Source organism: Emys orbicularis, chromosome 9, assembly GCF_028017835.1.
Source record: "Emys orbicularis isolate rEmyOrb1 chromosome 9, rEmyOrb1.hap1, whole genome shotgun sequence".
Taxonomy (NCBI): Eukaryota; Metazoa; Chordata; order Testudines; family Emydidae; genus Emys; species Emys orbicularis.
In genome coordinates, this window is record NC_088691.1 from 2,950,380 (window position 1) to 3,238,737 (window position 288,358).

Here is a 288,358-nt window from a genome sequence, read left to right on the forward strand (position 1 = left end):
GTATAGCTGATGGTCCTTAATGGGCCATCCAGCAGGCTAGGCAGAGCTAACACCAGTTTGTCTGGGATGTCACCCAGCAGCATAACGTAAGTTTGAAATACAGACAGTATAGAGCCAATATTCATAACTTCAACTACAAAATTGATACACACATATAGACAGCCTAATCATAACCAGTAAACCATACCCTGGTCTTAGACACCCCCTTTGACCCCCTTTATACAAGATTTGGTGCCACTACAGGACCTTGGTTGCAACAATGGTCTATATGGTCCCCGATTATATCAATAACGTCACACCTGCCCCCCCCTCGGGCCTACCCCGGCCCCAGGCCTGGGGCTCTCTCACAGCAGGGCTGGGCGGCAGGAGCAGCCTGCCAGGCAGACACTGCCCCTCGGCTGCTGCAGATCTGGGGCTAGATCCGCCGTGGGGACGGGCTGAGCATCACAAGGCCTAATGGTTTGGCATGCTGCCCCCTAGTGGAATCCCCAGCCTCGTGCGAGGCGCTCCGGCTCCTTACACCATGCCTAGGGAGAGGAAGGCACCGCAGAATGGGATTCACCAAAGCCAGCACGGAAAGGCCCAGGAGAGAAGAGGGGCCTAACTCCACCCCTCAAAGGCACTTCAGCACCTCCCTCTGCTCAGGCGGCACAGCCACGAATCCTCTTCTGGAGCTAGGCCTTTCCTGCACACAACCTGAATGCAACCCCCGCCCCCTTACAACCCAGAGCCAAGCGGTTCAAGCACTCCGCCAGGCTGGCGGGTGAGATCTGGGTTCAAATTCCCCCTCTGCCTGATGGGGAGCAGGGATACGCACCCATGGCCCAGCTACATTCCCCTCTCCGTTGGCTGAAGAGTCATTCTCACGCTTTCCCTGGCCCATGGACTATTAAGTATGTTACATAAAGTAGAATAGTATCAACAAGAGAGACTGGGGAGTCCCCACCGCAGACTGCCCCGTAGCCTAGTGGTTAGGGCACTTGCCTGAGAGTGGGAGATACCTGCGTTCAAATCTCTGCCCCAGGATCTCTCTCTCTCACACAGTTTCCCACCCTCTGTCAAAGACCCGCCCTTTGAGAGACTTGCCAATCCAGCTAAAAAGGACCAGGCAGTGCCCCCTGTGAGGTGCTACACACTGCTCCTGGGGCAGGGAGTGCATCGTGAGCGGGGCTCAGGCTTTGGCCCTGGCCCCTCACAAGTCTAACACCAGCCCTGGCGGTCGCGACCCACTTTGGGGTCCCGACCCACAGTTTGAGAACAGCTGCGTTACTGCATGCCAGACTGCGCAACATGCTCCTGTGCTTGGCCAGGAGAACAGGCTGAGAGTAACAAAGGCAGTGGGGATGTTCATGCTAAGTATTTCAAAAGCTTGTAACCAGCCACCTCAGCTGATCTACTCTGCTTTGCCAGTGCGTAGAACCAAGTATATTCCTTGTACATACCAAATGTATCCCTACTATACGAATATATAGGACCAAATTCTGCCCTGATTTCAGAAGCCCATTGGATGCAGTGGCTCTACGAAGCACTTGGATTAGAGTACTTGGGGACTTAGGACTTATCTCCACAGGGACACTGACTGGAATAGCTATTGCGGAATAGCTCTCTATGTGGACACTTATTTAGCTTAACTGGATTTAGCTTAATCCAAAACGGATTAAGCTAAATTGGAAAAAGGGCCCTGTTTTTCCAGAAGAAGAGTATCCACACAGTTATCCCTGACTAGTGTAGACAAATACTGGAAGGCTGTTTGGCTCAAACTACCCTCCTGTCCTGTTGCTAACCATGAGGGACTCCTGATTATCTAGAACTCATATGCCTTCCTTGGGAGGGATTGTGAGCTTCAACCCCAGGCCTGTGGATCCTCCGCTATCGCTCAGACCGGGGCTCTCATCCGTTTGGAGAATGGGACTAGCCAAACTCTATCTCACAAAGGGCCCTGTCCATGAAGCTCCTGATTGGGGAGACATCCAGCCCCACCGATTGGCTGGGATGCACTACTTAAACCAGAGAGAGGGACGGGAAGTTGTCTGAGCAACGAAGCGAATCCCTGGCAGTGGCAGATGAAGCTTATTTGCCTGTCTCTTGAGCCCTGCTGTCCTGCCTGCCCTCCTCATCCCAGGCCCTGTCTGTTCCCAGGCCCTGCCTTGCTCCAGAGCCCTGCTCCTATACCCTACCTGTGATGCTGATTCCAGCTTTAGCCCCGGCGTGGCACCAGGCTCTGACCCCAGCTCTCATTCTATGACTCTAACCACTAGACCACTAGACCTGCCCACAGCCAGTTCCTACATCTCTATTGTGGTGACTGTCAGTCGTGGTGACTTTTGTCTGCATTAGTTCTGTGTCTGTAGTGATGGCCTTTCTCCCAGTGTTCCTGCTCCATTGGCTAACCTCCTTCCAGACATTTTAACTAGCTGGCCTTTTGGACTGCTAAGCATATGAGCCATACTGTACCTTGAGCAGACCCCATTCCCATTGCAATGGTGGTCCTGTCCGATCAGCTGTGTGTATGGCAGTGCAATCCTATTAATAATAACCCCCGTCATCCATAGAAATGCACCAGGTAGTGGTAAGATTGGACAGGTCGGCCAAGCCATTCATATGCTTTCACAAGGCAAACAGGTGGGAGATTTGGACCAGTCTCTTGGCACATCTTGTATATGAAGGAGCTCATTCATACCTGTCTAATTTCAAACCAGAATTCGCACATTAAGTATGTGGGAGCTCACGCTGCTGCTTCTGGGTTTTTTGAACAGTGGGTGCTCACATCTTAAGTGTTTAGTCATGGCTGGCTGGCCCAACATAACTGCACCAAGGTATATACTGCACTCTTCCTTTGAGAAAGCTATTTATGAAAATTAATTAGTGCAGCTTGTTTATGACTAGAAGTAGCTGAATCGTTGATGTCATGATGCCCTAGAGAGGAAATTGTCTCTTTGGGTTCTTTTAGGAAACTGGTCACCGTGTCTTGTGCTAGGTTTTTAATTTTGACTCCAAACATTTGGACCTCACAACAGCATGGTCATCAGCCCAAAGCTGGGGCTAACCAGCATTCATCTCCTCCAATTACTCTGAGCACACATGACAATTTCAGCTTTACTTATTGTAATGTGTCCTTTAGTGTGGTCATTTGTCTTGTGCTTTAAAGGGCAATGGCTGACATTTGGTCTTTGGTGGATTTAGCAGTTGCTTCTAAGCGTAAAGGTTCTGTCTGGTTAAATAAAGTTTCATCGGAGGTGTTGTTTGCGACTTTATGCTCCCCTCCCCAGAATGTCACTGTTTGCCTTTACTCTGAACTGCTTCGGGGAACTCACGTTTGTTTCTGAACAGTGCTGAAAATAGCAGGTACTTGGCCTTACGCCTGAGCCCTCATAAACCAGATGCCCCAGTGAGGGGGCAGTGCTGACTTCTGTGAAGCTATTGAACTTCTCTGTTTGAAGAGACTGACATCATTGCTCCAAGATGTAAGTTCATACTAGCAGCCACGCACTGGGCTTTTTGAATGCAATGTGCTATCAGGGAATGTGTTTTCTTCTCTCCTTGGACCTATTGCTTTGAGATGTAAGCCAGACAAGCAGCATTACTCAGACTCTCAGTGGCTCAGGAACCAAATTAGCAATCGACATTACCCAAACGAGCCTCAGCAGTGTGACTTCATTGTTTCATTGGATATAGTACAATCTAGTCAGATTGAAACAGCATGATAGGGAAATATTTAGTGTGACAAAGTTCTGTCCTTGACTCCGTGGGTCCTGCGTTTCCTGACGGATTTTGCTAACCTCAGAAGCTCACTGTGACCCTCCACATAGCCCTTCTCTCTCTAGAGGCAAGGGTCACAGTCTACTGAGCCATTTCCATCATAAACCAGCAAGGGAGGTGAGGAGAAACAACCCTCCCTCGCACAGTCTCTGTTGTCTCCCAGTATCACTGATTAATCAGGGAGCCCAGGCCCGCCTTCTACTCTGGGCTCCAGCCCAGGGACCCTAAAATTAGCAGCTATGGTAGCTGACTTTTTGGTAATAGGACATGTACAATTCCCTGGGCTACTTCCCCACAGCAGCCCCCACTCAATATCTTCTTCACAATTACCTCAGCATCTCCGTCCTTGCCCCTGATATGGATTCATACTACTTCATTCCTCCCTCCTATAGCTCCTGCTGCCCACACTGCACTGACTAACTGGGAGGCTTTTAACTAGTTCCAGCCAGTCCTTGATTGGCTTCAGGTGTCCCAATCAATCTAGCTATCTCCACTGCCTTCTAGAAGGATCTTAATTGGCCCCAGGTATCTTGATTAACCTGGAGCAACTGCCATTTGGTTACCACAGTACCAGGGATTTGTTTAGCCTGGGGCTAACATACCCTTTCCTCACTACTTTACTGTAGCCATCTGGCCTTGCCCCATCACATTAGTCTATATACATATATATTATTCTCACAGCAAAATGACTGACCGAGTATTTTTATTTGATCAACGACAATATAGTAAACGCATCCAGATTGGTTAATAACTTATATGGGTTAATAATGAAATCACAACGTGTTTTAATAGCATGTGCTGCAAAGAGCTGCAGGAGACGCATTAAAGAGCCGCTTGCGAGCCCCTGTCTGAGTATCACTGGCCTAGAGAGCTGGGTATTCCGGCACTGGCCTCAGAAATAGGCAAGGCCGTATTTGTGGGCTTGGTAGAATTAGACCTTAGTTCTCTTACTGTAAAAACAAATTAGGGCTTAGGATGTGCTATGGAGGATGTGCACATTCCCTTTAGCTTATGCCCCTGTGCAGGGTCCACGCACAACTACAGGCTTCTAGAGCAGGGGGCGGCAACCTTTCAGAAGGGGTGTGCCGAGTCTTCATTTATTCACTCTGATTTAAGGTTTCGCGTGCCAGTCATACATTTTAACGTTTTTAGAAGGTCTCTTTCTATAAGTCTATAATATATAACTAAACTATTGGTGTATGTAAAGTAAATAAGGTTTTTAAAATGTTTAAGAAGCTTCATTTAAAATTAAATTAAAATGCAGAGCCCCCCGCACGGGTGGCCAGGAGCCAGGCAGTGTGAGTGCCACTGAAAATCAGCTCGCGTGCCACCTTTGGCATGCGTGCCGCAGGTTGCCTACCCCTGTTCTAGAGCATGAGGACTGGCACAGTCTGCTGCAAACAATGACCCTGGACTCCCCACAGAGACAGCAGTAACCTTTCTCTCTGCATCAGCTCCTGAGCTGGGCTAGCCCATGTCGGGAGGAGTACATATCTCCTCCTGTGGAAGGGGGTAGCAGGGCCCTTCCCGATGTGTAAGTCTACACTGGAGCTGGGGTGTAGCTAGCTGAGGGATGGGCTAGCTGCCATGAGGAAGTACCTAGGGTTTCAGACGGGATTGTACTCAGGGCAGCTAGCCCCTCCCTCTCTGGGCAGATGCAGCTCCACTGCTATTGTTAGCAATCAGCTCACTCAGAGCTAGCTCAGCTCTGCCCATGTGAGCTGGCACCTACACCTTCCTGCTCCTGTGTGTTCCCTCATCCCAGCTCGAGGCCTTGTATTGCCTGAGGCCCTGCCCACACCCGGCCCCTCATAACCTATTGCTGTCTCCACCCCTCTCTGATGCAGGCCGTGGCTTAGATTTGCAATCTTGCCCTGCGGCCTGATGTTCAGGGGGGAGGCTGGTACGCTCTGGAAGTCAGTAGTCAAAACAAATGCCTAAAGGGGTTCTGACTGCCAATGGACAGTGGCCACTAAAGATCACGCCGGGTATGATTTGTAGCGTGATGTAAGCTAAATAGCCAGCCCTGTCAGCCTCCCCTGTCCTCTAGCTCTCGCTTACAGGCGGCCCCCCACCCTGTCAGACTGAATTGCCTCATATTCGTTCTGCTTCCAAACACTCAGAGCTCGCCCAGTTCTGAGCTTCGATGCTAGGACCCCGCAGGCTGCAGTGCGCTGAGAGCAGACAGAAATTCCCAGCTAGGATATCATGAATACAACAGCTATTACATTATGGCCTGTTATTCAGGAGACAGGAGGTGATGGTGTGAGAGAGCGTGTTTGCTATAATTGTTTTTATTTGAGTTCATGTCATTTTTCCAAGGATTAATTATAGAAAGTCACCAATATTCACCCTAAGTAAACCAAGACCCAACTAGCTGACAAAGAACCCCAGTGACACCATGCCTTGCCGTCGGGGAGATCCACGCCAGACTTACCGCATTATATTGTTGCCCCTTCTTCCAGGACCAGTGTCTCGTTCTGACACCAGGACCACCCCTTCGCCCAGCAGTAGCAGATGGCTGGAGCCTTGCAGGTCAGCTTCCTGGGTGAACAGAAATCAGGGATGCAGAGTCAGAAGAAGTCACATAAACTCTGGAATAGCGGCTCCTTGGGGAAATTGACTGGCATAACTACTGTATAATTATTCCTCTATGGGTATGCCAATCAATTTCTCCATTTGGACAACCCCTAAGTGTACCTTCTGAGCTCGGAAGGTGTTGAAATACACCCCGCTGCCCAACACCCTGAGAGCCCATGGCTACAAGGTCCAGATTCATGCCCTGATCGTGGGAGCCCTGGGCGCGTGGGACCCCCACAACAAGCCAGTGCTGAGAGCGTGCAGAGTTGGTCGGTGCTACGCCCGGCTCATGAGACAGCTCATGGTATCAGACACCATCAGGTGGTCCAGAGACATCTACACGGAACACATCACGGGACACCGCCAGTACCAGGTCGAGTAACCGAGAACGCCGACCAGGGAAATAACCCACTTCCTTCCCTGACAAACCAAGGGACGCACCTCACCCGTGTACTTATTCACTACACCAATACTGACTTGGACGCTTAATACATTCCCCGGGTGGCGTACCCAAGCCCACTTATCCACTGACGCTCTAAAAACTCCCGCTCCCCAATCTGGGCCTATGCTGGTTATGTGATATGTAGGTATCTCGTGATCCTTGTAACCGGCACTTGTAATCCCTCACAACTCAAGCCTGACCCTAGATGTACAGGACCTTCCCTCTTAACTTGTGTACATTTGATTTTAAACATTAGCTTTAATAAAAATGTTTTACTTACACACATACATCAGTTACCTGCAACAGAGCTACGCGGTGAGGCCTGCCATGCCAACAATAGAACTGCCACCCCCTTTGGGAAAAACACTGGCAAAACCATGGCTAAGCCACACTCCTCATGGGTTATTGAGGGGAGTGGAGGTGAGGACAAAAGCCCAGCCTCCATCCCGAGGCACTCCAGTCCCAGCAGGACGCAGCCTGGTCTCTCTTACCTGGGGAGATGCTTTATCCCATGTTCCTGGGAACATATTCGGTCTATTTTCTTTACAGTAAATACCACTTTTATAACCTGCGGTAATACACTTTGCCAGCCTGTTACTGCAGGAGAAGCTGCGCCCTTCTATCTTGGCAGAGTTACCTTTTTACTTCTGCCTGAGGAAATGGGTAATGCAATGTGTGCCATGCCTTGGGAAATCTCTAAGGAGAGTTACACACCAGTGCCAGCAGTGCGTGTCCCCTGCTCCTGTGTGTTCCTCTATCCTTTAGCCCGCCGGTGAAACCTACATTGTATACGTTGTCTCCTTTGAGGAGGTTGCAATGGACAATATTTCCTCTACTCCAGGTGTGACCGGGGTCCTAGTGGGGACCAGCTGTGGTCACTCAATTAGGGTGAACTTCAAAGAATGGGGCAGACAAACACCATAAAGCTGGTGGATATTCCAATATTTAGATTCACCAAGCCAGCATAAAACAGCTTCTTTATTACCTCACTGGTTACTCAGAAGTCCAAACAACACAGTTCCCTTAAAGTGATCCAGCCTCAGGTCTCCATCCAGGTACCCACATCACATATGATGAAAATTTTTGTAAATCTTATTTCATCCTATAAAAGAAAAGGTTCTACCAATCCCAAAGGATCGGACACATCACCTCCCAGGTTAACAAACGTTTCAGATCTTACCCAAATACGCGCTACAGCCAATTCTTATTAACTAAATTAAAATTTATTAAAAAACAAAAGACAGAGAGTCTGGTTAAAAGATCGATATACATACAGGCTACGTCTTCACTACGGGGGGGGTCGATTTAAGATACGCAAATTCAGCTAAGCGAATAGCGTAGCTGAATTCGACGTATCGCAGCCGACTTACCCCGCTGTAGGGACGGTGGCAAAATCGACCTCTGCGGCTTCCCGTCGACGGCGCTTACTCCCACCTTCGCTGGTGGAGTAAGAGTGTCGATTCGGGGATCGATTGTCGCGTCCCGACGGGACGCGATAAATCGATCCCCGAGAGGTCGATTTCTACCCGCCGATTCAGGCGGGTAGTGTAGACCCAGCTACAGACATGACTTCAATTCACTGAGGTGCAGATTCACAGCAGAGATGGGGAGCTGTGTAGTTACAAAGAGTTCCTTTAGAATTCAGTTCATAGGTCATAGTCCAGTGTCCAAATCTCATATTCAGGGTGTCCCAGCATAACTGGGACCTCAGTTTTGCGACTCAAACTTCCCCTGATGAAATCTAAGCAGATCTGAGATGACAGCATCAGGACCCAAGGATCTTTATACAATTTCATGTCCTCTTTGACAAGTTGGGATTTCCTTGGGGAGCAAAAGGGAATTAGGATGACTTTGAAGGAGGTCCATCGCGGGTACTTAGCAATATGAATTAATGTAAGGCCATTTGATTGTTCCTCCACCATTCACAGTACAGTTCAAAGAGAGATGACTACTGAGATATCCCGTGTTTCCAATTCATGTAAATGATATCAGAATATAGCAGAGATAGGGACTGTTGATTACATTGTGGACCCTACACATACATATGTAAATACACAAAAACACAAACATTATCTCCCCACATGTCTTCTGTGGGTTACTTACTTTGCAGGATGTTTAACCCTTTCTAGCCATGCGTCACACCAGGATATTCAGGATAAGAGTTAAACTTTTAGGAATTACTCTGTTTAAAATGGATTCTGTAGGGGAACAGGGACAATTTAGCTTTCACTCTTTCTGAAATTTTGGTGCAAACTAGTCTGAGGGTTTTTTTAAACTTTAAATTTAAAAAAATAAATAAACCATAACTCAAAACTTCAGGTTGTCAGGGGCAAACCTGAGCTCATTTTATTGCTAAACCATTGGCTCTATTACTGCAATTGGTCCCAAGAGCCTAATCATAGAAACTGAGCAGGAGAAACTCCCCTGGGGTCCCATTTATTAAGAGGCAATCAAGGTTCCTGTTGGATATCACAAGGCAATGATGAACATGCAAACAGGTCTTCAGGCACAAAGCGCAGGACACATTCTACTCATGTCAGTAGCAAAGTCAAGACAACTTTCCTGGACTTCAAATCACTTCTCTTAGTCTGCAGTTCATGGAAGAAGCTACATATTGTTTTTTCCTTTCACAATGGTTCCTCATATCTGACTGAAATGATGTGACAATGCTGCCCCAATCTGCTTTGGGTAAAGAACAGGGGCCCAATATTTCAATCCCTTACTCAGACAAGTAGTGCTTACACATGCAAATCACACTATCGATTTCATAGAATCACTGGTGCGTGTAAGGGCTGCAGGATCAGGCACTAAGTGATGCGCCATAGGTGTGTCATTGGCTATCCCTGTGCTGAAAGGTACCAGAGCCTTCCTGCGATATTTACAATGGGCCTGGTTCTGCTGTCCTTCCTCGGAAAAGATTTGCCTGGTCTTCAGTGGGACTTTTGCTTGAGTAAGCAGTGCAGGGGCCGACCCAGTATTGCACCTGAATGCTTTAAAAGGGGGATGCGTGCATGTGCTGTTAGTCATCCTGCTCCTCCAATCTCATCTCTAAGAGCAGCAATCACAGCACAGTCATTAGTTTGCCATTTGTGCAGGAGATGACACCGTACCTTTGCAAACAATATTCCATTGCTATTTCTGAAAATTCACTAGCAACTTTCCATAGCAATCAGACCACCACCATGTCTAGGTTTAGTTCACAGGGATGTCTTCTAAGAAAAACCACGTTAATGTGCATCTACTATGCTTTTTCCGTGACTGATGTATTTTTTAAGACTCAACCTTGGTTTTCAGATTATTTTTCTCTTGTGTCCTTGGATTCACAGTTTAAATGTAGGCTTTTAAATACAGTGCTGCTCTAGGAAATCTCCTTCAGGTCACTGTCTTGCACTGTTATAGATCATAAGGTCTGCATGGTGTTGGAAAAACCAGTACTTCACAGTTAGAGTTTGCTTTTCTGTCCAACATTGCTAACATAACCCAAGAAAACCCTGGTGCCCTTCGTAGTTTTTCTTGCTGTCATTAAGTTTCCTTTTTTAAACCAGTGTGTGATTATAAGCATGAGGTCAGAGCACCACCCTCTGGTGCTGTATTGAACAGCAAACTCTGAATAGTTTTCCATTGATCCCTTATATCCACATGCAAACTGGAGCAGCTTCCCTCTCAGAAACTGACCCCCTTCCTTCCTTGCAGTTGTGTTCCTCTTTTCTGTCTTTGTAGCTCTTCCCCTTTGGAAAGTAGCCAGTGCCCTCAGGCGTGGCACCTGGGAACCAGCTAATTTGCAGGTTATTGTGGGGTTGTGGAGGGGCACTCTCCTGGGAAGGAGGGAGGCTCTGTGGTCCTTGGTGGCAGGCTAGGTTAGACTCTTGCTTGCAGAGATACTCTGCTGCCCTTTGTCCCGACTTTCAGTTGAGGTGTAAGCCTGAGGGCCTGCCAACCTGTGGTCAGTAATAATTTGTGTCTCTAGTCACCAGTGGAGAATGTTTGTCCTGGGGCCCTAGTCACATTGCAGCCCTGATCATTTACATTTGGAGATGTCAGCAGGGTGTGGTCTTCTCCTCCATTTCCAATCTCCACTGCTGGTGTTTCTGTTTGCTGGTAAATAAACGGCACTTTTCCCCCCAGAGGAGGATGCATTTTTCTGGTCTCTAGGTCCTGATCCAGCCCCCGTTCATGTGACTGCAGCTGGATAAGGCCCACAGTTTACATATCGTTTTGGTAGGACCGAGGCTAAACAAGGAGAGCCGGTTCACTGGAGACGCAGGTCTGAGCACGTCACCCTTTCTGGGCTGGAATCCCCGTGCATGGATTCTGGTGTAACTCAATCGACTCCTGCTTGTCTATGGCTGCTTCACTTGTCAAACTAGCTGCAGTTGGGGAACTCAAATACAGTCCCATGCAGCCTAGCTCCTACGGCGGCAGGTTGGGGCAGCAACTGGGGGCTCCGGCAAGAATTCTTTCTGCCCCTTTTGCAGGGGGTGTGCATCTGTCATAGCCTGGGGTGCTGTTGGATCCCGACCTGCTGTTAGATGATCACACAGCATGACAGCAGCACTGCCCAAGATAGGCCTTGAAGGGCATTGGAGCCTTCACAAAAGTGGAGGGGCCGGGGGCCCCCCTGAGGCCCCACCCCTGCCCCGCCTCTTCCCCCTGAGGCCCTGCACCCAGCCAAGCCAGAAGCCAGAGTGGAGCCAGGGAGCCTGCCCAGGGTGGGGTAGGGCCAAAAGCAGGCCCCTGCCTGTGTCCCTACCCCGTAGCTCCCCCCTGCCCTGGCCAGGGGGTGGGACCTCGGGGGGGAAGAGGAGGGGAAGGGGGTGGGGTCTACCCCAGTGAAAAGTGGATGGGCCAGGCAGCGCTAGGACCCCTATAACTGTTATTAGGAACTCTATTGCAACTTCCTGGCAGACCTGGCTTAGAAGAGTGCAGAGAAAACAAAAACTGTTTAAAGGAGAGCTGGTCAAAATCTTTTAAAAACGTTTGGCAACAAAAATGGTCTTTTTTCAAAGCAAAAGTTTTTCAGAAAATTTTTACTTTCTAAATCTTCTGGTTTTTCATTGAAAAAGCCTAAAACTTTTTTGAAATCCATAAAATATTTTTAATTGAAAAAACGGAAAATGTCTATGTACATTTTTGGGCGGGGGGAGTTTCTTTTGAATTTTTTTCCATAGCCAATACTTACCGTTCTCTGACTAGCTCTAGTTAAAAGGAATAATCTGCAGAACAAGTGAAGGGGCTACAGAATCTGCCAAAGGGGTTCTAGGGGGGGAAATGAGATATTCAGGAGTGAAGGTCTATTCAAGCATTTTTGTAGCAAGCTTGTGTGTGTGCGTGCACATGATATCCACTTGGAAAAGTTCCTATTGTTGTTTGTTGTCTTTTTTAAGTATTAGCTGAAGAAAGGAAGGGGAATTTCATTATGTCCTGAATGTGGCTAGGAGGATAAGAAAAAAAGCAAAGGCAATTTGAGAACTGCAAAACGTCCTGGTTGGCTCTTACATTGTGTCAAACTGTAGAAAAGAGCTGTTAACAGGCCACGTCCCTAGGCAGACCTCTCGTGGTAATACAGCTAAACATTTCCCTTCTGACAGCAGGTGGATCTTCTCACCTCCCGTCATGCACGCGGAGTGGCTTCATTTTCTATCCAGTTCCATTTTCCTATTTTTTGTATTACTGCATAATGCCAAACAAGGGTGGAGCCTCATTGTCCTGGACAAACACAGTCTCTGCCCCGAAGAGCTCCCAGGCTAAGCAGACAAGACAGACTAGGTCCAAGTTCACACAGGTCAGGGGCAGAGTCAAGGGGAGAACTTAGACTCCTATGGCCAGGATACCGCGCTATCCACTGGGCCATGCCGCCTCCCAATAGCTATTGTGAAAGCAGTCCATCGCACAAACCAGCCATGCGCTCATCCCCAGAGGATGACACATTCCCTCTTAAGAGGGTGTTTCCCCCACGTGGGTAGATGAGCCTGATGACAACGGCAGGGGGCCTCCTTCTAGTGGCAGGACAGACACAACCTTAACAACACTCGTCTTTTCCTTCTCTTCTCCCACTGGTGTTTTTCCACCAGGCAGCGCCAGCGTTGCGGGGCACGGGTGTATTTACCCGCAGCTCTAGCTTTCCTCCCACACAGCCACCGTAGTGCTTCTCCTCTCCCTGCGTGAAAAGGACTTCGGATCGTTGCAGTCCAGGGGGTTGGCTTGGATCCCTCGTCTGTGCTAAATTAATGTTTACTGAACCCCTGATCCTGCCGTGCCATCTGCCGGAGTTGTGACGATCGTCTCAGTCACACCTGGGGCGTGAACCTGGCAGCTCCCTGACCCAGAATGTGAGCTACTAAAACACCAAGGGCCAGATTTGTCAAGGACTCCCATGGGGGTCTTCCAGCTGGGAGCTGTAGCAGTGTCAGCTCCTCTGGGCATCACGTACCAAGAGGGATGTGTCCCACACACTAAGCAGTGCCTCATACTAGCATGAATCCCTATGCCCAGGCAGAGGCGCAGTGGTACTCTGCACAGGAACGGGAGTCCACACCAGTAGATCCCAGCGCAACATTGGGAACTATTCCTTCTCTTACCTCCAAAGCTAGGTCTAAAATCACTTACAGCCTTTCCATTGTTTCTTGGCTTCAGCCTTTACAAGTTTGGACTGTTGCTGTCTCTAGTGTCAGTCGTGCACGCAGACGGAATACCCAGGCTGTAATTCTGGCTTTGCTGCTACTGTAGAACATGCAAACTGTGCTTTCCTAGACCATGACGAAAGCAGAAACCCTTAATTTAATTCCAGTGTTGAGTGCTTCATCTAGGACTGTGACATTTAAATTAGTTAATAATACAGCATTGAGTGAACATTTAGCTGTACATGGCTAAAATTAAACCAGTAGGCGGATGCATGGTATAGGAGTAACTATCAGGATCTGATTTAAACCCAGGAAAATCTGCACATTCAGAATTAACCCATCCTATTGTGCCTTAGCATTAGAATGTGTGACATCCAGAGCAGTGTTCTGCCCACACATTTCTTCAGAGCGTACTTCACTCTCTTTCTCTGGCTCACTGACTGTTTAACCATTCGCCCACAGTGGAGTGGTCACTGGGTCAGAGAGAATGACTCTGTAGCCCAGTGGTTAGCTGCCCCCGCCTGGGAGGGGGGTGACCCTGGATCCCGTCCCCCTGCTCCAGCCACTCTTTCATTATTTATCCGGAGTGCAGCAGCTCTACATCAGACTGTCACATAGCTCAGTGACCAAGCTGTATAAACAGGTAGTTAATTATAGCTGCTTACTTTATTTTTTGCTCTTGATGTCACCTTGAAAATGAAGCTAATCTGCTCTATATAGGTTCATATACCACACTGTAGCGAGGGGGTGTGGTCTCCCTCTGAGACTGACAGGGAGGGACGGCCATGAACTCCCTCACACGCACACTCCTACGAAGCTTACTGTCCAAGACAACATACAACAGAGAGTCATGGTGCTCTGCATGGCCTGGAGGTGCATTCGTTACACACCAGTGCAGCGGCTTGTGTGGGTCATACAGATGAAGAACGGAGCTGCTTAGGGTGGTGGTTTCAGTGATAGGCTTTGTGAAAGGTGTGTTTAGAAGAAAGAGTTGAAAGACTAGAGAGTGGATGCTTGTCACATGACAATGGGGTCTAAATTAGCTGTTATCACTCAAGAAAGAGATCTTGGAATCATTGTGGATGGTTCTCTGAAAACATCCACTCAATGTGCAGCGGCAGCCAAAATAGCGAACAGAATGTTGGGCATCATTAAGAAAGGGATAGATAATAGGACAGACAATATCATATTGCCTCTCTATAAATCCATGGTACGCCCACATCTTGAATACTGCGTTCAGATGTGGTCACCCCATCTCAAAAAAGATATATTGGAATTGGAAAAGGTTCAGAAAGGGCAGTAAAAATGAATAGGGGTATGGAATGGCTTCCATATGAGGAGAGATTAATAAAACTGGGACTTTTCAGCTTGGAAAAGAGATGGCTAAGGGGAGATATGATAGAGGTCTATAAAATCATGACTGGCATGGAGAAAGTAAATAAGGAAGTGTTATTTATTCCTTCTCATAACACGAGAACTAGTGTCCACCAAATGAAATTAATAGGCAGCAGGTTTAAAACAAACAAAAGGAAGTATGTTTTTATACAATGCACAGTCAACCTGTGGAACTCCTCACCAGAGGATGTTATGAAGGCCAAGACTATAACAGGGTTCAAAATAGAACTAGATAAGTTCATGGAGGATAGGGCCATCGATAGCTATTAGCCAGGAGGGGCAGGGATGGTGTCCCTAGTCTCTGTTTGCCAGAAGCTGGGAATGGGCGACAGGGGATGGATCACTTGATGATTACCTGTTCTGTTCATTCCCTCTGGGGCACCTGGCATTGGCCACTGTCGGAAGACAGGATACTGGCCTAGATGGACCTTTGATCTGACCCAGTATGGCCGTTCTTGTGTTCTTAATGGCTCTGCACACAGCCCAAACATTGTGTCATCTGAAGCAAAGTGGCGTGATGAAGTCCTCTCATTCTTGCTGGCCTAGCAGATCTCTCTCCATCACAGGAACAGCTATATTTTTCTCCAAGTAAAATGCTGCACTGAAATAATCTTCTCCAGAAGATTTAGTCATCTGTCCAGTTGTTTTGAAGAAGAAGAAGGAGTCTGAAGTATGAAGTGATATTGGACCATCGGTGGTGCACAAAACCTCAGTGAAAACTTTGTCTAAACTTCCAACTGTAACCCAAGAAAGCCTGGTTCCCCTTCTCCACCTACCTTTCGGAGGAGGCAATTCCCAGACAAACATCTACAACGTCCTTGAACACTTTTATGACAATTGGGAACTGGGACATTTTCTTAATGCTGATCATTATAGTATTATAACATATAAAGTTACAATAATTTCAAAATACTTTGTGGTGTCAATCATAGTGTTCAATTGACTTTCATGAGAATTTTTTGAACACAGCCATTTTGGTTTGAGTGCGGGTCCAGTGGGGATAATGCGGACAAAATCAATTGCTTAAATTATTTTATTAATCTTTAATATTCTTTCTCAAGCCTGAGATTGTTTTACAAAAAATGTGTTAGAAAATATTTCCTTTATTTTATAAAAATTTCTTTGAATTTCTTAATTTTGGATTATTTGATAACTTTGTAAACCTGCCAACACTGATTAAAAGAAAGTTGTCTGTATCACAAATTTTCCATGCATAAACAGTGACCTCATTTACTTCTTAGTGTGAAGAACTTCTATTTTAGCTTCATGAAAACAGACAAGGAACAACAAAAGCAGTTTCCAGGAGAGACCACACTGTGTGGTGCTGCTGTAGAATGATGTATCAACTCTGCTTCATAAAATGGCAGCTGACTCCTAGATATTTAAAGAGGTAGGACACAGAAAACAAAATGATAACCATTATATAGTCTCTCTCACACACACACACATGCCTGGACTGTTCCTGACAAAAATAAAAAATGGCACTTCTGACAACAGAATATTTGCATTCGCAAATATTGAGATATATCTCATCTGCACATGCAAAAGTTGGCAGCACGCCAGTAATAATGGATAACGAACAAGTCTTTACATCAAATCTGTGTAATTAAAATGTTTTTATTTGTAAGGCTAAGATGATAAAGTAGCAGGGAAACTCTTTAAACATAAGTACTTCTGCACTCTGAGTTTTGGGAGGACAGCTGAAGAGGCAGATGGGTAGCTCCACTGAGAGTTCTCTCAGCTGTTTGTTTTTCTGTCTGGCAGCAAGCGAGTAGCAGTGCAATTTGGAGCCTCACATCAGTATGGGCATTAGATGCTATTCGAATGCTTAGTGCAGTTCCTTGCCAAAAGAAACAAACATGTTTCCCTCCCGACAAAGCAGTTTGGTTCTGCACTTAGGACATAAGAATCCCATGCACTGCTACAGACTAGGGACCGAATGGCTAGGCAGCAGTTCTGCAGAAAAGTACCTAGGGGTTACAGTGGACGAGAAGCTGGATATGAGTCTACAGTGTGCCCTTGTTGCCAAGAAGGCTAACGGCATTTTGGGCTGTATAAGTAGGGGCATTGCCAGCAGATCGAGGGACGTGATCGTTCCCCTTTCTTCGACATTGGTGAGGCCTCATCTGGAGTACTGTGTCCAGTTTTGGGCCCCACACTACAAGAAGGACGTGGAAAAATTGGAAAGAGTCCAGCGAAGGGCAACAAAAATGATTAGGGGCTGGAGCACATGACTTATGAGGAGAGGCTGAGGGAACTGGGATTATTTAGTATGCAGAAGAGAAGATTGAGGGGGGATTTGATAGCTGCTTTCAACTACCTGAAAGGGGGTTCCAAAGAGGATGGATCTAGACTGTTCTCAGTGGTACCAGATGACAGAACAAGGAGCAATGGTCTCAAGTTGCAGTGGGGGAGGTTTAGGTTGGATATTAGGAAAAACTTTTTCACTAGGAGGGTGGTGAAGCACTGAAATGGGTTACCTAGGGAGGTGGTGGAATCTCCTCCCTTAAAGGTTTTTAAGGTCAGGCTTGACAAAGCCCTGGCTGGGATGATTTGGTTGGGAATTGGTCCTACTTTGAGCAGGGGGTTGGACCAGATGACCTCCTGAGGTCCCTTCCAACCCTGATATTCTATGGTTCTATGATTCTAATTAGCCTAGGGAAACCTCAGCCATTTGACCCAGACTCTGCTGAGCCACTTCAGACCCTACTGTTTCTTTTAGAGGGACCAGAGCCACAAAGTTCAGGGCTTCCTCAAGCATGTGGCTATACAGAGCTGTGCAGGTGAACCGCCCCCAGTTCCTTCTCAACTGCGTTGGCCTGAGATGGAGCCTAGCCTGTCTGCACTGAGCGTGCCTTGGCTACTTTGCTTTTGCTGAGCTTAGCTGAGCTTCATGTTATTAGTTGGTTGACTTTTATTTGGAGGATTGTTTATTTCCTCCCTCGCCAGAGCCCTTCCTCGCTGGGAGAGGCATGTCCTATTCCCCGGGTTTTAAACGCTGCCTCACGTACTGCAAGGCTGTCCTGCTCAGTGATGGACACTCTACGTGCGCTCACTGTTTAGGAAAGTCACAAGTCCCACAGAAGTGTAACGTCTGTTTAGCCCTCAAATCCAGGGCAAGAAAGAACCAGGAAATCAAGCTGCAATTGTTAATGATGGGCCCCTCCCTTTGATCTGCTTCAGAGCCAGGTGAGGAGAACCCCCCTGTACATTAGTCTTCAGGGTTATCTAACGCCTCTTCAACCTCAGCTCAGCACTCCCCTAGAAAGGCTCCCAAGAAGAGGAACACTAACCCCTCTCTTAGGCATCCACTTTGAAAAGACCTTGCTCTCTGAACAGGTCAAGGGCCTCAGAAGCAGGGCTGGCTCCAGGTTTTTTGCTGCCCCAAGCGGAGCGCTGCCGCCAAAGCAAAAAAACAAAAAAACGGAGTGCCGCCCCTTGAAAAGGGCCGCCCCAAGCATATGATTGGAACGCTGGTGCCTAGAGCCGGCCCTGCTCAGAAGCTCCCACCTCCAGGCACAGTACCGCGGAGGCTAAGGGTTGCTCTGGTACTGGTGGGGCGAAGAGCAAACATGGCTTCGAGAGGACACTGATACCGTCTGGAAGAGCTGGACAGATTAAGCATAGAGTTCCCAACAGCTTTCTGATTCGACTGCGGTTCTAATCCGGAGATGGCAGGGGTAGCATTTTGCAGTGTTTTGATACTCGGTGTCCATGAACAGACAGGGGCATGCCCTGCACTGTGGCGTGCTGCCTATCGTGCACCTTTTCCAGCTAAGCGTGAGGTCCAAAACCAGCCCCAGAACTCAATTTTAGGGTTTATGCTGCCGCCCATCACGCTAGTGTCTGAGTGCCTTCCATGTGCAATGAGTAGCCATAGCAAAGTCCCCAGGGGCCTTAGTGGAGTCTCTGGTTCTCCTCCCTTTTGGGGGTAAAAACTCTGCTTGGGCTATTTTTTTTGTTTGCAGCTTTTTGGTTTTGATGGTTGGTGTTACAGGTTTTTATTTGTTGTTTTTATATATATACTGGCTGGGGTAGATGGGAGCTCGTGGATGGCTGTGACATTTCCTAGAAGACAGTGAATGGATTACACCATCCAGTGGTGTGTAGCTTCACCCCTATTCCATCAGATCATCTTCATTTTTAACGGGCAGCTAAAGAATAAGGTGCTCCAGGCTACTACTGCAGTATGTGACTGAAACGGCGAAGAAACCTGTCTTCGCTCCAGCCCTTGTGCACTGCCCTGGGGGAGGATGGGCGGTAAAGCAGCCACAAGCAGCTGGGAGAGCATTCCCGCAGCACAGGGGTAGGGCCGGGCAAATGAGTGGCCCGACGCTGCTCCCTCGGTAGCCCTGGCATTGTGGGAGGAGGGGATGCATACACAGCGTGGAGCACCGTGGAGCATGTGCGCTGCTCCAGGCTGTGGTGCAGCCCATAGGCAGCGTGAGAATGGCTGTTGCCCATTAAAACAGCCCCAGCACCCCAGGCTCTGGAGCAGCCCAGAATCGGGACAGCCTAAGCCACCTTTGTGCCCCCTTACCGGGGGCTGTGCCCGGTCATGTGACCTCATCCCCTGGAATGGCTGTGTTGGCTTCCCACATGAAAACTGCAGCTCTTTGTCCTTGCCTGTCGGGCCACATACATTTGTGCTCTTGTTTCCTCCACCCCCCTGCCATGCTCTACACCCTTCCCAAGCGGCTCTCCTTGCTTCACCCTTCACCTCCTCCTCCAGCTCTCAGCTCTGGGCCATCCATCATGCTGTCCCCCCCTCCCCCTCCTTAGCCTCAAAGCACCCACTTTATCCTGCAAAAATTCCTCCTTAAAACCCACCTTTTCAGGAACTCTTTCTCCCTTCTTCTCTTGCCCTGGGCCTCTCCTGCACGGCTGTCTGACGTTTCACCTCCTGTTGGTGGGTCATGTCTTATGTAGATTGTCAAGTGTCTGGGGCCTGGACTGCGCCGGGTGGTCAGTAAAGTGCTGTCTTAATTGACTTTGTCAGTGTTTTATGATAATCCTGTTAATGCCAAGAAAGCCCATTTCTACATCAACCTTTTTATTGCCTTAAAACTTTCAGTAGACATCCGGGTGACTGACGGCGTTGCTGAGATCAGCCCATTTGTTCCTGTTCTTGAAGCATCTGTTCCATTACCCCAGAAGGCATTCTGTTTCCCAGTGTCCTATGTAATGCCCAAGCTGGCGGAGAGCGGCGTTCCTGTGTTGCGCCAGGCTCTCATACTTCAAAGTGTTTATCTACAACTCCCGTGACTTATGCAGGAAAAGATTAGAATCAATTCCTCTATTCAGATTTTCCATGGTAGTAAAAAGCAGAGTAAAGCAGACGTGCATTCAGGTATCAACACACACAGGGATAGAATCCCTCCACCAACTCTGGTCACTCTGTGACACAATTTCTCCTCTGCACGTATGCGTGTGCGCACACACACACACACACACACACCTCTACAAAGAGAATTCCAGTGGCAGCCACAATCTGGGGGCCTTGATAGCTAGATAAGGGACAGGAGCCTTGACAGCCAGTGAAGAGGCCCAGGGTACTCCAGGGTCTAGCAGGTCCCCATGATTCCCAGGATTTGGCGGGTTCCTCCCCTGCTCCCATTGCAGGGGGAGAGAGGAAACCCACCAGCCAGCACTGGACTGGGACTCAGGAGACCTGTATTCAATTCTTGGCCGTCGACTTCCTGTGTGACCTTGGGCAAGTTGCTTAATCTACACTGAGCCGTAGCTCCCCATTGTACCATGAGGATATTAGCACTTTCCTCCCTCCCAGGGGTTTGTGCAGATCGATTAATGATTGTGAGTGGCTCAGCAGCTACTGCGCTGGGGGCTGTTTAGACAGACAGCCGTACCTCTGTCCCTCTCTCCATGGTGCCTCATACACCTGGAATATCCTTCTCGTCCTATAGGCAGCACAACCTCTCTTTGGTCCTCTTCTCACAGTGCTTCAGACAGCAACCTCTCTTGGCTATTTAAAGAAAGGAAGTCCCGCCCTTTGCCCACCCCTGTGTCTGCGTGTTGTCTCTGGCCATGGTAAGCTCTTTGAGTAGGGACCTGACTAGAGATTTTTGATACGTTTGTAAAGCACCGAGCACATTCTGGGGCTCTAGAGAAACCATCATCATCATTTAACCAGGAAGCCAGAGATCTACTCCAAGACCGGTATATCAGTGACCCTACAAAGACTCCACTTTCCATGGAAAACCCCGTGAAATTATAGGTTACCATTTCCAAGGCGCTCTTTCTTTACCAAACATTGGCAGTTGACCCTCACCCCCATATAGGAATGACATGGACTGAACCAAGATGGCACATTCTAGAAATGAAGTGAGGAATGAAGTTCAGTATACAGGGGTGTGGCTTATGGGAGGTAGAGGAGGCCGCACAGCAATAACAAGGGGGAGAGGAAGGAAACCCAAGGGGAGACACCAACAATCATTAGCTGCTGTTGGTTGTGACTGCCTGTCAATTGTGGCGGTTCTTGGTTGGTGACACCAGAAAGGCAAATCCAGCTCTGGGGCGAGCTGCTGCAACACCTATTAATGCTAATGGTAATTGCACCTGCACCATGCCTGAGCTTAATTTGGTCCTGAGGGTGCAGAAACCACGGCCCAGATTTCCTGTGTCCTGCTGAGCTGTGCTCATTCCAGGACTGGGAGGGACAAAGGCGGTTTTATATTAATTTTGTGGCCCTGGGGCTGACTAGTGACAGGTTTGGCCCATTGCACAACTTGGAGTAGCCTCAGGGCTGCTCTAGGTTACACCCAGGACATCCAGGGATCACCAGAACACAACAGCACTCCACTCATTCATCTTTTTACCTGGCCACACTCCTTGAGCTTGGGCGGGAGTGGGCAGGCAGTAGAGCCACTACTCTGATTCTGTCCCACTGGGGGCAGGTAACCTGTTAAGCCGGAGTGATGTGAAGCAGCCAGATTGTAGGGAAGAACCAGAGCCAGTGTTTCACCTTTTTTTAATAGCCAGAAAAAAATAAATGTTTCATTAAAAGGCTTTTGCCAGTTCACTCCTCACACGTGGCAGGTACAGCCCATCCAGATAGGTGAGCCTTACCCCTGTGGCATTCCTTTGATATGTTTCAGGCACATCCACAGAAAGGCAGTATCGACAGATTGTTTGATTTCCTTAGACCAAAATGTCACAACCACCTCAGCTGGGAACTCTTACTGACTGGACAGGAGTGCCAGGGCCGTACATTTAGTCAAGTCTTGTGCACTCAGCACGTACTACAAGGAACTCATTTCTCTACCTTTGGCGTGCAGCTCCCCTTTCACACAGCCACATGAGAGCTGACTGATCTGGAACATTTTTAAGATTACTGGCATTACCAAGGCCACTTTGACCCTATTATTAACCTTGGCCTATTAATTTTTTTCTGCAGTGACAGTTGCTTTGAGCACACAGGTGTTCTGCTTAGGTGAGTGCCACTCCCTCGCCGTCTATGAGTATTCAGTGAATATGAAATGTGCCGTTCGCAGCAGGGCCCTGTGGCCATTTGCTGCAGTGTGGTTGCTGGGGTAGACCAGTATAGCTGAGGTCATAGCCTCATGCCAGATTGGGGCTGCATTGTAGTTAATCCAGCCTCAGCCAGACAATCTAATTCTTAGTTACAGATATCATTATTCTCCTTACCTGCTGCCAAAGCATTCAACACAGCCGTGTGCAATGCCAATCGGAAGTTTTATCTGCAAAGATTTGCTTGGATTGGGGGGAACAAAGGCGGAATAATGTGTAATACCAGTCATGAACTGTATACTATATCTCTGGAAACTGTATTCCTGCTACCAGAGCCATCCCTATGGTATGGTAAATCGGGGCGAATGCTCCGGGCCCTGCTCTTTGGGGGGTTGGTGCGATTGACTGGCATGGTTGGTCCTGAAAGTGATGGGTCGGTCCTGGAAGTGATGGATTCGTCACTTCCACCCCAAGCCCCCGCATCGCCCTAGAGACAGCCCTTCCTGCTACACCCAAACTGTGCTGTTCTGGTTGACTGGGAACAGGAAAGTTAACAATATTCACCTTTTAAAACAAACTGAAAACACCTGACCACACCCTGAAGAAATATGAGTGAGATTAAAACCATGGAAGACACTCTTCTGTTTTGCTCCTATGAACTTGGCAGAAAGATAGCATTGTGGCTGCCAAATCTTGTGCACGCCTTCCTTTCTAGCCTCTCCCAATCAACAAATAGATTTGCTGATGCTTAATGACATCTCTAAAAAATCCTTCGTAATATGCAACCTTATACTTGTCCAAACTAATAAAGGAAATTTAGATTGCTGATTGTTAGTGCTGTGGTAATAATCCTACTGACTTCCTATAGTGTCTAACAATTGCTGTGAATCTTCTCAGATAGTCACAGGATGAGAGTTTTCAGAATGTGAGGGCAAAGATCACTACATATAGGAAATTGGGCTTGATTCTGATCTTAAGCTTGTACAAAGCAGGAGTAAATGGAGTTATATTTGAGCAAAATCCAGACTTGGGCTCTTGGTGATCTTTAAGATGATAATGTTATCTATATCATTTCCCCTGGGCAACAATATACTCAGCTTTACAATTTCTGTCAGCTATTGGCAAAGTACTAAATTCAAGAAGCTCTTCATGTTTTTTCAACTTCTGTAGAGGTCTGTCTTTCCAATTAAGATTACATCATTAGCTTTAATAATTTAGAGACCACTCTATTGTCTTTAACGGAATCTATGTGTCATGCTGACTGCCAGAATAGGAATATGAGCTATGTATTAAACACTGAATCATTAGTCAGTAATTTGTTGCATGGGATATTTGCCCTATTGTTTCCTACATAAAAGTGCAGGGTTCCAGCCAGGTCCCGCCTTACCTATTTTTTAGAAGTACAAAAACTGCATAAGGATGTGCCCGGTGCCCTCCCTCCTCATCTTCCCCCCACCCCCCACAACCCATCGTCATCTGGTTGGCTGCTACTCTTCACCCATTACTGCCTTTTGGTGAGTGATGTCACCCTGTAGTCACTGGCAAGTCCAGAGAGAATGGGAACCTACTAGGTATGTCCTTTGGCTCAGATGCTAGAGGTGTATGTTTTTGGAGCTGAAGGCCCAGCCCTTCCTCTGGATGTATGCTGTGAGCATGCCATGTAGCCTCCTGTGTAGACTGGCCTAAACCCACATGCTATGTAGAGCAGTGCTTCTCAAAGCCGGTACGCCGCTTGTGTAGGGAAAGCCCCTGGCGGGCCAGGCCGGTTTGTTTACCTGCCGCGTCCGCAGGTTCGGCCGATCGCAGCTCCCTCTGGCCGTGGTTCGCTGCTCCAGGCCAATGGGAGCTGCTGGAAGCGGCGGCCAGCACATCCCTCGGCCCGTGCTGCTTCCCACAGCCCCCATTGGCCTGGAGCGGCGAACCGCGGCCAGTGGGAGCCGCGATCGGCCGAACCTGCAGACGCGGCACCCGGCCCGCCAGGGGCTTTCCCTGAACAAGCGGCGGACCGGCTTTGAGAAGCACTGATGTAGAGCACTCAACTTTCAGACTCTGGATTTCAAATTCTATCTTGTTCTGAGTAACGTTTTGTTTCTGACAACTGATGGTCCGTGCTTTTCCCACACAATCTTCCCCACTGAGTGATGGATTACAGTCAACTTTTAACTATATTCTTGAGCCCCTGAGGCTCATTAGAAGAAATTTGTCTCTTCCTATGTGTTACCAAAGAGATTTCCATAGAGATTACTTTGAATGTGTTGGCAGCTCTCTGCCATATAAGTGCATTTATACAGTACCTATAACTCGCAGTGCTGCACATCTCTAATAGTGTAATAGCCTCGTTTTTGGCATCTGATTTTTTTTTCCTATCCTACAAAACAAAGTTGAAATAGCAGACAGAGGTCTCACAGCAAGTTGTGCTGACCAGGCCAAGTGACACAGACCAAGGCTTTTAAACAGTTGTTACAAGGCAATCTTCTTGACAAAGTTGACTACTGTGACCAGATTCCCAGGGGACCCAGCTGAGGTCACTCAATGAGGGTGAACTGCAAAGAATGGGGCAGAGAATCCCCATAAAGCTGGTGGATATTCCAATACTTAGATTTACCAAGCCAGCATAAAACAGCTTCTTTATTACCTCACTGGTTACTCAGAAGTCCAAACAACACAGTTCCTTTAAAGTGCTCCAGCCTCAGGGCTCCGCCTAGACACCCAAGTCAGGTATGATGAGGATTAATGAAAATCTTATTAATTGTATAAAAAAAGGGATTGGACACAGTACCGCCCAGGTTAAGATCTTACCCAAATACATGCTTACAGCCAATTCTTAACAACTAAACTAAAATTTATTAAAAAAGAAAAGAGAGACAGAATAGGTTAAAAGATCAGTATACATACAGACATGAGCACAATCTTGAAATTCAGATTCCTAGCAGAGATTGTGAGCTTTATAGTTGCAAAGAGTTCTTTTAGAATTTAGTCCATAGGTTATAGTTCAATGTCCAATATTATATTCAGGGTGTTCCAGCTTAGGCTGGGATCTCTGTCTTGCGACTCAAACTTCCCCTGATGAAGCTTAAGCAGATCTGAGATGACAGGATCAGGACCCAAGAGTCTTTAATACAGTGTTCTAGCATCCACTTGACCACACAGTCCCGTGTAAACAAGAGGCTTTTGATGTAACCTTCTGTTTCCTAAACACCACCAGTAATTAGTTGCACAAATTAACATAGGGCAATTTATCCATTAGGCAGGGTATCACGAACTTCAAAGAGATATATAGACAATGCCATTATTGCACCCAAAATTCATCTAAATATTAATATTCCCTTTTGATCTCTAAATCAACAGCTATAGTGACAGACAGGAACTGTCTGTTTACATGGCTAACATTTATGAGTACACAGTTAGTATCACTTCTAACTTCTAACAATATAGGTCTGCATTTCAAAGTTCTAGCCTATCTACTATAGAATGGCCCTAATTACCATTTCTAACATGTCTCTACAGGTTGGCTCTGAGTTAGTTAGCCTGCAAGCTGTTTAACCCTTTCTGGCCATGTGTTATACTTTGTATAAGATTTGTTGCAATTATATAACAGTGGTAGCAATAATGATTTGCATGATTATATTTTAATTAGATAACATCACAACTACCAATAATGAATCTAATTCACCTTGTTCCTGGACCTGCAATATATTTTAACAGGAAAATCCTCCTTAATGTGGAGTCCCATTTAAGACCCCAATCCTGCAAAGACTCATGCCCATACTTAGTTTGAGGTACTGAGAGTAATCTCACTGAAGTCTATGGGAATATTCACAGTGCATCAAATTAAGTATGTGCACAAGTCTTTGCAGGATTGAGGGCTAAGATACTGTATGGAAAGATGAAGGACTGTCATCATCTTAAAATGCACTACTTGCAGACTCTGAAGTAGAGGAGACTATCCACTCCTCAAGAATGAGGATCCGTACAAGTATTTAAAGGTTAAGAAGTTTAGCCTAAGTTACAAAGACCCACCATTCAGCTTCCAGCCCTGGCCAGAAATATTTGGCTTATTATTAATTAATTATTAATGTATTGCAGTAGTGCCTGGATTCCCACCCCCATTGTGTTATGTGCTGTACAGACACATAACGAGGTTGCCCAAAGAGCTTACAACCTAAGTATAACACAACAAAAGAAAACAGGTGGACCTAACAGATAGCTGCGGGGGAAGCACAAGGTAACAAGACAATTATGATCAGTATGTCATCTTGGCAAGTGCTGAGAAATTAATTCTGCTTTGGTTCAGTAACATGTACTTACAAAATTACTGTGCAGGTGCAAAATGAAAGGAATGTTTAATGTGTCAGAAAGAAGTTAGCTCCCTACAGTGAACTATTGTTGCCTTATCCATTGATTATTTGGTGGTGGATGGAAAATATCCACATAAGATGAATCTCATAGGCAGGAATATAAATATATATAATATAAAATGAAGAACCAAAGAATTTGTCTCTCGCTGGATTCAAATGTGCATTGCTAAAGCTGGTCACAAAAAAAAACATTTTTTTTCAACAGGAAAAATCCCTTTTACAATTCTTTCAACTGAAAAATTTCAGATTTTTTTATAGGAAATTTTGCATTTTATTTCATCTTGAAGTGTCATTTCATTTTTGGCTTTCGGAAACGAAAACATTTTGGTTTTCTGTGGTTTGTTTTTGGATTCCCCCCGCTTCTCTTTTTATTACATTCCCCTCCTTTTTCCACTGGAAACCAGGGAAAAACAGTAAGAAAATGTGGGAAATCCATTTTTGACACTTGAAAAACTAATAAAATATAAAAGTGTTTTCCCCACTTTCCAACAGATTCTTACCATTTCCCCCCGTTTCCAGTAGAAAAAGTAAAAAAGGAAGAGAAAGGGGGAATCCCCCAAAATAATAATATTAAACCAGAACATTTACATTTTCAAAAACCAAAAGAAAACATTATTTTAGAATCATAGAATCCTAGGACTGGAACAGAGCCAGAGAGGTCATCTAGTCCAGTCCCCTGCACTCATGGCAGGACTAAGTATTATCCAGACCATCCCTGACAGGTGTTTGTCTAACCTGCTCTTAAAAATCTCCAACTTAAACCACCCTGGCTGCAATTTAAGCCCATTGCTTCTTGTCCTGTCCTCAGAAATTAAAGAGAACAATTTTTCTCCTTCATCCTTGAAATAACTTTTATGTACCTGAAAACTGTTATCATGTCCCCCCTCAGTCTTCTCTTCTCCAGACTAAACAAACCCAATGTTTTCAATCTTCCTTCATAGGTCATGGTTTCTAGATCTTTAATCATTTTTGTTGCTCTTGTCCGGACTTTCTCCACATCTTTCCTGAATTGTGGTTCCTGGAACTGGACACAATACTCCAGCTGAGGCCTTAATAGCACAGAGTAGAGCAGAAGAATTACTTCTTGTGTCTTGCGTACAACACTCCTGCTAATCCATCACAGAATGATGGTTTATTTTTTTATTTTTTTGCAACAGTGTTATAGTGGTGACTCATATTTAGCTTGTGATCAACTATGACTCCCTTCCAACATCTATCGTCCAGTCCCAGCATCTGGCAGTCAGAGGTTTAGGGACATCCAGAGCATGGGGTTGCATCCCTGACCATCTTGGCTAATAGCCATTGATGGACCTATCCTCCATTAATTTATCTAATTCTTTCTTGAACCAAGTTATACTTTTGTCCTTCACAACATCCCCTGGCAATGAGTTCCGCAGGTTGACTGTGCATTGTGCGAAGTACTTCCCCTTTTTTTGTTTTGTTTTATACATGCTGCCTTTAATTTCAATAGATGACCCCTGGTTCTTGTGTTATGTGAAGGGATAAATCACACTTCCCTGTTTACAATTTTATTAGACCTCTACCATAGCCCCTCTTAGTCATCTCTTTTCTAAACTGAACAGTCCCAGCCTTTTTAATCTGTCCTCTTATGGAAACTGTTTCATATTCCTAATCACTTGTGTTGCCCTTTTTCCAATTCTAATATATGTTTTTTTGAAATGGGGGGGGGGGGGGACCAGAACTGTATGCAGTGTTCAAGGTATGGGTTTTTCTGTGGTGATGTAGTGGAATTATGATATTTTCTGTCTATCCCTTTCCTAATGGTTTCTAACATTCTGTTTGCTTTTTTTATTGCTGCTGCACATTGAGCAGATGTTTTCAGAGAACCACCCATAGTGACTCCAAGATCTCTTTTTAGAGTGGCAACAGCTCATTTAGACCCCATCATTTTGTATGTATAGGGATTATGTTTTCCAATGTGCATTACTTTTTATCAACATTGAATTTCATCTGCCATTTTGTTGCCCAGCCACCGGTCTTGTGAGATCCCTTTGTAACTCTTCACAGTCAGCTTTGGACTTAACAATCTTGAGTAATTTTGTATTTCTGCCAACTTTGCCACCTCATTGTTTACCTCTTTTTCCAGATCATTTATGAATATGTTGAATTGTACTGGTCCCAGTACAGACCCCTGGGGGACACCCACCTAGCTCCACCCTCATCCTGCACAACCAACCACATTTATGTGTTATTGAGCCATATGCTTTAATAATCAATCTAGGGTGGGTGGGGATTCCCTGCATTATCCTCCACATATTTCTGTACACGCTCTTGCATTGGTGTTCACCAGTCAGAGAGGGATAGCATCCAATTGTAAGTGGGAGCTGCGAGATGTTTGTATGTGACTGGATAATCTACACGGGGAACAATCAATCGGATAGTAATTTTTAAACAGAAATGACAGCACTGCAATGTGCACTGGTGCATTAGCTCCAGGCTGCTTGTTCAGGATGGAGGTGGGGGGATGTGTGGGCTGTGGTTGGTGAAAGGGAGGCAGTGGGGGGCTGAGAAGGGGAAGGGATGAGTGGGGCGCTGACTGACTTAACTGCTTATTTTCCTTTTTTGGGACCTTGTATTTAACTTGAGTCATGCGAATTTGGCTGAGGCAGGGCTGCAGCTAGCAGCGTGACAGGCCAATAATAACTGAGCAATCTATCGCACCCTGTCAGCCCAGGGACAAAGTTAATTAAACCCCTGCCCTTCTGAAAGTCTTATCATTCCCGATCACTTAGGGTGCAAGGTGCTTTAGGGCCAGGCCTCTCTCCCACCTAGGTGTTTGTACAGCCCCAGTCCAGCGGAGCCCTGCCCTGCCCTGCCCCTCCCAGCCCAACAGAACTAAGCACCCGCCCTGGAGCCCCTTGCCCAGCAGCGCTGGCAGCCGCTCTCTGCTGTGTGTTTGTACAGCGCCTAGCACAGCCCTGCCCGAGCAGGGTCTCTAGGCGCCGCGCCAACACCAATTAGCAGCAGCCCCGGCCCTGAACGGGGGCACAGCCCGGACCCAGGCGGGAGCCCCGCCCCGCCCCGCGCAGCCCGGCCCCGCCCCGCGCTCCCGCCAGCGGCCCCGCCCCGCGCAGCCCGGCCCCGCCCCGCGCTCCCGGCAGCGGCCCCGCCCCGCGCAGGGTACGTCGCGGCGCCCATCGCCATTGGCCGACCCGCAGCGGCCCCGCCCCCGCCGCTCCGCTCCGCTCCGCTCGCGAGACTTGTGCGGCCCCCGCTGCCGCCGCCGCCGCCAGCCGCTTCGCCTGCTGCCTGCCGGGGCCGCGGCCCGCCCATGGCGTCCGACAGCGACACCGAGGAGTTCTACGACGCGCCCGAGGACGTGCACCTGGGGGGCGCCTCCCCCGCGCCGTGAGTACCGCCCCCCCCTGCGAGTACCGGCCCCCGCCCTGCTCCGCCCCCTGCCCCAGTGCTCCCCGTCCCCGCTCCAGTGCGTCCCCGCTCCCGGAGTATCTGGCACCCCCCATCCCTCCCGCGCCGTGAGTACCGGCCCTCCCCCCGCGAGTACCGGCTCCCCCGCGCCTCGAGTACCGGCCCCAGCCCCCCCCCTGCGAGTACCGGCCCCCGCCCTGCTCCGCCCCAGTGCTCCCCGTCCCCGCTCCAGTGCCCCCCCGCTCCCGGAGTATCTGGCACCCCCCATCCCTCCCGCGCCGTGAGTACCGGCCCTCCCCCCGCGAGTACCGGCTCCCCCGCGCCTCGAGTACCGGCCCCAGCCCCCCCCCTGCGAGTACCGGCCCCCGCCCTGCTCCGCCCCAGTGCTCCCCGTCCCCGCTCCAGTGCCCCCCCGCTCCCGGAGTATCTGGCACCCCCCATCCCTCCCGCGCCGTGAGTACCGCCAGCCCCAGCCGAGCGCCGCCTCGACCCCTGAGTACGGCCCCATTTCCCCGGGCTTCTTCCCCCCCCAGCCCCGCCCTCCCTTCCCCTTCCGCCCGCGGCCCCGGCCCGTCAGCTCCCCATTTCCCCCCTGCCCCCCGCCCGTTGGGCCCTTCCGAAGTGGGGTGCGCCTGGGGCTCCCCCCGAACTCGCGCCTCCGCCCTGAGGGGCGGGCATGCAGTCAGAGGGGAAGATGCTCTGCGCTCCCCTTCGCGCAGGGCCGGCTCCTTCTCTAGGCAGGAGGCCTTCTGATGGCTAATGTCCGGTAGTCCGTGAGGCAGTCACCTAGCTAACCTGCACTGACAGCTGCCACTGGGGTTAGATGCCTACGGCTTTAGGAATCTCTTTTGTGAGGGAGGAAACAGCCCCAAGTCTTCAACCTGTTGGTCAGTGGGTGGGACATCTCCTCTGGTTGTTGGGGGAATATGTGGCGATTACCGCGGGATGGCATTAGGGTGTTAGGTAATTATCTGACTTTACAAACTTTAAAAAATTTATTTTCCTAATTGAGGCTGCTTCCAAACTCTTCTGTCAAAAGGTCCTTTGCGCCTTGAAGAATTATTCATGTTTGCTTTGGTGATTCACATGTATGCGGTAGTAACAACTTAAATGCAATAGAAATGGCTTCCTACAAAATAAAAAATTGGTGAAATTAGCTATTTAAAAAAAAATATCCCTGCAGTGTTTGCAAGTCAAACCTTGCAGCATGGTGCCAATACATGAGATCATGAAAATGGCACTGAATGGTTTGTATTCGTTCTCCAAACTGAGAGAGAATCTGTATGTGAAAAGCAAATTAGATATTTATAAAGATCATGGAAGTGTTAATAACCATGTAAGAATTAATAATATGAGTACTAGTTTTTAAAAGCATAATTTTTAACTTCATAGTGTTCAATTTAAGGCCTTCTTATGAGCTGAGATGCAGAGAGTGAAAACAGTTTCATGTTTATAAACACAAAGTTCATACCTAGGAAATACAGAGTTCTTGAGGCAATCTACAGGTTTTGTGGACCTGCTTCAATATCATGTTTTATGCTTTTATGTTACTTTTCTTTTATGTTGAATTTGGAGTTTAAGAATGCCTGTACAACTAGCAAGCCACACAAGACTCTGCAATTTAGATGATGTCATCTTTCATTTTAGAATATTTGTGCTACATCATCTAGTTTACTTATTTCATAGGATATACTCTTGCTAACGCTAGTTCAATGCCTATTGTCTTGAATTAGAGAGGGTACCATTATCAATGTTAAAGTTCAAACCATTACTGTTTAGTAAAGCCAGATTGTCTACAGTTGTAACCTATGCGTGTTTGTATTGCGGGTTTTTGTTAATTGCTACAGCTGCATACTGTTTGAAAAACTTCAGTCTCATATGTTTGCTGTGCTTCAGAAACAATTCTCTATTACTGAAAACTAATTATAGGTTTTGGTAGAACAAAAATGCTTAAAGTTTTCATTTTTATCTTGAATATAAAAAAGCTCTTTAATTGGCTGCACTTGATTACACAGTTGCTGTTGGGGAGAAAAATATCACACAGATGACAAATGGGAAATAAAAAAACTCTAACCTTATTCTATGTGCATCCGAAGAAGTGGGCTGTAGCCCACGAAAGCTTATGCTCTAATAAATTTGTTAGTCTCTAAGGTGCCACAAGTACTCCTGTTCTTATTCTTAGTATCCATTACATATTTTTACATGTATATTGAGAATCGTCTTTGTAAAATCATGTTTGTGTGCCCTGGCCAAGTAATGCATTGCCTTATATAAGGACATAAATATTTTTATTACATGCAGTAGAAGGTGGTGGTAGACATTACTTTTATATATAATCTAGGAACCACAGTGAACCATAGAAGTAAGGCAAAATAAATGAGTTTTTATTTCAATGTAAAATCATAAAATGACCATCTGGAAATTGTGGATTAGCTAAAGCCACAACTACCCCTGCTGCAGATAAGTAAGCTTTTATTATAGTAACCTGTCACAAACGTCTTTCTTTTTAACTGTATATTTTAAATAGTTATTAGTTGGATCAATTCTGTTTTGCGCATAGTCTGAACCAAAAGCCATACACCCTTTGACCTTGCAGTGGAAGACCATATATAGCTTGTTGAAAGAGCAGTAAGATATGGGATCCATTCCATTTTTAAAACTTTAAGTTAGGGTTTTGGTTTTAACAATCTGTATATCAGCAAGCAGCCAGGGTCCAGAGCAAAGCAATAGATACTGAGTCCACACTGTCTGCACCCCCCACCCCCCTACACACTTTTGTCAAAGCTAGTGCATTCTGCACTATCAGCTTTTAACATGCACTCTGTCCTGGGCTATCTTAATATCACAAAGATGTATATTAGGGTTACTAGGCCTGGTATGTGATTTTTTTCTAATGTCACTCACCATGGTCATGCCTAGGCTGGATGCATAATTTAGTGGCCACCTCCAGGAAGCCCCTAGAGAATTACTGGTCTTACCCCATCTTTTTAGTAACCAGTTGCTGTATGATTTCCATGTAGAGCTGGTTGGGTTTTCATTGGAAAATGCTGATTTGTCAGAACTAAGATTTTTTTACAGGAACCTATCAGTTTTGGGAAGGTTTCTCTGGCCCAGATTGGATTCAAGAGAGACTGACCAATGTATAGTCCAGAATAGGCCATAGCCTGGTAGTTAGGGCACTCGCATGGAATGTGGTAGATCCAGGTTCAAGTCCTTGTCTCCAATTTTTTGCAAAAAACTTTGAAAGATCTTGGGTTCATCCCAATGCAGAAATATAAATTCTTGGAAAATTTCATGGGATGTAAAAACAGTTTCCCACCCAGCTCTAATTCCATCTCTGCCATTAGGTATAGAGCCTGCAAAACAGTAAAATTAAGCAGAAATATGATTTCTCACCATTTCTATGATCTGTCATTAACATTTGTAATTAATACTTGGTCTCAGGAGTACAAAACGAATTAATTTACGTGGTGTAATACTCCAAACACATGGTTTTTCTTTAGTAGCAGGAAACAAGAGGCATAGCCTAATAAATAGAACATGGGACTGGGTTCTAATCCTCTTACTGATATGGAAACCTCTGGCCTTGGACAAGTCACATGACCTTTGTTTCGCTGTCTGAAAATTAGGAATTATATTGCCTGCCCACATCACAGGAGTATTGTGAAGACTCTTTTAAATAATTAAGCTTTAAAGTGCTAAGTATTATTACTAGCAAAACCAAGTATAATTTGTTAACTAGCTGTATTTTCAAATATTCCCACTGTATTCAGCAGTCAAAATGCCTGCCATTATGTTTGACTCTCTCTGGGCACAAATCATTTAGAATTAATTGTAACATCTTTTGAAATTGGGCCCACTCCATCTGGCTCATGTAGCATTTTTTTGTCGCTACCTATACAATTCATATGCTTCTGAGGTTGGATAAACATTTTTTGTTTTAGGTTGTGTTCTGCTGTCCCTGTTGCTCTTGGAGGTTTCTGTGCATGTGGGAGGAACAGTATTTGAGTTGAGATCCACAAAAAGAAATATGCCCTGAGAGAGTAAGAACTGATTGGAGGCTCTTCCCATGCAGGGTATGTCTACACAGCAGCTGGGAGTTGTGGTTCCCAGTGCAGGTGGACATCCATACACTAGCTCTGCTTGAGCTAGCACCTGATCATAGCAGTTTGGCCACAGAAGAGGTGGTTAGCAGAACCACTCAATACAAACATAGCACACAAAGCGTAGTTCCTCTGACGCTTTGTTGGAGTTCTCTACTCAGCATAATGAGTCCTATGACAGCCTCTGAAGACTGGTACTTCAGACTATTTTTCTTGCTAATTTTTGCTAAAAACTTTTTCATGACGTAGTTCATTTGATCCTTGGAAAGCACTTTAACACACTTACACCAAAAATATTCTTCAGTGCATTACAGATCTAAATGTGTATATCCTTCAGCATGGGGTGTGTGTGTATATGTATTTAACAGCTTTAATGCGTCATACCTGAATTTTTTAAATTTTTGTTGCTAATACAACTTTCTGTGCTTATAAAGGTCAAACACAGCATAAAGTTGGGCTTGATGTAAACAACATCAGTGGACAAGTAAACAACAAATGAAATGCTCACTGCTGAGTCTGACTTAAACAAAAACGTGAATTTAACAGCTTAACCAAATAATGGTTTAATGGAAGCAGACACTTCACCTGTGTCTATACAAATGGCAGTGTTTTAATGCCACTGACTTGCCCACTGGGACAGCTATATTTAAATCGTCTTGTAAAGCTGTGCAGAACTTTGTGATTTTATTGCCTTTCCAGTAGACTGCATCTCTTGTTTTTTAGCCTTCTTATCAAATAGCACATAAACATTAGATAAAGTTACTCCACGTGTCATCAATAACATGTCATATCAAGTTGACATATTGACCTTGTTTTATATGACCTAATGTACTTAGTCAATTTATGAATGCTTTTATTTACATCTTGCTTACATGACTAGGTTTTTACACAGGTTTTTAAACAATTTTTAAGTGTAACAGACCTATGCAAATGTTATACAGCAAGAGAGAGTGGCTGTATACTTTCATGTTCTAGTTTTTAATAGCATATGAGTAGGATTCAGAATATAGGGGCAATATCCTCATGTCGGGGAAAATGACTTAACCTCCCACCCCAAAATAGTCAATTTAGACATTGCAAAACATTCATGAGCACCCATATCATTGCTGGGACAGACCTTTTTGCAGTTCCGTTGTGTTCTGTTTCTGCCAAGAGTGGGAATACATTTGAAGGGGGCTGGAGTTGTCCTTGGGAAGCATGACTTGGTCTGATTAACTGCATGTTCATTCATACATGTGCATTCAAAGTTAGGATGGTATTCCAGTGCTGCTGTGGGGAGATCCATCAGTATAATCAGGATTTATTTTTTTTAAAAAAGTTAGTGTTTATGGTTACAGGGATATGTTCTGATAATGAACCAGAGTCATGCTGTCTTGCTGAGACAGCATACAAGTCAAACAGTTGCTCAGATATGTAGACTATACCACTTATATCAGTTGAATATTGAATCTGAAGTTTAATGATGGTTTAAATGTCATTGTTAACAATTTCATTTCTGAACATGTCAGCAAAATAAGACTGACTTTAGAGGTGGAAAAAATGTATTGGGCCACCTACTTCCTTCCCTGAGTCCTGAATAAGATTTTCCCAATGTGTATATTCTCAGGGCTTTTTCCAGACTAATTACGGTAGAAATGGCTCAAACAATGTGGTTTCCATCATAGCTAAGGAGACTGATCTTAAGAAGTTTTCCTAAGCATTATTCTTTTTTTCTTAAATTAATACCATTATTCTTAGTTTGACCCCAGTGCTCAAGGTGAAAGGAATTAAAGAGGGGTAAAAGCTACCTATGGATGGGGTGTTATAAATTGGGCATTGGTTTTCAGTTTGACACCGGTGTGGACCATACATCCCACTACCCAGGTAACAGTTCTTGTTGCTGAGGGCTTGCAGTGTAATCTCTCTGCAAAAGTTTGGTTTGGTCATATTGACATAATAGCCACAGGTTAGGTTTTTCATTGTTAAGGGTGTCCACGTGTGTAAGTGTCTAGCTAAAACTTGGAGCTGATGGAAGAAACATGTGTAAATCAATAAACTTAACATTTGATTGTTTCATATAACCAGCTTCTTTCCTCAGTTTGCTAGGCCTCGGGGAGCAGTGGCTTTAGCACAGCTCCCCTACTCGAACTGCACTTTGACATTAATTTCTGTCATTACCAATGAAACTTAGTCTAGTGACAACCACTGGTGTTTGAAAACCCTTTAAGTTTTGATGGTGGTGTGGAGAAAAAACACCCCAAGTCCTACTTGTGATTAAATTGTGTTGCTAAGCTAGAATTCTTTACATCTAATAACTTAATAAAGATGAGTTCAAGCTATTTATTTTTCACTTGTGAGCTTGCTTGGTGTGTTAATTTTGTTTTTCAATCTAAATCTTAGGGCAGGTCTTCACTACGGGGGGGTCGATTTAAGATGCGCAAATTCAGCTACGCGAATAGCGTAGCTGAATTCGACGTATCAGAGCTGACTTACCCCGCTGTGAGGACAGCGGCAAAATTGACCTCCGCGGCTCCCAGTCGACGGCGCTTACTCCCACTTCCGCTGGTGGAGTAAGAGCATCGATTTGGGGATCGATTGTCGCGTCCCGACGAGACGCGATAATTCGATCCCCGAGAGATCGATTTCTACCCGCCGATTCAGGCGGGTAGTGTAGACCTAGCCTTAGTGTAATGGAAGAGCTATTGTATTACCTAGAATGCCTTGTGTAGCTTTTTAAAAAATGGTCTGGACTAAGGTATAAACAGAATAGCTTTGAGGAATAGCACAAAGTTGCTGTTTTATTGTTGAAAATATCTGATTAGTTATTTTAGAGCTGTTTGTTTAAGCAGCTGTCGAGCTTTTTACTGCAGTACTATGTAAGTAGTTTGTATTTCGGAGAGTGGAAAACTTGTTTTTTCACATCTAGCAGCACTGTTGGGAAGGCTGGGTTTAAACACCCCATGCTGCTGCTCTTATTGATAGGCCAACTTTTCTGCAGATGTCTTCACTTATGATTTGGGAGGAGCAGCTAACATGCCACAAAAGCCAGTAATTGGGATGTATGACTCTGAAGCACAAAGCCAGCATTTCAGGGAAAGCAAAAATACAAGAGGAGTCTGAGTATGCAAGGCTATCATTACACTATACATTCTTCAAAATAGTGACTTGATTTGGTATTTTTATCTGTTGCATAGTGATATTCATAGTAACAGCATAAATGATTTTAACAGGAATCACAATTAGCAATGAGGATTTTGTATGACTACACTATTGTGCTTAGAGTCAGTTGAATCTCACTTATGGGCTGCATACACTGGTGACAATGTGACTTGAAAACCCTACTTGTCCCTCAGAAAAGAATATTGTGACTCATGTCTTTAAAATCTTGTGGCTGTCATTCTGTTTAACACAACTTCAAGAAAAACCTTCTGATTGCAGCCAAATATTAAGTGATGCCCTTAAAGAATTGTCTACTCCAATATCACTATGACCCTGTGTGCATAGGAATATCTTTCAAAAATTTCCCACCACTGATGATGATAGTTCAGTTTTCTGGTGTTAGCAACTTTGGGGAACGCAAATGCTGCTGTTTTAAGCACCATGTTGTCTAACACTCAACTGGGGTCATCTCAAACCTCATTTCTTGCTTTTGCAGCCGTAAATATCTTAAACAATGTCCACTGTGATTTATGTGGCGGAGTACGGGAACCTAACAGTAAGGATAGACTGGGTTTGCTAACTGCAGACTCAGGAAGCCCAACCACTCTGGCAAATAATGAGTTAGAATGGATGTAACATTTCTAATTCTCTGTGTGAGAAACCTATTGAGATGAAAGTGTCTGGTCAGTATATGAAGTGTAATAATTTGTGATTCTATACTCTCTTCTATGACAAACATCAGTTTTGCCTCCCAACACTGCTGTGAAATGTATTATCTCCATTTTACAGACAAGGAGCCTGCAGCATAGAGTGAGTGACCTGTTCAAAGTTGCTCTCACCTCTCCTGCTGTGTTTTGCCCACTTTTCAGGCCTTGTCACTCCCTTTGTCGCCTCATACCACTCTCGCCTTTGTGCTTCTTGACATGCTGCTCCTTATGTCACGCTTGCAGATATCATTCCAATCAGAATTTGTAATTTGTCCATTATATAATTACTCAAATTTTTTCTTTTAACCTTTGACTCTCCTTTCCCTTGCCCCTCCCTTTGTCTGTCATCTTGTTGTGACCTAAACTTCTATTGCAAGACTGAACTTTTCAAAGGAGACTTGGGCTCCCAACTCCCATTGCAAGTCAATAGGAGTTGGCTGCCTAAGGCCCCTTTGACAATCACAACCTCAACTCCTTCGGGAAGCATCATGCAAAACTATGGTGCTATGTAAATGTTTAATATGGATAAAAATCCATACAAGTAACTGCATAGAATGCAATTTATCCCGAGGATTAAGGGCTGAGTTTACCCTTCCGGATTGGGGACTTCAGTAAGATTAATGACAGGTTTCAGAGTAGCAGCCGTGTTAGTCTGTATCAGCAAAAAGAACAGGAGTACTTGTGGCACCTTAGAGACTAACAAATTTATTAGAGCATAAGCTTTCGTGGGCTACAACCCACTTCTTCGGATGCATATAGAGTGAAACATATATTGAGGAGATATATATATATATATATATATACACACACACACACACACATACAGAGAGCATGAACAGGTGGGAGTTGTCTTACCAACTCTGAGAGGCCAATTAAGTAAGAGAAAGAAGGAAAAAAAAAACTTTTGAAGTGATAGAAGGAAAAAAAAAAACTATCACTTCAAAAGTTTTTTTTTTCCTTCTTTCTCTTACTTAATTGGCCTCTCAGAGTTGGTAAGACAACTCCCACCTGTTCATGCTCTCTGTGTGTGTGTGTGTGTGTGTGTGTGTGTGTGTGTGTGTATATATATATATATATATATATATATCTCCTCAATATATGTTTCACTCTATATGCATCCGAAGAAGTGGGTTGTAGCCCACGAAAGCTTATGCTCTAATAAATTTGTTAGTCTCTAAGGTGCCACAAGTACTCCTGTTCTTTTTGCAGTAAGATTAAATATTCTAAGCCAGATGTTTAGGGAGCTAAGGCATTCCCTCTAGCTGAGCCTATATGCTTCATTGTCAAAGTATATCTTCTTTTATTTGTAACTATGCTTCTATGACTGGACATATGGAGAGAGTCAGTCTCTCAGATAACTGGGTCCTGGACCATGTCAGCCTTAATTAGTTTCCTGTACATCACTGAGGAAAATAACTTGGGCATTGTTATGGACTGATCAATGAGAACATCTGCTCAGTGTGCAGCTAGGGTCAAAATGCATCCTAGATGACAGGCTGTATTAATAGAGAATAAAACTGAAAATATTGTAATGATCCTATATAAACAGATGGAATGCCCTTATCTGGACTGCTGTTTTTAGGTTTGGTCACCCCATTTCAAAAAGGGTATAGTGATAGAAGTGGTTCCAAGGATGGCAATGAAGATTAATAGAGACATGAAGATTTTCAGGAGAGGAAAGTGATTCAGGCTCTTCAGTTCAGAGAAGAGGCAAGTGAGATGGTAGAGATAACGAATTGTATAGACCGGGTAAATAAACGCCTATGAGTGACTTTATCTCGTACCACAAGAAAAAGGCGTCACCCAAATGGAAACCGTAGCAGACTTAATACTGATAAGGGGATACTTCTTGTGAACTACACATAGGAAACTTTGAACTTCTTGTTACAGGAGATTGGGGCAGAGCATAGTAGGATTAAAAAAAGGATTAGACTTCCATGGACTATAAAATATCCTCTGTTACATTAACTAGGTAGGGTAAATATTTGAGGGTTTCAGCGCTCATGCTTTTAGGATGTAAGCCAACCACTAGTTTTCGGGGGTTACTATCTAACTATCCCAAGGTTATTATATTATTGGAGTTTTAAACTTTGAAACATCTCATACTGGCCATTATTAGAGACGAGGTAAAACGCGGATGTGACATGTATGGTAATTCCTTTGTTCCTATACTTATTTTAACCACCATCTAAAACTGCACTCAGAGTGAATCGGTAGCCAGTGGAATGTATGGTGCATTAATTATATCCTTGTAATGGCTGGCCCCTCCTGAGACAAGCTTCTTTGTTCTCTATCAGCTGACGTTTCCAAATGTTTTCCAAGGGTAGCCCAAGTAGAGTGCGTAGCAGTGATGTATCCTTGTGATTACAAAGGTCTAGACTACTGCAGTAAGATCTGCAGATAGGAATAATTGCAGCCTCTACCAGCTATAGGTCATAAGAAGGAGGAAAACATTACATGTCCTTGGTGTCACATGGAAATCAGAGCAGCAGTGGATATGATGACTGGACTGGGCTGACTGAGGTCAAACATATACCTCCTGTACAAGATGGTCTTGTGGCTTCAGTCCAGTCCTCTGTTTCCCTCTTCCTGTCAGCTTCATCTTCCTCTTACCTAGGCTGATCCTAAGCCAGTTTGCTCCCCTCTTGTTCCTTCATCCCAGGAAAGCAAGGAGATTACAGTTAAGGGATTTGACAAAAGATCTCGGTGTCATTCATAGACGCATAAAATTTAAGCTCAGAAGGGACCATCATGATAATCTAGTCTGACCGCCTGCACATTGCAAGACACGGAACGTCACCCACCCACTCCTGTAATAGACCCCTAACCTCTGCCTGAGGTACTGATGTTCTCAAATCATGGTTTAAAGACTTCAAGTTCAGAGAATCCACCATTTACGCTAGTTCAAACCTGCAAGTGACCCCTGCCCCGTGCTGCAGAGGAAGGGGGAAAACCCCCCAGGTGCTGGGCCAATCTGACCTGGGGGAAAATTCCTTCCCGACCCCAAATATGATAATCGGTTAGACCCTGAGCCTGTGGGCAAGACCTACCAGCCAGACACCTGTAATAACTCAGAGCCTTTCCCATCTAATGTCCCATCACCAGCCGTTGGAGAGATTTGCTACTAGCCGTCACAAATCGGCTACATGCCATTGTAGGCAGTCTCATCATATCATCACCTCCATAAACTTATCAAGCTCAGTCTTGAAGCCAGTTAGGATTTTTGCCCCCACTGCTCCCCTTGGAAGGCTGTTCCAGAACTTCACTCTGACGGTTAGAAACCTTCACCTAATTTCAAACCTAAACTTGTTGATGGCCAGTTTATATCCCTTGTACTTGTGTCCATATTGGCACTTTACTAAAATAGCTTTTCTCCCTCCCTGGTATTTATTCCTCTGATGTATTTATAGAGAGCAATCATCTCCCTCAGCCTTCTTTTGGTTAGGCTGAACAAGCCAAGCTCTTTGAGTCTCCTCTCATAAGATAGGTTTTCCATTTCTCTGAGCATCCTGGTAGCCCTTCTCTGTACCTGTTCCAGTTCGATTTCATCTTTCTTAAACATGGGAGACGAGAACTGCACACAGTATTCCAGATGAGGTCTCACCAGTGCCTTGTATAATGGTTCTAACACTTCCCAGTCTTTACTGAAAATACCTCACCTGATGCAGCCTAGAACTGCATTAGCCTTTTTTACAGCTACATCACCTTGGCAGCTCATAGTCATCCTGTGATCAACCAAAACACCCACGTCTTTCTCCTCCTCCTGTCAATTCCAACTGATATGCCCCCAGCTAATAGGAAAAAAAATCTTCTTGTTAGTCCCTAAATGCATGACTTTGCACTATTAAATGTCATCCCATTTCTATTACTCCAGTTTACAAGGTCATCCAGATCTTTTCGTATGATGTTCCGGTCCTCCTCTGTATTAGCAATACCTCCCAACTTTGTGGTGTTTGCAAATTTTATTAGTGCACTCCCACTTTTTGTGCAAGGTCAATAATAAAAATGTTAAATAATATTGGTCCCAAGACCAATCCCTGAGGAACTGCACTAGTAACCTCCCTCCAGCCTGACAGTTCACCTTTCAGTATAACCCACTGTAGCCTCCCCTTTAACCAGGCCTTATCCACCTTTCAATTCTCATTAATCCCCATCTTCTCCAATATAACTAATAATTTCCCATGTAGAATTGTATCAAATGCCTTACTGAAATCCAGGTAGATTAGATCAACTTGATTTCTTAGACAAAGGAAATGCAGTAATCTTCTGAAAGATGATGTATCATGGACAGTGCAGGCCTAAATGTCTCCTGTTTTCACTTGCACTGAATTTAGCAAGAAGCTGTTCAGTGATGAAGACATTAATCTTCATGAAGTCTCCACTCTTGCTTGACAGTCTACTAGCATGGAGCTGCCCAATAAGGGGAAACAGGGAGGAGGAGGCCTTTTATAGCCTGGTCAGTTTTAGGATGAATAAGTAGGTTGAATGAAAGATTATAAGAGCAAGATCTTCAGGAGGCTGCTGGTATTTTCAGTTTTAGATCTTTTAATAAGCTGGTTATGTTTGTGGCTGTCCCACTGGCTATTCTTTGACTCCTGCTTTGCCTATTAAACCCCATTTGTTCAGGTGTAGTGACGATGGCAGTGATGTAATAACCTAAACAAGCTACTCTCTAAACATTTCATCTGCATTTAAGTGAAAATCAGTTTTGTTGGAAAGGATTTTTATGAAATCTGTTATGCAGGGATGATCCTCTAACTGCTAAATATCAGATAATGGGATTATGGAGCTGATAAATTTCCTGGATGAATATCAGATTATATTCAACAGTACTTTCATAACTAATAACCATATCTAGCATCTTCATTTGCCTTAAGTTTTTGTTTAGTACATTACATTTCATTGTTAATATAGCATAAAGAGACTTCCTAATTGATTTTTTCATGCAGACTCAAACTTCTATAATATTTGTACCAAATAAATTTCATGTCTTCCGTACATTTATTTATGAAACTGCTGCTGTTCAGATACAGTATTTGTAAAATCAGTGTCTGATGAAGTAGATCTGATAGATAATTTTAGGGGGCTGGGAAAGAAAAGAAAACCATTACAGAACAATATTAACAAAAATTCTTACTGGTAAAAGTGCCAATAAGAATTTGGTAAAAGCGTTTAACTCCCTTCAGCTTCTCTGAAAAGTCTTCACTGTAAGTGTTGAGGAACCTGTGGTACAATCACTTGTCTCTGTGTAGAAGAGGCAGACATAATATTTTTCACCTGAAAATTCAAAGTAAACCACCAGTTTAGAGAAGACTTTTGTCCTTGTGTTTTTTGTATAGTGAAACTTCCATTAAATAATCAAGGGAAGGATTCATTTTTGGAGCTTTGGGATTCTTTTGCATACTTTCATCTAAATCTTTTTTCCTTTTTTTTTCTAGCAGGTCACCGACAAAAGTTGGGTCCCATGTATTAAAGGTGTGTCTTTCTTTATATAATCTTAAATGTTTGTAATTTGACAATGCTTATGTAACATGCCTGACCTTAAGTCCATAAGGTTGATTCATGATATTATATAGCTGCATGTCTAGGCAGAAAATGGCAAACCAAGGATGAAACTTTTTCCCAAATCAGACTTTCCTTGTTGTGGGTTTGTTGGTTTTTTTAATGCCTTTTTTTTTTTTTTTTTTTTTTTTTTTAAGTTTAAACTTTTCTTGTTTCCTTTGGCTTAAAAAAAAGGAAAAGAAAAATGAACCCGTGTGCTTTGACTAAAGAGCTTAATAAATGGCATCCTTAAATTTGCAGAGTTTTTAATTACTCAAACAGTATGTAGAGGAACTGGGCCCATCTGTTTTGTTTTATATTCAGATACAGGAGTATGTCGGAGAGTTTTGGTCACCTTGATTATGCTGACTTATTTCAAATCGTTGACTAAAATTTCTATTCGTATTTTGGTGACAGAAGGCAGCAAAGTGTTTATACTTCAAAAGCTACCACTTCAGGTGACATGAAAGCAAAACTCTAAATTTAGCTTATCGAGGCAGCATCACCACTTCCCACGCAGGTAATTAGTATGCTGCTTCTATACACAATGACAGTGCAGCTGAACCTCTGGCATTTATTAAGTAGGTCAGGAATTGGTATATGTACAGATACAATTCATTATATGGGTTGGGAGAAGGGCCAAAGGTGATGCTATGCAATAATCTTTTATGTGGAGTAAAGCAGGGTTGGCCTTTTCTGTCCCAGAAGTGCTGGGTAATCAGTAGTGAAAATAGCAATATTTTGATTCATCAACAGTGGTAGAAAATAAGTCACAACACTGTCCCACAGATAACAGCATATCTTTATTCATTCCACTGTAATGTGATTTAGGAGGAGAGATTTAGAAAAGTCAGTGACTTAATTATGCCATTAAATTTATAGGTGTCTCACCTGGTATCCCGCTTTAATTTCAATGTCTCCTTGACAGTATGGTATTAAATGTCTAAACTTTTCAGTAAATGTAGTTCCATTTAATTCTGACAGAAAGTAGTATGTGGACGTGGATTGAGTTGGATTCCATGTATCATTGGCTAAACTTTGAGTGAGAACATTTGTCTATAATCTACGTTTTTAAGTACACCTCTATCCCGATATAACGCTGTCCTCGGGAGCCAAAAAATCTTACCACGTTATAGGTGAAACCGCGTTATATCGAACTTGCTTTGATCCACCGGAGTGCGCAGCCCCACCCCCTGGAGTGCTGCTTTACCACGTTATAGCCTAATTTGTGTTATATCGGGTCGCGTTATATCGGGGTAGAGGTGTATATTCAGTGGCTGGGCACTACTGTTTGTTGCTTATGGGGTCCTCACCATGTTACTAATTTTCATTTTTCATTAAGGAGCATCTTCCTAAATCACTTGACCTTCAAAAATCAGCCTTGTATAAAAACACACTATCAGCTTCACCGCTTGGTACCATTATCAGTTCATTAAACTTGTGACTAACCGTACAGCTGAAGGAGTTTGGGATCTTTCACAAGTCCAAAGTCTACTGTGTTAATGTCAACAAAAGTGGAAATTAATATAGCAAGCTTGTTGAGGCACGGACTACAGTGGGATGTATTTGTGTCAAAGTGTGTTTGCTTCTTGTCACCTTGTCAGTATGCCGTCGAAGGCAAATGTTGTAGGAGTTTATTATATGATGTCATGTCATGTCACTAAGAGGAATTAGAAAAAGTACATTAAAATATACAAGTATTTCTGTTATGGGGAAAGTGCCTATATACTCTCCTGTTGAGTAATTTTGCTCATTAATTAGTTCTCTGATAGAATAACTGCAGGTGCTTCTCTACTATATACTAATGTACATTTCTGGGCCAACACTTAAAAAAAAGTGTGCCTAAAGTTGGCTTTCAAAAGACAGCTGAGTTCCACTGAAGTCACTGATAACTGCTGGGTGCTCTGCTTGGTTAAAATCAGGCTACTGATTTAGGTGCCTGAATATGGATTTGGGTGCTGGAAATCAGGCTCCTACTTTTCAAGAACTTGCCCTTATTTTCTAACTTTTCAGTTCTAATTGTTGGAGTGTATTATAGACAATTCTCCCTGTTCCTTCTCAGGCCATAAACATGTTGACTTCTGATTTTTAACTGAGATTAGTTAAGGGGTTTAATTGTAGACTAAACTGGATCCCATTCAACAGTTAAAATTTGGTCTGATATTACAATTTTTTGACAAACTTGATATTACAGTAAAAGCTTTGTTATCCGGCATGTTGGAGGAATGGGGGGTGCCGGTTAGTCAAAAACTCCAGTTAACTAAGAGTTATACTTACCAATGGGTTACCAATTTTCAAAGAATTAGAATACAATAAAATGAATAAACATTCCTATTCTCGCCCTTTACAAGACATGTACAAATATCTATTTTCTGTTTTAATATCAATACAAGTCTCTTACACTTCTCTCCTTTGCTTTTCACTGGTATTTTGGATGCCATAATGGTAGTGTGGCATTGATATCTTATGATAAACACAGGACAATGCACCGAGTAATAAACCGACCAATCACAATGGCAGATACAAACAGAACAGCCTTTGGCTCTTCTTGGCTAAATCAAGCGTAGTCTGACTGCTCTCGGAAATACTCGAGTCCCGAATAGCTTCGGCATCAATTCCGGTTAGCTTCAGCATCGGTCCTAGTTACTAGATTGAAGATTTGTGTTGGGGGGTATCAGAAATGCCGGTTTCTAGAATTTTCCAGTTGGTAAAGTGCTGGATAACCTAGTACAGTTAAAAGGTGTGTTACTAAAAGATCTAGAAAAAATAGACCAAAATAGACCAAATCTGCTTGCAAATTTATACTTAATGAAATAAGAGGTCTGGATGGGGGTTTGAGGGCGCACTGTTCAACTCACATGAAAATCACTGCTTCCTGATTTGCGCTATCATCACACCAGAGGTGTAGAATAGCGTTGGCTGCATCCGAGTTCAGAGACTCAAAGTGTGTTCATTTTATATTGCTCTTGCATTGGTTTTACCTCATCACAGGTTAAAATAATGGCCTATCAGATTACTCTTCTCAGCCAGTTATGCACCAGGATTTCTCTCTTCTGTGTAAGAATAGCTAATACTGGCCTTCGCCTGTGGGTTTGGGCTCTAAGTGCCACTCTCTTTTTCTCCACATCATCATAAGCCATATAGTATGTGAGTTGCAGAGTGTCTCAAAGCTTACGGGTCAGCATATGATCAATATTCTGTCAGCTGAAATGAAAACTAGCTTTTTTGTCCCCTTAGCAGTGTTGAAGAGGAGAAAGTGAATTCCTAATAAGTAAATTGCAATAGCAGATGTGTAAGGAGCACTTACACTGATTAGTAACATCAATTTTCCAGTATAATTTTTTTCTGTTCCTGAAAAATGCTCATTTTTGCTCCCTGGGTTAAACTTGAACAAATGGTGGTGGTCTCCTGAAAATACTGCACAGAATGTCATACCAGTACAGCCAGTAACTATTTAGAAATGCTGTTCAAGAAGTAATGGGTATAACTATAACTCAAATAGCACATTTCAATTAAAGAAATACTTTTTCTTTTGGACATTTTTTTTTTTTTGGTCATTGTATGAAAAGTCCACACTTTTAACATGCAATTGTAGTCTTTAACCAATCTCTAAAATGTTCAAAATTAAGTTTAGTTACTTGAGCTAAATAAATGGCTAATGCTTTAGAATTGGGTTCCAAACATTTGCTTTAGGTCTTGGTGTATTTAATACACTTAATATAAAACTTCATTGTGTCACTGTTTTCCTGGAGCTGCTGCTATGTAAACTTGCTAAAATGTATGCTACATTGTACTTTCTTGGCGAAGTGTGACTGGGGGTGAAACAAAGTGCTCTAAGGGTTGCATTGTATGTTTAAGATTTGTTCATAAAGTTAAAATATAATCAGTGGAAATACTATTCAAATGAATGGTACAAGATGCAAACTGCCCTGGATGTGAAAGTATTTTCTAACCACAACATTTCTTATTTTTGTAACAAGCAAATATCCCATAAGGATCACACTTAATGACTTTCATTTTAGGGTGGAGCAGTTTTGTCTGTCTGCGGAATGGTAAACAATTGCTTAAGTATTTTCTTGTTTGTGTTCATTAAACCACATAATGAAATGGGTTTAATATGCTGTACTGCAGATTCATTAGATTCCAAAAGCATCTGATTGAACATACCTTTTTATTTAGTTGTATTAACTAGTATTGCTATGCCAGGTGTTAAGCAGTTATAGTTAGGACAGAATACAAGGTTGTGAATTTTCAAGAGCTCAAAAACTTATTTGTGATTGCCAAATGTGACTGTCCTGATTTAACCTGGCAACTACTAATCACATTTGACTTGCTATTGTGGGTGATGGTAGTACTAGGCTTTAAAAATGTGAAAATACTGCAAGTACCTAAAGATCACTTGTACTGAACTAGTTTTGCATAATCAAGACAAACTTTACGTAAACTACTATAAATGTAGCTGTGTTGATCCCAGGATATGAGAAACACAAGGCGGTAAGGTAGTGTCTCTTATTGAACCAATTCTATAAATGATTATATACAAGAAACCCATGTATTACCAAACTTACCTTCACAGATCCAGCAACCACCTTAGACACACCAAAAAATCTGTTATCTACAGCCAGGCACTCAGCTACCACTGAATTTGCGCCAGAGAGAGAGTTGGGGATACACATATCTAAACACACTTAAAACTGCCTTCACCAAGCAAGGATAGTCTACCAGAGAAGTAGATTGCATAATGGAAAGGGCCACCCAAAGACCCTGGGAGAACCTATTTCAGTATGTGGGAAGGGGGAAGCCAATGACCGCTCACCTCTAGTTGTCACCTACCACCCCACACTGGAGCCCATACGGAGTATCATCATCAAACAATTACAATCCATATTTTATAGGGACCATATCCTGAAGGGGGGAGGATAGCTCAGTGGTTTGAGCATTGACCTGCTAAACCCAGGGTTGTGAGTTCAATCCTTGAGGGGGCCACTTAAGAATCTGGGGCAAAATCAGTACTTGGTCCTGCTAGTGAAGGCAGGGGGCTGGACTCAATGGCCTTTCAGGGTCCCTTCCAGTTCTAGGAGATAGATAGGATATCTCCATTAATAAAAAAAAAATAATAATAATAAAAAAAATAAAATGGCACCAGAGCCTACCAGAACAATGGCTACAAAACCTACAGACATTCTCCACCCCTGTGATGATGAATACCCCCCACAACGCACCTTTCAAGATTTATGGATCCTATACGTGGCCTGTCACAACACGTAGAGTACCTCATCTGGTGCATCAGATGCCCCAGTAACAACTATGGGTGAAACTAGACCATCACTGCACTCTAAATGAACTCTCAGAAAAATAAGACAAAAATGCCATCTCATCCATCAGTGAACACTTCACAAAGCAATCACTTCATATCTGACCTCTCCTTCCTCATTCTGACACCTGCACAACACTTTCAAAAGCAAGCCTGGGAGCTTAAATTCTTAATGCTGGTAGACAGTAAAAACCATGGACCTAACAGGGACACTGGTTTCATGGCTCATTCCAACAATCTGTAACACACACCTGCCTGCTAACCCTTAGGCCTGGTCTACACTGGGGGGGAATCGACCTAAGATACGCAACTTCAGCTACAAGAATAGCGTAGCTGAAGTCGAAGTATCTAATGACGACTTGCCTCGTGTCCTCATGGCGCGGGGTTGACTGCCGCTGCTCCCCCGTTGACTCCGCTTCCGCCTCTTGCCGTGGTGAAGTACAGAAGTTGACGGCAGAGCGATCGGGGATCGATGTGTCGCGTCTACACTAGACGCGATACATCGATCCCCAATAGATCGATCACTATCCGCCGATCTGGTGGGTAGTGTAGACGTACCCTTAATGGTCCACTTCAAACCCCTTTTGCATAACAATCTTATTGCCCACACATCTCAAGGGATCTGCAATATGTTACCTCCTTATGCTTACTGTCTGTCCCACTCTGATTTCTTTTCCTAGACCTGAAGAACAACCGTGTGTGGTTCAAAAGCTTGTACCCTCCACCAACAGAAGTTGGTCCAGTAAAAGATATTACCTTACCTACCTTCTCTCTCTTATAAATGTTTAATTTTTCCTAATTTTCATTTGTTGCAGATTAAAAAATATGCTTGCATTTATTTCTCATAACTAAACATTACCTTCAATTTGGTCATTTTAGCAATGAACTCAGAATATTGGTTTTTGTGAGATTTCAATGGGAAAACACTGGGTTTCATAAGCACGAGATTCTAATTTCTGTGTAGGATCATTTAGATGGAAGGAGGTTATCTTGTGATAGGCAGAGACCTTACCAAGCACTCCTAAAATAGCAAGAGAATAGAAAAGTACTGAAATTGAGTTACTTTTTTATTTCTCATTGTAGTGTATGTTGTCTGTTTCTATGATTACCCCAGTGTGACATCTTTTCCAGTTTGCTCTATGAACTACTGCTTAAGCTTCTCAATATGACAGCAATCAAACCAGTCTTCATAGATAGCAGAATGTTTGCCCCCTTGGGATATTTTGCTGTTTTGCCACTTAATTTGTATCTTTGCTTAGTTACCTTCGCTTAGCAAAGAATTTCTTCTTCCTTTCCTTACTTATTATTAATGGTTGTTTTTACAGGAAACAGACAGCAATATACACAGAGTTGCAAATGAGGCCCTGATACAGGAAGTAAAACAAGATGACTCTAAAGAGGTTGGTTAAACATCTGTTTAGCAGTATATAAAAATGTCTAAATTTAGATTGAAAATTTTCTTCGCTGAATTAAAATATTTTAATAATTTTTAATTCTAGCAATATATTGAAATTGGAATCAATAAGTTTTTAAATTACCTTAATACAAAGTTTTTAGAAATAGTTATTGTAAACAGTCCAAATGCTGTTCAGTGTGGGGAAAATCAAGCTAAATATGTTCAAAATAAAAAATCAGGATTTGTGGCCACTAAATCATTTGGCTAGTTTACTTTTTTTTTTTTTTTTTTGGACATTTATTATCCCTCACTCCCCCTATTATACTGTAATCAGATTTGATTTTTGTGTTTTGTTACAACCTTATCTTTTAAAAAATATAAACTACACTAAAATGCAGTCTACGTTTTCTGAAGTCACTTGCCCCCATTACCACTCAAGTGGGCGTATTTCTGTACTTAGCTTCTAGCCCCCATAATTTTGTTTAAAACATGCTGGAGGGTAATATTTACTGGTTGTGTCCTCGTTTTCATTATAAAAGTGAGGTGACTTTTCCTTAGAAGCTGAGACTTATCCTATGCTGTGGCATGGACTGCCTGACAAGTGTGCTCTAAGAACTCTGCCTTCCTATATTTGTATGTCTTGGCAAACCTATGTTTTGGGTTTTTGTAGATTATTGACAGTATTCTAGAAGAAAGCCAAAAGGTACAACAGCTAGAAGATGATCCTTTGGCTTCCCAGGGAAAAGAACTAACTGATCAAACTTCAGATACAAATACTTGGATTCCTGGAGCAGATATCCTTAGTGATATTCCTGAGCTACTAGCTACAGAATCAGCATTACAAGAAGATACTCAAGAACCTGTGACTCAGAGTACATGTAAGGAGGCAGAAGTGGAATCCAGAGGGGTTTTTTTGCCTTCTGACCATGCCGTTGAGCATCAAGAAGGTGAAACCACTAATAAACTAGCAGAAATAATAAATGCAACTGAAGAGCTTAAAATCACAGAAACTTACTCGCCAAAAGAAACCTCTAAAAATGAGGAAATAGAAGTGAAACAGACAGTTATTTTAGAACAGGTAACTTCAGATTTCTTACCTACCAAAGATCTTACAACAGAAGAAGTGCCTCCAGCCAAACCCCCAAGGCAACTTAGTGTAGAACCCGATATAGTTGCTAGCACTAAGAAATCTCTTCCGGCACGCCCACCGCCTCCAGCAAATGTTCCTCCTCCTAGACCACCACCACCTGCACGACCCGCTCCACCACCACGGAAGAAAAAGAGTGAATTGGAGTTTGAGGTGCAAAAATTATCTGGTTTAGAAGGTAAGTATATGCTTTGCCCTAAGGTATTCTGTCCAGATTAGTGCACCAACTTTCTATCAATAGACAGTTGCCATTTTTCTGCTTTTCAGAAATTACTGAGCCTCTTGATTTTCTTTTGGCTAGCGATCCTAGAATTAAAGAGATGCAATCAACTGAACAATCACATGAGATTTTCAGATAGCTAGGTGAGTTAGGAGCCCAAGGCCCTTTCAAAGTCAACAGGATTTGGGCTGCTAACTCACATATTTTCTTTTGAAACTCTCACTCCATACTTCTGCCAGAATTTTTCACCCACTTTTTTATTCAGAACACCTAAAACAACAGAGCAAGAGAGAGTAATGGAAATATTTTCTCTAATTTCTTTATTTTCTGTGTTTGCACCATTTTGTGATCAGTTTTACTGTTCCTTTATCTTTTCCCTGCTTATGTCTCATCTGCACAGCAACAGGAGACTAAATGTTTTTTTAAAAATAGTGACTAGAAAGCCACAGATTAGATGTGGGACTCAGTTATGGTTTTGGCTAGATCTTTAGAAGTAGAGTCTTTCTTTGGTATTCATATTGAACTTCTTAAAAATCTGTACACATGACTTTTAGTTATTATTGTTGCCTATACTGTAGGTATCTTACTACCTTCTACTAATGATGGTTGGGTGTGCATTTGTATTGGAGTGTCATAAATAAACATGATACGCAGTCCTGAAGCTAGCACTATGTCACTTTATACTAAGTAATTATATACTGTCCCAGAGAATTGCCCAGCAACAGTGAGGACAGCTTATTAGAAACAGTAATCAGTTCACAAAAATCAAATTAAACCTTCAGTACTAAATTTCTGATGCAATAACTGTCAAAAATAATTTTTAGTCAGAACCAAAAGAAGCTTGATCTTCTGGCACTCTGTCAACTATTTCTGCATAGGAGAGGGCTGTCTTTTATGTTGAGAATAGTGTAGGACAGAAAATGGCAAGTTTGATAGGCTATAAAATATACTTTGAGCAAGATAGAACTCTTGTGGTGAAAGGTAAAACACGCAGCATAGTACACGCATAAATTTTAGTTTTCCAGTGATGGATTTTCCCCATATGTATTGTCTGAGGATTTGGTTTTTAAGCAGGGCACATCCCTAATGAAACTCTTTGATGAAACATTCCACTAGGAGGAAAATTAACCTTTGCTCCAGCAAATAGAGAAATTGTGTAGTTTCAGTATGCCAAAAGTCAGCTTAAATAAATTTTTGGGTGCTTTTTAACCACTGGATGATGAAGAGAAGGAGTTAGCGGTGTCATATTGTAACTATATCATTTTATATCATTACAGATTATTTCAGTTCCTGCTGATTCTAAAATTATAAATGACCTGTAAAATATTCTATAATAAATATTTAGTTTCAGAGATTACTATGGGGGAAAAACAGTTCAAGAGAGTGGGCAGTTTTTCAAAGAGACATTATTAAGGTCACAGTAAGAGCAAACTATCCCACTGTGTAGGAAAGATAAGGAAGTATGGCAAGAGATCACCCTGGCTTAACCAGGAGATCTTCAATGATCTGAAACTCAAAAAAAGAGTCTTGCAAAAAGTGGAAATAACACGAGATTAAATTAACTAGAGACATAAAGGGTAACAAGAAAATATTCTACAAATACATTAGAAGCTAGAGGAAGTCCCAGGACAGGGTTGCCCGTTACTCAAGGGGGGGGGGGGGGGGCGGAACAACAGAAAATGTGGAAATTGCAGAAGTGCAAGATGAGTTTTTTGTTTCAGTCTTCACCAAAAAGGTTAGTGATTGAATGTTTAACTTAGTGAATGCCAGTGAAAATGAGGTAGGATCGGCGGCCCACATAGGGAAAGAACAAATTAAAAGTTACTTAGGTGTCTGCAAGTCACCGGGGCCTGATGAAATACATCCTCGTATACTCAAGGAGCTGACTGAGGAGATATCTGAGCCATTAGCGATTATCTTTGGAATCTCTCCCATCTTCCATGACTTTTCAGAGGACTGGAGAAGGGCAAATATAGTGCCAATCTATAAAAAGGAAAATAAGGACAACCCAGGGGAAATTACAGACCAGTCAGCTTAACTTCAGTACCCAGAAAGATAATGGAGCAATCAATTCACAAACACTTAGAAGATTATAAGGTGATAAGTAACAGCATGGATTTGTCAAACCAACCTGGTAGCTTTCTTTGATAGGGTAACAAGCCTTGTGGATATCCGGGAAACAGTAGATATGGTATATCTTGACTTTAGTAAAGTTTCATACAGTCTCGCATGACCTTCCCATAAAGAAACTAGGGAAATACAACCTAGTTGGAGCTACTATAAGGTATCAGTTCTGGGTCTGGTTCTGTTTAATATCTTCTTCAGTGATTTAGATAATGGCATAGAGAGTACACTTAGGAAGTTTGCGGATGATACCAAGCTGGGAGGGGTTGCAAGTGCTTTGGAGGATAGGATTAAAATTCAAAGTTATCTGGAGAAATGACCTGAAGTAAATAGGATTAATTCAATAAGGAAAAATGCAAAGTACTCCACTTGGGAAGGAACAATCAGTTGCACACATACAAAATGGGAAATGACTACCTAGGAAGGAAAGGGATCTGGGGGTCAGAGTGGACCACAAGCTAAATATGAGTCAACAGTGTAACACTGTTGCAAAAAAAGTGAACATCATTCTGGGATGTATTAGCAGGAGTGTTGTAAGCAAGACACGAGAAGTAATTCTTCTGCTCTGCTCTATGCTGATTAGGCCTCAACTGGTGTATTGTGTCCAGTTCTGGGTGCCACATTTCAGGAAAGATTTGGACAAATTGGAGAAAGTCCAGAGAAGAGCAACAAAAATGATTAAAGGTCTAGAAAACATGACCTATGAGAGAAGATCGAAAAAATTGGGTTTGTTTAGTCTGGAGACTGGAGTGGGGGGGGACATAAGTTTTCAAGTACATAAAAGGTTGCTACAAGGAAAAGGGAGAGAAAATTGTTCTCTTTTACCTCTGAGAATAGGACAAGAAGCAACGGGCTTACATTGTAGCAATGGCAGTTTAGGTTGGACATGAGGAAAAATTTCCTCAACTGTCAAGGAATAAATTGCCCAGGAAGATTTTGTCATGGGAGATTTTTAAGAGCAGGTTAGACAAACACCTGTCAGGCATGGTCTAGATACTACTCAGGCCTGCCATGAGTGCAGGGGTCTGGATTAAATGACCTCTCGAGGTCCCTTCCAGTCCTAGGATTCTATGTTTAAAGAAGCTCCTATATTATTGTTTCACCAAAGTACAGTATCTGCACTGCCTGGCTGAGCTGCCTGTACTGCTCAGTAGAAATAGTTGCCTAACAAAGTCTTGTACAAGGAACAGAACAATGAATAGTGTATTCAGCAGCTTGGTGTACACGGCAGGCTTCCCAGAGCTGTGCACATTGCAGCTGAAGGATGTATAATCTATATCTCCATGCTAATAAATAGACAGAAGTAAACAAAAAACAAGTGCTGCTCAGGCCATGGGGGGAAAAAGCCAGTAACATAAACACTTGCTGAATGGAGTAGAGGTTAGTAGCAAAACTTATTTTCAGGCTTAAATGATCCCCTTAACTGGTGCTGGATTTGTGTGCATAAGAAATCTAATTGGCAATACAGATTACTAATAGTGTTTGATATTTATTTCAGTTTGAAAAATGTGGTTTATTAATGTAACTTTGACTAAATGATCTCTGTTTGGTATTGTAATTAAATACAAAAAATTCTAGGGCATATAATAATATTATGGTGCACCTTCTTCTAACCTGCAGTTGCTTTATAGTTCCTAGAGAGAATTTAACAACTGGTGTTCTCTTTGCTTTGAATACAGTGACAGACTGCATGGTCAAAGATTCTCAGCCTTCTTTGGATCTGGCAAGCGCAACTAGTGGAGATAAAATAGTTACTGCACAGGTTAGTGAACTATTATATTATTCTGCATTGTGGCTATCTGGAATCACATTCATGTATCCGGGCCCCATTGTGCTAGGCGCTACATATGTGTACACACAGACAAAATGAAAAGATAGTCCTTGCCTCAAAGAGTGTACAAATAAAGTAACATCTTTGGACGACCCTAATAAAGTATTTAGAAATCGTACCGAATGGGTTCATTTAAATAGGCACTTTCCCATCATAACAAACTTGGAGAAATCAAAGGTGTACGTATGTGTAGCTAATATTGCATAAAATACAGTGCAGCCAAAGGAGAATGAAAATAATAGTGACAGCAGGTTGTTTTTAATTCTTGAAAGTCCTTTAATGCAGATGGAGCCTCACACAAGTGCCTGGCTCCTAGAGCTGACTACAAGTAGCAGCGCACTTAGATGCTTTCCCTTCCTTCTCCAGGTTCTCTCTAACCCCACCTACCTGCATCCCAACTAGTCAGGGGAGAGCCTGTTACAATAGAAAAGACATTTACTTTGTCAGTATTTTTTAGTACGTCTCTTGCCAGTGAAGGTTTTTTTGACTGAATAATATTTTTCTATCTCCCAATCCACCTTTTGTTTGATTGTACAGTAGATTTTGACAAACTTGCAGCTGAAATTATTGTGGCCAAATTCACCTTAGGGTTAACTCCATTATAGCCAGTAAAGTTGCCCAGGGATTTGTTTGACTCTGAACTTTCACCACAGGACGTAGCAAGAGAAAATGAGATAATCGGAAAGTCACTTAAATATAAGCACAATCACCCTTGGTTGGGATCAAGGGAAGGGAAGCTATTCCATCTTGGGACCCAGTCTTTCACAAGTACTCAGTGTTCCCAACGCTTTAACAGAAGTCAGTTGGAGCTACAGGTGCTCAGCACTTGCGAATATCCGGCCTAGAGGTTTAAAGGATTGTGTATTTGGTAGTCCATCTGTATAGCTATTCATTCAGAGTTTAATTTCAGAATACTTTATTTGGAAACATTAAATGTACATTTTTCAATTGGAAAATGGTTAATATCTCTCTTTTTCTGGAAATCTAGTGTAATGTAATTGCCAATTTGTACTTCTGGAATTATAGTGAAACTAATATACTTAAAGAATGTTTTAAGTAAATACATATATTAATCTATATATCTCTCTGCACACACACAACTGCAGGAAAATGGAAAAGCAGCTGACGGACAAACCATACCAAATGAATTGCTTGGACCACAAAGACCCAGATCTAACTCGGGAAGAGAACTCACAGATGAGGTATTACTAGGACTTCTACCCAGTCCTTTCTCATGTATGCTTTTTCTTTGCAGTTTGAGAGGTGGGTTAGAATAGTCCTGTTTCATCACCCCTGCTCGTGCACTGTTGAACCATGATATAATGAGATGGGGAAAAGGAAGGCACAGTGGGGAATGGTGAAGAGCAACACAATTTTTCTTCACAAGTTAGGAGTTTCAAGTGAATCAAGGCTGTGAATGCTCACAGCGTGTTTAAATGCTTCTGAGCGTACTGGAATTTCAAGAGTGTTTGGCTGCATATTTTATTAGAAGATAGAATATTTTCTGTTATACTTATGACTAAGGGTATGTTTATGTCACGGAATCCATGTCTTCCAAAGACTTCTGTGACATTTTCTGCTTCAGCCCCTGGGGCTGTGGGACAGGAGCTGGCAGCCAGAGGGGCCCCGGCAGGGTTCCAGCAACAGGCAAAAGCCTCCTCAGGGTTCGCCTTCAGGTTTCCAGCCACAGGCAACAACCTCCTCAGGGTCTCCCTGCAGGGTTCCAGCGATGGGCGACAGCCTCCTCCGGGGGCCCTCCTCAGGGTTCCAGCAACTCAAGGGGACCGCTTCCTGGGGTGGAGGTGGGGAAGGGAAGAGTACCTTGCAGTTCCCAGCCACCACGGTGGCAGGGGAAACCATTGAGCTGCAGCAGCAAAAATCACGGACAGGTCACGGCTTCCGTGAAGTTTTGTTTATTGCCTGTGACCTGTCTGTGACTTTTGCTTAAAAATAACCATGACACAATCTTAGCCTTACTTATGACTTGTATTCTTGTGTGTATTCTTGTCCATTCTGACATTATAGGATTCCCTCCCCTCATAAATAGGTACTAGCTGTCTTGTTGTTGGAATAACACTGTTGGCTTTGTGTTTTCTTCACGCTTTTCCCTTCTGTATCTCTTGCTTCATTCCATACCTTAAATTTGTACTAGTTATTTCAGCAAAATTTTAGATTCCGTTCATAAGAGCATAAGAATGTCCATATTGGGTCAGATCAGTGGTCCACCTAGCCCAGTATCCTGTCTTCTGACAGTGGCCGGTGTCTGATGCTTCTGAGGGAATGAATAGAATAGGGCAATATATTGAGAGATCCATCCTGTTGTCCAGTCCCAGGTTCTGGTAGTCAAGGTTTAGGGATACCCAGATCATGGGGTTGGATCCCTGACCATCCTGGCTAATAGCGATAGGGGACCTGTCTTTAAAATTATTCTTTCTTGGATTGCTTTCCCCCACTCCATTCTCAAACTAAGTAGCTCATGAGTGGGAATTTCAGCAAGTTTAACTTGTCATGCATCTAAAAAGGATGGAGGAAAACCTTTTTTCATATCAAATGAACATCTTCCTAGTGTCATTAGGAAACAGATGGCTTATTCATAAACTAAAAAAATGAATGGTGGCATGAATAAGCCAACCCAGGATTTAATCATTGCTATCATGGGATGGCAAACCGTGTCTAGGACATCAGTAGGTTAAACTGCCTTTCAAAAGCTGTCTGTCTTTCCCTGACTAGGACTCAACTGTTCCAGCCCACAGTGCCCCCTGGTGAATAGAGGTTGGCAGTAGGCAGATAATATGATCCTCTCTCTCTTTTCCATTTGGACATAAACCTAAAGTAAAGTTTTTGAAGAGAAGGATTTCAGAATTTTGGAATCTGCATCTTATCCAATATGCTCCCTTATCCAGTTTTCTAATTGTATAGTGGTACAGTTGGCTATTAAATAGGGCAGTATCAGTTACCAAATATCGATTCAGAAATTGAAGATAGTTGAGTTTGCATGTTGTAAAACAGAAGACAAGTTAGGTCTGTGTTCTGCAGAGGTCAGAAAATGTTTCTCTTTACACATCTAAAATGTGTAACTCTACCTGTATAATCCAGTTAGTTGTGTCCTTTTTTTAAAAATGCATCATGGGCATTCTACATGTCTAAATCAAGACAATTTATGAAAAAATGGTTCCTATAATGCAGTATTGTAAGGCATAGAGTGTACTGCAGAATTTCTCACTAAAAACAAATACAAAATATTCCAGTATATAAGGTGTCCTTTTTTTCTCTAGAATCCTCTAAAATCATTGTTTTAAGTCTCAGGACTTAAGGAAGCCTTATTAATGTCAGATTCTTCATATTTTCTTTACTTCAGGAAATTCTAGCGAGTGTAATGATAAAGAACCTTGATACAGGTGAAGAAATACCATTGAGCTTGGCAGAAGAAAAATTGCCAACAGGCATTAACCCCCTGACGTTACATATCATGAGGAGAACTAAGGAATATGTCAGGTATGAGTGAAAATGGCTTTTAGCTATTCATCTCTGATAGCTTGTGATATATTGCTGTAGTCCCTTGCTCTAATATTTCTGTTTTGTTTCTGTACTCATTATTTTGTTTAAAGCCTTTTTTAACGGAAGCAAGGAAGTATGTTTCAACCCATCCATCTGTTTGTGATGTGTATAATTTGAATGCTGTTACCCGGTTCTCTCTGACACTAGCTTATTTAATTAGGTAACAGAGGATATCTATTGAAATACTGTATTTTTAGGATAACTGACTATTGGACAATAAATCTCTGACTGGATCTGCACGTGTTCAGCATCTCTGAAAATCAGCCCTAACTCCAAACCAAACAGCAGTAAATATGCGTAATGTGTCACTTCTGACCTGAACTGAATGCATTTTACTGTATCACAATAATGGGTGCCTAAGAAGTAGTTAAAATAAATTTATGGGAGAATAAATATTAAGAGGTAATTCATGCTTCGAACATCTACGGCCACCATTACAGTTGAGTATTTTACAGTCTCCATCCTATTTAAGCAGGTTTATAATTTCTCTTTTGAGTTCTTGAATAAGTTTGGAGATTGTTGTCAATTGACCTTATGGTAGACTATCACAGATACTGATAAGTAAGTCATATTTTAATGCAGAGATCTCTAAGCCCTTAGCATAAATGTCAGAGAGGAATTTGAACATTTGTACTGTTTATAAATACGTATAGCATTGGACAAAATAATGTTCAGACAGCCACATAAATAAACTTCTGTGTGCAAAGTTTTGCTTTGCATTTTCTTCCTTCAGTATTGGTTTTCTTAGATACATATTTGCTTAATATTTACAATTGGAAATGGAGTAGCATAATGGAACAGAAGTATCCGTAACATGTTATGAAACAATAAAAAGTTATACATACAAATAATTTGTTAGCCAATTCATGTATTTAGTCTGCTTCAGACATTCTTTCTTGTCTGTGTTTTGAAAAATGTGGCCTTTCAGGATACTTGAATGTACAGAAGGTGATAGATAACATGTAGCTTGAGTTGATTGCTCTGGGAGATGTGTATGCAGTTTGCCTTAATCAAGGTACCTAATGCATTGTATCTGCTGACTAAAACTATTGCTTGCTGAATGTGATGCTGAACGTTATTGGAGGATGTTGAACTTACTAACGGACTCCTAAATCAAGAGCTATCAAGATGTGTGATATAAGTAGGAATCAGAAGATATGGTTTAATGCTTAATAGAATGATGCTAACACTTTAATTTGTGTTAAGAGCTGATATGGTATTTTGCATAAAACATTGTATATTTCACAGCAATGATGCGGCACAATCTGACGATGAAGACAAAATGCAGACACAGCAAACTGATTCTGATGGAGGAAGATTAAAACAAAAAACGTAAGACGTTAGGACTCTTGTTTTAATATGTTTTATGTAAACTACCAGTATCTTTAGAAGTACAAATGTTTTGTTTTTATGTAACGATCTGCACTCTGGTCACAACATGTCTCCCCTTTGTGTTTAAGAATGATTTCAGAACAAGGGTCTGAAATCAGTTATGCCTACTACTATATATTAAAAACAAGCAGCTATATTTTACCCTAATTAAATTACTGATGCTTACAAGCAAAAAAGGTTGAACCAACAGGTTTAAAACAAACAGAAGGAAGTACTACTTCACACAACACACAGAAAACCTCTGTTACTCATTGCCAGGGGATGTTGTGAAGGTCAAAAGTATAACTGGGTTCAAAAAATAATTAGGTAAATTCATGGAGGATAGGTCCATCAGTGGCTGTCAGCCAAGATGGTCAGGGATGCAACCCCATGCTTGGGGTGTGCCTAAGTTTCTGACTGCCAGAAGCTGGGACTGGACAATAGAGGATGGATCATTAGATAATTGCCCTGTTCTGTTCATTCCCTTTGAAGCATCGGGCACCAGCCACTGTTGGAAGACAGGATACTGTGCTAGATGGGCCATTGGTCTGACCTAGTATGGCCGTTCTTATATTAAGATGTAAAAATACAAATGGAAGGAAATAACACTTTTTATTTCAAACCCAAAGTGGTTTTGGGTCACAGATGGCAAATACTATGTGATTGGTTTTCTTTGCGTGACATGGGTGGTGAAAAAATATTCTTGCTTTTTAAGGACTCAGCTGAAAAAGTTCTTGGGCAAATCAGTAAAGAGGGCAAAGCATCTTGCTGAAGAATATGGTGAACGTGCAGTAAATAAAGTTAAAAGTGTTCGAGATGAAGGTCAGTGAAATAGAATCATTATCTAATAGAGCCGAATCTTGTTGTGTATCCCTTGGGACAAAAGCCAGCTGTATAAGGGAATTTGAGATCTTCCTTTGAGGGGAAAATTAAAAATGAATTATGCTCCCACCAAATAGCTTCAACAGAATGCGGGTTCTCGAGACTGAGGTCTGTCCTGCAGTTCTTTGTATACGTGACAGATGAATACTTCAGGGATGGTTTTGTTTGCTTCCCTTGTGGTGTTACTGTTTCTTACACAGTACAAACAGCAGGAAAAGCTGTGGGGAGGGTGATGGGAGCTGAATAACCATTTTAAGTGTAGCATAAGATCTAGTCTATAGATGTACAGGAAATATAGGGGATTGTAAGACATTTAATCGATGTATATACTTAATAAAAACATAACTAATTTAGTTCTGGTCCCCATGTGTATTCCACACCTGGGTGTGCATGTGCCCGAGACTAGAAATTTGTAGCAGGGAGTGCTCTTTGATCTGCACATGCACAGTTGGTTTCCCCATGCTCCAAACAGTGGGCATAAAGGGCGGCGTAGACCGATGCCACTACAGTTCCTTCTTGCCACCGCATGGCCTGAGTCGGAATTCTATGTCCGCTATGATCTTCCTCTGCTTTCAGTATCTATAAGTGGCCTCAAACTGTGGGCAGCATCAACCCGGTGTAGAGGCCAAATCAGTTAAGCCTAAGAAACCCTCTCACAAGAGTAAGGAATATGACCACAGGCATAAGGACAGATCCCCATCCACATCTGCCTTTAACAGAAAGCATCCCTCCCCATCCCAGCCCCAGTTGGGTGAGTCTTTGTGTGCAGATCATAAGGAATTTAGGTCCTCCTAAACCTACCCAAGAAGGAAAGGTGCTACTGAAGAAGGATCTGACAATACCGGCTCTGGCCCACAAGCCAAAAGATCAGCTCTCACTGCTCCTGTCCAGGAGCTTCACGCTGGACACCATTCAACAGTTCTTGCACACTCCAACTGGGGGGATCCTCAGACTACCAGGTCATTAGAGGCTCTGTATCTGTCAGTTCCCACCTCAGGGACTCCAGGTAGGACTGAAACCTTTACCTCGCCCGAAGATATTTTCCCTCTGCCCTATCCACAATCTCCTCTTCTGTTGGGCCTGGTTCTCCTTAGAGACTTTTCAACACCAGAAGAAACCATCTCAAGGAGAAGATCCTCCCCTACTGCATCCACAAGTCACAGTATTCTCCCATTGGCACAGTTGGTAGAACAGGAGCTTACCTTTTCAACAGATGGATCCGAAGCTCCAGATGAGCACACTCGATCACACAACTATCAAGCACTGTTAGCAAAGTACAGTTTCCTAAATTATTCTGAATTTCTGGAATTCAGAGAGAAACATCCTCAGGAAGACCGAGCTCAGCTCCAAGCCCTCATTGATGAAGGCAGGTTGTTGGCTAAAACATCACTCCAAGCAGCTGTGAATGCAGCTGATACCGTGTCTAGAGCCATCTCCACAGCCTAGTCATGAGGCATGAATCGTGGCTTCACTCGGCAGGATTCCCCATAGAGGTCCAGAAGACCATCAAGGACTTGCCCTTTGAGTCTAATCTCTATAATGAGAAGACCAACAAATCACTACATTCTCTTAAGAATTCTAAATAACCGGGGAGCGGAGGGTTTTCCTAGACCCTGGTCCCAAAGAGGAAACACCTCGAGCAAACCTACAGGCCATGACCTCCTTCTCACCAAGCATTTATCACCAGCGCCCTTATGAACTACCACTCAAGCGACAGGGTTCAGGGACCCAGGTACGTGGCTTCCTCCACTTCTGTGATCACTGCCCATGCCCACCTACCATGTAAGGATTTCTTTTGATGGATCGCTCAAGCACTGCATAACAATATTTGATGCCATGACGTACTGCCCCCCATCTTTTGGTGGCTGTCTTACCCACTCTGCTCACAACTGGAGGGCAGTAGCAACAGACAAGTGGGTACTAGATGTCATCCACTCCAGCAACACAATCAAGTTTTTCACCCCTCCCCCCCACCACCACCACCACAAACCACCTTCCCAGCCTCTTCTCAGGGATCACTCTCATGAGGAGATCCTTCGTCAGGAGGTGAACCTTTAGCAAGGGACCATAGAACAAGTGCCACCACAACATCAAGGGAAGGGGTTCTACTCTTTATATTTCATAGTTCCCAAGGAAAACAAAAGATGAAGACTAATTCTCGATCTACATCAACTAAATATCCTATTCGCAAATCAAAATTTCTCATGGTAATACTGGCAGAAATAATTTCCTCCTGGGAGAACACATGGTTCCTGGCCCTCAATATAAAAGATGCAGGCTTTCATGTGGGTATTCACCAGTCCCACAGAAGATTTCACAGATTCATGATAAGACAAGAGCATTACCAGTTGAGAGTACTCCCATTTGGGCTGGCAACAGCACCTAGGGTCTTCACGAAAGTCCTCTCTGTGGTGGTGCCTAGTGTGACACCCTGTAGCCCATGCTCACCACTTATATGGTTGATCTATTTTGTACAAAGCATGCCTTATGAGGTATCATTTGAAAACTCATGAGCTACTGAGCATCGTTATCCTATTAATGTGTATCGTATATGCAGTTATGAGATTTTGCTATAGTGTACTGAAACATGAGAGTCTGGGGAACACCCACAGACTAGGTCCTTAAAGATAACAAAAGGACTGTAAACAAAGGCCTTGCATGTTGTCTCTGAATATGCCTGTCAAAAGTCAAGTACACAGAAGGTGTGAGCAAGAAAGTGACACTTCACCTGAAAGATTACTCGAATCTCACATACACCAAAGAGTGATTGTCTGCACCTCAGCAGGGGTGGAGGGGGGGTGTGCCTTAAGGAGAGGAGGCGGGTGTTAAAATAAGAGATAATAGCTTCCCCATTTACCTCTCCTCCCCCACTTCAGACGCATGGAAGCAAGATCATTCGGAAGATAGAGAAGCATTGACGTGTGGGAGGGGTGGTCCCAGCCTGTGAAATGTATTGCAGCTTACGGTAGCCTGGGTAAAGTCTAGGAATTAGATTGCGATTTTATCATTTTATTTCCTTTTGTAACCAGTTCTGACTTTTATGCCATTATCACTTAAAATATAGCTTTCTCTAGTTAATAAACTTATTTAATATTTTAATCTAAGCCTGTGTTTTGACTGAAGTGTCTGGGGGAATCTCTACTCCGGTTAACAGAGGCGGTGGCATGATCATTTCCATCAATGCAATGAACTAATTAATGAGCTTACAGTAACTCCTCACTGAACGTCGTCCTAGTTAACGTTGTTATGTTGCTGATCAATTAAGGAACATGCTCGTTTAAAGTTGTGTAATGCTCCCTTATAACGTTGTTTGGCAGCCGCCTGCTTTGTTCACTGCTTGCAGAATGAGCAGCCCGTTGCAGCTAGCTGGTGGGGGCTTGGAACCAGGGTGGGCCAGCAGCCCCCCTATCAGCTCCCCCAAGTTCCCTGTGTGGCAGCTGCCCAGGAGGCTATCAATTGCCGGCAGTTCAGCTGTCCCTCCCCCCACTGCCATGTGCTGCTCCTGACCCCTGCCTTGGAGCTGCTCCCGGGAGCCTCCTGCTTGCTGTGCGGGGGGGGAGGGGAAGAGGGGTGCTAATGTCAGGGTGTCCCCCGCTCCTGTACCCCATCTCCACAGAGCGGGGGGACACACGACAGGGCTCAGGATGGAGGGAGCTTGCTGGCAGCAGCTGCTGTCTCAACTTGCTCATCTAGATACAAAGGCACTGTACTTAGTGGGGTCAGTGTGCTTAAAGGAGCAATGCGTGTCTCTCTCTCTCACCCACACCCACCCACCCACCCACCCACCCACCTTGGAAAGTGGAGGGAGTGGTGCACTCCACTGGGATAGCATGGGTTCAGCATCACTTTCAGTTTCCGCAGGGAATGTTTGCTGCCACTGCCATGCTGTCTCCTTCCTCCATTCGTGCTGCCTTGTAGGGTGTGAGGCTACATTAACAACAACGTGTTAACCCTTGAGGGCTCAGCCGAGTGCTAGTTCATCATTTAGCAGTAAGACATTCCCTGGGAAATATCCCTCCCTCTTCCACCCTGACTCCACCACCTCAACCAAGCTTCACAATCATTGCTGTGTACATAATTAAATTGTTTGTTTAAAACTTATACTCTCTGTGTGTGTGTGTGTGTGTGTGTGTGTGTATATATATCTATATCTATATCTATATATAAAAATAAATAAAATATAGTCTTTTGTCTAGCGGAAAAAAATTTCCCTGGAACCTAACCCCCTACTCTTTACATTAATTCTTATGGGAAATTGGATTTGCTTAACATGGTTTCGCTTAAAATAGCATTTTTCAGGAACATAACTACAGCGTTAAGTGGGGAGTTACTGTACTCTGATCAAGGGGGTCTTCAGCAGTGTAAGCAGATCAGTGTCCTTCCTTTCAGATTAGATTTAGACGTGCTAATGCAGTAACAACCTTGTCCAGTTTGTAAGATCATCAGAACTCATTACTAAAAGAATCACAGTTAATTCAAAACCAAAATAATCTTCTGTTCCAAGAAAAATGATTGAGAAATGCACATTGTAGGGATCAATGCTATCTAATGTACACAGTTGTGTTGTGTTCTGCTTAGTGTTCCATACTGACCAGGATGATCCCTCTTCAAGTGATGATGAAGGAATGCCATATACAAGGCCAGTTAAATTCAAAGCAGCACATGGCTTCAAGGGACCTTATGACTTTGAACAAATAAAAGTAGTTCAGGATCTCAGTGGTGAACACATGGTAAGTTTATTTTTTATGTCAAATTCCACTTTGATGTAAATGAAGAGAATACTTCTGCTTGCTGCGTGTGGTCAGTGTGAAATCCAAGTGTATCTTCAGATTATGAAACAGAGTAGGGAGACAGAGCCATTAAGACTCATTCCTTCTGTCTTATCTGTGGGTGAGATTCTGCAAATAAATTTGTCTGGACTCATTCCTAACCCCCCACCCCCCCAAGGAGCTTTTTTGCAGGATGTAGCCGTATATATGCAGCAGCTAATGCAGTGCCATTCCTCCAGTTAGAGTATTATGCTGCTTTCTCATATTCTTGATTTGAGTGTTCTTGTGGGAACTGGAAGGCAAGAATCTCCCTCCTTCCTTTTCCAGCCTTCCTGGAGAGCCTTCATGCCTAAGGTCAGTGTTCTGTTTGAGTGCCACTGAATTAAGTCTTCACCCTGGCATTGCAATGCACTGGTATTGGCCTGGTTCGTCACGTGTGCGTATTACAGCATAATGATTGCCCAGCTCTTCCCTTTTAAAGATCTTTTTTTCAGTAGCTTATAACTTTGCCAAACTTTAACTGTTTGGGCTGAAATTTTCTATGCTGGGTGTCTCTATCAGGCTGGCTTTTTCTTTAGAAAATTTCAGGCAAAATGGTTGGGCAGTTTCCTAGAAAGCTACTAGGGAAATATGTTTTATCCATGTTAAAATGTTGACCTTTTTTAATTTTGAGAAGCTCTGGCACCCTATGTTTTGGAGCAGGGACTTTAAATTCAGCCGGTATGGGGATGTGCCTTTTGCTATCCCTGTGAAAATCCACCCAAATTTGGCCAAGTTACAAGCTTTTGAAAACTTGCAATTTGCACATGTTGAGAAGAGATTTGCTAGCGCTTCTCAGCTAAGTTCCCCAAAGATGTCCTCCGCACTCGGCATGTTCCAGCCAAAGGTTGAGCAGAAATTTCCTTATAATTGTAGCTCTGGACTGTTGCAGACCAGGGTTGGACCTGGGCACTAGAACTGAGCAGGGAACTTGTCTGGCTGTGCTTTCAGTGACCTCTCACTGTAGACAGACATCCAGGCAGCGTGGAGGAGGAAGCTGCCTGATTCAGATGCAGAGAAGAGAAAATCTTGACTGTGGCAGGGAAGAATAGATTGGGAACAGGTGCAGAGAAGGGCTAGTAGGATGATCTGAGGAATGGAGAACCTACCTTACGAGAGGAGACTAGAGGAGCTTGGTTTGTTTAGTCTAACAAAATGAAGACTGAGGGGGGAGATGGGATTGCTTTCTATAAATACATCAGAGGGATAAACACCAGGCAGGGAGAGGAGTTATTTAAATTATGGGCCAGTGTTGGCACAAGGACAAATGGTTATAAACTGGCCATCAAAAAGTTTAGGTTTGAAATTAAACAAACGTTTCTATCCATCAGAGGAATGAAGTTCTGGAACAGCCTTCCAAGAGGAGTAGTGGGGACAAATAACCTAACTTGTTTTAAGACTGAGCTTGATAATTTTGTGGAGGGGATGGTATGATGAGGTTGCCTACAGTGTCATATGGCCCATCCATGACTGCTATTAGCAAATATCTCCAACAGCTGGAAATGGAGCACTAGATGGGGAGGGCTCTGATTTACTATAGAGAATTCTTTTCCAGGTGTCTCACCCACATGCTCAGAGTCAAACTGATCACCATATTGGGTCGGGAAGAAATTTTCCCTTAGATCAGATTGGCAGAGAACTTGGGCATTTTTCGCCTTCCTCTGAAGCATGGGTTACGGGTCACTTGCTGGTTTGAACTAGAGTAAATGGTGGATTCTCTGTAACTTGAAGTATTTAAATCTGAGGACTTCAGTAACTGAGCCAGAGGTTATGGGAGTAGATAGGTGAGGTTCTGTGGCCTGTGATGAGCAGGAGGCCTTAAAGACTGAGCCTGAGACTGGAGGCTGGCAGGAAGGTGAGGGAGACTGGGGTCTGGCAGAGCAAGGAGACTGGGACTGGCAGCAGGGGGATGAGGGGAGCCTGTAACTGGCTGTGTAAAGAGACTGGAGAGAAGGCGCTGGGGGAATGTAGGCAGAACTGGGTATGGCTGAGATGGGGAACAGGGAGTCTGGAGGGGTGAAAGTTGGATTTACTGGGTAAGGAGCTTGGGACTGGGACAAGAAGGCTCAGGAGTGGAGTGGGACTCGTTAGATGAGGACAATGGGATTGTGATGAGGAGCCTGGGGTGGGGAGGAGGTCGTACAGAGGAGATCGATCTTGGGTGTGGAATGGGCAGAAGAAGAATCTGCCCACTACAACAGCCCCCTCTCTGGAGTTTGGCATGGAACCCACAATTCCCAAGTCTCACCAGGCCTCTGCTGTCAGCAAATGTCTGTGAAACCCACTGACAAAGTGTGTGTCTGAGTCCCCTGCAGCGCTCATTCACCCAAAGGATGAGAACCTACTTTGTTCTCAGTTACTCCATTAGCTCAAGTGGCAGAAGTCTGTGCAGTGGATCTAAAGGTTCCAGACCTGCTGATGAGCCATGTGGATGTCAATAAGGTGCCACATGATGGAATTTGTTTTCTCAGTTTACTTTTTTAAAAACCTAGGGAAATTACATGCAAACTATGTAACAAGAATATTAAGATTGCAAAGTCAAGCCTCAAAAGTTATAAAATGTCAGAATTAAGGTTGCCTCCCCAACCTTAATTCAGCCCCCTTGTGCGCATGCATTATGATAGTCACGAATTGTGACCACATACTATTTTTTTCTCTGCAGGACCCCTGCCTCATGTAGTGCACAGGATGGAACTGCTCTGGAGATGAATCAGGGTTGTGTAGTGAAGGAGGTTGTTGTCTCCAAGACCTTTGCTTCATTTGTTACAGAGGTGTAGTGCACACGGCAGGGGACTGCAGAAAGCGAAAGGAAGGACTTATAAGGCAGTTGAATGGTGCCCTCGAGAACTGGATTCTATCCCTGCCTCTGTCAGAGTTCCTGTGTGGTGCAAGTCAAGTCACTTAAACTAGACTTTTCACAGAGGGTCACTAATTGTGTAATCTGCATTTTCTGGGTGCCTGACTTGAGGCCTAGGGGTCTGATTCGCAGAAGTGCTGAGCCAATAGGAGCTGTGCTTTGAACATATCGAGTGCTGTATAACACTAAATATTCTGAAAAATCAAGTGGTAGTTATCTCAAATTGGACACCCAGAATCAGTGGATACTTTTGACCTTAATCTCTGTGCCTCTGCGAAATGTGTATTATAATAACCACTCATCTCACAAGGGTAGAACATAATTCACTAGTGTTTGTGAAGCACTCTGATAGAGTGGTGAGTGCTATAGACAAGCTGATGAGAAGTTGTTAATTCTGTCTTCCTCGCAGGGTTTGAATAGTGTGCAGTAAATAAGGCATGGGGCCACATATTGAATAGCTGCACTTCAAGTGAACGCTGTCTATCCTGTGCACTGAATGAAGCAGGGGTCCTTTGTAAAAAGTAGTATGTGATGATGAAATTATCATAGTATCATAATGTATGAGCTCAGGGGGGAACAAATTCAGATTGCACAGGCAACCTTCATTCTGGCATTTCCTAACTTTTTGGTGCTTAGCTTCACAATCTTAATAAAATGTTCTTTTAACATGGTGGTGTATGTATATGCCAATTAATATGCTAGTTAATGGTTCTGGAATGGAAAAAGGTACTTACTTTGTTTATTGTGAACTCTTATTTTGACAGGGTGCTGTTTGGACAATGAAATTTTCTCACTGTGGACGATTACTTGCATCAGCTGGACAGGACAATGTAGTGAGAATATGGGTTTTAAAGAATGCTTTTGACTATTTCAATAACATGCGACTGAAATACAATACAGAAGGTACCTCTCCATATCTCACTGGTACTTTAAGGGCATTAGAAATTCTAGAACTATCTAGAGTTTTTCTTGTATTTTTTAAAAAAAAGTTCTACTTAAATAGTTTCTAACTTTCTGGGTTTTAATCTTTGTTCTAGGTCGTGTGTCTCCTTCCCCTTCTCAAGAGAGCCTGAATTCTTCCAAGTCTGATACTGAGGCAGGGGTATGTGTACCAGATAGCGTAGGAGTCTTTTAAACAATGTATTCCCTGTTTCTGTAATGCTATAGATTTGCACTGCTTTAATCCAAAAAGTATGCCCCAGCTCTGGAGGAGTTCAAACTCTGAAGTCTCAATTCTTCAATCTAATTCTACATTGTCTTCTGAGGGAGTTTCCCCTCAATAAATGCAGGCTTGGCTCTCGTGTGATATGACTCAAACATTTATTCACTCAGTCAAAAACGAAGATCTGATTGAAGATGTTTAGTCAATGTGTGCATGTGATACGGGCAAATAATAAAATAGAGCAAAACTAGATAACTTGTTACAGTCTGCACATCTTCATTTTGATGTTATTAATTAAAGCTAATCCCTCAGTGGGTCTTTGAGCTGAATGCTGGAAGTAATTAAATACAGATAACTTTGAATTTCCTCACCTGGCAATTTCTTTCACAACTTTATTTAAAAATGAGTCTGACACTGTATCCTTTATTCTCACTAAGGCTAAGATTTAGTCATGGGCATTTTTAGTAATAGTTATGGACAGGTCGTAGGCAATAAACAAAAACTCGTGGCCCGTGACCTGTCCGTGATTTGTACTATAAATACCCATGACTAAATCTTAGGTGCTTTGGGGAGGATCCCAGGGCCCCGCTGTTGCTCTGTGGGTGGACGGCCTGAGCAGCTGGCCCCGGGGCCACTCCAGTGCGGCTGGCTTCGGGGGCCGCCCCAGCTCCCTGGGTAGCCCTGGGGTCAGCTGCACCGTCCGCTGCAGAATTCACGGAGGTACCAGAAAGTCACGGAATCCGTGACTAACTTGCACCCTTCATTCTCACGGATTGGTGTGGAGGTTTGGGGGGTATTTTTGTGTGTGTGTATGGGGGGGGACGGGACAAAAAACACAAGGGAAGTTTTAAGAATGGTGTATGTTTATAATAGATGTGTGCATACATATTCTGTTTCATTTATTTATACAGTTACATACACTGAATACTGCTTAGCCAATAAATCAGAGAATTGACCTGTCTTAAATATGCAGTATGTATTTAGACAATGTTATTTTAATCTATTCAAATCAGTTAAGTACAATAAGCATTAAAAATTCGAGATGTATGGCAGAACTTAGTGCTTTTAGAACAGTGTAGTTGTAAACTCAGTACACTGCTTACAGCACCATGTAATTTATTTTGAATGTTCAAATAACTGACATGAATCATTTATTTCTCTAATACTTGGTACTTAGGTTTCATATCTGTGCTCAGATATCTGTGGCACATCTGCATATCAGAAACCAGTAACAATGTGTTCTGTTACCGTGTTTTTTTTTCTGTTGCATTGATTGATTTTGAGATATTGATATTTGATAGGTTTGCAGTGGAGCTGATGAAGACCCTGATGATAAAAATGCACCATTTCGGCAGCGGCCATTTTGCAAATACAAAGGTCATACAGCAGATCTCCTTGATCTCTCATGGTCTAAAGTAAGACAGCTTTTGTGCAGACTATACAGAACTTTCCCATTTCCCCCCATGTTTTGCTGTGTTCCTTTTCTTGGCAATTTATATCTAACCAGTGAAACGACTGATGATTAGTCTATGGATATAGGCACAGCCCATCCGTGAATTGGCTGATAAATATCTAAAACACTTCGTAGCTGGTTTCCTCTTGTCTCTCGTAGAGTATCCAGCATAAGAACATTATCTCTCATTCTAGCTCCGCTGCAGTTTTTAGGGGGCCAGATTCTGAGCTGGTGTAAATGGCATAGTGTCATTGGATTCAGTGAAGCTGTGCTGGTTTACTCTAGTTGAGGATCTGACTGCAGAATATTCAATACCTTCAGATTAGCCATCTCTGTGAGTTCGAGCTGTGCTGTCTGTGTTGTATCTAAAATGTGATCTTGGCTGCTGCTCTGTGAAGAGCTTTTTATTGCACCCTTTTAACTATTCTATTATGGCTCCGTCTGTATTGGCAGGAAGTGGAGTCCATTTGTGGCTTTCCATCTTTCATATGATTACGTAACGTCCTGCCACTACTGGCTGCAGTTTGATTATCTGAAAATGTTGCTCTTCTTCCGTCTCCCCTATTTTTTAACAGAAGAAGAAAACTGGTTACTTCACACCTTTTTGACCATTCACTGAAGAACTTAAGCTACACAGAGAGGAGGCAGGAATGATGGTTACTTTGTTTCAGAGGTTGACTGGTACTGGTTGAATGAGTGGTTGAATTAAACAGCCAATAAAAAAAAAAATTTTTAAATTCTTGCAGCTAATTGTGCAACCCTACTGACTTGTGTTGATGAGAACTTACTCACCCTGGGGCTACTCGTGTGTGTAAGGGCTCACCAGCATAAGTACAGGTGTTCCAACGCAGTTGTTAATAAATATGGAAACGGGGAAAACTTTTTATTGGATTGTCTGGAAGCAATTTAGATTATAAAGATTCAGAAATCAAGATTTTAAATTTACTATTATCAAATTAAACACCTTAATTTCTGGAGGCCATTACATTTCTTACTCAATTAAGGGTCTATATTAAAATCAAAGTAGTATACATTCAGTACCTGATACAGAACACACCTGAGGGATCTTCCCAAGATACGCAAACAAGGGAACCCAGGCAGACCCATCATATTTGGCCACAGCACTCTTACTGAAGGAATATCAGGACTCATAGAAACTGTCCTCAAACCACTCACCACCCAAAGGGCCAGCTTCCTCCAGGACAAAACTTGACTTCTTCCAAAAACTCTGCAAATTAACAATCTCCCTCAGAATATATTTACAAGATAATGGACAACCCTCAGATATCCACCCAAAACACATCGCCAAATTCATCCATTTCATCTTCACCCATAACCATTTCATCTTTAACAACAAACACTTTATTCAAACCATGGGAAGAAGTCATGGTTACTAGGATGACTTCCCCGTATATCAACCTCTTCATGGCCCACCTTGAAGAATTTCTAGACAAATGCACCATGAAACCAGTAATATACCTGAGATACATCAAAGACATTTTCATCCTCTGGACAGACGACTTGAGCTCCCTCATAAATTTCCACCACAACTTCAGCCACCACTAGCCATCCATTAAACTTTCTAGAACACACCCACACTAGCATCAGCTTCCTGGATGCCACAATCCACTTCAACAGTGGAATCCCCCTACAGACAACCATATACAGGGAACCCACGGATTACCACACCTACCTTCACAGATCCAGTAACCACCCCCAAACAAACTAAGAAATCTGTTATTTACTGTCAGGCACTCAGATACCACAGAATAGTCTTCCAGGAGAAAGTCTGGAATATACACCTTAACACATTTAAAACTGCCTTCACCAAACAAGGACACTCTACCAGAGAAGTGTAGATCATCATGGAACAGGCCACCCAAATGCCCCGAGAGAACCTACTTCAGTACAGAAATAAACCCCGCTCCAACCACACACCCCTAGTTGTCCCCACTACCCCATGGTGGAACCCATACAGGGGGTATCAAACAATGACACCCTCCATTTGATTGGTACCCCATCCGGAAAGAAATCTTTTTTGAATCCCCTCTTCTGGCCTTTAAACAACCCCCCAGCCTCTCCAAGCTCATAATTACAAGAAGGCTTCCCACAGAGCAGGCCACACCAACTCAAAGAGGCACCAGACCCTGCCACAACAACAGATGCAAAACCTGTAGACATATCTCCACTGCTCTGATGATCAACACCCCTCACAGCACACCTTTCGAGATCCATGGATCCTACACACGCCTATCACAACATGTGATGTACTTCATCCAGTGCACTAAATGCCCCAATAACTCCTGTGTGGGTGAAATCGCTACACTCTCGAATGAGCTGATACTGAAAAATAAGACAAACACAATATCTGTGGGTGAACTCTTCATAAAGTAATCATTCTGTATCTGACTTCTCTGTCCTCATCCTCAAAGGTAACTTGCTCAACACCTAAAGATGACACTGGGAGCTTCAATTCATAACTTTGCTAGATACTAAAAATCATGGACTGAATAGAGACACTGGATTTATGGCTCATTACAACAATCTGTATCCCACTTAAACCCCCCCCCCCAGCTTTTTTTCCTTTTCCCCCTTATGAATGGAGAGGTGTTAACTAGCCACTTCGCCTTGAATGGTCCATTGAAATATGTGTTAACTACTTATGCTAAACAATCTGTTCCACCTTGTACATTTCCCATACTAGAAGAACTCTGTGTAAGCTCGAAAGCTTGTCTCCCACCAACAGAAGTTGGTCCAATAAAAAAATATTCCTTTACTGTCTTTGTCCTTCTCAGAATGCACAAGTAAGAACTAAAAGATTAAACAGAATTTTCAGCTGAAAAAAAAGGCCCTAAATAGAACTAAGTGATCTGTATTCAGTACTGAAATAACTCTGAAAAACTCTGAATTGGAGAGGAGAGGGAAGGGGAATTTCCACTTATCTATTCTGTGGTTTCTAGTTCCTGCATTGCTATTTTGGTCATCAGTACATTCCACTGTTCTCGTGCAAATTGTATAGTCCTTGAAGCCACTGCTGTATATCTGCAGTTAAAATGAGAAAATCATCCTACCTTCAGTTTTGTATCACATTTTAAAACCAAATTTACTTTACTTGACAGGTTTCAGAGTAGCAGCCGTGTTAGTCTGTATCCGCAAAAATAACAGGAGTACTTGTGGCACCTTAGAGACTAACAAATTTATTAGAGCATAAGCTTTCGTGGGCTACAACCCACTTCTTCGGATGCATATAGAGTGAACCATATATTGAGGAGATATACTTTACTTGAGTTCTCTATACTGAAATAAATAACAGAGCAACCTCTTAGGAATGCAGACATCTGGCCAAAGGAGACCAGGCGGTAGCCTCTCTGCCCTCACCCTGGAGTTTTTCTTCTACCCATGCTTTTTTGTTTTTTTCATATACTTTTTTAAGAACTAATTGTTATAACCATTTCATTGCCACTTTCATTGATATTTTTTCCTATTTTAAAAAATAAATTCTACCTAAATCAGTGCACAATCAATAAGTATTTTGGGTGAAAATTTCATTTTTATGAAAAGATCAACTGTTAAGCATGATAGGAGGAAATGATTAAGTGGTCTTGTGGGAGTTTGTAAACAACTTCACTTGGTATCATTCTAGTCTTGAAGTGTGAAATTTATAAAGGATGAAACCTTATATGCCTGCTCTCAATAATCTTGTTTGTTAAAAAAATCTTAAAAACCTACAGGCTGCACCTTTCAAATGTTGTGAAAATTATTCTGTTTATGAACTGAAAATATTATAAAGAGAGAATATTATTTTTCTTCCATTTCCGTGAAAAGGAAAAGTTTATTCCTGAAGAGTTAATTTGCTCTTCTTGATTATTCCTCTTCCGCAACAGCAACTTTACAGTTAGTTTCTGTGGAGGTTATTTTGATGTCATAAATGGGAATGGTTCTTGACTGTAAGGTGGGGAATAATCAGGAATAGATGAACTCTAAAATTTTCATCCAAATTTTTCTGGTAATAAAGGGGGGGGGAACAGAGGATGATATAGAAATGGTTTTTAAGTGGTTTTCAGAATTCTTCAAGAAATGTTGTAGGATACTTAAGAAAATAATTGTAGTTGGTAGGTGCCTCTGCTAATTACCCCATTTAGTAAGCTAGTTGCTACAACTATTGTCTTTTCAGCCCCTCCACTCCCCACCCCCCAAAAGGTGGTATATTAAAATAATAGTGTTTGAGCATTAGCATTTTGGGGCAAGGGGCGGGTAAGCTTTTAATTAATACTGAGTTTCTACTGAAGTGCTGTTACCTGGAAATCCATGTTATAATCTGAGCAGGAAATATTATATACCAAACTGCATTTGTGCTGTGTACCAGTATATTTGATAAATCTTTGAATTATTTCATGCAATTTCTTCCACAGAACTACTTCTTGCTTTCTTCTTCAATGGATAAAACAGTCAGATTATGGCACATATCCAGAAGAGAGTGTCTCTGCTGTTTCCAGCATATAGACTTTGTCACTGCAATAGCTTTCCATCCAAGAGTAAGTAGCTGTATACTCTTTAATATGAATAGAGGGGAATATTTTTGAAAGGGGATTTAGGCACCTTTCATTAACTGTCAAACTTAAAAATTGAGTCTCTGTAAAGTTGGGCACATGAATGCCCTTTGTGCCTCTTGAAAATATTCCCTGTGTCCTTAAAATTCTGTCCTGAACACTAGTTATTGCTAAACCCTATTCCCAGTTGACTGGCTGACATGATATAGAACATTAATTGTTCTTGTCTGCACTGACCGCTAATATATGGCTAGTATTGCATTCGCTAACTTGATTGTAAAATAAATCCTGTTGACAACGGAGCGGGAACACAGTGCTGCACTCTCTGAAAATCCATCCCAGCCACTTATGAGCTTCATCATGGACTCCGGAAGGAGCTGTGTCCAACCAGCCAGAAAAACATCCGTCCTTAGCAGGGTATATCAGAGAGTAAAGAACTCTAAGTAACACATTGCACCTCTCAGAGTGACTCTTGAACAGTTAGGCCATCTTTGGATAGAAGACATTGATAATGTTGCTAAATTAAAAAAAAAAACATAGAGGTGTGCATTGTACATTAAATGATATTTCAAATAGTGTCTGGGTCTTAATTCTACTAATTGATTTATCAGTGAATTCCTGTTTGGGAAGAATGGTGGGGCTGGGGATGGCGTTTCCAGTATGTATTTCAGTGCATACACATCCTTTTACTCCACAGCTTATTGTATCTGCCCTTTTAGGATGACAGGTACTTTTTAAGTGGCTCATTGGATGGGAAACTCCGACTTTGGAACATTCCTGACAAAAAAGTGGCATTATGGAATGAAGTGGATGGGCAGACAAAATTGATCACAGCAGCAAACTTCTGTCAGAATGGCAAATATGCAGTGATTGGCACATATGATGGCAGATGTATTTTCTATGACACAGAGGTAAAAATTTCTGTTTTGTATACTGAGTTGTTAATTACAGCCATGGCTTCCATTTATTGATAGGACAGTTTCACTTCTAACTTACATTATATTAGGTAAATAACTTAGTTTAAAACCTTTTTTTACTATTCATTTACAGAAATATAAGCTTTCTAAACAGTTACTATTTTTCAAGTTCTAGCAGACTTATTTATGCTGCCTGCAGTTTTATCTAATACTTTCCAATAATTAAGAATCAGTGTAATTTCTCTCTAGCACTTGAAGTACCATACACAGATACATGTGCGTTCTACCAGAGGACGGAACAGAGTTGGAAGAAAAATTACTGGCATTGAGCCTTTGCCTGGAGAAAATAAGGTACTGTAATATAGTCCAAGCAATCTTTCACATGCATGTTCAGCAAGGTGTTAGTCTCAGATACTCAGTATTCTTCCCAGGGCCTATTTAAGAGTCCTGGACACACACTGCCCCCACTGACTTTTGAATAATAGTTTCTGGGCACTGCTGCAATATAAACATTTGCTAAGATGTAGTTCAGTTGATAATATGGTACCACAATCACAGCAGAGACAAATGCCATATTTAATATTAATAGTGGAAATATTGTAGCTGTCTAAAATACTGAAATTGGCTGCTGATGGTTACCCCAGGAAGTGCTTATATCTGACCTTTAGTATGTCTTACTTGTTTCCTATTAATTGGGTTTATTTTTGGAAATTTTGCTGAATTTACATGTGATTTCATACGATTTACCTAGAAAAGTTGTTAAACACGACTCAGAAGCTGCTATTTTAGGGAATAAGTTACCTTTGGTGTTTCCATAGTGGGTCCCCTTGGTCGTCATAAGGGACAAATGATCAGGAATCAAAGAACCTACACTACCGCATACTAAACTTAAAATGAGAGAATTCTCAGCTGCCACTAACATCTGCTCTGTCAAGGCTCTGATGTTATGAATTGTGAACTCCTGGCTCTGGCTTAACTATTTATCACCTGCTGCTCTGTTGCTTGCATGATTGTACTCTAGACGTATACCAATGCTGTAAGCAGCACTGGCCCATCTGGTTAATCAACTGGGGGGTTTTGGTGATGAGCTGTGCTTGAGCTTCCAAAAGAGCAGAGGGTGGGACCTTATCACCTAGAGGAAATAGGTGAAATCCCTCTGCCCATTATGTTAAAAGTGACCTGCTCATGGGAGGTATGTTTCTAACCTTTATTTTCTTTTCTCCTTCAACCGGGAAATATCTTCCCCCTGTAGTTGAAGGATACAATATGTAATACCTACTTCAATTGAACTTTATACAATTAAATGAATACCAAAATGAGGGAACCCAATAAGCATATGATATAGCAATAAATCACGCCAAGGACTGTCACAATTTTTGTGCACTGCTTGAATAGTTGACCCCTTCTGTTTCACAATGCACCCAAGTTGTCCAGTGGTACCTACTTTTGCAACATCCCATTGTGGCTTATTACTACACGGCAGATCCTATTCTATTTCCATCATGATATGAAGGTGCTAGTGAGTTGAAATTTCTTCTGTCCTCTCTTGCGTAGTTGCTTTCCCATGTACCTTTTCTAATGTTCCCTGTTTAAATGTGCACTTAAATCCCTGATCTTAAGAAGTGTGACAATGGAGGTGCAAAAAAACCAAAACATTAAATTACTTATGTTGTCAATAATGGGCCAGTCTTATTTGGGGTTACTGCTGTTCTTCCAGCTGTGTGGTGTGAATGATATACCTGTGCTCTTCTGCGAGACCGTGATTACTGAACAGCTCTCCCTTTGTCCTTATTGTAGAATAGCTAACAAATTTCCAAAATCTCCCTTACCAAGTGATGCAATGTCCTTTGAGCCTCAGTACATATTAAATCTGTGTGCAGGTGTACTTGCCAGCTTTAATGTCCTGTAAAATGATGAGAGCATATCTACATGCACATTCATTTATTTACAGGTTAGTCCCAGTTATTCGAATATCCCAGAATTAACCTTTGAATAATCTGAATATAAAAAAAGTGTTTCTACATTAAGATTTGATGTGAAGGACATATCTGAATTTAAAAACCAGGGTTCGGTTAATTGGAGTTTGTCTATACTTCGCATGAAAGGGACGAGAAAAAATAAATATGAATACTACTAAACAGCCAATAAATCTCTCCTTCAGTAAGGTGGGAGCCTGATTTTCTGAAATCAGGAGTCAATGCAAATAGCTCAATATACTGCTCTTATGCAAAATAATAAAGGAAAAGTTTTTTTTAAAAAAAAAACTCCTTAAATTCTCTAGGCCTATTTATAAATAATTTGGTGTCATTCTCTCCCACATTTTCTTGAGACAGTCAAAGCCTGAATGATTTGTTCAAGAACTCTTGTTGATAGAAGTTGGGTTTTCCAATCAGGTAGCAGAAACAGTACCATGTGACTTGAGTGAACAGCATACCTCACAGATATCAAAGGGGTAGGCAATAGAATATTCTACTGAGTTACCTATTGATGCCAATCCGCAAGAAACCAGATTAAACAGATACATCTTGCGCTATGTCCTGAAGGTTCCCAGATCTGGGCATATTACTTGGATGCTTTATAAGCTTGAGAGACAGGGACTAGATGAACACCCAGTCCCCACCTGAAGTAACGTGGCTTGTTGTGAGAGCTCATGTCATTCAAGGACTTCTTTCTAACTGCCATGTGGCATAGTGAGAGGAAACTCAGGGCAGATGCTCCTGCTCAGTTGCTAATGCAGTGGTTAATGCAGAGCGCTGAATCGCCTCCCCCCCAGGCTCTCCCACTGCCTCCTTTCTCAATCACTATGGACAGTGGCACCATTCTGCCTGTCTCTGACCCATAACCCAGCTGCCCTCTTGGACTCAGTTCTCCCTGGGTCCTCACATCAAGGCTGTCTAGATCTTGCAGAGATTCCTGCATATCATCTCTAAGATACAGCCTTTCCTGTTCCTCTGCGGAGCCAAAGCACTTGCTCAGCCTCTCATCTCAATAACCGCAGCATCCTTCTCTCTGGCCTTGACACATGCAATCTTGCCCTGTTCATATCCATTCAGAATGCTGTTTAAAGGCCATTTTCCTAGTCCGTTGCTTTGGCCATATCACTCCTATCTTTAAATAGCTTCCCTGGCTCCCCTTTCCCTCGCTGATGAAACATAAGTTACTTGTCTTCACTTTCAAGGCTCTTCATGGTCAGTCCTCACCTTCTCTCTCATTCACTACGGAGCTGTTGACTCCCACCTCCAATCAGCCCAGGATGCCAGCCTCCATCTCCCACTTGTTCAAATTTTCAATCAGGCACCTTTGTGCTTTCTCCCATGTTGGCCGTCACACTTTGGGAAGAGCCATTCCTGTAAATATTCCTCTTATTCCTGTAAACGTCACCCAAGCTACCTCATTAACCTCCTATAAAATCCCTCCTTAAAACTCTCCTTTGACGTGATCAACAAAAAACTTGACAATAATTATGCCACTGGTATGCTGAGACTGCTGCCTATCATACTGACCAATATTGTCTCACTGTTTCCTTGTATTCCCAGCTCGGTCTCTCTGTTCATCTGTTCTCTTGTTTTATACTGCAATTGTCAGCTCCTTGACACAGGGATTGTCTTTCTGTTCTGTGTTTGTACATCACCTAGCACAGTGGGGTCCATGACTGGGACTCTTCGGTGATCTAGTAATAAAAATAATGTATTTGGCTCAGTCCATAACCAACATGGGTGGGGATGTCCTGTATGTGCCGTTTGACACAAGACCAAAAATATGGAAATGTCATTGTACCAGTTCTTCTGGGATGAATGTGGGTGACAAGAAGGAAAGTAAGTGTCAATCTGTTTAAGTACCTGGAAATTCTGCTGCTGTGGTTTGAATCAGCTGATGATCTTTTGTGTATGCTGTATTGTTTGTATTAAAGGTTTGTGCTTCGTATAATTTACCTTTCTGTTAATTTTAAATTGGAAAGCGGTTTCTGAATCTTTGCAACATTTTTATTTCACTTCTAGATATTAGTGACATCCAATGACTCCAGAATCAGACTGTATGACCTAAGAGATTTGTCCTTGTCCATGAAATACAAAGGTTATGTCAACAGCAGCAGCCAAATTAAAGCCAGCTTCAGGTAAGAAGTGGAAATATGTAGAATGTGTTCTAGCAATACACTTTGTGAATCTCCTAGAAATCTGTTAAGGGTAATGTACAAAATAGTCTTGTTGGAGGATATCTGTATGTAACCGAATATGAAACGGAGCAGCTTGAATGCCGGTTTGCTAGAAATCCCAAGTGAGTTGTAGGGGAGGGGAGAATCCAAACCCACTCTGCAGGCAGGAGTGGCAGAGGTGCTTAGGGATAGAGAGCTCATGTAAATAAGCTAATCTCCTTCCCTTATCTGCACCATTACTCCCAATTCTTGAGTCATGTCCCATAATTGCTTCCACAGCTGGCACGCCACAGGCTCCAGAAGCCTCACACAGAAGCCAGGAAAACTCTAGGGCTGGAAAAAGTACTATAGTTCATTGCAGTGGTGAGGAGAAAGAGAGGCTCTCTGAGGTGTTCTTCCTTTAATGAAGAAAATCTCTTGGTGGCTGTTGATGTCTTGGTTCTTCCTTCCCCATCTCTTGTAGGGAAGCAAAAGGCTCTTGATCACCTCTATTGGTGCACCCATCAGCAAGTTGCTTGCATTTCTCAGGTGGGGGAAATTCTCCTTTTCGTCCCCCCTCCTCCTATTGCACTGGTGAGGGGAGGAGTATTTGGCCCAATAAGCATAATATACTCTCTCTGATTAAGCTCCTTTGAGCTTCCAACTCCGCTCAGGCCTGCAGGTGTCAGTTTCCTGCTAAAAAAAACTGGGGAGCTCGAAGGAAGAAGAAAGGGGGCCTTCTTTACATTTACCATACAGGGTAGTCAGGCCAGGCAAGTTGCAGAGCCCATCCCAGCCCAAGCCTCTGACTGCCAGATGCTGGGATTAGACGACAAGGGATGGATCACTTGATGGGTGATCTGTTCTGTTCATTCCCCTTAAAGCATCTGGCACCAGCCACTGTTGGAAGACAGGATACTGGGCTAGATGCACCATTGGTCTGACGTAGTCTGGCCGTTCTTATGTTCTTATCCCTGAGAAGGGGGTAGGCTTGAATAGCTGCTTAACCCAAAATCTGCGCTGGGATTCTTTTCTTATGTCAAAGGTGCACATGTGTACAAAAATAATAGGTGTCCTCTTGTGGTGGTGGCAGCAGGGGGATGAATGAAGTTCCCAAAGCTGAGATGTTTATGCTAACAAACCCCTACATTGTGTGACATTTAAATATGCTTACATTTAAAAATCAAAACTGCAACAAGAACAGAGGGGTAGCACAGTTAAGTACTCAGGTTAGGAATTGCATGTACTACTTTGACTGAGCCCATTTTGTATATCCTAGAATATCAGGGTTGGAAGTGACCTCAGGAGGTCATCTAGTCCAACCCCCTGCTCAAAGCAGGACCCATCCCCAACTAAATCATCCCCGCCAGGGCTTTGTCAAGCCGGGCCTTAAAAAAGACTGTTATGTCATCATATGATCACATACTATTTCTCAAATGTCTGTAATTTTTGGAAACTTTCATACACAAAAAATTGTGCTTTTAGGTACTGGTCTCTTAGACAGACCGTGAATATCTATATTGTATGACAGGCTGCACTGTCACTGTGTCTCTTGCAAGGGGCTTATTTCAGGTTGCAGCCAGAAGCAGAAGAAAAACAGGACTGTGCTTTTGTAGGAGTGATTTTTCCTCCCACTGAATGTGCTACACTAGGCTAGTGTAATCCCCTCCAGGTGCAGTAGCAGCAGAAGAGTAATTTCTCTTCAGCTGCCATTGTCAGCTGTTGGGGAGCGTTCTGCGCACGGGAGGGTGGCTAGATATCTGTCACAGTGCCTCGAAGGTGAGGGGACTGCTGATTTCAGGGCAGGTCTACGCTTAAAAAGCTACAGTGGCACAGCTGCAGTGAAGCCACTACTATGCCAATGGGCGAGCTTCTCCCATTGGCGTACTTAATCCACCTCCCCGAGGGGCAGTAGTTACATCAAGAGGAGAAGCTCTCCCATCACAACGTAGCGCTGTCTACACCAGGGTTAGGTGGGTATAACCATGTCGCTCAGGGGGTGGATTTTTCACACTCCTAAGCGATGTAGTTCTATCCATTTAAGTTTGTAGGGTAGACCTGGCCTTAGACTCGGGGTTTCTTGTTTTAAGTGGCTGTGGCGCTGCCACTAAAACAAAGGAGCTACTTTGATTGTAACTTGTTTTTTGACAGTTCCTTACATTAGTTCCTTACTGTTCTAGTGTCCGAATCTAATCACTTGTTACAATCCAGCTGCTGATATGATGTATTTCTTATGATTTGATTGGTAACTCGCTTTATATATGGTAATGGAATAATTTCTGATTTATGTTCTTTAAGTTTTAAACAGCAGGTGTATGCTTTTCTGCGATTTCATGTCCTTTTAAGGAAAGCAATGCAGTGTGCTGAGTGGAAGAGTCCGAGATGAAGGTAATAATAAGTCTTTCTCTTTTGTATTCTCAGCCATGATTTTACTTACATTGTAAGTGGCTCAGAAGATAAATATGTTTATATCTGGAGCACCTACCATGACTTAAGCAAGTTTACTTCAGTAAGGAGAGATCGTAATGACTTCTGGGAAGGCATTAAAGGTAAGTTACTTGATCTTTTATATATTTTGTTTTTTATCTAAGCTTGTACAGTTTTAGGGATTGAATGTCTTTAATGTCTTTTGGCTTTTACTTTTGCCAGCAACAATTAAAAACTGTAAGGAAAGTCACACAGATTCATTAACCTAATATAACAAGCATTAAGTTTATAGAAGCAAGGTGTAATACATAACTTTTTAGCTTTGCTCATAATGAAACTTTTCACTTGAAGAGCTGAAGAGATCCTTCAAAATATTTGACTAAGTACAACTGAATAAGTGGCGTGATAAGAGATGGATTTAAAATTTTCAAATAATCCATAAGTGTCAATCCAACTTCAGTCAGGGTCTGGACTTAGGTTTCTAGATGCACTATAATAAATTCATGCAGGTCAGCAGAGCTATTCGCTCAGTTGTAGAACTGTAGGGACATCAACACTGAAGAATGTGTTGCTTGGTGTCTAGTTAATTTAAAATCCTAGGGGTTTCTGTTGTATGGAAATAGCAAGTTGACTCTGAAAACAAAATGAATTGCTTAAACTCTAAGCTTTGTAACTTGCCACTCCTTAAAATAAGAAAACATGGCATCAATCTAAAGAAAGTAAGAGCAGCAAAACACCCATTCTCCCCCCCACCCCCACCCCGACACCTAGGTTGGGAGGGGAGTTAAAGTAAGAGGAGTTTCTTGAATATATTTTATTCTGTCTGGGCAATCATTCATATTGTGTATCTTAATGGGATGGGTGCCTACAGAGACATTTTATTTCCTCAGTTTTTTTAAGATGGCAACAGTACTCCCTGCCTAGCCCCAGAATTCCCGGAGAATGCAGGTGATGACTTGGTTCAGCTTACATTAAGCTACTTTGGGACTCTGAAATTCTTGGTGTTTTTTTACTGTATTTACACATGCTGTATTTTAGAAAATTGATGTTTCTTGAAATGAATTTATCTTAAAATATATTTTCCCCTCTTTCTTTAGCACACAATGCCGTTGTCACATCAGCAATTTTTGCCCCAAACCCCAGTTTGATGGTATCATTGGAAACCTCTGAAAAACAAGAAGCTGAAAACAAGGGAGATGATCCTGAAGCATCCGACACTATACCTTCTGGTAGGTTGCTGATGTCCACCTGTATTTGGTACCAGCCGAAAAGATCAGAGGCAAGATTTGATCCATAGTGTATAAATGACTTGTCAGAATGTTCTTGAGGAAAATGGTAGTTCATCTGTTCGTATGGGCATTTTTTTAATGAGCTGCTTTAATAGATATAAAAATACCCAACTATTACTCTGTAGAAATTGTTTAGAAATGTGCAAATGGAACATATCACTGACATCCAGTCCCCATTAGGAAGATGCATTGTTTTTCTATTCAGACTGAGGACAATGGGGCCCCATTGTGGTAGGTGGCTGTACAAACCCATAATAAAAAGACTGTCCCTCACCCAAAGATAGCTTATGATCTTGGCAAATAACAAGAGGCAGCTGCTGACTATAACAAATGGGGAATATGGAGAGGACAAGGTATGTTGTACCTGGTCTTCAACTGAAAACTACATCTTTCATTGCAAATGGTAGCTTTGTTTTAATAAGCAGGTCTCTTTTAAAATCAACTAAATACTTTCTTTTCCGTTAAGGTGCTTTGAAGACAGATCACACAGAAGTGCTTTTATCGGCTGACTTTACTGGAGCTATCAAAGTCTTCATTAACAAAAAGAAAAATGTATCTTAATTATTTGTAGCTGTTAGCATTAAAATGTGGTACCCTGGAAGTAAAATTCCACAGATGACATGGACAGAAGCAAGTACCTAATGTAATAGCATCATGGGCTGATTTAGTTTTAAATCATTATTTTAAAGCTACTCAGTTATCAGACCTGTTGGGAAGCAGTCTCAACCTATTAACACCTGGGCTTGTAGAATAGAAAGGAATGTGTAATAATAACCTTGCCAAACAAATAGGCTCTACGTTTTCTAAATACCATTGTTTTGCTACATAATTGTGAACATGCACAGATTTCTGCATGAAAATATGTTAATATATTCACACATGTGTGCGCCTTTTTGGTTACATGCACTAAATTGAACATATATCAAGAGTTAATTTATTTAGTGGTGCTTATGGCCACTTGATGGGGGAGGGGAAAATAAAATTTAAAAAATGCTAAATGGTCTAGCTTGAAAAGAAAATGCAATCTCTTTGCACAAAGTTTCATTTCTAAGAAAGGTGATCTATTTTGAATTTGTGGTAGTTATGGTTCAGAATATCTAAGTTATGCAAGTTTCTGATGGGTCAACAACCATGTGTTAAATGTTTTTATAAATTTGTCAACTTTCAGGACATGTGAAAATTTTTGTTGTCTTTTAATTGTGGATTTAGATTCCTTTATATATGTGTATATATATATATATATTTTGCACACTGGAGCACAATATTTCTATGTAAAGAATTCTCTCATTCCTTGTTCACGAGCACCATGCTATGCTCACCTAAAAAAAGTAAGCTGCATTAGAAACAATTCTTATATTTTACAACAATGTAAAATAAACTGTTTACATATTTTTTTTAAGCATTGTAGTTTAAAAAAGTTTTAGGTTGTCTTTTTGTTCGTTTAGAGCTACTGAATTTGAAAGTCTTTGTAAATATTCATATAATGTACCAATGAAATAACATTCTGGGCAACATAACCATGAAATGTTATTGATGGTTAAAACTGTTTCAGAGAACAAACATGTATCATTAAAATTGGTCACAAATACTTGAAAAATATCATTCCTTTTCAGATATTTTGTATGTTTGCCTCTTTGCCTTAATACAGTTTCCACTTGTTTTTTCTCAGATCAAAATCTTTTTGCATACAGTTGTTCACTTGTCCACTCCACTCTCCCTGATTTTTTCCCCCTCCTCTGATTTTAAATGGTGATTTCAATTTCCTTCTTGAAAGAAGCAGTAGGGGACTGGAAATGGGTATTAGGCGGAAACTATGTTAAGAGTTATTGCATGATCCTATACACACACTTCCCTTCTGAGAAATTCATGAAGTCTTGACATTTGTAGTAGCATGGGGAAAGAAATGGGAAAGCCATAAAGAAAAGGAAACGGCATACTTTAATTACTCTGATTTCTTATTTCTACTTTGCCACTACTGCTGCTGTGATGAGTATGATCACAGTTTGAGTGAAGTTAATATTGGAGGCAGTATCTTAAGCCAGAAAGCTGAGAGTTGAAAAGGACTATAGTAAAGAAATCACTGCTTCTGACATCCCTGCTTAGTAGATGCTAATATGGGAGACATGCTGTCGAAAATCCGGTTTGCCTTCAAGATGCTGTCGCTTGGGATAAGCATGACTTATTTTCAGAGTAATAAGTACTTGGGTAATGTAGACCAGCTGAAAGCCATCTTAAGTTGGGATGTTCTTAGTGGGTACTATTTATTCTGTTCTTTTCCACTACCGTTTCTTAGTAATTTGAGGAGAAACCTGAAGAACACGAAGAAAGGCACAGCTTGTGATTCCTAAAATGAAATGAGGTGCCACTATAATGAAGAGGGTGAATACATGCTATGTTCTACTAGACAGTGTTGCTTCCTGTAGCTAGATACTGGACTTAGTCTGTGACAACTTAGATTCCACTAGATTGTTTTCATCCGAAGAAGTGGGTTGTAGCCCACGAAAGCTTATGCTCTAATAAATTTGTTAGTCTCTAAGGTGCCACAAGTACTCCTGTTATTTTTGCGGATACAGACTAACACGGCTGCTACTCTGAAACTTTTCATAGCTTGTATGTTTTGGAAGTACATGAATACCAAAAATCCACTTGCTCACTTCTCTAGCTATAGTGCTATATGCCATCAAGCATGTTACCTAGATGTGATCACCGTAGGAATAGGAATGCACCACTGATAGGGTCTCCTCCTTTAGAGAGCCTGTCCTTGCTAATTTGCTACAGCCCTTTAATTCAAGCAACTTTGCTGGATGACCAGGGAAGAGTGGTTCATGTGGAGGGAGCTCGTTCATGCATCTTCAGCTGTGGTGCAAGCAAAAGCCATTTAGTTAAAGGCTGACCTTGGTCATTACAGGTAAGTAAAACAGGAGGATAAAGGTGCTCCTTTAGTCCCTATGTTTCAGTATTGCTGAAAGAATAGACATGAGCAGGGAACAGATTCTTGTCCTGCACGAATTTTTGACATTTTGAAAATTGTTCCTGTCCTGAATCAGAGGGAAAAATCAATATTCTGAAAACTTTCACAAGCTGATAATCCAAAACAATTCAGCTTGGGTCAAATGAAATACCTTGTTTCAATTCTGACCTTTTTTTAAAATGTAATTTAGTATATGTTAATTAAAATTTCAAAACACAATCTCATCAAATCAAAAAATGTTTTTAAAGTCTAAACATTCCATTTCTACAATTTTAAAATTTTGAAATGTTTTAATTGGGAGATTTGTTGAAACTGACCTTTTCCCACTGCCAGTTCCAGTTTTGACGAATCCACTTTTCTTGACAAAAAAGCGTTTCATCAGAAAATTCCCGACCAGCTCTGTTGAACAGCTCATAACTGAAACACTGTTGCCAACTTTATTTTCAACATCTGCTTACAACTGCATTTGCTATAATTTGTAAATAATCACATGCTGCAAACTTAAAGGAAATAGTTGATATTTTCAGTCTCCTATCATCCAGCAACTGGAGGTGAATAGTACCTCAGCATCTTGGCTTCTTGCAAATATGTGTTAGATAATCACTGACCTTTGTACATGCAATCCCACTGAAAGATATCTAGCAACGAGTGAGGAACTGATTCTTTTTAAGTTACTACTTCTCATGCCTGAGGACCAAAGCTGATCTACACAAACCACCTCAAACCTTCTTCTAATCCTTTGTCTCCTATCTTTCCTTAAAGATCTGGAGGAGGGATTTTAACGTTATTGGGTTGTAGTTAAAACATACCATCCACTTTGGAATTTGATGAATCAAACATTTTGTTTTTCTCCTTAGCTGCTGAAGACCCCATTACTTAAGTTTGATGTGCTCCGTGACTCTCTAAAGTATTCAATACCCCTTCATAAAAATCACTGATTATAGCTATCTTTAATTATCCAGCTCCTTTTACAGTATCTGGCAGTAAGTGACATGCTCTCTCAAAGAGACTTTCTGATTGAGACAATCTCATACACCAAACATGTTTTAGTTTTGCTTTCATTGCTATATATCTACCGTAAGTGAGATTGTAACTTTCAGCTCTCATGGTTTCTGAACTATGTTGAGATTCTTTGAATAGTTTAGGTACATCAATTTAAAAGGAAAAAAAAAACACACACCCCTTGTTACCACCAAGCTGTGCCCACAGCCAGTCTGTTTATGGCTGATACCTTTGTTTTTTCCCTTGTGCTCTTGCCCCTGCTCCTTCCTACCTTCATACCCGTTGCTGCATCTTAAACAGGGCCTGTCCTGTCCTCCTGTTTGTACAGTGCTTGGCACAGTGGTGCCCCAATCCTGCGTGTAGGTGCTACTATCAGAGACGTAATAAACATCAGTGCGACTCATCTTCACACTGCCTGAAGTTGGTGGATCGCTGAGTACTTGGCTACAACGTACAACAGCAAAACAACCTACAGTTTTGTCCATTCAGGCCTCTGGTCTTTGCTTCAGCACCACAGCTCTGTGGTGTGTACCAGCTGTGTTAGGTCAGGTATGATCCACTGGCACCCTCACGCAGCTGAGGGAGGTCAGATTCCTTCTGCCGGAGGTATCTGAGGCATCCGAGAAGCTTACAAGGAGGCACTTCCTGTCATTCCTGAGGTCTTCCTCCCATGACATACATCTCTTCCAACAGACTAACTGTTGGGATCAGTTGTGCAGGCAAAATCCCACCTAAAAAATGGCAGCTCTCAGCCCCTCCCTGCCAAGCCAAACAAACCACGAGAAATGGATGGATGAGGAGGGGAATCATCCTTGTGGGGAAGAATTCCTACTCAGAGGAAATCCCTGCAAAGAAAAAATGAGCTCTCCCCTCCCAAGAATCAGTAGAACAAGCCAGCTTGATCAGATTCTGTAACAACAAATCCCCTCTCCATCTCCGCTGCAACCAGCTCCTACCTTTAGACCAGGACTTCGGACTACTCCCTCCCAACCAGGGGGCAGGCTTTACGCAGCAGCTAGAGTCTGTAGCAAAGGCGCATGTTTCTTTGACACTTCTGTAGTCTTTCAGCTTCCACCATCACTCCCAACAAGCGTAGCGTCCGAGAAAAGAATTCACGTTGTTTGAGCAATGTTAAAAGGGTAGCCTGGAGAAGGATTTGGGTTTTCACAACCTTTGAACTAAGAGGCACTTGCATTTCGCTATGGCTAATTTAGGACCTGCCTATTCTAGTAGAGAAAGCATGTTATACTATTGAACATTCAGTGGCCATGGCTGCCTCTTCAACAGCAGAAGGTACCTGTCACCAGGCAATTCCTGGAGAGGAAACTCTGCTGCCACCATCCACTCACTTCCCAGATGGTCACAGCTGCATGGGAACATGCTGCTCTTGTGCTTTAATCAGAGATTTCAAGGGTGTGGATGAATATTAGGCTGTTTATTCTTTCCTTTTAAATAAAGAGTTTACACTCACAAGGTGGATGGTAACGCAAAGGAATGCTATTTACACAATATTATTTGTTACATTAGCCCCAGGACCCCATTGTGCTCGGCACTGTACAACCACAGAATAAAAAGACAGTCCCTGCCCCCAAAGAATTTACAATCTAAGACAGGTGACAACAGATGGGGAGCACAAGGAAACAATGAGACAATGTAACCAGGAAGCTCTTTACCCAAAGAAACACGTATACAGAAGAAAATAACTACATCAATGTAGACAAAAACGTGTCCTAAACTCTGTAAGTAGCTGAGAAACTAAACTCCATCCACAGTGGCACACTTACACAACTTTGAGTGTTTCAGGTGAGAGTAGTTTGTCCAGTCACTGCCCTTCTCCTGATCAGATGTAGGATAGTGCCCCAATTTGGATTGCTGTCTGAGTGACAAATAGTAGGATTTCTCCTTCCACGATGCCAGGTCGTTAAAGCGCAAGCCCAGTCTGATCTCTTAAGCTCCATGCAAATGTGTCTTTGCCTCAGGTGCCCTGACTCTGACCTTTCCCTGTCAGTTTAAAGGCTAGCACAATCAGTTTGGTGTGTAAACAAGACAGGCTTACAATATCGTCCCTGGCTGTGTCCCTGCACTGAATACAATCCAAGAAAGCTACAGCCCCTTATGGCTGAACACCATGCCCTTCGCCGGTATCACAGGTATGTTGTCTGCAAGCCTGCACTGTCTGTTGTTGACAGCCATGGGACTTCACACATTGCCATGATTTTATTATTTGCAGCCCAGTAATATTCACAATCACTGAGCGCTGTCCCTACGCACATGACAACTAAGTTCCTGCTTACACTCTAAGCAGCAATGTATTAAAAAATACAAGGAGAAACATTAAATCAGATACAATGACTAGCGGCACCATAGACCTGTATATGCATCTTTTGATTTATTGTGTCTTGCAGAAGGAGGAAAGTAGACTGGCTGTATGTTTCTAGGGCACCTATTTAAATGATATGCATAGGTGAGGTTCAGAGCCAGACATAAGTTATTAGTGAATATTCTACTCAACTTTTGTTTGAAATGTGTATACTTTTATGAATATTGATTAGCTCTACAAGGTGTGTGGGGGGATCAGTGCATAATTTATTACAGAAACTGTGAAACTTGGCAAATTTGAATAATATTTGACCATCTAGCATTACTACTGATGGTTGAATAATATTTAAATTTGGCAAGTTTCATGAAGTTTTTGTAATAAATTATGCCCCGCTTAGGTTTATACAAAAACATAAAAAGAATACTTCAATAGCTGGTGTACCTAGATAATCTGCATGGATAATCTGTAGATTTTATACGATGGTGACCAGCAGTAGGGTCTGTGCATGACAATTACTGGAGAAACAAAGCTTGTTTCCAGTAGATGGCGCTACGAGCTTAAAATCTATAATAAAGATGCCAACCATTCCTCACACTGAGGGCACAGGCAATGATTAGGTTGTTTGCTAGGGAGAGAAGGAACAAAGAGCTTTATATTTGTTATAAATATACAATTTGGGGCTTCTGAATGGTCTTGACTTGCATCCCTGCTCCTATTGACAGATGCTGGCCATACCATATGTCATTGAAAAGTACTGGAGACCAATTTATTGAGGCCTGTTCCCATCCCCAGAGATGGTCCCCGCAGATTGAGGCCCAGTGACCAGCCTGTGTGAGGAGCCTTGCCCTGCTGCCCCTTGGGCTGTCTCTCCCCCGTGGACATCGTGGGCTGTCCTTGAGGCACCTTTCATGAGCACCAACAAAAAATTCACCCCACAAGGGCTTTACATCATGTACAAGACAGGTGCAAGTCCCGCTGGATTTCTGCTAGGGTGCAGGGGTTGCACTAACAGCAGCGGTTGTGCTCTGTTTCCTAAAGGCTGTTTAATAAGGAATCCCCCCTACTCTTGTTGCCAGTTCCTGAGGAGGGGGCAAATAGCAGGTGAGCATTGAAGGAGACAGACAGAAACCTCCACCTTCACCTCACCTGTCTGCTGAAAACGTAGCGTTCACTGCATTACTTAGAACTAGGAGAGGGAGAAAGTCAGGCATTGCCCTGAGGCTTTGACTCCACATGCTCCCTCCCCAGACAGGACACCCTGTCCTTTGCTGCAGGGGCTCTCTGATACATTAAAGTGGAGACCTTTATACCAATATCTGTAACCTCCTTTGACCCGTGATTAACATACAGAATAACCCAGCACTGAAACTCTCATAGACATTTACAATCCCCCACCAGAGGCCTCCCAGGCCCTCACAGCTGGGAAACAAACAGGCCCTGCATCCTATCCGCCCCTTAGTAGGGTGACCAGATAGCAACTTTGAAAAAACAGGACAGGGGGTGGGTAATAGGCACCTATATAAGAAAAAGTCCCCCAAAACAGGGCTGTCCCTTTAAAAACAAGACATCTGGTCACCCTACCTGCCCCTTAGTGCTCCTGCTTAACAAATCCCAGAAGGAATAGATGTATGGCCCCACCACAGAGCTGGGCTCCAGGACTTCTGAGTCTGTACCTGGCCTGGCCACACACTTCCTGGAGGCCTTCACCTCTCCGTGCAGTAGTTAGTACTTCTTTCCCTCACAGGGGGTGTTGCGGGTAATTCATTCCTTGGGGCAGGGACCGACTCTTTGTTCTGTGTTTGTAGTGCCTAGCCCGTGGGGGTCCTGGTCTGCTAGGCACTACTGCCATGCAAATAATAAATACAAGGGATAATCAGTGGCTGTAAAGCACGTGTGGTCCATACATGGGAAGGAATAAAGGAGTGTAAAGTATTTAGGCAGAGGGCTTCTTACTCACTTTGCTTCTCTACGAGCATATCTCTAGATTTCAAACAGGTTTCTTGTTAGAGGGCTTATTTTTTTACCCTCTTACTTCCCTGGTGAACAGAGCAACAATCCCCGAAGTCCGAAGGTGCAAACAATTTGATGTTTATTGGGGTGAACTTTTAGCAAGCATGATTCCAGTTTCCTTCCTCAGTGTCTCCCTTCCCAGCTCTGACACCACAGAGCCTTGCCTGTGTCCCTGTTCCCATTCCTCCCCCTTAGCGAAACATGATTCCAATTTCCCCCCCTTACGTCCTGATTGACTGCAGACTATATAGTAAAACTTAAGTTCTGCTTAGCTATACCTTAACCAATCATTGTACTGAAATTTAACTAACCAATCCTAACATATTGTAACATGATTATTTAACCAATTATATCCCACCATCTTAATTGGTTTACACCCAACAAAATTAATTATACAGCAGACAGAAACAATTACAGAACCAGATAGAGTCATGCAAATAAAGTGGGGGCCATAAAGATAAACCATACAGAAATGAGGGTTTCACAACCACAACTATTGAGAAGTGAGTTCTTGCCAGACAGGATGCTATCAAACTAAGTTTCCTTTTACATCTTCTAGGCTCTTCCCTTTCTCTGGAGGTGACAGGAATATCAGGACAGGATTGAATTCCTAACAGCCCAATAGCACCTTATTTCAATGTGACTAGTTTGAAATGTGAGGATGTGACCATCAGGAGCGCCGCCAGCTTTTCTGCTGCCCTAGGTGGCAGAAGGTCCCGCCCCAAAATGCCGCCCCCCACAGAGGCGGCAGAAGGTCCCGCCACCGAAATACCACCGCGGTCACCGCCCCCCAAATTGTAGTGCCCCAGGCGACCGCCTAGGTCGCCTAATGGGTTGTGCCGGCCCTGGTGACCATACACTTCCCAGCTTATGGCTGCCCCTGCTGCTTAGCCGAAGGCCTTAGGCTAAGAACAGGGCCTCAGACTGTCACAGTGAGGTCTCTTTTATACCTCTATAACTAGCTAAATGATAAACATATACCTAAATTCTTAAAGTATAGGCCTTTACAGGCAGGCCTGCATATCTATATCTTAACACTCCACCCCTTAGAGCAGTGGTTCCCAAACTGGGGTTCGTATGTTACAGGGGGTTCTCAGGAAAAAATTCCTGAATGGAATTCACTGCATGGAAGTTTCCTGAAGGAACAATCTTTGTGTGACCCTGGTGTTAGATCTTTGTCAGCGTGCACTGCATCCTGGGTTTGGGGCTTCGCTAGCTGAAAGCTACGCCCCCCCCCCCCCCCAAGGTCTTTGCTTGTGTTTAAAGCTTGCCCTGGTCAGTGTGATGCTAGGGTGCAGGAAAGCAGCCACTGGAATTAAAACGTCTTCATATCTGATAAATCGTCACCATCCGACAGCTGCTCAGGGACCATCAGAAATGGGCACAGAGATCCTAGTCCAATTCTGTGTGGTATCCGCCTCTCAGAAACCCCCATCCCAGTTGGCTCCTTTGCTGGTGACCTTGGCCCAGAAGCATATTTGAGAATCAGCAAATGGGCTTGCGTTTCTTCACTCATTTTTCCTTCCAGAGGCTCCAAGCACAGAAAAGCAAAAGCAATATTTCTTATGAAATGGTACTTCCTATCCATTGAACAAACTGCTTCAAAGCCAAATAGCAATTGATGACATGCTTTAAAAGTTACTAATAATGTTTAAAATTATTTCAACTATAATAGCTGCACTTTTGAACCCTACAGATAATCTAAATAATTCCTTTGTACCTTGAATGGTTGGTAATATGAATACAGTAACAGCGAATATCCTCTTCAATTGTGCTTACATGACAATATTGCAGAAAGCATGTGAGCTCTCTTTGAGTGCAATTAGAGCAAAAGTATCCAATTCAGTTTTGATACTTCTCATATACTTAACTGTATATTAATTATATGTCTTAGCCCTAGACCACAGAGCACAAGAAACTAAATACAACATAAATATAAATGTTAAAATCAACACAGCTTGGTAAAATAAATACAAATGTTTAAGACACACCACATGAAAACACAGGCTCAACCCTTCTCCCAGGATCTATTCCACCCATAACACAATATACAACCATAGATCAATGGTTAGAAATACATTGTTGCAGTGAGCCTTTCTTTCACCTACTTTTTTCTTTTTTGTGGCCTACCAAGCAAACTGGCCGCCAGCCCCTATGATCAAAGCACGGGTTTGTCAGGGCAGTGTGTGCATTAGCATCTCGGTCACCAGAAGGCACTACTCCATCCCACTGGCCGCATGCACCAGCAGCCCTCTAAAGTGCACCTGTCCGGAGTGAACCCTGGAGTGCTACCAGGGGCGAGAGGGGATATCGGTTCTGGGACCGGTTTCTGGGGGTGAGACAGAGAAGCTTTCGAGCCCCACGAGCTCTTCTTACCCGCCTTGTCTCTCTAATACCCCGGGAGGACCGGGCTGCAGCTCCCTGCCTGTGCATTGGAGCCGGTCGGGGTGCAGGAGGAGAGCGGGGAGCGGCTCGGTGCCGATCACCGGGCAGGGGGGAACCCACCGGGCTCACACAACCCACTGCTCGGTGCCGCATGTCCTGCCCTAGTTCCAGCGCTTTGCTCCTCCCAGCTTCCCCTCGGAGGGTCGGGGCGCTGTTGGGGGCCGGTCCCTGCTCGCTCTGCCCGAGGGCAGCCGGGGCCCCCTGCGGAGCCAGCTGCCACCTTCCCCCCGGGCCCCCGTCTCCTCAGCGCAGCTCCCGCCAGCCCCCTCCGGGGACACGGGCCCCGGCTCCGCCGGGCTCGCTGCGAGCCGGGGACAAAGGACTCGCCGCTGCAGGGGCGGACGGAGCGAGCTGGGGATGGACGAGGCAGCCCCTGTGCGGGGCTTGGGAACCCTGGGGCAGGGACAGCGGCCCCCGCCCGCCCGCTCCGCCAGCCCCGCGCCCCTGCCCAGCCAGCCGGGGGAAGGGGGCGGCTCCTGCCCGGCTGCGGTGCGCCCCCCCCGGCACCAGCCTCCCTCGTGACCCCGCCCCCGCCCGTGCCGTGCCGGGGCGGGGCGGGGCCGGGCCGGGCCCCTGCGAGCGGCCGCCGAGCCGGGCACCATGGCCGAAGTGAGGAAATTCACCAAGCGGCTCAGCAAGCCGGGCACGGCGGCCGAGCTCCGGCAGAGCGTCTCGGAGGCGGTGCGCAGCTCGGTGCTGCTGGTGAGCGCGGGGCGCACGGGCGGGGCGCGCCCAGGGCGCACGGGCAGGGGCCGCCCTGCGTGGCCGAGCGGGGCCAGGGGGCGCCCTGGGGGGCCGGGGGCGCCTGGCCCTGCTGCCCGGGCACTGCCCCAGCCCCTCCCCGGGAGTCCTGCAGCGCCCTGTGCAGCGGGGGCTGTGGGGGGAGCCCCTGGGCGGCTCCCCGCGGCTGTGATGGGAGGGGAAGGGCCGCGCCCCGCTCGGCCCCGGCGGGAGGGGAGGGGAGCTGGCGCTTCCTGCTGCGGGCGCCTTCCCGCCCCGATCCGCTAAGCGAGCCCCGGGCGGGGCTGCCTGGGTTGCCCCTGGCCCCGGTACCCGGGCGTGCCCTGGGGCTCGCACAGCAGAAGTTAGCCCTGGGCCAGCCAGAGCCTGGGTCTGCCCGCGGGCACGAGCAGGTTCCTGGTTCGCTGTGCCCCCAGCCGGTGCCCTCAGCGCTGCGCCCAGTGCCCTGGGGGGAAGGAACCACCCTGCCAGACCGCGGGGCCAGGGGCGGGTTCCTGGTTTGCTGTGCCCCCAGCCAGCGCCCTCGGCGCTGCGCCCAGTGCCCTGGGGGAAGGAACCACCCTGCCAGACCGCGGGGCCAGGGGCGGGTTCCTGGTTCGCTGTGCCCCCAGCCGGCGTCCTCGGCGCTGCGCCCAGTGCCTTGGGGGGAAGGAACCACCCTGCCAGACCGCGGGGCCAGGGGCGGGTTCCTGGTTCGCTGTGCCCCCAGCCGGCGTCCTCGGCGCTGCGCCCAGTGCCCTGGGGGGAAGGAACCACCCTGCCAGACTGCGGGGCGAGGGGCGGGTTCCTGGTTCGCTGTGCCCCCAGCCGGCGCCTTCGGCGCTGCGCCCAGTGCCCTGGGGGGAAGGAACCACCCTGCCAGACCGCGGGGCCAGGGGCGGGTTCCTGGCAGCAGAGCGTGGCAATGGGGCTGCAGTGGGAGTCCTGGGCAGAGTCCAGCCTGTGCCACCTGGTCAGCCAAGCAGCCGCAGTCTCTGGAGCTGGGTGACATGATGTTGGGATGGGGTCCTGCAGGGTGACTCTCCCCAGAGAGCCCGGGGTTCGAGCCGGGCACGGGCGTGGAATGTCCAGTGTTTCTTCACCGCCGGCCCCGGGCTGGGGAGGTTTTCTAAAGGTTTGTGTGGCACATGGGCCAATAGCTCTGCGAGGCCGGCAGGGGGCCCACGTTCAGCTCAGCTGAGGACCCTCAGTCCTTACTGCAGTGTCCCGTCTCTCCCCGCCCTGATCCCCACCTCTCGTGCAGGAGCCGCCAGGCTGGATCAGACCAGTGGTCCGGGCCATCGAGCCCAAGTATCTCATCTCTGAAAATGGCCAGAAGCTTTAGCGGAACCTCTCGTTAGGCAGAGGTGGGATAATCTGCCCCCACATTAGATTTATAGCTGCTAAGGCCAGAAGGGACGGCTGTGATCTTCTAGTCTGGCCTCTTGCATAACTTGGCCAGAGGAGTGCCCTGAAATCATTCCTATCTGATCTAGAGCAAAGCTTTTAGAAAAACAGCCGGCGTCTATCCCCCCACCATCCACCCACACCCCTCTCCCCCTCACCGCCATCCACCCACTCACCCATTGCTGCACCTCTGTCTCACTGTGGTTCCCCTCCCTGTCCCCCATGGCGTCGGCCACGCTCCGACTGGGAGCTCTGTGGGGCAGAGCCTCGTGCAGTGGGGCCCCACTTCCCAATGGGGGCCCTGGACACTATCTCAGTACACCCAGACATCAACGAGGGGCCACCTCCTCCTGCCCCGCCGGGCACTCATTGCCCATGGTGCTGGGTCTGTTGGGGGGGTCAGAGAGCCTGCCTGCTCGGCACAGGGCTGTTTGTGTCCTGCTATCCACGGTGACTCCTGGGCGGTTGTTGCAGGGCCAGGGGTGAGTTGAGGTTGTTTCTCCCTTAGGATGGAGGTTGCTGTGTGGGAGCTGGTTAGGGGTGTTGTCCATTGTTTCCAATGGATTGTGTGTGTTTGTACTTCCAGAGCCACAGGTAGAACCCAGGAATCCCGGCTCCCAACGCTTCCTTCGGCTCTAACCCATTATACCCACTCCTCTCCCTGAGCTGGGGATAGAACCCAGGAGTTCTGGCTTCTAGCCTCCCACCCCAGCTCTAACCCATTACACCCACTCCCTTCCCCAAGCTGGGGACAGACTCTGGGAGTCCTGACTCCACCCACTCTAAACCACTACACCCCACGCCCCTCCCAGAACTGGGATAGAACCCAGGCGTCCTGACTCCCAACCCCCTGCTGTAACCCACTACACCCCGTCCTCTCCAGGAGCCCTACTAGTCAGAGATTGACTTGCATCCTCAAGCTCCCTCTCAGTCCTGGTTTTCAGCCCCCCTGCTCTGCTGGCCTGTGGAGCAGCCCTAGCTAACGCCCACTGGCCTGTTAGTCTGTGTGAGGGGCACAGGAATTGGCACCGTTGTGACCTCTTCTCCTCACGATTACGGATTGTTATTTCTATTGTGGGAGCTCCAAGCGGTCCCCAAAAGGGAGCAGGGCCTCCTTGTCCTGGGCCCTGAGCAAACATTACACAGAGGCAGTCCCTGCCCCAGACAGCTCACAGCCTAGGATCGACAACACGCAGCAGTGGTACAGAGAAAGGGAGAGAGCTAGCAGCAGAGAAAGATGCCCTGGTATAAGCAGGGAGTCCCAGAGGTCTCTGTAGTCACAGAAGATCAAGTGTCCAGAGGCACCGCTTGCCCCTTTAAAGTTTTAGAAAATAATCAGAAGAATATTGTGTTCATCTCAGACAGCCTGTACTCCAGACCTGGGGAGGAGGATGTCCCTGCCAGCCCCGTACTCTGGATATCTCTGTTGTAGTGTGCGTGCCATGTGTCTCAGGTGGCACGGCACCAGGATTCATCACCTAATTTGATCCCGCGGGGTGCATCGTTAGCTTCCCCGGCCCCGGGCCGGCTACCGAGGGGGAGCGTGTCGTGAACTCTGTACCCTACTGAGTGGGTAGGCTATGGACTGAACATTAACAGCAGGGCTGTGGGTGATCCAGCATTTGACATTAGGATCAGATCAAAGCTTCTCTGGGCTGTAATTTGATTTGCTGCCCTATTCCTCTTTGAATTACGTTAGGAGACAATTAGGTGTGACCTTGAACTTGACAGAATGTTAGTCGATCCTACGTACAACAATACAAGTACAGTTTGTGCAGGCACGTCTCGGTACAGATTATTTCTATGAATCCTAACCTGACAGACATCTGTGGAACAAATGAAGAATTTTAGACAAATCTTTTAAAAACAAAGCGGCCAAGATTCAGATCTCTTAATTTAACAATATCTTCACAGACTCAGAGATTTTAAGGCCAGAAGGAAGCATTATAATAATCTAGCCTAGCCGAACGCGGGCCAGAGAATTTCACCCAGCGATTCCAGCATCATGTTTAATCTGGGTTTCTCAGCAGGCTCCCGTTCGTTTTGCTCACTGTTTTTCAGGAACAATTCAGATATACAAATGCTTTCTTAAAGCCGATGAAACTTTTCTCATTAAAATTGTGATTAATTCTATGGATAGTCTGCCAGGTACCTGACAGCCCAGTAAGGACACAGTCCCTGCACTCGGGGACTTACCAGCAAAACAGACAATGGATGAGAAAAAACCCAAGTCACTGAGCCAGTAATGATGTTCAGCACCCATCTGGCATGTTCTTTGTTTGCCCACACCCCCCCTTGGCTCGCCCTCACATACACGCTCTCCCCGGGCTCACCTCTCTCTCTCTGCCTTTCACACACACGTGCCCCAGAGCCCATTAGTGCATCTTTGGAATTGGTTTGAGTGTTCACAGCCAAGTGCGGGGGGCGCAGGCAGTTCGATTCTGCAGAAAGCCCAGCTCCTGACAACTGAGCAGCCAGGGATAAACGAAGCCCAGGCTGGAAGTTGGGTCTCCCGTAGGGGGCATGTTGCTCTAACACTAGGTCAGCTGTCAGAACCAGAGTCCCAGGGTGAACGTGGGACAGTCCCATAAGCTGAAACCACCTTCGCCCTGGGACTTGGCACTCGGTTCTGGCTGGGAGCAAGGCACTCGGTGACGCGAGGGCAGAGACTATTCCGCTGGTCTCCAGATCTCACCTAGCTTGGGAGGGGATATTGCCCATAGTGATCAGGAGGAGGAAGAGAGGCAGGTAGCAGAAACTGGCCGGGAGGAATGGTGAGGGGAAAGCCTGAAGGGCCGTGGGGTGAGGAGGTGCTGAGAGGGCAGGGGAATCGTCTCACGGGCGGGAGCCATAACATCTCCCATGTGTGCTGATGACACGGCCTCGTGTAAAAGCAAAGCACAATGTGGAGCTGCTTGGCCCACGCTGTGCCCATTGGGAATGGTGTGAACGCACCTACCTGGCCTCCTCCAGCACTAACCATGTGAACAACTTTCCGAGGAGATTGTCATCACGGGCTCAGAGTGGCGGGATCTGCATTTTGGGCTCAGGCACCAGCAACGGTTCATTTTAACAAGAGACGCACAGCGCGCCTGAGGGACTAGGACAGCTCGCAGGTCCTGTAAAAGGTGCCAGTACTGAGAGCTGCAATCTTGGAGCACAGAGTAGGTACAGCATGGGCCGGGGCAGTGCCTGCTTCCCCACGCAGCCCTCCAAACCCGGGGCTGATCGGGCACCTCGATGGCTGTATAATCCTAGGCCTGTCTGAGGCCATCAGCCAGGGAGGTGCGGGAGCTTGTGACATTGGCACTTGCCCATAGGAACTGGCCTGAGACCTCACTGTCACAGAAACCTTTTTGGATGCTCTGAACCAGGCCAGATTCAGACTAGTGACCGTGGAGTGTAAAGATCCACGTCCTGTTACCCACGCCATCAACCATCCAGTGCCGGGCAGTTCTAATGCAGGAAGTGAGGTTTAGCCAGTCAGAGCTCTCAGCTGAGTTCAGTGCTCCCACACAACACAGAACAGCTGAAGGGATGCCTCTTCCACCGGCTGCTGGGAGATGCGTCCTTGGAGAATTTCTGTTCATGAGCCCTTGAGTAATCCAGTCTCTGAATCACTGCCCTCCCTCTCTGGTCTAAGCAGCTGTGTCCATCTTCAGATCAGTCTTAGCATGTAACCACCGTATAGGACAGTCATACATAGGGACTTGGCCCACTGTCCACTGAAGCTGACGGGAGTCTTTCCAGTGAGCATTGATCAGGCCCCAGAATAGAAAATACACTGTGCCTTAGAGTTAAATTTATCCTCCTGGAGGAGCTGACTGCGTGGGTACACCAGGGCGAGCCTGATTCGCCTCCATCACGTGGGGAATGTTTCTCTGTCACATAGCTTCTGCAAATAGGTTTAAAGGCAAACATCTTACTGAGGGTGACAGAGCGCCTGGCGTTGGCCGCTTTGGGAAGACAGGATACTGGGCTAAATGGATCATTGGTCTGGCCCAGTAACAGCCCAGTGTGGCTGTTCTTATGTACAGAGCTTTTAGCAGCAGGAAAACAGTCTGGTTTTATTGCGGAATAACACTGTTCAAAAGACGACATAACTCCAACTTGACAGGGACTGCTGAGAAATATACCCCTGTGTAGGCTAATCTCTGTGTGTGTCTCAAGTTGTGTAGTGTGTTGGTTAAACAGCACCCGTAGCGTTCTTGCATTGGTGGATTTTAAGGCGGTATTGTTTCCTTTTTCACTTCCAGTGAAGCCTAGCTAGTAGGGGGAGAGTTCGAAGGAGTGGTGTTTGTGTGTGAAGCAGGGTGAAATCCTGCCTTAGGGAAGTCAGTGGGCGTTGTGTCATTGCCTTCGTGGGGTTGGGATTTCACCCCAGGCCTGTGAAAGAGAGGAGCCGAGTACTGCACTAGCCAGCGTCAGGTGTAATTCCAGCTTCCTCCCCCAGCTCTGCTCTAGCGGGACAGGCTCTCCCCAGCGCAATGTGGTAGCAGTTCTGCATTGGGCGAGGTGGGGGGGGGGTTGCCCTTTTGACTAGGCACTAGGATAAAGCCACCAAAGTTATTTCTACTTGTGCTGTGAACTGGGTTGTAATCCCCGTCTCTAGAGGTGAAAGGGCTGCCCGCAACACAGCCTGGGACAGTCGTAATCTTGGTGGCTAGGATAGGATGGAACAGAACTCTCAGTCCACATCATTTCACCTCCTCTAACCCTTAGCCAGCATGTGGCAGCTGCCTCTCCCCTTCCATAACTCTGGCTTCTCTGTGTCTCTCACACCACACAGCAGAGGAAAGCAGCCATCAGGGAGGGGTGAGAAAAAGAGTCTGGGGGACACCCCCCCCCCCAAGGCAAGCTGGAATCCTTAAGAACAAAACCCAAAGAGCCCTGACTGCTCTGGGCAGTGAAGACATAGGGGAACCCTCGTTCTTTCTGCAGGCTTGAGGTTTTTCACACCGCTGTAGGGTGAGATTGAATCAGTTACAGCCTTTAACGTTCCCTGGGTTTGCCTGCCTGTCAATGAGTGGCTGGATAACTTCTAAACAATGTCACTCTTTTCATGCTCTTGCTGTGTTCAGTTAGTGGTCAGGCTGTGGTATAAATGGCATGCACTGGCAGACCGTGCTGCTTAGGGAACAGCGGGGCTAGAGCTAAGTGCTCAGTAGTTCAAACACCTCTTAACCAAATGTTTGGTCGCGAAATAAATCTTGGGGCCCCAGAAAGTAACATGTTGCCATCTGGGCTGCAGCGTCACCCCCAGGATGGAAAGCGAGCGCACCGTGCGGTGAGGCATTGCGGAAGCCGAGCCTGGACACGGGGAAAAGGGAAAGCCTTGGTCTCATGCGGGCAAGGATTGTTTTGGCTGAGCTTATCTGTCCCACAAATCGTAAGTGCTAGTATCACAGTATCTAGAGTCTCTCTTCCCCTCGGTGCTCAGGATGTAACTTACCATTAATGGGCGAGTCCCCCAGCCAACAGGGAAGGAGAGACTCTTATGGCCCAGCCCTGCTCAGTGCTGTGAAGAAGAGCACACAGGAAAACCTGCAGACAGCCGTGGGAGCACGGGTAGAATTTGGGTACTTCTGCTGTAGGAGTTATGGAGCGGCATAGGGAGGCGTGGATCAGGCTTGCCAAGCATGGTCTGCAGACAGGTTCTTGCTGACCGTGGCAGTGGCCTCTATGTGCATCTCCTCCCCTCTTTGGATCACATGAGTCTTGGCTTCACCACGGGAATATTGATGGCCATTGCAAAGAGCCTCCCACTTAGTTTAATAATGTAAAAGTCCCCAATCGGAATAGGATCCAAAATGCTGTACCTGGTGATATAGGCAGCAAAGTTACAGAGCTCTGTCTTAGGAAAGCAAATCAGCTACCCCGAGGTAACTGATTTCTCTTTGTGAAAGTGAGACCATCGTGATTTCAGCACCATACCACAAAGTTCATGCATCTCATTCCCCTTGTGAACACGAATGTATTCTAAAGGAGCAGGGCCTCTGCCATTATGTCACTGCAGGGATGGGGGAGATTTAATGTCTTCCAAAGGTGCTGTCCCATATGGCGGGGGAGAAGTAAAATATATGGAAGTGTTTAGATCAGGAAAGCAGGAATTCGGGCAAATATAGACAAACTGTTTCCCTGACAGTGTTGCCAAAAATAGTCATCTGGTGGCAATTTTAACTCTGACAGTAAAAAGCAACAGAGGGTCCTGTGGCACCTTTAAGACTAACAGATGTATTGGAGCATAAGCTTTCGTGGGTGAATGCCCACTTCACCCACGAAAGCTTATGCTCCAATACACCTGTTAGTCTTAAAGGTGCCACAGGACTCTCTGTTGCTTTTTACAGATCCAGACTAACACGGCTACCCCTCTGATACTTAACTCTGACAGTGTTATTCCTACTTTTCTTTACATTGTTCTATCACAGAACGAATTGAAGATACAGTCAGTATGTTACCTTAAGGATTTATAAAATAAATAAGTCATGGGTGTAATACAGCATCTTAGCTGAAAACCAGCAACTGCACCAACACGTTCAGAAACATCAGCCAGCCTCATCCTCAGTCTATGGTGCAGTGCATTACCTGGGCATGCCTGGGTGGTCATGCACACGCGTGTCTGCACGCACACAGGGTTGTGAAAATCTCTGCTGGCAGAGGGCTGCGTGGGTTTTTGCCATATTAAATCATGCATCTACTCTCTCAGGTGTTATGTAGATGCCTGAGATGTGCTCCCTGACACCTAGCTAGTAGAGAACTGGCAGAAAGCCAAAGGAAGGTCATTTTCATTTGATCCAATCTGGGCTCGGTTTGTACATGTGGCTCAGTTTCCAACAGAAACAAAGTAGGAGACAAAAACGGCCCATAATGATGGTGTTAGAGAGGCTTTGACTAGAGGCAAAAAACATTTTATTTTTTTCTTTGTGCGTTTCTTTCAGTTTAATCTGTATGATTGGCTGCAGGATATACACTCGTTATACAGTACACGAGAGGGCCTCTCTGCAAAGAAAACAACCTTCCAACTGCATAAACCCTTGTTGTAATAACCTAACCCCACTGTGAACTGCGACAGTGCTGGCTGTGTGCTAGGCTGGTGCAGACAGGCGAGCGAACGTGGAGCCTGCCCTGAAGGATTTACTGTCTGAGCAGTCACTACAAGGTATAATAGTGACCGCAAACAGGTGCATTACAAAGGGTGAAATCAATGGGAGCTTTGCCAGCCACATCAGCGGGGCCCCCCTACACATCAAAATAACGAGGGCCAGATTTTGCCGCCTTTACTCACTGTGAGTAACCCCTTGCTCCCGGGGTGGTCCCACTGACGTCCATGGGGTGACTGGCAGGGTGAGGCCGCTCAGAGACCCGGATTCAGGAAAGCACCGAAGCACACGCTGAAAGTTAATCACATGCTTTCCTGGCTCAGGGCCGCGGTGAGTTAGGGTATCGGAGAACGGCTCAACGTTAGTCGCATGCCGTTATGTGCTATCCGGCGATTTACACAACCCAGCTGGGCAGTTTTGCTCTGGCCGCCCCGTCAGGGTGAGCAGCATGGGGCCGAAGGGCTGTAGGAGCACTGCAGAGGTACGAGCGAGCGCTGCTACCATCACATCCCCCTAGTGCTGTTCAGCTTGGGTCCCACCTAGAAGCAGCAAAACACCCCCCTGCCCACCTCCGAAATCCGCCAATTGGCGAAACCCCTGGCTGCCGCCGCCGCCACCTTCCCCGGCCCCCTGCTGCCCCCTCACAGCTCTGCCCTGTGTGTGGGATCGAGACCCCTCTCTGCTACCGCAAGAGGTTCCACCCCCAGGCTGCCGAGGCGGGCAGGTGGCCGTGGCGGTGCAAGACCCGGTGAACGGCCCCTGGGTGGTGTTTTTGGAAGCTGGGGCCAGTTCTCCAAAGGCGCTAAATCTTATCCCTCACTATCATGCTTTTCAACCCCCGGGACAGGAAACCTCTCAGCCCGGGAGCTGAGAACCTGACTAGCCCGGCTGAGAAGAGATCCCCCCCCAGCAAGCCCAGAGGGCTGGATGTGACAGGGGTGTACGTGGGCCTTCCTTCTCTCTGCTGGCTGCATTCACCTGCTGAGGTTCGGGAGGGCGCAAGCCTGCCCACCTCTGAAGGCCCCTCCCCCAGCCTAAGGGGAGGAGCTACCAAACCTGAGGCTCAAGCAACTCCAGGGGACAACTAAATGAGAAAACAGGGTCAGGAATGAGGGGTACAGGTTCAAAATCAGGGATCCGGAAGGGGACACCAAGCAGAGAACCCAGGCAGTGCCCACTGCTGCCTTTTGGTGACCAGCTGAACATACTGCTGCTGGCTGATCATGCTACAGAGAAGAGACATGGTCGAGGTGTACAGCCTGAGTAACGTCCCCAGGGGGGCTTGAACCACCGGCCTTTCAGTTAATTGCGGAGCGTGCGGACCGATTGTGCCACAGAGACACCTAAAGGCACCTTAGCCCTGGCTGCGTTCACGTGAACAAGCAGAGCACGGCCTGACCTGAGCGTCTCACCACAGCTTCTCCGAGAGAGGGATTCTGGTCGGCTGCGGCTCTCTTGCACCTAGGGACAGGAGGGAGGAGGGCATGGGCCCTTCCCACCCGTGCACGTACATGTCCCATCATGTTTTGCCACCCGGGATGAGATTTCAGCGTTGCTGCGGCCCGTGTTTTGAACAGCTGAAGGCTCTAGAACGCCGATCCAGGCAGTGGGGTGCACACCGGGGAATTGCTACAGACGGGGTCTGAGCAGACTATTACTGTTAGTAAAAGGAAGAGGCTAAAGGGCTGACTCTTCTCCTTGGTTCTGGCTAATGCTGGTGACTGTACCGGCCACTGATGAGAAATTCCATTCTGGATTGGAAGCACCAATAGCCAGGGAGGCATTTGGATCTGGGGTGTTGGTCCAGCCCATTGTAGAAAGTGGGGCCATTGGTAGAATCCCCGCAAAGATCAAGGGTGTTCAGACCCCACATGCTCAGTTCTAACGTAAGTCATGGTGGCTTTCTCAGTGTTTCCTTTAAACCCTAACAGGCTGCTTTATTATCTCTAACAGGGTTGTAAAATGATCTCATCCTTATTATTATTATTGGCAAATATCTTGGCAAAATGGTGAGAATCTTTTAAAATCTCTGTGGTTGGGAAGTGCAATCCCACTCCGATAAATCATTTGGACAGCGACCAGCTTTCAGGTGCAAGTGTTTTCAGATCCCTTGGTTAATCCGTCTCTAGGGTGACCAGAGAGCAAATGTGAAAAATCAGAACAGGGGGTGGGGGATAATAGGAGCCCATATAAGAAAAAGACCCCAAAATCGGGACTGTCCCTATAAAATTGGGACATCTGGTCACCCTATCCGTCTCCTTGCTCCCATTCTCTCCAGAGCACAGGAGCAAACTCACACCCCTTCCTGTGTCCTGCTGCCTTTTCAGAAATGCTGGGAATTCTCTGTTTCCCTGCAGTTGCCTCCCTCTGTGTCCGGTCTGGCTTCTTTCTCTCATTACCTTAAAAATACCAATCAGCGCTCTCCCTTCCTGGTTCCAGGGTCCTTGCTCACAGCTCAGTCTGGTCTTCACAGCACTCCCCTGGCTCCTGCTGTTTCTCTAATAGTGTCTAGTCTGTTCTTGCCTGCCCCTTTCTCACCCTCATTGACTCCTCTCCTGATGCCACGTGAAATAGCTTTGTCTCTGGGCCTATTAATTTCTTGCTGATCTAGCGATGATTCAATATCCGAGCTCTGGGGGCTTCTCGGGGGAGCATCTGCAGAGGGGAAAATATTCTCTCTTCCAGGGCAGCTGTTGCACAGAGCTTAGTGCCCCAGCTCTCTTCTTCTCTCCTGTTCTGCTCCCAACATACCAGAGCTCCAGGCACCTCTCCCTCCACCTCCATGCAACCAGCCCCAGGCGGCGCAGGCCGAGCCAGCAGGCCCTGCCCATAAACCGTGGGGCTCTGCTCCCGAACAAAGGAAACAAAAGCAAAGCCCAAGCGAGAGTAAATCCTTGACATGCTGTGGCCAGAACCTCGGGCAGAGCCAACAGCTGCTGGGCCCCCATGCGATTTTCAGGGCTCAGTCGTCTGAGCCCAGTGGCTTGAGCACTTGGGGGTGGGGGGCAAAGGCGCCCATTGGCTTTCCTGGGAATTGGAGAGGGCCCCGCCCTGGGTTAGGGGCGGAGCGCTCAGCTGCTTTATTCAGAAGGGCTGAATTTCTTGGAGAAGGTTGTGATCAGCTGAACAATGAGGTGTCTGTGGAGGGATGGGTTAAAATGGAAGTGACGTTCTAGTGACCGGTTTGGGTCCAATTCTCCACTCCCTGCTATCTCAGTAATCATGTACCCCAGGCAAAGCGGGTGCAAGCTGCTGCTAGGTCAGAACAATTTACTGCTCCCTTTGCCTGCACCCGGTGCCGGTCAGGAGAATCTGGCTCTTTGTTCACCGTCAGGAAATGCTGCGACAAGCACTGCACACCTACTCGTGTAGCTTGGGACAGAGATGGAGATTAAATAGCAGCAAAACCAGCCCAGGGTAAGGCCATTTGCTCTCCAGCTGCAGACAGGGTTTTCTTAGATCAGCCAAAACAGCCGTGGACTCACGCCCGTCTGTTAGTTTCCAAAAAGGCTCTCTCCTTTTGGCCTGAGCTCTGTCACTTTGTCAGGGGATTGCAAAAGGGGTTCAGACCAAGCTGGCCCCACGCCTCCTGGGCTCCTGACAAAACACGGCTTGATCTAATAGTAACATTAAATCATATGTCTTCAGGAACCAAAGTAGCTAATGATTTTCCAGCCCATTAAAACAAATTCCATTGGAGATTTAAGCACCTGATTTGTTGCCACTGAAGTGAATGAGAAACTCAGTTAAAATCAGTGGCAGCCAGACTGGGCCAGAAGTAATTGGGAAAATGAGAAGTCACAAGCAATTGGGGAAAGGTCTTCGTTGCTGCACACGGAGGTGAGCTGGCTCTGCTGGACAGACATGACTAAGATATCTGGGAGAGCGGTCCATGGAAGTTAATGAGAATCTAGATTTTAAAAATGATGATCTGTGTTTAAAAATAGCAGGTAAAATGTAGTGACGGTAACAGAGCATTACCAGAAGCAAATACAGAATAAAACAGTGTAAACTCCCCTATATTGTAACAGGACTTTCCTTTTTCGCTGTACCGCACAAGCATCAGGCCTCACAGCACCCAGATGGAGGAGGGAAGTATTATTATCTCCTCTTTAGAGCTGAAGAAACAGAGAGACAAAAGGTCAAACCCTGTTTGCCCATCTCTTATATTGTCTCCGGGGAGCTGCTCTGGAGAGCAAGATGGTCATGCCTAGGCCCCCAATCAAAGATCGTGGCCCCTCGGAGCTAAGGGCTGTCCAGACAGTGCAGAGGGCGGTCAGTGCCCAGAGCTCACAGACAGACTAACGCGGGGAGAGGCCTTGGGAGGACGAGATAATTGCAGAGCAAGCGGAGTCGAGCAGAAAAGCTGAAGTTGCGGCTGACTGGTGCCGGTTGTGCGTGATTCGTAGGGATCAGAGAGGGTTTGACCCAGACAGGTTCAGGGCTAGATTGTGACTGGGCTGTACGTCTACACGAGAACTCTCTCTCCACCCTAGGGCACAGGGCAGGTCCCCGGACCCAGGGGCTGGGTGTGCAGGGGGAGGCAGGTGCAGCAGGTGGGCGGGGAGGGGGAGGGAATGAGTGGGGCCTTGGCTCTGCCCCCCTATGCTTTGGTCCGTGTATCATAATTGGCTCTACGGAGCCGTAATTTGCTGCTGGGTCCAGCTGTGATTCCACTGGGCAGAACGTGGCCGTTGCGCATTCCTGATAAGCAGAGATTTTGTAAACTGGGGAATTGTCTGGACCTGGAATAAGCCGGCAGCAGGAGCATCACCACTGGCACTTACTGTAACACAAGCAGCAAGCCCTGTCATCCTGCTTCCAAAACCTTTCTTCATCCCCGCCATGAGGAGGGCATTGAAACCGGACGGGAACACATGCCTGGCCGGATCCGCATTGCTGACAATACACAGCGGGGTGGTTAATCGTTTCCCCGCGGTATTGGGGATATTTGCCATTCACGCTCCAGTTCTGGGTTGCTGTTTTGTTTGGATTTTTTACTTCTGGTGAGCATTGCGATTTGTTTTTAATGAAAATGTGCACTTCCAGTTGTCACAGAAGAAACGCAGCTGCCACATGTTGCTAGCAGCATCTGGGTGCCAAATGGACCTTCCTGTGGTGTGTGAAGAGAATGGCATTTTGGAGACCCACGGGGGTGTCAAAGACCATCTAGCGTGGCCAGTCTCTTTCCTTGCCACTGCCACAGTTTGCTCTGCATTGATGGGCTCCTAATTCTAGGTGTGCTTTAAACGTGGCCTGTAAAGAGAAATGACGCATGAGGAAGGCTAGCAAACCACTTCAGCGGCAAGGCCGCCGGGGACTCAGTGGGCATGTCACTGTAGATTTTCCCCTTCTGGGGGAGCCAAGTCCCACCGGCAATCTACCCATGTGCTGTCTCAGGTAGTCTTCAGGAATTCCCGCTCTGTGCTACTTTCACAGTGGCTGGTAGGGGAACCCAGGCCTACCCTCTGCTCTGGGTTTCAGCCCCGGGACCCTGTCAGCAGCCATCAACACTCACTTCTCTTTCCTTGGGCTTCCTCCTACTCACATATTTGTGCCCAGAGGTGAAAACAGGCTCACTCCCTGCAGCCTCTTTCTGCCCTCAACTTCCAGGCTTTATACACGTCCACCTGCTCCTGCCCAGCCTGGCTTCATCTTCAGTTAGTGCTTATTGGTCAGGCCTGACTCTGCCCCATGTGCGGTCAATAAGGTTCATGACCCTTTCTGAGCCACTTTAACTCCACCAGTGCTGGTGTGGGGTGAACACCCCGTCACAGGGCCCGACCCAGCTCCTATTAACAACAATAGTGGGTAATGGAGGCCTGGGTACTTGTCTCCAGACCAGTTCCCTACACAATCCTGCCTCGTTTACTGCCCATGCTGTGCACCTCCTCCTGCATTGCAATGCATGTGCTTGAAGGGTAAACAGACACCCTACACTCGGTCGTTTTCTGACTGAGTGCTTCATTTGGCAGCTTGAATGTTTTTGGTGTCTGTTGTTTGGACTGGAACTTCATGAATGCTTTTCACAATCCAGCCCCTGAAGGGTTGTTCACACGTGCCTGCAGTAGGAACAGAAAAGAAAGGAACATTGTTGCAACTAGTATTCAGTCTGCACCTGAATTACTTTAGCCTGCAGACCAGGCTGGGCAGGCCAAGGTGCAGCTGGCATGAGCAGCTTCCTGTGAAATCTTCACTTCTGTCAAATCTTACCTTTGTGCTGCAGTTTCATGGATGTTAAGCATGTTGTTAAGGCAACCCATGTGTGTGTGTTTCCTGGCTTCTGCCACAGTCTTGTGTATAACCTTGGGAAGTCACTTAACGACACAATTCAGTTTGCACAGCTGCCAGGTAGATCTCTATCATTTCACCTACCTCCCAGGGGTGTTCAGCTAGTTCAGAGAGCTTCCGGGCCCTTTCTTTTGGCCAAGCTTCTGAACAGCTCCTTGATGGAGAAATGTTTTTTTTTCTGTTAGCAAGCAGAGGGTCGATGTGTTATTGATCGTTTTATGATGTCTGGAGCCCAGGTGCTTTGGAGCTGAATGCTAAATGTAAATTCCAAACCACATCACTACATGATGAGGCATCTCTTTGGGATCCTGAGATGGAAGGAGCTTTCCTAAGTGCAAAGTAGTAGTGCTGTTGATGATGATTTCCCTGATACAGCATGCTGCTGGGTACAAAAATAGATTGAAACATCAGCCCTGACAGAGATCCATGTGTCCAGTGGAAACACAAAGTCATTTGCCAATTTCTAATCCTGGCCCCACTATTTCCAGAGGAGAAAATCAAAACAGTGTTTTGTTTACGTTCCTCCTCACTGGAAATAGCTGTAACTCCATTCAAGTCAGTGGAGATGCACTGATCTTCACCAGCTCAGGATCTGCCTCTCTGTCTTTGACGTATACAAGCAGGAAAGCCACATTTGGTTTAGCTTAGGGCCAGATTCTACCCTGGGATGTGTACTATTGACTCCCGTGGGAGCCAGACATTGTGTCCCAGAGCAGAAGATGCCATAGCAATTGGTGCCTAATGGTCGTTATTATGTGTGATGCAGCAGCGTCCGGTGACCCTGCTTGGGACCTGCATTGTGCTGGGTGCAGCACATACACGTAGGTAGGCGTGGGAGAACAAGTGGGTGCGATAAAGAAGAGGGTGGGGGTAACAGGAGTAAGATCATGTGGTTACGTTGCTGAGCTGTTGGACAGCTAGAGGTATCATATCCTCTTGGCTACACATTTAAAACCGAGACCTTGTCCGTGCCAGGGATTTTCCACGATTCCAGCCACCAGCGTAGTGATGCTAATTCGAGTTTAACCTCGGCCTGGTTCTCCATTCCTCTTGTGCAGTCATTGTCACTGGTGCAAAGTCGGTGTTGAGCCCGGTGGCGTTTTAACTCACTTTGCCTTGCTCGCAGCGTTGCCAGTTCTCACTGTTTTATCTTGAGTCTCTCGTTATTTGTTGTTGTTTTTTTCTTAAAGCCCCAGCTCCTGGAGTCAAGTGATTGGGTGAGAATCTCTGCATTCATTTGGGAAAAAAGTGAGATTCCAGCCTTCCTAGTTGTGGAAGAGAGCCCCCAAACCAGAAGGAAAATGAAAAGAACCCCACACTTGTTATTTTTAAATCTCATGACTTTAAGCCAGTCTCAGGATGTTGTGATTTTTGAATTCCTAGGGTTAGCCCCACTTCTGGTGTAAACAGCCACACAAGGTGCAAGGCAACGGAGAGTCTGGCTCCTAGTGTAGACGGGCAAAGAGGTTATTTGCAGGGGAGGCGCTTAGCCCTGCTTGGCACTAGAGTAAACACACTGATTACGCTCCAGGCTGCGCTGGGCAGTTACATAGCGGCTGCCATCAGTGTCTGTAACCAGAGCGGATCCCCAGTGTAGACAAGGCCTGACTGAATCGGATCTGCTCCTCAGCCTCACCCCCATTGGCTGGTTGGTTTTTTTTGAAGGCATCCTGGCAGAAGCGAGTCTTGAGGAGAGTCCTAGGCCTTTAGTGCCACCCCCTCCTGCCATACTGATGGATTTGCTGCTTCTGTGTAGGGAGCTGTTTCTGAAATTAACAAGAGAGAGTGGTTTGGTGGTGAATGACCACGGCTTCCTCTTGCTCCAGGGCTGTCTGTGTCCGCTCTGTGCTGCTCCTGTGCCCTGGGAAGGAGAAAGTGACTCTCTGACGGCCCTTTGCTGCCATGAGGGCAGCATACAGGGGGCTGGATCAGCCTCTCAGGGTCTGTCTACACTAGGGTTAAAAAAACCCACATCTGGCCTGTGCCAGCTGACTCGGGCTCGCAGGGCTCAGGCTAAGGGCTGTTTAATTGCAGTGCAGATGTTCTAGCCCAGGCCCAAACATCTGCACTGCTATTAAACAGCCCCCTAGCCCGAGTGAGCTGGCACGGGTCAGCTGCGGGTGTCTTAGGGTGTGTTTACACTGCAGCTAGACCCTTTCCCACCACCCTTGGAGTGTGATGCTCCCAGCAGCGTCTGTGCAGACAGAAAAGGGGGTGGGGAATGTTTTTAGGTCTTTAGAAGATGCCCCTGAAAAGAAATATTGCGAATGGCTGGTCTGAGATGGCCACAAGGAGAGCAAGAGTTAGCTCCTGTATTGTAGATTCAGTATTACCAACCCCGAACATGCAGCAATCATGTCACGCCCCCAAAACATGCATGGGTTTTTTTAAAAAAAATTCTCCATTTGGGTTCTTCTTACTTGGTTCTTGAGTCTTTAGGTAACACTCTGGTCACATCGTCTGCAAACGTGAGGGCTAGAAACTTACTTTTTAAACTGAAAGCCGAGATCCCCACATTCTAGGGGGGTGGCAGTGGTGCCACTCTCATTACCGTTGAGACTAGCTTACGGTTTAATTGATTTTTCTAAGTGCTCTAATGTCCACATGTTTAAACAGATTTTCTTGAACACTGCTCTGGCTCATGGGGATCCAGGACAGTGTTAGTGATCAAAGTTGAGGTCATTCAAGCGAGCGATTTCTGACATACAGCCCTCCTCAAAAATCACGCGGCTTCAACATTTAAGAGTTGTTATAACTTTCTGTGCACAAGCCTTGGGCTCAAACTATGGCTCTGATCCTCCCCAAACTGATTTCACATGGCTGCTTGGGATTGATCTCAGCTAGTGACTGGCCCCCGCTGCCCCTCTCGGGAAGCAGTATTTTTAAAAGTTAATCCATATGAGGAGAGATTACCAAAACTGGGACTTTTCAGCTTGGAAAAGAGACGACTAAGGGGGACTATGATAGAGGTCTATAAAATCATGACTGGTGTGGAGAAAGTAAATAAGGAAGTGCTATTTACGCCATCTCATAACACAAGAACTAGGGGTTACCAAATGAAATTAATAAGCAGCAGGTTTAAAACAAACAAAAGGAAGTATTTTGTCACACATCACACAGTCAATCTGTGGAACTCCTCGCCAGAGGATATTGTAAAGGCCAAGACTATAACAGGGTTCAGAAAAGAACTAGATAAATTCATTGAGGATAGGTCCATTAATGGCTATTAGCCAGGATGGGCAGGGATGGTGTCCCTAGCCTCAGTTTGCCAGAAGCTGGGAATGGGCGACAGGGGATGGATCACTTGATGATTCCCTGTTCTGTTCATTCCCTCTGGGGCACCTGGCATTGGCCATTGTCAGAAGACAGGAGACTGGGCTGGATGGACTCAGTATGGCCGTTCTTGTGGGGCAAAAGTTGGATCTAAAATGTGGCTCAACCCAAATTGACAAGCCAGGAAAAATCACTTCCCTATGTGCAGTGGCCCGGGGATTCTGTTGCAAGCCAGAGTATGTACAGGCAGCCTGTGGTCACAAGCAGTGGGTGGTTCAAGGTGACATACTGTGGCTCTTAAACCTGGGGGGCTCTGCCATCCACAGACTCCTCTGGAGCAAGGCGAAAGCCCAGCAAACTGTCAGGTTTTGACTGCTCTGTATCACTAGAGCAATGCAAAGCTGTTGGAGTCAGGGGAGATCCTCAGGCCTACAATGGATGTGACCCCGAGTCCTGCTAGCTGCAGCAGGAATCTCTGACACTCTGAGCATACTCACTGCAGTAAAGAAATGCTTTTAAAAAATGACTCCCAGAAAAAACTGTGGCTTGGCCTTAGCTCCAAGGCCCCACGCCTTAGAAACTGCGGTGCCAGTTTCCTGTGCACGCCGTAAAGGCGCATCATAGTCTCTGCATGGTTCCTAAAGGCAGTGACCTAAACGAACACTAACCCCACTCCGCGTGTACTCACTCCGCAAGCCCTCGCTGTATAATTAGAGAAGTCAGCACTGTGTTTAAAGAAATGGAAAAGATCCAGTGTCTAGAATCCCCTTTGGGGTGTGGTTCTGAGTGGGGCTACGCTGGCTGGTACTTTGTGGGCTGCTTTTCAGTCTGCACCGCTCTGCTCTGGCTCTGCCTGCCTGGGACGCACACTCGGGTGTTACCCGTGTAAAACTTCCTTTGTGAAACGAATGCGACGTATGGTCACATGCTGTGGGCCACATCCTGGCTGGCATGTGCCTCTCTGCACGCGCTGGAAAAGAGGCAGCCAGATGGCTCAGGCTGGGGTGAAAATGCCCCGACTCCCCACAAACCTGAACTTGTCAAAGATGTTTTCGGAGTGGATCCCTGGAGAGGATTTCCAGGTGGACTCTGGTATCAGAGGGCATGATCATCTCCTTTTAGTCAGCGTGTGCCTGCTCTGCTCTCAGCCCCACGTCCTGCACAGGCTGCTTATGCTGGCAGGAATCACCTGGGCAGGGGCGGGAGGTGCTGGGCAGGTATCGTGGCAGGGCAGGACACGGGTGCACGGTTACAGCTGCTTTTGCACCAGTAATGACCCCGGTGGGGATGGTGCAGCTGCCAGAATCTAAGCCTGTATTCTCAAATGGAAACCGAGAGTCATCGTCACTGTGCAAATTCTCTGAAGCTGCCCCCCTCTTCCCAAAGCAGGGACTTTCCATCCTCCTGGAGGCTCCAGCCAAAGCTGGCCGTGCCGCTACTCGCACTGTCCGACGGGAACCCTTGGAGGAGAACAGGAAAGCTGTTGTGTTTACTCTGCTTCTCGTTAAAAATCCAGGCCTGGGCAGACTAGCACAGCAGCCTGCAAGCATGGGGTGAGGGGGGCTGCATTAGCCAGCTGGTCTCCCGCGGCCCTGGGCACTTGAGCTTTGCGTGCACCTGGAACGTCCCAGCTTAGCCCTCTGCTCCCTGTAGGCGCTGCGCGGCGAAGGTTACAGGGCGTGATGCGCAGGCAGTAGGGCTGTACAGCCCATCAGGACCCAGCAGCGAGTGGTGACAGTCCGGTGTGGGAGAAATGGGCTGGGGGGATGCTGCTGCTTGAGCCCCAGCCAGGGGGAATTTTTGTGTTCAAAGGCTTGGGAGAAATCCTGCAGATGGCGAAGAGGTGCCCAGATCGGATACCACAGTGATGGGCTTGGTGTAAGGTCTGGAACCGAGGGGAATATTTGCCATGTTACTGTGCCTCGCCCAAGGGAGGACTTGATTTGTATGGTGCTTGGTAGGGAGAGCCCCCCCCCCCCCCCCCCCCCCCCCCCCCCGGTGACAGAGGAGAGAGACACTTTCCCACACTTTAGGCAGCAGAAAGTCCGGTCCCCGGAGCCGAGTTTTGCTGCCATGTGGACGGGTTGCCAGAGGGATCACAGGTGGCTGCTGTGAAAGCAAAATTAACACGTGCCTGAATTCCAAGCTGTCTGCAGTCCCTTGCACACCCCTTCCCCGCCCCCTGTAGACCACTCTGCCCAGGACGTGTCATCTCTGTAAGGACCCTGGGCAGGGTCCTGGGAATCTGTGTATAAAGATGGGCCCCAGCTCTGCTCCACTTTGTCCCGATTTGGGGGAGCCTGTGCTCTGGCCTCTCTGCAGCTTTGGGGGGAGATGGGACAGGAGCGAAAAACAGGGTGCGCCCACATTTTATAGCTGGCCACAATGGTCATTGCTTCTGAGGCCCTGCTCTGTACAGCCGTGTGGATGCTTGTTTCATGTCCTTAGGATCCTTTGGTGCCAATAAGTGTTGTTAAAAGACAGTGGGACAAGGTGAGGGAGGGAATATCTGTTATTGGACCAATATTTGCTGGTGAGGGAGACAAGCTTTTGAGCTGCACAGAGCTCCTCTTCAGGTCTAGGAAAGGAACTCCTAGATCACAGCCAAGTGCCAGGTGGAACAGAGCGTTTAGCATAAGCAGTTGGCACATATTGTAAGGGACCATTCAAGGTAGAGTGGCCCGTTAACACCTCTGCAGTCAGAGGACAAAAAGAGGGGATTAGTGGGTTACAGATTGTTGTAATAAGCCATAAATGCAGCACCTCTGTTCAGTCCATGATTTTTGTGTCTAGCAGAGTAACCAATTTAAGCTCCCAGGCTTGTCTTTTGAAAGTGTTGTGCATTTTGGGGGTTTCCTTTGGGGATGAGGACTGAGAGGTCAGCTATAGAGTGATCACTTTTTGAAAAGTGTGCACCCACAGGTGACAAAGTGTTTGTCTTTTATCATTTTCCTGTGCTTCAGGGAGTGCATTAAAACACCTGGAGCATATAAAGGATGGGGTTATGTCTATTTCAAGTGGATCACTACTTCTGAGTCCCAGTTTCCTCTTCTAGAACGTATAATCCCTTTGTAGGAAGAATGGCGCTGTACTCCATGCATTGCAGAGATGAATGGGTGTTGCCAACTTGCATGAGGGTTGATGTTTTTCTTTAAGCCCCAGCTCCTGGAGTCAGGAATGATGTAAGAATCTCAATTTGGTGGTGGTGGGTTTGGTTTTTTGGTAAGGGGAGTTTTAGCTTTAATGGCTGCAGTGAAAAGTTTGAAAATGTGACTAGAGTGACCCAAAGATGGCTCAGGAAGCAGAAGGCAAATAAAAAGAGCCCAAAACTTAGTAGTTTTGTAAAACAAAACAAAACAAAAACAACTTCATGATTTTTAATCCAATCCCATGAAGTTTGGGGAGCCTGAGTCATGATTTCTAAGTGTTTGGTGCTGGAGATACTTTTCTTCTGCTATGGTTATTTACTGGTAAAAATTCCTCACTTTTCCATAGTGTACTTGTTTAAAGGTAGATTTCCCCAGTTCTCGATTCAATGTAAACTCTTTCTTTCACAAACAAATTGTGTGAACAAAAGCTGAGATGTGATGTCTGTGGTTTTTATATGCTTATGTATCCAGGTTAGTTACCTCTCTCGGAAGTTGTTCCCCTTCTGAAATTAGAGGTTGCAAGTTTCAAAACCAATGTGAGTGTATTACACATGCACACGCCTGTTCTTTCTTGAGCATCACTGACTGGGCCACTGCGGTTAGCCTGTCCAAAATGTTAAATTATATGTTGTCATTTTTAATTATATATAAATGCACTTTTTTCAATCCGTTCCTCAGCTGAACTTTTGCCTCATGTTTTCTATATTTTTCATCTAGTTGGTCCTTTGGGATCTATTTTGAAATTTAGTTTGCACTGGGTTTTATGAGATGCGTCCTAGAAATGATTTCATACATAAATCAATGCATTACGGAGTTACAATAGAGAAAGTAGATATACTGTAAAAAGCTGACCGAGTTTTTTGTGAGCAACAGTTGCATAGCCTGATGCATATTTTTAGATTTGTATGTGATCTGTGTTATTTCCCCTCTTTTGTCCAGTGCTCTTGACAGCTGTCACTCTTACTATTCAGATTATTGGTGTCTCTGTTCAGGATGCCGTCTCTTTTTTGCGATGAATGGATGTGTTTAGTTGAGTCTCAGATATTTCTCCATCAAGTCACAGTGAGAAAACATGACATCTCTTGTTCTCAGGCTCATCCACAAACAAAAGGTTTTTAGTGCAAGGTTAAATGACAGTGAAGAAGCTGCAGTAAAGTTTGACTTTAGCAGGGGAAGGATCATCTACTGAAAAATGTCAGTGTTAACGGGTTGGCATTTGTGCATCAAGAAGTGAAAGTCTAATCTAGTCTAGTTCCTACACGGGCTGTGGGTTAAAGAATGACCAACTTCCGTTCTGGAGCAGGAAATGTGAGCTGATGGTTACTGATGAGTCTTTCACATGCTGTCTAAACAGACTGCGTGAAGTGATTAATGGCGAAGTAAAAACAGCTTTTTGATGTGTGTTACTGCTGCAAGCGGGTGATGGACAATTACTCTTCTGGGTTTGTTTGTTTTTAAATGCGAGCCACCCCGACGTGACTGATGATATGAAATAACTTGTTATATTTGTTCCCTTAATGTACTATTTTGAAAACCCTCAAATCTTTGTGAAACAATCTTTTCTGCAAATTATGTACAATGCGTAACTTTATTCACCATCTGGGGTGATTTGGAAGAAAAGGGATACTGAGAAAGAGGCCATTGGAGTATGTTTCGATTAATAAACGTGGTTGTAAGACATTCAGCAGGTGCAGAAAGGAGGCCATTGGAGAGAGATTGTTGTACTGGGCTGGAAAGTTTGAAATGGAACTCTCCTTTCCTGTCCTCAATCCCATGAACACCCCAATTGTCATTATAGGGCGGCTCATGAAAGTTGGGCTAGTGGCATTTAAAAAAATACTATTTCCTTTTTAGAAAAAGTGTGCCAAAGACCTCGTTCTGAAACGAAATGTAAAGAATTCCATCGATTTTGCAAATGGATACAGGACAGGTCTCTTTGTCGGACTCCTCCAGCCTCCGGAGTCCCTCACTCTGTCTCCTTGATGCATCAATCATTCACTTACCCATTCCTTAAGTCCTCTGTGACTGTTTCCCATGGCAGTACACACCCTGGTGCCCATAAGCTGCATGTTTGGGGGGCTCTTGCTGAATAGGGTTTGGGCAGCTGGACAGGTGAAGGCAGGTTCCACGCAGAGACAAAGCATGTTTGCCTTGGGGTTATTTTCTGAGCTTTCTCACTCTTTGTATCTGCACCCAACCAATGGCAGAGCCTTGCGCCTGCCCGGCTGGGCAAAAAGAGTTTGTTTCAATGGAGTAATGCAGCTGAAGGCCCTGTCAAGATGCAGGCTAGCGTATTTGAAGCCATGTTGTTCCCTAGGAGGCTTCCTAGACTATATTATGGTGGCCACCATCTTGGACGACACACCGAGGGCCTCCTTGGCTTGGCACAGAGAGGGACCTGGAACGCACACAGACCACTGGGTTACAGTCACATGGCTTCAGACGTGCTGGCCTGGATTCAGTGCGGCTCTCAGGAGTGTTAAGCTAACTTGACTGAGAAACACACCCTCTGTCTGTCCAGACACATCCCTTGAGACCATCTCCCTGCTACCCCCCACGTGGTACCTCTCACCCCGTGTCTGTAAGCATGATGCTCACACTCCCTCTAGCTGGCCAAACAAGCTACCCTGGGAGGTACTACTGCAGCATGCCTCTGAGCTGACCTTCCCCTCGCGAGCTCCAGCATGTGGTCTGCAGGTGACGGTGAGGAGAGACGTGGGAACCCAAAGCAGCCCTATCAACCCTGCTGTAGTAAGGGGACACAGGCCCTTGTATTTTTCAGCTGAGCTTAAAAATATCCTCTGTCGGCGCATGTTAGCCAGGAGTAATTTGCTCAGCATTGTGCAAAAGGACAGTAACCAGAGACTGCTTCATCTTCTCCTACAGAGACGCTCCCGATTGCTGCTGCCCTAGCTTGGCACTATCCCCGTGGGCAGCCCTGATTCCTCACATGGCAAAGAGAGATCAACACAGGTGGTGTAGAAAATTGCTGAGCTTTATGGTTTGCTTTGCTGTGCCTGGCAGAGGCTGTGGGGTGGGACCAGACCCTCACGAGCTGTACAGAATGAGTGTTGTAACCGGTTGGGAAACGTTCCTCCATGGAGCAATGTGTGTAAGTTTGTCAGTTTAATGCAGCCCAGTGCCAACACCTGCCATGTCTCTGACTGTGACCCACCGCCGCTCTCTTTCCGTGGGCTGGTCTTGATTCTCCCGGGAAGGAGATAGTGATTTTGTTGCTGAGGTAGCCAAGCTCCTTTGTGCTACAATGTCAGCTGACTCTGTAGAGTTGGCTTCTAGTTGTATAATTGCTTTCGTGCAATTGCTTCTCCTCCACGGTCACAATTCGGGTGGAGCCATCTGCTGATGTAATAGCAAGAGGCTGAATCATTTACACCAGGAGGTGTCTGTGGTTTGCAGTTTAACAGAACTCAGCAAAAAAAACAAAGACTTTTGAAATCTTCTTTCAGGGCTTAAAAAACTTCATCTCCAGCCCTGTTAGATCTGCACCCTTTGATACATGCCGGAGAGCAAAGATATATTTTTGATGCCTGTCTTGCCATCCTACCAGTTTGCAGTTATAATTTGCATCAGGCACATAAAAATACTTCTCTCTAACTGGGTGACAACCTGTAACCGAGGTTCTCCTGGCTCATAGCTCTGCTGTGGGCTAACAGTCAAGTTTGTTTACAAAGACTTGATCTGCATCTTTCGGTTTCCATTTGAAGGCGTTGCTCTAAATCATCTTATGGCTTGTGGCAGCCAGTTGGGTTGTGTTTTGGTGATAAGTAAAACAAATGTGATGTGACTCTGCCATTAACCCAGTGGAGTTAGTCAGCAATATGGGTTCCTCGGCCAATGTGGGCTGCAGCTGATACAGGGAGGCCTGGATGGAGAGTGATTGGATGCCCTTGAAAATGGTGTGCTTCTATCCTTCACTGAAAACATGTAAACTGACCTCAAACACTGTGATTTTGTGTCTATTTCATGCATGTGGGTGGGCAGCTGATGGTGATGCTGTTCAGGGATGCTTGAGAGCAAACTAGAGAGCCCTAACCCCCTCTCCAACCTCCCTGCCTGGCTGGGCATTGCAGAGAATGGAATGGTTAAGGAATCGCACTTCTCACATCTTTGAAAACAGGTAATGTAAACACCCTTGGCTCTTGGTACCGAAAGGCCCAGCCTTGCAAACCCTTGTGAGTATTTTGCACTTGTGCCGGTGGCTGGACTAGATGGCTAAGAGCTCAGATCCGTAGGTGTGTGAAGTTTCCCTGCCTACAGCTGAAGGTCTGTTCTTGAAAGATGCCGGGTTTCCTCAGCTCTCCCTGAGCCCTCCTTGCAGGCCCGAGCCTCGGGGGAACCCTGCCATCCAGGTGCTATAAATAAGAGGGGGGGTGTTACGTCAGGCGCTTTGTCGAATGTCATTAAAATCAGAAGAGACCCCTTAGAGCAGAAGAGATGAGGAAATGCTGGGTTATTTTTAGGAGCTCAATAACACCAATTGCTAGTGCCGCTCAGGTATAAAAGCCTCTCATAAGAAGGGCTTGGGGTTCATGTTTAGACCTTGAAGTCTTTATAATTCAATTGACACCAGTTCCTTTAAAGACGCCCATGCTGGGATGTGCTCTAGAATCTCTCGTTGCTCACTGGTCGTCAGCCACCTAACAAGGAGAGAAGAATTTGGCTCTTGTCAGAGGAGGGTGCGGGGGGGGGGAGGAGAGGGGGATTGAAATAGTTTTGGAATCCAGGCTCATTTCCAGGATTGTTTCCCTTTTGACTCGAAGTGAATCCCTGCACTGCTTCTGCAGGATAAAAGACTCTTACGGTGGCACGAATTACAGTCATCCCCACCGCCAGAGGTGGAGATAGGGGTCTCCGTGTGAAGGCGAATGCAGGCTCAAGCCTTCAGTTTACCATCAGATGGACTGATTTACCTTAATTGGCACTGCAGCAAATGTTGTTGCATGTTCAGAGCAACGTGTTAAGGGCTGGTTTGTTCAGGAAGCAGCTTGGCTCAGAGAAAGTCAGACTCTATTTTTGTGCATGCAGGATATAAAGCTGCAAGCCAGGAAAGTGACTTTTAGGATGTTCTGCCCATCACTCGCAAGTCTTTGGCACGTTGTCACAGAGCATTCTGTTAGACTGAAATCAGAGAGCTGTCCGGGGACGCTAACCAGCAACTTCATTCAGGGCCACTTCCTGCCATCAACACTCAGTCCCAACTCGGGCAGTGACGTCTGAGTAGAGGCTGCGGGCTCTAGCCATAAGTACATGAAGTCAAATTCAGCTCCCATCCGCTCACTCTCATCACACTGCTGTGAGTGTGGAAGGCCATGAGAGCATGGGACCGCTGACACCGTGTGTGTGTGTGGGGGCGGGGGGGGAGAATGAAGGGGTGGGAGGTGGATTTGACTTTCATCCCCTCAGTGTTGCTGTGGTATCAGCAGTGCCAAATCCAAGCATTCAGAAATCACGAGGTTGGCTTGAAAACGGTGAGACATTAACAGCAATGAATATCAGGTTCTTTTTATTTGCTTTCTTGTTCTTGAGCTTTTGGGGGTCCCATTTTCAATCTCTTCTCTGCAATCGTGAAAGCTAGTAACTTTCTTTTGTTAAAAAAAACAGTGTTAATTGAGATTCTCACATAATCACATGACTCCAGGAGCAAGGGTCTTATAAAAAACTATCACAAGACTGGTAATAAAATAAACACAAGAACATAATACAAGAAGTAGGGGCCATCAAATGAAATTAATAGGCAACATGTTTAAAACAAAGAAAAGGAAGAATTTCTTCATACAACACACAGTCAACTTGTGGAAGTCTTTACCAGAGGATGTTGTGAAAACCAAGACTATTACAGGGTTCAAAAAAAGAACTAGATAAGTTCATGGAGGGTAGGTCCATCAATGGCTATTAGCCGGGATGTTCAGGGATGGTGTCCCTAGCCTCTGTTTGTCAAGCTAGGAATGGGCAACAGGGGATAGATCACTTGATGATTCCCTGTTCTGTTCATTCCCTTTGGGGCACCTGGCATTGGCTACTGTCTGAAGACAGGATACTGGGCTAGATGGACCTTTGGTCTGACCCAGTATGGCCGTGCTTATGTTCTAAAATCAGAGGCGTTGGCAGCACTTTGACCGGCCACTGTAGCTTCACAGATCCCTGCCTAGTTAGGGGAAACTGCACAGAAACCCCTGCTACAGTCCACAGAAGCTGTTGAGCGTCTGCGCTGGAGCTCCTTGTCCTGTGGTGGTTCACCAGACCTGCACCAGTCCATTTACGCTGACGGGGCCTCGTCCTGGGAAGTCTCCAGAATTAGGTCTTCCGTGTGGTTGTGATTCATGCAGTATAACACGTCCTGTGTACTTCTCAGACGCTACCCACTTGCGAGAGTGCAGAGGCTCTCTGGCAAACACCTCTGGTTTTTCCAAGTTGCTAGTTTGTCTGGTGGGCTCATCATGTCTACGTCTAAAGGGTTTTGCTGGCATCCGCACACCGCCGGAGCTTGGTGGAATTCATTGAGGGTTGTGTGGGGGGTGACACACACATTTCCAGAGAGCGATTTTGATGGCACCGTTTCAGCTGTTTGAGCTAATCCACAGCGGCATTACTGCACTACGCTGCATGAAAAGAACTCGGAATGGAAAATCAGGTGGGGCAGTTAGACACAGACTTTTCACAAGGCCTCTCCTTTGCCAACCCAAAGCTCAAAGCGCGTACGTGAAAAGCTGTGTGCACTATTCACACGGCATGGAATTCCCTGCTCGCTGACCAGCCACATGAGGCCAGGCACCTCTTAAGGTAGGAAACTAGGGCTTAACCAGCATGTCGACCCTGTGCTAGCCTCCTGCAGGGATGGGGCTGGGAAGCCTGACTCAATAGGTTGCAGAACCGGGTCCCGAGGTTGACGGAGGGGTGTTTTTCTGTTGGCGCACAGTTGGAGGAAACTTGAAGTGAAAGGTGGATATTTTTAAAGTGCTGTGGGAAACTGTTAAGATCTCATTGTTTGTTACTTATCACATTAGAAATTAACCCCAAATGACTTCCTGATTGAGCCTTCCCCAGACCTTGGGGCAGCCTATGCAATGGGCGCTGTTCATCCTCCCACAGCCTTACAGTCAACTTGGCCCCACACGTCCAATTTGTGAAAACCAATCGGAGAGGGATTTAGTTTTGTTTTTAAAAGTGAGTGGCAATAGTTGTGTTTGATCAAATGGAAAACCTCCCGGGGACCCTGCAGCCCTTGAAAATGAAACTGACTAAACCAGTGTGAAAAGCACTTAATTGATTTCAGTTACCCACAGTGGGGAAAACTGCAAAAAAGTAAATAAGGAGCAATAAATGGTGAGATTCACGTTGGATATTTAAAATTCTTTCATTTTAATAATCAGACTTGTTAGGAATAGGTCAACTCATTTTTATTTACAACACATGATATAAGTTAACAGCAGCCCATTCATAAACTGAAAAAAAGGGGGAAAAAGCAATATAAACCAGTATTTTATAAACTTGTTTTATATACATAATAAAGCAAGATTTTACAGTGTAAAACATATCTTAAAAGTTAGTGCCACTTGAGATAAATTGGTACTACTGCCCTAGGCAACTGAATTTATTGAGTGTTCTTTTTGACCGCAATCCTAAAAGAACAAATTGAAGGATCCGTTTTAATCTTACTGGCCACATGGACCTTCCAGTAATGTGAATTGGAGTTATTTGCAGGTGTTAAAAGGAAATAATATCTCCTTATATTCAAGCTGATGAGATGTTATTGATATTGATAGAAGCTAGTTAAAAATGAGTAAACAAAAAACATAAATAATAGCAATTTTATCCTTAAAATAGCATAATCAGAGGTATTTAATTTGTGAGCGCATAGAGAAATGTTAAAGAAAATAAGTTTCTAATAGTTCTCTTTTTATGAAGGGAATGGTGTACTAATTTTCTAGTGCCATGGCTGGCAAAATAGTTTTCCACAACACATTGCATCGTTGGAGCACATGCAAATTGTATCGAGTGTATTTCAGTTTTAATCATATGACACCACTTCCTTTTTTGTGCTTAAGCAGCAGGGCCGCAGCACTCTTCTTATACAAAATGGCATTTCTGCCTCTTTGGTTGCAGTTTTTGGGAAGTATCCTTTGCTTGCTAGCAGATCAGATGTATATACTGAAACAAAACTCTACTCTAAGGCGTAAAGCTAAATTCCTTCGTAGTGTCAGCAGGTGCAACTCCATGAGATGCCAGAGAAGAAAATACTCCGGTGTCGCAGGCCAAATGAAAATGGGATCTCAGAAACCATGGAGATGGGTGCAGTATGAGAACCAAAAGAGACACCCAGATAGGCAGCCTCTCTTTCCGCCGTAGAGGGAGGCCAGAAACAACTGTTGAGCTGGTCAGGAGAGGAGGAGGGAATTCTGGCCCAAATTCATCAATCCTTAATCGGACTAAATTCCCCTTGACCTCAGTAGGAGTTTTGCTTGAGTAAAGATGGTGGAAGTTGGCCTTTTGTTAGTAATGTGGCTACTGCCTTATGGACATGGGGACAAAACCCTGGGCAGTGTTTGGCCTGATCACTCCCTCAGGTATAACGCTATTGGATACTTCAGTGCAGTCTCCTTAGAGTGTTGGATGTTTGCTTTAGCTGTGTATCTTCCTGTGTCGTGGCATCACTTGTCTTTTTAACATCCCCAGCCCCAAATCTTAATATGAGCATGTTTAGTTTAAAGACTAAATAATGGCATGTAACAATGACGTTAACCCACTGTTACATTTAATTAGCTCTGTCTGCCAAATGGAATCAGGATACCATGGTTTACAGTGATTACATAATACGTAACGTGACTGTGTCGTTGCAATTGCTTGGAATGACTTTGTGTCTAGAGCAATGCAGGGTTTGAATTTACAAGCAAATCCTTGAATTTCTGCAGATTAATTCTCCGTAAGAATTTGGAGAATGCCAAACCCTGCACAAGCGGGAAATGCTGCGCTAGGAAGCACAAGTAAAGGTCCAGCTATTTCTACCAAGAGCCTATCAATGTCCTCCTGCCACAGCGTGTGTGAATTCGGGAGAGTCAAACCGCAGGTGAAGTGCGAGTGTTTGGGGGTGTGACGTGCCTGGCCTTGTTGAGGTCTCCACCCTCCCAAGGGCTGAGTGGCCTCTGGCAGGGGTGCAGCTCCTGAGGGAGTGCAGCAAATGTCAGGAGGTGCTCAGGGTCTCCCGGGATCAGGCCCAAATGGGGGTGAGGAGAGAATTAAAGTTCCCATCCTTCAGGCTGCTCTAGCTCATGCTGCACAGAATGGTCCCAGGATCGTGTGAGCGCAAGGTTCGTTTAAAGCCGACTTTGCACCCCACTTCCATTCGGAGTCCCATCAAGTGCTCATTGGCGGGTGCCAAGGATCTGATCTGGGACAGTCCATCTGATACGGCTGGTGTTCCTGTTTCTCAAAAGTAGTGTTTCCAGAAAGACGCTTCGAGGTAGTTCGTAGCCAGCCAGACAGTCCTGGGGCCTCTGGCTGATTGCCAAATGTCAACACAGTGTTGCCAACTTTCACTATCAATGGTGTTTTCCTTAAAGGCCCAGCTGCTGGAGTCCTGTGATTATGTGAGACTCTCAGTGTTCATTTAAAAAAAAAAAAAAAAGTCAGTCTCTGTATGATTGTAGAGGAAAGCTTGAAAATATGACCCCAGCACACTCTAAAGACTTGGAAACCAGAAGGCCAAGAAAAAGAACTTATTATTTATGATATTTTTTTTAAAAAAACTCTCAATATTGAAGCCAATCTCATGATGTTTTAGGGCCTGTCTTGTTTAACATTTGGGGTTGTCAGTCCTGCAATTTGTGTAGCATTCTCAGTGTGTTCTGCACGGCAGTTCAGAAATGCATTTGGGTCTGATCCGGTGCGGTGCTCAGCACCCACAGTTCTGTGTTTGAAAGCAAAATGGGAAGTTGTCGGTGCTAGAAACGGCTCGTGCTGAGGCCATTTGTCTCTGAAGCAGAAGCTGTTCTCTGTGAGGCTTTTTCACAGGGCAGTTGCTGGAATTTTGATGGTCACATGCAAAATATAAGCTGCTGAATGCTTCACCTCTCATTCTTTGTAACAATTCTTCTCTTGGGCCTGACCCTCTATGCCTGGCTTAAGAGAAACTGCCTTGAACCTCAATGGGATACTTTCCTGTAGGATGGGCTGATGGATCAATATTTAATTCACAGTGAAAGTTACATAAAAGTGTGTCACAACCAAAACATTCCGATGAGTCTGGAGTAAAGTTTATTGCTAGTTGAAAATAGTATGTTGAAGCTTCACCTAAACATGCTACTTTTGTGACGTGGGTTATCTCAGGTAGATGCGTTTTTAGTTCCAGACTGAAATGGAATCGAAATCACTGCAAAGACTAAGGAAACAGCATCTGTGGAGGGGCTGTTGAGTGTTACACTTTTCTCCTAACTCACGAGCAGGGTCAAGCTAATAGACGGAAGTTCATTTTTCCATTCATCGTGATCCTGCCCCATCATCTATTATCTTTGAAAAGAATTGGGTATAAAATTAAATTTTCCATAGCTCCTGTGATAAGTGTCTGATAATTGCTTATGAAATCCAAAGCCTGGGCTGGAACTGGAGTAAATTTTCCTATTCATTGCTTTTTTTGTCCCCCTTTTTTGGCCTTTGTTCATTTTTGGTGCTCTCTAATCTGGCTAAAGGAAAAGCAGTGACTAGCACAGTGGTTTTACAATACCGTCACAGCAACGCTGTGGGCTAACACAGGAGTTTACCTAAGCCATGCTGACTCCCAGAGGTCTCTGCCAAAGGGGTCGAATAAAAACACCTTGGCAAGGATAAAATAATAATTTGTTTTTTCTCTTCAGCAACTGCAATAATCTGAAAAATAAAAAAGGAATGGCCTTAAACGGCAGGCAGTAAGTTGTAAAGCTGTATCTTCTGATAGAGGAATTTAGTATGAACGTGACGAGGCTGCCATATGATTGAATATGCAGCTGTTATCAATTAGGTCAGGGTTCGGCAACCTTTCAGAAAGGTGTGCCGAGTCTTCATTTGTTCACTCTGATTTAAGGTTTCGCGTGCCAGTCATACATTTTAACGTTTTTAGAAGGTCTCTTTCTCTAAGTCTATAATATATAACTAAACTATTGTTGTATGTAAAGTAAATAAGGTTTTTAAAATGTTTAAGAAGCTTCATTTAAAATTAAATTAAAATGCAGATCCCTCTGGACCGGTGGCCAGGACCCGGGCAGTGTGAGTGCCGCTGAAAATTAGCTCGCGTGCTGCCTTTGGCAGAGATTTTACAATCACTCTTGCCATAAACTGTCGCCTTACAGTGTGTCTGGAGGTGTGATTTATTGCTAGGCATTTGGGTTTCAAGTGTTGCAAGGGATTATTGTGTTGATCTTCCTTTCCATCCTGCAAGATTCCTGGTTAGAGCTCAGAACAGCTGGTTTGCTGTCATCTTGCCAAATGGCAGGCTTCCAGAGGCTGCGTAAATCTCGCATCACATAACGAGCCTCAAACAGAGACAGCTCAAGCGACACTGAGTGTCGGAGTGTCATTCCAGCAGGATTGTTTTAGACTAGTGCAGATGAACTACTACAATGGTAAATACCTTTAAAACCACCACCGCTAACCTGTCCAGGCAGCTTGTTTTCCACGCTAAAGGGAGAGAGGGCGTGTGGACTGGGGCGGCTAGCGCTTAAAGCAGTCAGGACGATTCGGTTGTGTGGCCATGGGCATGTCACTGAACCGCAGTTCACCCTGTAGGATGTGCGCAGTAATGTTCACCTACACGGCAGAAGGATTGTAAGGTTGATGTAATGAGTAATTCATTGGTACCGTGCTTTGAAATCCTCAGGTGAACATCGCTGTGGAAGGGCAGAGTGCTGTGAGTCACAAATGTGATTTGTTAAGGGCTCCCGGCGTAACCTGGATTCGGTAGCAGCCAACTTCAGGGGCAGAAGTGGAACTGATGACTCTTGTTGGGGAAGTGAATGTCAGTTCTTGGCTGGGTGCCTCAGATGCAACATTTGCAATTTTTTTCACTATCTGTTTTGTTCTGCTTTTATTTTCCTTCAGGAAAAAACCAAAGTGGTTGAACCCTTGGACTACGAGAATGTGGTCCTGCAAAGGAAAGCCCAGATCTACAGCGATCCTCTCCGTGATCTGCTCATGTTTCCGATGGAGGATGTGTCTGTGAGTTTGTGCTGGCTCCTTCTAACGTACAAGGCCTAATCCACCCCTCCGCTAACCCCCTCTCACGCTGGGGAACCCCCTTCAATTTCAGTGTCCACTTCTACACTGATTTCAAAGGTGTTACAGCCAGGTCAAATGGGAGTGACCAGGCCTTGAATCAGGCCCAGAGTATTTATTATTTTCACTGACAATTTATATGGGCCCAATTAACCATGAAATCTCGTGTTCTATCCCCCCTCCCCGCAGATCTCGGTGCTAGGTCGCCAGCAGAGGACTGTCCAGTCTACGGTGCCAGAAGACGCTCAAAGGAAGGCTCAGAGTCTCTTTGTCAAAGAGGTAGAGTGCAAAGGCCTTTGACATGCAGCGTTGCAGCGCCTTGTCCTTCAGGGGAAATGCTCTCCAGGTGGTGCTGCAGCTAATGGCAGATAAGGCTGCAAGTTGCTTTGCTGGCCTGTCTGTGACACAGGGGAGCTGTAACTTCAGGCCTGGAGGAATAACTCTTTTTCCATCTGGCAGCTGCAGTTTATGAGCCACCTGCTGCCCCCAGCTGTGTGGGGTGCAGTATGCACCCCCAGGCCTTTAATGGGAAGGGGAAAGGCAGAGGCTTCACTGCTTCCGCCTGCCGTGCCTCAGAGCCGCTGGAGAGGCTCCTGTGTGTGCATCGGCAGGAACGAGACTGGGGAAGGGAGACGCCCGAGAGCAACTGCTCTGAGCAGCACCAAATGGAAAATGACTCCTGGGTTGCTCTTGACCCGGCAGCAACTCCTCTTCGCAGCTGCACTGTGCCCTTGAGAGTGCCGGGGGGAGGGCGGCGAGCCCGGCCGGGGCCCCGCTCTCCCCGACCGGCCGGAGCGCCACGGGGAGGGCGGCGAGCCCAGTCGCGGCCCAGCTCTCAGGCCGGAGCGCCCCGCCATGCCGCCCCCCTCCAGGTGGGCTGGTGCCTGGAGCCGGCCCTGAGCAGAGGGAGATGCTGGCTGGCTCTCCGAGCGGGAGAGCTGAAGCCAGAGGGCCAGAGAGGGCTGAGCCTGCCAATGTCTCCGGGCAAAAGCTAGGAGCAAACCCGGGAGTCGGGACAGAAACAGGGCGGAGGAGCCCCCCAGCTAGAGGGACTGGGCTGAGGCATAGCGAGGTAGCTGCACCAGTCGTGCCATGGCCTGCCACAGGAGGGCAGCCCAGGAAGGGCTTGTGACATGGTGGAGAAATTGTGCAGGTGACCGGCCCCTTGGAAGAGAGAAATTGAGGCGGGGACCTCTTGCAGAGTCACCCTGAGGCCAGGAGGAGGCGCTCTGAAAGCAGCCATCCTATCACATGGGTATCTAGGTCTCAAAGGAATTCTGTGGTGGTTAGTTTCCCCAGTCCAGGATAAATGAAACAACTCCTCGAAGTCTTTGTCCAACCTACTGTGTATGTTTATTACCTTAATGCCAGCCTCAGCGTCTCACTAGTAGCTCTTCATTCTTAAGAGTTGTGCATGTTTTTGCTTAGCATGCTGTGATTTCAAAGAACATGCCTTATTCTCCTTACAGTGCATTAAAACGTACCACTCGGACTGGCATGTGGTGAACTATAAATATGAAGAATACTCAGGTGACTTCCGGATGTTGCCATGGTAAGTGTCTCTCTTCTGGGATGCTAGGAACGCTTAATAACCTTGCTAGACTGTGGTTCGATCAGGTCTAAGTTTCAGCTTAGAAAAGAGACGACTCAAGGGGAAATGATAGAGGTCTATAAAATCGTGACTGGTGTGGAGAAAGTGAATAGGGAAATGCTGTTTACCCCTTCACATATCACAAGAGCCAGGGGTCACCCACTGAAACTACTAAGCAGCAGGTTTAAAACAAACAGAAGAAAGTACTTCGTCACACAATGCACAGTTAACCTGTGGAACTCATTGCCAAGGGATGTTGTGAAGGTCAAAAAGTATAACAGGGTTCAAAAAAGAACTCGATAAGTTCATGGAGGATAGGTCCATCAATGGCTATTGGCCAACATGGTCAAGGACGCAAACCCATGCTCTGGGTGTCCCTAGTCTCTGACTGCCAGAGGCTGCAACTGGACATCATTATGGATCACTCCATAATTGCCGTGTTCTGTTCTGTTCATTCCCTGTGAAGCACCTGGCATTGGCCACTGTTAGAAGATAGGATACTGGACTGGATGGACCATTGGTCTGACCCAATCTGGCCGTTCTTCTGACATATTGTTATTGATCCAACAATCCATTAATATTTTCTTTTCCCTGGTGTTTGCCCCACCCCTGTATCTTCTCATGAGATTTACTTGCCCTTTATTTAGGGTTTGCAAGCCAGAGGTCTGTGTCACTCAGACTGTATCAGGGAACTGCAGAGACATTACAGGGGTTCGTTCACTGTCAATGTACAAACATCCTCCTTCCATCAGCTGTTATGACAGGAAGAGCCTAAATTCAGGAATGTGGCAGAATACGTAGCTTCAGTGCAGTCTGCTCATCCCGAATCAGGAATCCCATTGTCTCTGAATGCTGACTGTCACAGCATGGTCCTTGCTCAAGTCAATCCTGCTTGTGCCTAACATGGTGGGGAAATACCAGTCCTGGGGAATAAGAATATCGCCATCAACACTGGCAATGCTGAAGAGAGCTTTGTGCATTAAAATGCCAGCCCTGTGCGTTATTCCAGCCAAAGGCTAATCTCGTTTAGTGCCTCCATCTTCAGTCAAGCACATGCATGCCTGATTGATGGGTGGTTATGTGCTGGGTGGGGCCAGTTTTGCCCCCCTCACCTCTCAAACTGCTTCAGACAAAGCTCTCGTGGTACGCTGACAGCCTCTTCTTGCTAATTGACTCCTCTGGGGGGGCAGGCTACAAGAACTGGGGGGCAGCTGGCTTTGCCTGCGCTGTGAGTGGTTTTGAGTTTGAAAAGTTTTGCTGTCCAGAATTGAGACAAAAAGTCAAAATCTGGAAATTTTTGTGAACCAAAAAAACTGGAAAAAAATAATTGGTTCAGGTGGATCAAAATGTTTTAGTTCTGGAATTGTGAACATTTTGTTTGTTTCAACCTTTTTCCTTTTAACCCTTTTCAGTCTAATTGGCTTAAATTTTGAAACAGAGAGTCATTCTGAACCGGAAAACTGGAATTTTTCACTTTGAAAATGTCCAAAAGAGATGGCTTGACAATTCAACATGTTTCTGGTCAGGAGGTTCGTCGGAAAGTAGGGTGACCAGATGTCCTGATTTTATAGGGACAGTCCCGATTTTGGGGTCTTTTTCTTATATAGGTTTCTATTACCCCCCACCCGCTGCCCCAATTTTACACATTTGCTGTCTGGTCACCCTATCGGAAAGGGCCTTGTCTTGCAAACAGGTTTGGTTTCCACAAATTGGCATTTTTCGATGAAAAAAATGTTGTCAAAAAATTCCCGACCAGCTCGATGTTCAAGAGGTCTGCTCCATGCAGGTGGTGTGAAAGCCATGCACAAGAGGATGCCATTGGTGCTTGAATTACATTCAGTTTGCACATGTTCTTGCTATCTGATCTTTGTTGGGTTTTGCAAAATAAATGATGGGCCGGCCCCTTGACTCATGCAAACCAGCAATAACTGCACTGAAGTTGGCGAAGTTACACAGTGTAACAAAAACCAGAGGAAGAAGCCACCCGCCTCCAGCCCCTGTGGATAAAACACTGCTTGCCTTGCTCACACAAGAAGTGCCAGTGACGTAAATGGGACTACACAAGTGAGTAAGGCAAGCAGGATTTGGCTCTATAAAGGCTATGGGCATTCTATAGGTAGAGCAAGATCATTGGCCACCCACCTGTGGACTTTGGTCAGAAGTCAGACTTTGGTCACGTTTGGTCAGAAAATCAGGCTTCAGAGTGACTTGGAGGTTTTTAGAATATACAGATCTCTTTGGTGGTCAATTAAGGCACCAGTTCCTGTAGGTTTCACTCGTACTGAAGTGTACGTTCAACATGAAGCCCAGCTTCGGTGCGCGTGAAGAGGGCGTGGGGGAAGGTTCATGTACAAGCTTTGATTGAGACCTCTGCACGTTTATATCATTTTCTCCCAGAGAAGCAACAAGATCCATAGATTTCAAGGCCTGAAGGGAACCATTATGATGATCTAGTCTGGCTTTCTGCATAGCAGAGGCCAGAGAATTTCTCTCAGGGATTTCTCCAAGCTCAGTAACTTCTGCTTGAGCTAAGGCATATCTTTTAGGCAGCCACCCGCTCTTGACACGTCATGGCGACACACACGAATGTATGGCCTGCCATTGTCCTACCCCCCTCCCTACTCATCCACATCAATTTTTGCAAATAATATCTGTTGTTGAGCCTACTCATTCCATTGCATGCATGTACGTTTCCAGCAGTGACAAGAGGACTGGTACGCGTTCTTTACTATTGTCCTGAATTCTTCCCTTTTATGTGGCTGTCTTACATACTGTGTTATATTTTCAGCAAATCCTTTAGACCGGAGAAGATTCCAAACCACGTATTTGAGATTGATGAAGACGTTGAAAAGGATGAGGTAAGGGGAAGATAAATGTCTCCGTAGCACTGTGCGTTGCAGCTGGAACAATTCATGCCAGGCAAAGCGCCAGTCTGGAATGCTCTCGCTGGGAAATCATACACTGACAGCCCGTTCCCTTTTCTGAGCGGTTGGGATAAGCCTGCGGACAATTATCCATCTGCAGGTGTTACAAGATAATCTCTTAGAGCCAAGAAGCTTATGAATTAGTAGGCATGTGCCTCCTTTCAGTTAACTGAGATGTTTTCCCTGGATGCTTTCTTTGGCTCTCCATCTGGTATCTTGCAGCAGTATGAAACGGAGAGGCCAAGAACATTACTAAGCAATTCTTTGTGTGAAGGTTTTAATTCAATCTACTTCAATCAAAAGTGAACAGGTAGGTGTCCATGTGTAAAGTAAACTTGCAAAACGGCGTTGCTGCTTGTTCAAAGGCACAGGGTCTGACTCTCTTCTGCCTTGCGATTTGTGTCGTCACTTACACCTGCTCACAGGGTGTAAAACACTGCCACTCCAAGGTCCTGATCCTGCAATCAGATCCCAAATATTCGAAAGTGTCCATTGCTTCTGGGGGCCAGCGTCTGTGTGCTCACCTCATTCCAGGGGCTCTGAGCCCTCTCAGTGCTTTTCCACAGACATCACTTGGAGTTGAGACTGCTTCGCCCCTCTGAAAATCAGGCCCGAAGGGTTTCGAGATGGGCACCCGGTGTTAGTGATCACTTTTGAACATGTGCACCTTAACCACTCTGCCTCGCATTGCCCACATCTGCAACATAGCAAGAATGTCTGCCTCTCTGGAGAAACACCGGGAGAGCCGCAGGTGGAAGTTGTTAATAAGTTTTAGTCTAAAATTGCTGGACATTGTAGCCTAAATGTGATGGGGGCGATGAGGCACCATGGCTGATGAATTTATTAAAGGAAAAAGGCAGCTTGTGTTTTAACAAGGCTGAAATTTGAAAGTGATGTTTCGTATGCATTTTTAATGACTATTGTGCATGTCCTGGATGTGCCTTTTAGAGGCAGACCGGAGCGGCTCTTTATAGTCGAGAATTGATTGTTGGCCCAACCTTGAATTTCCTGGTTGTTTCGTTGGCTTGTGTCATAGCCTTAACATTAGCTGTGTGTAGTTCTTTCCTTTAATAGCATCGCACTCTATCTAGCTGCGGTATTGTGCAGTAAGTTACACAATGTGCTTTCCCAAAAATAAACCCTCAACATATAATAGAATTGTTTTCTTTTAAGCAGTTCCCCAAATAAAATACTAAAGTAATTTGAGGGAGTGTGTCCGTACCCCTTCTTAGCTGAACTGTACTTCCTGATCTTGACTTGTGTCTGACCGAATGTGGACTGTGCTCTTTGTAATTTTCCAATAGAGCTTTTGCATCAGGATTAGGTTAAAGAACTTCAGTGAAAAGCAATGTGGTAATGGAAAAGGGTGAACTGCCAGCAAGGAGAAATCCGGGACTTTAGCCACAGACGTAAAGCACTGTGAATATTTCCATTGTCACTGTAGAGTGTTGAATTATGAGGCTTGGAAGTTGCTCTTTTGGGGGCAGGAGGCCTAGGTTCTATCCCCCGCTATGCTACTGACTGGCTGTGAAATGGGGGGGTAATAACGTGTGCCCCTGCGTAGAGCACTGTGAGATCGACGCGTGGAAAAACGCTGAGTATGACCAGCTGGGCAGATGCTAAGGCCCGGTTTACACTGAAAAGTTTTACCGGTATAAGTGGTTTGGGTAGGGCGTGTGGGGTTTTTTTGTTTGTTTTTTTTAACTGCAGTATTATACCAGTAAAAGCTCTCGAGTGGATGCAGTTCTACCAGTATAAGGGTGACTGTACCAGTACGGATATTGCCCTTTCTGTACAGGAATAGTGGTGCCATTACAAAACCATATATCGATAGAACTGCGTCCATGTTGGGAGGTAATACCACTTGACCGATTAATTCGGTGCTACTTCCTAGTGTAAATGAGACTTAAAGTTCCCCTCGACTTCCATGGGACTTTTGGCCTGGGGCACCGTGGCCGGGTCAGGGCCTGGTTAGCACTGACGTCACCTCTTTCTAATCTCCTGTTTTGTTCCAGGACTCCTCCTCGTTGTGCTCTCAGAAAGGTGGGATCATCAAACAAGGCTGGCTGTACAAAGCAAATGTCAATAGTACAATCACTGTTACCATGAAGGTGAGCTTCATTCCATACACTGTCGTGCCAGAGCAGTGAGCGGGGGGATCTCGCTTATGTGTAGCCAAGTGTCTCAGTTCCGATCCAAGCTTCCAAGTCTGGCTGCTGGGTTTCGGTTTGGGCCCCTCTGTAACTGTCTTACAGAGCCTCCCTCTGAACGAGTCCCTTTCTGCAGTGGGATCTGTGCTGAACCCTACCAAGCAGTGCATAGGACTAGTTTGAGTCACGAAGGGCAGGCTAAGCAAAGAGGTGTGTTAAAGCAAACCCATGATCGCCTTCTGGATCAGCGCCCGAGGCCCAGAAAAGGACAATTGAATTAAGTAAAACAGCAGGCCTGAAATAAACAAGGCTTTTGAATGCTGGTTTCCTTGTATGCACATGGCCAAACTTTTAGAATCTAAATAAAAAGTATCTGTGCTTAAAGCAGGGATGGTGTCACTGAGATGCTACCGTAGGACTGACCTTCTGTGCAGCAGCTAAGTCTTCAGCTCTTCTCTTTATCGGATACCGGGCAGCACTCCACCGCTCGGACTTCGCTACAGAAGCTCCAACTAATTGTATAATTGATTTTGCTCAGCCAATGATCTATTTGTTGTTTCAGCAAACAGCTGCTTTGTTACTTGATAAAAGAGACTGCCCTGGTGATAACACTCGGATGGGTATCCAAATTACAGCAAGACTCAGGAGAAAAAACATTACGTTCTTTTGCTCCCGTTAGGATACTAAAAACTCTCCAAAGCATTCCATGATTTTCAGTTTCTCAGTGTGATGCCTCGATTCAGCGAAGTGCAGAAGCACATGCCTGACTTGAAGCCCGAGCTGTGATCATCTAGTTTGACCTCCTGCATCGTACAGGCCAGAGGACTAAGCCCATAACTTCTGTTTGCACTAGAGCATATCAATGTACAGCCTATGAAGTGAGGCACGTGCTCAAGGACGTTGCAGCACTGAGGGCCTAAATGCTCAGCTAGAAGCATCTCAGGCCTGGTTTTCAGAGGTGCTGAGCGGCTGCAGTCCCATTGACTTAGCTGGAGTTGTGGGGTTGCAACACTTCTACAAATCAGGCTCATGTTATCTATAGGGCGACTCAAAAATCAAGGGACTCAAAATTAGTGCCCATTGGTGCAAACGTTGGTTCTGATCACTGCTCTTCCGTGCAGAAGACTTCTCTAATGCCGGTTGCTAGAGTTCTGAGAAAGCAGTAGCACCTTGAAGGTCTGAAGCCATCCGTACTGGCACATTGCAGCATCATTACAGTGCTGCAGAAGGAGATTTGCCATGATCTCAGTTCCGAGTTCTTTCATTACAGTGATGTGCTAGGCAACGAGTGGTGCTGGCAGTTGCTACGCATGTACAGAATGTTTTTTGTGGTGAGCCAGCTTATGAGCAAAACTTAATTAGGCTTACAGTTGACTGCGTTTGCTTCAGAGTAACCTTTTTTCTTGCAGACATGTTTTCTAGCTTGACTCTGATTAGCTTGGTTTCGGTTGCACACCAATCCAGTTTAACCCATGGCAATCACTATATCAGGACCTTTTCTTCTTCTGGACCTCCTCAATTCTCTGGCTAACCCCGCGCAATTTTTTTGCAGCATTTTTGTTGTTGTTGTTTTTGCTTCATCTGAAGCTTTCACAGCTCCCCCCTGCCAAAGTGGGGAACTGAACTGGCTGTACCGGTGATCTGATCTGATATGGCATTCGCTCTGTTCCTAGGTTCCTGCGATTCATTCCAAAAGCGGTACAGCATTCTGACAATTCTTTGTAACAGCAGGCCTGCAAAGGAAAAATCCGTATAAATAATGCAGCGTATTTGTGTGTGCTGCTTGCTTCTGCACTTTCTATTGGAAGGATGTTAAATGTTTCAAATGTTTTGCATGAAATCAAACATCCCATGAGAGACTTATTCTCCTGTCTTCTGAACATTAGTTTAATACACATCTATTTAATCTAAGATTTTCCGTAGCACGCAGCACTGAAGTATCTAAGGCCCCAGTTCAGCAAAGTGCTGAAGCAGTGCTTAATTTTGAGCTCCTGCTTAAGTCCGCACATGCTGAATCAGGGCCAACGTGCTTACACTATCCTCTAAACTTAAAATTCATCAGCATCATGTCCTCGGAGCTCACATACGGGACTTGTCTAAACACTGACTCCGTGTTACATTTTCATGGATTAGATTTAATTCACTCTTCCGATTCTGGGCAATAAGTGACTGGCCTGATCAAATATGTGATGGATTCACTATTCATGGAGGCATGAAATTACTGGTAGAACCTGATCCATGTCGTTCCAATGCTGCATTGATCCATATTTGTTCCAGGCACTCATTACAATGAGAATATTTTCAAAGTCTCAAAATGGGAGTGCAAGTGCTGTTTCTCGTCTCCCTGTCCTGACCTCCTGGGCCCTACCTTCATGCTCCTTTTAATCATGATCGCTAACAAGAAGGAAATACAGTTCTGATTTATAGCAAACCTGAGAACATCTAAGGCTACTTTTCCAACTGCTGAAATTGCAGATGTTCCCAGGCATTATGTGCCAGTATTTACTGCTAAGCAGTCTCCAGGAAAGGTGGGTTTTGTGACTATACCTAGGGCAGGAGCACATTTGTCTCATCTTTGTTGTGTCTCTGTAGCTCCCAGTGTATAGTAGTTGGATCACAAACATCCTGGCCTTAATTTGGCCTCCAGTATGGTAGGAGCAAGAAGTTGCAGTGTGTGTGTGGTCTTATGCTCCCATTGACTTGCAGCACAAGATTGCATCTGGAGGGCATAGTCCACTCTATGTCTGTATTCATAACTCAGCTATGGAGACGCTTAAGACAAACTTATTGCATCTAGGGGTGAGTGAATGGGTCAGGAAACTAAACTAAGACTGGTCCATAAAAAGCAACAGAGGGTCCTGTGGCACCTTTAAGACTAACAGAAGTATTGGGAGCATAAGCTTTCGTGGGTAAGAACCTCACTTCTTCAGATACTTGCATCTGAAGAAGTGAGGTTCTTACCCACGAAAGCTTATGCTCCCAATACTTCTGTTAGTCTTAAAGGTGCCACAGGACCCTCTGATACTTGGTCCATAAAAGTTACTCTGTGTTCTCCAAAAAGAAACACAACCAGTTGCGTGGATCCCATTCCGATTCTGTCACTGGACTGTTTGCCAAGCTGCTGTTACAACATCCGTCTGACAATTGGCTTGCAACTATTACTGAGGTCTTTATCGCGAAGGGTTCTGCAATCCCCGGATGCTTGCTCAGCTGAATGGCCCAGACCCTAACGTAACCACTTGGCTTTTCTTTTTAGAGCTGAAGGGGACAGGAGCCAGCAGATGGGAGGGTGTGCAGGCAGTAGGAAGACTCTGCATTGGGGGGAAGGGGGGCCCAGCCTGTAATCATGCCCATCCTCCCCCCCCAAAAAATACTAATTCAAGGCTTGCTCCTGCAACATGCTGAGCACTTTGATCCTGATCCAGCAAAACACTTAAGCAGATGAGTAATCCCATTGATTTCAATGGGGCTGTGGACAGACTCAAGTGCTTTGCTTGATCAGCTCTGCTCAGCTCCTTGCAGAAGTGAGCCATGCCAGGAGAGGGTGCGGAGGGACAGAACTAGGAGCTAGCTCAGATTCAGACTCCGACTTCAAGCTCAGACGGGACCGTCACGATAATCTAGTCTGACCTCCTGCCCATCGCAGGCCACAGAACCTCACTCCTGTAACAGACCCCTAACCTCTGGCTGAGTTACTGACGTCCTCAAATCATGCTTTAAAGACTTCAAGTTGCGGGAAATCCACCATTTACACTAGTTCAAACCTGCAAGTGACCCCTGCCCTAGGCTGCAGAGGAAGACGAACCCCTCCCCCCCCCCCAGGGTCTCTGCCCATCTAACCTGGGGGGAAATTCCTCAGATTGCCAGCGCGAGAGGGACTTCTTTAGTTGTGGAATCCAACCCTGCTAAGGAGTTTTGAATTACCCCGTTGAGTGAACAGTCTCAGACTGCAGGAGGTGAATGGAGGGTCTTGGGAACTAATCTGGAATTAGGTGTGTGAGACGCAGGAGCTTTGGGCGGTTGTATTTCAGCCCTGGCTTTGAGTGTGCTGACCTGTGAAACATGCTTCCTGTCCTTTCCTCCTTCCAAAGCCTGAGCGTGAGAACATCTTTAGGTTTAATAATAACCTGGTAAATGCGTAGCACTGAGAGACCATCTGTTTTCCCTAGCGGGGTATCGTACAGTGACCGAGAAGCCAAATGCTGAAAACGTGAGCCTCGCTGGCTATGGATGGCATAGAGTGACCCGTGCATAAGAATGGCATTTTGCTCTTGCAGGTATTCAAGAGACGGTATTTTTACCTCACACAACTGCCGGATGGTTCCTATATTCTGAATTCCTATAAAGATGAGAAAATTTCAAAAGAATCCAAAGGCTGCATCTTCTTGGACGCTTGCATTGACGTTGTTCAGGTAGGTTGACAAGGAGTGAGTCCTACCTGCTTTCGTCCCTGTACGTGTGCTTCATCCATCTCATTTGCGCGCTCTGCCTGTTCCATCTGCCTACCCACCAGCCTGACCAGCAATGCCATCACTGCGGCTAGCAGATGGTGGGCAGAGCCTACTGCTGACAGTGTAAAACCTGGGGTTCACTGCCACTGCGCCTTCCGCCTGCTCCCCAGCCGGCTGTGTCATCCCTGCCGAGATTGGATGAGCTCTTTTCCTTTATGACTGTACAGTGTCCACCACCAAGGGGCCCTATCCCCTGACGGGGGACCTCTTAGCACCCCCGTTGACGTCAATAGGACTACAGGTGCTTGAAGTACATGCAAGATTGAGGCCAGTAACTATTCTGTGCAGTCAGCTGTTCATCCCAGTGTTACCTTCAGCTGCCTTCCTCTCTGTCTGTCTGCACCCACTGGTTGTCTCTTGTCTTAAATTAGGTCTGGATCCTGTACACGCAGAATTCAATGGGAGTACTCACACATGTAAAGTAACTCACACGTGCAAGGGGTTACAGAAGCAGGGCCTTAAATTGTAAGCCTTTCGGGGCAGGTAGAGTCTCTTACTATGCATTTGAACACTGTGGTTTGCTGGAGGACTACTATAATACAAATAATAAGAGAATGCAAATGAGCTGTGTTTGCTTCCTGTAGCTCTTGTTAAAGAGGAGGAGGGGTGGTGAATGGTAAAGAGTGGTAGTGGAAAATGTCCCCAAATTGCAACATCATGGGGTCTTCTGCGGAAAACTGTTGCACATGTGAAAAACCTTGCTTTGGAAAGGCCCATCAGGCATTAGTCGCATGCACTAGCAGTAGTGTATGGAAAAACACAGCTTCTGAAGCCTGAGAAAGTTTTTATTCCTGCCCTTGTGCTGTCTCTTGCGTAGCTCTCACAGGGCGCACTGTTTTCATGTGGGTTTGGGCTAACTCTCGGGTGAGTAGAGCAGACTCCACGCAGGTTCCAAAGTGAGTTTCCGTAGATTTCTTTGTAGCCATCATGACTCTGGGCGGCATAGACTGTACTTTACATGTTGCCTCAAGGGATTTGCCTAGACTTCTCACTGGAATATGCTACTATTAGACAAGCAGCGGTTGGAAAAGTGAGCTACCATGAAACTATGTTAGTTTGGTTTTTGATTAATGCTTCTTACGCTAGCGCCGGGCAGAAGTTCTACTTGGTGGATTGGACGAGTCTTTAAAATCAGGCTCCTGGGTGGACTGTAAAGGCTCCATGGCACTTTTTTTATAAGGGAAGGAATTTGCTCTTGTGACTTTGGCTCAAGTTTCTCTTCGCACTAGTGTACAACAAGCTGCATCTTGGCTGCTTGCTACTTTCCACCCAGAGCTAGCCGCATGTCAGTGGGGCTGAGCAGTGCATGCATGCCGTTAGTGATTCCCCTTTGGAATGCCCTGGAATGAAAGGTGCATTTGTAACATTGTTGTTTGTGCACAGTATGTTTTGCCAGGGAGAAGCTTGGTAACAGGTCTGCGCTGAGCTGAGCTCTAAAGTGAAGGCGATATTAATGAGGTGTAATGCGAAGCCCGCTCTCTTGTTTGTGCAGTGCCCCAAGATGCGCCGCTATGCATTTGAACTCAAGATGCTAGATAAGTACAGCCACTATCTGGCAGCCGAAAGTGAACAGGAAATGGAGGAGTGGCTGGTGACTCTGAAAAAGATTATTCAGATCAATACAGAGAGTTTGGTGCAAGAGAGGAAAGACACCGTGGAGTCTGCACAAGGTCAGTCTTTAAATCACTAGATCTTTCATTCCCACCATCGCGGCACTGACGTCGTCATTAGCAGCATGGAGGCGTTTACATTCTTTCCTGCATTAAAAATCGGCATCGTAGGAAGTAAATGCTGATGCTGAGATTTGGCAAGTAGCACATAAACTATAGTCTGTAGAATAAAAGTGGATTTGAAACTTGACTCTCCTGCTGGATGGGAAACCCATGGCAGCGTCTCAAGAGCCCCGATAAATTGTCCCTGTGCTATTGTAAGTGAGCGGCTCAGGAGCGGAGCCTGGGGGCCTGGTGGGATTAGAAGGCGCCATTGCTGTCATTTGGAACATCTGCTTTTCATGACTTGACAGATGACGACTCGAGCAGCCAAGGGAAATCGGAAAACATCCTGGAGAGCTTGGAGAGAAGCATGCATCCTGAGCTGATGAAGGTATTGTGTCCACAGTGGTCATTTCCTCAACTCCCACAGCTAACTTGCAGCTGCCACTGGAAAGGGACTTCCTGCTGGACACTATTAAGTGACAGAGGTTAAGGTCCCTACAGCAGAGATCCCTAAGCTGTGCTCTGGGGAGAGCTGCTGCTGGCGCCCGCTTCGCCTCCTTGTGTACAGATACCATCAGGGTGCCTCAAAGCACGGAGCTGGAGCTGCTCCCAGGTCTGCTGCTGAGGCTACCGCATAAAGAGCTGCCTGTGTTCCCATCCAAACTCAGGCACGCCTCCGGCAGGAGCCTGACCCAGCACTGCCACTGCTGCTGCCCAGAGCCAGCTGCTGGGACAGGGATGGGAGAAAGAACCCTGGGAGGGGGAGCTGAAGCCGGGAGAGGGCATTGGGGGGAGCGTCCGTGTCTCTGGAAGTGGCAGGGAAGAAGGAGGCTGGAGCAGGAACCTGGAAGGAGCTGCAGACAGGAGGAAGACGGGACCACAGTCTGATAATGTATGTTGAGCTGGTGCTCTTGTTCCTTTCGCGGAGCTAGTCGTGGGAGGGAGCTGCGGGAGGCTCTGCCAGTACTGGTTCCTACAGACCCACGTGTGTGCCCGGCCCCGTGGCACAGAGCTGGAAAGGGCTGGAGGCCTCTGAAAGGTGGTAGGGAGGGAGTGGGAGTGCAGTAGGAGATGAGGGGTACGTGCATCCCAGAGCAGCGCTGTGCGAGAGCCTTCAGTCAGGGTGAGGAGTCTGAAACCCAGTGGGGAGTGGGCAGGCCGGGGGGAGCAGGGTCAGAGCAGCCACCAGGAAAGGCCGCTTTGGCTGCAGCATGTGGAATATATTGGAGCGGATGAGATGAGAGGCGGGGGAGGCTGCCAAAGTTCTGGGGAGAGGTAACAAGGGCTTGCAGAGAAGAGCTTTGTGGTTGGGGATGGGGCGGATCTCAGAGGGAGACGTGGCTGGATTTGGTGAGAGCTGGGAGGTGAAGAGAGGGTGACAGGGAGGGGAAGAGTCGCGCAGCCACGGGGTTGTAGACACGAGTGACTCAGAGGGTGAGAATGTTGCCGACGGCGATGGAGAAAGGCGGGGAGGGAAGTGATTTGGGGAGCAAGCCGAGAAGTTCAGGTTTGAACGCGTCGAACATCCCAGAAGACGTGGGAGAGCGGGGGCCGGGGGGGGGGGGGTACTGACCTGAGTCATCGAGGTAGAAGGTGCCATCCAAGCCACAAGAGAGGATAACTCAGCTGGGGGAGAGGGCGTCGAGCAAGGGACAGTGGATGCATCTGGGGATGGGGCGGGAGAAGAGGTCGCCAAATCTACCTCAGGGACATGCAGTGCAGACGGGGGCAGGAGAGCTTGGCCTCCAAAGTGGTGCAATATTGACAGCTTCACTCCTGTTTGGCAGGGCGGGGATGGCTGTCACATCTCTCTGGGCCTGCGCTGGGTAGGCTGTGTCACTCAGAGTGACCCTGTCACATGGCCAGGCCACAGGACCCCGAGTCCTCCTGTTTCCCGGCACGGCGTTCGTTGGTGCGGCTGGGCGGTATTGTGTAATCTCTCCGGTCATCAATCAGCTCTGAACAATATTGACTGCTTTATTTTTATTACATTTTGTGTCTGTTCCTCCCAAAGACAAACACTTGCTTCTCTTGTGGCCTGGTCTCCTCAGTAATGTCAATGCTTTCCTTGTCCTAGTATGGAAGAGAAACTGAACAGCTGAATAAACTAAGCAGAAATGATGGACGACAAAACCTCTTTTCCTTTGACGCAGAAGTCCAGGTAATTCCACCCCACACACACCCTTTAGAGTCTTCCAGGGTTCACCCATTCTGAAAAGTCCATTTGGTGTCGCCTGCTTCCTTCCTTCCTTGGGTGGCTGTGGTCACCGACAGCAGCAATGGGACTTGTAGGAAGACAGTAAAATGACTGGTAGTCAAGTCACCTCTACAGATAAGGCCGATGAGATAAGCAGCAAGCCTGTGTCTGTGCTGAGTCCTTGCGAGATATGCCAGCCATGCAGGTTCTGGTTTTGGAGATGCCAAAGCTCAGAACACCTTTCACGTAAAGGAAGTCTTCGTGGCTGCTGGCACACGGAAGCTCCCAAACCACAGAGGCTGTTCCCTGTTCAGACTCCTGTCTGACAGCTGCAGAATGCCGAATTTGGTCTTCCCCCACTGCTCCTTTCCAGGGACTTAGTCTGATTCCATGATAGCCCGTAATTTGACCATGTAGACAGCTGACCCTTCTTTAAGTAGGCTGTTTTTATAGGTAACACATCTGTTTGTCTCTACATTTGTTCTTTACGAACTTTCAAGTTTTGGCCTTGGAAAAGTGGCAAAAATTAATCTCTATTCACACAGATAGGAAAGAGTTAATAGAAATGTTGATCCAAGCACAATGATAATGCGGCTTGAGCTCAATACCTTTGGAATATGAAGGGCTGACTTTATCCACTGCCCAGTCATGGGAATAGAGAGAGAGAGACTGCCCCAGCTCCAGCAGAGCCGCCATGGGGGATGCTGAGGGCCCGAGGTTCTCCCCAGGATGGCAAAAGGAAGGGTTGGCATGCACGCTAGCATTTCTTCTCCGGTCCTGAGAGCAGCGGTATGGATCTGAAGGCACCCGTGACATTTAAAGGGAAAAAGCTGCTGCGGCTAACATGACTTTAGAAAACTGTTCCATTTATTTCCTAGTTTCTGATTTTCTCTAGCTTCAAATCAATCTGAGTTGCTAGAGCCCGGGAGGGTGACAATTCTGATTTAACGGGAAAAATGCAGAGTCTTTCTTGTACCAAACCAAACTTTCCTCTTGGGTCTTCTTTAGGATGATTGTACCAGGGTCTCTCCATCCCTTGTGAGAGCCATGAGGTTGGTTTTTAAAAAGGGACTGTTGGCAACTCCCCAAAATACTAGTCGTGTGATTCAGAAGGGGAACATCCTTGAAAGTACAAAACATCTTTATTGGCTGGGCTGCCCCTGAACTCACAGTGCCCTGTCCCTGGGCACAAAGAAGCCTATTGATTCTGGTTCAGAGCAGACCCCGTGTGTTCTGCGGCTTGGTACGTCTGCGATCGTGGACACAAGTTCAGTTTTGTGGCCTGTTTACACGCTTGTCAGGCTGATGTTGAAGCAATTATGTGATCGCGGCCATGGGCCTGAGAGAGGGCAGGGTTTTCTGTCTGCTCGGAAGCGAATCAGAAATAGTTTTCTAAAATGGGTTAATGATTGCAGCCTATATTTGCTTAGATTACTCAAAGGGGGGAAATAGCCCCCACAGAGTAATACCACGGGTCTCCTCAGTAATGGGGGGGAAATGATAGCATGCATATCAGCCCTTCAACACACTGTTATTTTGATGTTCTGGATGCAGTCCTACGTCCTTGGCACACAGCAAGGTGGGTCTGGTGAAGGGAGGGAGTTGTTATCTGGCTAAGGGTCGTGCCTAAAGGTCGTCTTGTCTGTTTCTTCCCGTTCGGCACTGTCTGTGAAAGGGCACTGGGTAGGCACAAACCAGTCACAGGACCAGTTGGGCCTTAAGGGCTATGGAGGAGGTGACTGGATTCAAGATGGTTTGAGTTTTATTACAGCAAATCTAAATCAATTGCCCATCTTGACTGTTTATAACCAGACTGGTCATTACTGCCCATCAAAAATGTCTTCCGGTTTGTGAGCTGTTGCTGGTTCTGGCAGCGCTGTCTATTAACTATGTGAACGATCTCTTCAACCAATAGACTCCTGCAAAGTGGTAGAAACTCTTTAAGCATTCCTGCTGCACATACGCTGTTTTCACCTCCAGGCTCCCTGTGATCGGACATTTGGGTAGATCCTCAAGGTTACAACTAAAAGGCAGAGGGCAGAACTGAAATCTTATGGTAATTTAGTTCTCTGTACTGTACAAACCGCTCAAACCAGACTGCTAAAAACCAGTACAAAGTTATGAATTCCTGTCCTTAATGCATGTGCATAACAGGCACCAAATGGGCTCTCAGTTTGTGAATATGCTGCACTTTTTAGACCATGTTTTTAATTATGATAAAATACCGTTAGCTATAATGTAATCCCTTAACTCTTTTGTGAGGTTCCTGTTTTAAAGGATGTGTGTCATTTGTTTTCTAGAGGCTGGACTTCTCTGGAATTGAGCCAGACGTAAAGCCCTTTGAGGAAAAGTGCAGCAGGCGCTTTTTGGTGAACTGTCATGATTTAACCTTCAACCTCCAGGCTCCCGTGTGTCACCGAGCCGAGGGCTCCCCCACAAACGTACGCATTTTCCTTGGAAAGTTCTGTTTCTTCTCTTGGAGCTGTGCTTAGACATAGACTGTTACCATCCCGTTTCTTCTGATCGGCAACAGAAACCGACCGGGGGTGGAGCTGGGAAAAGAAATTAGGCCCCAATTCTGCTCCTAGTGGCCTCTGGGCCGACACAGGGGGTCGACTGGCACAGACCTCATTGCAGGCCTGGGGCCTGAATTTGCATCCATCCCTGTTACAATATTTCACCAATATGTCGGAGAGGGATGGAGGCACTGCTAACAGACACCTCAGTCCTGATGCACCCAGGGCCAGTGGGGACTTTAGATTTTAGCCTGCAGAATCAGGCCTGGAGATAGCACATATGTACGTCACTGCTCTGATCAGGCACGCTGCGGTCTTACCTTCACGTGGTAGCTTTGTCCTCTACAATCTTTCTGAACCAAAAACATCTGGAATTGTTGCTACTTGTCAAGGCCTGGAGCTACAAAGCCCAGCCTGAGGTCTGATATAGTCACCCCATTGTGGAACTCACTTTAGACGGTTCACGTGCAAGGTGAGAACAGCTAGGGAAAGTTGGTTAGATTATGCCTGACGTGACCAAGAAATACGTAGAGTCTCTTGCTAGAACACAACTGAAGTCAGGCAACTCAGAACTGAGTTATTTGGGACTTTGTGAGATGTGCTAAAAATGCACATTCCTAGGCTCTGTGTACACTGCAGACCTCACCGCACACAGCTGCGCCGCTGTCAGGACTCCCGTGAGACGGCGCTATGCTGCCGGGAGAGAGCTCTCCCGCTGGCATAATCAAACCTCCCGCTATGAGCAGCGTCTCCCGCCAACATCGCACTGTCCACACCAGCGCTTTTGTCAGTGAAACTTGTGTTCTTTTCACACCTCTGACCGACAAAAGGGCTAGGGTAGACATGGTCTTATACTGAACTTACAGCCTTTAAACAGCTCTTACAGACTGATCAGCGTTTTCCTCTCTTCCTGCCATTCGTATAAATAACCCCCTACTCTTCTTTCTGTATGTTATGTCAGTGAATTTAAAATGGCACTCATCTTTATGCTCATCTTTACTAGATACAAATGCAAGAAGACCCAGCAAAGCTGTGGTCTTAGAGTGCTTTTTTGGATAGTCAGAAGCAAATAAACTATTGGTTACTTATATGCTTCTTTCACAGTGAAATTCACCCCGCGTAGATGGCCCCCACAGATTGTAAGTGGTGCATAGTCCTTGTGCAAGGGTGAATTTCATCGTGAGAGTTGAACTGAGACTCAAAGAAACAGAGGTCCCACTTGTGTATCTGGCAATGAATTTCAAGTACACCTCGAGGTTAGAACCTGTTCCATGCTTTTTAACAAGAACGTTAATTCAAATTCCCAGGTTGAGCCTTTTTTCATCAGCCTGGCATTATTTGATGTAAAAAACAATTGCAAGATTTCAGCTGACTTCCATGTGGACTTGAATCCTCCCTCGGTACGTGAAATGCTGCTGGGCAGCTCCACCCAAGCAGCTGGTGACAGTCACCCCAAGGGGACTTCGACCAATGAGCACCTCATTCACGGAATTGCTGAATCTCACCTGCGCTACATAAAGCAGGTGAGGAACTGACTTCCTGTTTTCTTTCTGTGTTGTCACTGTACGTGCAAGGAAAAAGCTTTGATGTTGTTGCAGCTCTTCAGAAAATGTACAGCACGTGATTGATTATGTGGAGTGCTGTAGCATCTAGAAGCCTTCGTCAGGGACCAGGACCCCACTGTGGTAGGTGCTGTACAGAGACAGCACAAAAAGATGGTCCGTGCTCCGAAGAGCACAATCCCGATTATCCAGCCCTCGTTCGCTCATGATGCTCTGTTACTTGAATGATCACTGAGAAAACAGGCAAACAAAATTAGTGGACATTTTTCCTGATTTTTTATCAACATTTTGAAATTCAAAAAAATGTCACCAACTCTGCCTGAAACGTATCCACCTGGGATTCGCGAAGGAGCCAGTGAAAGTGCCTGGAAGCTGGGCATCTCCCTCCTGAAGGCACCTTTGACACTCCCAGCCCGTAGTTCAGGCATACGCTGTAGCTTTTCTTTGAGTGGGAGGGAGGTTTCGTTATCAAATCCCCTCCACCCAGCTCCTCATTCTGCTGGGAACCCAAACGGTTCTGACTTTTACCATGTTTGGGGCTCATAGAAAGAGCCAATCAGCCATTTAACCCTCCAAGTCCCACAGCTAGTGCCAATTCTGAGAAGTACTGAGTGCCTGCACCATCCCAGTAGCCTCTCTCAGGCTTTGGCCCCGCTCAGACCATGAAAACCTGCTGGAACCTGGCACGTGGCCCCAGAGCCATGTCAGGAACGGACACATGCCATGAATCTGCATAGCGCCAAAGCGGGGAAGCTACCAGGCTCCATTCTGATTGGAGCTGGAGGAAGTGTGGCCGTGGAATTGCCTCTGACGCTCTGCTGTTCGTTCACTTTCAGGGAGTTTTCTCCGTGGCAAACCCCCATGTGGAGATCTTTCTTGTCGCCCGTGTGGAGAAAGTGTTGCAAGGCAGCATTACACACTGTGTGGACCCATACATCAAGAACTCCGACCCGGTGAAGGTACTGGATAAGGTTATGTATGGCAAGGTCTCCGAAAGGACACTGCAGGCCACTCCTGTGATAACCTGGAGCTGGCTAGTCTCCGTTGGCTTGTGATACTCTGAGAAGCATGAAAATACACATGGATTGTTATTTCTTGTCCTTTCTGGCAAACCTTGGGCTTTTCCTAGTTAAGATGGCTGCTGCTCTTGGCATTTCCAGCCTTGCTCTGGGCACTGGCATCACGGCTGATGTCAGCTCGGCTCTCAGAACAGAGCTTGGTTGTTCAGAAACGTGATAGATTTTTAAGATGAGATAATTATTTCCCCAGCACATTAGAACGGTGCGGGGCCTGATGCCGCATCGGCCTAAGCTGGGTGGGGAACTGCTATGCACACGAGAGATTCAGCCCTGCTCACAACCAGCTGCCTCAGGTTGCCTCTGCGTTTGCTCCGGCAGGTGGGAAGAGCTATTTTTTAATTAAAAATGGTTCCTGCACCACAGTTGGTGGGGCAGAATATGGCCCACCCTGTAGCCACGCCCACTCTGCACACAGCTCCGCCTCCTTCTCCTCTGCTTGGGTGCACAGGGCTGGTGGCCAGTTTGTGCAAACGGCAGCAGGATCTGGGGGCCCTCTAGTGGTAGCTGCCATGAATTGTGTGTTCCCCAGCTGGGACCTGAACCCTTCACTGAATTCAATGAAAAGAGTCCCGTTGACTTCAGTGTGGGTGGGGTGAGGCCCAGTGTAGGTAAAGGCTCGGTACCCCCCTTGCATACAGCACAGGTTAGTGCAGGGTCGTGGAGGTCAAATTTGGAAACTCCCTAGCGATGCCTTTCTAGCTCTGTCAGGTTAACCAGTTATTGAGGGAAGAAGCTAACTGGTAACACGACTGGACCCTAAAAGGCACGCTGATCACACACAGCAGTGAAATAGACATGGGCTGAAGCCACAGTGATCGTGGGCTTAGTCCTTGGCGTCCGCGTAGATGCTCTAACTTGCTACCTGGCTGTACGTTGCTGGAAGGCTGAGGGCTTTCCTTTCCCACAGCTGTCGCATTTTAATTCTTGTCCTATGAAGGTGTGACCCCATTGTCACCTTGTTGATCCTTTCTCTTGTTTTTCCAGACTGCCCAGAAGGTTCATAAGTTGGCTAAGCAGGTGTGTAGTCGGCTTGGGCAGTACAGGATGCCCTTTGCTTGGGCTGCCAGGTCAGTCGTCTTGAAATCCTCATGTGTCCTTCTGAAGTTGTTGTTTGTAAATCAGGCCAAGTGGTTAAGGGCCAAATTCCTCAAGTCAGGGAAGCTGCACAAGTGTAACTGAGGGCAGAATTTGGCCCTACAAATTGTTTTTCTGAGCCAGCATTTGGATTGGCTGGAGTCCTAGATCTGGAGTGAGATTATAAAATAAACAAGAATTCTGGGGAGAGCTATAAATAGAGCTGGTTGAAACATGGAACTTCCATTTTTGTGGGAAATGTCGACATTTTGAAAAAAAAATTGTTCCATATGGGAACAAAAATATTTGAAATTTCCCAGGAAAATGGAATTCCCATAAAATTTCTGTTTTGGAAAATTTTCATTTTGGAATTCTAAAATTCCATTTTGAATTTTATTATAATATAAAACTGAAAAAAAATTCAAAATGGAATTTCAGAATTCCAAAATGAAAATTTTCCAAAACAGAAATTTTATGGGAATTCCATTTTCTTTCATACCATGATAGTAATAGTAGGGTCAGACTGTTCACTGGAACACAAACAGGAGACGCTTTGATCTGGAAAAAAAATGTTTCAATCACTGCGATGTAGTGTCTGCCTTAATGATTTTTAAAACAAAATAGAATATTTCAGCTCTTAGATTAGGTCAGATTGTGCACCGCTACTGCTGACATGTTAAGAAATAATGTGAAAATATTTTTTAAACATGAAAAACATAAAGTAAAATAAAATCTGAAACAAAACTTCCCCCAAAATGAAAATTTCAAAAAAAAAAAAAAAAAAGCATTTTCCCTCCCACAGGAATTTTCATCACAAGCAACACATTTGTTGAGCTGTCTAGATTTCAACAGCAATGGCATTTTTCACCAAAACCATGTGGGTGAAAAATGTCCAACCAGTTGTAGCTATAAACCCTCCTGCTTCAGGGTGTGAGCTGACCTCTGCCTATTGGGGTCAGGAGGGAACTTCCTTGGGGACAGGTTATCCCGTAACTGCTGGTGCCAAGGTCCTGCACCTGCCTGTGAAGCAGCTAGTGCATTACACTGTCAGCCTTAGGACAGGATGGTCCACTGGTCTGATCCCGTCTGGTAGCCCCTGTGGTTCTTTTTCAAAGAAAGGACTGAAGGGACTGCATGCGTGTCCTCTCAGCTTCAGTGACTCTGCCCAGGAGACAAGGGCTGCAGGACTGGACCTTTAGTTAGTGGGTTTTTGGGGTGGAGGTTAACTAGTTCAGTCTGGAACTCTGGAGAGTCCCAAGAGATGCCACCTAGCCGCAGCTCCTCCATTTGTCTCTTGGATGACTGAAGACCATGATCTGATTCCCCAAATATTCTTTTGTTGAGGGTAAACATATACCGAGCCAAACTGACCCTAATGCAGCTCCCTTGAAGACACTGATGTAAATTCATCCCACTGTCTCCTATTCCTACCACTAGGTTGTTATATGGTCCTAAACCAAGATGGTGATGACTCTTGAATGTCAGCTTGGACTGTGGCTTGGTACATACATGTAGGTTCCTGAGCAGTGTTTTCATATTGCAAGGACATGCTGAAGAGCTTCCATAGGATGCCGTTCATTCCTGTGCAGAGAGCCAGCACAAATCCTATGTGTGCGGGTTTGAGTATTTGTGTTGCGTAGACCTTGTGTGTGTTGCCTGCACAGGAGTGAATCACCCTTTGAGCTTGTCCCAGACTGGCATGGGTAGCCACACAGCTCATACTAATGCTTGGGAAATGTGTCCACTTTTGTTTTTTGCAGGCCAGTTTTCAAAGACTCTCAAGGTACTCTGGATCTTGACGGGAAATTCTCTCCTCTCTATAAACAAGACAGTGGCAAACTCTCTAGTGAGGATCTGCTGAAGCTGCTCGCAGAGTTTAGGAAGTGAGTGTAAGGAACTCGTGTAGCGGCTGAGTGGGCATTTGAATATTCTTTAAAATAGTATGTGTGGATGCGAGAGTGTTTCTAAACCACCTGGAGAGATCAAATATTTGGAGCTAATTTGTTCATGCTTGAATTTTCAAGATTGATGAGTTTGTTCTTGCTTTCTAATACAGGCCAGAGAAGACAAAACTCCAGGTTATCCCAGGCCACTTAAATATCACCATCGAGTGCATCCCTCTGGAATTATCAAGTAAGAAACACAAATCAGAAAGTAAATGTTAACTGTGCTAACCATCCTGGTAACATTTATAGCGTGCTTCTCTCTAATATGGATGAGGAATATCTAGAATTTACAATGTTAGATAATGAGCAACTAACTTAGTGAAACTGATATTTGAAAATCTTTTTGTATGAGAGGCTGGAGCTTAGCGCAAAGGGTTCTCTTAAGGAACACATCTTGCACTGTTTTCAAGCGTTAGGAAATCTGCAGCCCTGGCTGCATTAGTCAATGATCCATCGAAGGGGTTGCTGTCATGTGATTGACAGGAGAAGTTGGCCCAGTAGCATGCAGGGCCGGCTCTAGGCAACAGCAAAACAAGCTGGTGCTTGGGGCGGCACATTTTTAGGGGCGGCATGGCCGGTGCCAGAATGCCGCCCCTAAAAATGTGCCCCGGCCGCCCTAGCTCACCTCCGCTGCCGCTCGCGCGCCGCTACTCGCCCTCCCTCCCAGGCTTGAGAGCCTGGGAGGGAGGGGGAGAAGCGGCGGCCACTCGGAGTCTCCCCCTCCCTCCCAGGCTCTCAAACCTGGGAGGGGGGGAGATCCCGAGCGGCCGTTTCGTGCGCCGCGGCCACTCGGAGTCTCCCCCTCCCTCCCTCCCTCCCAGGCTCTCAAACCTGGGAGGGAGGGGGAGATCCCGAGCGGCCGCGGCGCGGGCGCCACTTCTCCCCCTCCCTCCCTCCTAGGCTTGAGAGCCTGGGGGGAGGAGGCAGGGCTGGGGATTTGGGGAAGGGGCGGAGTTGAGGCGGGGCCGGGGGTGGGGTAATTAAAAAATGGGAGGGGGGGGGGGCGGCCAAAATTGTTTTTGCTTTGGGCGGCAAAAATCCTAGAGCCGGCCCTGGTAGCATGGAACAGAGAGGAGCCAAATTCTACCCTGGGGCATATGCCCATGGCTCTCTGACTGCAGTGAGTGCGCTGGATGTGATGGCAAAGGCAGAATGTCAAATGTAAAGTGGCATGTTGCATTTGCTGACTTTCCCATGTTTGTCAGACACCTGCTTATCTCAACTTATCCTTCCTCTTTAGATTGTGTTACTGCCTCTTACATCCCTATAAAGCCTTTTGAAAAGGGCCATGAGAACATCACCGTTGAGGTAGAGGAGTTTGTCCCAGAAGCGGCGAAATACCGTTATCCCTTCACTATTTACAAAAATCATCTCTACGTGTACCCCTTGCATTTAAAATATGACAGCCAGAAAACATTTGCAAAGGTGAGTCACACGGAACACGGGCCGGACAGACGCTCACAACGTCCCCGATCTAAAACTGGTAGCTTACTCTCCCATTCTTCTTCATTCCAGGCAAGGAATATCGTGGTCTGCATGGAATTCAAGGACTCAGATGAAGCTGATGCCCAAGCTTTGAAGGTTGGTTCATAATCCATTTTTGAAACCGTAAACAAATGTATATAGAATTGGGCACTTCGTTAGGTTAATATGGCGTAGTAATGAGTGTCTCCATAAGAACACAAGAACAGCCATACTGGGTCAGACCAAAGGTCCACCTAGCCCAGTATCCTGTCTACCGACAGTGGCCAATGCCAGGTGCCCCAGAGGGAATGAACAGAACAGGTAATCATCAAGTGATCCATCCCCTCGCCCAGTCCCAGCTTCTGGCAAACAGAGGCTAGGGACACCATCCCTGCCCATCCTGGCTAATAGCCATTGATGGACCTATCCTCTAGTCAAATGGTCTCTCCAAGCTAGAGAAGAGAATCTAGAAAAATGTCAGTATTTTCTGTTTCCAATGCATTTCATTATTCTGGTTGGCAAATTTGAGTGACAGCTGCCTTTGATCCAACATGTCACTTGCCTTCATTCCAGTGTATCTATGGAAAACCTGGAGGACCCCTCCTGACAGCAAATGCCTATGCTGTTGTGTTGCATCATAACCAAAGTCCAGAATTCTACGATGAGGTAAAAACTCAACTCTAGAACAGCTGAGGGAAATAAGTCTTTCATGGGTTTACCAAAGCCATAGAGAACTCCAGGACCTCTTTCTGTATAGCTGGATATAGAATGGGGGGGAATAAGCCTCGGCCCATCTGCTCAGTGATTTTCAGTTTTTAATGTCAGTTTGTTACCTGGTCTCTTGCTTTCCTAGCATGTGGTGTTATTATTGGAAGGTTATGGTCACAATGTATAAATAATACACAGCTGTGATGAAACTGTTACACAGTCAAGTTCAAAGATGTGCAGAAATATCTGCAACACAATGTGTGATTCTGAAAACTTCAGTAAATAAGAGAGCTTACAACATAACTTGACAATTACAAATCCAGTATTATCTGTCATGGTATCATTTTAGATTAAAATTGAGCTTCCAATTCATCTCCATCAAAAGCATCATTTGCTTTTCACCTTCTATCATGTCAGCTGTGAAATTAACACCAAGGCATCAATGAAAAAACAGGACTCCATTGAAACTCCAGGTATGTTTGCGGCTTAAATTACAGCCCTTAAAATCTAAGACTCCGCGATGGGAATAAATGTAAAGAGCTGAATACAAAGAAAACACTGTTTGTGATTTACGGTTCTAGTCTGTTTTAATCTTCTTGTGAACAAATGAATCATGTATCCCCTGCTACAGGAAGCAACACAACGGGTTAGTGTCTCCTAAAATACAAACTACTGCCTCCATCCTGCAAACTCTTCTGCATAGTCTTACCTTTACTTGCATAAGAAGTCCCATTGACTGCAACGGGGCCACCCATGGGAGTAAAGTGGCAGGTTGGTGCAGGATCAGGGCGTATGTGTAACTTTCCACATTGAAGTCCTCTTGAACTGGGCATCTGTGCCTGCAGTCCTCCCTCAAGCAATGCTCGTTGGGGGAAGTTCCCCCCTGTGCATTAAGCCAGCACAAAGGCTATTTGCCGTGCAGCCCCGCTGAGGGTCACAGTTGGTGCCATGTGAATTTCAGCCGTTGACTCTGCAGAAGGGATTTTCTCAGAGTAAGGCGGGTGGAGGCCAGTTCCCGGTCACTGGGTTAGCTTCCCTGGGGGGGGTGAGTCGTGGCTGCGGCTCCAAGTCTCCCGAGAACCATGCTGAACGCACACCCTTGCGGGTGCGTTAATCTCTGCTCATTGGCTGTTTCCGCAGTGGGATTTGCCTGGCTGCCTTTGCTGAAGGATGGTCGAATTATCACCTTTGAGCAGCATTTACCGGTTTCGGCCAATCTTCCGCCTGGCTACCTGAGCCCTGGGGACACGGAGTCGCGCAGGGTAGGAAGAGCATTTAAAATACACTTAACCATAGAGAGAAGAAAGCTACGTCTGTTACTGTGTCAAGCTTTGGGTTTGCACTTGCCCCCCAGATCTTCTTAGCCACGCCTGTCCATCCAGAAAGTCCTGCCCCCACTTCACCCACCATCAGCACCGTTGTGAGGCTGTAAAAGACCCCAGTCCCAGTGTGTCTGGTGCAGTGCGGAGTGGGCAGTTGTGTGTGGTATGGGGGCCTGGCTAGTGGGCACGTGTATTATGTGGATTCAGTGGCTGATGAAGTGCAGCAGGCCACGTTCCCTGCTGCAGGCTGGGAACAGAGCGGCTGCAGGGTGCACTGTGGGTTGAAGGAGGACTCCATTCTCCTGTGCCACGCAAAGCCCTTTGCGTCAGACTTTGTGCAGGCATTGAGCATTTACATACAGGACTGAATAAAGATCCAGCTGCATAAAGCCTTGTTCTCATCTGCAAATGTCTGCAACCAAGTAGCTGAATATTTTCTGTTCGCAGCAGCCGAGCGTTGATGTTAAATGGGTAGATGGAGCAAAGCCACTGTTGAAGATCAAAATCCACTTGGAGTCAACCATTTACACCCAGGTAAGCTGACTGTCTCCTTCCTAGCCGGTAGCATAGAGGTAACAAAACCTTGTAACGATGAGCTTGGAGGGAGTGTTGTAAGAAAATGATTTGAACTACGCTGTTGCTGCTGGGTTTAGGGTATTGGGAAAGGGATTAGTGCTCTGCAGAATAAAGCGGAGAGAGTCTATATAATAGCAAGTTACGGCTTGTTTACTCTCCCTTCTTCTGATTGGGAGCATAATGAGCAGTCGGAGCTGTGGGAGAGCCCCGACACGCGCTGGCATTCCCTTTGCTGCTCACACTTCGACCTGCAGGCGCTATGGAAGCCTAAGGCCTGGTCTACACTAACCCCCAACTTCGAACTAAGGTACGCAACTTCAGCTACGTGAATAACGTAGCTGAAGTCGACATACCTTAGTTCGAACTTACCGCGGTTCAGACGCGGTCCACACGCGGCAGGCAGGCTCCCCGTCGACTCCGCGGTACTCCTCTCGCCGAGCTGGAGTACCGCAGTCGACGGCGAGCGCTTCCAGGATCGATTTATCGCCTCCAGACCAGACGCGATAAATCGAACCCGGAACTTCGATTCCCAGCCGCCAAACTAGCGGCTGGGTGTAGACAAGGCCTGAGTCGCTGAGCTGGTTGGAAAATGGGTTTTTCCTGTAGACCATTTTGACTTTTCATCCCCCAAAGAAAAGGTTTTGGGTTTTGACAAAGAGTCACACTTCGCCCCAGACAGCACTTTCCGCAACAACCTTCATTGAGTCCCAAGCCCCGTTTCTCATAGGAAAAAATGGAAAATTTTCACCCGACCCTCCTGAGTAGGTCAGACTCGTGATGACAGATTTAATCTCCCGGCGCCATCGATCTGAGTGTGCGAGAGTCACGGGAGCCGCACTGTGTGCAACAATGCTGAGGCGTCGTGGGCCGTGTTCGAGTCCGTGTCGACACTAGGGGGACTATCGCACCAGAGCTATGCCAGCATAACTCTCTAGTGTAGCTGCAGAGCGCAGCCTTGGGAGGGGTTTTCCACCTGCCCCCTTGGTGACAGCAGCATTCTTCCATCCACCGAGCTGTGTCTACACTGGACGTTAGGACAGCACAGCAGAGCTTCGGCGCTTAGGGGTGGGGATTTTTCACACCCCTGAGTGCCGGAGCTAGGCCAGTGTGAGATTTGTAAGTGTAGACCAGGCCTCGGTGTGCAGCTGCCTCATTTTAGCTTGGGCTTTTTATCCCTTTTGTGATGTTTAAGCATGCTTTTTGCTCTTAACTGTTTGGTACTGTCAGTAGCAACAGCACAAGCCCACAGACACTGCACTCTTCGTACAAACTGTGCCGCCAAATCTTTTCAGAGGTAAATACCCCAGTAATAAACTCTAAGATCCGAGGGAGAGAGAAATGAAGGGACATAGGCAGGGGAGAAAGGAGGGGATTTCAGAGGGGATCAGTGAGGCAGACGGACACAGCGAGGCTGTTTCAAATATCAGGAGCTAGGAGGAGAAAGCTTTTGCCCCACGAGTGGTGGGACTGGAAGAAGGGGCAGGAGGAGGCTGACCCTGAGCAGACTGTGTGGGGAGGGCTAGCCAGAAAGACACAATCCTGACGCAGATTGGTACAAGCCTGCTGAGGCTGTTGTTTTGCGTTAATGTTGAAAAGATCAGGGAGCCGGAGGAGCCGTTTGAAGAGGGTGGTTATGTGCATCTGAAAAGGCAGGGAGCAGTGTTCCGCCCGGGCTGTGGTCTCGGGAACTGGGATGTGGGGCGGGCAGTTGAGGAGTTCCTGGCAGGGCCGAGATCAGGCTCTGCCACGCGCTGGGCGCTGTTGCAGAGGCGGATAGATTTGGTTGGTTTGCAGACATGGGAAATGGGGGGTAGGAAAGACTGACCAGGGTTGAGGTTGATTCATTGAATTTTGTTTGTTTTCATCTTTCTTTCAGGACTTGCACCTGCACAAATTCTTCCAGTACTGCCAGCTGGTTCAGGCAGGAGCTAAAGAAGTTCCAGGAGAGCTTGTTAAATATCTAAAGGTGAATAGTGTCTTTCCCTGACCCTTTTACAGTCCACCAGTGAACACCCAGCTGGCTTTTCAAGTCACTCAGTCGCAACTAAGTATTCCATGTGGAGTATGCAAATAGGGCTTTAAATGCGAGTGTGGGACAGTAATAGAGTTACTGATCTCAATAATGCTTTCAGGTATGTGCATCGGTACCGCTGGACACCTACGAGTCAGCAGCCCCATAGCCTAGAAAGTAAATGGCTTATCACTGGAGTTAAGTCAGATGTATATAAGCTCATCAGTATTAATCCCTAGTTACTATAACACATGATGCAGGGATTCTGCGCTATATGCTCCGTACAGTGCAGGCAGCGTGCGTAGCTTCACTAGCACTGTGTGGTGGGTGTACTGCAAACCCCTTGTCTTTCCCTTCGCTTCCCTGCACGGATGTGCCACTTCGTGTTGTTCTTAAATTAAATATCAAGACGCTAAAGAGAGACCATTCACCAAACGCAATGGTGCGCGGTGTTACGAGCCACTCCAGTCCGTCCCTGATTTCCTGGAAGCCCCTCCCCTGTTCTGATGTCATTTCCTGCTCTGCCCTATCTCTTCATACTGCAGGGACCCCTGAGCTGTAAAGGGCCATGTGTCTGGTGCTGCAGCACAGATAATTGGTTGCTCAGTTGTCTGGCACACCCTGCAGCAACGTCCGTTTTTAGGCTTTTGTGGAAACGGCGGAGCCCCTGTGAGAAAGGCCCCTCCTCTCTACACCCATTAGGGTCTGACCCAGCTCCCACTGATGCTGACAAGGGTTTTCCATTGACAGCATTGGAAATTGGGTCAGACCCTCAGAAACTAGGACGAGGACACGGTCACTGTCCTTGTGAGATCCCGAACAGCGCACGTTGAAAGATAACGCCCGTCTTCACCCGAGTTAATGTTCCCAGTGTTCTGCTCTTTCAGAGGTGTGCTCTCCTCTCTGCTTACGTGATTCGCTCAGAAATCCTCGCCGCTGTTTTCACTTTCGTTCTGATTTTTATGAGGGTGTGAACGTAGTGGCATTTGTGCAGCTTCCAAGTGCCCTCTAGTGGTAAAGGTCCAAAGAGTGCCCATTCATAGCAGCAGTTTCCCGTAAATGAGGGAGTAATTCCCTTGCCTGGCAGATGTCACAGGTACATAAGTCACAGAATGTTTCCTGATCTCACAGGTGGATTTGCTACATTGAACCTAGCTGGCATCAATGATTTCCCAAAGGTGGAATGATATTTTATATTGCACCTATACTCCCATGCTGCTGTAGGTACTGAAGATGCCCTTGGATTAGCATAATCTCTTATTTTCAGCAATTTATAATCTGTGTGCAGCAATTTTTTTGCCATCTTGAAATTTGGCCCATGTGGCCGATAGCTCAGAATTGAATTTTAATTTTAAAGGAACCCCAATTCCCATCCCACTGAAATCTGAAGGTGGGTTGTAGGATCAGGCCCAAGTTTTTATAAACAGTAACTTCTGAACAGGACAAAAACTTTCTGTTCACCGTTTCTGATAGCTTTATGATAAGAACTTGTCTTCAAGTGTGATTCTATAGCAAAGAGGTAGATCATTTAGTGTTAAAAATCATTGGATATATTTCATAGATCTAAATATTGTTTTAAGGAATAAAAATAATCACACCTTTAATAATAATGGCGAGCACTTAAATAGTAGTTTCCATGTTCAAAACACTTTACAACGATAATCTAATGAAGCCTCAGCCCCCTGAGATAGGCAAGTAGTGATTGTTAGTCCTCTTTCACAGATAGGGAAACTGAGGCAGAGATGTTGTGTCACATTGCCAAGGCCGTAGAGGGAGTCCGTGTCAGAGTCAGGGCTTAGCACCTCTGAAAATGAAGCCACTTTTCTTTAGGTCCCTAAATATGGACTCGGGCTGGGGAATGGCCGAGTGACAGTGAGCTAATATTTAAACTCACAGGGTCAAACTTTCAAAAGCACCTAAGTCCCATGTTCAAAAGTGGATCTAGGCACTCAGGAGCCTGAGTATCATTGCACATCAGTGGGAGTTAGGCACCGAAGTGCCAGAGTTGCTTTTGAAAGTTTTCCCCTAATCACAAAAAGAGAGTTGGGATCAAAATTTCAGCTTTAATCGTTGGGATATATGGGGCCCTTGGGAGCCAGCACGTGGCTTCTCGTAAAAGCAGTTGAGTCATTCCAAGACAGCGCTGGCTGTTGGGGCACATCTGAGGGCAGTATTTATGATCCTTGGGAATTCTTTACTTGCACTGGTGTGAGGAGCTGGCCGGGTAATTCCAACCTCTCCTCCTTTCTTTCCAACTGGGAAGCCCTCGCCTTTATTAATGCCTGCACGGGTGCAAAAATTTCTGTGCAAAGTAAACACAGGGCAACATCTGTAACATATCAGGCTAAAAGCCATGTGTTTTCAACCTTTGTTCTAGTGTTTGCACGCCATGGAGATCCGAGTGATGATACAGTTTCTACCGGTAATTCTTACGCAACTGTTCAGAGTCCTCACAGATGTGAGCCAGGAGGATGAAGTAGCTGTCAACTGCACCATGTAAGAGTCTGCTAATCAGGGCGGCTTTCTTCCATTATAAATATAAAGCTGTAAGTCAGATTTTTTCAAAGGAATTCTGACATTCCGTCACCAAAAAAAGAAAAAACTTAACATTCCCCCAACTGATATTTCTATTAAAGGTCTTACTGACCTCCACAAACAGAGTTGGAAGTCAGCTTGCTTTAGCAAAAGATCTTGCCTTTTTTATTTAAAAGTATTTGGAGATGAAATCAGAGATCTGGGGAATTGGATTTTCCCTCTTTTGTTATTTTACTTCTTGGCTTCAAAACTTTATTTTTGGAGGGCCAAGCTCTTCCTGAGCTGTGCTGGGTAGAATTTGCTCTTGTGAGTGGTCCTGCTGGGGGCAGGAGTAAATGTTATTCAGCATGAGTAAGGGTTGCAGAATCTGACCCTAATTGTCTTGAGGATCCTGACGTTGTTTGAGTGAGACTGGAGTCGCCTGTCTACTCTGAACTGTCACTTCCCACCACATCCTAGAGCCTGAATCAGAATTGGTTCGTTGTCTAGTATTATTAAAAATCACTTATATAGCACTGCCTGTTACAGGCTGGGACATGGGCGGTCAGGCCTAGAGGTCCGAGTAGGAGTCAGGAGCTGGAGCTGAGGGTGAGAACCAGAGTCAAATGCTGGATGCCAGAGCCCAGAGTCCAAGCTGGAGCTGGAGCCAGAAGAACAGGGACAGGAACCCGGAGCTGGCCAGGGAAGCAGGAACGAGGCAGGGAAGCAGGCAAGACTGGAAGGCAGCTCCAATGTAGCAGCTAACCAGGAGCTCACCAATTGCACAGCCAACTTCCTGTGCGTAAATAGTGCAGCTGGGCCAATTGGTGGGGTCAGGTGCTCCTTCAATCAGGGCTCCTGTGGGCGGTACCTCTGGTGGGGCTAGGATGCCATTAGCTGCTTCGCCCACCCCCTGCTAGCAAGCTGCTGGATGGTTGCTGGGATATGAAGGTTGTCTGGTGACCTAGGAGCCCCAGGTTCGAGACCCATGGATCCTCGTGCTGAATATGCATAGTGCTCATGACCATGTATGACGTCTCGTTCCCCTTAGTGCACAGCTTACGATCAAAATGGTTCCGCAGCAGGTTTGTATAATTTTTGGTGGTGCGGGTCCAAGTCCTGTTACCCTCCCCCCAACCCCCCAGGCTCAGGGAGGGAGTTTGGGTGCAGGCTCTGGGCTGGGGCAGGGGGTTGGGGTGCAGTAGGGGATGCAGGGGGTGGGCTCTGGGAGGGAGTTGGGGTGCAGGCTCTGGGCTGGGGCAAGGGGTTGGGGTGCAGTAGGGGGTGCAGGGGGTGGGCTCTGGGAGGGAGTTGGGGTGCGGGCTCTGGGCTGGGGCAAGGGGTTGGGGTGCAGTAGGGGGTGCAGGGGGTGGGCTCTGGGAGGGAGTTTGGGTGCAGGTCCAAAGTCCTGTTACCCTCCCCCCAACCCCCCAGGCTCAGGGAGGGAGTTTGGGTGCAGGCTCTGGGCTGGGGCAAGGGGTTGGGGTGCAGTAGGGGGTGCAGGGGGTGGGCTCTGGGAGGGAGTTTGGGTGCGGGCTCTGGGCTGGGGCGGGGGTTGGCGTGCAGTAGAGGGTGCAGGGGGCGGGCTCTGGGCTGGGGCAGGAGGTTAAGGTGCAGGAAGGGGTGCGGGGGTGGGTTCGGAGGGAGTTTGGGTGCTGGGTCTGGGCTGAGGCAGGCAGTTGGGGTGCGGGAGGGGGTATGGGAGTGCAGTGCTTACCTCGGGCAGCTCCCGAAAGCGACCCACACCCGCCACTGGCAGCAGCTCCTAGGCAGGGGACCGGAGGGGTCTCCATGGGCCGCTGCCCGCAGGCACCGTCCCTGCAGCTCCCATTGGCCACAGCTCGGGGTGGGGGCAGCGCGCGGAGACACTTACCCCCCTCCCCCCGGGGCCACAGGGCCATGAAGCATAGCAGGCGAGCAGGAAGCCACCTTAGCCCCGTTGTGCTGGTGGCGGGGGCCCTTTTAAATTGCCTGGGGGCGGCAGGCGGGGCGGGGGGAGAGACCCGGCTCCGAACTTTGGTGGAGCCGGGCCCCCGCACTCTCATATTGGTGGAGCCGGGGCACCACGCGCCCATACAACTCGCCGCCCCTTGCAGAAGCGTCATTCAGGAGGAAAGGGTCTGGAGAGATTGCTGAGAGTAGAGACGTGGAGCATTCCTAGGAGAAGGATTTGGAGGAGAAGACGCAGTGCGAGGAGGAATGCGGGTGGGTGTGATCAGCTGGCCCCTTCCAATGACTCTGCTGGGTTGATTTAGATTTTGAAAAAATAGGTTTGAGAAACCCCAGCATCAATGGGAAGGTTTCCACATTTCTTAAATCTCCAGTGAAAACTGGCTTGTGTTGGCATTTGAAAATTCCCCTGCCGTGTTTGGAAGCCCAACGCTGCAACTCTAGGCCAGGGGGTGAAAGCCAGAGGGCAGCTGGCTGGGCTGCAGTTCTCCCTGGCTGCAGCTGAGAGAGATGGAGAGAGGAAACCCCAGGCGTAGCAGTGAGTAGTAACATTGCTTTTTAAAACACCTTTTGCTCCTGGTAATCTAAGACACAGTCAAAATGCAGGTCAATGTCTCTGGGGCCTGGTTCACTTGTCAAACGGTTACACACTGGTGCCGCTCCACTGCAGAGCCTCAAGGAGAGGAGAATCAGCCCCATAGATTTAACCAAACACGGCAGGCTTGCCCACATTGGGAGTAGAGGGCAGGGGGGCCTCTGTCCTGCCCCAGCCCCCTCTCTCTCACCCCCACTGGAGTTGGAGGGCATTCAGTCGGGCTAGAATGTCTCCAGGGTGAACCTCCTCCACTGCCAAAGGGCTCACGCTCAGGAAGTGTGTCTGATCACACCAGCTACAGGGACTAGCCCGAATGCTCTGTTCGCGAGCTGGATGACCTCACCCTTGCATGTCACGGAGTGCTCTGTAGTGAGCAGAACCCCCTGGTTTGTTTTTGTAGGGTTCTTCTCCACATCGTGTCCAAGTGCCATGAGGAAGGACTAGATCATTACTTACGGTCCTTCATAAAGGTCAGTCAGGACAATGCTCTGGTCTGGAAAATTCCTCACCGCGAGCAAGCACCTCACTGGCCTGACGATGTCCCTGTTCTTTTGTAGTACGGCTTCCGTGCAGAGAAACCCAGCACCTCACAGGCAAAGACGACCCATGACATCCTGGCCGTCGCCATGGCCACAGTGCTGAAGCAGTCAGCAGATTTTCTAGCCATCAATAAGCTGCTCAAGGTAAAGGGGTAGCTGGCCATTTACTGTAAACTGCCGGAGAGGGAAGGGGGAAAGGTCAGGGGCTCCGGGTTACAAAGCCACTTCTGTCCACTCAAACCCATCCCCAGGATCAGAGGCTCACCGTGCCCGGGCGAGCCTTTGTAATCTGTTCCCAGGTCCCCCTCCCAGCAGACACTGATCCCTGCTCGCCCTGCAGGAGACACAGCTGTGACTGTGATTCCTAGTCCGACGCACCTCACGGATTTCTCTGTGTGCAATCGGATTCATTCATTTAACATACAGACTCCACTCAGGGGGAGTGTTCCTTACACTGCTGATTTTGCATTCCCCTGGAGACAGACAGCATTTCTGCCTCCTGTAGCCTAGGAACGTGTCCCTTTCTGTGCCCTCCCTCTACCCATGCATAATGTTCTTTGGGCCTGTAGGCGTGCGGACTCACTCCTGCAGCGCATCCTGCTGGCCTTTTCGGGAATTAGCTCATCCAGCCATTGGAGCGCCCTCTGCAGGCCGGTGATCTGCCTTGCCACTGGCCCCATGTCCCTCCCAGGACCCCAGTGCCCCTTTCTCTGGGTGCTGCCCCCTGGCAGTACCCCCACAGTTCTCGGTCTCCCCCTCCCAGGGGAACCCCCACCCACTATCCCCACTTTGCCTCAGTCTTGGCTACTGCCCAGTCTCCATCTAGCCCCTGTTCACTGGGGCAGACTGCAGTATCAGCCACTCATCACAGGCGAACGGGTTCGGACCTGCTGCCTCAGCCTACCCGTGGGCTGCCCCCTGCAACCCAGTACCTACTAGACCTTACCAGGCCTGCAGCTTTCCTAGGCCGGAGCTCCCCGGCTCCCTTGGTCTTTCCCCAGCCCTGCTCCACTCCACTCCAGATACCTGGTTAACCTCCCTGCAGCTAGGCCCTTCTCTCTCTGAAGTCAGAGAGAAAGTGCTGAGCTCCTGGCTCCCAGCCTCTTATACAGGCCAGCTGTGGCCTGATTGGGGTGTGGCCCAGCTGCGGCTGCTTCCCCAATCAGCCCAGCTTTTAGAGCTGCAGCTCTCTGCAGGGCTGCTTTTAACCCCTGCAGCCCTCTTTCAGGGCTGGTTTCAAGCCCTTCAGGGCAGGAGCGGGTGTCCACCCCGCTACAGGGCCCCGTAATGCGCTGCCTTACCCCCCATTCCAGCCCCAGTGACGTCAGCTGGCCCTTCCTATGTGCCTTTGCATAACGACATAGCCCCTGATCCTGCAAGTGGCTCTTCTCCAGGCAGACCCTGGCACCTGAGGGAGACCAGTTGATTTCAGGGGGACTCTGTCCAAGTATCAGGGTTGACCTGCTTGGATCCGAGTGCAAGAGGGGGGTGGTAGTTGCAAGCATTTTGAAGCTGTAATCTACTTACGAGCAGAGCCTTACGTCTGTGTTTTGGATTCAGTTTAAAAGGCTTATTTAAGACATGCATGAAGGGATGCTCTTGGTTTAAACTGTCATCCGTATTACTCCTCCAGTCATTACAATACTGCATTTTTTGATTCAGACCAATGCGCTCAATCTTGCTGGGAGATCGAACTGATGATCTCCATTTGTTTGTTCTAGTACTCCTGGTTTTTCTTTGAAGCACTGGCAAAGTCGATGGCAATGTACCTGTTAGAGGAAAACAAAATCAAGGTAAGCATGACTGCCCATGACCCGTACCAAAGAGAGATGTCACAATGCAATATTCATTCAGACAGCTATTCTGCAAACTTGATCTTCAAAAAAATGTGTAAACCTTTCTAAACAAACCAAAAAAACCCCAGCCAGATAGTTTTTTCTTCTCTCTCCCCACTTCCCCTCCATTGTAATTCTATGTCACTGTAAACATTTGTGGTCTTTTTCTTATGGTCAGTGCAGCACAGACCTCCTGTACTTGAGCTAAAGGAGTAGCTCCGTTAGTTGGTAGCAGTAGTAGGCTGTTCTCCTCTAAGGTCCCAGCCACTTGCGGGGCACATGATGCACCATTTTCTGGTGTGTAACTAAACATTTCTTTACGCGAATGCTTAAAGGGAGCTTTCACATGGACTCCCATCTCTCAGACCTGATTGTACGCTGTGGTATTTGATTTCAGCTTCCCAGAGCCCAGCGGTTTCCTGACTCCTACCATCATGTTTTACATTCACTGCTTCTTGCCATAATTCCCCATGTGACTATTCGCTACAGTGAAATCCCCGAGGAGTCAAGGAATGTCAACTTTAGTTTGGCCAACTTCCTGAAGGTCAGTCGATTCCTGCTCTCTCCCAGGCTTAATAAATAAAAGGCAGCTAGCACTGAACAGGCTATGAATTCACAAGCTGGGCAGACATGGCTTTGCTGCGTCATCTCTGCACGTCCTGGGACTAGACTCTTTCTGTCATGGTTAGCTTTTGTAGCAGGTAAGAAGCAATGAGGACTCTCCACTTTTAATATATGGAGATATACCTATCTCCTAGAACTGGAAGGGACCCTGAAGGGTCATTGAGTCCAGCCCCCTGCCTTCACTAGCAGGACCAAGTACTGATTTTGCCCCAGATCCCTAAGTGGCCCCCTCAAGGATTGAACTCACAACCGTGGGTTTAGCAGGCCAATGCTCAATATAGGGCCTGCCGTCATGCCTAGCAGCTGTATCAGGGCTGTGATTAAATGTGTGCACTCTCATTTGAATGTTTCTTGTGTCCCCTTGAGACTGAAGTGAGATCATCCAGTACATTTCAGAGAAAAAAGCTTATAGATCACATGGGACTTGAGTAGCCCTGCAGAAGGACACGGCTTGGACTCTTGACAGGACTCTTGGTGAATTGACTATTGGGATGTAGAGAAGATTTAGGATGGTGACGTTCTTTTCTAATGATTGCTGACATGCTTCACTGTGCTTTCTGCAGCGCTGTTTGACATTTATGGACAGAGGGTTTATTTTTAACTTGATAAATGACTACATTTCGGGATTCAGCCGCAAAGACCCTAAGGTGAGCGTCGGATTTATTGAAATAGCATGGGGGGGGGGTGTTATTTGTCAGCATCAAACAGAGTTTTGCAGTAATTATTTTGCACTGTAATTGGCTGCCACATGGACACAATTGCTGCAATATCAGCGAAGTGTAGCGACGTCTCCGTGTGCGCCAAGAGCGCCAATACCATTCTAAATTTTAAAACAACCTGAGAGAATTGGAGCAACCAAACTCAAGAGATGCTAGGGAGTATCCAGCCCAGGGTAGCAAGAGAGGGTATGGGAGACCAAGAGCGGGGTAGCAGAGGACAGGAGGTCACGGTGGCTTATAATGACTGCAGAGAAGAGACACAGGAAGCAGGACATAAACCAGCCGTAATCAGTTACTGATACTATTGAGACCAAGCTGGTGTCGTGCAAGCCCCATTCCTGTGCTAACTCCACAAGCGGAAAACAAGAAGTACATTGAATGCCAACTGGCAATGAGCTGGTCAAACTAAAATCTTATGTCTTTTATCCAGATACTGGTTGAATTCAAGTTTGAATTTCTGCAAACAATTTGCAATCATGAGCATTACATTCCTTTAAATTTACCGATGACCTTTGCCAGACCGAAACTTCAGAGAGTTCAAGGTACGTCCTTTTCCTGTTGAACTGGTTAGAAAGCCCTACTTTATCGGCCGTGATGGGTTCCCTCGGTGGCATTTGGTGTTGTTTTTATGTAACGCCCCTTGGTGAGCCCCATTTTAATTTTAATGCTTCTGTGTTGCTGGGCCCATGTAACTACAGACAGACTCTTGGTCAACACTTTCTGTATTTCCTACCTTTAAATAAACCCGTCGAGTTTTCTGGACAGGGTTCAGTGACTACGTTGTATGTAGTGTATCTAACTGCCCTTTCCCACAACCTCTGAGCTCCGTCCCCAAAGAGGATGGCTGTTCCCAGGGACAGGGCACTAGCCTGTGACACAGGAGATCTGGTTTAATTCCCCGCTGTGCTGCTGGTTCAATGGGTGACTGGGTCTCTCTGTGCCTCGGGGTATGTCTACACTGGAAAAAAACAAAACAAAAACAAACCCGTGGTGGCAAGTCTCAGAGCTCAGGTCTACAGACTGGGGCTCACGGGGCTGGTGCAACGGCACTAAAAATAGCTGCGTAAACGTGCCTGCTCAGGCTCTGAGCCCTACCCCCATTGCTGAGCTTCAGAGCCAGAGCGGGAATGGCTGCATGCTGTCATTTGAGCTCCGCAAGCCCAAGACTCACCATCATGGGATTTTCTGCAGCGTAGATGTCTCCTCAGTCCCCCCTCTGTCCCATGGGGATAACAGCACTGCCCTACCTCCGAGGGAGCGCCAAGGCGAACTGCGTTCAGTTGGAGCGCTCAGGCACAGATCAGCATCTTCCTGTCTGTTTTCTCGCGTTACTTACTTCTCTGAGCTGCCCGGCCCAGACTAATCTCTGTCACACTCACGTAAAGCTGGCCTTTTGTCCGTCTGGCCCGGTGTAACAGCATGCACTGCTGGAAGTGGCTGGGAAAGAGAGGAGCCGTTACACCCTGGGATGTCTGCTGACTGCTTATGGTTAACGCAATAGGACAGGATGCTCTGACTTGGTTAACATACGTCTCTGTACTTGCAGCATTCAGACTGAAAAACTAAAAGCCACTGAGCTCCTGCCCCATAGTTCCCTGCTGCCAGTGTCTGCCATTTAAGTCGTTTTCCTTCCTTTTAAAAAAACGTGCATATGTTAATGAGTGTGAATCGGTTCACCACGGTCACCAGGATCCTGCTGGCGTGAGAAAGTGGCACAGCCGCCTCCTCAAATGTGCACACAATAGAAGTGGCATTGACATGTCCATTCTGCCTGCCCTTGCAGAGGAGCATCCTGGGGCATGTCGGTGGTGAAGTGGGCAGGTCTGTACGTGTAGTTCATGGCGTATGGAGTTGTCTGACCCAAGGGAAGAACCCTTCACGCCACCCCTTTAGTACTGTGTTCACGCTAGAGAAGGACTAGTTTGCATATGGCTGGGAACAGGGGACATGGTGTGAGCAGACACATCGCATGCAGACCATGCCCGCTTCGGGTCCCACTCCGTTATCTCTCAGAGGCATCTCAGAGCAGTTTGTCTGTGGCTTTCCAGGGCAGGGATAATGAGAAGTCAGTTTTCACATCCCCTCCCTCCCCCTGTAGGTTTCCTGAAAGACATCTGTGTTTCATCAGCAGCTAGAATTTGGCACTGCTTTTGTAAACAGAACTAACACTGGCCAGGTTTTGCGGGTCGCTGTCAGCCAGCTAAACAATAGATTAGTAGAAACACAAGTTACTATGTGTGAAGAAGTGGGTTTTTTCCCCACGAAAGCTTATTCCCAAATAAATCTGTTAGTCTTTAAGATGCCACCGGACTCCTTGTTGTTAATGTGCTAACAGCGTGTAACACCACCATCAAGACTGTCCCCTGCCCAAGGCTGAGGGCAGGATTACTTAATACTGTTCAGTTTTGCTGAATTTTTATTTGTTCCTTTTCTTTTTACATATTAATTAGATTTTTTTTCATTTGCTGTGGAACGGTTCACTTCAGTAGGTAGGTTTGACTGGGATCGTTGAATCATCTAATGTCAAATTAAATACACAGCTTCAAATCAACTAGCTTGCTTGCACCCAACTAACTGAAATAACCATGTTGTGTAATAGACGTAGACTTTTACTAAAACAATTAACAATCAATGCTAGATAGCTTCTCCAGCTTGCTTTCTGTTTTCTCCTAATCAAGAATTCACAGTTCAATTAATGTTGTATTGGACGATATGGACCAGCAGAATTTAAAATACCTATTATTTCTGTAAGCAGCATGACACAGCTGTTGGAAAACATAGTGTGGGATTTTCAAAGCGGTCTAGACACCCCAGGCCTAATCAGGTGTATCAGGGGAGCCTTCCACACTTGTGGGAGTTTCCAAAAGGCATCTGAGCCAAAAACAAGGTGGCTGTCCGCTCTGGGGGAAGGCCACAAGACTGGGAGCTTGCGGGCTATGCAGACTGTGTGTGTGTGCGTGCATTAGGGGAGAGCACAACAAGAGGTGGCCTTGGTGAAGTTGAACCGCCCTAAGCAGTGAAATGCTGGGCTGCATTGCTCCTTGGTGGCCGTGCTGCAGAGGCTGTGAGTCAGGAATAGCAAAAGATGTCTGCTGGCAGAGGTGAAGCCATCACAGCTCCTGGCAAGCAGGGCATTAACCCCACTGCCCGGTTAGCTCCCCAGGCCCTCGGGGGCATATTGAAAAAGCCTGGTGTTATAAACCAGCAGCAGGGACAGGGATGGGCAGTGAAGGTGTGTCCTCATGTGCCTCCCGTATGTTTTAGCTCTTCCTGCAGCTTGATCTTGTACAGTAATTGCAAGAAGCTGTCTCCTGTGTATTGGGACTCTGGAGTATTAGAACCTTTTCCTTTGCTGTCTGACCTGGGCTGAAGGAGGCAACACTGCCATTGGGGATGCAAAATAAACCAGTGTCCTGACTCAGTGTGCAGATTCCTTCCCAAGCCGCTGCGCCAAGTGGCCTATTGAAACTAGGCATCACTGCCATGATGTGTCTCATTCCACCACCCATTCGCCATCGCCCGCAGAGTGCCACACTCACTCCAGGATGCGAGCTTCTCGCTTGCTTGTTAGTTCGCAGTCGCATAAACAGCCCCAGAAAGATGCTGTGTCATTATTATAACCCCGCGAGTGGGCTAGTCCCCCGGTGCTAAGTATCGTTGGATCTTAGCAAATCTCTTCCATCTCTGTTCTCTGTGATTCTAGGACTTCAGTAAAACTCTGCTGAACTGGGCCCTGGAGAGGTAAATTTAACAAGGCTCTCTGAGGACCTTTAGGTCCAGCGCTGGCAAAACATTGTCATGAAAGAGAGAAGCAAATATCAATGTTTAACCTAAACAGGAGGCGCTAGTGGATGTCTGTGACCTTTTATGTGATTGAAGTCGGTGGGCAAAACCTCTGGTCAGTTCAGTCTTAATCAAAATGTTGCTGCATTGAATAATGGTTACAAAAGTTACAGGGCTGTTCATAGTCACTGAATCACACCAACATGAGAACGCTTTACAGAGGGGGCGGTATCTGTATTACGAATATATCATGATTGTGTTTTCTTTCTCTAAAACAAAATATTGCGAGCACTGTTCAGTGTTTTTCTGTTTTGTTGCAGATGTAAATCTTGAATACAATTTAACCGATGAGTATTGCAGGCATCACTTCTTGGTGGGGATGCTACTGAGGGAAACCGCTCTTGCTCTGCAGGACAATTATGATATCAGACTTACAGCCATCACTGTGTTAAAGAATCTGTTAATAAAGCATGCGTTTGACAATAGATACCAGCACAAGGTAAGGCATGACTTTATTGACGATTCAGCGTGTCTTTGGGTTCGATGCAAAGACACACAACAAACTTTTGGTTTTGAACAGTTCATTAGTATTTTATCACTTTTTAAAGACCAGTTCTGAATAATTGACAGGAGCTTCACTGTGTTATGGGGAAAGTTCAAGATGGAAATAGCTTAATCTTCAGTTAGTTATTCCCATTGGTTTTAGCCATATTGAGCGTTAAGGTGATAAGGCCCTGATCCAACAAGGTACTTAAGCATGTGATTAGCCATGGGCTACCTAAAGTTAAGCATGTGCTTTGCTGGACTAGGACTTAATTTAGCATCCTTGTATTAAATATGCAGTAATCTGGAGAGAGAACCAATCTCTATTTCTCTAAGGTAGCTTGATGTTTTTCTGACCAGTCGATCTCACACTACGGTAAAAGGATTTGGGTGAGGTTTGGTTTGAAATGCCCACATTGTGTTTAGGGTGCCTCTCTTACTCCAGCAGTTTTATGGTAAAACATTTTTAAATGTTGGAACTGTTCTGCTTCCCCATGACTTTCCCGCCAGTGACTTCTGAGATGTAGGATTTCTGCCAGCGTAACTCCTCTCTCTTTCGGGGGGAATTAGGCAGTCGGCATTTGGTATCAGGTTTGTTTTGCTTCTCGCTGATCTCTGTCGACTTCTGTAGCTTAGAAACTCTTCACTGCAATGCTCAGCGGTTGGCAAGTCATGTTGTAAGAATCAGTGAGATCAAGGAAAAGCTCCCTGTCCCTTCTCAGTGCAAGATAAGGGAACAAAAGCCACAACTCGTTAATTCAGTGGCACTTACTGGGTACTCCGTGATCGTGCAAATCAGGCCTCTCTTATTTAGAAGAAGGATGGTCTAGTGCTTAAGGTGCAGCCGGAGATCAGGAGAGTCAGGTTCAATTGCTTGTTCTGCCACATACTTCCTGTGTGATGTTGGGCATGTCACTTAGCCCTGCTGTTCCCCATCTATAAAAGAGGGATATTCATATTTCCTGCCTCACAGAGGTGTCGTGCGAATAAACATATTAAAGATAGTGATGGAGCAGTAGCTAACTCTTTCTAGGCTAGAGCAATCAGCAGGGATCATCATGGAGAAGCTGAGGAGCTTAACCGTGTCACCCACATTTGAAGAGATTGGTGGTTATCTTAACAGTTTGTGCCATTTATTGTCTTTCAGAACCAGCAGGCAAAAATAGCCCAGCTGTATCTGCCACTGGTCGCGCTGCTCTTAGAGAATATCCAGCGAGTGGCTGGCCGGGACACCCTGTACTCCTGTACGGCCGTGTCTAATTCTGTGAGTAACGCTACGTGCACTGAGGATTGGCAGGTCTCTTCCTCAGGATTTCTAGCTCGACTAGAGTGGCCGCCATCCAAGTGCCCCTCTTTTCCCTTCTTCACTGGGCACCGAAGATCCACCTCGCTCTCCCCTTGTCTCAGGGCCGATCAAGGTGCCCCCATTCCCCACCATATGTGACAGAGCAGGGCTTCTCCCTAACTTAAGCACTCGCTGGCAGACCCAGTCTCCTTGAAATAGGTTTATTTGTCCGTACATAAGCACACTCCACACACAAACAGTTCCTCGGCTCGCCCTTCGTCCTAGTGTTTCATGGCCTTCACTCCCAGGGGTCTGTGGTAATCCTGCTCTTTCAGCCTCACAGCCAGTTCTCTGTTCTCAGCCACCTTTGCTTCCCTTCTGGAACACCGGCCCCAGAGCCACCTTCTTGGGCACCTGGTCTCTTGTTCCAGGAACCCAACACCAGAGTTAGCTCCACTCCTTTGTGGTTCCTCTCCCCCGGCACAACCTGCCCCAGCCACTCTTCCTCCTCTTAGCCTCCGGCAGGCCTGTCTAGTCCCAGGGGTAGCCCTGCCCCCTTGGATTGGCTCCATTGGACTCACCTGCTCTGGCACAAGAGCACCGGGCCTGATCTTCCCGCGGGGACCAACCCCCCCCGTTCCGTTAGCTCTATCACCCTACCTGCAGTTTTTAGTATGTACTGCCAGTAGCCTGCTTTATAAACAAATAACTGTGTTCTCTTTTCCATAGCCCAGTTTGATCTCGCTTGTTTCATTCATTTCACATTCCTTTTCTACTCTGCTATAAATCTCTCTGCACTGTTAGGTGAGATTGCTTTGCCCTTTCATTTGCAGTTTATAACACGTTCTTTTGAGATCTACCCTATGTAAGTGTCATTATTTGAGGAAAGCGGGTTGTCGTAATGTGTTAATGTAAAACCAAGTCCTGCTCTCGCACAGACGTGGATTTACAATGGGAGTTGCATATTCATATCTGAGCTTGGCCCCGGGGTGAGCTCAGCCTTGCAAATTGTCCCTGCCCATTTATTCAGGGCAAGTACTTTTTTTAGACTGGCAAGTAAAATATCAAATTTTTAGAGCTGGTCAACATTTCAACAGAAAAAAATTAACAAAACATTTGTAAAAATGCTTTACTATTCCTTGAACAACTCTGCTAGTGTATTCATCCTCATCCTGGCAGAAGTGAGTGAGGAGATTTTTTTTTTTCTTTTTAGTCACACTAAATATTTTTCATCCCAAATTTGCAAAGCTGATCTAGTTGGTAGTTGCTGTTATACTTTGACATCGCTTTTCCATCACACGTATCTCCTGTTGTTTTGCAGGCATCGAGAGATGAGTTTTTGTGTAATTTTACATCCCCTTCAAACAGATCGAGTCTGATTGTGGAGAAAGATACAGGTAAATGCGTTATTTAAAGTATCACTAGTACAAACTAAAAGCAGCTGGTAGAACCAAACAGCACTTTCCTTGTATTATTCCAAATGCATAGCAAGAGAAGGAAGGAGACAGGAGAACAATAAACCAAATGTGGGCTGTCCTCTTAGTCTTCAATGGGCCAGAGTTTTAAGTGATTAAAAATGGCAGAGTTCTGCTCTATTCCTTCCCCAGCACAATAGTATGCCCACCCTTCGTGAGGGACTTTGTGCCCTTAAGGTTACAAGGGCTAGATTTGGCCATGCTTCACCTGAGTAGCTCTGTTGAAATCAGTAGGACTGCTCGTGGTAGCCAGGGTAGACGGAGGTGTGAGTGCAGCTCCTGGACGCACACCCACGCTAAATTCAGTCTAGTTAGCACAGCTAAAAGCAGCAGTGAAGATGCGGCGACACTGGCTTCGGCACAGGCAGACAACGCGTGTGTGTGTGTGCTTAGGGTCCCAGCGGGTTTGTACAGCCCTCCCTGAAGGCCTGAAGTATTGCCATGGCTTCACTGCCCTTTTCAGTTGTTCTAGCTAGATTAGCACTAGTGCAGGTCTGCCTCTCGGGGCTGGGACCGCCTCTCGAGCTGCAGTGTAGACCTACCCGCAGTGTCCTAAGCATCCGTATCGGAACCAATGAGATTATTCATTCCAAGGGGTGATTATTGCTAGATGGAAACTTTTCTTAAATGTTTATAAAGGACTTCGTTCTTGGGGGAAGCCACGAGACGTATTAAAAGAATAGATTTCCCTCATTATGCTCAGGAGATAGGTGGTCTGCCAAACTCTGCCGTCCTCCTTCCCCAGATAAATTCAGTGGGAGCTGAGAAAGGGCTGGCGGAACTGATCCATTGTTAATATTCAACAGTTATCAAATCAATTGTCAAAAGGCAGAGCCTGACACCCTTACTCACGCTGAAATCAATGGGACTACCAGTGGACTAACGTATTACTCAGTGCGAGTAAGTGGAACAGAATCTGGGCCAGAACATAGAATCATAGAATGTTAGGGTTGGAAGAGACCTCAGGAGGTTACTATTATTACACTACTATTCTGTTCAACAACCTCTTAAAGTTTTGTACGTCTTTGTCTAAACTCTGCATGACCCTATCAGTTCTTTCTGGATTGGTCATTGCTCCAGCGATACTCGTACACTTGCCATGTGTTCTCTGCAAGTCATGTACCCATCTCTTCAGGCATCTTTCATGAAGCCCCTACCCAGTGGTATGTAGTCGCTAACTGTGCCTGCGTGGGTTTGTTCTTTTTCTTTAGGCTATGGTACAGCCCTTCCGAACGGCCACAGTATGAAAAGAGAGGACTCGAAAGGATCTCTGAGTTCAGAAGGGGCAACAAGTTCTCCTGATCAGTACAACACCGGGGAAAACGTAATGCATGTGGGATGACAGAAAGCAATAGCACATTTCGGCTGTTCAAAAAAAAAAAAAAAAAAAAAAAAATCACCATGTTGATCGTTCTCTTGCGAACCAGTTTTAAAGCAAACAGAAAATGATACTTGTGTTTTATAGAGGAGGTCCAACTAGATGATCTAATTGTGCCTTAATCTATTGATCTAAAACACTGTGAATGATTTATAAAAGGTCAAAGTCAGAATTCATAGGGAATGTTTCTACATGGGCTGTGATTGACACACACACAGATCCCCATTGACTTCCATGGGTCACTGCACGTTTGACCAAGGCCTGGTGAGTTCTGTATGTGGACTGAAAGCAGAGCACCATGGTGTTTGCCTGCCAATGCTCGTCACTTTCAGGGGAGAAGACGCAGAGAGGACACAGCTGTAGGAAAAGCAGCTCTGTTTAAAAAGCAGCCACCACCTCGCTTCGCGGGAAATAACGTTGGTCAAATGACCCAGGGAAGAATCTGGCCCCAAATTTTAAGAATGCAAGTTCCCTGCCTGAGCCCAAGTTGCGTGCACAGAGACTGGGGATTTGCCCCGGCTTTCCTGTGACCAGCAGGCATTTGCACATGTAACTGGGGCGGACGCGGAATTGCTACATGCTCTGTGACTAAAAAGGCAACAGGAGCAAGCTCTTGGAACTGTCACTGGTTCTTCCCGTGCATACTCAGAAGGGAGTCTGCAGAGCTTCTCGGTGGGAGAGGCGGGGCCTGGTGAAGGTCCAGTATCCCCACCAAGAGTCCTGAAGCCCCAGTTCTGCCAAGTGTTTGAGCACTGAACCATTCCTATTCAGCCAGGTGTTACGCATTGGAGAGAACATCCAACTCTGCTTTGCAGCAAGTAGTGTTGGTTTTAGCACAATTCTTGTCAAGGGCCCCTGCTTAGCCAGGAGTCCTCTTCCAAGTGGTAGAAGGTTTGTTTTTCAGAGTACCCGAAAAATAGTTCTCTGTTAATAGATGTGATGTCCCAGGGTTCAGTTTACAGGAACAGAGGTGCACGTCTTTAGAGCTGCATGGTGTAGTATGTGCACTGTTCTCGGATGCCATCTGTGTCCCTCCTGTTTTCCAGCATTGAGTGGTGTGTGGATTTAATAGGTAGAATTTGGCACATACAAACAGCGTGATGTTCATTCTGTGTTGTGCAGTGACTCATGCCCCAGCCTGTTCCAGAATAAATCAGCAACTAAAAATGTTCTGTATGACCCCGGGGCCCAGCTAAAAAAAATCTGTGTGGGGCTTCAGCCAGAACTGACCGGCCCAGGGAGCCAAGAGGGGGCGTGCGGTTTTTCTGCTCACTCCATGGCGGGGATCATTCATTCTGCGTTCCCCTTCTGTCAGCCGAGACCCCGGCAAGTGCCAGCTCCTGCCTGTTCTCCTGGTGGCTTGGGAACATCCCGCCCCAACACGCAGCTTGCAGCCACTAGCATATTTCACGTAAGCCACCAATTAGCCATCAGGTGGAAGCAGCCTCAAGTCAGGGGCAGCCTAGGCTCCATTAAAGCAGGGACCCGGCTCTCTGTGCTTCGGGATGGTTCTCTAACACATATCTTTGTGGTGGTTAGAGCCGGAGAAGTTCCACGAGGAGTAACGTGTCCCATCACAGTAGGCTGGACCAGTATGAGATCAGGAGTCTCCTAATGTGCTACCTCTACGTCATTAAAATGGTCTCTGAAGGTTAGTGACGCTCACCATACTGTGTGCTTAGGGAGACGGGTCTGGTCCCTACCACAGCCCCTGTATGCCGTGGCGGGTAGCAGCCGTAAAGGCGAGGGGATCTCCCCCAGGACAGGAGCAATATGGGGCCACCGGAAGCAGCCATACGCTTCCTCACCTGACAGGCCCCAGTGTGGGGGGCAGGAGGGGGCATCCCCAGTGCTGCAGAGACCCTGGAGATCCTGCAGGGCTGCCCGCAGGCAGCCCTAGAGAGGCTGCTGGGAGTTAGACGCCCTCTTTGTCCTCCACCCCAGGCTGTGCCACTCAGACACCAGCATGAGCCCAGGGTCTGGTAAAGCACCGTTGCTCAGGTGGTCTCTGTACCATATATTTCAGCAGGGTGTGTTGGGGCGTCAAAGAAGTGGGGGTGCCGGTTGTGCGCCCTCGGTTTTCGTTGGCTGGCCCTCGTGTTACCCGTGAGCTCATTTCTGGGGGGAGGGCTGCACCTCCCCTCGCTAAGCCCAGCCGTCCCCCACAGCCAGCTGGGGCTGCCAAGGCCTAGGACTAGAATCAGGGGCTGCGAACCCCGGCCCTTCCCACACTGCTGAGTTGAGGGGGGAGCGGAGGGATCCCAGCTGGAGCCTGGTTAGGTAGAGGAGCTCCCATCACAGGAAAGAGGGCAAGCCCGTGGGTACCACATCCATCACTGGGGGGACAGGCAGATCCTGGATTTGCTCAGCTCTGTCTTATTTCATCATTTTCAAAAATGCGTCAGTGGGGAAGGGGAGCGTCTGACCCTGACTGCTGGAGGAGGGCAGCTTAGGGGCTGTTCCCCTCCAGGGCTGGAAACACGTTCACTGCAGCTCCCTGCACCATTGCATTGGACGAGCAGGCTTGGGCAAAGGCCTCCAGGGAGGTGAAGAATCAAATGGCCAGTCCGAAAAGACACATGCTTGTGTGGCTGCAAAGAGAGATTTCCACAGGCCAGTGGTCACAGGCTGATTTAGCCTGCAAAGACCCTCTGTGACGGTCTCAAATGTTGTTATACATTCTTAGCGGGTTTGTTTCGTTTTCAGATACACTTCTCACCTATTGGAACAAAATATCCCCCCATGAGCTGATAAATGTCCTCGTACTTCTGGAGTAAGTAACAGGAGATTGAATCTATGCTTCGAATTGCGCGTGATATGTTTGTTATAGAACATAGGCAGGTAAAATGAAACCATCCCTCCATGCACTGTACCTGGTACATGCTGCTCCGTTCCACACAAGATGCAGCCTACCAGGAGGTAGAAAAGTAGTTTGATATAATATTGCTTCACATGAGGAATGATCTAGGGTCAGCCATTGCAGACTGTAGGGTAACAGCCCCAGAGGAGCAGTGTTAAATATGTGAGGCCGGGCTGGCAAGCTGACGGTGATCGGCGCTGATTCTGTGCGAAGAGCGTTCCATTGCATAACAAGAGAAGGTGATCACATCAAAGGCTCTGGAAATACCAGTGCAGTCTCACTTTCTGTTGTGTCTGGCGGCACAGATGGGGGAGTAGATAGGAGTGTGTTTGGAGGGGCTGAGGGCCTACACGCTGAGCACAGGGTTAAAATACAGACACCCAAACCCACACACCCAGACATGTACTGGTTCAAGTGAAACAGTTCAGTCTCCTTCCTGACATTTACAATGTTTTTCTTTCTAGAGTCTGTTTATTCCACTTCAGATACGCGGGGAAGAGAAATATAGCCAGGTATTGTACTCTTTTTGCTAGTGGTTTCTTCCCCCACGCCACCTGCCCCATGGTGGCTACATGAGAATGTAGAGGGGAGCGGGTCCAGTGCGGGGAGAGGGAGCTGTTGGGAGCCCTGCTCACCCCAGCCAGGGAGAGGAAGTGGGGGGCTCCCTTCCGCTTTTAACAGAGGAGAGAAGCTACACTTCGCTCAGTGCTCTCTCTTTTCCTCCGGCTCAGCAGAGGGCAACTTCAGCTCTCACTGGTAAAGCTCAACTTCCCAGCCGTTTCTCTGACCCCGCCAGCCCTCCACTGAGATTTATTTTTATAGCTTTCTGCTAGCGTGAAGCCGCAAGTTTTGAAAGACAAGTGGTGGTTCTCAGTTCACAAGTCTAGCTCGGGGCCTGATTCTCAGAGGTGCTGCAAAGCAACCCCTTCGTTGCTGGTTATCCTAGAGTTTGAGGGACAGACCCGCCGCTGGGGCTAATTGGCAGAGTGCTCCGTTGGGCCAGCAGGGACAGGCTGTCCTTGCGGGTTTTTGTTGCCTGCTCCAGGTACCACGTTAAGCCCTGCTTGGTATTGGCCTGAGCTTGACAAGCGGATTGGACTCGGGTCTCCCTGCTTCACACTCCAATGGTAATGCATCCTAGTCTGCAGCTTGGGTTCTCCTTTCAGGGTTCACGATGCCTGGCTATCAAAGCATGTCGGAGCTGACAGGAAATCGCAGACCATGCCTGCCTTTCGCAGCCGAGCTGGCCTGATGCAGGCCCGACTGCAGCACCTGAGCAGCTTGGAAAGTTCATTTACGCTCAATCACAGTATGTACGGCGACGGGGCTGGTAACGTCGTTTTATCGTATTAGACGATTGCGTGTGGCCACTTGTGACGTCACTTCCCTTTGGTTGCCTCGGGCTGCTCGGCTTTGCGTCTTTACACCGATTCCCTCTCTTCCCTGCAGACCTTTGAACTGTGGGGTGTGGCGGGGGCTTCATTCCAAAGGGTGTGTTAAAAATCACCCCTGTTTAGTCTGTAGATGGAATTTTCCTCTTCCGATCTCGCTTCCAATTCCTGGTTGCCGGTAGGGACAGATGGTGCTCTGGTGTTAGTGAGAGAGCAGAGCAGACAGGAATGCTGCATCCTGCGTGGTGTTCACCCCGTGCAGATTCCCAGCATGAGGCCAATGCCAACGGGGCTTAAGTGGGGTATAGGCCTTGTATTGGCCCTTCTTCACGTGGGTGAACGTCCCCCCTCCCCCATGAGAGAGCCTGCCCCACTTCTGCTCCAGGAATCCATCTTGGAGAGGCAGCTGATGGATGGGGATGTCATGTTGCATCTGTTTTGGGGGCCGAGGGAAGTGGCAAGAGGCCACTCACAAGCTTCCCTCCGCGTGGTGACGATGCTGCCCTTGTCTGCCGTGGGTAAGGAGAGAACCTGCTGGTTCCATCACTTTCCTTTACTTCCTGCTCCCAGATGCTGGCACCTCCGAAGCAGACATTGTGCACCAGGCCTTACTGGAAGGCAATACAGCCACAGAAGTTTCCCTAACGGTCCTGGACACCATTTCTTTCTTCACCCAGTGTTTCAAGGTGAGCATTGAAATCCGCATTAGCACTAGTCGATTTGCAAACCCTGTGTTAGACTGAACGCTCTCCCATGTTATTTTGTTCTTTTCCTTTGTGCTCACTACCATAAAGATGGACCACAGGGAAGTAAAGTGCAAAAAAAGAAAACCCGAGCTGAGTCTTAGGCATTTATACTTTTATTGACAGAGTTAGTTCAATAAAATAAGTACATGTATCCAGCTGGTAGGCGTGTTTAGGAATTCAAACAAATAGTAAAAGCCAAAAACTCATGCACAGTATTGCCCGTGCTTTGTGTAGTTAGTCAAATTAGAGCACCTACTTCTCTGGGGCCAGATCCCAGCCCGTGTAAAAAGTGCTACACAACTACAAGCTTGTTGTGTTTTTAAGAGCTGCGGTGAGAGAGGTAACAGATAAGTGGCTCAGCTTTTGAAGTTACTTCTGCAAATGTGGTAATATCGTTTGACTTTTTATCTAGTGTAGAAAATAAAATCTCTGACCAAATAATATAGCTTTGGGGGGACTTCCCATTTTTCTACCATCATTTGTCTGTACTTATTTACCCAGGTCGCTGTAGAACTATTATTTGTGTGGCTTAAGAAATGGTATGTTCTGTTATGCAGTCACTTATCCTAGTCACTTACAGTTGTTCTTCGAGTGCTTGCTCATGTCGATTCCATTCTAGGTGTGCGCGTGCCCACATGCGCAGCCATCGGAGAGTTTTGCCGTAGTGGTATCTGTAGGGTCAGCTGTGGCGCCCTCTTGAGTGCCGCGCTCAGGCGTTGGTATATTAGGTGCCGCCGACCCTACACCCTCTCAATTCCTTCTTAGTGCCCGTGGTGGTTGGTCGGAGCACCTTTCCCTTGCCTAGCAAGGGTTAGCGGTGGTTCTACTTCAGCGGCCTGTGTCCAACTGATCTTGTTGGGTAGCAGAAAGCTCTCCACCAGAGTGACCTACCTGGCCAAGTGGAAAAGGTTCACATGCTGGACCTTGGACCAGGGTATCTGGGCCGAGCAGGCCTCACTGCAGGCGATCCTGGATTATCTTCTACACCTTGAGCTCCAGGGGTTGTCCCTGTCTTCAATCAAAGTCCACTTGGCCGCTATTTTGGCCTTCCAACCTCTGCTCTAGGGCAGGTCAGTCTTCGCTCATGACATGATGGTTTTTGAAAGGTCTGGAGAATCTCTACCTGCACGTCAGGGATCCCGTCCCTTCCCTTGGACCTCAACCTTGTGCTGTTGCGGCTCATAGGTCCCCCCTTAAAACCTTTGGCTTCCTGCTCTCTTCTTCTTCTCTCCTGGAAGGTTTTGTTCCTGGTTGCGATAACATCTTCCCGCAGGGTCTCTGAGATCAGGGCGCTTACTTCCGAGCCACCCAATACGGTGCTCTACAAGGACAAGGTCCAGCTGTGGCCACATCCAGCGTTCCTGCCCAAGGTAGTTTCACAGTTCCATGCCGGCCAGGACATATGCTTACCTGTCATCTTTCTGAAGCCTCATAAATCGGAAGAGGAGCACAAGTTGCACGCCCTGGACCTCAGGAGGGCACTTTGCCTTCTACATCGACAATACTAAGCTATTTCACAAGTCAATGCAGTTGTTCATTGTGGTGGCAGACAGGATGAAAGGCGCCTGGTCCAGGTGCCGATTCAGGATATCTGCGGGGCCGCTGCCTGGTCATCCATCCACACCTTTACATCTTATTACATGCTTACCCAGCAAGCTTGAGAGGATGCTGGCTTTGGCAGAGCAGTGCTGCAAGCTGTAAGACCGTGAACTCCGAGCCCACCTCCGTAGAAACTGCTTGTGAGTCATCTAGAATGGAATTGATATGAGCAAGCACTCGAAGAAGAAAAAACGGTTACCTAACTTCTGTAACTGTTCTTCGAGATGTGTTGCTCATGTCCATTCCATTACCCGCCCTCCTGCCCCTCTGTTGGAGTTGCCGGCAAGAAGGAACTGAGAGGATGTAGGGCTGGTGGTTCCTGATATACCGACGGATGAGCGCAGCACTCCAGAGGGCGCAACGGCCTACCCTACGGATACCACTAAGGCAAAAATCTCTGATGGCCGCGCATGTGGGTGCGCACACACCTAGAATGGAATGGACATGAGCAACACATCTCGAAGAATAACTGTTACGAAAGGTAGGGAACTGGCTTTTTGAGGCACACACGCTGGGTATTTCTGCAGAATGAATTCTCTCCTTGCTTTCCAGAACCAGCTCTTAAACAACGACGGCCATAATCCACTCATGAAAAAGGTTTTTGATATTCATCTCGCCTTTCTCAAAAACGGGCAGTCAGAAGCGGCTCTGAAGCATGTCTTTGCTTCCCTGAGAGCTTTCATTAGCAAGGTAGGTGCAGAGGTGACGCGTGAGGCGGTCCTGTGCCCCCAAACCTTTAAACTGTGCTCCCGCCCCTACTGACCATTACGAGATGTCACTGGGTAGGTGGGACAGCTTTAAAGGTTCCGGTTAGAATTCGTACAGGCGGCGGGGGGGACGGACGGACGGACAGTCCTACCCCAACTTTCACTGCTGGCCTGTGCTGCTTGGAGGTAATGGATCAGCAGGGCTAGATGGAGTCGTCTAACTTTAAACAGAGGTCATCAATGTACTGACACTCATCAGGGCTGGGTAAAATACCAGGGGACATCACCAGGAGCTAAAGAGGCTGTCCTGACTCTGACTGAATGTGCACAAGTGTGACTCTGAAGTAAGTCCATTGACCTCCGTGGTGTTCCCTAGATCCTGTAAGAGCTCAGTATCAGTCCCACCAAAATGTTGCTCTTCCTTGAAGCATTTGTGCCAACAGGCAGCGTTAAAACGAGTTAGCCGCCGGGGTGGGACTAGCACTCAGGCCCTGCTGCATCTATGGGAGGTAGCAACGCGCTCACTTTCTCCGGCAGCTTTTTCAACATTCCGATAGTTCCGTTTTGCACAAAAGCGGCCCAAGGTTGTGTTTGAACACAGCAACTTCCTCCCTTCCCAGCCAATTGTTATGCAGTTCAAACGAACAGGCAAATCCACACCAGCCCTGCTGGATCTCCTTACGAGATTCCAAGACCCCGAGCTCCCGGAGAGTTACCCCAGAGCTAAGGCGTTATGCCCATGGGTTCCAAAGCAAAGTGAAAACTACGGTGGGCCAAGTTCCCTGCTGGTGTCCATGAGGGTAACTTGTTGACTTCAGTGGAGTCTTGACCATCTGCAGCAGTGCTGAAATTGGCTGATATATTTTCAGAAACTTGCAAAATTATTTTAGTGAAGTTTTCTCATTTCCCCTGCAATACGTTGCTTCTGTAAAATGAGAGATACAGACCCAGTAGATAGTATCTGCAAGGAAGTGTTTTCTCTGCCAGCTGTAACCGCATGGGTTCCAAGCATCCTTGTCCTACCTGTGTTGGATTTTAAAGGTCATTTCTAACTGCAGAGTGACTCTAAAGTGGCCAGGGCAATTGTCTCTCAAAGGCAGGTACAAGGTTGGCTTTTCTGTTTGCAAACTTATTATGGGATCTGAAAGTCCCAGCATGTCGATTTTGGTTTGCACACCATCACCAGTAACTTTGTTCCCACTATGGTGTATTCTGGTTGTGGCTCTGCTGCAACTTGGATGTGTATGTTACCTCCTACTTTAACACACCTCCTTTAGCACAGAGATAACGGTAATGAAGCAGGAAAGAGCCTCCTGTCATGGTGAGTCGTTAGGGAAAACATCTTTTTAATTTCACCCATAGTAAATACATTTTATCGCTTGTTGTCTCAAAAGTCTTCCCTTCTATACTAAACTCAAATTGGCAACACAACCAGGAAGAGACATAGAACAGAACTGGCGCAAGAAAACTGAGCTCACGCGGTGCTTCATTGTTTAAAAAAGAAAAGGAAGAAAAAGCTCTGTTTCTTTCCTTAGTGGAAACTCAATACAAATCAATTATTCTTAATGGTTTATGCTCTTGGTTGCTGTCAGCCCCAAGTGGCTGGGGAGAATGCTGACATAAAATACACATCTCCTATTCGGGAGTGGTCCTAGAATGAAGGATTCTGAAGGAAATGTGTATTTTAAGGGGCTAATTCACTTGATCCACATCAGGCTTGATTCTCTACTATGTCCAAGTGCAGCTGAGAGTGGGGATAAGGGGAGCTGGTTGCAAATCCCTAATCCTTGTCCACTGGCCTTGGTGTAACTTAAAGCTGCAGGGGAGCAGCTTTAACTTTTGTCACTGGCAAAGGTCCCTGAGAACTTCCTGCCAGTGGAGAGTCAGGAGTAGCCGAGCCCTGCTCCACCATGCCCAAGCTCTGTCTCTCTCACCCCTCTGGCCTGGCACGCTTCCTCCCTCTCCTTATGCCAGGTGGGGCCTGGCTCAGGAGGCTTTTCCCGCAGCACAGGGGAAATTCTCTGGCTACTTTAAGGGCACCTTGGGCTACTCCTCTAGTCAGGCCCAGCATGGAGATACTTTCTCCATGGATGTTGTTCAGATGTCCCTTGGAACCACTCCCTTTGTGGTCCCTCTGTGGGGCATCAGGGATGCCGTGGGCTGTGTGCTGCAAGGCAGAACCCCACTGGACCCAAAGCATGCTGAGCTGGGGGTCCCTTGGCACCTCTTCAGCACTTCCAGACACGAGGATCTAGATGCCCCTCTGCCGACGGGCACTCAGAACTCATTGGGGTGGCACCTCTGAAGTCAGTGGATCTAGGACAATTTACACCCACTGAGGATCTGCCCCATAGATGGGAACAGCCAAGTTCCCCCCTTTTGGGGGAATGGCTTCTCTTTGTCTGGCCGAGAGCTGCCTTCCCACGGCTGACACGCTGAAGGAGTGACTGACGAGTATTCTAGACACGGAAAAGAATCTCTGAACTTTCTGTGGCAGCCAAAGACTACACATTCCTGCAGGTCTCAGGGTTGTGTGTGGAATAACGCCATGCCGGCGGGCCAGAAACAATACCTAATATAAATACCTCACCCACTAATCCTCTCAGCCCACTGTTGACTAAACTTGATCGTAGGGGAGCTGCCTAGTAGAAATGCTTGAACTGAGGTTCATCTCCTGCCTTTGCTAGTGGAAGAGGGCAATGCTACAGTTAGCAGCAGTTAATCTTTAATCATTCGTTCCTGTGTACACACTTTGTTAGCGCTTTACTATTACACTGGTGTTTATTTTCTCTTTTTCCCCATTTTTTCCCTTAAAATGTTGATTTTGGCCAAAGACAATGAATGTAAGGCTTATCTGCTGTCTCGCTCAGTATAAGGTGCTATAATTACTATTTGTATTACCAACTCAACTAAGAGACCTGCCCCGAGCATAGGAGGAGATCAGAGCTCCCCTACCAATGGTTCAGTCTGTCCGTCGCGTAGGAAATATGTGATCTTTCGGCTGTTGACTCTTCTTTGACAAATAATACCGTGATGCAGCCACAGTCCCTGGTGGGGCTGAGATTACCATTTACTTAATCAAATTAAAAAATAAACCAAACAGCCTCTTGTAAGCTGAGCAAGTTGCTCAGAAATCATGTGGCGGCAGAAAGCCTAGAGCTCCACAACTGCTAGAAGAGGGCCTCATCCTCCCTGATTGAACTAACCTCGTTATCTCTAGCCTGACTCTTGCTTTTGCATATTTATACCTGCCTCTGGAAATTTCCACTACATGCATCCGACGAAGTGGGCATTCACCCACGAAAGCTCATGCTCCAATACGTCTGTTAGTCTATAAGGTGCCACAGGACTCTTTGCTGCTTTTACAGATCCAGACTAACATGGCTACCCCTCTGATACTAGCGCTCCACAGTGGCATCCCCACAGTTCATTTCCTTATGGACATTTTTAAAATGTCGGCCCAATATTCTGGCCACTGAATACAACCTTTAACGGCGCTCACAAGTTCCCATCCCCTCAGCAAATTACTCCGCTCGGATCCACCTGCACACCCCAGGGTGCCCCCTCCTCCTCTGCTAGGAAGAGCAAGAGAAGAGACGAGTCCGTGGCATTCCCCTGAATTGGGGTGAGACGGGGCATTCGGCTCGCTATGCTTAGCGGAAGTGGCTGAGGCCTGAGGTGGTGGGTCAGCTGCTGAAAATGCTCATGCCGATGGCAACGCAGGGTGCATCTACATAACAGCCAGGCGGGTGGTACCCAGCGCAGGTAGATGGACACGCACTAGCTCGGTAAAAGTAGCAGTGTGGCTGTAGTGGCATGGGTGGTGGCTCAGGCTACCCACCCGAGTACAGCCTGGCCTGACCCTTGGGGAGTGGACTCAGATGATTAGCCCAGGCTGCTGCAGCCGCGCTGGGAATTGCACTGCCCAGCTGCTGCATAGACGCACCCTCGCTGGGCGAGACCCCTGACACTTTGTCAACCAGTACTGCTCTGTGGTGTCTGGGGGAACGACAGCCCCGCAGCCCAGGCGCCGAGACTCGGTTTTCGCTGCAGCATCGCTGTGTTCTCAGGGGCTAAGAAGTGCAGAGTAGATGTTTGGGCCCAGGCTCTGGGAGCCTCCCCACCTACACGGCAAGTTTTAGCCCTGCAGCCCGAGCCCAAGGCCAGCTGCGGCGGTGAGCCTGGTTTTTGACTGCAGGGCAGGCATACTCTGAGCACTTGCGTGTGGTCCAGGCCCACAGACAAATCCTGCCCACTCTTCAGTGACTAGGTAGCCCTCACCATTTCCACGAGGAAGGTCCTTGTGCCACCCCTGAGCTCGCCTCGTCTCTGAAGCTTCCCTGCTGAGGTTTCCTTGTGGCGGGCTGGAAGGTAGCATGCATCCCCCTTCCCTGTCCTCCTTCCAGGTCATTTCCCTGCTCTGACCCCTGCTCCCACCATCAGGCCCAGTGAGTTGGGGGAAGAAGCAGATTGCAACTCCAGGCAGCCAGCAGAGAAGGCTTCAGCCACAATTCACTCTTATTTAGAGATTTGCTTGGATTACAAATTTCCTAGCTGCTGCTATTCCTCTCCTGCTGCTCTGATATACTTCCTCCTCAGGGTAACAGTCTGTGTTTGTTTTAACCCTCACCCTTCCCTGGCCTACGGCTTCCTTTGTCTGCGAGCTCCGTTTGGGGGGATCTGATGGAGATTTCAAGCTCTAGGACAGGATGTGTGTCTCCAGAGTTCCACACATAATTAGGGCATTCTATAAACATTCAGCAATTAGAAATAAGACCCTGAAATTCATTCCCATGAGGATTTCTAGGAGCCAAACACCAATCTAGGCCCGTTTGCATTCAGACGTGAAGACAAAGCATGGGCCTGCGTGTGCGCATGTGTCTGTGTGTGTACTGGGTGTGTTTCTAACATTGGCACACTTCTTGTTAAGTTTCCCTCAGCATTTTTCAAAGGAAGGGTGACCATGTGTGCAGCCTTGTGCTATGAGGTCCTGAAGTGCTGCACCTCGAAGCTAGCCTCCACCAGGAACGAGGCATCGGCACTCCTGTATCTTTTGATGAGGAACAACTTTGAGTTCACTAAAAGGAAAACCTTTCTGAGAACACACCTGCAGGTCAGTGAAAGGTGAACTGCTGCGCAGTGGGGCACCTCAGTGCTTAATCTCCAGGTCTGAGTCCTGCAAAGACAGAGAATGTGTCCAGCGTGACTCTGATCTTCAGCATGAGAGATTAAAATATTAACACTAGGCCCTCGCTGTCGTCCAGCGCTTGTCATCAGCAGATCTCAAAGCACTTTACAAAGGAGATCAGTGTCGTCCCTCCCCATTTAATTGCTGGGGAAAGTGAGGCACCAAGCAGGGCAGTGACTTGCCCATGGTCGCTCAACAGGCAGGGCCAGGAATAGAACCCAGAACTCCTGGGTATTACCGGGATTTCTCAACCTCAGCCTGTCCTATTCATCAGGGAGTCTGAGAAGGAGTTTGACTTTTTTTAAGAAGGCTAAATCTTGCAGTCCTTATCTGGTCAGAAATCCCATTGATTCCAGTGATTTCCCCGGGAGTTTGGTCTAAGTCGTGATTTCAGGATTTGGCCCAGGGTCCTTATGGATGAGAGGATTGAGTTTCAGCATATGCTTGCAAGGCTCGCCTCTTTGCCAAGAGACCGGTGAAGAGACCGGGGGTGATTGTCCATGGTCAGGTGGGGAAAGTCCTGCCTGTTGGATTGGGGGAGGAATTCTTCTGGGGGGTTGTTTCTGGCTTTTGTTGTATTGTTGTTTTCAGTCATGATAAAAGCCGCCAGAGTAGCAGATGGGCTACAAGCTGTGATAAATCACAAAAGAGAGAAATATAACATAGCATCTAGTAACTCCTGCCCAGGACTTGTAGTCTGCTTGTTCCAGTCCTACTCCTAAAATGTGCTGTTCTGACAGCAGGACTACGTCCTGCTTTAATAATCATCAGATTTTGAAGAGTAAACAAGGAAATGAGACTGGTTAGGATTAAGGCTACGATTTAATTATGGGTATTTTTAATAAAAGTCATAGACAGGTCACGGGCAAGAAACAAAGAATCACTTATACCACAAATACCCCTGACTGAATCTTGGAGGGCGGGGGGGGGGAGCCTGGTGGCCCATGGCACCAGCTGCGGGAAGGCAGCCCTGGGGGGCCCACAGCACCAGCTGCCGGGGGGACCTGCTGCCACTCAGGCCACCGCTGGGGCGGGGAGCCACGGGAGGCCAGCCACTGCTCCGGCCGCCCCAGGACCACTGCCAGGAGCCACCGAGCTGCAGCTGCTCCCGCCGCCCCCAGGACCACTGCTCAGGTGGTCCCCTGGGCCACCCATATTGGTCGCTGCTCAGGTGGTCCCCAGGGCCAGCTGCCCAGAGCAGCAGCCGGTGCAGCTGGTCCCAGGCCTCTCCAACAGCAGCTGGTGCTTGGGCAGCCCTGGGGTCAGCCACGCTGCCGCTGCAGAAGTCACAGCGGTCGCAGACACGGAGCCCTAGTTACGATTAATGATATTCATTCTGTTTGAAAGATTTTTGACTCACAAACGTCTTTTTATACAATTGTGACAACAAAGCACATGGATGAGAACCTGTCCCTTTTCCAACAGATAATAATTGCAGTGAGCCAGTTAATAGCAGATGTGGCACTAAATGGAGGATCGAGGTTCCAGGAGTCGCTATTCATTATTAATAATTTTGCAAACAGTGACAGGCCCATGAAGGTAAGTTTGATGAATTAAAACAAATAATAAGTTTGCACTACCACCACCAAGTACATGGTCTGGGAAATGTACACAGAGATCGTATTTAAAGATTGAATGTTATGTATTTCTACTGTTTACTCCTGTAACCCTCTGCCGAACTATGTGTGTCGAGTGAGAGCAAACAAGCATTTTGGCCGCGGCGATTTGAGCTCTCACTCAATGACTGTGAGAGCTGTGTCAGGCTAACTGTCATGTTTATTGCAGCTGGGTGGGAGGGAGAACTGTTGAGGTTACAGCTTTGTATAGTATCACTTTCTGGTCATCCAAAGATCTTTCCAAGAATTTCCAGCAAAGGGAGGGAAGAGAGGACCAGATGTTTCTCGTGTAATAAAGCTAACCATTAAAAATAAAAAATGGAGACAGTCGCTCTGTGTAAAAGAGGTGAAATGATCACCATATTATTTTTGCTTTGCAGTCTACCTTTTTTGGAAAGCAAAAGCCTTAGTGCTAAAGTAGTATGAATAAATTCTGTCTGCTTCCGTAAATATTAATATACAATGCTTGCAATCTGGTCCCATTTTACAATATGTCACTGCCAGTTTAGGAAAGGAAAAACCTGGGAAATGTTTTATAAGACCGTAATTTTCATATTACTTAAAGACAGGAGAGGAGGAGAACCTAAGTAGAGTTATGCCCTGTGATAGAATGAAACTGGTTGTTGGAATTGGTAGGTAACAGGCAAAGATCCGTAATTCTGTTCTGCACAGGAATGTAAATGTGCATTTGAAGTTCACTGAGCCACGCTTTCTTTGCTGGCTGTATTTTATACATGTGGACAGGGCTGTCCTTAGGCATACGCAGCATACACAGCGCACAAATTTCATGGTGCCCTAGGCAGCTGCGTGCTGCATACGCACCAGCACCAGCGACCAGCCCTATCCCTTGGCCGGTCCCCACTGCAAGGGGCAGGGCCATCCTTAGGGGGGAGTGGGGCCCCGGACAACTCCCTCCGCCCTGCTTCATACCCTTCTCCCCTGCTCCGCCCCCGGGCTGCCCCCATTCCACCTGTTCCCCCAGCGACCCCGCACTCATCGGCAGCGGCGGGAAGTGGAGCAACCTGGCCCCAGCCTGCTCTACTCTGCCGCACTCACTGGCAGCGGTGGGAAGTGGAGAGACGCGGCCCCAGCCCGCTCCGCTCCGCTTCCCTTGCCCCGGCCCCAGCCATGTCGCTCGGGTTGGGGAAAGGACCGCCCCCGGCTCTCACCGGTGGCAGGAAGCAGAGCGCCGCAGCTGGGAGCTGGCGGAGTAGAGCGGGCTGGGGCCGGGCTGCTCTGCTTCCCGACACTGCTGGTGAGTGGGGGGATCCCTTCCCCCAAACCCCCTCCCCTGAGCGACACAGCTGGGGCCGGGGCGAGGAAAGCGGAGCGGGCTGCTACTGGCCCCCCGCTAATCCCCTGGGCCACTCGGGGCCTGTGGGGCCCCCAAAAGTGGCCCCCCACAGCTCCTGCCACCCAGGACCTGGGGGAGGGAGGCCTGGAGCCCCACACAGCCCCCCCGCAGGGCGGCTGCGTAGGGCACCCAAATGGCTAGGGGCAGCCCTGCATGTGGACCTTTAAGTAATACACTTTTCAGGGAAGGGAGTATGTCTGTTTATTTCTAGTTTTTACTTAGCATTTTTTTCGTTCTGTGCACACGTTTAGTACAATAGACCACACTAGACAGCGAACAAGTGAGGCAGGCGTTGACTCAAGTGAAAAATACTTCAGGAATGACTGAAGGCCCAATTCCGTAGCCTGTACTCACGTTGAGTAGCACTCGCTCACCCACATGCCAATCCAGTAGGGTACGTAAGCATAAGTAGTCCCACTGAAGTCCATTTGGCTACTGTTTACATGAGCAACTCAAGTAAGAATTGCAAACTTTGACCCTGACCAAGAGGATTCGCAGGCCCAAGGTGAAATGCATTGATTGCATAACAAAATGACACAGTATAGGATTCATGGATCAAAAGTCCAGTCAGCATCATCTCCTGTACCTTGCATGTGAAAATTGCTACCTGCAGTGTACATAGTAATTAAATCCATTGCACGCTTAGTGAGTTGAAGGGTTGACATCTGTCTGTCTGTGACAAAACCTCGAACATCTTTATTTCTGTGTTTGCTTCTAATTAGATTTGTTTTGTGCCAGGCAACTGCTTTCCCCTCAGAAGTCAAAGATTTGACCAAGAGAATCCGTACCGTGCTTATGGCTACTGCTCAAATGAAAGAACACGAAAAGGACCCTGAAATGTTGATCGATTTACAGTACAGCTTAGCCAAGTCCTATGCTAGTACCCCAGAGCTCAGGAAAACATGGCTGGACAGCATGGCAAAGATCCATGTCAAAAATGGAGACTTTTCTGAGGTAATCTGTCAGATTCCATTGAAAACAGGTGGTGTGGAGAGGCAGAGATTCCAGCTGACATAGTAACCGCTCCTGTTTTGTTGTATTTTGCAGGCTGCCATGTGTTATGTCCATGTAGCAGCCCTTGTTGCAGAGTTTCTTCACAGAAAAAGTAAGAGTTTACTATTGGAGTGGGGAATGCTGCAGCCTTTTCTTTGTGTCCATCTCTGAGTTTACAGGTCATCAAAATGTTTTCAAGATCAAATTCACTTGATTTGGTAAACAATTGTTTTCGGGTTATACTGGGTTCTTCTAAAATAGTGAACTCTACGGCATAGGAATTTACACATGTAAATGCCAGTCTAAGTATTCAAACACAGGACTGAAATGTCCTAATCAGTGTAAAAACTGGCTCCCCAATATTTTAATCATGCCACAAGTGTCATTGCATAGAGGTCAAAGTAGTGCGTTCCTTCACAGCGGGCGTACAGGCTAAGTGCAGTGAAAGCGGAATTGTTCTACGCCCTGTACAACTAGATAAAGAGCCAGTGGTGACAGAGGACATTGTGGCTTAGTGCAGAACAGGAAGTGGCGGGCAGACTGGTTGGTTTTAAAATATCACCATTTTGCATGTAAAAACAAGTTTTTCTTTCGAATAACTCCCTACTCTGACAGTTAATGTACTGCACTCCACCTGTCGGCTCCCTCTGATCTTTTAATCTAAAGGGCGCCATTGAAACTGTAGCTTGAATATCTCTGACTGCAGTTGATCTGCAAACACTAGGAAGAAGGGAGCAGAGACCAGGAAACCCTGATTTTCAGCTGTAGTTCGCAAAGGTGATTGATGGCTCCTTATTGGCATACTGGGGGCCTAAGTCCCACAGAAGTATATATTTTGTGTTCGCCGAAAACATTTCTGGTTACATATACAAAACGTACATGATTGCAAATGGAAGGGTCATTGCAAATCTGGATACTCTCCAGTCATGTGACTGGAGAGAAAGGGAGACCGAAGCCAGCAGAAAAAGAGGAACAGTTCCAAAGGATCTGTGAGTTCCTGAACTGCATTGCTCATCCATCACATGGGCAGGAAAGTGACACTTTTGCCATGCCCAAGGAAGTATTCTCAATTTCAGACTCCATGCCACTAGAAACAGGCAACCCTGCGCATTCGTTACCCTGCGCTGCAGCACACAGCACTGCCCATCACTCAGCATGCACATTCAGAACACAAACACACCCTTGTTCCTTCTGTCTTCTCCTGTACAGTGCAGCCCCCCTCAGGGGTTCACGGATGACTCTGTGCAGTAGTTGCTAAGTGAGACACGTGTTCATTGCTTTGTAGTAGAGGAAGCCAAGGCTATTGGTGGAGGAGGGCGTGCTTCTGAGAAGTGGGGCCCTTACCAGATGGAACAGGCTTGCCAGGTCATGGCTGGTGTCCATCAGAAGGAGCAGGCCAGCTGGCTCTGCCATCAGACAGATCCAGGCTGTTGGAGTAAGCCACAATCTCAGAGGACATGCAGACTGACAGTTTGTTGAACAGTATGGCTGACACAAGGGGCAGTATGTGTCCATGCCTCAGTGATTAGTTAATACTCCCCCAAATTCCTTGCAGCTGCAGAGGGGTCAGTTGGAGGCCACACTCTCGAACCAAAATAGATGAATCAAGACGTTATATTCCTCCCTTTTGAGGTACAAAGGCAGAGCAGCCTTGGGACCTTTCTTGTCCCTTTTACTTTGCAATCGACTCTTTCACTGAAGTGCTTTTGGACATTATTATTTTTACTGCAGTAGCACCTAGAGACCCCAACTGAGATCTGAGCTCAGGTGCGGAACATGCCCAGCCAGTCTGGGCCCAAATGATCTAACAGTCCAAAGAGACAAGACAGACAAAGGTTGGGAGGGGAAAGTGAGGTTCAGAGAGGGGAAGTGACTTGCCCAAGGTCACCCAGTCAGTCAGTGACAGCACTGGGAATAGAACCCAGGTCTCCTGACACGCATATAAGTGCCCTATTTGCTAGCCCACACCGCCTCCCATGCTGAGGCATGATGGTGTATATTAACGATGCTAAAACATAAGCCACTGTATAACAGATAACATGAAAGTAAGTTTAGCTTTTCATGCACAAATGCACCAAGTACAATGGGAATCTGCATGACAAAGATGTAGCATGGGTAACCATAGCATGGTATTCCATACACTGCATTAGACTGTTCGATAATATTTTAATTCTAACTTTATTTTTCTTTTTGCCTTCCATAGAATTGTTCCCTAATGGATGCTCAGCCTTCAAGAAAATTACGCCCAATATTGATGAAGAGGGAGCCATGAAAGAAGATGCTGGGATGATGGATGTTCACTACAGCGAGGTGGGATTCCAAAGCGCAGAACCTTAGATTGAATGAGAATAATTCTTTAAGAATGAGTCACCCACCCTTGTGCTGCTGAACTGTTCTGATGTCTTTCATGGTACCTCTCCCTAAGATTACTTAGCTATGAACAGCCTCCGTTTTGTGCTTCATACAGGAAGTCCTAGTGGAGCTATTGGAACAATGCGCAGATGGCCTGTGGAAGGCAGAACGTTACGAAACGATTTCAGAGGTTTCCAAACTGATCATTCCGATTTATGAAAAGCGCCGTGAGTTTGAGGTAGCTATTTGGAGCTTGGCTTTGTGTTAATGAGAATTCCCCAGGCTGCTAGTAAAGAAATTCTTAGTTTGTGAGTGATGAGCCGATGTGATGGGTTGTATCATTTCTTTTGTATACTCTGTATTATTGACGAATGTTAAACAAAATAAGTTAAAGCAAGAATCTGGAGGCTAATAGTTCCCATGAGATGCCGCAGATACAGAGATCTCTTAAATAGGGACCCAATTCAGCAAAGATTATAGCTACCATCCACACCATAGAAGCCCCTGTTTCTGGGTGCCCTTAGACTTGGGAAGGCTTCGAAGCTTTGAGGATTTTTTAAAACTTGAATGAGTCCCTTCCTTTGACCTGGGGGTAATTGACACTAATTGGGACCCAGAGCCACCAGAGCTTCAGCTGCCCCAAGGCAAACATTTTCTCCTGTTCCCAGACGGATACTTGTTTCTCCCGTGCTCCTTGAGCTTCCTTCCAAGAGGCAATGCAGCCCAACGTGTCCAAACCCACCTCAGCAGGACACCAGCCAGGAGAAATTAGTTGTGCCCTATACAATCGCCAGCTGCTCTGCTGTAGACCATGGAATTGAGTCACTGAAAGCAGATGAGAAACCAGACATTAAAACTGTACCTCCAGCATGTCTTGACTTGCTTAATGCGCCGTGCTTGCCTATCTTAGTGGTTCACAGCCCAAAGTACTGTGCAGGCACATTCCTAAATCCACGTCACTTCCAGCTGCTAACCAGACAGAAGAAATGTGAGCTATGCTCCAGCATGCAGTTGTATATGTTACTTTCCCTCAGAACAGGTTCAATGCACAATCAAATCTGCAGGGAAGGCATTCTTGAGGACAGGCTTTCAGTGATGCCAGGTGATTTTCTGTACTCCATGGGCCACATGCTGTCCTTGGATGATCCCATTGGCCTCACTGAGAGCAATGCCTATATGACTGAGGACTGAATTTGGTCCTGTGTGTGAGTCACAGGGGACATTCAGGGACATCTTTCATTTCCTATGGCTTTAGGAAAGGTGGGGGAATGAAAGAATGTGCCGAAGTAGAGTGGGTCAAAAAATGTTTCTCACGGGACTTCAAAGCTCTGTTTCGCAGACTTTGAAATGGACCCATTTTCTGCTTTTCCTGGAAGATTCCACAGTATTTTGTCACCATTTTCATATCAGAATTTTTACTGAAATCTTGTTAGCAATAGTTCTCCAGCGTTTTTGTTTACTGGAATCTTGGTCTTTGGTAAACAAAAATGTTGGACAAAGATTTTGCGTATTATTTCAATAAATATTCTGATTTAAAACATAACAATAAAAATGTCACCACAAGCTTCAGGAAAAACAGAAAGTTTCAAGTATATCAGCAGTTTTTCACAAAAAGTTCAGTTTTCAGAAAATGTCGGTTTTCATTGGAAAAACTTTGAGTGAAATATTTCAAGCAGCTCTTCTTTCAAAGACTCAGTCCTGCAATGTGCTGAGCTCTTAACCCAGCAGAGCATTTAGGCGTGTGCTAAAGTTTAATAGGAGCAGCCCTACTGAAATGAATGGGACTACTCTTGTGCTTAACATTAGGCACATGCTTAAGTCTGGCATTTTCAAAGGAGCTTCTGTGCTAGGCTGAATCAGGGCAAGAGTGCTCAGCACTTTGCAGGATCGGCTCTGACTTCCTGCTCACATAATTCTATTTGAATAATGTTGAAACACACCTGGCTTTTTCTGCTTTCCAGAAACTTACTCAGTTGTACAGAACACTTCATGGTGCTTACACTAAAATATTGGAGGTGATGCACACAAGAAAAAGACTTCTAGGAACCTTTTTCCGAGTGGCCTTTTATGGACAAGTAAGTACATAGATCAGCTTGTCAACTAACCTGCCCCAAGCACCCTGTCTTTGCTCAGCCGTCTCATTCAGGAAGCATTCTCGTTGCGTTGACCACTAGCTTCTTTAAGATGGTTCTGTATTTTGCTCACTTGTGCTCTTTTATATAGTAAACTCTTCAGTACAGGGCTTCTGTACCTTGTTAATGTGTTATTACAAAGCTTTATGACACTGGGTGGGATTCTCAAAAGCAGCTGACTGATTTAGGATACAAGTCCCATTGATTTTTAATGAGATTTCTCCTCTTAAGTGACTTAGAAGCTTTTGAAAATCCTACCCTGTATAAATATTACTGTAATGAGTTAACAACGTTTAAAAAACACTTCGGATTACACAAGCAATACAGAACCAGTAGCGACCGTGGATATTTCCCTCTGCAGAAAATCATTGTGACTTTTTAGAATATTAGCATGGGTGTGTTCAGGGGGAAGGTCTGCTTAAAAACTGGTGGCACAATATGGCCCACTGTTATTACAGGTTTGACGTACTCCAACAGTGGCTCTGTCTGCAGTGCACATAGTCTGATGTCTCTCACTTTGGACTTCTATAAAATCAAAGACAGAATCCCTTTTAATAAAATGTATAAGGGGCAACAACTGGCTTTAATTTTCTATATGCTGGGATCATTCTAACTACATTTACAGTAATGTGACTAAATGATATTCAGCCTTATTCCCGGTACAGGTTCCAGATTTTCACTTTGAAAGTTTCACCAACTTTTTAGCTATTACTACACAGAGATCGTTTTAACATATAAACCTATCTTATCTGAGAAGTTTTTTTAAAACCATTTTAAAATGAGTTTTAAATTAAATGTTTAATGTCAAGAAATCTCTCCATTCACCACCTACGTCTTTCTGATTAATGCTAGACTTTCTTTGAAGAAGAGGATGGCAAAGAATACATTTACAAGGAACCCAAGCTGACGGGTCTGTCGGAGATCTCCCTGAGACTTCTTAAACTTTATGGAGAAAAATTCGGAGCAGAGAATGTAAAAATTATCCAGGATTCAAATAAGGTGGAGTTAAACGGCATGTGGTGTCACTGAGTCTAGACAGCCCTGCTAACAAAATGCGTGGAAGAGTGAGCTCTAGGCTGTAGAGTAGAGAGGTTCAAAGGAATGGAGACTCCATTCTAACATCCCCAATCCTTTGGGATTGTCCTCCTCACTCCTGTAGAACTCTCTCCATGTAAACATCACACAGTCGGGGCCCTGTGAGGTTTGGAGGAGGCAGGTCTCAGACCAGAAGGAGATGGATCTGGAGGGCTTCCAGGTGACAGTGAATGAAGTATTAACTCATGCTCTGCACCCTCTCTAGACTGAGACACGCAGCCAGAGGCAGAGAGCAGGGAGCAGCATAGAGGGGCTGATGCCCATATAGTCGGGGACAGGATTGGCTATGGGTCCTCAGGACTTGCCAGGCAGGCATGAGATGCCCCTTGTCCCTTTTGCAAACTCCTCCCTTTTACTAGGACGATGCCGTGGGATTTCCTTAGGACGTGTTCCATTCATGGGAGTTCCTCCCGTGCAGCAGGTGCTTGACATGCCCGTTCTGCTGCAATCGCACATCCCTCTAGCAGTAAATTGTGTTTTTTATTGAGCGTAAACCTGACAGTGTTCTGAACACAGGAACTACTTGCAGTAGCTTTGAAATGTCTGTCACCATCACAGGGTGTGACTGTGTCTTTATAGTGCTATGTGAGCAGGGGAAGGCCGTTACTGTGTGAAGGCGCTGGGAGCTCATCGCATAAGCAACCTGACGCTGTCTGGCAGAGGTCCAAAGGAATTCTTGTGGGTGAAATTCACCCGAGGCAGCAGGGTCAGTCCAAGGCCTGTGTGCCACTTAAGCCCTTGAAATAGCTTGTAAGTGGAACTAAAGTGATGTATGAATCCTATACAGGTCCTCTGCATGGGGTGAATTACACCCAGGATGGATAAATACGTGAATATCTAAACTGGTCGTTAATATAGTTTGTGCCTGTTTCCTCTTTTAGTAAATAACTCTCTTCTATCATAGGTCAATGTCAAAGATCTTGATCCCAAATATGCTCATATTCAAGTGACTTATGTGAAGCCCTACTTTGAAGACAAAGAACTCTCTGAAAGAAAGACTGAGTTTGAAAGAAATCACAACATTTGCAGATTTGTGTTTGAATCTCCTTATACCTTATCTGGGAAAAAACATGGCTCTGTGGAAGAGCAGTGCAAAAGACGGACCATTCTAACTAGTGAGTAGGACATTCTAAACATTAGGGAATAGGAATCAGCAAATATTGTTTTAACACACAAATCACAGCTGATTAATCTCCAAAAAATGGCAGGAATACCTCCTGTAACTTAGAATCATGCAGAATTGTTCCTTTTGGTTTGTTACATTTTATTCCCACATATAGAATGTTTAAAGTGTCAGCTAATTACAGTATTAACCCCTGGATCTCAAATTACTCCTGTGGGAATTCTGCACCACTATGTGGGCACAGAATTCATGGCCCCCACAGATTTCTTTACTTCCCCGCAGAAAAATGACTTTCTGACGGGAAAGCAAAGGGAAGCTGCAAGAATGGTCACGTGCCTCTCCCCAGCAGCATGGGCGTATCCTTTCAGACTCCCAGAGCAGCCGGCGGAGAGGTAAATCACTGTGGGGGCAGAGGTGGAGGAGCCCCCTATAATTGAACTCCCACCCTGCCAAGCCCCACACCTGGCCCTCCTCAGCCCTACTCTGTGCAGGGCTCAGCTGCTAGTCCAGGCTGGGCTGGGGATGGGGGAGGAGCGCACTTCCCCTGCACAAAGCGGCCGGGTCAGACCCACCCACAGAAACCTCCCCTGGCTCCACCACACCCCGCTTCCTGTCCCTATCACTCCTCAGCTCTGGGGTGCGGGGTCACTGTATGGGGAACTGCTCCCCTGTCCTCCTCTTGCACCTGGGCACCCCGTATACCCAGTACCCCCGCCAAGCCTCACTCCCCACACCTACAACCCCCCTGCCCCAGAACCCCCACCCTGCCGAGCCCCAGCCCCCTGCACAAGGCCCTCCCTGCTGAGCCCAACCCCCATGCATCTGGAACCCTGCTGAGTCCCTACCCCCTGCATCCATTCCCCCACCCCTGCACTCAGACCCCCCCCAACACTGAGCCCCACCCCCTGCATCCAGCCTTCCTATTCCTGCACCCAGTCCGCCCCCTGCACTCAAACCCCCACCTCGATGAGCCCCACCTCCTGTGCACCTGGACCACCCCAATGAGCCACCCGCACATGGACCCCCACTCCACTGAGCCCCAACCAGCTGCACCTGGATCCTCCCCCCACCAAGCCCCACTCCCCCAGCACCCAGACTCTCCATGCTGAGCCCCAGTCACCTTCACCTGGGACCTCCCTGCAGAGTCCAACTACCCCTGCATCCAGACCCTCCTCCCCCACTGAGCACCTGTGCGTCCAGATCCCCCTGGCACCCCCACCCCACTGAGCTGCCCGCACCCAGACTGCCCCATACAGAACCCTCTCACCCCACACCTGGATCCCCCCCCACTAAGCCCCTCCACACTTGGATCCTGCCAGGCTGAGCCTGCCTGCCCACACCTGGCACAGAGGGGTGGGTTCCCGAGGTGTTTCTGGGGCAGGCCCAGCCCTGGCACTGTGTCAGGATTGGGTGCAGCCTCACCATCGAGTCCCTGTCCCACCTCTGTGCAGACAGTGATCTGTGCTCCCCAATGCCATGCTGGAGCCTCCACATTTATTTACTGACAACATTTGCAGAATTTTGCAGAATTTTAAAATATTTTTAAATTTTTAATATTCTGTGCAGAATTTTTAATTTTAATTGGACATGGACTGAGTCTCCATATTGTTTTAGATCTGATTTATTCAACCTCACCACTTCCTCCCCCTCTTGTTTGTGATCATGTCATGCCTAAACACTATGGATGAAATCCTGACTCCTCTTGCAACTGAGTGGCAAAACTACGACTGACTTCAGCACAGCCAGGATTTTACCTTCGCTTTGTGAAATCCTCAGGATAGGGACCTGTCTAGATCTGTTCTGTGAGCCTTTGGGAAGGGGTCTACTGAGAAGATTTTCAGACTGTACATTCTGTTTGATGTGTTTAATAGCTTCAAACTCGTTTCCATATGTGAAGAAGAGAATTCCAGTAAATAACGAACAACAGGTTAATCTCAAGCCAATTGATGTTGCTACTGATGAGATAAAAGACAAGACAGCAGAGCTGCAAAAACTCTGCTCTTCCAATGAGGTTGACATGATCCAGCTGCAGCTCAAGTTGCAGGGTTGTGTTTCCGTACAGGTAAGGCCCGTCATTAGCACAGCCTCTTGAAATCATTACTCTGTTGACAGAACAGCTTATTTACTTTCCAGAAATCATTAACTAGCTCATTGGAGCACTGCAGGCCAGATCCTGCCAACAATACCTACTGTAGTACTTACCACTGTAAGTCAATGGAACTACTCATGGGAGTAAACACTATGCCCAGTTGTGTTCACAGAATCAGGCCCATATGTATTTGCCCATTATTTGTTTGTGGCAGGTGTTGGTTATATTTAACAGCTCTGAAAGACTGACCTGGAAAAGACGGACAGAAACAGCTTCATGAATCCTGACTTGTCCCCAGTCTGAGACATGGCCCATGTCAAGAGGTCACTCCCTAAAAAGGAAATGAAGGAATATCAATTTCTTCATTTTTCTTTTTGTATGTAAAGATTATAAATAGAAAAGTAAAGTCTAGCACAACCCTTAAAGCAAACCGTTGTAGCTGATAAACTCATATCTTGCATTCTTTTTAGTGTATCTAGATTGCTGAAACTTCAAACCCGTGTGTAAAATTTTCTAATACAGATAGCTTTGTTGGTGCTTTTCTTCTCTGAAAGTGATTTTTAATAAAGTAAGCAGCATTCAAGATTATGTCTAGAATGTGTAATTTCATGAGACTGTAAATGTGAAATAACAGCAAAATAATGGGATGAGATGATGCAGACAATGGATATTGACTCTACTATTAACGTAGTGCAAGTTCAGTAATTTTTAGTTTACAGGGTGTTTCTCCAGGTCAATGTTTCTCCATGTCAATATAATAAAATACATAATATTGCCCCAGATATCTGTATGAAATGCAAGACAGCCAGGCCCTCTTTCATGCACATGATATGGGACTGGTGGTAATAAATAAAAAATTGGAAAAATATCCTGAAGGAAATAAAACAAATATTGGCAATAGAATTTGAACAGGACTGAAAGGTTTATAGTAGGAGCTGCCCTCTTAAAGAGATTCAAACCAGGAATATATCGAATATAATGTCTTTAAACAATTTTTGGGAAAAAAGGGAAATATTAATAACATCATAATATGTAGTCAAGATTCAATATGTTGCTTAATATTGTTAATTCTGTATGAAGATATACTTATCAAGACAATATCATCATAATGTCTTATTGAAAATGACTCAGAATATCAGTAAAGAAATTTTTTCCATTCCCAAAAGTAAAGCCTAACATTTTGAACTACAGGTGCCTTCTGTTCTGTTACATAAACAGTACTATAGTATTGCTATCCCATGACCATATAGAAATGCACATCTAGTGGCATGAAGTAATAGCTTAAGTAATATTTCTAATAAAACAAACTTATTACCCTCTGAAATTAACCTAAAAGCTGCAGCATGAATGAGTTCTCACATTTTGGGTTTTAGGTTAATGCTGGTCCGCTGGCCTATGCTAGAGCTTTCCTGAATGACAATCAGTCCAGCAAATATCCCACTAAGAAGGTGAATGAGTTAAAAGAAATGTTCAGGTAGGTTACTAAGTAATTGAATTAGCCTGCTGGCCATAATGGGCTATATGGTTTTTCTTATATTTTTAATGATCAGAGTTAAGATTTGAAATACTAATTCAAAGATTTGGTACTGTCCTTCTGATTTTGGAAGGAGACTGGTTTCCGCTTTCCTGGCCCAAAAGTATCCTGACCATGATGAGCTTACCGAATGCTAGTCAGAACATCTTGCCTCCTTCTAACCCTGAGACCATTGCCCGTCACGCTGACCCATACTGTCTCATTGTTTTTTATACTCCCCCATCATTGGTCTGCCTGTATCCATCCATGTGTCTCTTGTCTTAGATGGTAAGCCCTTTGGGGCAGGGACTCTCTCTTCATTCTGGGTTTGTACAGCGTCTAGCACAATGGAATCCTGGTTCATGACTAGGGCACTTGGGGCTACAATAAATAACATAAAATAATAATGATGATAATAATTAATTTATAAATACACCAGTTGCTGCATACTGAAGCTGACTCTGTTTTTAAAGCTAGAGCTTTCATGAGCTATCAGGTGTCCAGTCTCAACACCTAGACAAAACTGTTTTTTAAAAGGGGAAATGTCTCGCTAAAAACCAAAGACTTTGTGTGTGTGTGTGTGTGTTTGTTAATTTTTTTAAATTATGCTTCATTTCCTGATCTTTCAAGAGAGACTTTTCTAGGGGGACTGTCAAACTGGAAAGAACTTTAAAATATTTAAATAAATCCATTTACTGTCCATGTGGTTCCATTACTCTCGCTTCCATTGCTACTTTTGCAAGGATATTTGATTTCAAACAAGAATTTGTCTTGCATCTGTCTGTCTATCAATCTATCTACCTACCAATCTATCCTGTCATTCTCTCTGTGGTCTTAGAATTGTGCCCAACTCTGTGCCTCCCAAGAGATAACTAAATATATTAAATAGCTAACTTCCCATCCTCCATTCAGCTAGGGCCATTGTAGCTTTTTCCCCACTTTTGTCCTTCCCTCTCTCCTCCTTCCTACTAGTCTGCCTTTGGTATCTAGAATTCCTCCAGGAGCAATGAGGCACACCCAGCCTGCTCGCCTGCTGCTGCCCCCTTTGCTGGGTGCAGCTGCCTCCCACCCCGACAGCTGAGCAGGCTGTGGACTCTTCTTTCCTGTCCCCTTCGGGGCACTGGGCACCCCTGGGAAGTAGTGCCGGACACTTATGCTTGCCACGAAAGAAAGAGGGAAGACATCTTGTACCCCTAACCCTGCTGCGCAATCTTGCGGTCCCGGCAGCTCTATCCCTTTCATAACACAGCCTTTGAAAGTCAGACGCACACGGTTATTTCACCACAGCCTCAGACAGGGGAGAAGCGGTTATGTGAAAGAGAGAACTTAATCCAAGAGTAACAGTAACAGCCGGGAATAGAATACAAACATCCTTTTTTGCTCAGTGCCACCCAAGAGAGAACCTGTGGGTTGCTTTTTGGATTAGATGTTGCCTTGTGCTTGCCCACGGGGCGAATTTGTAAACAAAGTCGCACGCATCCGTTTGTTTTTTTGGCTCCAATCTGCAAATGTGAATGAGAAATAATAATGCCCAGGGCCTATTTCTTTCATCCCCAGGAAGTTTATACAGGCCTGTGGACTTGCTCTGGAACTCAATGAGCAGCTCATTAAGGAGGACCAAGTAGAGTACCATGAAGGACTAAAATCAAACTTCAGAGACATGGTGAAAGAGCTTTCCGACATCATCCATGAACAGGCATGTATTAAAGAGACTCCCAAAACTATGCTGAAATATTATCTCTAGTCTGTGAGCACAATGTAGTGAAATCACATTCCATGGGCAACTTAATGATAGGAAGAATAAAAGAGGAGTCATCTGACTCGAAAAATTCTACAGAATCATTTCAGTGGAGGGACTCACTCCCTCCTTTTCCCCCCTCCCCCCAGTGGCCAGCTCCAGGTCCTCTAGTTGGTGGGAATTTTGATAATACAATGTCTTCAGAAATGGGTCAAGCTGGGTATCATTTGCAAGCCCTTTCTTCCATGCACACAGTTGTACCAAACATGGCAAACCTAGAACAATTATATAGCTACCTATTGGAGAAAATGTTGAAAATCAATGTTTTTTTTTAATTATACTCTAACACAGGAATGCATTGCTTACATAAACAAGGACATTGATCTCTGGCAATCCTAGGGAAGTTATCCTTGACATGTAGGACTGAAAATATTTATTCATCAAAGTCATCTCCATCTAGGGCATCACTGCTAGACCCATTGTCACACTGATTCTTGTCCATATCACACTTGGACTTCTCTGTACAAGGAAGGCTGCTGGCTAAACATTTGCATGGTGGTGAGCACCTGGTTTTTGCGCACGAGCATTTTATTAGTTGAAGGATTGATTGGGAAGCACATGGTATTTCACACATGACTAGTGTGATCAGTCCATCCTTCAACACCTCTTCATGCCTGATAGGGGATGGTAGTTTTGGATATGTTTGATCATCCCAGAGCCATTCCATTGCTTGATAATTTGTCCTCTAGACAGCACCCCTTCTCAATGGCAGTTTTGCTTTGTCTGCCTGCCTCTTGGAAAACGTCTACCAATGTAATGTTGGCAAGTGTCGTAATGTTGGTCTTCAAATGGCAAACTTGGCATGTAATCACCTCCAGCGTACTTATGACCTCATCAGTGACTGTCTCAGCTCTTCCAAGCACCTCCAGAGCCAGGACAGAGTCTTTGGAGGCTGAAACAAAAGCCTTCCAGTAAGATAATTTGGTCTTTCCAGCCAACCTCTAGTAGTGTCATTCTGAAAGGGCGTGGAGACCTGGCAGAGTGATAGGAACAGGTCTCTGAGGGATACCCTGCGATTCTGCTCCTCAGCAGCAGGCACAAAAACAGAATCTTCTGAAAGTCTTGGGTAGCATCTCTGTGACATACCACGGTGCAATCCAGATGAGTGAGGGGATGTCTCATCATTGCCCTGTAACCTTAGGTGCCTTACAGTGTCTTGCTGCTGTAGCCCCCACCTGGGCTGCTCACAGCCTTCCAGCATACCAGCCACCCCCTGTGTGTCTGTGTAGAACTGCAAACTTCCAGCCACACTTGGGTTACTTCTGCAGGGTGACCCCATCATATTCCCAATCGCAGATTTCCCCCCATAAATGTATGTCCTGTGCCGCCCAGCCCTCTCCTGGACAGTTCAAATGTATTAAGTCCATTATTCCTTTAAGGGAATAATATACAGTAGCTTATTATCTTAAACAGTTACCCAGACACTGTAAGATAAACACAGTGGATTAGGTAAAACAAGTTTATTAACTATAAAGAGAGAGATTTTAAGTGAGTACAAGGAATGAGGCATAAAAGTCAAAATGATTACTAGAAAAATAAAGATAACACTTTCTAGTGCCTAGCTTAACAAACTATATTAGATTCAAAGCAAAATTTCTCATCACATGCTTCCAAGAGTGTTACTGACCAAACTCTTCCAGTCAGGGCCCCTTCCCCAGAGGCCAACGGCTGCTTCTTTTGTCTTCTCAGGTGCAAAGAGCGAAATGGACAGGGGGAGAGAGAGGACGAGGTCTCTTGGGGTGTTTGCTCCTCCTTTTTATAATTTCAGTCCTCCCCTTGAAAAACATTTCCAGCTGAGAACCAGGAGATGGAGGTCTGATGGAGGAAGGAGACCTCCAGCTGTTTTTTGCTAAATCTCTTTGTCCATGTCCCCTTTTCTTGCCAAAGAATGGCCACTTGATATGTGATGTCCCATCAGCTTTATTGACATCTGGCTGGGGCATCAGCTTGCCCTTTGTTTTAGAGAAACAGGGTTAGCCCCTCCTCAGACTTATCTGGGAAACACACTTCGGTCATGATGTCAGCTTATGTTCATAACTTTACACCTAATGGTGCTACATGCATTTTACCATGATATTACTAATCAGCAAGTTATGAGTTTTCAAATGATACCTCTCAAGGCATACTTTGTTCAAAGATTATTACAATAGTGTGTATGGTGTGAGTATGGCGTGCATTCCGTCACAATTGCACAGAGAGCATTAGAACATCTGAGTCTTGTGCAAACATTTGGAGTTCAGTTGCACCTCTCTTTGTGGCATTGATGGCATGCAAGGTAATTTTAGCGTCAGCCTCTTCGTGAGAGCTACGAAGAAACTTCACTGAACCATGCATGACAGTAGCTTCATAATGCCATGTCTCACATGTTGAAACTGTGAATAATGAATGCCTTTGGGCTAACAACAGAAGAAACAGGTGTTCTTCTCTAAACACATACCTTGGGACTTAGTATAAGGCAAGTCTTGCCCACAGCTGGCACTTGTCCCATCAATTTTCCTGTTGCTTGATGTACTTTCTCTCCAACCTTGCCATATTCAGTTTGTGTGCATTTCTTAGAGCATGTAAGGTGCCACAAGCGTTATGTGTAACCAGATCCTCAGTGGTCTTATCCTCCAAAGATTCGGCTCCTAGTTGGTACTCTTTGTCTCCCCATTGATACCTAAAAATGATCAAGACCAAAGTAAAAACAAGGATTTTCTAATAAATTACTTTGGGATTGTATGTAATGTAAATTACTTTGGGATTGTTACATAACTGTATGCATACTGTTTGCAGATGGATTCTGACGTCTTAATCGGTGCCTCATTACAACTCTTTTGACAAAATAAGCAAATCTGATAATACCACTGACCTGCTTCTTTTTTTCCAATGATGGCAAATCAACCTGATGCACTCCTTCCATTTACAGTAATCTGTAACATTAAAAAAATGATTCAGGTGTCATGTTCTGAGCATTAACTGATAACACAGTACTGCCAGTCAAGGGCCACAGTGTAACTTTGTGAGGGCTGCATGTTTCCCATGCCTGTGGTAAAGTATAATTTCCAGCTCCTCCCACCCCCAATTTCTCCGGAGCTCTGCTTAGCTGTCAGGGAGGGAAGAGTCTCCCTCTGACCCTCTCCTTGGCTGAGGCTAGCAGGCAGCTCCAGGATGCTGCCTCCTGGGTCCTAGTGCCCATCACCGTCATCTTCTGTGTATGCTGGGTCCCGTTTCTGGACAACTGGTGAGTGCCTGTGGGGGGCAGGGCAAAGGGATGGGGATGGGAAGGGGAAGAGGCAGTACCAGAGCAGTAGGGTGGGAAGCTTGCACAGAACCTGCACACACTCTATCCAGCTCCAGCCAGAACTATTGCCCCTCCCATGTATAAGGAACGAACTCCCACACATTTGTAGGAAAAACAAAACAAATCATCCTATTCTGGATACCTGTACTTTAACTTTTACAGAACCTTCCAGCGAGGGGCTTCAGAGGTATGATGCTCTGTGTTCAATACTGTATTGAACGGTACTAAAAATCAAAGACATCCAATGTTTTTCTTTGGTGTATTTTTCTGTACTGGGATGCACAGGCCACCAAGTTCTTTCCTTATGCTCAGCCTAGTTCCACAGGCCAACGCAGCTTTGTACTTTTAAGGGGCTGCAAAATCACTGGAGGAAGCTCAACATACAATGTTGTAGGTTTCTCCCTCCCCGCTCCCTCAAGGATTTTAAATCCACTTCTTAGCAGGCTATGATAGAAAGACTGGCTGAATAGGCTAAAGGCAGGTTCTGTCCATTTGCTGGTTGGTTCTCTAGTTGTTCAATCCATCATAAAAGTACCTCACATTTGATTTCTTTTGAGTTTCATTCCAAAAACTTAAAGCTAAATAAACCTGAAGTTAGTCCTCATTTTTCTGCTCCAATTCAAACTAACTTCTTTCCCAACTGGAAAATGTTGGGTGAGCCTGGAATGTGATTCGAGACGGGAATGAGAACACAAGCCAATTCCTGCTGACAGTTGCACCTGTGTAGCCTTATTGACTTGAGGGAGAACAGATTTTTGCACAAGAATAGATTTTGGTTCCTTCTGCTTTTTCGCATGTGGTATAAGCAGAATCTCATTCACTCTCCTCCCCTAAACTCTGAGCACTTAACGAAAAAAATAAGCAAGGTCTGCTTGATTTACACCTGCAAACGAAACAGCAAGCTCTCCCTTCATTCTACACCAGCCTTAAACACCAGACCTGATGTAACAAGGGTGTCACTACAGCAGCCTTGGTTGGACTGTTCTTTTGAAAGATCCTTACTGGTTTTTTTAAGATGCTGATTTTCAATGAAGTCTTTTTGTTCAGCGGGGCAGAGAACACAACTGGGGGGAGGGATAGCTCAGTGGTTTGAGCATTGGCCTGCTAAACCCAGGGTTGTGAGTTCAATCCTTGAGGGGGCCACTTGGGGATCTGGGGCAAAATCAGTACTTGGTCCTGCTAGTGAAGGCAGGGGGCTGGACTCGATGACCTTTCAAGGTCCCTTCCAGTTCTAGGAGATGGGATATCTCCATTAAAAAAAAAAAAAAAAAAAAAAAAAAACAGGGAATAGCTCTGTTTTGTCAACTCCTAGTCACTCAAAAGCTGAAAGGCTTTAGATTAAGTTTGTTTAATGTTTGTACAGTGATTTTGAAGAGCTAACATAGTACAGAAGTGCTAAATATCATGACTGGGCAGCCATCTAACGATCTGTGTCACTTCCATCTGTTATCTTTTTCTTACAGAAAGCTTAAAACAAACACATGCAAACCGTAGGGGGCTGGTGCACACAGAACTCATGCTTAGAAAACCTCATGTCAGAGCTGCTGATCACACATTCTAGAATAGATAATACTTAGTCCTGCCATGAGTGCAGGGGACTGGACTAGATGACCTCTCGAGGTCCCTTCCACTCCTATGCTTCTATCTATTATTCTAATTGTGAAAGAGCTTGGTGACAGAATGGCCTGATGCGGTGAATCACTGGAGATTAACTATGCAAACTGGGTATCATCCCACAAATAATATTTGGGTTCAATGTGAAAACAGTAATTCATTGTCCTCAGCCAGTGCAACACTGGGAGGCAGCTTTCAGAGCAAGACAGCCTAAAATACAATGCCACCCAATGTCATTTTCCCACTACTACTTCCTCTACTTCAGTGGATTTTACACCCGAGTGGTTTTCTTTTACATAATAAAAGCTGGCTGCCTCCCAGGCTGCAGTCAGAGTGAGATAGGGTGTGTGATGTAGAGGCCATAGCTTGGGGGAAACACCTGCAGGGCTTGGCTTTGCACTGTGCCGGGGAGAGCTGAGGGTAGAAGCACAAGGCTGAAAGAGGTGAGCAGGATGGGGAATGTTGCAGTGTTCATCCTCATACAGATGAGCACTCCACCACCTAGGAGAAAGGAGGCCTAAGAGAAGGACAGCATAGCATCCCTCGTGCTACCTCTTACTCAGAAGTATCTGTTGGAAGAATTGCGTGTCGTGAGAATAGAATAAACTTGTTAATTTTACATAAATTAATATGTAAATATGTATGTAGAGGAATGTTTGATGACTTCATAATTCATATTTAGGCCCCTCATAACCTTAATCCGGCCCTGGGGGTGGGGGTAGCAAGTCCTCCCTGTCATGCTGTAAAGGGTGACACTTTTGAAATTATGATCCTGTAGACTTTTACAAATCAAATAACACCTCCCTTACTTTCCTATCATTAATTTGCCCACAGAATTACACATGCTCCCAGTCTGCTACCCAAACATGGCTATATTGTGTGTCAAGGACTTAAATGGGATTTTTTTTTTGTGCTTGAAAACAGGCTCAAATTTTTCTTTCATTATTTAACTGCATATGAAAACCCAAGCCCCTGAATATGGAAGCGTGGGTGATTCAGTAGATGGAACTCTAACCTCTGAGTTTGTTTTGAGCCTGTGCCTCATTGTGGAGTTGCAGCATACTGTGCTTCAGGGTGCAGCCTTCACAGATGCAAATAACTAGGATCCTAGCCATGTATAGACATGAAGAACTCAGGCAGTTTTTGCCAGAGTACAGTAATAAGTCTTGGCTTGCTGGCAACTTGATTAGTTACATCTTGCCTATATAAATTCCTTCCCTCATTTGTCTGATGTTTTCTGCTTCCTGGCCTAAACAGCAATGTATGTGTTAAACAGCACGTAAAACCCAGGAGGGAATGAAGTGAGTGTGTGGGTGTTATACCATTAGGCCTGGGCTATACTAGCGGGGGGGGTTCGAACTAAGATACGCAACTTTAGCTACGCTCTTCGCGTAGGTGAAGTCAAAGTATCTTAGTTCGACTTACCTGGCCGTCCTCACGGCGGCGAGTCAACTGCCGCGGCTCCCCCGTCGACTCCGCTTACTCCTCCTGCCAAGGTGGAGTACGGGCATCGATTCATCGCGTCCAGACAAGACGCGATAAATCGATCCCTGATACATCAAACACTACCCGCTGATCTGGCGGGTAGTATAGACGTACCCTTAGATATACATGCACTGTAATCACACTTTGGGAATCTTCTGGGTGAAAGGTGTTGTACAGATGTAATCTATGATCAATAATAGCATAGTGTTAACAGATGCAGAAAAATAACTTGTACCATCCCCATTAACATGGTATGAAATCAGAGGCCAGTTGGCTCTTCAAACTGATCTCTCTACCTCTAGGATCATATCTTTAATTTATAAAAGAAAGTTACTATAACAAAGCTACAGTACTAGGTGTCTAAAATGAATAGTTGTGTTTGTACTATGTGTTTCCAAGTGTTTGTAACTTCTGATTGAACAAGATGTTCTCAGAATTTCCTAGTCATGTTATGCACAATAATTTCATCTCTCACAGGTTAGAATACTATATACAGTATAATTTTAAATGAACATGTGAAATCAAAATTATTTTACATTAAAATAGTCTGGGGCAGTGATTCCCAAACTGGGGTTCGCGAAATGTTACAGGGGGTTCTCGGGAAAAAATTCCCTAATGGCGGACAGAGCTGTCCCTAGGGACCCCAGGCACCATGGGGCCAGCAGCCCAGAGCCTCTGGACTTCCAAGAGCTAAGCAGATCAAAGCAAGCATATCTGTCACACTGAGGAGATTTAAACTTCAAGACTCCTTATAAGAAATGGAAAGGGAGGTGGATATTTTTTGCTGTTTTTAAAATTTAAATAGGCAGCTAGTATTGTTTTTAAAATTATTATGAAGAACAAGTTTAAGCTTTGTTGTAATGTGCGTTGTTTGCCTGGACTGCTCAAGACCTGAATGCTTGTGTAGGAGGAACTCTTTAAGTTGGCTTCTTAAATACCTTCATGCTGTTTCACATCTGATACTCCTTGATGAAACATAGGAGCTTTGTCTTATAACAGGCTTATTCAAAGTGATACAAGCTACGAACGTGAGATCTTGGAAGAGCATAGGCATGCGCAGCCCATTTCATTAGGGTGTGCACCCAGGGAGCCCCGCCCTGCCCTAGTCCCGCCCCCATCCACTCCCTCCTACTTCCCGCCCCCTGACTTCCCCCCTCAGAACCTCCAACCCCCCCTGCTCCTTGTCCCCTGACTACCTCCTCCTGGGACCCCTGCCCCTAACTGCCCCCCAGAACCTCACCCCCTACTTAAGCCTCCCTGCTCGTCCCCGACCGCCCCCTTAGGACCCTACCCCCTACCTGTCCCCTGACTGCCCCGACCGTTATCCACACCCCCGCCCCTAGACAGACCCCCGGGACTCCCACGCCTATCCAACCGTTCCCCACCCCCAACAGGACCCCCAGAACTCCTGACCCATACAACCTCCCTGCCTCCCCCAACCCCTCTCCACACCCCTGCCTCCTGACAGCCCCCCCAGAACTCCTGACTCATCCAACCCCCCCAGCTCCTTGTCCTCTGACCACCCCCTCCAGAGACCCCCCCCACTAACTGCCCCCCCTGGACCCTCTTTGCTCCCTGTCCCCTGACTGCCCTGACCCCTATCCACCCCCTGCCCCCTGAGAGACCCCGGGACTTCCATGCCCCATCCAATCCCCCCTGCTCCCTGACTGCCCCCTCCAGAGACCCCCTGCCCCTAATCACCACCGCCCCGGATCCCACCCCCTATCCAACCCACCCTGTCCCCTGACTACCCCCACCCCTTATCCAACCCCCCGGCCCCGGACCCCTTACCATGAGATGAGGCTCCTAGCCTCCCCGAGGAGCCAAACACTGCCCCGCGGGAGTGCACAGCCTCGGCCCCCAGAGCACTGCGCATGGCGGCATGGCTCCGGATGAGCGGGGAGCGTGTCTGCCTTACCACGGAGCCAAATGCTGCCCCGGGGGAGCACGCAGCCCCAGCCCCCAGAGCACTGCACGCGTGGCGGCATGGCTCCAGGGGAGGGGGGAGCGTGTCTGACTCCCCGCAGAGCTCCGGCCCCCAGAGTGCTGCGCGCGAGGCGGCATAGCTCCAGAGGAGGGGGCAAGGCGGGGGAGGGTCCGGCGGCTTGCTGCGCTCGGCTGGGAGTGCAGACCCCGCGGCTTGCCGCGCCGGGAGAGTGGAGCCATTTGCCCACCCCTGCATTACGGTGTGCCTGGGCACACCTGGCACACCCCATGTGCACGCCTATGTGGAAGAGTGTTGCCGTTTTCATAATGTAATAAAAATACTGTAATGATAAATAATAATTAATAAATAGTGTGTAATAAGCATGTCATAAAAACACATTTTATATTTCCAAGATCACTGCTTTTATAATTTATACTCAGGTAAAGGAGAAAATCCCTGGAAATATTCATTTTTAGGAGGGGGTTCACGAGACTTGACATTTTAGTGAAAGGGGTTCATAGGTTGTTAAAGTTTGGGAACCACTGGTCTGGGGGGAGGGTCTGCACACACTATATAATGATTTTTGTTTGATTAAACAGTTCCCTTCATTTCTATTATAACTGTACCATTTTATATTCATATACATCATCAGGTCTCTTGAAAAATATTTCATCAAATTCAGTGGTGACACAAACAGTTGTGTAAATTGATAGGAAAATGTATGTAAGTGGCAAAGTATAACTTGCATCCATTTGGCATTTGCAAACCAAGTGGATGTAATGTTGGTTCAGGTCAGTGGGAGTTCCCCTCTCTTGTGCTGGGGCTGAATTTGGCCCTGGGAGTGTTGGGGAGGAGGAAGGTATTAAGGGGGGGAGGGGTGTCTGCTTTATCTTACATCTTCTAGTTAGTTGCTTTTTCTGCTACCTGCCCCCTGCTGTGCTTTCTCCACATATTATAACCCTGTTTACTTCACTGCTGAATTTTGCCCCGAAAAGTTCACAGGAGTTGCACCTGCTTACTCCACCCTTTTTGCAAGTAAGCCTGACCAAGCTATTGAATTTACATGCAGCTGGCAGAATTTGAGGGTTTTTTAATTCTGCAATATTCAAATTGAAAACAAATCAGCCAGTACCACGCCTTAGCATCACAGCGGGTAGGGGGCTCTTAGAACAGAGATGCATTGTTAATATACGGCCTATTATCTGAACACATTTAAAAATCCACCATCTTGTCCTCTTTGATGAATGGGACAATGTATTGATGCATTATCTGCTGTTTTCAGGTTAAGTGCTAGCTAAGAATATTCGTTTTCATTAATGAAGGTTCCACATATTGCATTGTATAGAATGAATAGCCCAAGACTTCATATAGACAAAACTGATCTTCATGTTTGTCTTACTTATTACCTGTAGATAATGGTTGGCTTTGAATCTTTTGTGCATTTAATAGCAACAAAACATCTTTACCAGTTTTACCATAATGAAACTCTTCTGCAAAGTTCCTTGGTTAAACACAGAGGAGGAAATTGGGTTAGTTGACAGGCCCAATTTAAATTTTAAAAAAATTGGTTGCTATATGTTTTTAAAAAATCAGCCAACAAACAAATATTGTATGCTATTTTGATATGGGAGGGAGAAGGGCAACCCACTAGATGCCCCCCTGAGGCCCACTTTCAGGTTACTTAAGATAGTGAAGGGACGGGAAGCTGCAAGAGAGAGAGATGGGGAAGAGAAGGGTAGAAGCAAAAGTAGATGGGGAACTGCAATTGGAGGACACAGGGAACCACAGAAAGAAGCGCTGTGCTAGATGGCCCAAAATGGGCCAGATTCTGAGCTCAGTTCCATCGGTGTAAATCCAGAGTAATTCCTTTGGCTTACCAGTGCCACACAGAATGTACACTAAGCCCCCAGTAACCTACCCCAGGAGGAGCTCTTTGAAATCAAGGTACAGCAGATAGGTAGTATGTTGTAATTCCCACCGTGCCCTGACTTGTTTGGCAATAAATGCAAGATTGATGACACAAACCTTTATGAATTGGTGTTGATTTTGCCAAATTGTTTTTTAGGGGGGGAAAGGGGTTTTATTTTTTTGGTTTGAAACAGACTTTTCATTCAGAATCTTCCTTTAATTATATTTTTAAAATTCAAAAAATTGCTCACAATCTAAACAAAACATTTTATTCAACTCTAAACAAATTTTTACTTTTGAATTCTCTGAAAATTTTCATTTTCACTCTAACCCAAAACAATTTTTTTGACTTTTTTCAAAATTGCCAGTAAATCCATTATTGACCAGGTCTACAGCCATGCTCTCTAAGAGAGTACCAAAACCAGTCTCTTCATCTCTATGCCTGCAACGATGCTATATTCACCACCCCGCACTGACATCCATTGTCAGCAAAGGGTCAATTTGCTTCTGTGGGGAAGGCTCAGAACTCCCACCTATTTAAATGGGATCTGAGCACCTAGAATCTTTCTACCATCAGGTTGTACAACCAAGTGGGTTCCTATCTGTATTTGTATTTACCGCTCATCCTGACATTTGCATCACAGAATTTAGGTTTATTTTCTAAACTAGAGAAGTCTGCAAGGCAATAAAGCTAAATCTACTGAAATCAGACTGAGAAACATCAGTTTCTGGAGCTGTGTGTCTGTTTCATTTTGTACATTTTTAAGTAAATGCTGCAGTATAATGAAGTTTGATTTCTAGGTCATGTGTTTAGGTCATCAGATCATACTATACAATACTGATTTTGGTTGAACAACTAAATAACTAAATCACATTTGTTCTGAGCTATTGTTAAAATATACAGGTATAGCAGTAAGGAATTCTTAGGGCACGTCTTCACTATAGCAATCGATCTATTGGGGATCGACTTATCGCGTCTAGTGAAGACGCAATAAAATCAATCCCCGATGGCTCTTCCGTCGACTCCGGAAATCCACTGCGGCAAGAGGCGGAAGCGGAGTCGACGGCGGCGCGGCAGCGGTCGACTCGCCGCTGTCCTCACAGCCAGGTAAGTCGACCTAAAATACGCAACTTCAGCTACGCTATTCACGTAGCTGAAGTTGCGTATCTTAGGTCGACCCCCCCCCCCCTGTAGTGTAGACCTAGCCTTAGAGAGAGTCTTGCCTGTCTTTAAGCTGAACAGTCTCTTCTTCTGAAATCTACCTAATAATATATATGTATCATACTGTAGTTACTGAATAACCATTCTTTCTCATTTCTTTGTTATGCTGCCTTTGCAACCCAGCTTTGAAGACAAAATTGGGTAATGCTATGCCACTTTTGCTTTGTGTATCTTTTAAAATAGTGATATCATGAGTGACTAATGAGTTGAAACATGACTTAATTACTACCTTGTTTTTGTTTAGATGTACCAAGAAGATACTATGCATTCTCCCTGGATGCACGACTCCTTACACGTTTTTTGCGCAATCAGTGGGACATCTGGTGACGGAGGTTATGGTTCACTTAGATCCACTGCCGAAATATAAAGAGATTTACAAGTAAAAGTGACACTTTACAGATATTTCTCAGGAATACTTGGAGCTGTGCAAAGGATGTTAAAATTCAAATGAGTGACTAGTATACATTCAGTATTTTTCCCCCCCAAAAATTAACATGCTTTCAAACAGGGTTCTCGCTTATTTTGCTGAGCAACATTGAAAGTGCCCGGACAATTGCACCACTGTGCTTGTTTTGTACTTTTTTTAGTTAAATATATACAGTACACTGAAAGGCATTTATCAAAGTATGTACTGAATTGCTTAAGTATGAGTTGAAATTGTAATGGTAGTCTGTAAAGTTGTAAAATGGAATATAATAAAGTGTAAAACTGCTTTGTAAGTAGAAAGTGGAGTACAGTGTATAGACATTACCCCTGTGCAATATTTGCTGCTATATTCCCAGTCTCTCGTGGGCATGGGGTATGCAGTTCGGTGTGGAAGTCAACCTGCCCTCAGAGCACTTATGAGCAGGAGTGGCCCTAATTGTTTTGCCAGCCCTGGTGGGAAATGTTTTCGCTGCCCCATCCTGCAGCAGTCAAGCCTAAAATGTATTTTTAAAAGGCTGAGTAGTGCAGTGGTACAGCACTTCCTAGAAGCTGGCACCCAGGGCCACAGCCCTGCTCGCCCATCCTTAGAACTGTCCCTGCTCACTAGAGATCCGGTCTCCTAGACAGCGATTTAGGCTGTATATGCTACCCAGGCACCAAGAGGCATTATTATACAATAGGTAGACTTACTTAGTTTGAATCCTGCATATATCACAATTAACACCTAATGCAGACACCACATAGTCCACAAATAGACACTCTGTCAGGTGAATCGAAAGGAATCCTTGTTGAGCGTCTTGGGGACTTACCTCAGCTGGCTTTTTGCCTCTCTTACACTGTCTGGTTGAGGAACGGTCATTATGACTAAGCAAAATCTCTGATAATATAATCCTTTGTTTATATACTCTTCCTCTTTATCATTCATGGGCTAGAAGCTGAATAAACCTTGAGAGATCATGTGTGATGGAATTATTACATGTTATGTATGAGATAAATAAATAATTAGAGACCTTCTTACAATGGGTGTGGGAGTCTAAAGTGCTTTAGCACCTTTCAGAAAATTCTAATGTTGTGCAAGATCCATTTTAAAGAAAGATGGGTTTTTCACTGGAATTTTCTCGGACTGAAATAACTTTTATTAACTAGACTTTTTACATCTTGTGACAAACCTCGATGCTAAACCTCTAATCTCTGTAATAAAAGTGGTTATTAAATAGCAGATAGTCCACACTCTATGTACGGTAGCTGTCCTTTATGGGGAGCTAGGTCCTAGTCTTCCCATAACTGGCCCAGGTGGCTGATTAGTAAATAAAGGTTACCTAAACTCAGAAGAGAATTCTCCAAGGGGTGACAGGAAGCTCTTGTGAGGAGGAGCTCCCAGGAGAAACTGAGCCTAGAGGGTGAGCTCTCTGCGGAACCCACCAAAATATTGAATCTATAAGAGGTGCTCCTAGAGGGGAGCCTCCTATATGGAGGACTTCAGTCAGCCAGCATCCAAGGGGACCTGGTCTCAGTCAGGAGTCCCCTTGACAGTGGCCAGAAGTCTGACCTGGAAAGTATCACCTGCTGTCCCTGGAGAAGAGTCGCTGTGGATGGACCTCTGATTTCAGAGAGAGATCTTACTCCAGTGAGGTCAGAGGCCTAACACCAGGTGCAGAGACTGGAACCGAGAGATCCCCAGAGGGAAGTGCCTGGGTAGAGAGAGCACAGGGCTCAGGTGTGGGGATGGGTAGACCAGGAATGACCTAGTATCCCATCTGAGATGTTGAAGTGAAAGTTTTGTTCATGTCCTCTGTTGGCTTTTCTGTTAACCTTATGGTCTGTTTGGCCTTGTTGATACCCTGGGTGAGGGGAAAATCAACCAAGGGCTCACCTGCAACCCCATTTCTGCCTGCAAGGGGGCACGGCAGGTAGCCTGGAATGATGACAGTGGAAAATTAATAGTGTGTCCTGGGAAGGAGATTGAGAGTTCCCAGGGCCGGTTCCAGGGTTTTTGCCGCCCCAAGCGGCGCAAAAAAAAAAAAAAAAAAAACCCCGCGATCGCGATCTGCGGCAGCAATTCGGCGGGCGGTCCTTCACTCCGAACGGGAGTGAGGGACCGTCCGCTGGATGTGCTGCCCCTCTTCAGAGTGGCCGCCGCAAGCTGATGCCTGGAGCCAGCCCTGAGAGTTCCATTACTTTTAGTAGTAAGCAAAATATAGATACTCCTGTTTCACAAACAGATCATATTTCTGCTTGTACGTGCTTGTGTTCCAGCCAGGATCCAAATTTAGTTTCACAGAAAGAGGAAGAGAGATTAGTACATTTAGTTATAGTCATTACCATCTTGGTCATCAGCTTTCTTTGAAGAATGTTTAAGGACAGATAGTGGGCCCGTTCCAAATTATGCTTTGAAAAGATAAAGATGTTTATCAGTGACTGCAATGAATGGCCTTATCTGTCCAATAAAAGCAACCAGCAGTACTGAAAACATGTTCTGGTTACACAGGGACAGAAAGCAATATAGCAAAAACGTTTCCAAGCTGTATGTACTGATGCTATCTCACATGCCATAGCCACACTAATAGTTATTGGTGATGCCAATGTGATTGTTCTTGGTCACTTTATACTTCCTAGTGTTCCCAGCTGACATTCTGGAGAGAGTTTTCAACAATATATATTATGCCAGCAACATACACATGTGCAGGAACAAACAGGTAATTATGCAAACACTCAACTGTTTGCAGGCAAATAATATTTTGTTCCCACCTCCATATTTTTCAGACACAACATGCACTTAGGGTCAGAATGAGCAGGATGTAGAATGTTGTCAATGGGCATTGAGGGCACTCAGCTTCTCACAATATCAGGAGCCGTTTTGATGTTCTGTATTGTGAGCCAGATAAATAAGGAAAAGGAGATGTAGGAAGATAACATATCTGTCAGCACTTTTGTTTGAAAGTGTATCTATATGCCTGCATGGAACAGAATTATTATGCTTATGAAACAAATACCAACATGTTTCCCTCTGAAACATACCACTGGCTTCTATCTATTTCTAAGGATAGTTTAGAAGCTAATGCTTTCAAGCCAACTAACTTCAGAATTACACTTTTCAGCAAGAGCTATTTGATCTGGATTCAAGCAATCCAAAATTTCTTCTCATACATTGCTCAGTTTCCTAAATTTCCACTTGAAGTGTAGGAGAGATGTTTATTGGACATGTAGGCAGATGGAAAAGGGTGAACGTGAGAACATTTATACTCTGATGTGTTTGCGATGTTCTAGAAGCCTCCTGAGCATAAACACCACAGTTTCAGAGATACAGTAACTCCTCGCTTAATGTTGTAGTTATGTTCCTGAAAAATGCTACTGTAAGCAAAACGATGTTAATCCAATTTTCCCATAAGAATTAACGTAAATGGGGGGGGGGTTAGGTTCCAGGGAAATTTTTTTCACCAGACACACACACACACAGTTTTAAACGAACCATTTAATACTGTACACAGCGATTATGATTGTGAAGTTTGGTTGAGGTGGTGGCGTCAGAGGGTGGGATATTTCCCAGGGAATGCCTTGCAGCTGATGAAGTGGGTTTTAGCCCACACAAGCTTATGCCCAAATAAATTTGTTAGTCTCTAAGGTGCCACAAGGACTCCCCGTTGTTTTTGCTGCTAAATGATGAACTAGCACTTGGCTGAGCCCTCAAGGGTTAACACGTTGTTGTTAATGTAGCCTCACACCCTACAAGGCAGCACGAATGGAGGGAGGACACACAACAGAGGCATGGCAGTGGCTACAAACATTCCCTGTGGAAACGAACAGTGATGAAGCCACGCTATCTAGGGTGACCAGATCACCACACTAAAATATCAGGACACATTGGGGTGCCATCAGCCCCACCCACAGTCCACCCCTGCTCCTCCCAGGCTCCGCCCCCACTCTGCCCCAGGTCCTGCCCCTCCCCACTCAGCCACCCCACCGTGCCCTTCCTCATCCCCCAGCCTGCCACTGGCTTGCTGCGTCCCTCCTCAGTCCCCCACCCACCGCTCACCTCTTCACCCCCCCCCCGCCTGCCACTCACCCCTATGGCGCTGACTTCCCCCTGCCGGTTGGGTGCTCGCCCACCCCCCACCTCTTCCCACCCCTGCACCGCCCTCGCTCTGCCCCCATTCCACCCCCGTCCCCCAAGTCCCCGCCCCTGCCCTGCCTCTTCTGCGCCTCCTCCCCTGAGCGCGCCGTGTACCCGCTCCTCTTCCCTCCCTCCTGGAAAGCGCTAAGCACCGCCAAACAGCTGTTAGGCAACAAGAAGCACTGGAGGGGGGGAGGAGTGGGAACACGGTGCGCTGGGGGGGAGGAGGGAGAGAAGGAGGCGAGGAGGGGGGAGCTTGGCTGCAATTTTTCCCTGTGGGTGGGGAGCACCCACGGGGTCAGCGCCTCCCTCCCGCTCACCTCCTTACCTGAATATCGGGACAAATGGCATCCTGATCGTACATTGATCGGGACACAGGACAAAGGGTTAAATATCGGGACAGTCCCGATTTTATCGGGACATCTGGTCACCCTAACGCTATCCCACTGAGCACACCACTCCCTCCACTTTCCAAAGGGCCGGGAGGGGCGGGGAGGGGCATGTGTGTGTGAGAGAGAGACACGCATTGCCCCTTTAAGTACGCTGACCCCACTCTAAGTACACTGTCATTTTAAGTAGATCAGCAAGTTGAGACAGCAGCTGCAGCTCTCTCAGTCCTGAGCCCTGTCCTGTCCCGTCCTGCCCCTGCTCTGTGGAAATGGGGTACAGGAGTGGCAGGAGGGGACACCCTGACATCAGCACCCCTCTTTCCCCCCACCCCCTGCACAGCAAGCAAGAGGCTCCAAGGCAGAGGACAGGAGCAGCACAGGGCAGTGGTGGGAGGGACACCTGAACTGCCCAGCAATTGATAGCCTGCTGGGCGGCTGCCGCACAGGGAACTTAGGGGAGCGGGGAGCTGATAGGGGGGCTGCCAGCCCACCCTGGCTCCAAGCCTCCACCAGCTAGCTGCAATGGGCTGCTCTTCCTGCAAGCAGTGGACAAAGCAGGCGGCTGACAACTTTATAAGGTAACAGAGGGTCCTGTGGCACCTTTAAGACTAACAGAAGTATTGGGAGCATAAGCTTTCGTGGGTAAGAACCTCACTTCTTCAGAACTTTATAAGGGAGCATTGTGCAACTTTAAACAAGCGTGTTCTCTAATTGATCAGCAACATAACAACGAAACAATGTTAACCAGGACGACGTTAAGTGAGGAGTTATTGTATTTTATAATCTACATAGCACTTTTCATCTCAAAGAATCCTAAAGCACACTGCAAACTGGGGGCCTGTCTCTTGTAGCCCTTATATGTGCAAATAGTCCCACTGGTTTCGGTAAGACAACAACCCACATGAGAAAGGGCCTTCTCCTGTGACCCTATCATAAGAACAGCCATACTGAGTCAGACAAAAAGTCCATCTAGCCCAGTAACTTGTCTTCCAACAGTGGCCAATGCCAGGTGCCCCAGAGGAAATTAACAGGTAATCATCAAGTGATCCAACCCCTGTCGTCTATTCCCAGCTTCTGGCAAACAGAATCCCTGCCCACAATCCCTGCCCATCCTGGCTAATAGCCATTGACGGACCTATCCTCCATGAACTTATCTAGTTCTTTTTTGAACCCTATTATAGTCTTGGCCTTCACAACATCCTCTGGCAAAGAATTTCACAAGTTGACTTTGCGTTATGTGACGAAATACTTCCTTTTGTTTGTTTTAAGTCTGCAGCCTGTTAATTTCATTTGGTGACCCCTAGTTCTTGTGTTATGAGTAAATAGGAGTAAATAACACTTCCTTATTTACTTTCTCCACACCAGTCATGATTTTATAGACCTCTATCATATCCCCCCCTTAGTCGTCTCTTTTCCAAGCTGAAAAGTCCCAGTCTTATTAATCTCTCCTCATATGGAAGCTGTACCATAACCCTAATCATTTTTGTTGCCCTTTTCTGAACCAGTATTCAAAATGTGGGCATACCTTGGATTTATAAAGAGGCAATATGATATTTTCTGTCTTATTATCTATCCCTTTCTTAATGGTTCCCAAAATTCTGTTTGCTTTTTTGACTGCCACTGCACATTGAGTGGATGTTTTCAGAGAACTATCCACAATGACTCCAAGATCTCTTTCTTGAGGGGTAACAGCTAATTTAGACCCCATCATTTTATATGTATAGTTGGGATTATGTTTTCCAATGTGCATTATTTGCATTTATCATCTAAATTTCATCTGCCATTTTGTTGCCCAGTCACCCAGTTTTGAGAGATCCTTTTGTAGCTCTTCGCAGTCTGTTTGTAACTTAACGGTCTTGAGTAGTTTTGTATCATCTGCAAATTTTGCCACCTCACTGTTTACCCCTTTTTCCAGATCATTTATGAATATGTTGAATGGGACTGGTCCCAGTACAGGCCCCTGGGGGACACCACTATTTACCTCTCTCCATTCTGAAAACTGACCATTTATTTCTATCCTATTTCCTATCTTTTAACCAGTTATGGCACCACTGAAATGCAGTCACCTCAGAGGAGGAAGGTGAAAATTATCTGGCCAAAAAAAAAAAAGGCTCAAGAGAGAAGAAGAAAAAGTTGGTGATGGACGAGGGGTAGACAGTACCCATACACAGTAAACTGCATGATGTTCAGTTTGTCCACTTTGGAAGGCTAACTTATAGAGTCAAGCATGCTGGGTTTGAAATTTGTGGTCCTGGATGTCTATCTCCTTTAACATCTGCCGCTACTTACTCCTTGATAAAAGTCCTCCTGACATCTGATCTTGCAGTTCAGTAATATATTGTGTAACTCCCAGTTAATCTCAGCAGGACCAGGAACAAATTATTAAACAATCAATTTGTGTGCAACTAGAGGATAACAGGGGTATGAGGACTAGCCAACATAGATTTGTGAAAAACAAATCATGCCAAACCAACTTAATTATCTTCTTTGATAAGGTTACTGGCCTAGTGGCTAGAGAAGGGAGCAGGGATGATATATCTTGATTTTAAAAGGAGTGTAAATTCCAACCAGCATCACTGGAGACTTGATTAACCTCGCTCATCCATAGCTTGATATAACTACATTATTAAAAGTGTTGTGTAAAATGAGCTGTGGCTGTTTAATCAGAAATACATATGTCAGTTCCAGTAAGAAAACTAATTCCGCAGAAGCCAGCTCAGCACAATCTTCAAGGATGTAAAGGGCTGCTAGAAAGGGGACGGGTTTAATGGGTTTAATCTGCAGCGAGGAAGATTTAGGTTAGATACTAGGAGAAACTTTCTAACTATAGGGTAGTTCAACACTGGAATAGGCTTCCAAGAGAGGTTGTGGAATCCCCATCACTGGAGGTTTTTAAGAACAGGTTGAACAAATACCTGGCAGGGCTGGTCTTGGTTTACTTGGTCCTGCCTCAGCGCCGGGGGCTGGACTAGATGACCTCATGAGATCCCTTCTCGCTCTACATGTCTATGATTCCATGACCTTGGTTCTCTGTGTGATGATAGGATAGCATATCCTGTTCAGCTAAATTGCTAACTAATGTGGTGGTGACACCTAGTAATATACAAAAGCTAACTCCAGAGAATTCTAAAATCTAGTTTTCCAACAAGACCATTACCTGTTCCTGGTTCCTCCTCCTTGGAATCCATAATCCAGCACAGGAACTGGGAGCAAACTCACACCTCCGGTGACCCAGAGAGAGGACATTTCACTAAGGCTCACTAAAAGGATTATAGAAAGAGGACAGGAAAAACTAGTGGTACACTCTGCACTACAGTGAATCTTTTACTTACTGAGCCTGATTCTGCTTTTGTTTATGCCAATATAGAACTAGAATATTGTTTTTTAAAGTTAATAGCTACACCACTGTAAAACTTGTGAAAGCAGAATTAGGTCAAATGCGTACTTGTCTATAAGTCCCACAACCCCAGATTACTATGCCAACCCCCGCCCCAAATGTCTAGGTACTCCAAATGAATGATAAATAATACTAAGTCAGTTAGTGGGGGGTGCAGGCTGAGGTAGTTGACACTAATTCAGGCAGCTCCAGAGGATCATGCATGCCATACAGTGTTACTAGACCTACACTCACCAGGGAATCTCCTGAGTAAAACCAGGCAGTAGCCCAGATTAACTGGAAATACGGTATGGTTCCCCTAGAAAGGAGATGATGGCAGCAAATTGACCTCCTTCCTTGCCTGGAGAAGATTCAGTAGGGTAGTGATCCAATTTTTGCTGCATCTTGCAGTTACAGATTCTGAGCCCCAAAGTCTGTTGTCTTGGAATATATTTACCCTGACTGCCCACTTCAGGTATCTAAAATGAAGGGGCTCGATGCTGATCTCAGCTACTTCAGGGTAAATCTGAAATATATGTAGTTATCCTGGCTTTACAATTGGTGTATCTGAGGTCAGAATGAAATCCCATGCTTATTGGATACTTGCAAGCTTGTAACAGCTGATAAAAGTTAGACATAGCTTTTTCTGTGCTGCGAAATGGATCTAGCTCCCATGGGGTTAAGAAAGGAAGCCTGACGTTGACAGGGCTTGCTGAGTATGAACAGCATCCAGCCACTGGAGCAACTTCTGGCAATGCTTCTGCTGGCAGTCATTGCTGGAATTATTTATGCAAGGAATTATCAGGACACTAATTTAACCATACATTAATTTACTAAATCCAAAAGCCAAATGACATTTATACAATCATTCTAAACATGTCTAAAAAACCTAAATAATAAGCAATTTCCTACAGCCAAACAGTAACAAAACATTTATAACCATTTGATCAAGATGCTTACAACTGGGCTAAACCCAGGGATATTTAGACCCACAGTAGTCTGCTCCAACTTGTTCAGACATGTATTAGCAATTAACTAGTGGTTTATTGCCTGTTGCTAACTTAGCTAAAAACCAGGTTTGGGGGAAATTTAGGGTCATTGCTGGTTCAAATGCATCATTCTTTCTTATTATTAACTATCCCTGTTAATTGGAGCCTCTACTTCCGTCTGTCTTATCAGTTACCTTTCAGGTCCAGTTTTTCTAATTAAGCCATATTCTTTCAAGGCCTTCCCACAAAGGCTAACAAACCTGCACTTTACATAACCTACAAAAATGTGTATTTTTTCTGTCTAAACAAATTTAACCCTTTATGTCCTACCGTAACCCTTTCTTTTACCCCCACTCGGGTGGCACATTGCCTCTTCTGGGCCCTCCAGCTGCTGTGGAGCATTTGTCAGCTAGGTCACTTTGTGGGACTCTAGGTGACAGTTCTGCACCCGAGACCTGTATTCCCTCAATTAAGTGCCACTGAACCTCCAGGCCTCAACAGTCCACCACACAGCTCCCCAGATGCCATCCCTCTGTATAAAGCTCCTCAAGTTCTGTTTAACCAGTGGGGGAGGTAAAGATGATTATCCTCAGGGCCAGTGCAACCCATTAGGCAACCTAGGCGGTCGCCTAGGGCGCTAGCATTTGGGGGGCGGCATTTTCTTCGGCGGCGACCGCAGCGGCCGGATCTTTGGCCGCCCCGGTCGCCGTCGGCATTTCAGTGGAGGGAGCTGGGGCAGGGGGGCACGGGGAGGGCCACCTGCAGCAAGTAAGGGCGGGGAGGCACGCAGGGGAACCGCTCCCCGCCCAGCTCACCTCTGCTACGCCTCCTCCCCGAGCACGCCGCCCCGCTCTACTTCTCTCCCTCCCAGGCTTGCGGCGCCAAACAGCTGATTGGCCCCCAAGCCTGGGAGGCGGGAGAAGTGGAGCAGCGACGGCGTGCTCGGGGAGGAGGCGGAGCAGAGGTGAGCTGGGGTGGGGAGCTGCCGCACGGCTCCCTGGGCGGGGGGGAAACTGCCACGGGGGGGGGGGCGCCTCAGGGCGGAGGGCGGGGTGGGGAGCTGCCACAGGGCTCGGGGAGGGGGCGGAGCAGAGGTGAGCTGGGGTGGGAAGCTGCTGCAGGGGGGGGCGCCTCAGGGCGGGGAGCTGCCGCAGGGCTCGGGGAGGAGGGAGGGCGCAAGGTGGAAGTTTCGCCTAGGGCGCGAAACATCCTTGCACCGGCCCTGATTATCCTTTGTCTCCTTTCTTTCCCTCACTGTCTAGTCTTCTGCTGCCCACAGAGAAGAGAAAGAGACTATAACTGGCTCCACAGAGATATCTCCAAGTCTTGCAAGATCCCTACGTAAGCAACCTCTTTAGGGAGGAGACTACAATTCTTTATATGGTTTATGGTCATGGACATTAACAAGCCACCAGCTATTTGTAGCAAATAATATCTATCAAGAATTACTGCAAAATGAATTCAATGGTACTGACTTCTCATCTGGAAACCATACATATATAGGTATAAAAGGCTATATAGGAAAGATGCTGACTAAGCCCTCCCCCTGCCCCCATCCTGCAAAGACAGGTGCTTAAAGGATCAGGACCTAAACTAGTAATTATAAGAACATAAGAACGGCCGTTCCGGGTCAGACCAAAGGTCCATCTAGCCCAGTATCCTGTCTACCGACAGTGGCCAATGCCAGGTGCCCCAGAGGGAGTGGACCTAACAGGCAATGATCAAGTGATCTCTCTCCTGCCATCCATCTCCATCCTCGGACAAACAGAGGCTAGGGACACCATTCCTTACCCATCCTGGCTAATAGCCATTAATGGACTTAACCACCATGAATTTATCCAGTTCTCTTTTAAACGCTGTTATAGTCCTAGCCTTCACCACCTCCTCAGGTAAGGAGTTCCACAAGTTGACTGTGCGCTGCGTGAAGAAGAACTTCCTTGTATTTGATTTTAACCTGCTGCTTATTAATTTCATTTGGTGACCCCTAGTTCTTGTATTATGGGAATAAGTAAATAACTTTTCCTTATCCACTTTCTCCACACCACTCATATTTTTATATACCTCTATCATATCCCCCCTTAGTCTCCTCTTTTCCAAGCTGAAAAGTCCTAGCCTCTTTAATCTCTCCTCATATGGGACCCGTTCCAAACCCCTAATCATTTTAGTTGCCCTTTTCTGAACCTTTTCTAGTGCCAGTATATCTTTTTTGAGATGAGGAGACCACATCTGTATGCAGTATTCGAGATGTGGGCGTACCATCGATTTATACAAGGGCAATAATATATTCTCAGTTTTATTCTCTATCCCCTTTTTAATGATGCCTAACATCCTGTTTGCTTTTTTGACCGCCTCTGCACACTGCGTGGATATCTTCAGAGAACTATCCATGATGACTCCAAGATCTCTTTCCTGACTTGTTGTAGCTAAATTAGCCCCCATTATAGTGTATGTATAGTTGGGGTTATTTTTCCCAATGTGCATTACTTTACATTTATCCACATTAAATTTCATTTGCCATTTTGTTGCCCAATCACTTAGTTTTGTGAGATCTTTTTGAAGTTCGTCACAGTCTGCTTTGGTCTTAACTATCTTGAGCAGTTTAGTATCATCTGCAAACTTTGCCACCTCACTGTTTACCCCTTTTTCCAGATCATTTATGAATAAGTTGAATAGGATTGGTCCGAGGACTGACCCTTGGGGAACACCATTAGTTACCCCTCTCCATTCTGAGAATTTACCATTAATTCCTACTAGCATGTTCCATGTCTGGTTTCTATTGTGTTATTTTCTCTTACATGTCACTTATTGTAGAAACCAAATTCAGCCGCTTTCTACCAGAATACATCTTAAATTGTAAAACTGGTATATTTTAAAATATAATTTACTCAGCGAGACTAGCTTTTTTGGTAGTTTTACATTTTATAAGATTGTACACCCTAAACTGTATTCTTGTCATTGAATTCAATTGTTCAATCTATTCTGTGTGAATTACAACTTTGTAACAGGGCAGTCTGTCCCTTTACGGTATGTCTACACTGTGCATAGACAACCATAGCTGGCCCATGCCAGCTGACTTGGGCTAAGGGGCTGCTTAATTGAGGTGTAGAAATTCCCAAACCCCCTCACAAGGTCTTAGAGCCCAGGCCTGAATGTCTACACCACAATTAAACAGCCCCTTAGCTCAAGCTCCATGAGCTCAAGTCAGCTGGCATGGGCCAGCCACCGGTTTTAAATTGCAGGGTAGACATACCCTTAAGGGTCAGGGACCTCTCAGCCAGCCCTGTTCTGGAGAGAAGCCCAGCAAGCAAGTGCCGAGAATCAGCCAACTCAGCTGTACAGAATCTAGTGATTGGGACTGATTTCCAGCTGAAGGATACAGCTCCCTAAGAGCGTTGATAAGATGCTTGTGGTAGCAGAAGGCTGGGAGAAGGTAAGTTAAAGCAGCCTCTATGAACCCATTAGGCTGGGTGAAGATGAGACCCTTGAGCTACTAAAGGGTCCCACAATCTCACTCAGGAACAGGACTGTTGCTTTTTGTTTGTGTGGTGAGGAATAAAGTGAGCTACAAACTGAACTGTGTGTGGCTGATTGCTTGTTTGTCCCAGGCTAGTGATTGGGTCTACTGGCCTAAACTTCAACAAAGCACAGGAGTATGGTCGTAGCGAGTAATTCAGTGCAAGCAAGCGTGGCTCATAACTTGAAAGCCACAACAGAAAAAAACTACACGATGCATTGCTTAAGTCAGAGATTTGATCTATGAATCTACACCTTTGAAATCCACTGGAGTTTTGCTGTTGAATTGCATGGCACCAGAATAAGACCCACAGGCTATAATTTTGCATGTGTGCAAAACTCCTAGTTCCTCAAGTAAAGAGAACAAGATGGAGCCTCTAGAAAGGTGATCAATGGGTAAAATGTTTGGCTCATACAAAATTGTTCAATTTGCCTGGTTTTGTTTAAGGAAAACAACATGGCCCAATTTTGTTACCTTTATTCACCCTGATGTAGAACTTTGCTATGCATGTTAAAAAAAATTGTTTTCAGTGGAACTATTCATGCAGTAAGGCACTACTCAGCATGAGTAAGAATGGTGGAATTTGGTCTTACAGAAACCCAAACTATTACTTTTATGAGGGTATTTAAGCCAATCCAAAATATTTTTATATTCTGAATTCTTCTTTTCAGGATGTATGCTGCCTTTGATGTGCCTGGCATTCCTGCTGGGATTTACACATTAGAGGTGGGGCTGGTAGTACCACCTATTAAGGTACTCAACACTTACCCTTATAAAAGCTTGGTTTGGGTTGCTTATAGCTTTGCCAAACTTATAGGAAGGATCCTATGGAAGCTAGGGTATGTGATCACTTAATTAAAGATTGTATCAAAATGTGTGTATATATACAAGGGAGCTGAATTAAGCCTGCACAGGCAATCTTTCTTTAACATTTCCTCACTTTTGGGTGCTTGACTTTGCAACCTTAATAGTATTCTTTTAAAATAGGGTGGCAGTTTTCCCCCCCATGTAATACACATTCTATCCTCCAAACTGCAAGAACAGGCTGAATTTAAAATTAATCATACAGAGATAACTGTACAATTAAATGAAATATAGCAATTGACCTTGGTCTGAAACACCTGTTGGGCTTTTTGGCCCAGGGGGGAAGGAGAACATAAAGAATATATGGAGCCAAATTCATTGCTAATGTAACTCTACTGAGGACAATACAGTAACATGGGATAAATTAAAGTCAGTGTGCCTGGGAAGAGACAACAAGAGGAAAGAAAACAAAAGAGAGAAATTAGAGTCAAAACTGAGGGAGGAGGGGGGAAGAGCTAGAAAAGAAAAACAGTCTGCCAGGAATAGTGTTTCATGGTAGTCCCACAAAAGCACCTCTGACTCCAGCAGAGCTTGTAAATATGTCCAAGAAGACTGTCAGCAGTGAGAAGGAAGGAGGCTGGGACGGGAAGTAAAGGGATCTTTTATTCCAGGAATTGGAACCACAAGAGGCAGGACAGGAGTCAACACCAAGGAGACCCAGGAATCTGAAGTCTCAGATTAGAGAGTAATGAAATCGGGAAGGGACGTGACTGCCATCCAATACGTGGGAGAGTGGGAAAGTCTGGTATGTTGTTGGAGCAGAGAGGAATGCAACATGCTGGGAGCTGGGTTGAGAAAATAAATACAGCAAAGATCTGGGAGGCAGGACAGCGAGTCGAGGACTGGAGTAATCTGTGACGCTGTTGCTGCACTGACAGTGAGTGAGTGGATGGAAAAAGAAAGCAGAAGTGAGAAACTATACAGTGTAGTGCTTAGTAAGGGTGGAGATTGGGAGGATGCCATAGTGCTGTAGTTCCAGAAGCTCTGCGCTAGCAGGCAGTGCCCTGTCAGAAACCTAGCAGTGAAAGCCTGACACATGTTCCAGTGTGTGTAAATTAAGCTACAGTGTTTTTAATAGCTTGTAGTGGATACCATTTTACAGGGATTGGGAGGTTCCCTAGACCCGCTTCTTTTCTTGTCCCACAACAATTTAAAAAAAAAAACTCAGGAAAAATGCAATATTAAAACAGGATATTCCACACCCTAGAAGAAAAGGGTCAGCTTCCCTTTTCCCAAAATGGCTATGAATGCTAATGAACACTTACTCAACTCCCTGGCTGAAGAGTTTTGCAAGTCAGACTACAGCAGGGGTCGGCAACCTTTCAGAAGTGGTGTGCCGAGTCTTCATTTATTCACTCTAATTTAAGGTTTCGCGTGCCAGTAATACATTTTAACCTTTTTAGAAGGTCTCTTTCTATAAGTCTATAATATATAACTAAACTATTGTTGTATGTAAAGCAAATAAGGTTTTTAAAATGTTTAAGAAACTTCATTTAAAATTAAATTAAAATGCAGAGCCCCCTGGACTGGTGTCCAGGACCTGGGCAGTGTGAGTGCCACTGAAAATCAGCTCGCATGCCGCCTTCGGCACGAGTGCCATTGGTTACCTACCCCTGGACTACAGAATGTCAGTTTTACAGGTTTAGGAACAAGGAGAATTTTAGCTAATTCACTTTTAGGTCCATCAGCAGTTTAAAATTATTACCCAAAGTTCTCTATGGGCTAGACTTTTATCATTATTTGTATTGTGGTAGCACCTAGCACATTGGGATGTTAGTTACTGTACAAACACAGCACAAAAAATGGTTCTTGTCCCACAGAGTTTACAATCTCCTTTAGTTCTAATCTCATGTATGTTCAAGGTGTAAATCAGGAATAACTATTGAAGTCAGTGGAGTTATACTGAGGCAGTACTGGTGTAAGTAGGGCCTGGGCTAGTCCTAAAAGTTAGGCTGACCTAGCTACATGACTCAGGGCTGTGAAAAATGTTGTGCCCTGAGCACCACAGTTAGGTTAACCTAACCCCCAGTGTAGAACATTCCTAGGTCCACATAAGGATTCTTCTGTCAACCTAGCTACTGCCTTTTGGAGAGATGGATTACCTACATTGATAGACAAACCCCTGCCATCAATATAGGAAGCACCTGCACTATGGTGGCACAGCTGCGGGATGGTAGCTGTTTTGCTGTAGTGGCGGTGCATATCCTAAGAATAGAATCAGGCCCTCTTACAGCAAGGGGCTTGTGACCTCTATACTTTAAAATTTCATGCCTTGAGTGCTGCAGTTAAGCCAACCTAACACCGGGTGTAGATGTGGCTAAGTCAATGGAATTCTTCTGTCATCCTAGGAACCATCTCTCTGAAAGGTAGAGAACTACATTGATGATATCAGAAGCATCAACACTATGGTGCAACAGCTGCAGGGCTGTAGCTGTAGTATCGGGTCTGAACTCTGAAGCAGAGGATAGGTGTCTGTCGACAGTTAGAAAGTCTGCCTAACACCTTGCCTATACAGGAACTCTCAGGAAAGTTAATGTGAATCAGCTACAGGTGTGAAGTCATACGGTATAAGGATTAACTAGTTTATTCCTGAATGAGATTATCCATATGGTCAGTATGAGGAAAAATGTTTGTAGTACAAGGTGAGTAGTAAGATCGGGGTGGAAAATACATGAATTTGAAGTAGTGGGTGGACAAGATAAATTCTAGGGCCAGGGCGGGGAATTTTTTGGCCTGAGGGCCGCATTGGGTTTCGTAAATTGCATGGAGGGCTGGTTAGGGGAGGGGGTCGTGACCTGGCCCTCACCTCCTATCTGCCCCCCCCCCCCCAGGACTCCTGCCCCATCCAACCCCTCCATTCCCTGACAGCCCCCCCGGGACCCCTGACCCATCCACACACTCCCGCTCCCTGTTCCCTGATCACCCCCGGACCTCCATGCCCCATCCAACCACTCCTCTCATTCCTGATGGCCCCCTTGGGACCCCTGCCCCATCCAACCCCCCCTTCTCCCTGTCCCCTGACTGCCCCCAGAACGTCTGCCCCTGACTGCACCCTTCAACCCCCCCTCCTTCCTGACTGACCGCCGGGGACCCCTGCCCCCCTTCAACCCCGTTTCCCCCCAAACACCATCCACACCCCTGACCACCACCCCGAACTCCCCTGCCCTCTATCCAACACCCCTTGCTCCCTGCCCCCTTACCGCGCTGCCTGGAGCACCGGTGGCTGGCAGTGCTACAACCATGCTGCCCGGCTGGAGCCCGGCCACACTGCCACCACGCAGCACAGAGCACCGGGTCAGGCCGGGCTCTGCAGCTGCGCTGCCCCAGGAGCTCACAGCCCCACCGCCCAGAGCATTGCGCCAGCGGTGGAGCGAGCGAGCTGAGGCTGCAGGAGAGGGGAACAGCAGGGGAGGGGCCGGGGGCGAGCAGGACGGTCCCGCGGGCCGGCTGTGGCCTGCGGGCTGTAGTTTGCCCACCCCTGTTCTAGGGTCTGTGAGGGTATGATAGATTGGCCTAGGACAGTGGGTCTCAAACTTTTTTACTGGTGACCCCTTTCACACAGCAAGCCTATGAATGTGACCACCCCACCCCCCAGTAAATTGAACACTTAATATATTTAAGACCATTATAAATGCTGGAGGCAAGCAGGGTTTGAGGTGGAGGTTGACAGCTCGTGACCCCCATGTAATAACCTCATGACCCGGTAAGGGGTCCTGCCCCCCACTGTGAGAACCCCTGGTCTAGGATGTCTAAAAGTGGGGTTGTAGGGGGAGAGGGCTAGCAGAGAGTACAGGTAGTGAGTGGAAGGCGTGTGCGGGGGATTCTCGGGGAGGTGTAGGGGAAGCTTTATGATCCCTGGTGAGGGGGAATGTGATAATATCTCAAGTCAGGAGTATAGCCCTAGGGGTGGGGTACAAAGTAACCACCTTCGTGGAAGGGAAATAAGGGGGGGAAAGGCCCTTGTTTAATTTTAAGACATTTTAGGGACACACCATTTCCCTTAGCGGCTTGCTTATCCTTCTCCCTCCGTCCATGTCTAGTGCCCTCAGGTATACAGGGCAATTCTCCTAAGTGTCTCTGTAATGTATTAAAACTGCTCCGCACCATTTTAAACATTTCAATACCTCTTACCAGAAGGGAGGGGGGCTGGGGCCCGGGGAGCTGCGGCTTTCTGCAGGCCGGGGGGACCCAGGACCCCGCAGGCTGGCGAGGGGGGTTATCGTACCGCCGAGGCGGCGGCCCGGAGGGGGCCGAGGGGTGTGGGTCGAGGGCAGTGGGCAGGCTCGGGGCGGCGGCCCTGAGGGTTCAGGTGGGATGAGGGGCGGGGGCTGGCCGGGGGGGCGGCGGCGCTGAGAGGGCGCGGGGGGGTCGGGTGTGTCGGGCGATGGCCCCGAGGGGGTGGTGGCCGGGCGGGGTAGAAGCCCTGAGGGGGCCGGGGGCGGCGGCGCTGAGAGGGCCGGGGTGTGTGTGTCAGGCGATGGCCCCGAGGGGCGGGGGGGTGGCCGGGCGCGGCGGAAGCCCTGAGGCGGTGGCCGCGGGGGTGGGGAAGGGGCTGGCCGGGGGGCGGCGGCCCCGTGCGGCGGCGCTGAGAGGGCTGAGGGGGCCGGGTGTGTGTGGGACGGAGGCTGGTGGCCGGGCGGGGTGGAAGCCCTGAGGGGGCGGGCGATGGCCCCGAGGGGGTGGTGGCCGGGCGCGGCGGGGTGGAAGCCCTGAGGGGGCCGGGGGGGGTCGGGCGATGGCCCCGAGGGGGGTGGTGGGCGGGGTGGAAGCCCTGAGGCGGTGGCCGCGGGGGTGGGGAAGGGGCTGGCCGGGGGGCGGCGGCCCCGTGCGGCGGCGCTGAGAGGGCTGAGGGGGGCGGGCCAGCCCGGGCGGAGGCCGCTCCCTTCCCGGCTCGGGTTACCTGGGCGGGCCGCCGAGCGCCTCTTCCCGTCTGGCCAGTCCCCGCAGCGCCGGGAAGCGGGTCGGAGCGGCGGCGCTGCCGGACGCGGACATGGGCGCTGCTGTCCCCGCCGGAGCCCGGCTCTTCCTCGCCCTGACGCTCTGCCTCGCGGCCGGGGCCGCGGAGCCCGACGGGCGGCCAGCAGGTGCGGGGCCGGGGGGAGTGGGGGAGCCGGGCTCGGCTGGAGGGGCGCTGAGCACTTGGCTCCTGCGGCCGGGGCCGGGGGGAAACACGGCGGGCGAGGGGGCAGCTGGGGTGTGGGGCGAGCGGGGCGAGGGGCCCGCTGACCCCCTGCCGGGGCGGCAGCTCGCTGGTCCCCGCTGTTAATGTTTAACCTGCTCCCGGGCTCGCCCCTGCGGAGACCTGCCCGCTCCCGGGCCCGGTGTGCGGGTGTTTCCCCCGCACGGCTCTTTAACGCGGCACCTCGGTTGCTTCAGGGCTGCGGCAAAGATTTACACCAGGACTGATCCCTCCTAGCGCAGGGGGGTTATTCCCAGGGCAGACAACCAAGGCAAGCGCGCGCCCAGGAGCAGGATCAGGGCCATAATTCTCCCTCTTTTAAAATAAATACAGATTTTACCACCTGGCCACCCGTTCCTAATCCCTTAATCCCGCCAACTCCAAGTGTGTGGTCACTGTGGTCCTGCAAACGTTTACTATCGCAAGTATTTTTGCTCCTGTACAACCCTTTGTAAAGACAGGAGGTAGTTGCTGTTTGCAGGATTAGTCACTGTATTTCTCTCAATGTGTGATGATCATTAGATTGCACCTTCCGTTCAAATAACTTTGACTTTTCAGCCTAAACTGCCTAGAGATCGTGCAAATTTTGAAAGTGATGTGCAATCCACATTAGGACTTCAGACCCACTGCTTCCTAGATCATAAAGTAGTGAGGAGAAATTTAAGATTCTGATCGTCCTTCCTTTATGATGGCATTTGAAAAGACCCCTAACATATCTGGTGGCTTTAAATTGTATCTCAAATTCCTGTGGCTGCAGCCACAACCACCTTAAAATAAAATCATACTTTTCTAAAAATGTCATACCTGCTTCTCTTGCAAGTAGCATCAAAGGTTACTAAAATTGAAAGAATTAAAGAAAAAAACTTTCATCAGTTGTGCATTTGAAAACTGCGTATTCAGCACCCTGTTCTTTACTTTGTGCATTTGATACTACTTTCTGTAGAGTCAGTTTCCCATTGCTTTTTCAGAAGCAGAGGGGCTCACACAGTGACAGAGGAAACAAGCTTTTTTTTTTTTTTTTTTTAGTTTTTTCAAATAAATAGGAAAATACATCTGTAAACCCACAAAATCAGCAAAGAAAGATTTGAGAACAAGTGTCTGAATCTACCTCTCATTGGGGGATTTTTTTAAAGTGTCTAGAATTTCATGTTGACTGTCCCTTTAACTAAAGAAATTCAGTGGAAAAACGTTGTTAATATAATGTGACTGAAAATTTAAATGAAAATTAAATGATCTAAATTTTAAAGGATTCCCTGTTTTCATAGGATGACTGTAAATACTGATTCAAAAGACCACATGCTTAAATGTATGTAGAGGCTACATTTGATCCCAGTGATGTTCCCTGTGTTTGCTTTTCCATCAGAATTTTTTTCTTGTTCTTATTAACAATCTGAAAAGTGTGTGTGTGTGTGTTTGTGGTAAGTACAAAGGAATAACATTCAGGAGTAAATTTCATCATATAATTTAGTTCTAAAAAACTTAATTAGTTCTCATCTTCTGTGTGGGATGTTAGCCTTATACCTAGATTATTTTCTATACTAACTCATCTGAGTTCTGTAAATTGCTTGTAAATACAGACCTGTACGCCAAGGTGGAACCCAGCTGAAGTCATTAAAGCCTCAGATGTTAGAGAAGGATAACTTTGGTGAAGGGCAGAGGTTCAATATTTAATAAAATTTGTATTTTGTATAAATGGTGGTATTTCTGATATTGGGGAGTTAAGTATTGGAAACAAGAGTACATCAGTGAATCAATCCCTTCTACAGTTAATCTTCCCGGAGGTCTTACTGATGATATATCTTGGGCAAAAATAAAATACTTCTCTTTTCAGGTTTCTGAAATGAAAAAATCTTGGTCTTTGAACTGAGCCATTGATTTTCTTTTCCTATTATTGTAAAGTTTTTCAGCTCAAAAGAGTGCCATTTTAATTGTCACTAAATCATTGTGCACACCCCTGGAAGAGTGGAAATAATGAATAATTATATATATATTTTTAAATGTAATGTATTGTTCTCCTTAAGAGAAAGTTGGAATCCCCTCACGATTATTGATAAGTACTATCTTTGATCTACTTCTTCTTTCACTTTCATAATTACTGTTGGGCTGCCATTACCAGCTCATCTAATATTATCCATCAAACTTTCTAAAGCTATAGTAATTTCTTTAAATTAGATATCTTAATGTTATCATCAAGGAGTCCGGTGGCTCCTTAAAGACTAACAGATTTACTTGGGCATAAGCTTTCATGGGTAAAAAACCTCACTTCTTCAGATGCATGGAGTGAAAATTATAGATGCAGGTGTTATATAATGACACATGAAGAGATGGGAGTTACCTCGTAAGTGAAGAACCAGCGTTGACCGGGCCAATTCGATCAGGGTGGATGTAGTCCACTCCCAATAATAGATGAGGAGGTGTCAATCCAGGAGAGGCAAAGCTGCTTCTGTAATGAGCCAGCCACTCCCAGTCCCTATTCAAGCCCAAATTAATGGTGTTAAGTTTGCAAATGAATTTTAGTTCTGCTGTTTCTCTTTGAAGTCTGTTTCTGAAGTTTTTTTGTTCAAGTATAGCTACTTTTAAATCTGTAGTAGAATGTCCAGGGAGATTGAAGTGTTCTCCTACTGGCTTTTGTATGTTACCATTCCTGATGTCCTTTTACGTAGGGGCTGTCTGGTTTGGCCAGTATACATGGCAGAGGGGCACTGCTGGCACATGATGGCATATATAACATTAGTAGATATGCAGGTGAATGAGCCCCTGATGGTGTGGCTGATGTGGTTGGGTCCTCTGATGTGGTTGGGTCGCTAGAGTAGATATGGGGACAGAGTAGGCAACGAGGTTTGCTACAGGGATTGGTTCCTGGAACTAATATTAAAATACATATAGTTGGCACCCAATTTTCTATTTAATAGTATGTATTTATATCTAATCAGGTTGGTTATTTTCTACTTGATTGTTAACACTTTAGTGTGGAGTGAAGTAAAATCACATTGAATCATTAAGTTGCTAAATGAAGAAAAATGTGAGTAGAAACAGACTGTTTTGCAGAGATTGTGATTACTTTTACTTTGTATTATGGTGTTTAGCCAGAGAGAGCTATAGGGAAAGAAAGGCCATGAAAAAGGGATGGAGATCCCAGGCATGTATTTATTTGTATTTTATAATTTAGATCCTTTCAGCTATAGCTGATCTGCATATCAAACTGAGGATGGTAATGGGGATGATGCAGAAATAAAACATCACAATGGGACTGAATTCAAAAGCAGAGGTTTCTATTAAGTAAACCATCCTGCTGTGTTATCCAATTCCTCTGCGGTTCTAAACAATCTTGCACCCATCACATGTCCTGAGATGTGGCTCCAAAATGGAAGCTTCCAAACCATACTAGTATTCGAGAGGAACGTGTTTGCTTGCCCAATTACAGTGTTTGATCATAAAGCTGTCACCCATCCCTGTGTCCTTCCCCCGACTGCCCTAACCATACCTGATCCCAAACTAGCACCCAGATTTTGGGAAAGGAACATATACTACTCAGCTTTTACCAGAAATTAAATGCACATACAAATGTAACTTAGAATTTTTTGACTATTAATGCAAGTATTTTGCATCAGAATTTAACTATGCTTTACGTGGAATAGGTCCAAATTCATGAAAGCTGAAAAGATTGTGGTAATTGCTGTTCAAACCACTGTCTGTCTGATATTTTAATAATAAAAGTATTGAGGGGGACTTCAGTAATCACTGAAGGTGTATTCTATACATGCTTTTTACATCTAAGCCATTTCCCCCCCCCCAGAGGCTGACATAAAAGTATGAGACCTGAAAATTACTTTTGAAGTTTATTAGGTTAAATTTGTTATGCTAATAATACTTATTCAAGGTTTATATCTTGCAAACACAATTTCAGCTTCATGCAGTGTGAAATAGTTGTGTGTGAACCTAAAATATCTAAAATTAAGCTTTATTAAAAGGAAAGCTGTAGAATTTTAAAAAGAATGTCTATTAAAGTTCTTAGCTTGGAATTTTTTAAAGACCCCTTGGGGTGCCCCACAAAAAACATTTTATGCCTTCTGTGCTGGTTGCAGTTAGTTAGGGGATTAATTCTGCAAATACTTCAAGATGTGATACTAATGTAGAAAGTCATATCGAAAGACTTAACTAGGACTACTAATTGATTTAGTGAGATCACACTCAGTAGTGAATGTTTTCAGAATAGGGCCCAACAGGGCATGTCTGCTACCTTCTTGTGGCATCCCCCCTAAGCAGTGCAAAGGGAAAAGAAAGCAAACAAAATGTGGAACAGGCTCACATTTTAAGCAACAATCCGCCTGAAAGAGCCATTTTCCAATGGGGCCCCTTTCAGGGCCAGCACGGCAAACCCTAGCGCTCAAGATGATATCCCCTCGATATTGAAATACAGCAACAGCAAAGTTACAAACTCCACCTACATACAAACTTCGAAGCACGTGTAATCTTGCTTCAGGAGATGCACTCTACCACTGATGTGCAAGTTTCAGTTCCAGGCTACGCTGTCGTGGCTCATCACCATTGCAGTCAGTATGGGATGACATCTTATGTTAGAGAAGAGCTGTCCTCTGTCACAGTATTAACATCTGGTCCAAATGCCATCGCAGGCAATCAAGGTGAATGAGTTTGCACTAATTATCTACAAGCCTCCATCAGCTAACTGGCCAATCTCTACTCCACCCACCTTTCCAGGTCTTTCCATTTACTGTGGTGACTTCAGTTCCCATCAGGTCTGTTGGGGTTACCACAGATGGAGAGAATCTAATGGAGTGGGCATCAGTCACTGACCTATAACTCCTCTATGACCCAAGGCAACCCCCCAGCTTTCACAGTAGGAGATGGGCTACAGGCTCTTCACCCAACATCACCTTTTCATCTTCCAGGCAACTGCCTCCAGTGGTCAAAGAGCAGAAAGTACTTGAAGCTTTTCTGAAATCTCAGCATCTGCTTTCTTTGACCACCACAGGCATGCAGATCTGAACAACAAACAGTTTACAGAAGGCCTGGTGGAATTTTCAGAAAGCTTGGTGGGAGGTCTTTCAAGCAGAACTAGATACATTTATAAGCAAACTGGCTGAGGTTGGATAAGTGTGTATATATATATATGCGGAAGCTATCTGTCTTGCTGACATGGATAACTCTACATCAATGGTTCCAAACTTTAACAACCCACAAACCCCTTTCCCGAAAATATCAAATCTCGCAAACCCCCTCCGAAAAATGAATATTTCCAGGGATTTTCTCCCTTACCTGAGCATAAATTATAGAAGCAGTGATCTTGGAAATAATTTGGGTTTTTTATGACATGCTTATTACCAGGGTGGATAAAAATCATGATTTTTTTTATTTAAATTGGATTTTTTTGATCAAATGCTTTTTGTGGAAAAAAACCTATCTAAAGATAGTTTTAATTAAGATACATTATAACTCAGATATCTCATTATGGAATAGGGATTATAAATTCTAATTCTATAGTATGAGACAATGTATTCATGTAATGTTTAAGAAAAGTTTTGTAAATGAGTTCCAATAGTTCATGGATTGGGGACCCAATCTGATGAGGTTCCAGGGGCTTCTGTATAGATTATTTAGGTTAATCTTTCTATCTACCCAATGGGACTCAGTGCTCAGTCTAGAAGATACTATGAGAGATGCTTAATTTTGCAGTTCTCAAACTGTGGATTTGTGTCTCCAGAGATAACATGCTTGTTAACAGCAAAAATGTTTTTAAATAAATAAATATAGAGAGGTGAGAAATAACAGACCTCAACCCTATTGTCCCTCTGCAAATTTGTGTACACGGAGTCACTCCCTTACCTCTCTCTAAAAGTGCAAAGTTTCAAAAAGTTAAATGAATAGAAGATAGTTGGGGGCGGAATAGATCTGGACAAGGAGAAGAAGTCTGGAGATAAATGTGAGAAGGGAGGGACAGGCCGTAGAAACAAAAGTGAAACTGTTTGAGCAGCATATTCCAGAAGTCTTGAAGTCTTCCTGAGTGTAGCCTTCATTGACTTGAGATCTACCATACCATTCTCTCACTAGAAGGGAAAACCCTATAATGGCAGCAGGCTGTAAAAGAGACCTGGTTTGGGAATAAGAAATATATAATAAATTCAAGAAATATATGTTTGCTGCTGATGTTTTAAAGTAGGGTTACCATATTTTGAGTATCCAAAAAGAGGACACTCCACGGGGCCCCGGCCCCGCCCCGAGCCCCGCCCATGCCCCCGCCCCAACTCCACCCCTTCCCCAAAGTCCCCGCCCCAACTCCACCCCTTCCCCAAAGTCCCCACCCCAACTCCGCCCCCTCCCCTGCTTCCCGCGAACATTTGATTCGCGGGAAGCCTGAAGCAGGCAGCAGGTAAGCTGGGGGGGTGGAGGGAGGAGGCGCGGCCCAGTCTGGCCCCCTCCGGCGGCCGGCCCCAGCCCCGGCTCCAGCGTCTCCAGCCTGGCTCGGCTCGGGCCCTGGGGTGCCGGCCCCGGGCCAGCCCCCGGCCGAGCGCCCCCGGCCGAGCACCTCCGGGCCAGTACCGCTGGCCCCCGGCCCGGCCCCAGCCCGCGGCCCAGCGCGGCCCCGGCCTAGCACCCCCGGCCCAGCGCACTCCCGGCCGCCCAGCACCGCCGGCCCCGGCCGCCCAGCACCGCCGGCCCCAGCCCCGGCCCGGCCCCCGGCCACCCAGCACCGCCGGCCCCCGGCACCGTCGGCCCCCTGGCCGCCTGGCCCCCCCGGCCGCCCGCACCGCCGGTCCCCGGCCCTGGCCCAGCACCGAGCGGCGCTGGATTTTCCCGGACATGTTCGGCTTTTTGGGATTTCCCCCCGGACGGGGATTTGAGTCCCAAAAAGCCGGACATGTCCAGGAAAATCCGGACGTATGGTAACCCTATTTTAAAGAAAGTCACACCATTGAACTGGTGGAAGTCACTTAAGCACTTGGATTCAGAGACTGTTGAAGTGATAATCTCACTTTTAACAGCAGTAGCTTCTTCTGCCGGTGTAGAAAGAATATTTTCTTCCTTTGGACTAATTCATTCCAAATTGAGAAATTGTTTGGGACCTGAAAAAGCAGGAAATCTGGAAAAGAAAAACAAGCTTATGAACAAACAGGAAAATGAAGGTGAAAATGACGGAGTTAGCTGCAAAAGCCAATATTTTAAGTTTCTCATGTTGACCTAGCAGACATAGTTGATTTAATTTTTTTTAATATTTCATTTAACTATTTTAGTTAAAAATAATTTTAACGAAAACAAACCCGATTTTAAAAAACTTGAATGTTTAACTAAATTCAAAATTCATATGCTTGTTTTGTTAAAATAGTATATGTTTGCTGTTGAAGAAAAAAATCCAGAATACATAACATTGTCGTTTTAGTTAAATAAACCATTTAAATGTCTGTCTGGTGATGTTTTCCTCCCTAGTACAGCATGGCAAGAAATCCTCCAAATATTAATGACTAACCTGTTGAATTGGAGATAGTTCACTTCCCAATGACTTCATAAATATCTGCTTCAATTACCTTTGGTAAATGAAATAACCAAACAATCATTCATTTTCTGAGATAGCTGAAAACTAATCTGAAAAGTTTTCAAAATGAATCACGGTTTAAAAATGTATAGTGTGTACCTTCTAAAAATGAAACCTACATCTATCTCGGAGTTGTGAAGAATATGTATTAAGGTTATAACAACCAACAAGAATGCACTTTTATGTAGAAATCCATGATTAAATCGAGTCTTCCTGACTAGTGACTTAAATCAAATCCACCCTGCTTATTACACACTATTTATTATTACATTATTATTTATCATTACATTATTAATTTTATTACATTATGAAAACAGCACCACTTTTCCAAGATTTCACTTCTGTAGCTCATATCACTTGGATTAAGCCTCCTGCATGTTTCATCAAGGAGTATCAGATGTGAAACAACATGAAGGTATTTAAGAAGCCAACTCAAATAAAGAGTTCCTCCCACAAGTATTCTAGTCTTGAGCAGTCCTGGCAAACAATGCATGACTACAACAAAGCTTAAACTTGTTCTGACAGGAAGTCGTGGTCACGGGGCTCCGGCTGCCAGGGACAGCTCTGTCTGCAATTACAGAATTTTTTTCTGAGAACCCCCTGATACATTTCATGAACCCCCAAGGGTTCACAAACCCCAGTTTGGGAACCACTGCTCTACATAATATCGAAGGGTCACTCAGCCAGGACCCACATGCTCTGGCCACTTCCCTTGGTCAGCGGAGACTTCCAGTAAATGAGTCTAAGATGGCAGCCACGACCTTCCAGCTGAACAATCACCTGACTAATCAACCCCTTGCAGTCTGTGGTGAGGATCACCCACTCCCTCTCCAGCCAGTTGACACTTATTTAGGGGTCAGACTGCATTGCACTTTAACATACTAGTCCCATCTAGAGTACTTAAAGAAAAAGATCATTTGCCACACTGCCTTGCTCCAGAAGCTAGCAGAAACCTCCTGGGGCAGAGGCAAATGTTTTTTACAAACCTTTTTTACCCACGAAAGCTTATGCCTAAATAAATCTGTTAGTCTTTAAGGTGCCACCAGACTCCTTGTTGTTTTTGTAGATACAGACTAACACGGCTACCCCCTGATACTTGTCTTGGTGCTGGTATTCAATCCAGCAGAATATTGTGCAGCAGTTTGGGGCAGAAGTCAGCATATATATCTCATTCATTTAGAGCTGAATACAGTCACCTGTATCATTAGTGGTTGTTTTAGGCACACATTAACATCTAATTTATATGTGTTGGCTTATATAGCTCCCCTGAAACTTCGGCAAGATGCCTTTACTTTTAAAACTGCATGCAGGATTATGAAAACTACCTTTTGCACACAAAGCTGGCAGTGGTTCCAATAAGTGCAAATAAGCAATACAAACTTCTTGCAAGAAGATCTGCCCACATTCAGAAGAAAACACCTACACCTGCTGACTGCCACAACTGACTTTGCAACATCCTTTTGTGGTGGCCGTTCATGCACTCCTGTCCAGTGCCAGTCTCAGATGAACAGAGGGCTATCAGGGCTGACAGTTGATTATGATTGGGGCCATACCAATTTCACAGTTGTGAAAAATGTGTCAGAGACCATGAAATAAGCCCTTCTCCATGAAATCTGATCCTTGTGCTGCTGGGAGCATCCCAGCTAGGGGCTCCTAGCTGCGAGTCCCGGCTGGGTTGGGAAGGGACAGGATTAGTCCTTCCCCTATACAGACACTCTTGAGGCGGAGATCAGACCCACTGTCAACTGCCTTCCCCTGCTGCAGGAACCTCCAGGTCTGCTGCCCAGACCAGGAGCTTCCTGCAGCAGGGGGAGGCACCCAGAGGTGGGTCTGATTTCCCCCGGAGAATGGCCATGATGGGGAAGGACAAGTCCTGTCCCTCCCCAGCCTGGCTGGGACTAGCAGGTAGGAGGCCCTGGCTGGGACGCTCTTAGCAGCACGGGGGAGATCAGAACCACCTTCGCCTCTGGGAACCTCCTGCAGCTGCGGGAAGCTCTGTGGATGCTGCCTTCTGAGGCCAGGTCTGAAGGCAGCACAGAAGTGAGGGTGGCAACCCCTTGGCCCCCTTACAGCAGTTTTGCAACCCCCCCCCACCACCACCACAACCCCTTTTTGGGTCAGGACCCCCATGGTTACAATACTGTGAAATTTCAGATTTAAACATCTGAAAACATGAAATTTACCAATTTTCAAATCCTATGGCTGTGAAATTGACAAGAATGGACCATGAATTTAGTAGGGCCCTAATTATACCAGTTTGTCTCTCCCCAGTGAGCCCTCTTGATGGTGGTATTGCTTATACAGCGGACATCATGAGGGCTAACTCCCATGCAGAAACCAATCTCATTTGGCCCTTTTTAGCGCCTGTTCCATTAGATATAATAAACAGTAGCCTTAAACAAAAAGACCTCCCTGCCCCTTGAGAATCAGGAGCCCTTTGGTTGGTAACTCTAGAGAATGGGAGTCTGGCATAGTTTGTGCTTTTTACCTTCCTACCAAGCCATTTTTCTTGATGAACTTGGTTTTCTCCTCTTGGTCCTTGCTTCCTTTCTTCCCTCCCCATGTATTCTTTTGGCTGCGAGAGTAGTTATTCAGGATTAGACTGTGCCTGTGCACACTCACAGTCCAGAGGTGTGTAAGCTGCTTCGTTCCAGGAGAGACCTTTGAGTCACTGTTCTTCTGAGGGGGAGTAGTGTGATACTACCCTATTACTGCTTATCGCATCCTGGTCCTGCCTATTGTGAACTTGAGTTAAAGATCAGGTTAATCCATGGAAGGGAAAGTTTTTAATGCCCTCTCACTCACTTAGGTGTATGTAAAGTCCAAGCCACAATCTACCCCAAAGGTTGTAGTTTGAAAGTCTAATTCTTTTAAATAAAAAAAACTAGATTATGCCTCTAAACGCAAAATCGGTATCTGTTAACACACACACCTTTGTTCTGAAGCAGTTAGGGTTGCTACAAACTCACAAAAGCCCCCAAATAAAAACTTAAGCCACCTGCCAGGACACATTCTCTGCGTCTCCACCTACAGTCGCACCCCTTGTTACCATAACTACTGTATGCCACACACTGCAGCCTTAACTTTGTCTCCCCTTTTGCCTTTGTGCACACAACGCTTTCCCAGATTACTTTGTCCCATACTAGTAATTGTGAATGTTTGGTGTAGCAGTTGGTTATGTTGGGAGACAGTGATTTGGCAAAGCGTTGTTTGTAGAAGAGCATTTAAAAGAGGTGATGATAGACTAGCATCTCTAAGGGGTAGAATTAAGGTAGCTTTGTCTGGGCTGTGGTATATGGTGGTAGTAGATGAAGGAGTAGAGCGTATAGGTAGCGTAACTTTTGTTTCTTTGCTTTTGTAGACTTGTTAGGCATGTGGGTTTGTAGCAACCATAATCGTGTCACAATGAAGACTTTGTGTAATTGCCTGTTTTTTGTTTAATTAATAGACAGCAGGTTTAAAACAAATAAAAGGAAGTATTTCTTCACACAACGCATAGTCAACCCGTGGAACTCCTTGCCAGAGGGTGTTGTGAAGGCCAAGACCATAACAGGGTTCAAAAAAGAACTAGATAAATTCATGGAGGATCGGTCCATCAATGGCTATTAGCCAGGATGGGCAGGAATGGTGTCCCTAGCCTCTGTTTGCCTGAAGCTGGGAATGGGTGACAGGGGATGGATCACTTGGTGATTCCCTGTTCTGTTCATTCCCTCTGGGGCACCTGGCACTGGCCACTGTCGGAAGACAGGATACTGGGCTAGATGGACCTTTGGTCTGACCCAGTAGGGCTGTTCTTATGTTCTTAATTAGGTGTCTGGATGTGGGATGGGCAGACATATGAGGTGATCACAGAGAATAGTTCATCTGTCAGACGCTGGGCAGAAACTCTCGCATCAGCAGCCATCTGTAAACCCTTTGCTGATGCTGAATAAAATCTGACCAAAAAATGTAGTTCCTGATGAAGAAGGTTTTGTGTGCACCTGCCCACCCAATCAGTCAGGCTTGTGTGACACCTCACTCCCTACCCCCTCAACTTCAGACTTGTGTATGATTTGGGGAAGTAAGAGGAAGCATTGATTGGGCAAATATTTCAGTTGTGTTGCTTTACAGTCAGGTCTGAACCATTGTAAAGGCAGGATTTTTTATCAAAGGACTGTTTAAAAATAAATACAAACATATACTGGGTTTTATTTATTTATTCTTTATTTAAGTAGAGTTGTGAAACTGAAGCAGATTAAATTTTAAATCATTGTAATATAAACCTGTTAGGATTTCAGCTTCATTACATGAAACTTAAAACATTTTCTGACCAGCTTTAATTTTCATTTTCCAAGGCCTTTATTTTTTGAGGGGTGAGGGGTCAAAATGTGAAAGTTTCCAGCTGAAAACTTGATTTTCATTTTTTGGCCAGAAAGGGTGGGTTCTTTTTCAAGAAAACTGTTGGCTTTCGGTGGAAAATTTCATTTAATTAAAATGAAATTTCTGTTGAAATAGTCTTGATGGAAAATTTTTGGCCAGCACTAATTAAATTACTTACAGCACCCATGAAATATTTATTTAAAACTTTTCCCTTTGCTTTTATAGGAAGAAAAGTTCTCCCACCTCCATCCAACCTGCATTATTCATTTGGCCAGCTCTGTAAACTGAAATGGACTTGGAATCCTGCAGAGGGCATTAGCAGTGACTGTGATCTAAAATACTGCAGTGAAATTTTGATTAATGGCATCCCACAAGATAACCGAGTATGTTTCCCCTTTTCCCCTCCCCCTCCCCCCCCCCCCCAGCTCTTTGAATTCCACAATGTTCCAGTAAATGTTTATTCTTACAATGAAAGGAAATAAAATTGCCTGTAACTGTTCTCAGATGTTATACACTTATAATGGATTTATATACTTGGGGGGTCGTGTGCAGGGCTGTGCAAATAATTAGTTTAGGTTTGGTGGCCAAACAAGGGGGTAAAAATCATCTTGAGTTGACCAGAAACAAGCAAACACAAATTTCGACAAAACAATTTAAAAAAATTATTGATGGATTTTTACCTTTTTTAATAAAATGGAAGTAAATTTTGAAATGAAAAGTTTAATTTGAAAATGTTACTTTTTTTTATTATTCAAAATAACATATTGACTTTTTGGAGTCTTTTTCACTGAAATAATTTGGTGAAATCAACACAATTATAAAATATTTTGGTTGACCCAAGTATGCACTTTGTGGTCTGGGGGAGAGGAGGGGGGGGTTTTGGTCTGAAAAAAATCTCACCTGCTGCCGTTATGATGTCATGACGGGTTGTGGAATATTCAGCACTCAAAAGCAGCAGCCAGCCTCGTTCTTGAGCAGGGGACTTAGTGATAATTCACAAACAGCATAATAGAAAAGACTCATGTTTCCATTATATTAAGTATTCATTTTAAAGGTACTTTAACCCAGTGGTTCTCAAAGCTGGTCCGCCGCTTGTTCAGGGAAAGCCCCTGGCAGGCCGGGCCGGTTTGTTTACCTGCCGCGTCCGCAGGTTCGGCCAATCGCAGCTCCCACTGGCCGCGGTTCGCCGCTCCAGGCCAATGGGGGCTGCGGGAAGCGGCGGCCAGCACATCCCTCGGCCGGCGCCGGTTCCCACAGCCCCCATTGGCCTGGAGCGGCGAACCGCGGCCAGTGGGAGCTGCGATTGGCCGAACCTGCGGACGCGGCTGGTAAACAAACCGGCCCAGCCCGACAGGGGCTTTCCCTGAACAAGCAGCGGACCTGCTTTGAGAACCACTGCTTTAACTAATACATACCACACTGTCTTCATCTTCAAGCTACGCAAAACTGAGTTTCCTGCAAGGGCCCTATACCCTGACTTTGAACCCCTCAAAGTGGGCTCCCAGTCCAGAAGAGAGATATCTGTGGTCAACCTAGTTTAGATAGTCATAAACTTCCAAATTTTAACAAACTTTACTTTTTTCCTGAACTGCCCCCAAGTCATTGTGTCTTGGATGCAGTCAAACTTGATGTGATGCAAGTCCTCCAGGTCCTGAGAGGATGCCTCATGGAGACACTCTGTGATTACTGAACACTATTGTGGCCATAAGGCCTGATGTTTACAGCACCATCCCAACTGTGACTGCTGTATTCTTCCTGCAAAATGCAGGATCTCCTGGTCCTTTTAAGGGAAAGCCATTCATAAGTTTGTTTTGTGGCTGCAGTTTTTGCATTCTGATCTGCTGTATTTGGAATGTTAACGGCTGTTTGGCTCCCTACCTGTTCAATGATTGTTTGCTTATATGCACATTTTTTACTGTTGTTGCTCTGACATGGGCTTGAAATGCTTTTTCTTCTGTTAATGTTTTGTGTGACTATGGAGTGGTGAAAGGTGCTGGATTGACATCCCTATATTTTTTTAAGTCCTCTATTTAGACAGAGGCAGTGTAAACTTCCTGACTTTGCCTTATTAGATCTGGAAGACTGCCTGTAGGAAGAAAAGTCTCCTCCATACTCCATTCTGGATCTCTGTAGGTTGCCAGTAAGTCCATGTCCACGGGGAATTGGATTTAGACTAAGAGACTCTCTTCTTGAATGATATGTTTGAGTATGCCTGCCAAGAGATCATCACCTTTTGTTTTTGCTGAATGGCTGTTCATTGCTTTTGGTTTGGATTTTTAAGAATCCTCGTTGTTCCTTTAGTTCTAGAACTGGCTGTGAGCCTTTTTATTTGTTCTGATATGTTTTTACATTAACTATGGTTTCCTTGTAGTTGTGTTTAAGATATTTGGGCATTTAAAAGTTTTCTTTTTCTTTAAATTTAGGAATGGACTAAGAAACTTTTTCGTGAGGAAGATGTATCCTTGAATGAGGAGGTTCATTTCAGAGTGAGAAGTGAATGCAAATCTGATAATACAAGTGAACCAAGCAACTGGGTGGAGATTTTTACTCCACCAAAAGGTACCCACTCTAAAACCTAGCCTTGAACATGTTGTCTTCTTTATATCTGACTAAATACACATCATCTTGCTTTCTGGGATGTAGTACAAGAAAGCTGAATCTTAAGAAAAATAAAACTCTGTTAAAATCTTAAATTAACTGAAAGTGTCTGTATCTTTGCACATCCCAATACACTTTAAAAGTAAACTGTACACTGTCTCACCTGCCAGGACCTTAGTTCAGGATTGTTTGTGGTTTATATTATTAGCTCTTACAGGAGAAACAGAAAATCCTGAACGCCAATCCTGGCAGGTAAGTAAGATAGCAAATTAGAGGGACAAGGTGGGGGAGGGAATATCTTTTATTGGAACCACTTCTGTTGGTGAGAGAAACAAGCTTTCAGGTTTACACAAGCTTTACTTGAAAGCTTGTCTCTCTCACCAACAGAAGTGGGTCCAATAAACTATATTCCCTCACCTCCTTGTCTCACTAATATCCTGGGACCAACACAGGTACAACAATACTGCATACAAGTGGGAAATAATTGTCACATGTTTGGTTCTTAAAGTGTGTGCGCCTCTATAATGGTGAAACTACCCTGTGTGCCCTGCTAACAAATTTGATTTTTAAACTTCTCATCTCTGAATTCATCTTTTAAAAAACGAGGAGAATATAGGTGATTGGGCCAGGGGAGAATGGCTAAGGGAAACACATTTTCTGGGTAATGTCAGGGATGAGACAGGTGTACGGAGGACTGATAAGTAACAGGCCACAGGGCAGAGTCCAGTAGCTTGGGAGTAGAGAGAGCTACAGGGAGAAGTGAGCAGGAAAGCAAGTGACAGTAATGGAAGCAAAAAAAGCAGGTGACTGCTGCTGGCAGGTTACCTGCAAAGAAAAGTAAAGTTGCAGCGAGACACTGAGACCTGGAAGCTTTCATTGATGAAAGGGATTCAGTGTCCTAGGAGTACTGTGTATCCTTTGGTCTAAGGACTGTTCCGATGCACCACAGCAGTGGGACTGAGTGGGCTAAACAGACTTTTGTTTTTAAAAAGCTCTCTGCACAGGCATCTGTCACCTTCGTATCTAAGCACAATTTTAATTTTCCTGTAATAAACCCTCAAGTAGTCGCTGCCGCAGAAGAAACAAGTTCAGGAGCAGAAGTGAGTTTCCAGGCGTGGCACCAGTTGGAAGCTGGGCTCTGTATGGAAGTAACATGTATGTGCAGTGCCTGAGGATTATTGTGGCGTTACCAGATATACTTATTTCTTCTCTAAGCTGTAATCAGTTAATGCAGTGTGAGACAGCACAGGATGGAAGGAAATGAAGAAATTAAATTTAAAAAAAGAAACTCTTCAACCTATGCAATTTTGCCACTTTGCGTGTGTGTGACATGACATTAAATATGAAGAACCTGATTCTATAGCTGCTCTACCCACCATGGGATATCCCGTTAACATCCCAACTCATGGTGGCTATGGAATTGTTTGTTTTTACCATTCTGTCACTTGGTTCCTAGTGTTTTGAACACAGTAGCGGTATCTTAGAGGTACACTAGTCATGATTAAAACTCGACTTTGACTCATGTTGCCAGTGAATAGTATTTTAGAGCCAGTTATTTCCATATTCAAAGTACATGAAAATAACTATAATATCCCAGTAACCATGGGTAAGCATTGATGGTTTCTAATGGCAGCAGCTGTTCATGGCTTTGCAACAATATTCCTTTAACTGCCAAGAATTTTAACTAGTTCTAAAGCACCTGCATTTTATTGGAATACTACTTCCTGTTTCACCATCTCATTCTATATGTAAAATTATTGTTCGGACTAGTTCAGATTCAATGAAAGCAACAGTTCAGGCTTTTCTGGGTCACTTGTGTTTAGAGGGAGCCTTGCACAGGTTCAGGCAGGCCGTGCTGTCCAAGTGAGTGACTGTCACTTGCTGACTAATGAAGGCATTCACTGTAGTCTGAGAAGCCCGCACTCTGCCTTTCGGGCGGGATAGTGGAAGGTGAACGATGGCAACTGCTAAGATAGTCACTAAACAGAGGGAGGGCGCTCTGGTATTTGGGAAAGAAAGGCACTTACTGGTAGAAACAAATCTTTCTAAGAAGTCCTTAAATTTGCATTCCAGGTGCTGCCGGCACTGCTGCTGTTGGCATAAATTGCACTTGGTACGACTTAGAGTACATGATCTGTACGTGGCTCCCTGGACGGAACGCAAGTGCTAGTGCCAACTACACTCTGTACTACTGGTTTGTATTGATTGACTTTTTTCCCCCTGCTTTAAAAGTACTCAGTATACCTCTGACTTTTTTTTATTACCCACTGCCTTGAAGGATCCCAAAGCTCTAATATAGAGACTATAACTGAGAGTCCCATCTAGCATGCTGGCTCTTTGGGAGCTGATTTGCTTATATGAAGCATTTGGCCTGCCCCAGAAACTCATTTGAAAAAAATCTTATCTGTTGGTTTTATCTTCCATCTTTAAGAAACTGATTTGTTCCTGGAAGTTCTGGAGTAGGATGCCACCTTAACATCTCCAGCTCACTTGCCAGCTGTCTTCCATAAATAGTCTTCTGTTGCAAGACAACAGAGTTGTGGAGAGAGGAAGAATTTGGCACAGATATTTATTTACACTAACCAGTGCACACTCCCCGATATCGATGTCTTTCCTGAAATTTTAGACTGCATTAGCTTCTGCAGAGATGTAAAGAGAGATTTTTGAAAGCTTTCAAAGTTTTTTTCAGTTTTAAATTTACATTACATCTTACTTTCTGTTGACTCCATAAAAAATGTCATCTTTCTCACTCCAATGGTAGATACTAAGAGTACTAAGTTTTCTGCAAATGTTTTTGGAGAGCAAATACCAGGATGTTTGTGGTACTTGTTTAGCTAAACACAGGGAGAAATGACCTTTTCACTGTCCAAAACTATTCACCTCAACCCCTTCTTACATGTAGCAATGGTAACCTAGCCCTGGGCCTGATTGGAAAAAAGAATTTAAATTTCTAGGGGACTTTGAACCTTCTTGGGGTAGCACTTGACATCCCTCTCCCGCAATTCTTTCCTGCACAACCCATGTTGGGATAATGGATGAATGTGAATATAAGGCCTTTCAGCTGCCTAGGTTGTTGCCATTAGCTGGCAACAAATTCACACCAGTCCAGAGTGGTGATTACCTGGAATAGAGTCCAGCTGGAAGGAAGGAGTACAGTATTAATATATCTTTGTACTCTAGTTTTCTTGAAAATTCAGGGGTGGTTGAAGGTGGTAGGCACTCAACAGGGAGGTGGATAGTGTGGGGTGGGACGGCGTGGGGGGCTGAAGGTACATATGTGAGAGACTGCCACAGCTTCCCCACCTCATATGCATGGGAAACAGAAACTGCACTCCTGTTGTGGTGCCGGAGGCAGGGAAGGCATTTACAGCAGCAGAACCCCAGCTCCTGTGGAGGAGCCTGCTGTGATTGCTTCCAGAGGGTAAGGTGGGGAAACAAGGAGGAGGAAGGTGTGTGGGTGGCGGCAAGTCTCTTGGGCAGCTGGGGAAGGTGGGTAATTAGTAGAGTGGGTGTTGTGGGAGGGACTCTTGACTGGATTAGGCAAACACTGGGTGACTATAACAGTGGTCCCCAAACTGTGGGGCCTGTCCTCTTAAGGGGGTGCATAGGAACATTTGGGGGGGCACAGCAGGGCCCAGGCCAGCCCCCAGGGGGTGGGGAAGGGAGCGGCACCCAGCTCTGCCCAGCCCCAACCCTGCCCTTGGGCTCCAGACCTGCCCCGCTCCCAGGCCCTGACCACAGTCTCTGTTCCTGACCACGGCTCCGGGGGGCATGGGCAGATAATATTAGAAGTAAGGGGGTTGCGACTGAGAAAGCTTAGAGACCTCTGCTCTATACCGGCTAGTAAATTACAGGAGTAGGACTAGCTACTTCCCATCATAGAGTGGACTAACTTCCCTTTTCGGGATGCGGGAATGTCAAAAGGAATCAATCGGAGGTGGAATTCTTTTTCCCTGGGGATGTTTGCCATTCGGGAACAGACTATTTTGAATAAATATTTTTTTAAAACATTTAAAATATAGGATAGAGGTAGCAGAGTTGTCTGTAATGATTTGAGTTAAAGGGCCCAAGACTTGCTTCTGTTTTGCTGCAGCTTTGTACAGAAAAATCAGTATTTTCATGCTTTGGTGTTCCTTGAAGTATGAGTGAAATGACACAGTGTTTATTCAGTCTAATCCCGTCTCTTATTCCTGTAACCCAACCTTCGTGCAATGCCCACTTTGACAATCTTGTAAAGCCGGTTTAAAAGCAAATGTGACCATCATTGCCCTGGCATTTGAAGTTAAAACATAGTATGTTTACATTTTATTCTTGTAGGTATGAGGGCCTGGGAAATCACCAGCAGTGCCAGAATTATATCTATGGAGATAACTTTGGATGTAATTTCAGTCTTTCAATCCCAAATTCCACAAATGGGTATCCAACTATCAGTATTTTGATCAGCGACAACTCGGATGAAATTAGGCCTGTCTGTGCAAACAAAAATCCAACAACAATTGGTAGGTTTAAAGGGTAGATTATGTAATTTTGCAAAGAGTGTTAGGTTTAAATATCAGTCAAAGAAAAGGGAATGGAATTTGTTTTGATCTTGTATCGTTCAGTGCAAAAAAGAACAGCTGGCTTAACCTGATAAGAATACACCCAGGATACATATCTGTATTTATTCTAATAAGAACATTATGTAACATTCATAAATTGTGCATGAACACACAAGATTCTCTTGTAATAGGCTGATCATCTTATCAAGATTAAATTGCATCAGTGATGCCTCTGGATGAAACTCAGCACTAAATCACTTTACACTAGCCAAAGATCTGGCCCTTCATCTACAGGAATGGTCCCACTGTATTCCCTGCGTGTTCAGCCGATCGCGGCTCCCACTGGCCACGGTTCGCTGCTCCAGGCCAATGGGGGCTGCGGGAAGGGCGGCCAGCACATCCCTCGGCCCGTGCCGCTTCCCGCAGCCCCCGTTGGCCTGAAGCGGTGAACCGCGGCCAGTGGGAGCCGCGATCGGCCGAACCTGCGGACGTGGCAGGTAAACAAACCGCCCCGGCCCGCCGGGGGCTTTCCCTGAACAAGTGGCGGACCAGCTTTGAGAACCACTGCCCTAGATGTGTCAGGTCTTCTGGGAGTTGGGGATAGGAGATTGGAACCGGATAGCATTGGAGCCATTTAAATCCATTCTCTTCCATCTTGAATCCAAAATTTTGGATTCCCCTGGGTATGAGTCACCGGCACTTAGTGAGAACAGCAGATGCATCTGATCAGCTATCCACTTGCAATTTGAGACTCATTGCAGGTACCAAATTTTTGCAGTAATAGTGGGAAATTTTAGGGTATTTTTCCCCTTGTGTGTGTTATCATTCACCTAAACTACACAGCCCCTTGTCCTTAAGGATCCTGGTCTTTCAACCTTCTTGCCAGTCTGTGGCATTTGAAAATTGTCAGGGGCCTAGGATTTGTTCACAGCGTCCTGTAAATTTTATTGTAAAGCAGACAATTATTTTTGACAAATAAAGGGCACTCTTTGGTGTATCTTAGGCCACACTCTCTAGTGTTGAAACTCTGGGGCTAATCATAGTTCTTTGTGGTGTGATGACTAGTTTTTGAGAGGCTATATCCTATTGCAAGGCAAACGAGCTCATTCAGCATGTTGCTTCTTGGCAGAATATTCTCATTAGTTTGACTTCCTGGTGTGAGAAATTACACTGTATTTTGAAATACCAGGACGTGACATTACTGAGTAGTTTAACTTACGCCATTTTTGAGCCTGCCATCTCACAGTCATGTTCAGATTTCCTAAAAATGAAAGCATCATTTTAGTGGTTGACTTATCTTTGACATGTTAGCAAATGCTGCCATGTAAATGGAACTTCTGCTCTATGCTCCAGACAATATGACTAATGATTGCATCTTATCTGCTACTTACTTTTCATGAGATTTGATTTGGGAATTCATCAGAAGTATTGTTGATCCTGATAATGGGTGACCAGACAGCAAAGTGTGAAAAATCGGGGCAAGGTTAGGGGTAATAGGTGCCTACATAAGACAAAGCCTGGAACACTTTGACTCTCCCTATAAAATTGGGACATCTGGTCACCCTATCCTGATATTGAATCTGTCAAGCTCTTCCCTCACTTTTCAATGTCCTAATTGCTGTGTGGGCATTATGCCTTGTACTGCTATATGTAGTGACTCTTTTTAACTGGTATGTACTTTAATCATATTATAAATGTCAAAATAAACTTAGTTCAAAAATTTGGATTTTTTTCTATTTCAGTAAAACCCGGACCTCCAAGGATTGTAGCAGTATCAATGATCAAAGATGAAATACATTTAGAATGGCAAAAGCCAGGCACCTTTCCAGCACATTGCTTACTTTACCAAGTAGAACTTAAAGACAGCAAATCGGACTCCATTCCGCCACGTGATGTAACTTTTTTTCATTAATTATTTACAATGGAACTGAAATTTGTCGTGTGTGGTTTTTTTAATATCTTCTTCAAACTGTTAATAGCAACTCAAGTGTTGCCATTGAAGAACTATAATTGCATGCAGAGCAGAAATGTGTAGGTTTATTAACTTACTTGAAACTGCATATGTGGACATAACTGGTTTTCCTCTCACGAAATGAGGTTCAGTAATATGACCATGCATTGAAACTAATGCCAGTTTTCTGAGTCTCTCGCCTTAGCTACCCATTTACCATATCAGTGATATATATGTAATGTACTCTGCAAAACAGGGACACGTCTGAACGGGGCAATAGCTCCTCAGAAACATACAGCACAACTACGTTACCCTATGGTCTGTCTGTCTCCCAGTCAGAGCCTCATATTCATCTACTTTGGTTTCACGACTTTGATTATCACAAAGAAAAGGAACATGCTGATTTGTGGTTCTGTGCATGTAGTAAGCAAGGAGATTTGAGGGTAAGGGAAAGGGGGAAATAATCACACATGGAAAGCAATACAACTGCACTTATATCAATGTGTGGATGTGGACTTGCTTGTGCATGCCTATATCTGAGTAACCCAACTAGGTGTGCCATTAAATCAGTAAGAAAAACAGCTTAGTATGCTAGATACTAGTTTCACTGCTTTATAACTTGGCAAAGCAAGAGTCCTTTCCTGAGGACTGTGTACACAATAAGTTATAAACAAAACTGAGTGGTCCACACACCAAAAAAGGCACTAGATGAATTTGTTCAGTCCTCCCTTTATTTCTCCCATAGGAAAAATGAGAGAAATAGATGCGGTTCTCAAACTTCATTGTACCGCGACCTCCTTCTGACCACAAAAATTACTACACGACCCCAGAATGGGGACTGAAGCCTGAGCCGGGGGGTGGGGGGGGACAAAGCCCAAGCCTCACTGCCCCAGGGTTGGGGGCCAAGGGCTTCAGCCGCAGGCAGTAGGCCTGTAACCTACCTGAGCCTCAGCCAGGATGCAAGTCAAAGCCTGAGCCCTGCCACCCTGGGCTGAAGCCCTCGGGCTTCAGCTTCAGTCCCGGGCCGTGGGGCCCCAGCAACTCTAATACCAGTCCTGGCAACCCCCTTTGGGGTCCTGACCCACGGTTTGAGAACCGCTGAGATAGGACAAATGCCCAAACTGCATGTTATCAAACTTCCCCGGAGAAATTGGTCCTTTGGGCTCAGAATAAACATGAAGGTTCTCAGGCATTTCACTTCTCACAGGGATAGGGGCAGACTCCGGTGTAGGGAAAGCTTGAGCCGCAATTCTGCCCTCCTGATAGATGGAGGGGAAGGCAGTAGAACTCATGCAGGTATTTGGAGGAGCTTGTAGACCACCACTCCAGGCCATTCAGCCTCGGTTTAATCTTTGAGGCTAAGTGTTGTAGCAGAAACACTGGGGTCAGCTCGTTTGAACCTTGATTTCTGAATGACCTTGCTTCGGCAGTTTGGATCATTGTTTAGTTAAAGGCCAACACATACTGTGAAAATCTAAATTCCTTATCTTTTACCCCTTTTATTTTATGGAGTTCAAAAATACAAAAGTCAAATGGGGCTTCAGTCAAAACATTCAGTCTGATGATATTAAAGCTACACAATGAAACCAAGTTTGTAAATGTCATGTATCTGATACAAGAAAACAGTAAATATCTTTCATTTCTTTATTCTAAGGTTAAAGAGCTCACTAAAGCTCAGTTTTCCAGTGTTCATCCTAACACTGTGTACATCGTCAAAGTGAGAGCAAGGCTTGAAACAACATGTTACAGCAGCAGTCACTGGAGTGACTGGAGTGAGGAGAAGAGCATTGGTAAGAACAATCTGTCTTTGAACTGATCTGAATTTTTTTTTAACTTCAACTTCTAGCCATTAGACCTCTTATGCTTTCGTCTGCTAGATTTGTCAGATTCTTTCTTCCTGTGAGGTACTTATAGCTATGACCAAGTTCCTTCTTAACCCTCTCTTTGAAGATAGTTAGCTTTACTACATGAATTTTCATAGCTGTTGCTTTTCATCTGTCACATTTTGAAAAGTTAGTGGTCACTTTCATTGCTTACAAAAGCATTTGTAAGTTGAATGTTCTTAGGAGTCTATCATGTAGCCAGAAAAGAAGCGCTGCATTAAACATTGTTTTCATTATTCCTGAAGCACTTCACTTTCTAAATCCTTTGGGATTTTTTGTTTTGTTTTCCAGGTAAAAACACAGACTTCACATTCTATATTGTTTTAATACTCACTATTCCATTAACAGTAGCAGTAGCTACTATAATTCTACTAGTGTACCTGAAAAGGTAAATATCTATACCGCTTTTATATTAAAATCTGTTACTGACTGACTTTTACAGCAGGAGTGGCCAACCTGAGCCTGAGAAGGAGCCAGAATTTACCAATGTATATTGCCAAAGAGCCACAGTAATACGTCAGCAGCCCCCCATCAGCTCCCCCATGCTGCCAGCGCCTGCCACCCACCGGCAACCCCACCGATCAGCGCCTCCCCATCTCTCCCCGCACCTCCCGATCAGCTGTTTCCTGGCGTGCAGGAGGCTCTGGGGGAAAGGGGGAGGAGCGAGGGCATGGCAGGCTCAGGGTTGGGGTCAGGAAGGGATGGAGTGAGGGCAGAGCCAGGGGTTGAGCAGTGAGCACCCCCCGGCACATTGGAAAGTTGGCACCTGTAGCTCCAGCCCCGGAGTCGGTGCCTATACAAGGAGCCGCATATTAACTTCTGAAGAGCCGCATATGGCTCCGGAGCCACAGGTTGGCCACCCCTGTTTGAGTTACATTGCAGTCCGTCTCTGCTTTAGTTTACCTTTCATGTGTAGTATGTAGATTTTTGACAATGGTTATCTTCCCTTTATACCTCTGCATACATAATTAATATGGAGGTGCCAATCGGAGCTCTAGAGTTGAGTTTGAGTTGAGGTTTTTTTATGGAACAAATATGTTCTGGTTGCACTAACGCTGTGTAGTTTATCTACCTAAGAAAAAGGCAGTTCCTCTCACTCAGTGGTTGCATATACATTAGTTGCACACTTGCAGCTCCCATTGACTTCTGTGGGAGTTGCTCAGAGATATCCAAAGACAAAATTGGGCCTGTATGTACAACTCCTTTTCCATTCGTTGTTGGGAGTGGAGGTGGAGAGAACGGGGCATGGTCTGTGAGGACAAAAAATGGTCAGAGAAGACAGAGTCCAGCTGACTTTCACCATAACATCCTAAATGCAACTTTGAAATGTTCTTCCTTTGGTTAATAAATTGTTTTCATCTAACACTTTTATTTCTCTGTTCTAAAGGCTCAAGATACTAATTTATCCACAAATTCCTGACCCTAGAAAAATTATTAAACGCATGTTTGGAGAGCAAATTGAGGATTTCCAGGTTAGTATCAGCCTGTTGGCTGTCAAGTGATCTCTCAGAATTCGAAGACGTCTCTACAGTCCCACCTCCTATATTAGTATTTTGCCTTTACATAATCTAAAAGAATTTTAAAGAGAATTTTACACTATACATAGACCAAGTATTTAAGACAATGAGAATTATACAAAAACAAGTACAGTCTAAAACCAAGAGTTTTATGTCCTCAGTTAAGTTTTTCTTAAGCAGTGTAAACTTTTTCTGACTCACTAGTTTACTAAATGCCATTATGCTATTCAACAAAGCTTGCACTTTCTCTTCCAGTTCCATGAAATGGTTCTCTTTGCAACCCAATTAATCTGCTTTTCAGGGACATTCCAATCTCCCAGTCTTGAGGAGCCCTACAGACCCCCACCATGAATTGGTGTATGGGGGTAATTATGTGCTACTGTGAAGTCACAGGCACTTGTCACCTTTGTGATTGTTATCCTGGTTATGCTACATTTAATTGTGTTTAAATCCTTTTTTCTCTCCTCAAATCTCTGGGCCAATCCAGACACAGCTGGTAGTTCCTTCCTGCCAGCAGTTGGAGACAGCTCATCGAACCTTTCTGGTGAGGCCATTCCCAGTTTATAGAGCAGCTGTTGGCTCACCACAGTGAATTGTTTCTATCTTCTGCATCTGGAAAATATACTGTCCTTGACAGCTTTATAGAGGACTAAAGAACGATTAAGGGTATCTCTTCCTGGAGCCCTTTTAGGACTAGGACACCTTGGGCTGAACAGCTTCCACTGAGGGAAGTCTGGTGGGCTCTGGCTCCCAAGGGGTTTCAGATGACTCTCTACAGAAAAGACAGGATCAAGTAGAGGAGAGAGCTTCTTCCTCCTGCAGCTTCTCAAGTGGGAGGGAGTTTGGGCAGCGTGAACCCAAGAAGCCCCACTCCCCATGGTGAGGGGCAGGCTAGATACTCCCGTTGTAACTCAGCCCAATGTGGAAGGCTACATTCAGGCTCTACGCCAGCTCCCCCTGAGTCCAGACTGCAGCATCCAGTGATCACTGAGGCTCTTCTAATGGTGGTTCTAGTTCCAGCAGGTTAGAACTACTGCAATATTCCTCCCTACTACTATTCCCCTGCCGCCTTCTTCCCTATCTGATCCCAGCAACAACAGCCTCCCACCTGTATGAGCTCAATGTCCATGGGGAGAATGGGGAACACACCCCATGTGCAGCTTGGCAGCGTTGTGGGGCCCAGTCCTGACATCTGGAATGTCCCGCTCGCATGCCTGCCCCTCTCAGATAAGCAGCTGCGGCAGGGGGAGCTCTCCTGAGACTCTGGCCAACCCTTGGCACCAACCGAGGCCCCGTCGCTTTCCTAGGAGGAGCAGCTATGCCCCCACACACCCCTCCGTAGGACATGCTCTTGGTCCTGAACTGCCTCTGAACTGTACGCTCTATACCCTGTAAAACTGACTGTTACTGCCAGCTAAAAGAGAGACCGAGCCCTGAGGACACTGAAGATCTTCTGTAAAATAATGTATTGTATTCTCTTTCAGGGCGGTCCGGGGGATGACTTTTTGAACGTCAATAAGCCAGCTATGGAAGAGGAAATCTCCTCTTTAGTTTGGATAGAGAATCCAGAGAGCTCCACCCCTGAACATGAGGGCCGAGAAAGACCTGCTTTACAAGTGAAAGCCTTGTGAGGAAGACTTCCTTGTTGCTCTTTGTTTACCTCAGAGGATTTCTGAATATTGACAGTGACTGGTCTGCAAGGCAGACACCCACATTCCATTCAGCAAACCCCTGCTGAAAACTCACCTCTCTGGTGACACTCGCAAGATAAAATGTTGACCGTTGCCACCTTCCATCTCTGCTAAAAATGCTATCCAGAGCCACCACGATGTGCATGTACATAAACCATGCGACTGGCCCCACCGCAGTGCCCCTCCTCCTGCCTAAGCCCAGCTCTTCTGACTACTTGCCTTTCTTACTTCTGCTCACGCCTCACATTTGGACTGTAGGCGGTTTGAAGCAAGAACTGGTTCTTCTGTGAAGCACCTTGCTCAGTTTGGTGAGAAGTAAAACAATAAACAACTTGTTTACGGCTTGTCACTGCTGGAACATAGGAGCTGCCAGGAGATCGGGTGGACCATTTAGTCTGGCATCCTGTCTCTAACAGTGGCCGATTCCAGACGCTTCAGAGGAAGGTGCAATAAATCTTCAAGGGTATTTATGGAATAACTACCTGTCTATAAAGGAAGTTTCTCCTAACGCCCCCAGTTAGCGGCTGCCGAAACCAAAGAGGAGGATTTATATCTTTTCTTTAAAATATATGTATATACATAAGTCTCCTGGCATAACGGTGGATGTTGTCACTAACCACACAAGTGTTTAATCCTTTTTGAATTCTACAAAGCTCTTGGCCGCTAATCTCTTTTTGACGGTGAGTTTCATCGGTTAATTATGCTCTGTTTAAAAACCACTGCAGTCTCTCACTTTAAATGGGTAGCCTTCCAGCTGCTGCTGCTGGGACTGGTTCTCTCCATGTAGCCCTGCGTAACGTCCCTGGCTGGGGAGAAGGTGAAAGCCCGCTTCTTGGGAATAAGCCTCGCTCTTCCCCCTGGTTAACATAGTGATGCTATTTTGTTCTTGGTTTTCTCCTCTGAGAACTTGAAAGCTATTTAAAGAAGTAGGGGCTGACTTTCTTTCACCTGTCTCTGCTGGTGGTATTTATCTTTAGTGATTGTACATCATAGACTTTAAGGTCAGAAGGAACCATCATGATCACTAGTTGATTGTTCATAATATTCTCCTTAGCTATGTTTGAGGTTGTTTTCACCATGCTTTCCTGCTGTAAATTCTAAGCATAACCTAATGTGTGCTTTTATGCTTCAAGTAGGGTTACTTTCTGGCCATTCTTATGCCTCCTAAAGATGGGGAGAAAGAACTGAAGAAAAAAAATCATATCAGCTGGCCTTACGTGGTGGATTAGGGATTTTCTTTCTCCTCTAAATCCCCTTGGCAGCCTCCGCTACGAAGTACAGTCCAGTTAGCTGATAAGAGACCTAGCTCTAAACAAATTGGAACAGGCCACCTCATAAGTTTCATTGGAAGCCATTAGGACTGGAAGGGACCTCGTGGGTCAGTAAATCCAGTCCCCTGCGAGCCCAGGCAACCCTGTCATATCATCCTCTTCATACATGTATCAAGCCCCAAAACGAGGATGCAATCTCAGGGATTTTAATAAAAGGTACAGCAAAACGCTCAGCCTCTGGAAAACTCGAACATCAGCTAATAATAGGTTGTTCCAGAGGGAGAAGAGTTTTAAAGAATATCCTGTCTGTTAAATTCCCTTTCCAAACTTCACCCCCCCCCCAAAAAAAACATTCATTGTACATATTCTAAAGATATTCCATTTACTTCTCAGATTTTACCATAGTTAAAATTATCTACCTCAACTAGAATGGTATTAGCTCTGGCATCACGGTGTGACCAGGAACGTAAGACGACAGTATAAGGGAGGGCAATGGAGTTTTCCTTATCAATCAAGGAAGAAAATTATTGGCGCTTTGCCACAAATTCTTTTGAGTTAGCTTCTGTGGTGTTTCTGGCAAAACTGAAGCTTATTAAAGAGAAAAATTCTGTTTGGTTTTGTGTGTTTTTTAAGAAGTAGGGTAGTGCTAGGCCAAAATGAAGAGATAAATGTAGGTCCTGATTAGGATGTTGTGAATAATTTTGTTTCCTGACTATGAATAGTGAAGACACTTCCCGGTAAATGAATTTTTTGTGTCTATTACATTACATACCACAATGCAATGTGAGTACACTTGAATTGCTTTTTTTTTTTTTTTTGTCCATATGCCATTTTTAGTAGACTTCTTGACAAGTTTGCGATTTTTTTTCCAGCTTTTGTAATGATGTGAATCTTCTAACGTATGTTTTCTTTTATTACAGTTACTTGATTGTAATTTTGTTAAAAGGATGAATAAAAATATATTTGAATAACTGTTGCCTTTCAATTGAATTGAATTGAATAGCTTCCTTGTATTTTAATGAGAGGGTAAATCGAGAGACTGAAAAAATGGGATCTGTTTAGTGTAGAGAGAAGATAAGTAAAAGAGGATATGCTGGAGGAATACAGAATAGTGAATGGTACACAGAAGGCAAAACGGCCATTCCTATTTACTATTTCTGGTGTAAACAAGCTAATTCCATACAGTAAACTAAGATAATGCAGAAACTGGCATTTTTCACTTGGGTGTTCAGGCAAAAAGACGGGGTATACATAGAGCCTTCGCTTTCATCATGTGTGTTTCCATTTAAATAGTCTGTAACTACATCAGCATGTACTGCTTCTCAGTAATACAATAGAATATCATACAGACGTCTTCAAACTTAAATGTGTGTAGCATTGTTGAGAAGATCCAGTAGGGTTTAAGATGTTATTTTAAATCACAGGGTTTTTTAATTATTGCCCCATATTAGCAGCAATTTGGGTCTCACGTTTTGTTACCAGGAACTTGTTAAAGTCTGATCATGTTTCTTATTTAGGCAAAAAAGCAAGTATGCAATAGGGGTGAGAGGGAGAGAAAAGAACGAAAAGTAGGAAAATGCAGCTTCTCTCTGATGCTTGCAGTTCAGTAACTAGAAAACCACAGATACATGATCCACAACTGGGACCTGGCAAATTTATACCAGAAAATCAGCTGCTTAGGGATTGACAAACAAAAAAACCAAACTGGTCACAGCAAAATGTTGCAAGATTAGATTTGTCCTCGCTGGCCAAGTTCAAGTCTGCTCAGATGACCGTGAGTAATAAGGCACACTGTCAGACAAGAGGTGATAATAGGAACATTAGCATCACTGTTTGGAATTCAGCCACCTTTTTCTAAACTAGCAAAGGAAAAGTTTCTGGAAGTTAGGAGTGACTTCAACCAAGGATTAGAAAGGAAGACACTAGTTTAAATGTAGCAGTTGTTGGAAGTTTTATGCTAACAAAAGTGACAGACGCTGGGTATTGCAGGCTTGAAAGAAATTGGTACATAAAAGGAGCATCCTTTATAATAAGTATCATTAGAGATTAAATAGATATCAACCTTTGTTACCTTTAGAGCTCTGTGCACATGTGGCAACAGAATCCTGTACAGTTTGAAATGTCATAATCTGACCCTCCCGCAGGAATGTAGCCATGTAAATGCTACTTCCTGTCACTTTGACATTGATTTGAGATGAAATGGGTCACTTCTTGACACTAGCACTAGGTGGCAATGCAGTTACTTTTCATTCACATTCTACCCACTTTCTAGTGCAGCTGACACCCCTTTTCTCCTTGTATAAAATGTTAAACTGTGCCAAGAACTTTTAGAAAATGCCATTCAGGCGGTCTTTAGAAGTGCACAGCTCCCTAGCTCTTTAAATGACAGGACAGTTGTGGACCCTGTTAATAAAAGAGCCTTTTTCCGAATTAACTTAATCCACTTTGGAAGTGCATTAAGATAAACCAAAAAAAGAAATTCTTGCCCTGGATTCAGAGGGTCCATACACAGCATTACTCTGGAATAGCTATCCTACTTTAGATTCACACCCTCTAACTTTCATGTAGAGACATTCCCCCAGAATAAAGGGAATTTGAAAAGCACAGAGCTGTTAGTCAATGCTTACTCATAACTAAGGAGATAACTAGGTCATGAAAGTCACAGATTCCATGACTTTACCGGAGCTCTGTGACTTCTTCGGCTTCAACTGTCAGTGGCTGGAGCTGGGGCTGTGCGCCACGCTGCAGCCGGAGTCAGGGCTGTTTCCCCCACCCCACCCCCCCCATGGCAGCAGTGCTCAGGCTGTCATTCCTTCTCCGGCACCCCTCCCCCCGGTTATTTTTAGTAACAGTCACAGACCAGTCACTGCTCCTTTTTTTCTTTTGAAGAAACAGTACTAGAAAACAGACCCTACTGTATGTCACTTCTGCTCTAGACTTTAAAAGTTTACATTCACCTTAGCTTGAGTCCAAAATCTTGATGGTTGGTTGGTGGTTTTTGTAAATTAACCCTGACCTGAGTAGCACAGGTTTAATAACTTATTTACAAATTCTTTGCAGTGTTGTGAGCTCAACCATACCAGGGATGTGCTCTAGACAACCACACGCCTATGGCTACAGTGCAGGACTAGAAGCCAGGAGACCAGACTGCTGGGGGCTTCCTAGGTCACCTGGGCAAGTCACTTAATCTGAAGTCAATGGGAGCTTCAGGGGCTCGGTACCTGGAGAAATGTTATTTTGGAATCTGACTTTAAGCAACCCGGTCTCTAACCTTTTGGTTGAGGAGCTTAAAATACAATATTGATTTTTCCCTTTATTAGTATTTAGTGCGTTTCCATTCTGAGACGATGTGTGCGCCTTCGTCTGTCTCACTTGGGATGCTATTTTCCCCCCTCCACACACCTATCCAGCAGATAAGGCAAAATGTAATTTCAGAGTCCGTTAAATGTGAGAACGAGCTCCTAACATGTTTGATTTTAGATGACTCCAGAATGTAAGGCATTAACCTGCTGACATTAGTTTACATATACCTAGGTTAAATCACTCCTCTCCCCGTTAGCTGGCCAGTGCTGTAGTGACTGTTGGGGATGTGGGGCGGCTAGGTAACGTAAGTACTGATCTGTAACACTGTGTGAGACCTGCTTAGAGAAGCAAAGTTACTATATAGTTACAATGGGTTGTTACTGCCCTGTCTGAATGTATTGCTCTAGCATAATAGGGGGCTGGAGGAAAAACAAGCAGGAAGGCAACACAATGATAAGAATACCCCAGCACACACTTGAAAGACAATGGGGAAAGCTGTTAGCTTTGAGGATCCTACATCCCGCCTCTGATGAAGTGACAAGCCCTGTTTTGCCAAGGTTGGGAGTGGAGAGATGAAAAGGGCACCACACAGTTGAAAAGCCCCTCTCAGGAGAGGTAAGGGGGCTGCCCTGAGGAACAGGCTGTGTGAAGAGGTTGGGCCTACAAGGCTGACATCAGGAGCTGGTGAGCTCTACACAGATAGGCCTGGGGAGAGGCTGGTTTATTGTTTAGGTCTGTTTTCTCTGAATGCTGCTGTGCTAATAAATACACTTGGCTTTAAGGAGGCTGTCTGGTCACTAGATACCAGTGACACTGCTCCTGGAGGGACCAGAGCTGCAGATATTGTATATAAGTCAGGCCTGCTGAGGTAATCATGGTAGGTCACAGGAGACTTCCGTCCAGGGCCTGATCTGACAGTGGCATGATTTCACCTCTAGTGAGGTGACAGTGTAAGACCAAGAGGGAAGTGGCCTCAGAGACAGAGCCCTGGTAACTGACCGGTGACCACAAATAAGTCACTGCAAAACCAGGCATTATTTTCATTTGGTTGCTAAGCCAAGATTTTTGTCTCCTCTGTTTTCAGTCTAAATTACTCTACCAAATATGGTAATGGGCCAGCATAAGCTTGTGCTTAGGAACAAGAATATATGGAGCGAGGTAAGACAGGGCAATGTGTACATATACACCAGATAGGACTGGAACGTTATTTATCACTGTTTAGAGTTCTCTCAAGGGTGTTTTAAAGGCCTTGTCTGAAGAGTTAGCACATTACAGAATGCTGTAAACGTGTGGCAAAAGTAAACATCATAATTTAAAAGATGCTTCTGTCTACATGACACTTAAAAGTGCACATGGCAAATAAAAGGAAGTATTTTTTCACATAACGCACAGTCAACCTGGGGAACTCCTTGCCAGAGGATACTGTGAAGGCCAAGACTGTAATAGGGTTCAAAAAAGAACTAGATAAGTTCATGGAGGATAGGGCCATCAATGGCTATTAGCCAGGAGGGGCAGGGATGGTGTCCCCAGCCTCTGTTTGCCAGAAGCTGGGAATGGGCGACAGGGGATGGATCACTGGATGATTCCCTGTTCTGTTCATTCCCTCTGGGGCACCTGGCATTGGCCACTGTCGGCAGACAGGAGACTGGGCTGGATGGACCATCGGTCTGACCCAGTCTGGCCGCCAGAGGTGAAAGTAAGCCGGTCCGGCCCAGTGTACCAGTAAGAGCCCGTACACAGCCGACCGCACCGGCAGGGCTGCTGCTGAGGGGCCAAAAGGGGCAGCTTCCGCGGGCTCGGCAATTTAAAAGGGCCTGGGGCTCCCGGCAGTGGCCAGAGCCCCTGGCCCTTTAAATCGCCGCCAGAACCCCGGGGCTCCCAGCCGCTGCTACCATGGGGCTCCGGCAGCAATTTAAAGGGCCGGGGCTCCCGGCCGCCGCTACTGCACCAGCAGCCGGAGACCCAGGCCCTTTAAATCTCTGCCAGAGCCCTGGGGTAGCGCTGGTGGCGGCAGCCGGGAGCCCTGGGCCCTTTGAATCACCACCCAGCACTGAAGGGCTGGCTGGGGGAGTCTGGCCCCAGCCCTGCCCCTTCTGGTTGAGCTGTTCCCCACACCTTGCTCAGGACCCCAGCTGCCCTGCGTACCAGTAAGTCCCTTAAGTTACTTTCACCCCTGATGGTGGCTCTTATGTCCTCTCTGTTCAAGCATGTGAATGAAAATGGGAAGTGTATCCTGAGAGAAAACAGCGACTGGGCTAGTGCCAGTTAATGGTGTGTAAGGGACCTACAGAACTGAGCTCAGGTTCTCAGATTAATGTCCGTCACCGGTGTTTGGATATTGTAAAACACTACGGACATGTCCCAGATTAATAACAGTGGGTGTCTAAAATCCATTAAAGCCTAAAATGAAGGGCACAGCAAAATAGGAGTATAGAAGGTATACGCTGCGTATAAAATCATCTTAACCCCCAAACACTTCCGCATCTTCAGTGCTGCTAATTTACTATAATAGAGCCGTCTGAGCAGGTGTGAGGGTGTCCGGGATTTGGGCTCTAGAGTGAATGGTGTCTCCCTAGAGCAGTGTTTTTCAACCTTTTTTTGGGCAAAGGCACACTTGTTTCATGAAAAAAATCACGAGGCACACCACCATTAGAAAATGTTAAAAAATTTAACTCTGTGCCTATATTGACTATATATAAAGTAATTCTCTTGAATAGGAATCAAATAAACACAAAGAAAGTATTTTATAATTACTTTATTATGAAATAGTAAGTAAACAGAAATATGAAAAATTATAAAATACTTTATTCAGTGCGCAACCTGGGCCTGTTTGGCTGAACACAAAGCTGATATTCTGAGCTATTTATAGTCCTTAACATCAGTGGTGGGATTCAAAAATTTTAGTAACCAGTTCCGACATTCAAGCATGGTTTAATATTTTTTTCCCACGGCACACCAGGCAACATCTCGCGGCACACTAGTGTGCCGCGGAACAGTGGTTGAAAAACACTGCCCTAGAGAGTAGCTCAGAGGGCACTTCTGTGATCCTGAGTTAGTTAGAGAGTAAACTTCACTTCCTCTTGAGGAGACCCTGCCCAGAGCCTGGAAATGCTTTAAAACTCTCTATAAAAGAGAGGGGTTTATAAAAATGAACTCTCTCCCTTAACATGTTCTGCTAGCAGCTTGGAAAGAGAAACGTCCACAAGGATGCAGGCCCCAGGCATTGTGGGCTGGGATATCTGGAAAGCGTGAAAGAGATGAACCCCAGGCACTAGGGGGCATGTATAGGAGAGCAGAGCAGAAGGGGGCAGGGGAACGGAGAGAAGTCATGGGAGGGAGATGGAAAGTAGCCAGCGTCACTGAAACTCCTGTTTGTCTCCTGCTGGGGCCCTGGAATGCTCAGCCATAGGGGGCGCTATCCCCACCGAAATGTACGCCTGGTTTGTTTTGCCTGACTGTGACCCCCTGTCTCTTGTAAGAGGAGGGGTGCAGGGGAGACATTTGGTTGCTGGCTCTGGCTGTCTGGCATCGTAGCCAATTACTGCCTTGGCCCTTACGCTCCCTGGGAAGTGGGATGTTGCCTTGGGCTTTTGTCAGCTTGGTGGGCGAAAGAGAATTTCATGTTACCTCAGGGCTGAATCCTCTTCTGGTGTAAATGGGTGCAGCGCCTTTGACTGCGATGGAATTTTGCTAACTCACCCCAGCGGAGAATTCGGCCCTGAATTTTCATATTTTCACAGCTAACAAGGCAAATCTCTCTCCTAGAATGCTGGGTTTCTGTCTCCGCCATCCTTCGCCAGATTTACTTGGCTAGCCTGAATAAAGGGAGCTGTGAAATTGGCAAGCTAATTGGTGAGTTGCTTATCCCACATCTCTGCTCTTGACTGATTTTTTTTCTGTTCACAGAAAGGAAGCATGTACCTTGAAAGGACTGAATAGACAGTGAATGTTTTTGTTTGCGCTCCATTCTCCTCCTCCTGCACACAGCTGGTAGGTAAACAAGGCTGGGTATGTATCGTGGATGTCCAGAAATTCTCCCTGGGTTAGTCTCAGACCAGCTCCTTGTATCGTTTCAGCTGCACCTGCTCTAGCAATGGTTGAAGTACTAGTGTAACCCATGACATCAGCATTTGTACCACCGTGGCATTGAGCAGTGAGAGCTTCTGCAAAGATACAGCCCAGACAAGGCCATTGTAAACAATTCTATCCTAGGGTGAAAGTGAAACAGAACAGGCCAGCTCCTCACTGACACCTGAGTTTAATTTAAAAAGGGAGAGAGAATTACTCTGCTCAATGCAATCCAGGAAACATCAGGGCAGTGACACAGAGAGGAGCTGCAAAGTATTTTAGATGAATATGAAAGTACCTCTCAAAGAATGTACTGTGATTCTTCCCTCTGCAGGTGAAGCAATTTTTCTCTAAGATCCTGTCTACAGCAGGCTGTTGTCTAAGTTTCCCACTGTTGCTAGCCCCAGTTAAACTTGTGGGTGATAGTTTCTTTATGGTTAATATCTTCAATAATGCCAACCCCAAGCATTCAGAAATCAAGAGATGTTTAACAGAAGTCACCGTTGGATTCTTTTTCTTTGCCTTCAGGTTTCTGAGCCTTTCTGGTGCACTCAGACCACGTTTCCACGTTTCTCCACAGCCAGATGGGCGAAAAACATTTTTTTCCAAGGAAAACTAGGATTCTCAAGTCATCACCTGCCTTCAGGAGCTGGAACTTTCAGAAAAACACCAGCTACTGCAAGGCAAACAATAAAATGCAAGAGTTGGCAACGCTGCGGCGCTGCATTTATACCTGCTCTGTGTGTGAGCTAATGCTGGCGGCTATTTGAACCTGGTCTATCCACTGCAGCTAACCCAGCCCAACTGTGAGCTTGGAATCCCTTTGTTTGCGTCTCTTCAGCTAGGGGGTCAGATAAAAAAAATCAATTGGGAATTGAAATCTGAGGACAAGCTGCAACATGGCTCTAAGAAACCTGATGCACAGCAAGATTCTGGGCAGGTGCTCGAGGGAAATTGAAGGGATCAGGTGTTACAAAGTAATAGGAAAAAATAATTAGCGTTTTCCTGACCTCTGGAGGCAGCAGGAGGACGTTGCTGTGGGACATGGAGGTCTTGAATCCCTGCATTCACCTGGGCATTATTGCCTGAAGTGTACACATTTTGGGATCATACCAGGGGATTTTTTTAAGCTGTAGGCCAACTATCTGTGTGTGTTTTGACTCTCTTTTCTGTGCGTTATCTGCACAACCAGCAGTTCTCGAGAGGTTCTGGGACCATTAACGATAGTATTAGAGGCTGTGTTAATAGCTTTGAAAGCCATGTCTGCAGTGTAATTAAATTGTGTACTGATCATCACCTTGCCTTGATTCATGCAGGTAATTACCAGGCTACTTAGCTCGTCAGAACAAGCTGCTGCAGCCAGAAGCAATTAATGGATTTGCAGAGTAATAGCTGCTCGTGTCTAGAGGAGACACTAGGGGGCAGGATTCTCCCACCAAGCGAGGGCTCTGGTTTACTTCCCTTGCTGAGGAGTTCATCTCCAATGCACAAGGATAGTAACTTGCATGTTGCCTTGAGTTACCATTGTTTGCATGTCCAGTAAATGCACCCCCTGTAGCTCCATCGGCCCTCAGGCTCCGCACGCCTGGCCGGGTGAAGAGTCCTTTGACCAAGCTGTGGAATTTGGCCTTCAGGCCTGTGGATGGGCTCAGCTACCCAGCAGCTGTTTCTTTAAACAAGGGGGTCGCACACCTCATGGCTTCTGCTGGACAAACTCATTGCACACACCGCGGGCCTTTCCATTCCCCCCACAAGCTCCTGGGGTGCCCCCCTCCCAGCAACTCGTCCCAATCTCCCCTTGCTGCGGGCTCTGCCTGCCCCATTCCCACCTTCCCAGGGTTACACAATCTCCCCCCGTGGCAGGGTTGTGTGTGCCCCATTCTCTTCCCTCCCCTTAGGGTCCCTTCTTCCCCCATGCCAAGGTCATCATGCACCCCTTCCTCTCTTCCTGGCCCTTCCTTGCATGACAGGAACTCTGCCCCCCCCCCCATTCCCTCCTTCCCCCCATGCTAAGGGTTCTGCGTCCCATCTATATCAGGGTATCCCAATTCTCCCTGCCAGGGGTTCTGTGTGCCCCCCATTTGCCCCATGTCCCCGCTTTCTCCCCCCACCCCCCATTAGTATTTAGCTGGGAGACAAGTCATTCAGCATGTCAGCATGTTATGCTCTGCTGGGAGGATGGGCAGAGTTGAGATAGGAGCACTGTTATGCCAATGAGTGCCAGCAGCCAGTTGTTTGGTCTGTCAATGCTGTGCTAATCTGATGGCAGAGGCTCCATGTGTCTTCCCTCCCCCCCACCCCCTTTCATTTTTCTGATTTCCCCCAAAATCAATAGGCCCTGAACGTTGCCTTTTTCTGTGACACTGGATGTGCCTTCTCCTGCCCTGAAGAAAAGCTCTCTCCGGCAGACATTGGTCGAGTATAAGATATTCCCTCCCGCACCTTGTCTCTTGACCATTCCCCGAGGTTGGTGTTGATCAGATGCAGCATTGCAAATTATTGCATTACAGACAGAAATGCCATCATGGTGAGTGGCTGCCCCTGCCGAGCTCGGCCAGCTATCGGGAAGCAGCTGTAGGGCCTCTGTGGGGACGATGGTCCTGCCTCCCCAGTTCCTGACGGGAGCTAGGGATGGGATGATCCTGCTCGTAACTGCCCAGGCATTGTTGCCTCCCCTGGATGTCTTACTCTTGTTACCAGCTGTCTCCTGCACCTCCTCTCTCCTGTCCAGCATGCCCTCTTGCTGTGTTGTTATTTCTTCTAGTGGCCTCAGCTGGGCGCTGCGAGAGAGCCAGCGAGTTTAGGGTCTAAGCATCACAGACAAAGGGCAGGGAGAGAAGCTGAGACACAAAGAGGGGAAGTGACTTGCTGGAAGTCACTCAGCAGGTCCGTGGCAGAGCTGGGAACAGACCCCAAGTTGCCTGATTCTATTGCTCTGACTGCAGGGAGCTGCCTTGCATTGTGATGTGAGGGCTATTAAAAGCAAAGCTGGTGGCTACTAGCAGCTGAACTACCCAAAGCAGGTGCAGCACATTTGGTAGGCACCTCTGGAGGGAAATCCCCCAAGAACTTTCCTCAGAATTACTCCAGTTACTGTTCATCCCTCTGCACACCTGGCTTTTGCAATCTCCCTGGATTTCCACCCTGCTGCTGCCGCCCCTGAGTTGTTCCTCATTTCCTATGCAGAGCTGAAGCTCCAGCACCAGCTCACTTCAACTATTTGATTTAAATATGGAAATTATTTTTTCATTAAATCTGATGGCCAAGGGTGAGAAGTGAAATTCGACTGGGCGCTGAACTTTAGCCAGCTGCCCTCTGAGGGAGGATGTGGTGGGTAAATATGGACAGACCAGCACTTTGGGTGTAAATGCAGGAATGCGAGTGCCTAGTGTTCACTTGTAAGCCCCATTCAGCAAAGAGCAGCTGCATTTTATTAATAAACCTTACATGCACAAACCACGCTTCCTGCAAACCTAACGTGTTGGTTTATGTTGTCTTTTGTTCGGTGCAAGCTCTGATGTCAGTATCCAGAAATCCTGCCAAACCTGCCGATCATGCAAACAGAGGGAAGCCAATCTGCCCTGACAGTTTCTCTTTCTTTCCCTTTGTCCACTTCAAACATTAGCAGAAAGGCAATTGATCGTTGAGTTCCCGACTAGCATTTCAAGTCATTAGATAACTTTGTTATACTTGCAAACCAAGCTGAGAGAAAGTAAGGAGCAAGGTGCTGCTTTCTCAATAGCTCCCTTGCTATAGGAGCATGAGACAAGGTGGGTGAGGTTATATTTTTTTATTGTAGGATTAGTATCTGTTAAGCTAACTAGGGCAAATGCCTCAATTCACCAACTACTTGAATCTCTTTTGAAAAGTTCTGTCTTCTAATTATTTCACTCCATTACTTCTAATGGTACAGATAGACACTTGGAAGAATTCTATAGTTCACACTTCAGCTCCCTTGCTTCCTTCATCCTACCAAACTAGAGAGAAGTAAGTCAGGGATTCCCAAACTTTTTGCCTGCATGACGCCATTTTGCAACTTACTGTTTCCTATGACCCCAGACAGCAACAAAGTGTGATGGGTTGCCCCCCTTTAAGGTGCCACCTGATGTACTGGGATACCCCTGAGCCTGCATGTTCCATCAGCCTGGGCTCCCTTTACCCTGTCTTGCAGAGCCAGATTCTTAAGCCTCCTCTACCACACACACTGGCAGAGCCACACCCAGCTGCAGAAAGACACAGACTCTGAGATCAGCTCTGGGAAGACTCAGCTTAAGGGACTTGCCCCAGCACTCAGGTGCCCACCTCCCTCGGAGTGCAGACCCGAAGGTATATTGTCTTACGCTGTATAGAAAGATCTGCACAGTGCAAGCTCATAAATATTCGCCCCCTCCCTCAATGTGAAGAGAGATATGCACAACTTCTTGCCCCCTACCCACAGTTATAAATTGCACAAACTGGGTTTAATAATAAACTAAACAAATTTATTGACTATAAAAGGCAGATTTTAAGTGATTATAATGGATAGCAAACAGAACAAAGCAGATTACTGATCAAATAAAACAAAACATGCATGCTAAGCTTAAGATCTTAAAGAGACTGGTTTCAAGAAATAATTTCTCACACTAAATGTTGGTTTAGGTAAGTTGCAGAGTTTCTGTAGCTTAGAGTTCCAGTTATTTCTTCTTATAGACTGGACGCATCTCAGTCTGGACTTACCCCTGCCTTTCGCTTCAGGTACTTTCAGCAGTCTTTCTTCTTGGGTAGGCAATGGAGGAGAGGCCAGATTAACCCCCTCCCCAGCCTTAAAAAGGATTTACCTAAGGCGGGAAACCTTTGTTTGCTCCCCATCCCCCTACAGAGGAAAAGTACCAGCAGTGTCCAAGGTGGTATTTTGCATCAGGACTATCTGACCTGGTAGTGTCAATGCAGCATCCCAAGAAACTCCTCAGGAAGGTGGGAGATTAGTATCTTCAGAGTTCTATTGGCCTTCTTAAATGGCTCATTCAGGATGATTGCCTGCTGCCTGGTGGGCGTTTCCCCAAAGACACACACAGTTGTAATTGTTACATAGTCAATATTCCTAACTTCAGATACAGAAGTGATACATGCATACCACTTGGATAATCACATTCAGTAAATCATAACCTTTCCAATGATATCTTACATGAGCCATCTTGCATAAAGTATATCTTGGTCATGCCATATTCCTATCATAACCATATTTCTATGAAGAATATGGGGTGTAATGTTACATAGCGACCAAGGAATCCAAGGATTTTACACATCAAATACATTATTTGATGCTCTCTAATGTGACCCATGGGCTTGCGTGTTGTGACACAGCATCTCAAAGCCTGGCGGTGTGGTAGAAATTGCACATCTCATCTCCAAGTGACATCGAGGATAGATCAATACTGAGATTTGATGGACACAAGTGTGCTGAATCCAGCTTCACACAAACACATCTCACAAATGGCACCATCCGTTTCAAGGCGTGGGTTGAGAAGTGCAGGATATTCATTCTTGACAGAGACCCAGAACACCGGAAGAAAAAGCTGGGCATATGTTCCTCGCAAGAAACAATTGCAGGACATTTCGATGAGCTGTTCGATTTCAGTTGCTAGCATCAAGTTTGCACAGAAAGGGGTTTCGCACCCAATCATACTTTGTCATGTCCACATGGGGAAAAAGGATACCGACTGTTCCTCCAGTCAGCTGAGATGCTCAGCCATCACCCGTGTGGGAGGCTGAATAATTTCGTTGTCAGAGGAAATTACAGAACTGCGAGAAGGATTCATAGTTCGTCTTCAATTGATTATTCTTCCAGAAAACAATTTCCTTCATGCCTCCTGTGATTCAATCACTCAGCTGAAGGAATGGGTGGCCTTTCCTTGCAGACCTGTATTCAATTCATTCTATTTCCCAGATATGCCTGTGGCACAGGCAAGAAGGCACCTCCTCCTTTGGTCACATTGAAAACCAATGAATTCACTCTTTTTGCTGCCCATTGGACTGAGCAGGGCCGGCTCCAAGCACCAGCTTAACAAGCAGGTGCTTGGGGCGGCCACTCCGGAGGGGGGCGGCACGTCCAGCTATTTGGCGGCAATTCGGTGGAGGGTCCCTCCCTCCGGCTCGGAGTGAAGGACCTCCTGCCGAATTGCCGCCGCAGATCGCGATCGCGGCTTTTTTTTTGGGGGGGGGGGGGGGGGGGGGAAAGGCTGCTTGGGGCGGCAAAAACCCTGGAGCCGGCCCTGGGACTGAGAGGCTTGTCTCTCAGTCCAAAACACACTCCCTGTGCTTTTGCTCTCAAGAGCCAACGAGCTGCAGTGTGGAACAGCAACACGTCCTGATCGGACCCCAGTCCTTCACGCAGTTTTGCAAACAGACGTGCGCGGAGAGGCTGATTCTTGATGTAGTTCACAACAGATGAGACCTGCTGCAAAACTTCACCTTGCTCTGGTCTCAGAGCTCAGTTGTTCTCTGGGAATCATGCAGTGAGTCCACACAGCAGATGGAGCAACTTTCTTTACCCAGGCACACAGACCTGCTTTGCGGCCTGCCATAGACGGAGCTCCATCTGTGCAAAAGCCCACCAGGCAATCACACGGGATATTTTTGTCTGGCATGTAGCACATCGAACATTCCTTGTGCCGTCTCGTGTCTGGGAAGAGGGAGCAAATTGCACCCTCTCGTATATTTCACAAGCCAAGAAATGTGCATCATGACCCCCAGTGCTCACATCAACTTGAAGAGTAACAGCAGCCGTGTTTTTTCAGATGCTCCAGCAGTGTGTTTTCCTGATCTGCTGCTCTCACTTCAATGCTTCACTTCCCTGTGTTGCTGGAGAGTGGCATGGCTTTGAGCTTGTTTGCCTCGTTCCCCCCCCCCCCCCCCCCCCCGCACATTATGTTCACCATATTGATTTCAGCTGGCAAAAACAAAGTCTTTCCAATTGTGTAGGCTGCTTGGTCTGGGGGATGCGGTAACTCACTTCAGATGATGCCTTTTGAGCATGCTCAGAGACAGTCACGGCTCTCTTCAATTACAATTGTTGATGCAAAAGTTCTTTCCAGGGCTGGGGAAATAACCGTTATTTTCCTCTGGGTCCTTGAGAAGGGTTTCCAAGTGTCATTTCAGTTAATTAGGCTTCATGCTTTCGCTAGATAACACCGTGTGAGATAGCTGGCCGTGTGGCCTTTCTTCGCTCTTGACCAAAATGCCAGTGAAACCATAGTCCAAGGAAGCCCTGTCGTATTTGCGAGCACGTTTCTTGCATTCTTGTTTTTTGTTCATAACTGCATCACTAGACTCACTGCTGGAGGTTGAACCAGACACTGTGCGTAAACATGGGTCCATTGTTCTTATCACACAACCAGAAAGAGGAATTCAGTGTTAAACAAATGAGGCCAGGACAGAGGAAGGCCCTGTGTGGTGAAACTAGGGCATCATGGAGACACTGGCTTCCACTGATTCTTTATCCTTGTAGCCAATAGGATACTCAGGGTGGCATAGAAGAAGATACGGACCTGCCTCAAGGCGCTTACAAACCACTGCAGATTCCCATCTCAGAAAAGGCCAGCACCGGCTCCTACCAGCTCCAGCAGAGAGGATGCTCTGTTGACGAGGCTGCTGCCCACACAGGAGGATCTTCTGCATTTGATCCCTCAGCTGGATGCTTGCACAGCAGGATGGTGCAAATTGCCAAACTGGCATCCGCACAGCCACCTCCGCACATCCAACTTGCCCAGACCTGCTCCATAAACGCTGCACCGGGAGGCTGCTGTTTTAATCGAGCAGATGGCGGCCTCTGCACAACGTGACCTCATACGCACTTGTATGTGCGAGGTCGTGCCCTGAGGAGGCCACTAGTTCGTAGGTCAAAATGGCAGCCTCCCGGTGTGACGTTTGTGGAGCAGGTCTGGACATGTTTGGAGGTGGATGGCATCGTCTCATGGGCCAAATCTGGCCTACTGGACCCATGACCCAGTCGGCTGATGGCACAACCCCATTTGGGGTCGCGACCTCCAGTTTGGGAACTGCTGCAGTAAGGAATCTCTGCTTTCAATAGGAGCATGTCACTCTGATTCATGTCAGTTCAGTCCATCAAAGGGACCAACTACAGTGGTTTGACCACATTGCTAGAATGCCCCCAGATTGACTGCCTAAAATTGTTCTCTCTGGAAGAGTGCAAGGTGAGAGAAGCCATGGATGTCCCAGGAGACCGTGGTATAACGTGATATATAAAACCATCCAGGCACCGCCCGCCTCCTGCAGGCTTAAATGGAGGCTCAAAGCAGACGTGGATGGAATCTGCTCATATCCTGGGCCCTACCCAACCTTGGCATTGGAAAAAGGAGATGGAGGAGATGATGATGATGATGATGATGAAGAACAGCACCACCAGTGAGATTCAAACACCCCCATGCAGTGCTCTCTAAGGGTAGCTAACAAGGCAGGGTGTTCTGCACCAGGGAATGCTTGATCAAGAAAATCCTGCCTCAGGTCCAGTTCATGGCCTGACCCCAAGTTGCAAGGTGAGGGGCCCTAGATTATGCTGGGCTGTGCATACTAAGAGCTTTGAATTGTGTGTATCCTTTGGTGTACCGGCAGTCAAGGCAGTTTGCAAATGAGCAGTTGCATTTCACAACTGCTGCAGAAGCACATTTGGGGCTTGTTGACATAAGCAAATTTAGTGGCATAATTTTCTCCTATAATTATACCGCTATAGTTCTACCAGTACAACTCCCCATCTGGACCATCTTAGTCCAGAATAGGAACGCCCCTTTCCAGTTCAGCTAGTGTTGCTTTGGAAGGGAGTTGTACCAGTCTAACGATAGTAGTACAATTACTCACTACATCCCCTCACGTAGCCAAGGCTTGAGAAGTGCGTTGCTTCAGTCTCGCCTGGCTCTGACAAAGGCTTGGTCTACACTTTTAAGGTTATATTGGCATAGCTATGCTGGTGAGGGGTATGAAAAACTCACACACACCCCGACCAGCATAGCTATGCCGACAAAACTCCCAGTGTAGATGCAGCTATGTCAAGGGAAGCATGCTCCCATTGACCTAGCTAGCGTCATTTGAGGAGATGCTGTTCCTACAGCGATGGAAAATCCCCTTCGGTCGGTGTAGGCTGTGGCTGCACAACAGGGCTATGCTGCTGTCATCTCCATAGTGTAGACATACCCAAAGGCGTGGGTGACTCTTGAGGTCCGTGTCTGGGGCAGAACAGATGGTGGGAGCAAGAGAGAACAATAGGAGACCACAAAGTCCTGCCTTCCCCTTTGGTGCTCCAGGCAACTGACCACTCTCCTCAGGCCATAAAACTGCTGCATTACAAGGCCAAATGTTACTGTGGTAAAGTCCTGCTGCGATCAGTTCTTAATACAAGTATGGAACTGGCAGCTTTCTGTACTCTCGCTATGTTCCCCTCCTCTTCTAAAGAACTGGAATCCCCCCAACCTGCTCAGAAAGAAATGAAGAGCAAAGAACTACAAAAGAAGATGAATACCGCAGCTGGCCTGTCTCTGTGGGATGATTTGACATTGCATGGTCCATGTGTCTCAGAATCCACCCCCAAGTGAGTATTTTCAGGCAGGTAACCCACCCAGTGGGAAGGAATAATCCTAGAGCAAGAGACAGCCGCCAAACAAGTAGTAGCACCAATGAGACACAACTGATTCAGGGAGAGAAAACACTCAACTTTGAGCCTGGTCCAGTGCTGGAGTGATCCAAATGTGCATACAATGGGCTACCTCACTGGTGGCCATTTCTTTCTGGCAAGGGCTCCAAGGTCACCAATCACCTTGTCAGGTGTGCACAAACATGGGAAGGCGGAGCAGTTGGAGTGGGTTCTCTTTTTCATCCGTACTGGAGTTATACTGTGTTATACAGGAGGCCAGACTAGATGGTTTTAATGATCCCGTCTCAGAGACTCATGGTCTTTCAGACCAAAAGGGACCATCATGATCTTCAAATTTATGATTCACAAACCTGTGTATGAATCTTACAGGGTTTCTTTCCTCGTATTTGTTCCCCACATTCCCTAGAACGAGCAGTGGAGGATATAATACCTTGCACAATATCTACTCAAGGACAGCCTTTCAGAGCTACAGGCCAGTGTGACGTGAAGCAGAAATCAGAGATGGGATCAGCCCATTTCATGCAACCCCTGGAACCAGCAATATATGCATGTTTTCTAGAGCACTGAGATTACCAAACAGTACTGTAGGTGTACATGTTGTTCAACAGACAGTAAGGCGGGGCCCTGCCTCAAGGCGCTTACAACCTAAGCACAGCCTGCTTCACAATGGTACGTTTTTCACCACTCTCCTTGGGAGCCTAGTGCACAGGTCGCATCTCCAGGAAGGCTTCCCTGCTTTTGAAATGTTCAGCCCTTTATTTCTAGTTATGCTCACAAGCACCAGCCTCAATGCTTCCTCCCTATCATTTGTGTGAACATAAGAATGGCCATACTGGGTCAGACCAAAGGTCCATCTAGCCCAGTATCCTGTCTTCTGATAGTGGCCAATGCCAGGTACCCCAGAGGGAATGAACAGAACGGGTAATCCTCAAGTGATCCATCCCATGTCGCCCTAGCCTCTGGCAAACAGAGGCTAGGGACACCATCCCTACCCATCTGGGATAATAGCCATTGATGGACCTATCTTCCATGAATGTATCTACTTCTTTTTTGAACTCTGTTATAGTCCTGGCCTTCACAACATCCTCTGGCAAAGAGTTCCACAGGTTGACTGTGTGTTGTGTGAAGAAATACTTCCTTTTCTTTATTTTAAACCTGCTGCCTATTAATTTCATTTGGTGACCCCTAGTTCTCATGTGATGGGAAGGAGTAAATTACACTTTCTTATTTACTTTCTCCACACCTGTCATGATTTTATGACCTCTATCATATCCCCCTTTAGACATCTCTTTTCCAAGCTGAAAAGTCCCAGTCTTTTTAATCTCTCCTCATAAGGAAGCCGTTCCATACCTCCAATCATTTTTGTTGCCCTTTTCTGTACCTTTTCCAATTCCAATATATCTTTTTTGAGATGAGGCGACCACATTTGCATGCAGTTTTAAAGATGTGGGCGTACCATGGATTTATATAGAGGCAATATGATATTGTCTGTCTTATTATCTATCCCTTTCTTAATGATTCCCAACATTCTGTTCACTTTTTTGACTGCCGCTGCTCATTGAATGGATGTTTTCAGAGAAACATCTGGAGAGTGTGTACACCCTCCAGGTGCTTATAGCTGGCTAGTATGTCCTCCCTCATGTTTAACCAAGCCAAGTGTATTTTGTTCTATTAACTTTCTACACAAGTCACTGACTCCACCCTTCCTTGATCCTTGTTGTTTCTCTTCCCTGAGTTTCTTCAGTTTGTCAACATCTTTCTAGAGGTACCCAGAAGTGAATGCTAATATGGGGGCCACAACCACTCTGTGCTTAGACACAACACATCCTGCATATTGCCAGGGGGTTAGGCCAGATCGGGGTGGGAAACTTTTTGGCCTGAGGGCCGCGTCGGGTTTCGTAAATTGTATGGAGGGCTGGTTAGGGGAGAGGGTCATGGCCCGGCCCCCACCTCCTATCTGCCCCCCTCTCCCCCGGGACTCCTGCCCCATCCAACCCCCTCTGTTCCCTGACGGCCCCCCCGGGACCCCTTCCCCATCCACACAGCCCTGCTCCCTGTCCCCTGACTGCCCCCAGACCCCCGCCACCCCATCCAACCCCTCCTCTCATTCCTGACGGCCCCCCCGGGACCCCTGCCCCATCCAACCACCCCTTCTCCCTGTCCCCTGACTGCCCCCAGAACGCCTGCCCCTGACGCCCCATCTAACACCTCCTCTCCAGCTTCCTGACTGCCCCCCGGGGATCCCTGCCCCCATTCAACCCCCTGTTTCCCCCCGAACACCATCCACATCCCTGCCCCCTGACCACCACCCCGAACTCCCCTGCCATCTATCCAACCCCCTCTGCTCCCTGCCCCCTTACCGTGCTGCCTGGAGCACCGGTGGCTGGCAGCGCTACAGCCACGCCGCCCGGCTGGAGCCAGCCATGCCACCACGCAGCACAGAGCACCGGGTCAGGCTGGGCTCTGCAGCTGCGTTGCCCCAGGAGCTCACAGCCCTGCCGCCCAGAGCATTGCACCGGGGACGGAGCGAGCGAGCTGAGGCTGCGGGGGAGGGGGGACAGCAGGGGAGGGGCCGGGGGCTAGCCTCCCGGGCCAGGAGCTCAGGGGCCGGACAGAACGGTCCCACGGGCCGGATGTGGCCTGCGGGCCGTAGTTCGCCCACCCCTGGGCCAGATGATCCTTGCGGTCCCTTCTAGCCCTATGGTTCTATGATTCTAGAACTCCCACTGCCATCAGTGGAAGTGTCCGCACATTCCTTGGGATATTTGGATGCATGGTGTGGTGAAGGTCTCAACCCAGCAAAGCGCTTAAGCACATGTACAGTCCCATTGACTCCAGTGGGTTCACATGCCTATAGTTAAGCATGAGCTTAGGTATTTTGCAGGACCAGGCGCTAAGAGATGAACACGGATATTACTTAAAACTTGGTGTGGCAGATGCTATGGACACATGGAATATCCAAACACTATTGTATCAACTCTATAAATGTTACATGTATCTGTATGGGCTAGGGATTGTATTCTGCTCCACTGGGGGGCTAATGAGTTTCCTGCAGCAACTAAAATCACTAGGGTCGGGGTGAGGGAAAGGTGATTAATACAAATCCCTGGACAGGTAACGAGTTCAGAGAAGCCTGCACTCCTGCACAGACCTGCTTTGACCTGACTCGAGGCCAGACAAAGGAAAGAACTGGAAACTGGAGAAAGTGACCACCCGGACATAGGGAGAGAGGTCATTCTCACCCGACCCAGCGAGAGACATGAGACTGTGACCTCGGGGACATGCCCCGTGGGAGGAACTGATGCGACTTCGGAAGGGTCTCCACAGGGCCGGCTCCAGGCACCAGGCAACCAAGCACATGCTTGGGGCGGCACCTGGTAAGGGGCGGCCAATCTTGGGGTGGCGGGGGGCAGCGCTCGGTGGGGGGGCAGCGCGGGGCGTGGCGCTTGGGGGGGGGTCCGGCGGCGCGGCGCTCGGCGGGGGGGCGGCGCGGGGCGCGGCGCTCGGGGGGGGGGGTTCCGGCGGCGCGGCGCTCGGCGGGGGGGGGGTGGGCTCCGGCGGCGCAGCGCTCGGTGGGGGGGCAACGCGGGGCGCGGCGCTGGGGGGGGGTCCGGCGGCGCGGTGCTCGGCGGGGGAGGCTCGGGGGGCGGTGCTTTTTTTTGCTGCTTGGGGCAGCAAAAAAGTTAGAGCCGGCCCTGGGTCTCCATGTGGAAGATTATGGGTGACTGACTCCTGGTGAGCTTGACACGTCTAGAAGCTGTTTATTGTTTTCAAGCTGTGTTTTCCCTGTATTGCTTCTGTTCAGAATAAAGAGTACTTTGCTTTGTGAAAGCCGACTGCTCACTGCTTAACTCTGTTATTGCCTCTGAGAAAACAGGACTGCTTCAGCCGTGTCAAGGCGACCACTGCAAATTGCAGGAGTCTGCAGCCTAAAACCCTGGAGAGGAGGGGATGGTGGGATCCCAACCTGACAAAAGTGATGGCTAGAGGCCTGAGACCGGGGGGCGGGGGTGGGAGTGTGCCCCCAAGGAGGCCATGAAGCAATGAGTAGTGCATTTCCCTTGGGAACTGAGACACCTGAAATCCCCAAACTTCTCCTGTATTTTTTAGCTGCAAAATTCCCTAGATGGATTGAGAAAAGTCGTGCAGGCTCAGGGCCGAAATAACTACGTACTGCACTTATAAAAATGTGCATTTTTCCAACTGAGCCACTTTCCTTCTTAACCCCCCAGAAATGCCTGTCCAATGCCCTAAAAAGCATATCATCACTCCCCGCCCCCAACTCAAAATCCAAAGGCCCAGTTTAAATGAAATTATGTAAAGAATGGATGGGAATCAAAGTCCTGCTTGATGTCCTGTGTTGCATGGCATGGTTCAGCCTTGCACTACCTGAAGCAACCACAGTCTATTAAATATCTTTCTTTACCCTAGAATATATATTTTTGCAAGAACACCCAGATCAGCTATGTTAATTTCATCATCAGTGTTACGAAACAGGCTCCTAGCTGGCAGTCCAGCTGCAGGGAGGGACCTGTGCACCTCTGATGACTCTGACATCAGGACTGGAGCCAGCGAGAGTTTAAAAAAATCAAATGTAAACCCGTAGAGATGAAAGGTAAGCCCATCTCTTCAGAGATTTGTGTGTGTTTTCTCTTAGGAACAATAAATATAATCCTGCTGCACAACTGCAATATGTGAAACAGCCACAGGACTTCCTGGCACAAGAGCTCATAAACAAGCTTTCCCCACTTCCCTTTTGTGAAAGTTTAACTCTGCTCCACTAATCCGGCTTCTTCTTGTCTCTTGCCCCACCTCCCCCCTGACTCCCATTAATATCTGAGTCAGCCTAGCAAAAATGTTGCCCTGTGGCAGCCTCTTGTAACATAGCAGGAAGAGCTGCCTCTGGAGTGTGCTCTTGACACATCTCTTGGGTTTTCTTTCTCACTCTCCAGTAAGTTATTTTGCTGCTATTCCTCATTCACACACACACAGAGGGAACCAATGGCCCATATATTCAGCAGCTCATTATCAGTGAATTGTGCTAGGGGTCTCCTATACCTTCTCTTCCTCCACCCCCACTTCCCCCAGCACTCATATTTGCCATGTAGCTTAATCTTTGCAATGACAGTTTCTTGGACTGAGTGTTCAGAGCTCAACGCTTGCCCACATAGGAGAGTGCTTGTCTAAATTTCATCCTCATTGTTACATATATTTTAATTACAACTCTGTCAGCCTTTCCTGGAAACAAAGACATTCAAGCACTAATCCAAACAGAGGTTACATCAAGCTTTGCGTATTTTATTGATAGTCTTCTAGTGCACAGGCCATATAGTCTTCTTCCTGGCATTTATAGTCTCCATTATCAGCTTTCTGGCCTTGATCCATGTCTGACTTCCTCATCGGAGCTAGGGAATCAAATGGATGTGTGGAGCAGCTGGACCCGCTAGAGGAGAGCTCCCAAAGCAAAGTCAGAAGAGAAGCATGCTAATGGGGCAATCATCTGCTCTTTAGTGTACCGCTTCATTCACAGAAAATCCTCCTTGCGTGCAGTGCTGTACTGACATCCAGAAAGATTCCCGGCCCTTCTGTTGTGCCCACGTGGACTTATTCTGTTTTCCATATCAATAATTTTGTAAATCTGAAATAACATTAAATAAATGTTATCAAACTGGAAGCCCTGTCCCTTTGTATTTTCCTCTGAGTCACTGGTGAATTTAGGAAATCTTTTGTGCTCATAAGAGAGACCACATACCTTCAGTTTGAGCCCAACAATTTTGATACTCCTTTTTACTTCTGGCTCATCAATGATCCTGATCCAGGCAGGGTGGATCCTTGCTCGTATGTGGAGTCCTCTTGAAGCCAAGGGAATGAGAGAGAGAAATTAAACCCAGGACTCTCACAAACCAGAGGCTTCGGGTCATTTTTCTGTGAGATTTGCTCTGGTTTTCTTTTGCTCAAGTTCCATGTTAACACCAAGGAAACTTAATTTGTTCTTTGGTAAAAAAGCAGCCTCCTTTGGAACCTCTGAAGAATGAATGCTTTGCTCTTGATTATCACTTCTGTTCCCTATGCCAAGAATGTATCAATTTCCTTCTTGACATCACCTGTGAATTTAGGCTGGGCTTTAAAAGCCAAGCTGCATTCTTCTCACCTGGGACACCAACATGAGTAAGAAAAGTCATATAAGACAAAGTAAGCTCTCAGTGATACCTGAGTGGTTCCAATGGGTGTAACTGATCAGAACTCAATAAACAAATGTTGCTGTTGAGCAATATGGAATAGAATCCAGCTCCCTGTCTCTTAGCTGTGTTGGCTCTATAGTGAAACAGGAATAAAAAAGCAAGAAATGCTTCTGGCATCAAACTAGAGAGAGATTTATTAATAGGTGACTGAATGCACAAAAAGACCAGACCAGTTAGAAGAAGGTGCCCATTTTTAATTAGTCATCTTTTTCAGAGTAGAAGCACATTCTAACCAATCTATCTGCTTGTTTCCTTCTCTCATCTTAAGTGGGTGATAGCCATCACCAATTCAGTGTGAAGAGTACTCTTTTGCCTTTCCCATTGATAGTACAATATGAAAGAATTCTATTTATGGTAGTCTAGCCACCTCTTTGTGGTCTGTTTGCATCATTTAAGGGACAGCAATCTTCTTCCAAGTGGAGTATAATTTTATTTCTATTGTTTGGCCAAAGTTTTAGTTTCTGAGCATCCTTATCCACACTCCCACCCCCTACCCCTGTTCAGTGACTGCTTTGTCAGTCTGTTTTCAACAGGTACTGATAGCAGTGATTTGCCAGGCAGCCCTTGGAGTTCTGCCCGTACTTTTTGTGAGCACTGTTGCCACGATACCAAACGTAGAGCAGATGTTTATTTCAACAGAGATGTCTCTAATTCCTTTTCAACGTTTTTCTCAGGCTGCCATCGGGTGTGAATGCTGCTTTCTAGGAGCCAAGTACAGCCAGGGCCCAAGAGGCAGGCACTGTCACTACAGCTGATTCAGAAGAAAATGGGGGTGGGAGAGATCGGGGAAATGCAAAGAAAGAAAACTGACTGTGCTGGAAGTGCTTTAGCCCAAACATTTGGTGGGGTGGTGGGAGTCTGGGGACTCTCCAACCAAAATGTTTTTTTAAAGACTAACAGCATTTTAATGGCTAATGAAAAGTAATACTCTCCCTCTTCCCTAGCTCTTTGTTTTGCCTTCCTTTTAATTCCACCCCCCAACCTACTTTTCCTCCTTTAGCTCATGTAACCTGGCCCTTCCCTGGACTCTTGGACTCTCCTATACCTCAACTGCTGCAGTTGGAACCAGATAAATTGAAGCTGGGGTGGAGCAGAAATGCATTAGTGTTTGGAGGTACATGCTCCCCTTTCTCCTCCCCTTCTTGAGGTAGTGTCTTGCGTCTGGGACTGATAAGAGGTGTCACTCATAGCTGGATGAGTTTTCTCCTTCCTTCCTTCCTTCCTTCCTTCCTTTTACCTCTCCTAATTTTCTTCCCGTTTTTTCCTCTCTGCTTGTTTCTCCTCTTCCGTACTTCATCTCCCCTTTATCGCCTGTTGTCTCTCATTACCCTTTCTTTCCCAAGTTGTTCCTCTCTGGCTTCTTGATTTCTTTTTTGCAGGTGTGGATCAGCATTCCCACTCTGCTCACAGAAAGTACCAGAGCACCATTACATCACTGCTCTCCTCCCAGATGTATGCTTGGGATGGTATGTTGGACAAATCCCACTTGGAAATTCACTTGGGTACTCCTGTGACATATGCCTGGAGTGGATGCTTTTTTAGCATAGGAATTCTCTTTAGAGTCAGCTTCCTGTTGTTGCTCCTATATATAGAAATGTTTTTGAATTCTATAAATACAGTATGTGTTTTATTAAAAAAAATGACAGACATGGATATGATGAAATAAAACACTGACTGGGCTGGAGGAATGATAAAACAGCAATAGAGCCTCTCACTGACTTCCTTCACCCCTTCTATGGTGGTGGTCACACTATTTTTGTATTCCAACGGTGAGCTTCGGTGAAATTTCAGTTTCCTTCTAGAAGAGAAATTAGACTAAGGGCAGGGGCTCTTAAAAGCATAAGTAACTGTGAGAGCAGAGATGCGAATCCATGAACACTTTCATTGGCGAAGGCTCTCTAACAAACTAACCTTCCAGTGGCGCAGACGGTACAGGATTGGGCCCCTGCGAGGTAGGTAAATATCCTCTTCATTTTACAGATGAGGATATGGTGCTAAGAGAAGTTAAGTGATTTCCAAAGGCCATATGGCTAGTCTAGCGGGGTGGTCACCTGCTCCTGCTCTGAGGGGCTTAGAACAGCCCAGCAAAGGGCTGTGGCTGGGGCAAGCAGCTCCCAGGCTGATTGGGGAAGGTAGGCACAGCTGAGAGCCATGCCCCAAACAGACCACAGCCGGCCCCTATAAAAAGGCTTTGAGGCAGGAGTACAGATACACTCTCTCTCTCTGTAGAGGGAGAAGGACCTGGCTGCTAGGGAGTTGAGAAGGTACCTGGGTGGAGCAGGGCTGGGGGAAGGCTAAGGGAGCTGGGGAGCTCTGGCCTGGAAAACCCCAGGCTGTGGCCTAGTCTAAGGCCAATTGGGTACTGGGGTTGCAGAGGGCAGCCCATGGGTAGGCTGAGGCAGCAGGTC

The 288,358-nt window shown here is 46.1% G+C and overlaps 3 protein-coding genes across 3 annotated transcripts; all 3 read left to right on the top strand.

Annotated features, from left to right (window-relative positions):
• The first annotated feature begins 29,934 nt into the window (after window positions 1-29,934).
• On the top strand, window positions 29,935-86,540 carry WDR44 (WD repeat domain 44). The gene is made up of 20 exons (XM_065410903.1): window positions 29,935-30,011; window positions 43,419-43,455; window positions 50,161-50,235; window positions 50,902-51,556; window positions 55,402-55,484; window positions 56,660-56,755; window positions 58,912-59,048; window positions 60,360-60,443; window positions 61,198-61,304; window positions 65,943-66,094; window positions 69,794-69,932; window positions 70,067-70,131; window positions 71,493-71,606; window positions 76,057-76,179; window positions 76,914-77,105; window positions 77,361-77,462; window positions 81,110-81,225; window positions 83,665-83,792; window positions 84,768-84,899; window positions 85,426-86,540. Exons 1-20 carry the CDS (start codon window positions 29,935-29,937, stop codon window positions 85,518-85,520), a joined length of 2,709 nt encoding a protein of 902 aa, XP_065266975.1. The 3' UTR covers window positions 85,521-86,540.
• Window positions 86,541-96,307: 9,767 nt separating this feature from the next.
• On the top strand, window positions 96,308-217,201 carry DOCK11 (dedicator of cytokinesis 11). Its single transcript, XM_065410821.1, has 53 exons — window positions 96,308-96,409; window positions 129,735-129,851; window positions 130,098-130,187; window positions 131,378-131,460; window positions 134,288-134,357; window positions 136,439-136,534; window positions 140,851-140,985; window positions 142,577-142,754; window positions 143,108-143,187; window positions 144,877-144,960; window positions 147,297-147,437; window positions 148,820-149,035; window positions 149,911-150,033; window positions 151,138-151,220; window positions 152,988-153,110; window positions 153,284-153,360; window positions 154,414-154,598; window positions 154,689-154,754; window positions 155,211-155,303; window positions 155,695-155,818; window positions 156,486-156,607; window positions 157,115-157,201; window positions 159,120-159,209; window positions 161,632-161,750; window positions 164,714-164,783; window positions 164,871-164,996; window positions 166,574-166,645; window positions 167,085-167,231; window positions 167,875-167,958; window positions 168,461-168,572; window positions 172,134-172,312; window positions 173,504-173,620; window positions 174,963-175,038; window positions 176,328-176,440; window positions 178,034-178,145; window positions 179,201-179,267; window positions 179,819-179,866; window positions 180,521-180,663; window positions 181,316-181,431; window positions 183,643-183,780; window positions 188,728-188,910; window positions 190,411-190,524; window positions 192,694-192,909; window positions 193,003-193,060; window positions 195,152-195,258; window positions 195,416-195,538; window positions 197,262-197,375; window positions 198,285-198,431; window positions 199,432-199,642; window positions 201,522-201,712; window positions 203,113-203,213; window positions 204,810-204,948; window positions 216,734-217,201. Exons 1-53 carry the CDS (start codon window positions 96,308-96,310, stop codon window positions 216,854-216,856), a joined length of 6,231 nt encoding a protein of 2,076 aa, XP_065266893.1. The 3' UTR covers window positions 216,857-217,201.
• A 17,947-nt stretch (window positions 217,202-235,148) lies between these two features.
• Window positions 235,149-261,553, top strand: IL13RA1 (interleukin 13 receptor subunit alpha 1). The gene is made up of 10 exons (XM_065411466.1): window positions 235,149-235,242; window positions 247,471-247,628; window positions 249,669-249,804; window positions 251,917-252,037; window positions 254,161-254,342; window positions 256,124-256,275; window positions 257,987-258,122; window positions 258,507-258,603; window positions 259,603-259,687; window positions 261,217-261,553. The coding sequence occupies exons 1-10, from the start codon at window positions 235,149-235,151 to the stop codon at window positions 261,361-261,363; spliced, it is 1,308 nt and encodes a 435-aa protein (XP_065267538.1). The 3' UTR covers window positions 261,364-261,553.
• Window positions 261,554-288,358: the final 26,805 nt, after the last annotated feature.

Coding starts and splice junctions, on each gene's coding strand:
- WDR44 (XM_065410903.1), top strand. CDS start 29,935: ATGGCGTCCGACAGCGACACCGAGGAGTTCTACGACGCGCCCGAGGAC. Junction 69,933..70,066: donor ACTGAAATACAATACAGAAG/GTACCTCTCCAT, acceptor TCTTTGTTCTAG/GTCGTGTGTCTCCTTCCCCT. Junction 70,132..71,492: donor AGTCTGATACTGAGGCAGGG/GTATGTGTACCA, acceptor GATATTTGATAG/GTTTGCAGTGGAGCTGATGA.
- IL13RA1 (XM_065411466.1), top strand. CDS start 235,149: ATGGGCGCTGCTGTCCCCGCCGGAGCCCGGCTCTTCCTCGCCCTGACG. Junction 235,243..247,470: donor GCCCGACGGGCGGCCAGCAG/GTGCGGGGCCGG, acceptor TTGCTTTTATAG/GAAGAAAAGTTCTCCCACCT. Junction 256,276..257,986: donor ACTCCATTCCGCCACGTGAT/GTAACTTTTTTT, acceptor CTTTATTCTAAG/GTTAAAGAGCTCACTAAAGC.
- DOCK11 (XM_065410821.1), top strand. CDS start 96,308: ATGGCCGAAGTGAGGAAATTCACCAAGCGGCTCAGCAAGCCGGGCACG. Junction 156,608..157,114: donor GGGACACGGAGTCGCGCAGG/GTAGGAAGAGCA, acceptor TTCTGTTCGCAG/CAGCCGAGCGTTGATGTTAA. Junction 164,997..166,573: donor CCATCAATAAGCTGCTCAAG/GTAAAGGGGTAG, acceptor TGTTTGTTCTAG/TACTCCTGGTTTTTCTTTGA.